General features: G+C 44.8%; 1 protein-coding gene and 1 pseudogene across 1 annotated transcript; both read left to right on the forward strand.

The window, feature by feature from the left end:
• Positions 1-6,557: 6,557 nt before the first annotated feature.
• LOC135511354 (protoheme IX farnesyltransferase, mitochondrial-like) lies at positions 6,558-92,842 on the forward strand (annotated as a pseudogene).
• Positions 92,843-96,795: 3,953 nt separating this feature from the next.
• Positions 96,796-149,226, forward strand: LOC135511920 (heparan sulfate glucosamine 3-O-sulfotransferase 3B1-like). Its single transcript, XM_064933440.1, has 2 exons — positions 96,796-97,688; positions 144,730-149,226. The coding sequence occupies exons 1-2, from the start codon at positions 97,102-97,104 to the stop codon at positions 145,346-145,348; spliced, it is 1,206 nt and encodes a 401-aa protein (XP_064789512.1). The 5' UTR covers positions 96,796-97,101; the 3' UTR covers positions 145,349-149,226.
• Positions 149,227-288,358: the final 139,132 nt, after the last annotated feature.

The raw sequence follows: 288,358 nt of genomic DNA on the forward strand, positions 1-288,358 counted from the left end.
AACCTGGAGGGCGATAAATGATAAGAATGTTAAGCTTGAAAGGGCTGGTAACTGTGACAGCATGGAATTCAAAGGAGGCGATAGATAGATGGGTAAGGGGAGAGAGAGAGAATGACCACTTGGGAGAGATGAGGATCCCGGTGCCACCACCCCGCTGACCAGAAGCTCTCGGGGTGTGCGAGAACACGTGGGCGGACGAAGAGAGAGCAGTAGGAGTAGCAGTGTTATCTGTGGTGATCCATGTTTCCGTCAGTGCCAGGAAGTCGAGGGACTGGAGGGAGGCATAGGCTGAGATGAACTCTGCCTTGTTGGCCGCAGATCGGCAGTTCCAGAGGCTACCGGAGACCAGGAACTCCACGTGGGTCGTGCGCGCTGGGACCACCAGATTAGGGTGGCCGCGGCCACGCGGTGTGGAGCGTTTGTATGGTCTGTGCAGAGAGGAGAGAACAGGGATAGATAGACACATAGTTAACAGGGTACAGAAGAGGCTACGCTAATGCAAAGGAGATTGGAATGACAAGTGGACTACACGTCTCGAATGTTCAGAAAGTTAAGCTTACGTAGCAAGAATCTTATTGACTAAAATGATTGAAATGAAACAGTACTGCTGGAGTAGGCTAGCTGGTAGTGGCTGCGATGTTGACACTACACTAATCAAGTCGTTCCGTCGAGTGTAATAGTTTCTACAGTGCTGCTATTCGGGGCTAGCTGGCTAGCTAGCAAGGTTGATTGCGTTCCGTTACTTTAAAAGAACGACAATAGCTGGCTGGCTAACCTAGAAAATCGCTCTAGGCTACACAATTGTCTTAGATACAAAGACGGCTATGTAGCTAGCTAGCTACGATCAAACAAAACAAACCGTTGTACTGTAATAGTTACTACAGTGCTGCTATTCGGGGGCTAGCTGGCTAGCTACGTTAGAAGAACGACAATAGCTGGCCAGCTAACCTAGAAAATCGCTCTAGGCTACACAATTGTCTTAGATACAAAGACGGCTATGTAGCTAGCTAGCTACGATCAAACAAAACAAACCGTTGTACTGTAATAGTTACTACAGTGCTGCTAATCGGGGGCTAGCTGGCTAGCTACGTTAGAAGAACGACAATAGCTGGCCAGCTAACCTAGAAAATCGCTCTAGACTACACAATTGTCTTAGATACAAAGACGGCTATGTAGCTGGCTAGCTACGATCAAACAAATCAAACCGTTGTACTGTAATGAAGTGAAATGAAAATGTGATACTACCTGTGGAACGACGCGGAATGTTGACCGGGTAGTTGGAGTTCAATTCGTGTGGATAATTGATCAAGAATTAATAGAAGTAATCAGAGGTTCTCCAGTAAACAATAGAGGATTACTGTTTTTCATTTTAAATAGGTTTTCCAAATGTGCTTAGGCCTATTGTTTTTGTTTTCCCAACACATAACTATCTCAGTGTTCCCATTTGTTGCCACAAGGTGAGTGGGTAAACATTTCTTTCTCAACACTCTCTGAGAGCTGTAGTGTTCCAGTCTTGTTTACCTCAAAGACGCCAACCTGGCAAATCCACGTCGCAATGAAAATATGTTCTGCTTGGACCAGAGGAATTGTCCCCTTTCACTGACATAGCCTACAACTGAACATTCCCTCAGCAACCTGTTAAACACTGACCACTCCAAAATGTCTGAGTCACAATACACACTATAACCCTCAATGGGCTCCTCTTGTTCCTCAAAGAGGATGTTTACAGTCCTGTCAAGATGCTAAAGTGGCAAGATAAAAGAGCTGCACATTGAGACCACCATCGGGTGAGGATTACATCATTGTCTAGGCCTTTTGAGAGGCACCTTGTGTTGAGCAGACCTTTCCAAATCAGCCCATTGTTCTTGGGCCTTGTGGGTCATGCATTTCATCCAAGTGACCATCTGTTCCTTAGGTCCTGGACCTGCCTCGCTGTCGACCCAATGACTTGGAGAGGTGGGGAGAAGGAGTGGAGAGGAGACCCTCACATCATGGAGAGGAGGAGGAGGAGACCCCACGTCATGGAGAGGAGGAGAGGTGGTTGAGACACCACATCATGGAGAGGAGGAGGAGGAGACCCCACATCATGGAGAGGTGGAGGAGGAGACCCCAGATCATGGAGGGGAGGAGGACAGGAGACCCCACGTCATGGAGAGGAGGAGGACAGGAGACCCCACATCATGGAGAGGAGGACAGGAGACCCCACATCATGGAGAGGAGGAGGACAGGAGACCCCACATCATGGAGAGGAGGAGGACAGGAGACCCCACATCATGGAGAGGAGGAGGACAGGAGACCCCACATCATGGAGAGGAGGACAGGAGACCCCACATCATGGAGAGGAGGACAGGAGACCCCACATCATGGAGAGGAGGAGGACAGGAGACCCCACGTCATGGAGAGGAGGAGGACAGGAGACCCCACATCATGGAGAGGAGGAGGACAGGAGACCCCACATCATGGAGAGGAGGAGGACAGGAGACCCCACGTCATGGAGAGGAGGAGGACAGGAGACCCCACATCATGGAGAGGAGGACAGGAGACCCCACATCATGGAGAGGAGGAGGACAGGAGACCCCACATCATGGAGAGGAGGAGGACAGGAGACCCCACATCATGGAGAGGAGGAGGACAGGAGACCCCACATCATGGAGAGGAGGAGGACAGGAGACCCCACATCATGGAGAGGAGGAGGGGTGGTTGAGACACCACATCATGGAGAATAGGAGGAGGAAAGGAGGAGACCCCAGATGATGGAGAGGAGGAGGAAGAGACGAGAACCAACATCATGAAGAGGAGGAGAGGAGACCCCACATCATGGAGAGGAGGAGGAGGAGACCCCACATCATGGAGAGGAGGAGAGGTGGTTGAGACACCACATCATGGAGAATAGGAGGAGGAAAGGAGGAGACCCCAGATGATGGAGAGGAGGAGGAAGAGACGAGAACCCACATCATGAAGAGGAGGAGAGGAGACCCCACATCATGGAGAGGAGGAAGAGGAGGAGGAGAGGAGACCCCACATCACGGAGAGGAGGAGAGGTGGTTGAGACACCACATCATGGAGAATAGGAGGAGGAAAGGAGGAGACCCCAGATGATGGAGAGGAGGAGGAAGAGACGAGAACCTACATCATGAAGAGGAAGAGAGGAGACCCCACATCACGGAGAGTAGGAAGAGGAGGAGGAGAGGAGACCCCAGATGATGGAGAGGAGGAATAGGAGGAGGAAAGGAGGAGACCCCAGATGATGGAGAGGAGGAGGAAGAGACGAGAACCCACATCATGAAGAGGAGGAGAGGAGACCCCACATCATGGAGAGGAGGAGGAGGAGACCCCACATCATGGAGAGGAGGAGACCCCACGTCAAGGAAAGGAGGAGACCCCACATCATGGAGAGAAGGAGGAGGAGACCCCACATCATGGAGAGGAGGAGGAGACCCCACATCATGGAGAGGAGGAGGCGACCCCACATAATGGAGAGGAAGAGAGGAGACACCACATCATGGAGAGGAGGAGGAGACCCCACATAATGGAGAGTAGGAGGAGGAGGAGACCCCACATCATGGAGAGGAGGAGGAGACCCCACATCATGGAGAGGAGGAGGAGACCCCACATCACGGAGAGGAGGAGGAGGAGACCCCACATCACGGAGAGGAGGAGGAGGAGACCCCACATCACGGAAAGCAGGAGAAAGAGACCCCACATCACAGAGAGGTGGAGGAGAGGAGACCCCACATCACGGGAGAGGAGGAGGAGGAGGAGGAGGAGGAGGAGGAGGAGGAGGAGGAGGAGGAGACGAGACCCCACATCATGGAGAGTCGGAAGAGGAGACCCCACATCATGGATAGGAGGATGAGGAGACCCCACATCATTGAGAGGAGGAGAAGGAGCGGGCGGCAGGGTAGCCTAGTGGTTAGAGTGTTGGACTAGTAATCGAAAGGTTGCATGTTCAAATCCCCAAGCTTACAAGGTACAAATCAGTCGTTCTGCCCCTGAACAGGCAGTTAACCCACTGTTCCTAGGCCGTCATTGAAAATAAGAATTTGTTCTTAACTGACTTGCCTAGTAAAAAAAGGAGACCCCACATAATGGGGAGGAGGAGGTGAAGACCCCACGTCATGGAGAGAAGGAGGAGACCCCACATCATGGAGAGGAGGAGGAGGAGACCCCACATCATGGAAAGGAGGAGGAGGAGACCCCAGATCATGGAGAGGTAAAGGAAGAGATGTGACCCCACATCATGGAGAGGAGGAGGAGGAGACCCCACATCATGGATAGGAGGAGGAGGAGTCCCCACATATTGAAGAGGAGGAGGAGACCCCACATCATGGAGAGGAGGAGGAGACCCCACATCATGGAGAGGAGGAGGAGACGCCACATATTGGAGAGGAGGAGGAGACCCCACATATTGAAGAGGAGGAGGAGACCCCACATATTGAAGAGGAGGAGGAGACCCCACATCATGGATAGGAGGAGGAGGAGACCCCACATATTGGAGAGGAGAAGGAGACCCCACATATTGGAGAGGAGGAGGAGACCCCACATCATGGAGAGGAGGAGGAGTCCCCACATATTGAAGAGGAGGAGGAGACCCGACATCATGGAGAGGAGGAGGAGTCCCCACATATTGAAGAGGAGGAGGAGACCCCACATCATGGATAGGAGGAGGAGGAGACCCCACATATTGGAGAGGAGAAGGAGACCCCACATATTGGAGAGGAGGAGGAGACCCCACATATTGGAGAGGAGCAGGAGACCCCACATATTGGAGAGGAGGAGGAGACCCCACATATTGGAGAGGAGCAGGAGACCCCACATATTGGAGAGGAGGAGGAGACCCCACATATTGGAGAGGAGCAGGAGACCCCACATCAAGCAGTGGATCTCTTGTATGAATTTCATTGACAGGAGGTTGGTAGCACCTTCATTGGGGAGGACGGGCTCATTGTGATGTCTGGAGCGGATGAAGTGGAATGTTACCAAACCTATGGTTTCCATGTATTTGATGCCATTCTATTTACTCCGTTCCTGACATTATTGTTAACTGTCCTCCCCTCTGCAGCCTCCACTGGTTTCATTGAGCACAAAAGGCACTGTGCTGTGATCTAATCAGATATGGGTATCCCATCCCATTCCAGCCATCCCATTTCCTTGATTCATCTCATTCATTACAGCTTCCTGCAGGGGACTGATGGCAATAATACACAGAAGGATTACAATTCCAAATGGCACCCTATTCCCTGGGCCATCTACGGGCTCTGGTCAAATGTAGTGCACTACATTGAGAATAGTGTGCCATTTGGGCCACAGGCCAGGCCATCCCAGAGCCAGCTCCACAGAACCTTTATTACAGGACAACGATTATGTGCTGCCCTCTGACCCGTTCAAACTCTTTTGTTTGAGTGTGGATATGTGTGATAAAATGTTTTATCACCTTGTTTTAAACCACTCCCTTGTTTCATTTTACCTCTGTAATGATGTAATAAAGTTGTGGAGAGTCAAATCTATTCCGCTGAAGTTTTAACCTTATCTTTATGCTGTGTGTGTGTGTGTGTGTGTGTGTGTGTGTGTGTGTGTGTGTGTGTGTGTGTGTGTGTGTGTGTGTGTGTGTGTGTGTGTGTGTGTGTGTGTGTGTGTGTGTGTTGAGCTGGAACCTTACCTCTGGCCCTGGAGTTTCAGTGGAGCAGTCCCCGCCCCTATTTCCAGTGCAGTTGAGATGAGTGACATACAGCCCCAGTATAACATTATAGGGCCACTCCCTAACATTTTGTGCAAATGTTGCAAACTAGACTTGTTCATCATGCTGATATGTTCATCATGCTGACCCAATTGTCTGTGCTACAGTTGAAGTTGGACGTTTACATACACCTTAGCCAAATACATTTATACTCAGTTTTTCACAATTCCTGACATTTAATCCTAGCAAAAATTCCCTGTCTTAGGTCAGTTAGGATCGCCACTTTATTTTAATCATATGAATTGTCAGAATAATAGTAGAGAGAATGATTTATTTCAGCTTTTACATCTTTCAAAACATTCCCAGTGGGTCAGAAGTTTACATACACTCAATTAGTATTTGGTAGCATTGCTTTTAACTTGTTTAACTTGGGTCAAACATTTGGGGTAGTCTTCCACAAGTTTCCCACAATACATTGGGTGAATTTTGACCTATTCCTCCTGACAGAGCTGATGTCATTCTGCAAATCCAATAACAACTAACCACAAGCTGTTTTAATTATAACAACAAATTAACTGAATTAATTCATTTTCAATCAAAATGATTATATAAATGACATATTCAAACAGCTAGTGGTCAAACATTCCTAAACAATAGAGTAGACGTGTGGGTGTTTGTTCATTTGTTTTGCAAAAATAGGCCTTGAGGCCTTGTATATTCTTTTATTTTAATAAAGAAAATTCAGTTAAGAATTACGTCTCTGCCTTTTTAATTTGTTTACAGAAAAACATGAAATCGAGTTATACATATTGTGAATCGTCCAAACCTCTGAAAAGAAATGGAGATATTACTTGTAGACCATATTGCCCAGGCCTACTTCATGGCGTCACTTGTTCACCGCGACCGACAATCAGTTGGCCCACCAATTCTTCTTTACCACGACATCACTGACTACCGGTATGCCTATTTGATGTTCATGGTAAGACACATTGTAGCCTCGTCTGGTAAGTTGACTGGGTGAACATCATGTTTTTCACGGGACAGTTTCTGCCCCATTAAATGTGTCTTGACTTTTCAGGATACAAACATGGTCAATTTGTCATCAAGACACATCAATTAATGAAGGACTAATCAATGCCAATCACTGAATGCATGAATGAACCTTTTTGTGTTTTGTAAAAGAGATGTCTATTTCCGTTCATCAGAGTGTATATGCATTGCACTGTTTGGATTATTTTTTAATGGACGGTCATGCACATACATTTTGAAGTGATTTGTTTGACAATCAGATGAAAGCATCATGACTGGTTGTGTTCTTGCCACTATAAAAGGTAATTCACCTTTAAACTCTGGCCCATAACATTTTCCATGCAGTGCAATCACCCCCCTCCCCACCCCACCCACATTGTAATTCACATTCTGTCCATCCTATATCAACGATGTTTGGACAGGACAATGAGACTGTCATCAAGACATAGCCCACCCCTAACATTAACATACACAGGATTAGCTATTTATAATTGCAGCCTGAGTCATGGGCAGTCACTTCTTATTGATAAAAAAAACAACGAGCAAGATATTACATTTTAGCGTCTCAGTTGCATGAATGGAAATAGACTTCTACATGTACACTCGGATGAATGGAAATAGACATCTGTTTACAAAACACAAAAAGGTGTACGTTCAGTTCCAACATATGATGTTCACTGCCTGTATGTTCAAAGGAGGAATATCTGCCATAATGTGCCAATGACAGACCGCCTTCATCTTCACTCACTATCTGCCCTCTCCCTCTGCAGTATGTGATGAGGAGTAACAATGTCTTCTCTCAGAGAGCTGAACCTAAGCAGACAGCCATCTTGACCGTCCTGGAGGACCATCGTGGTGGTGTGGACAGACAGATCCAGCAGGTCCCAACCATTGACCATATGCCTGTGGTCACCGTTGTCACACCACCTCCGCAACAGCCAGAGAGCGCAACCACAAATGTGACCAAAACACCTGTCTCAAGTCCTGTCTCGACTGTGGCAGCACAGGAGATACTTGCTCTGTTGAAACCAACATCCAGCCAGGCTGTGTCACCACCACGGTCTTCCAGCACAGCAGAGTCTGGGACTGAGATGTTAGAGGTGCCCCATCTGTGGGTGGAGTCTGATGAAGCCAGGGAGGCTAGACAGGCAGTGGACGGTGCTGAAGGTGGACATGGCTGAACTTCCAGTCAAAATCAAACTCACAGGTATGACATTGACCAGGAACATGTATCAGTGTTTCTTAATGTTTGTGCATATCCTTGATAAAAAAATATTTGGCCGAGGGCATTGCTTCGCCTTTCACAAAGATGGGAACTTTTACCACAGAGAGAAAAATGAGCCAGATGTTTTACTAGATCTATAATGTCAATCATCTGCTTGGCGTTCCCATTCTCTACCAAATATGGTGATGCGAGGAAGCCCAGTGGCCGGCAGTGGGAGAAGATGGAGCCAGATGGATTTTGGCCGACATTCTGGAAATTTTCACATCGATTAAACGTTTATTGCAATACAGTTTCCTGTTCCTGAAACTAAAATCTAGTTCATATCTAACAGAGTAGAAAAAGTTCTAAAGACTTTATCCTCTCCCCCTTTTTAATTTTTTTGCCAAAGTTTCAAAAAGTTATGTTTAGGAGTCCAAGGGCGAATTTTGTTATTTCAAACGTCCACTCCAGAGTAGGTGTTCCCTTATGGAAATATGCAAATATATTCTAGAAAGCACCAATAGGATCTCGCAAGCTCGTGCTTGGTTCTGCCCCCCTCCTTGCTTGTTCTGCCCACTATGACTCATTTGCTCCCATTGGAAACGACAGGCAGTGGTCTATCTTGGGTTAGTTATAAAAATCTTTGCTTATAGCGTTTGCATGTACTGCTCTGCCAGTAATTGCCCAAATCTGTGGGCCTATAATTGGTATGGAAACTATGGTGGGGAATGAAGTATGAAGCATGTTGCTTGTGTGTCGGTATGATATTAATGTTGTTGTTTCAGGGTTAGTACTGTGGACAACAGCAGCTGGTTTTGCCATGGCTCCAGTACGCTTTGACCCGGCCACCTTCTTCCTGGCATCCACTGGGACAGGGCTCGCCTTCTGCATCGCCAATTCCATCAACCAGGTCAGTTACTTCAAAATCAAGTAGAATTGTATTTGTCATATGCTCCGAATACAATGGGTGAAATGCTTGCTTATGAGCCCTTCCCAACAATGCAGAGTAGTAACACAAGGAAATAAATAAAATACACAAGATTGGAGCTATATACAGGGATTTCCAGTACTAGATCAATGTGGAGCTATATACAGGGAGAACCAGTACAAGATCAATGTGGAGCTATATACAGAGAGTAACAGTACCAGATCAATGTGGAGCTATATACAGGGAGTACCAGATCAATGTGGAGCTATATACAGGGAGTACCAGATCAATGTTGAGCTATATACAGGGAGTACCAGTACCATATCAATGTGGAGCTATATACAGGGTTTCTAGTACTAGATCGACGTGGAGCTATATACAGGAAGTACCAGTACTAGATCAATGTGGAACTATATACAGGGAATAACAGTACAAGATCGATGTGGAGCTATATACAGGGAGTACCAGATCAATGTGGAGCTATATACAGGGAGTACCAGATCAATGTTGAGCTATATACAGGGAGTACCAGTACCATATCAATGTGGAGCTATATACAGGGTTTCTAGTACTAGATCGACGTGGAGCTATATACAGGAAGTACCAGTACTAGATCAATGTGAAACTATATACAGGGAATAACAGTACAAGATCATTGTGGAGCTATATACAGGAAGTACCAGTACTAGATCAATTGATCAATTGAGGTAATACATGTAGGTAGATATGTACATGTAGACAGATAATAATAAGGTATTTGAGGTAGATATGTACATGAAGGCAGGGTAATGTGACTTGGCATCAGGATAGATAATGAGGTAGATATATACATGAAGGCAGGGTAAAGTGACTAGGCATAAGGATAGATAATAATGAGGTAGATTTGTACATGAAGGCAGGGTAAAGTGACTCGGCATAAGGATAGATTATAATTAGGTATTTGAGGTAGATATGTACATGAAGGCAGGGTAAAGTGACTAGGCATCAGGATAGATAATAATAAGGTATTTGAGGTAGATATGTACATGAAGGCAGGGTAAAGTGACTAGGCATCAGGATAGATAATAATTAGGTATTTGAGGTAGATATGTATTGAAGGCATGGTAAAGTGACTAGGCATAAGGATAGATAATAATGAGATAGATATGTACATGAAGGCAGGGTTAAGTGACTTGGCATAAGGATAGATAATAATGAGGTAGATATGTACATGAAGGCAGGGTAAAGTGACTAGGCGTCAGGAAAGATAATAATAATGTATTTGAGGTTGATATGTACATGAAGGCAGGGTAAAGTGACTAGGCATCAGGATAGATAATAATAATAATAATAAGGTATTTGCGGTAGATATGTACATGAAGGCAGGGTAAAGTGACTTGGCATCAGGATAGATAATAATAAGGTATTTGAGGTAGATATGTACATGAAGGCAGGGTAAAGTGACTAGGCATCAGGATAGATAATAATAAGGTATTTGAGGTAGATATGTACATGAAGGCAGGGTAAAGTGACTAGGCATCGGGATAGATAATAATAAGGTATTTGAGGTAGATATGTACATGAAGGCAGGGTAAAGTGACTTGGCATCAGGATAGATGATAATGAGGTAGATATGTACTTGAAGGCATGGTAAAGTGACTAGGCATAAGGATAGATAATAATGAGGTAGATATGTACTTGAAGGCAGGGTAAAGTTACTTTATTTGTGTGTGTGTGTGTGGGTGTGTGTGCGTGCGTGCGTGGAGTCAGTACAAATAGTCCGTAACCATTTCATTAACTATTTATCAGTCTTATGGCTTAGGTTTTGAAGCTGTCTCAGAGCCTGTTGGTCCGAGAGCTGACACTCCTGTACTGTTTGCTGAACAGAATCGGTAGTGAACCTTCTATGGGTTGGGTCACAGCTTTGTGTATGTGTGTGTGTGAGTGTCCAAATTGTGGTGCAGAATTGCTGTGTTTAGCCTGCCTGGACTCTCTTGATTTGGGGTCAGATATTGTCTTTGTATTGCAGTGAGATATGACCTCGATAAACGACTGATGAAAAGCCCAATTAGGTAAAGGCCTGCTGTGTTATTAATGCATGTATTATTGAGAATGTTTTCCCCCTCCATGATGACCATTGGTTTACATGGCAAACAAAACCCACATCTTTGGGTTCTGTCACCCTATGGGTGGGTAATGGCTCAGAAAAACATAATTTAACATCTTCCCCTGCTCTAGTAACCGGTCTACTGGTCTCTTTGTTATTTCTCTTAAGTTGTTTCTCTGAAAGATGGATTAGGCCTCATTTCAACGGCTGGCAGGATTACAATTGGGTTCTGCAACGCATAATGGGTTTTCATTGCACTTTACACAAACACGAACTCACTGGCTGAAAGACACAAGTACACACACACATATACACACACACAAGTACACACAGTGCTGTCCCTCACCGCACTTGTTGTTGTTCTAGAAAACATTTCAGGAGCCAATGATGGCCCTTTGGACTATAGTCTCATTGCTCTCTCGCTGCGTATCACATTAACAGGGACTCACACTCTAATACTGTTATTATTTGCCTGCTGAAAGCTTTTTGATAATGAAAGATAAAGAAAAGACTGCTGCGCTGGACACTTAAACGGTCTGGAATAATCAGGCTGCGCTAGACACTTAAACGGTCTGGAATAATCAGGCTGCGCTGGACACTTAAACGGTCTGGAATAATCAGGCTGCGCTAGACACTTAAACGGTCTGGAATAATCAGGCTGCGCTGGACACTTAAACGGTCTGGAATAATCATATGCGCTGGACACTTAAACGGTCTGGAATAATCAGGCTGCGCTGGACACTTAAACGGTCTGGAATAATCAGGCTGCGCTGGACACTTAAACGGTCTGGAATAATCAGGCTGCGCTAGACACTTAAACGGTCTGGAATAATCAGGCTGCGCTGGACACTTAAACGGTCTGGAATAATCAGGCTGCGCTGGACACTTAAACGGTCTGGAATAATCAGGCTGCGCTGGACACTTAAACGGTCTGGAATAATCAGGCTGCGCTGGACACTTAAACGGTCTGGAATAATCAGGCGGCGCTGGACACTTAAACGGTCTGGAATAATCAGGCTGCGCTGGACACTTAAACGGTCTGGAATAATCAGGCTGCGCTGGACACTTAAACGGTCTGGAATAATCAGGCTGCGCTGGACACTTAAACGGTCTGGAATAATCAGGCTGCGCTGGACACTTAAACGGTCTGGAATAATCAGGCTGCGCTGGACACTTAAACAGTCTGGAATAATCAGGCTGCACTGGACACTTAAACGGTCTGGAATAATCAGGCTGCGCTGGACACTTAAACGGTCTGGAATAATCAGGCTGCGCTGGACACTTAAACGGTCTGGAATAATCAGGCTGCGCTGGACACTTAAACGGTCTGGAATAATCAGGCTGCGCTGGACACTTAAACGGTCTGGAATAATCAGGCTGCGCTGGACACTTAAACGGTCTGGAATAATCAGGCTGCGCTGGACACTTAAACGGTCTGGAATAATCAGGCTGCGCTGGACACTTAAACGGTCTGGAATAATCAGGCTGCGCTGGACACTTAAACGGTCTGGAATAATCAGGCTGCGCTGGACACTTAAACGGTCTGGAATAATCAGGCTGCGCTGGACACTTAAACGGTCTGGAATAATCAGGCTGCGCTGGACACTTAAACGGTCTGGAATAATCAGGCTGAGCTGGACACTTAAACGGTCTGGAATAATCAGGCTGCGCTGGGTTGCTGAGTGTTGACGCTATGTGCTGGAATGCGCTCCGTGACTTAAGAATATTAGTTGAATGGGCAACCTCTCCCTGAGCCCTGGGTTGATCCCCATTTAGCTGCGGTCCTCAGCCTGTAATTTGGCCAAGGCCCTGATTACACTGCAGGTTCCCTGTGCTAGGGGCCAGACAGCAAGGCCGCGTTTACTAGTCACCAAACAAACACACTATGAACTGAACCTACGATTTGTACCAGCACTCCAAAGCTCTTGGACCTTTCTGTGCAGGCATGTAGTATTGTTTTCTCTAGCGTAGTGTGTCATGGTCAGGGTTACGTCTGTGGATATGAATGTGCAGTGGGAGTATGAATAGCATCAATCCATCAAACGTAAATGCATAGACGGAAAAAACTTAGTTGTCCCGTCAAGGACTTCTTGGAACTATGCTCTGCCTGCCTTCCCTCTTCCATGTAGCCTACCTCTTTACCTGTCTCCCTTACACTACAGCAGGTGTGTAAATGTCCTCCAAGTATGACAACTATGACTCCTCTAAAGGCAGGTTGGCAGTCTCCAGGGCCCCAGCTGCAGGGCTCCAGCCCTCAGAAGTTCAAAGTGTTGAGAGATGGGAGAGGCGGAAGCTACAGTTGCTACACTGACTGGGTGTTCATGCCCATTTCTGTTTCTGTGGGCCCACCTTCAATTCAGCCCCTGTCAATATGTATTTTCTCTATAGAAATGGCTCGGGGCCCACACTGCCGATTTTGCAGGTTTTCCGACTTACACAGCATGTAGAGGTCTGTAATTTTTATCATAGGTACACTTCAACTGTGAGAGACGGAATATAAAACAAAAATCCAGCAAATCACATTGTATGATTTTAAAGTAATTCATTTGCATTTTATTGCATGACATAAGTATTTGATAACCTACCAACCAGTAGGAATTCTGGCTCTCACAGACCTGTTAGTGTATCTTTAAGAAACCTCCCTGTTCTCCACTCATTACCTGTATTAACTGCACCTGTTTGAACTCGTTACCTGTATAAAAGACACCTGTCCACACACTCAATCAAACAGACTCCAACCTCTCCACAATGACCAAGACCAGAGAGCTGTGTAAGGACATCAGGGATAAAATTGTAGACCTGCACAAGGCTGGGATGGGCCACAGGACAATAGGCAAGCAGCTTGGTGAGAAGGCAACAACTGTTGGCGCAATTATTAGAAAATGGAAGAAGTTCGAGATGATGATCAATCACCCTCGGTCTGGGGCTCCATGCAAGATCTCACCTTGTGGGGTATCATTGATCATGAGGAAGGTGAGAGATCAGCCCAGAACTACACGGCAGGACCTGGTCAATGACCCGAAGAGAGCTGGGACCACAGTCTCAAAGGTAACCATTAGTAACACACTACGCCGTCATGGATTAAAATCCTGGAGCGCACGCAAAGTCCCCCTGCTCAAGCCAGCGCATGTCCAGGCCCGTCTGAAGTTTTCCAATGACCATCTGGATGATCCAGAGGAGGAATGGGAGAAGGTCATGTGGTCTGATGAGACAAAAATAGAGCTTTTTGGTCTAAACTCCACTCGCCGTGTTTGGAGGAAGAAGAAGGATGAGTACAACCACAAGAACACAATCCCAACCGTGAAGCATGGGGGTGGAAACATCATTCTTTGGGGATGCTTTTCTGCAAAGGGGACAGAATGACTGCACCGTATTGAGGGGAGGATGGATGCGGCCATGTATCGAGAGATCTTGGCCAACAACCTCCTTCCCTCAGTAAGAGCATTGAAGATGGGTCGTGGCTGGGTCTTTCAGCATGAAAACGACACAAAACACACAGCCAGGGCAACTAAAGAGTGGTTCCGTAAGAAGCATCTCAAGGTCCTGGAGTGGCCTAGCCAGTCTCCAGACCTGAACCCAATAGAAAATCTTTGGAGGGAGCTGAAAGTCCGTATTGCCCAGCAACAGCCCCGAAACCTGGAGAATCTGGAGAAGGTCTGCATGGAGGAGTGGGCCAAAATCCCTGCTGCACTGTGTGCAAACCTGGTCAAGAACTACAGGAAATGTATGATCTCTGTAATTACAAACAAAGGTTTCTGTACCAAATACTAAGTTATGCTTTTCTGATGTATCAAATACTTATGTCATGCAATAAAATGCAAATTAATTACTTAAAAATCATACAATGTGATTTTCTTGAATTTTGTTTCAGATTCCGTCTCTCACAGTTGAAGTGTAACTATGAGAAACATTACAGACCTCTACATGCTTTGTAAGTAGGAAACCCTGCAAAATCGTCAGTGTATCAAAACATGTTCTCCCCACTGTATCTGTCATTTACTAGGTCACTCTCCTTTCATCATCTCCCTGTACAGCAGTCACCTGCCCGGCCTAGTCACAACAGAAGCCTGGGGCTAGGGAGCCTTGCAGTCAGGCTATGTGTAGGTTGGAGGTGGGGGTTTGGGGCTGTAGTTTGGGAGGCTTTGGGAGCGGGTTGGCCACTGTTCTGAAGTGGCTGTGTGGAACATGTAGACTACCCTCAACCGGACGTGAGGGGTACTAGACTGGTGAGTTAGTGTTACCCTCAACCGGACATGAGGGGTACTAGACTGGTGAGTTAGTGTTACCCTCAACCGGACATGAGGGGTACTAGACTGGTGAGGTAGTGTTACCCTCAACCGGACATGAGGGGTACTAGACTGGTGAGTTAGTGTTACCCTCAACCGGACATGAGGGGTACTAGACTGGTGAGGTAGTGTTACCCTCAACTTGACATGAGGGGTACTAGACTGGTGAGGTAGTGTTACCCTCAACCGGACATGAGGGGTACTAGACTGGTGAGGTAGTGTTACAGTAGGGAAGAACAAATGGGCACCCTGCAGATTTGTTTCGTTTGATGTGCCTCTGCTTTGATGTCCTAATGGGCCAGCCGGACCAGTGCCTTGTGGGTGGGTGGTTGCGTGCACTTGGCCAACTGAAACCCATTTATTCATGCTGGCAAAGAGACACACACAGGAAGAAAATTGTGGAGATAAAAATGCCACTGAATCTGAGGTGATATTGGATCACTGTAAATGGTCTTTGAAAGTGAGAAGGGTTTACCAACAAAAGGACTTATTCAAGGTAGAAAGGAGTTGAAGCGCTCCACAAAAAATCAGAGATGTATTTATTTTAGCTCACTAATCCCCTGTACAGGATGCAAACAGGTGACGTTTCAACATCAAGCTGACGTCTTCCTCAGAGATCTTCGAAAGTAAATACAGATATCTTGTTGTACTCTGCAAACCTCAAAATGTTGTTTTCCTCCCTTTTAATATGGATGGCCTTGTTTTCCTCAGACCTTACGTAAGCAGAGCCTGAGTCTCCACACCGTTCTGTCTGGAATCTGAGAGCATTACATCTTAAGGCCAGGGCTTCTCTTTCTTGTGGCCAGCAGCAGCTTTACACCACACAAGGCTATCTGCCCCCATGTCCCTTCTCTTTTTCAATGGTCCTCTGTGGTTAAGAAGCCCTGTGGTTTCATCCTAAGTTTAATTGGCAAGTTTGGAGGAATTGGATAAACATTGAGTACGGTTACATGCCCACAATAATGTGATTGTTGTGCATAATCAGATTAATATAATAGTTATATTAAAACGTTTTCATGCTTTGCAAAATTAATGATTTCCCTAATAATCATGTTTACATGGACACATCAGAAATCAGGCTACCTGATGGCACTCTGATAAATGCAGAAAATCTCAAACCAAACTAAACGTTCTACCATGTTATTTTTGGGAAGCATATTTGATTCTGAGTTCTGACATATAGAGTTTGTATGTGAAAACTACTCCTAAGACATGCATACATTCAGATGTTCTGAACTCACTTGAGGGAGGCTCGCTCGGACGATTTTAAGATAATCAGTTTAATATTGAATTATTAGTGTTCATGTAAACATACTGTTTAATGGGAAGAGAGCCACCTAGTTCAAGGAGCCCATTCCATCTAGTGGGCTTCCCAAATGGTGTCCTATTCCCTGCATAGTGCTTTTGACCAGATTTAAAGTGTACACTGTATAGGTTATAGCATGGCATTTGGGATGTAGTCCTAACCTATAATAGTAGTATGCCTACTAGGGCTGGAAATTTCCAGGGACCCCACCATACCATATTATCACTATACTTAGGTGCCAATATGATATGTATTGCGATTCAATGGGGATTTTATTTAGATTCGATGTTCCATACATATGGGAAAATGGCGCCGGAGGAGATGGCGGCCGTTTTACGGTCTCCTAACCAATTGTGCTATTATGTGTTTTTATCCGCGATATTTGTATCTTATTTTGTACATAATGTTTCTGCAACCGTATCTTATGGCAGAAAAGAGCTTCTGGATATCAGGACAGTGATCACTCACCTCAGACTAGACAAAGAGCTTCTGGATATCAGGACAGTGATCACTCACCTCAGACTAGACAAAGAGCTTCTGGATATCAGGACAGCGATCACTCACCTCAGATTAGACAAAGAGCTTCTGGATATCAGGACAGCGATCACTCACCTCAGACTAGACAAAGAGCTTCTGGATATCAGGACAGCGATCACTCACCTCGGATTAGACAAAGAGCTTCTGGATATCAGGACAGCGATCACTCACCTCAGACTAGACAAAGAGCTTCTGGATATCAGGACAGCGATCACTCACCTCAGATTAGACAAAGAGCTTCTGGATATCAGGACAGCGATCACTCACCTCAGACTAGACAAAGAGCTTCTGGATATCAGGACAGCGATCACTCACCTCAGACTAGACAAAGAGCTTCTGGATATCAGGACAGCGATCACTCACCTCAGACTAGACAAAGAGCTTCTGGATATCAGGACAGCGATCACTCACCTCAGACTAGACAAAGAGCTTCTGGATATCAGGACAGCGATCACTCACCTCAGACTAGACAAAGAGCTTCTGGATATCAGGACAGCGATCACTCACCTCAGATTAGACAAAGAGCTTCTGGATATCAGGACAGTGATCACTCACCTCAGACTAGACAAAGAGCTTCTGGATATCAGGACAGCGATCACTCACCTCAGACTAGACAAAGAGCTTCTGGATATCAGGACAGTGATCACTCACCTCAGACTAGACAAAGAGCTTCTGGATATCAGGACAGTGATCACTCACCTCAGACTAGACAAAGAGCTTCTGGAAATCAGGACAGTGATCACTCACCTCAGACTAGACAAAGAGCTTCTGGATATCAGGACAGCGATCGCTCACCTCAGACTAGACAAAGAGCTTCTGGATATCAGGACAGCGATCACTCACCTCGGACTAGACAAAGAGCTTCTGGATATCAGGACAGCGATCACTCACCTCGGACTAGACAAAGAGCTTCTGGATATCAGGACAGCGATCACTCACCTCGGACTAGACAAAGAGCTTCTGGATATCAGGACAGCGATCACTCACCTCGGACTAGACAAAGAGCTTCTGGATATCAGGACAGCGATCACTCACCTCAGACTAGACAAAGAGCTTCTGGATATCAGGACAGCGATCACTCACCTCAGACTAGACAAAGAGCTTCTGGATATCAGGACAGCGATCACTCACCTCGGATTAGACATGGATATTCAGCTAGCGGGATACACGCTGCACACCGGCAGGATGGAACAGCACACTCCGGCAAGACCGGGGGGGGGGGGGTCAGGTGGTCTGTGCATATTTGTAAATATCAGCTGGTGCACGAAATCTAAGGAAGTCTCTAGATTTTGCTCGCCTGAAGTAAAGTATATTATGATAAATTGCAGGCCACACTACTTGCCTAGAGAGTTCTCAGCTATACTTTCGTGGCTGTTTATTTACCACCACAGACAGATGCCGGCAGTAAGACCGCACTCAGCCTGTTGTATAAGGAAATAAGCAAACAGGTAACCACTCACCCAGAGTTATCCCATTATCCCAGAGACCCTAGACCCACTCCAATTTGCATACCGCCCAAACAGATCCACAGATGATGCAATCTCTATTGCACTCCACACTGCCCTTTCCCACCTGAACAAAAGGAACACCTATGTGAGAATGCTAGTCATTGACTACAGCTCAGCGTTCAACACCATAGTATCCTCAAAGCTCATCACGAAGCTAAGGATCCTGGGACTAAACACCTCCCTCTGCAACTGGATCCTGGACTTCCTGACGGGCCGCCCCCAGGTGGTGAGGGTAGGTAGCACACATCTGCCACACTGATCCTCAACACTGGAGCTCCCCAGGGTTGCGTGCTCAGTCCCCTCCTGTACTCCCTGTTCACCCACGACTGCATGAACAGGCACATCTCCAACACCATCATTAAGTTTGCTGATGACACAACAGTGGTAGGCCTGATCACCGACAACGACGAGACAGCCTATAGGTAGGAGGTCAGAGACCTGGCCGGGTGGTGCCATAAAAATAACCTTTCCCTCAACGTAACCAAGACTAAGGAGATGAGTGTGGACTACAGGAAAAGGAGCACCGAGCATGTCAACCATTCTCATCGACAGGGCTGTAGTGGAGCAGGTTGAGAGTTGAGAGCTTCAAATTCCTTGGTGTCCACATCAACAACAAACTAGAATGGTCCAAACACACCAAGACACAGTCATGAAGAGGGCACAACAAAGCATATTCCCCCTCAGGAAACTAAAATGATTTGGCATGGGTCCTGAGATCCTCAAAAGGTTCTACAGCTGCAACATCGAGAGCAGACTGACCGGTTGCATCACTGCCTGGTACGGCAATTGCTCAGCCTCTGACCGCAAGACACTTCAGAGGGTCGTGCGTATGGCCCAGTACATCACTGGGGCAAAGCTGCCTGCCATCAAGGACCTCTACACCAGGCGGCATCAGAGGAAGGCCCTGAAAATTGTCAAAGACCCCAACCACCCCAGTCATAGACTGTTCCCTCTACTACCGCATGGCAAGTGATACCGGGGCGCCAAGTCTAGGACAAAACGACTTCTCAACAGTTTTTACCACCAAGCCATAAGACTCTTGAACAGGTAACCAAATGGTTACCCGAACTAATGGCATTGTGTGCCCCCCCCAACCGCTGCTGCTACTCTCTGTTTATCGTATATGCATAGTCCCTTTAACTATTCATTCATGTACATACTACCTCAATTAGCCCGACCAAACAGTGCTCCCGCACATTGGCTAACTGGGCTATCTGCATTGTGTCCCACCACCCGCCAACCCCTCTTTTTACGCTACTGCTACTCTCTGTTCATCATATTTGCATAGTCACTTTAACCATATCTACATGTACATACTACCTCAATAAGCCTGACTAACCAGTGCCTGTATGTAGCCTTGCTCCTCTTATTTTCAAATGTCGTTTTACTGTTGTTTTATTTCTTAAGAAAAAAATTATTATTTTCAAGGAACTGTGTGTTAACTGCCTATTCAGGGGCAGAACGACAGATTTGTACCTTGTCAGCTCAGGGATTTTGAACTTGCAACCGTCCGGTTACTAGTCCAATGCTCTAACAACTGGGCTACCCTGCCGCTCCATATAATTGTATGTGTGGGGTACAGAGATGAGGTAGTCATTCAAAATGTATATTAAACACTATTATTGCACAAAGTTTGAGTAGATTCAATTTATTGTGACTTGTTAAGACATTTTTACTCCTGAACTTATTTAGGCTTGCCATAACAAAGGGGTTGAATACTTATTGACTCAAGACATTTTAGCTTTTAATTTTTAATTACTTTGTAAAAAAATTCCTAAAAACAGAATTCCACTTTGAAATTATGGGGTATTGTGTGAAGGCCAGTAACACAATCGCAATTAAATCCGATTTAAATTCAAGCTATAACAAAAACATTTTCAAAAATTCAAGGGGTGTGAATACTTTCTAAAGGCACTGTAAATTAGTCTTCATGCTCATTGCACATTTATAAAACCCAGACTAAAAAACTAGCTTAACAGTCTGTGGCTAAAACACTGCTAGCAGTACATGGTACCACAATTCTGCGCGCAACAGAAACTGAATATTCATTTTCCACAATCATGGTCATTGATACTTCCATTTTAGTAGGATCTGTCAGTTCAAATATATATTTTATTTTACGTAAAAATTGTATTGTTAGAAGGGGAATCGACTGATTCTGTGAGACCAAAATAAATTTGCAAATAGCGAGTTGAAACTGCTTGTTGTCAGAGAGGAAGAAGTGATCTTAGGTTTTTGTTGATGTGAGTGGCAGGGGCTTGGTGTTTGTGTGCGAGTGGGAAGGTGCACACAGCACAGAAGGAGATGGACCAAAAACACAAAAGCTCTTCAAAAAACACTATATTCTTGAGATACCGTCATTTGGAACATTGCGCTAAAACATAAATTCAAATGAATTAGATGTGCACAGACCCCTATGGACCCTGGTGAAAAGTAGTGCACTAAATAAGGACCAGGATGCCATTTGGGCTAGACTGCACTTTTCCTCCTGGTTTCACAGTGGAGATCAGCCAGGTGCTTTTTGTTTAGCTGAGGACCTCCGGTTACAGCAGGGGTCTTTAGGACCTTCAGTCCTAGTTACCCAATTAGGTTTAATTAGAGCTGGAGAGTGAGGAGTCAGTAATGGGGGGGGGGGCTTCGGATGGCTGGAACACCGGGAAGTTCTTCCCTGCTGTGACCCCAAGGGGCTTGGGAGGTTTGGAAGGCCAGACCACTGTCAGACCTCCAGGCTCCAACAGCTAGGGCTCTGTCTCCAGACCCTTTACAGAGCTGTTAAACCATCCGGCAGGCTGGAAGAGACACAGGCCACTCTGAGCGAAAACCACCACCTCAGCGGAGGCCATAGCTTCACATCATTACCACAGACCACACCCACCAGGTGATGTACTGCAGAGCACTACCACCCTGTCTGTCAAATCATCCGGTGTGGTAGTCCGAAGGTTTGTGAACTATGTTCAATTGTGTCCACAAGGAAAGAATACAAACATACAAACGTGGAATCCAAATAGGGTTTAGCAAAGCTAGTGTTCCAAATGCCAAGCTGAGCTGTTCCAGCAAAAAAAAAAACAGCAAAACGCTACCATCCTTTTATCTGGCTCACAAACACGACAATATCAAATCAAATGGTGATGGTATATCTTCAGTGCAGTGAGAAAGTCCACACAGTGCAATGCCATTGTTACAGGACTCCAGGTACTTACTGTACACCTCTGCATAAGTTTCCATAAATGAGGTTATGTTTAAGAAAAGAAACCACAACATTTGTGTCTGTGTGCTTGCCTTCAGGCACTTCCCCAATGAGAGGAGCTGCAGCACTACTACTGAAGGTCTAGGTTTCCTCACAAATGACACCCAATTCAATAAAAATGGACCAAATGTGATCAGGGCCCATAGTGCTATGGTCAAAAGTAGTGCACTATATAGGGAATAGGGTGCTATTCGGGATGCACATTCCAGAGTCACTCAGACATTCTTCTCCCCAAAGACATTTTCTTGTCTCTCTTTCCTGAAGGTAACCTTACCACAGTTGTCTGGTGTGGTCACACACTCACTCAGTTGCACACCAGCGACCTTTCAGCCTTCAGGGCCAAAAACGTTAAAAGATAAAGGGCGGTGGGGAAATTGTATCTACCTATTTCCCTTGCTTTGTTTTGGTTGTCATTCTCTTCATTCTCTCTTCTCTTGTTTCATTGGTCAAATCAAGAAGAAAAAAAGTAGTTTGTGCTTTGATCAAGCAAAAGCACGGTACCGACAATGTGGCTGTCCTTTTAAAGACGGCCCAACCAAAGTACTGACAATATGGCTCTCCTGTTAAAGATGGACAAACCACAGTACTAACAATGTGGCTCTCCTTTTAAAGATGGACAAACCACAGTACTAACAATATGGCTCTCATTTTAAAGATGGACAAACCACAGTACTAACAATGTGGCTCTCCTTTTAAAGATGGACAAACCACAGTACTAACAATGTGGCTCTCCTTTTAAAGATGGCCCAACCACAGTACTAACAATGTGGCTCTCCTTTTAAAGATGGCCCAACCACAGTACTAACAATATGGCTCTCATTTTAAAGATGGACAAACCACAGTACTAACAATGTGGCTCTCCTTTTAAAGATGGACAAACCACAGTACTAACAATGTGGCTCTCCTTTTAAAGATGGCCCAACCACAGTACTAACAATATGGCTCTCATTTTAAAGATGGACAAACCACAGTACTAACAATGTGGCTCTCCTTTTAAAGATGGACAAACCACAGTACTAACAATGTGGCTCTCCTTTTAAAGATGGACAAACCACAGTACTAACAATATGGCTCTCATTTTAAAGATGGACAAACCACAGTACTAACAATGTGGCTCGCCTTTTAAAGATGGCCCAACCACAGTACTAACAATATGGCTCTCATTTTAAAGATGGACAAACCACAGTACTAACAATGTGGCTCACCTTTTAAAGATGACCCAACCACAGTACTAACAATATGGCTCTCATTTTAAAGATGGACAAACCACAGTACTAACAATGTGGCTCACCTTTTAAAGATGGCCCAACCACAGTACTAACAATATGGCTCTCATTTTAAAGATGGACAAACCACAGTACTAACAATGTGGCTCTCCTTTTAAAGGTGGACAAACCACAGTACTAACAATGTGGCTCTCCTTTTAAAGATGGCCCAACCACAGTACTAACAATATGGCTCTCCTTCTAAAGATGGACAAGCCACAGTACTAACAATGTGGCTCTCCTTTTAAAGATGGACAAACCACAGTACTAACAATGTGGCTCTCCTTTTAAAGATGGCCCAACCACAGTACTAACAATATGGCTCTCATTTTAAAGATGGACAAACCACAGTACTAACAATGTGGCTCTCCTTTTAAAGATGGACAAACCACAGTACTAACAATGTGGCTCTCCTTTTAAAGATGGCACAACCACAGTACTAACAATATGGCTCTCATTTTAAAGATGGACAAACCACAGTACTAACAATGTGGCTCTCCTTTTAAAGATGGCCCAACCACAGTACTAACAATATGGCTCTCATTTTAAAGATGGACAAACCACAGTACTAACAATGTGGCTCTCCTTTTAAAGATGGACAAACCACAGTACTAACAATGTGGCTCTCCTTTTAAAGATGGACAAACCACAGTACTAACAATGTGGCTCTCATTTTAAAGATGGACAAACCACAGTACTAACAATGTGGCTCTCCTTTTAAAGATGGCCCAACCACAGTACTAACAATATGGCTCTCATTTTAAAGATGGACAAACCACAGTACTAACAATGTGGCTCACCTTTTAAAGATGGCCCAACCACAGTACTAACAATTTGGCTCTCATTTTAAAGATGGACAAACCACAGTACTAACAATGTGGCTCACCTTTTAAAGATGGCCCAACCACAGTACTAACAATATGGCTCTCATTTTAAAGATGGAAAACCACAGTACTGACAATGTGGCTCTACTTTTAAAGATGGCCCAACCATAGTACTGACAATGTGGCTCTACTTTTAAAGATGGCCCAAGCACAGTACTGACAATGTGGCTCTCCTTTTAAAGATGGCCCAAGCACCCCATCTCCTTTTAAAGATGGTGTATGCACAGTACTGACAATGTGGCTCTACTTTTAAAGATGGCCCAAGCACAGTACTGACAATGTGGCTCTCCTTTTAAAGATGGCCCAAGCACCCCATCTCCTTTTAAAGATGGTGTATGCACAGTACTGACAATGTGGCTCTACTTTTAAAGATGGCCCAACCACAGTACTGACAATGTGGCTCTACTTTTAAAGATGGCCCAACCACAGTACTGACAATGTGGCTCTCCTTTTAAAGATGACCCAACCACAGTACTAACAATATGGCTCTCATTTTAAAGATGGACAAACCACAGTACTGACAATGTGGCTCTACTTTTAAAGATGGCCCAACCATAGTACTGACAATGTGGCTCTACTTTTAAAGATGGCCCAAGCACAGTACTGACAATGTGGCTCTCCTTTTAAAGATGGCCCAAGCACCCCATCTCCTTCTAAAGATGGTGTATGCACAGTACTGACAATGTGGCTCTACTTTTAAAGATGGCCCAAGCACAGTACTGACAATGTGGCTCTCCTTTTAAAGATGGCCCAAGCACCCCATCTCCTTTTAAAGATGGTGTATGCACAGTACTGACAATGTGGCTCTACTTTTAAAGATGGCCCAACCACAGTACTGACAATGTGGCTCTACTTTTAAAGATGGCCCAACCACAGTACTGACAATGTGGCTCTCCTTTTAAAGATGGCCCAACCACAGTACTGACAATGTGGCTCTACTTTTAAAGATGGCCCAACCACAGTACTGACAATGTGGCTCTACTTTTAAAGATGGCCCAACCACAGTACTGACAATGTGGCTCTACTTTTAAAGATGGCCCAACCACAGTACTGACAATGTGGCTCTCCTTTTAAAGATGGCCCAACCACAGTACTGACTATGTGGCTCTACTTTTAAAGACGGCCCAACCACAGTACTGACAATGTGGCTCTACTTTTAAAGATGGCCCAAGCACAGTACTGACAATGTGGCTCTCCTTTTAAAGATGGCCCAAGCACCCCATCTCCTTTTAAAGATGGTGTATGCACAGTACTGACAATGTGGCTCTACTTTTAAAGATGGCCCAAGCACAGTACTGACAATGTGGCTCTCCTTTTAAAGATGGCCCAAGCACCCCATCTCCTTTTAAAGATGGTGTATGCACAGTACTGACAATGTTGCACTACTTTTAAAAATGGCCCATGCACAGTACTGACGATGTGGCTCTCCTTTTAAAGATGGCCCAAGCACCCCATCTCCTTTTCAAGATGGTGTATGCACAGTACTGACAATGTGGCTCTCCTTTTAAAGATGGCCCAACCACAGTACTGACAATGTGGCTCTACTTTTAAAGATGGCCCAACCACAGTACTGACAATGTGGCTCTACTTTTAAAGATGGCCCAACCACAGTACTGACAATGTGGCTCTACTTTTAAAGATGGCCCAACCACAGTACTGATAATGTGGCTCTACTTTTAAAGATGGCCCAACCACAGTACTGACAATGTGGCTCTCCTTTTAATGATGGCCCAACCACAGTACTGACAATGTGGCTCTACTTTTAAAGACGGCCCAACCACAGTACTGACAATGTGGCTCTACTTTTAAAGATGGCCCAAGCACAGTACTGACAATGTGGCTCTCCTTTTAAAGATGGCCCAAGCACCCCATCTCCTTTTAAAGATGGTGTATGCACAGTACTGACAATGTGGCTCTACTTTTAAAGATGGCCCAAGCACAGTACTGACAATGTGCCTCTCCTTTTAAAGATGGCCCAACCACAGTACTGACAATGTGGCTCTACTTTTAAAGACGGCCCAACCACAGTACTGACAATGTGGCTCTACTTTTAAAGATGGCCCAAGCACCCCATCTCCTTTTAAAGATGGCGTATGCACTGTACTGACAATGTGGCTCTCCTTTTAAAGATGGCCCAAGCACCCAATCTCCTTTTAAAGATGGCGTTTATGCACTGTACTGACAATGTGGCTCTCCTTTTAAAGATGGCCCAAGCACCCAATCTCCTTTTAAAGATGGCGTATGCACTGTACTGACAATGTGGCTCTCCTTTTAAAGATGGCCCAACACAGTACTGACAATGTGGCTCTACTTTTAAAGATGGCCCAAGCACAGTACTGACAATGTGGCTCTCCTTTTAAAGATGGCCCAAGCACCCCATCTCCTTTTAAAGATGGTGTATGCACAGTACTGACAATGTGGCTCTACTTTTAAAGATGGCCCAAGCACAGTACTGACAATGTGCCTCTCCTTTTAAAGATGGCCCAACCACAGTACTGACAATGTGGCTCTACTTTTAAAGACGGCCCAACCACAGTACTGACAATGTGGCTCTACTTTTAAAGATGGCCCAAGCACCCCATCTCCTTTTAAAGATGGCGTATGCACTGTACTGACAATGTGGCTCTCCTTTTAAAGATGGCCCAAGCACCCAATCTCCTTTTAAAGATGGCGTTTATGCACTGTACTGACAATGTGGCTCTCCTTTTAAAGATGGCCCAAGCACCCAATCTCCTTTTAAAGATGGCATATGCACTGTACTGACAATGTGGCTCTCCTTTTAAAGATGGCCCAACACAGTACTGACAATGTGGCTCTACTTTTAAAGATGGCCCAACCACAGTACTGACAATGTGGCTCTCCTTTTAAAGATGGCCCAACCACAGTACTGACAATGCGGCTCTACTTTTAAAGACGGCCCAACCACAGTACTGACAATGTGGCTCTACTTTTAAAGATGGCCCAAGCACAGTACTGACAATGTGGCTCTCCTTTTAAAGATGGCCCAAGCACCCCATCTCCTTTTAAAGATGGTGTATGCACAGTACTGACAATGTGGCTCTACTTTTAAAGATGGCCCAAGCACAGTACTGACAATGTGGCTCTCCTTTTAAAGATGGCCCAAGCACCCCATCTCCTTTAAAAGATGGTGTATGCACTGTACTGACAATGTGGCTCTACTTTTAAAGATGGCCCAACCACAGTACTGACAATGTGGCTCTACTTTTAATGATGGCCCAACCACAGTACTGACAATGTGGCTCTACTTTTAAAGATGGCCCAACCACAGTACTGACAACGTGGCTCTACGTTTAATGATGGCCCAACCACAGTACTGACAATGTGGGTCTACTTTTAAAGATGGCCCAACCGCAGTACTGACAATGTGGCTCTACTTTTAAAGATGGCCCAACCACAGTACTGACAATGTGGCTCTACTTTTAATTATGGCCCAACCACAGTACTGACAATGTGGCTCTACTTTTTATGATGGCCCAACCACAGTACTGACAATGTGGCTCTACTTTTAAAGACGGCCCAACCACAGTACTGACAATGTGGCTCTACTTTTAATGATGGCCCAACCACAGTACTGACAACGTGGCTCTACTTTTAAAGATGGCCCAACCACAGTACTGACAATGTGGCTCTACTTTTAATGATGGCCCAACCACAGTACTGACAATGTGGCTCTACTTTTAAAGATGAAACAAAAGGACAAAATTGGCACCAGATCTAAAGTTGTCATTTCTTTTCTGTCCTTCCACTCCTCCCTCTCATGTTTGGGGGTTATGAACACCAAAAGGACAACCAAAGTGAAAAGATCAACTACGCCCAGGTGAGGGTTTGCCTCTTTTGCAAGACAATCACCTGACAGATGATATGTGATCTTCCGCTGTGTCAAGCCGACACAGCGGAAGATCACATAGTTGCCAGAGAGGCGAAGTGTGTGTTTGTGTATGGCAATGCACCACAGTGTTATTATGTGTCACAAGACAATCCCATGGGCCTTTGTGTAATTACACAAAAACAAGTTGTATTCTTGTACAAACAAAGCAAAAACAACTACTTTAAGAGTCACATATATATGTACAGTCTTTATATAGACACAAGGAAGCAACTGCCAAATAGTAATTAATTAACTGGCTTTGTTATGTCTAAATATTGTGTTACCCTATTAATTAGGGAAGCATAAATACTTTAAAAGCTCTGGGCTGATGGGAGAAAATAATTTCATGAAAGTATCACTGGCCAGCCGAAGTTTCATTGAGTAAGCCTTAGTGATGGGGGAGAAATATATTTGTTTGTGATCGTTTGCTGTACCTGCAGAAAAATGCCAGTATTTTTCCTTCATTGCTTGTTATCCATCTGTTTTGACCATTATCCATCTTGTTATCTATCTGCCCATTTGTTTTCAGCACCTTTATTTACATGACTGATCAAAACTCGTTTTCTGATGACTCTCACGTCTCTCTGCAGCAGCCATATGGTGAGCAATATCAAATCAAAGTGTATTTGTCACGTGCGCTGAATACAACAGGTTACAGTGAAATGCTTACAGTGAAATGCTTACTAACCAATAGTGCAGAGAAAAAAAAGTGTGTGTGTGTGTGTAGGTAAGTTAACTGACTTGCCTAGTTAAATAAAGGTAAAATAAATCAAATCTGTAAGGTCCCTCCATCGAACAGTAAATTTCAAACACAGATTCAATCTCAAAGACCAGGGAGGTTTTTCAATGCTTCGCAAAGAAGAGCAACCATTGGTAGATGGGTAAAAATAAAAAGGCAGACATTGAATATCCCTTTGAACAGGATGATGTTATTAATTACACTTTGGGTGGCGTATCAATACACACAGTCACTACAAAGATACAGGCATCCTTCCTAACTCAGTTGCAGGAGAGGAAGAAAATCACTCAGCAATTTCAGTTCGATTTGAATGGCTGTGATAGGAGAAAACCTGGACGTTGTAGTTACTCCACAATACTAACCTAATTGACAGAGTGAAAGGGAAGCATGTCTAGAATAAAAATATTCCAAAACATGCATCCAGTTTGCAACAAGGCACTAAAGTAATACTGCAATAAATGTGGCAAAGAAATTAACATTTTTGTCCTGTATGCAGAGTGTTAAGTTTGGGGCAAATCCAATACAACACATTACTGAGTACCACTCTCCATATTTTCAAACATAGTGGTGGCTGCATCATGGTATGGGTATGCTTGTAATCGTAAAGGACAGGGGAGTTTTTCAGGATAAAAAAATTTACGGAATGGATCTAAACACAGGCAAAATCCTAGAGGAAAACCTGGTTCAGTCTTCTTACCACCAGACACTAGAAGAGGAATTTACCTTTCAACAGGACAATTACCTAAAACACAAGACCAAATTTACACTGGAGTTGCTTACCAATAAGACAGTGAATGTTCCTGAGTGGTAGAGTTAAAGTTTTGACTTAAATCTACTTGAAAGTCTATGGCAAGACCTGAAATGTTTGTCTAGCAATGATTAACAACCAATTTGACAGAGCTCGAATAATTTTGAAAATAATAATGGGCAAATGTTGCACTATCCAGGTGTTGCACTATCCAAGCTCTTAGAGACTTACCCAGAAAGAATCACAGCTGTAATCATTGCCAAAAGTGCTTTTACAAAGTTATCTCGGGGTGTGAATACGTAAGTGAATGAGATATTTCTGTATTTCATTTTCAATACATTTAATAACATCTCTAAAAACTTTTTTTTGACATTGTCATTATGGCGAGGTGTGTGTGGATGGGTGAGAAAAAAAACATATATTTATTCTTGTAACGATCTTCTTCATTCTGAGGAGGAGTATGAAAGGTTGGACCAAAACGCAGCATGGTAGGTGTCCATTTTAATGAAATTTAACTGAAAACTGAATACAAAATAACCAAAGTGACACAATGAAAATTGGAACAGTTTTGTATGGTGAAACACAGACACAGAAAACAACTACCCACAAACCATAGTGAGAAAACAGGCTGCCTAAGTATCTCTTACTAGGCTCCTTCTGCAACTCTGGCTTGTGTAAATCTTACTTGGCTCCTACTGTAACTCTGGATTGTGTAAATCTTAGTTGGCTCCTACTGTAACTATGGCTTGTGTAAATCTTACTTGGCTCCTACTGTAACTCTGGCTTGTGTAAATCTTACTTGTCTCCTACTGTAACTCTGGCTCGTGTAAATCTTACTTGGCTCCTACTGTAACTCTGGCTTGTGTAAATCTTACTTGGCTCCTACTGTAACTCTGGCTTGTGTAAATCTTACTGGGCTCCTACTGTAACTCTGGTTTCTGTAACCCTGGCTTGTGTAAATCTTACTGGGCTCCTACTGTAACTCTGGCTTCTGTAACTCCTCTTACTTGGCTCCTACTGTAACTCTGGCTTGTGTAAATCTCACTTGGCTCCTACTGTAACTCTGGCTTGTGTAAATCTTACTTGGCTCCTACTGTAACTCTGGCTTGTGTAAATCTTACTGGGCTCCTACTGTAACTCTGGTTTCTGTAACCCTGGCTTGTGTAAATCTTACTTGGCTCCTACTGTAACACTGGCTTCTGTAACTCTGGCGTTTGTAAATCTTACTTGGCTCCTACTGTAACTCTGGCTTGTGTAAATCTTACTTGGCTCCTACTGTAACACTGGCATGTGTAAATCTTACTTGGCTCCTACTGTAACTCCTCTTACTTGGCTCCTACTGTAACTCTGGCTTGTGTATCTCTTGCTGGGCTCTTACAGTCACTCTGGATTCTGTATCTCTTACTGTACTCCTACCGTAACTCTGGCTTCTGTAACTCCTCTTATTGGGCTCCTACAGTAGCTCTGGCTTGTGTAACTCTTACTGGGCTCCTATAGTAACTCTGGCTTCTGTAACTCTTACTGGGCTCCTACTGTAACTCTGGCTTCTGTAACTCCTCTTACTTGGCTCCTACTGTAACTCTGGCTTCTGTAACTCCTTTTACTTGGCTCCTAAAGTAACTCTGGCTTGTGTAACTCTTACTGGGCTCCTACTGTCTCTGTCCTCCTCTCTTCTCCAGACCATTTCCGGAGACCTTCTCCCTTACCTCACCTCGCTCATCAACTCATCCCTGACCGCTGGCTACGTCCCTTCCGTCTTCAAGAGAGCGAGAGTTGCACCCCTTCTGAAAAAACCTACACTCGATCCCTCCGATGTCAACAACTACAGACCAGTATCCCTTCTTTCTTTTCTCTCCAAAACTCTTGAACGGGCCCTCCTTGGCCAGCTCTCCCACTATCTCTCTCAGAATTACCTTCTTGATCCAAATCAGTCAGGTTTCAAGACTAGTCATTCAACTGAGACTGCTCTTCTCTGTATCACGGAGGCGCTCCGCACTGCTAAAGCTAACTCTCTCTCCTCTGCTCTCATCCTTCTAGACCTATCGGCTGCCTTCGATACTGTGAACCATCAGATCCTCCTCTCCACCCTCTCCGAGTTGGGCATCTCCGGCGCGGCCCACGCTTGGATTGCGTCCTACCTGACAGGTCGCTCCTACCAGGTGGCGTGGCGAGAATTTGTCTCCTCGCCACGCGCTCTCATCACTTGTGTCCCCCAGGGCTATGTTCTAGGCCCTCTCCTATTCTCGCTATACACCAAGTCACTTGGCTCTGTCATAACCTCACATGGTCTCTCCTATCATTGCTATGCAGACGACACACAATTAATCTTCTCCTTTCCCCCTTCTGATGACCAGGTGGTGAATCGCATCTCTGCATGTCTGGCAGACATATCAGTGTGGATGACGGATCACCACCTCAAGCTGAACCTCGGCAAGACGGAGCTGCTCTTCCTCCCGGGGAAGGACTGCCCGTTCCATGATCTCGCCATCACGGTTGACAACTCCATTGTGTCCTCCTCCCAGAGCGCTAAGAACCTTGGCGTGATCCTGGACAACACCCTGTCGTTCTCAACTAACATCAAGGCGGTGGCCCGTTCCTGTAGGTTCATGCTCTACAACATCCGCAGACTACGACCCTGCCTCACACAGGAAGAGGCGCAGGTCCTAATCCAAGCACTTGTCATCTCCCGTCTGGATTACTGCAACTCGCTGTTGGCTGGGCTCCCTGCCTGTGCCATTAAACCCCTACAACTCATCCAGAACGCCGCAGCCCGTCTGGTGTTCAACCTTCCCAAGTTCTCTCACGTCACCCTGCTCCTCCGCTCTCTCCACTGGCTTCCAGTTGAAGCTCGCATCCGCTACAAGACCATGGTGCTTGCCTACGGAGCTGTGAGGGGAACGGCACCGCAGTAACTCCAGGCTCTGATCAGGCCCTACACCCAAACAAGTGCACTGCGTTCATCCACCTCTGGCCTGCTCTACCTACCACTGAGGAAGTACAGTTCCCGCTCAGCCCAGTCAAAACTGTTCGCTGCTCTGGCCCCCCAATGGTGGAACAAACTCCCTCACGACGCCAGGACAGCGGAGTCAATCACCACCTTCCGGAGACACCTGAAACCCCACCTCTTTAAGGAATACCTAGGATAGGATAAAGTAATCCTTCTCACCCCCCCTTAAATGATTTAGATGCACTATTGTAAAGTGGCTGTTCCACTGGATGTCATAAGGTGAATTCACCAATTTGTAAGTCGCTCTGGATAAGAGCGTCTGCCAAATGACTTAAATGTAAATGTAAATGTACTGTAACTCTGGCTTCTGTAACTCCTTTTACTTGGCTCCTACAGTAGCTCTGGCTTGTGTAACTCTTACTGGGCTCCTACTGTAACTCTGGCTTCTGTAACTCATCTTACTTGGCTCCTACTGTAACTCTGGCTTCTGTAACTCCTTTTACTTGGCTCCTACAGTAACTCTGGCTTGTGTAACTCTTACTGGGCTCCTACTGTAACTCTGGCTTCTGTAACTCATTTTACTTGGCTCCTACAGTAGCTCTGGCTTGTGTAACTCTTTCTGGGCTCCAACAGTAACTCTGGCTTGTGTAACTCCTCTTACTGGGCTCCAACAGTAACTCTGGCTTGTGTAACTCTTACTGGGCTCCAACAGTAACTCTGGCTTGTGTAACTCCTCTTTCTGGGCTCCTACTGTAACTCTGGCTTGTGTAACTCTTACTGGGCTCCAACAGTAACTATGGCTTGTGTAACTCTTACTGGGCTCCAACAGTAACTCTGGCTTGTGTAACTCTTTCTGGGCTCCAACAGTAACTCTGGCTTGTGTAACTCTTACTGGGCTCCTACAGTAACTCTGGCTTGTGTAACTCTTACTGGGCTCCAACAGTAACTCTGGCTTGTGTAACTCTTACTGGGCTCCTATAGTAACTCTGGCTTGTGTAACTCTTACTGGGCTCCAACAGTAACTCTGGCTTGTGTAACTCTTACTGGGCTCCAACAGTAACTCTGGCTTGTGTAACTCTTTCTGGGCTCTAACAGTAACTCTGGCTTGTGTAACTCTTACTGGGCTCCAACAGTAACTCTGGCTTGTGTAACTCTTACTGGGCTCCAACAGTAACTCTGGCTTGTGTAACTCTTTCTGGGCTCCAACAGTAACTCTGGCTTCTGTAACTCTTACTGGGCTCCTACAGTAACTCTGGCTTGTGTAACTCTTTCTGGGCTCCAACAGTAACTCTGGCTTGTGTAACTCTTACTGGGCTCCTACTGTAACTCTGGCTTGTGTAACTCTTTCTGGGCTCCTACTGTAACTCTGGCTTCTGTAACTCTTTCTGGGCTCCTACTGTAACTCTGGCTTGTGTAACTCTTTCTGGGCTCCTACTGTAACTCTGGCTTCTGTAACTCTTTCTGGGCTCCTACTGTAACTCTGGCTTGTGTAACTCTTTCTGGGCTCCTACTGTAGCTCTGGCTTGTGTAACTCTTTCTGGGCTCCTATAGTAACTAGGGCTTGTGTAACTCTTTCTGGGCTCCTACCGTAACTCTGGCTTCTGTAACTCTTTCTGGGCTCCAACAGTAACTCTGGCTTGTGTAACTCTTACTGGGCTCCTACAGTAACTCTGGCTTGTGTAACTCTTTCTGGGCTCCTACTTTAACTCTGGCTTGTGTAACTCTTACTGGGCTCCAATAGTAACTCTGGCTTGTGTAACTCTTTCTGGGCTCCTACTGTAACTCTGGCTTGTGTAACTCTTACTGGGCTCCAACAGTAACTCTGGCTTGTGTAACTCTTTCTGGGCTCCTACTGTAACTCTGGCTTTTGTAACTCTTACTGGGCTCCAACAGTAACTCTGGCTTGTGTAACTCTTTCTGGGCTCCAACAGTAACTCTGGCTTCTGTAACTCTTACTGGGCTCCTACAGTAACTCTGGCTTGTGTAACTCTTGCTGGGCTCTTACCGTAACTCTGGCTTCTGTAACTCTTCTTACTGGGCTCCTACAGTAACTCTGGCTTGTGTAACTCTTACTGGGCTCCTATACTAACTCTGGCTTGTGTAACTCTTACTGGGCTCCAACAGTAACTCTGGCTTGTGTAACTCTTACTGGGCTCCTATAGTAACTCTGGCTTCTGTAACTCTTACTGGGCTCCTACTGTAACTCTGGCTTCTGTAACTCCTCTTACTTGGCTCCTACTGTAACTCTGGCTTCTGTAACTCCTTTTACTTGGTTCCTACTGTAACTCTGGCTTCTGTAACTTACTGGGCTCCTACAGTAGCTCTGGCTTGTGTAACTCTTACTGGGCTCCAACAGTAACTCTGGCTTGTGTAACTCTTACTGGGCTCCTACTGTAACTCTGGCTTGTGTAACTCTTTCTGGGCTCCTACTGTAACTCTGGCTTGTGTAACTCTTACTGGGCTCCAACAGTAACCCTGGCTTGTGTAACTCTTACTGGGCTCCAACAGTAACTCTGGCTTGTGTAACTCTTACTGGGCTCCAACAGTAACTCTGGCTTGTGTAACTCTTACTGGGCTCCAACAGTAACTCTGGCTTGTGTAACTCTTACTGGGCTCCAACAGTAACTCTGGCTTGTGTAACTCTTACTGGGCTCCTACAGTAACTCTGGCTTGCGTAACTCTTACTGGGCTCCTACAGTAACTCTGGCTTGTGTAACTCTTACTGGGCTCCTACTGTAACTCTGGCTTCTGTAACTTCCTGGGCTCCTATAGTAGCTCTGGCTTGTGTAACTCTTAATGGGATCCTACTGTAACTCTGGCTTCTGTAAATCCTCTTACTTGGCTCCTACTGTAACTCTGGCTTCTGTAACTCCTTTTACTTGGCTCCTACTGTAACTCTGGCTTCTGTAACTTACTGGGCTCCTACAGTAGCTCTGCCTTGTGTAACTCTTACTGGGCTCCAACAGTAACTCTGGCTTGTGTAACTCTTACTGGGCCCCTTCAGTAACTCTGGCTTGTGTAACTCTTACTGGGCTCCTACAGTAACTCTGGCTTGTGTAACTCTTACTGGGCTCCTACAGTAACTCTGGCTTGTGTAACTCTTACTGGGCTCCAACAGTAACTCTGGTTTGTGTAACTCTTACTGGGCTCCTACTGTAACTCTGGCTTCTGTAACTTACTGGGCTCCTACAGTAGCTCTGGCTTGTGTAACTCTTACTGGGCTCCTACAGTAGCTCTGGCTTGTGTAACTCTTACTGGGCTCCAACAGTAGCTCTGGCTTGTGTAACTCTTACTGGGCTCCAACAGTAACTCTGGCTTCTGTAACTCTTACTGGGCTCCTTCTGTAACTCTGGCTTGTGTATCTCTTACTGTACTCCTATAGTAATGCTGCATTCTGTAACTCCTCTTATTGGGCTCCTACATTAACTCTGGCTTCTGTAACTAATCTTACTGGGCTCCTACAATATCTCTGGCTTCTGTATCTCTTACTGGGCTCCATCAGTAACTCTGGCTTCTATTTCTCTAACTGGGCTGCCGCCAGCTCTTTGTGGGCTCCTACCAGCTTAAGGATCATGGCTGAACATCTGAAGTTTTCTGAAGCACACTGATTATTCTACTTTCAGCAGTTTGCTGCCTTTTGCGGGGGTGCTATCCACTTTGTAGTTAGCAGGTAAAGTACTGAGACAGTAGTGTCCGAGTGTAACATTGTTCATAAGCCCGTTTGTTATTAGTAGAAGCACAGTGGTGACTGTTTCTCAATCAGTGTCTTCAAACTACTGATTCCAGTACAAGCACAATGCACATTTCCATTGAACCCCCCTTGGGGCACCCCACCTCTAATTTGAGTCTAGGTTTTAAGAGTATATAAAGAGTTATACTGATGCCAATGCTGTCTAAATGAAAGCCATATCAAATCACACTTTCTGGTAATTTGCTGTAACTGCAAAACATCAACATAAATCATTATGGGTGAAGAAAGTGTGATCATAATGTTTAGTCCTGTAGTTGTACCGTTCTCCAAAGAAGAGCATTTTTGAAAATATCCCTCTGTGTTTTTTTGTTTGTTTTCTGAGCCTGCTGAATATTCCCCTCAATTTAACTGGGATGATCATGTGTTTTATTTGGTCTGACATGGGTGTCCTAATCATGCTATTAAGACTACGGTGTAATAATGAAGCACGCTTGCATTTTTAATGGGGTATATTGCCTCAATGTCACTTATCCATATTCTAGAACCGCATTTTTCTGAATATCATGATGGTTCTAGAACACATGTGGTTCTGATTAATGATCTGATTGGTTATTAGACTTCAGCGAGTCGTTTACCTCTTGGGTTTCCAATGGGGAAAGGCACCCTCCACTGTCTGTGTGTCCAGAGGTGACCCCCGCCCCCCTGAGGATTCATAGGGATCATCTTCAGAGGTATGGCGTGTGAGAAAGATCCACATAAAGTACTAGAAATTGACTCCTGACATTTAATAATTGCTTTTCGTGTAGGCTTTGTATTGACACAGCAGGCTAGGTAAGATCAGGGTATCGGAGGTCATTTTGACACAGTTTGTGTTGACTGTAGTCAGATACCTTGTTGTCATATTTTCAAATGGACAATGACAACAAGCATACTTCCAAAGTTGTGGCAAAATGGCTTAAGGACAACAAAGTCAAGGTATTGGATTGGCCATCACAAAGCCCTGACCTTAATCCCATAGAAAATTAGTGGGCAGAACTGAAAAAGCGTGTGCAACCAAGGAGGCCTGCAAACCTGACTCAGTTACACCAGCTCTGTCAGGAGGAATTGGCCAAAATTCACCCAACTTATTGTGGGAAGCTAGTGGGAGGCTACCTGAAACGTTTGACCTAAGATATACAATTTAAAGACAATGCTACCCAATACTAATTGAATGTATGTCAACTTCTGACTCACTGGGAATGTGATGAAAATAATAATTCTTATTCTTAAAATGAAGTGGTGATCCTAACTGACCTTTTTATTTGTATTTATTTATTTCACCTTTATTTAACCAGGTAGGCTAGTTGAGAACAAGTTCTCATTTACAACTGCGACCTGGCCAAGATAAAGCATAGCAGTGTGAACAGACAACAACACAGAGTTACACATAGAATAAACAAATCATACAGTCAATAATACAGTAGAACAAAAGAAAACAAAAAGTCTATATACAGTGAGTGCAAATGAGGTAAGTTCAGGAAATACATAGGCCATGGTGGCGAAGTAATTACAATATAGCAATTAAACACTGGAATGGTAGATCGGCAGAAGATCAATGTGCAGGTAGAGATACTGGGGTGCAAAGGAGCAAAATAAATAAATACCAGTATGGGGATGAGGTAGGTAGATAGATGGGCTGTTTACAGATAGGCTAGTACAGGTGCAGTGATCTGTAAACTGCTCTGACAGCTGGTGCTTAAAGCTAGTGAGGGAGATGTGAGTCTTCAGCTTCAGAGATTTTTGCAATTCGTTCCAGTCATGGGCAGCAGAGAACTGGAAGGAAAGACGACCAAAGGAGGAATTGACTTTGGGGATGACCAGTGAGATATACCTGCTGGAGCACGTGCTACGAGAGGGTGCTGCTATGGTGACCAGTGAGCTGAAATAAGGCGGGGCTTTACCTAGCAGAGATTTGTAGATAACCTGTAGCCAGTGGGTTTGGCGATGAGTATGAAGCGAGGGCCAACCAACGAGAACATACAGGTCGCAATGGTGCAATGGTGGGCAGTGTATGGGGCTTTGGTGTCAAAACGGATGGCACTGTGATATACTGCATCCAGTTTGTTGAGTAGAGTCTTGGAGGCTATTTTATAGATGACATCACCGAAGTCGAGGATCGGTAGGATGGTCAGTTTTACGAGGGTATGTTTGGCAGCATGAGTGAATGATGCTTTGTTGCGATATAGGAGGCTGATTCTAGACTTAGTTTTGGATTGGAGATGTTTAATGTGAGTCTGGAAGGAGAGTTTACAGTCTAACCAGACACCCAGGTATTTGTAGTTGTCCACGTATTCTAAGTCAGAGCCGTCCAGAGTATTGAAAAGCATGCATTTAGTTTTACTTTACTTTTACGGTTGGAGGCCACGGAAGGAGAGTTGTATGACATGGAAGCTCGTCTGGAGGTTAGAAAACACAGTGTCCAAGGAGGGGCCAGAAGTATACAGAATGGTGTCGTCTGCGTAGAGGTGGATCAGAGAATCACCAGCAGCAAGAGCAACATCATTGATGTATACAGAAAAGAGAGTCTGCCCGAGAATTGAACCCTGTGGCACACCCATAGAGACTGTCAGAGGTCCAGACAACAGGCCCTCCGATTTGACACACTGAACTCTATCAGAGAAGTAGTTGGTAAACCAGGCGAGGCAATCATTTGAGAAACCAAGGCTGTCGAGTCTGCCAATAAGAATGATGTGATTGACAGAGTCGAAAGCCTTGGCCAGGTCGATGAACACGGCTGCAGAGTAATGTCTCTTATCGATGGCAGTTATTATGTCGTTTATAATCTTGAGCGTGGCTGAGGTGCACCCATGACCAGCTCTGAAACCAGATTGCATAGTGGAGGAGGTATGGTGGGATTCGAAATGGTCAGTGACCTGTTTGTTACCCTGTCTAGGTCACACGTTCCGCTAGGGGAACCCCCCCGAACATTCCGCTGAAAAGGCAGCGCGGGATATTCAAAACTCTTTTTAGAAATATTTAACTTTCACACATTAAGAAGTCCAATACAGCAAATTAAAGATAAACATCTTGCTAATCTACCCATCGTTTCCAATTTTTAAAATGTATTACAGCGAAAACACAACATATATTTACATTAGATCACCACCAAATCCAAAAAAACACAGCCATTTTTCCCAGCCAAAGATAGTCACAAAAGCAGAAAGAGATTAAATTAACCACTAACCTTTGATAATCTTCAACAGATGACTCTCATAGGACATCATGTTACACAATACATTTATGTTTTGTTCAATAATGTGCATATTTATATCCACAAATCTCGGTTTACATTGGTGCCAAGTCATATAACAGAAATACTCATCATAAACTTTGATGAAAGATACATGTTTTACAAATGATTAAAGATACACTTGTTCTTAATGCAACCGCTGTTGGAGCCCGGAAAAAGCATACCATGAAATTATCTGAGACGGCACTCAGAGGTACACAATATTCTCCGCCATGTTGGAGTCAACAGAAATTTGAAATTACATCATAAATACCTTTGATGATCTTTCATCTGAATGCAGTGCCAGGAATCTTAGTTCTGCAATAAATCATTGTTTTGTTCGATAATGTCCATTACTAGTGTCTAATTAGCTACTTTTGCTAGCACCTGACCAGGAACTGGCATTCTGCCAGACCACTGACTCAAATGGCTGCCATCCGGTCCCACGTCACACAAGAGGCTTCATTCCACGTTCTACTGACTGTTGTCATCTCGTGGAAGTGCAAACAGATCCGTACCTTACTGGGATGTGAATAGGCAATGAGTTGAAAATCAACCAGCCCCAGAATTTCCACTTCCTGTTTGGAAGTTTGCCTGCCATATGAGTTCTGTTATACTCAAAGACATAATTCAAACAGTTTTAGAAACTTCGGGGTGTTTTCTATCCAATAGTAATAATAACATGCATATATTAGCATCTGGGACAGAGTAGGAGGCAGTTCACTATGGGCACGCAATTCATCCAAAGTGAAAATGCTGCCCCCTCTCCCTAAAATGTTAACTTGGCTTTCGAAGACATTAGAAAGACAGGGTAGTATAGATATAGGTCTGTAGCAGTTTGGGTCTAAAGTGTCACCCCCTTTGAAGACGGGGATGACCGCGGCAGCCTTCCAAGCTTTGGGAATCTCAGACGATACGAAAGAGAGGTTGAACAGGCTAGTAATAGGGGTTGTAACAATTTCGGCAGATCCTTTTAGAAAGAGAGGGTCCAGATTGTCTAGCCCGGCTGATTTGTAGGGGTCCAGATTTTGCAGCTCTTTCAGAACATCAGCTATCTGGATTTTGGGTAAAGGAGAAATGGTGGGGCCTTTGGCGGGTTGCTGTGGAGGGTGCCGGTCAGTTGACCGGGGTAGGGGTAGCCATGTGGAAAGCATGAACAGCCGTAGAGAAATGCTTATTGAAATTCTCAATTATAGTGGGTTTAAATCAAATCAAATTTTATTTGTCACATACACATGGTTAGCAGTTGTTAATGCGAGATGATTGTGCTTCTAGTTCCGACAATGCAGTAATAACCAACAAGTAATCTAACTAACAAATCCAAAAAGAATTTCTTATACACAGTGTAAGGGGATAAAGAATATGTACATAAAGATATATGAATGAGTGATGGTACAGAGCAGCATAGGCAAGATTCAGTAGATGGTATCGAGTACAGTATATACATATGAGATGAGTATGTAAACAAAGTGGCATAGTTAAAGTGGCTAGTGATACATGTATGACATAAGGATGCAGTAGATGATATAGAGTACAGTATATACGTATACATATGAGATTAATAATGTAGGGTATGTAAACATTATATTAGGTAGCATTGTTTAAAGTGGCTAGTGATATATTTTACATCATTTCCCATCAATTCCCATTATTAAAGTGGCTGGAGTTGAGTCAGTGTGTTAGCAGCAGCCACTCAATGTTAGTGGTTGCTGTTTAACAGTCTGATGGCGTTGAGATAGAAGCTGTTTTTCAGTCTCTCGGTCCCAGCTTTGATGCACCTGTACTGACCTCGCCTTCTGGATGATAGCTGGGTGAACAGGCAGTTGCTCGGGTGGGTGTTGTCCTTGATGATCTTTATGGCCTTCCTGTAACATCGGGTGGTGTAGGTGTCCTGGAGGGCAGGTAGTTTGCCCCCGGTGATGCGTTGTGCAGACCTCACTACCCTCTGGAGAGCCTTACGGTTGTGGGCGGAGCAATTGTCGTACCAGGCGGTGATACAGCCCGCCAGGATGCTCTCGATTGTGCATCTGTAGAAGTTTGTGTGTGCTTTTGGTGACAAGCCGAATTTCTTCAGCCTCCTGAGGTTGAAGCGGCGCTGCTGCGCCTTCTTCACGATGCTGTCTGTGTGAGTGGACCAATTCAGTTTGTCTGTGATGTGTATGCCGAGGAACTTAAAACTTACTACCCTCTCCACTACCGTTCCATCGATGTGGATAGGGGGGTGTTCCCTCTGCTGTTTCATGAAGTCCACAATCATCTCCTTAGTTTTGTTGACGTTGAGTGTGAGGTTATTTTCCTGACACCACACTCCGAGGGCCCTCACCTCCTCCCTGTAGGCCGTCTCGTCATTGTTGGTAATCAAGCCTACCACTGTTGTGTCGTCCGCAAACTTGATGATTGAGTTGGAGGCGTGCGTGGCCGCGTAGTCGTGGGTGAACAGGGAGTACAGAAGAGGGCTCAGAATGCACCCTTGTGAGGCCCCAGTGTTGAGGATCAGCGGGGTGGAGATGTTGTTGCCTACCCTCACCACCTGGGGGCGGCCCGTCAGGAAGTCCAGTACCCAGTTGCACAGGGCGGGGTCGAGACCCAGGGTCTCGAGCTTGATGACGAGCTTGGAGGGTACTATGGTGTTAAATGCCGAGCTGTAGTCGATGAACAGCATTCTCACATAGGTATTCCTCTTGTCCAGATGGGTTAGGGCAGTGTGCAGTGTGGTTGAGATTGCATCGTCTGTGGACCTATTTGGGCGGTAAGCAAATTGGAGTGGGTCTAGGGTGTCAGGTAGGGTGGAGGTGATATGGTCCTTGACTCGTCTCTCAAAGCACTTCATGATGACGGAAGTGAGTGCTACGGGGCGGTAGTCGTTTAGCTCAGTTACCTTAGCTTTCTTGGGAACAGGAACAATGGTGGCCCTCTTGAAGCATGTGGGAACAGCAGACTGGTATAGGGATTGATTGAATATGTCCGTAAACACACAGTGGTGACAGTGTTTCCTAGCCTCAGAGCAGTGGGCAGCTGGGAGGAGGTGCTCTTATTCTCCATGGACTTTATAATGTCCCAAAACTTTTTTGAGTTAGTACTACAGAATGCAAATTTCTGTTTGAAAAAACTTGCCTTCGCTTTTCTAACTGCCTGTGTATATTTGTTCCTAACTTCCCTGAAAAGTTTCATATCATGGGGGCTATTCGATGCTAATGCAGAACGCCACAGGATGTTTTTGTGCTGGTCAAGGGCAGACAGGTCTGGAGTGAACTAAGGACTATATCTATATCTAGTCATGGATTGGTAACAACATTTAGTACACATGTTGCAATCACTGGTAAGACTCAACATATGCAAGAACATTCATATCGACCTCACGGTGGCGCTATAATGTGCACATGTATATGTCTCGATCTGTTTGACTCGAGTGGTGAAATTTGGCTCACATGTTTAGGAATGTGAGTCGAGCTGACCAATGCGATTTATGACACCACTGTCATCAATTTTGACAAAACTTGGGTGATGCGTCTTGCCTTAGAGATCCGGTATTTACAAGATTACACTGATTGGCCAAAAGGTGGTGCTGGGTCATTTGTGAGGGACGACCTGTTTACTGTTGCCTTGTTCTAATATGTACTCGCACAGTTCCTTGCCTGGCTTTTAAGAAGTATAGGCTGGCACCTGACAGTGTATGTCTCAAAAAAGCAGTCTATTGCAGGACCACCCATGATTCTTTTGACTAATGATGGTTTTCTGCTAAAAACAGGAAATCATAGTCTAAAACACTACCTTGATACCATAATCCATAATATGCTGTGCGTCTGACATTTTGAAGACATTTGATGTTGTTCTACGCAATGCAGACCATAGAAGATATAGGTTTAGTGTCACACAAAATTGCTCCCCTCTCCTTTCCTTTCTAAACAAATGTCCCCTTCACAACCTCTTGCATACATGTGCGAGTACATGTGAGATGTGACTACATTTTATCATTGATCTGTTCAGTTGTCTTGTTGTCTGATCCCACCTGCACTCCTTTCCCAGTCAACTGGCTCTCACCTGGCCTACCTGCCAGTCCAGGTTGAGGCGAAGTGGGGCTGGGCAGTGTGGAGGGGAGAAGGGCCCCTGTCTTTCTCGCTGGCCCTGGTGGGGTCGGGTGGGCTGAGCAGTGTGGAGGGCAGAGGTCGCCCTGTCTGTCTCTGTGCTCTAGGTAGACTACAGGTGGTCTGGAGGAATGGAGGAATCCACTGTTTTGTCTGCATCTGTGTGGCGCTTCGGCAAACTGTCAGACCCTGTCATGCTCTAGTTCCTGATTACTGTCCACATGAGAGGTAGAAGTCACTCTTCAATCAATCTACACTTTACAGCTCACCCAAACTCAGGCATACAACTTCTGAAGTACCACTTTGTTTTTGGCTTACATCATCTTTCCACCTTCTAACAGTGTGAAATGACGTTAGTTCTCCATGCACTGATGCTTAATAACCGTTTTCCTGATTCTCCATAGCTCACCTGCTAGCTCACCTGTGCTTAGAATTCTCCCTGTCTCTGTCAACCAAGACCAAAACAAACCTGAAAGCCTTTGGAGAGTGGCAGGCAGCACCAGTACTTAAGTGTTGCTTTGTCTGAAGGAGATATTGTCATTATGTGTGTAGTTTTTTCAATAGTGTTACTAAACCAATAGCTAAACACAGTAAGTTGGTGTCATCACTAAACTAACAGCTAAACACACTGAGTTGGTGTCATCACTAAACTAACAGCTAAACACAGTGAGTTGGGGTCATCACTAAACCAATAGCTAAACACAGTGAGTTGGGGGTCATCACTAAACTAACAGCTAAACACAGTGAGTTGGTGTCATCACTAAACTAACAGCTAAACACAGTGAGTTGGGGTCATCACTAAACTAACAGCTAAGCACAGTAAGTTGGGGTCATCACTAAACTAACAGCTAAACACTGAGTTGGTGTCATCACTAATCTAATAGCTAAACACAGTGAGTTGATGTCATCACTAAACTAATGAAACGGGGCCTGGTCCAGTAGTTATCTAATGAAACGGGGCCTGGTCCAGTAGTTATCTAATATAACGGGGCCTGGTTCAGAAGTTATCTAATGTAACGGGGCCTGGTCCAGAAGTTATCTAATGTAACGGGGCCTGGTCCAGTAGTTATCTAATGTAACGGGGCCTGGTCCAGTAGTTATCTAATGTAACGGGGCCTGGTCCAGAAGATATCTAATGTAACAGGGCCTGGTCCAGAAGTTATCTAATGTAACGGGGTCTGGTCCAGTAGTTATCTAATGTAACGGGGCCTGGTCCAGTAGTTATCTAATGTAACGGGGCCGGGTCCAGAAGTTATCTAATGTAACGGGGCCTGGTCCAGTAGTTATCTAATGTAACGGGGCCTGGTCCAGAAGTTATCTAATGTAACGAGGCCTGGTCCAGAAGTTATCTAATGTAACGGGGCCTGGTCCAGTAGTTATCTAATGTAACGGGGCCTGGTCCAGAAGTTATCTAATGTAACGGTGCCTGGTCCAGAAGTTATCTAATGTAACGGGGCCTGGTCCAGTTGTTATCTAATGTAACGGGGCCTGGTCCAGAAGTTATCTAATGTAACGGGGCCTGGTCCAGTAGTTGTCTAATGTAACGTGGCCTGGTCCAGTAGTTATCTAATGTAACGGGGCCTGGTCCAGTAGTTATCTAATGTAATGAGGCCTGGTCCAGAAGTTATCTAATGTAACGGGGCCTGGTCCAGAAGTTATCTAATGTAACGGGGCCTGGTCCAGTTGTTATCTAATGTAACGGGGCCTGGTCCAGTAGTTGTCTATTGTAACGGGGCCTGGTCCAGAAGTTATCTAATGTAACGGGGCCTGGTCCAGTAGTAGTCTAATGTAACGTGGACTGGTCCAGTAGTTATCTAATGTAACGGGGCCTGGTCCAGTACTTATCTAATGTAACGGGGCCTGGTCCAGTAGTTGTCTAATGTAACGGGGCCTGGTCCAGTAGTTATCTAATGTAACGGGGCCTGGTCCAGTAGTTATCTAATATAACAGGGCCTGGTCCAGTAGTTATCTAATGTAACGGGGCCTGATCCAGAAGTTATCTAATGTAACGGGGTCTGGTCCAGTAGTTATCTAATGTAACGGGGCCTGGTCCAGTAGTTATCTAATGTAACGGGGCCGGGTCCAGAAGTTATCTAATGTAACGGGGCCTGGCCCAGTAGTTATCTAATGTAACGGGGCCTGGTCCAGAAGTTATCTAATGTAACGAGGCCTGGTCCAGAAGTTATCTAATGTAACGGGGCCTGGTCCAGTAGTTATCTAATGTAACGGGGCCTGGTCCAGAAGTTATCTAATGTAACGGTGCCTGGTCCAGAAGTTATCTAATGTAACGGGGCCTGGTCCAGTTGTTATCTAATGTAACGGGGCCTGGTCCAGTAGTTATCTAATGTAACGGGGCCTGGTCCAGAAGTTATCTAATGTAACGGGGCCTGGTCCAGTAGTTGTCTAATGTAACGTGGCCTGGTCCAGTAGTTATCTAATGTAACGGGCCTGGTCCAGTAGTTATCTAATGTAACGAGGCCTGGTCCAGAAGTTATCTAATGTAACGGGGCCTGGTTCAGTAGTTATCTAATGTAACGGGGCCTGGTCCAGAAGTTATCTAATGTAACGGGGCCTGGTCCAGTTGTTATCTAATGTAACGGGGCCTGGTCCAGTAGTTGTCTATTGTAACGGGGCCTGGTCCAGAAGTTATCTAATGTAACGGGGCCTGGTCCAGTAGTAGTCTAATGTAACGTGGACTGGTCCAGTAGTTATCTAATGTAACGGGGCCTGGTCCAGTAGTTATCTAATGTAATGGGGCCTGGTCCAGTAGTTGTCTAATGTAACGGGGCCTGGTCCAGTAGTTATCTAATGTAACGGGGCCTGGTCCAGTAGTTATCTAATATAACAGGGCCTGGTCCAGTAGTTATCTAATGAAACGGGGCCTGATCCAGAAGTTATCTAATGTAACGGGGCCTGGTCCAGTAGTTATCTAAAGTAACGGGGCCTGATCCAGAAGTTATCTAATGTAACGGGGCCTGGTCCAGTAGTTATCTAATGTAACGGGGCCTGGTCCAGTAGTTATCTAATGTAACGGGGCCTGATCCAGAAGTTATCTAATGTAACGGGGCCTGGTCCAGTAGTTATCTAATGTAACGGGGCCTGGTCCAGTTGTTATCTAATGTAACGGGGCCTGGTCCAGTAGTTATCTAATGTAACGGGGCCTGGTCCAGAAGTTATCTAATGTAACGGGGCCTGGTCCAGTAGTTGTCTAATGTAACGTGGCCTGGTCCAGTAGTTATCTAATGTAACGGGGCCTGGTCCAGTAGTTATCTAATGTAACGAGGCCTGGTCCAGAAGTTTTCTAATGTAACGGGTTCTGGTTCAGTAGTTATCTAATGTAACGGGGCCTGGTCCAGAAGTTATCTAATGTAACGGGGCCTGGTCCAGTTGTTATCTAATGTAACGGGGCCTGGTCCAGAAGTTATCTAATGTAACGGGGCCTGGTTCAGTAGTTATCTAATGTAACGGGGCCTGGTCCAGAAGTTATCTAATGTAACGGGGCCTGGTCCAGTTGTTATCTAATGTAACGGGGCCTGGTCCAGTAGTTGTCTATTGTAACGGGGCCTGGTCCAGAAGTTATCTAATGTAACGGGGCCTGGTCCAGTAGTAGTCTAATGTAACGTGGACTGGTCCAGTAGTTATCTAATGTAACGGGGCCTGGTCCAGTAGTTATCTAATGTAATGGGGCCTGGTCCAGTAGTTGTCTAATGTAACGGGGCCTGGTCCAGTAGTTATCTAATGTAACGGGGCCTGGTCCAGTAGTTATCTAATATAACAGGGCCTGGTCCAGTAGTTATCTAATGAAACGGGGCCTGATCCAGAAGTTATCTAATGTAACGGGGCCTGGTCCAGTAGTTATCTAAAGTAACGGGGCCTGATCCAGAAGTTATCTAATGTAACGGGGCCTGGTCCAGTAGTTATCTAATGTAACGGGGCCTGGTCCAGTAGTTATCTAATGTAACGGGGCCTGATCCAGAAGTTATCTAATGTAACGGGGCCTGGTCCAGTAGTTATCTAATGTAACGGGGCCTGGTCCAGTTGTTATCTAATGTAACGGGGCCTGGTCCAGTAGTTATCTAATGTAACGGGGCCTGGTCCAGAAGTTATCTAATGTAACGGGGCCTGGTCCAGTAGTTGTCTAATGTAACGTGGCCTGGTCCAGTAGTTATCTAATGTAACGGGGCCTGGTCCAGTAGTTATCTAATGTAACGAGGCCTGGTCCAGAAGTTTTCTAATGTAACAGGTTCTGGTTCAGTAGTTATCTAATGTAACGGGGCCTGGTCCAGAAGTTATCTAATGTAACGGGGCCTGGTCCAGTTGTTATCTAATGTAACGGGGCCTGGTCCAGAAGTTATCTAATGTAACGGGGCCTGGTTCAGTAGTTATCTAATGTAACGGGGCCTGGTCCAGAAGTTATCTAATGTAACGGGGCCTGGTCCAGTTGTTATCTAATGTAACGGGGCCTGGTCCAGTAGTTGTCTATTGTAACGGGGCCTGGTCCAGAAGTTATCTAATGTAACGGGGCCTGGTCCAGTAGTTATCTAATGTAACGAGGCCTGGTCCAGAAGTTATCTAATGTAACGGGGCCTGGTCCAGTAGTAGTCTAATGTAACGTGGACTGGTCCAGTAGTTATCTAATGTAACGGGGCCTGGTCCAGTAGTTATCTAATGTAATGGGGCCTGGTCCAGTAGTTGTCTAATGTAACGGGGCCTGGTCCAGTAGTTATCTAATGTAACGGGGCCTGGTCCAGTAGTTATCTAATATAACAGGGCCTGGTCCAGTAGTTATCTAATGAAACGGGGCCTGATCCAGAAGTTATCTAATGTAACGGGGCCTGGTCCAGTAGTTATCTAAAGTAACGGGGCCTGATCCAGAAGTTATCTAATGTAACGGGGCCTGGTCCAGTAGTTATCTAATGTAACGGGGCCTGGTCCAGTAGTTATCTAATGTAACGGGGCCTGATCCAGAAGTTATCTAATGTAACGGGGCCTGGTCCAGTAGTTATCTAATGTAACGGGGCCTGGGCCAGTTGTTATCTAATGTAACGGGGCCTGGTCCAGTAGTTATCTAATGTAACGGGGCCTGGTCCAGAAGTTATCTAATGTAACGGGGCCTGGTCCAGTAGTTGTCTAATGTAACGTGGCCTGGTCCAGTAGTTATCTAATGTAACGGGGCCTGGTCCAGTAGTTATCTAATGTAACGAGGCCTGGTCCAGAAGTTTTCTAATGTAACGGGTTCTGGTTCAGTAGTTATCTAATGTAACGGGGCCTGGTCCAGAAGTTATCTAATGTAACGGGGCCTGGTCCAGTTGTTATCTAATGTAACGGGGCCTGGTCCAGAAGTTATCTAATGTAACGGGGCCTGGTTCAGTAGTTATCTAATGTAACGGGGCCTGGTCCAGAAGTTATCTAATGTAACGGGGCCTGGTCCAGTTGTTATCTAATGTAACGGGGCCTGGTCCAGTAGTTGTCTATTGTAACGGGGCCTGGTCCAGAAGTTATCTAATGTAACGGGGCCTGGTCCAGTAGTAGTCTAATGTAACGTGGACTGGTCCAGTAGTTATCTAATGTAACGGGGCCTGGTCCAGTAGTTATCTAATGTAACGGGGCCTGGTCCAGTAGTTGTCTAATGTAACGGGGCCTGGTCCAGTAGTTATCTAATGTAACGGGGCCTGGTCCAGTAGTTATCTAATATAACAGGGCCTGGTCCAGTAGTTATCTAATGTAACGGGGCCTGATCCAGAAGTTATCTAATGTAACGGGGCCTGGTCCAGTAGTTATCTAAAGTAACGGGGCCTGATCCAGAAGTTATCTAATGTAACGGGGCCTGGTCCAGTAGTTATCTAATGTAACAGGGCCTGGTCCAGTAGTTATCTAATGTAACGGGGCCTGATCCAGAAGTTATCTAATGTAACGGGGCCTGGTCCAGTAGTTATCTAATGTAACGGGGCCTGGTCCAGTTGTTATCTAATGTAACGGGGCCTGGTCCAGTAGTTATCTAATGTAACGGGGCCTGGTCCAGAAGTTATCTAATGTAACGGGGCCTGATCCAGTAGTTGTCTAATGTAACGTGGCCTGGTCCAGTAGTTATCTAATGTAACGGGGCCTGGTCCAGTAGTTATCTAATGTAACGAGGCCTGGTCCAGAAGTTATCTAATGTAACGGGTTCTGGTTCAGTAGTTATCTAATGTAACGGGGCCTGGTCCAGAAGTTATCTAATGTAACGGGGCCTGGTCCAGTTGTTATCTAATGTAACGGGGCCTGGTCCAGTAGTTGTCTATTGTAACGGGGCCTGGTCCAGAAGTTATCTAATGTAACGGGGCCTGGTCCAGTAGTTGTCTAATGTAACGTGGCCTGGTCCAGTAGTTATCTAATGTAACGGGGCCTGGTCCAGTAGTTATCTAATGTAACGGGGCCTGGTCCAGTAGTTGTCTAATGTAATGGGGCCTGGTCCAGTAGTTATCTAATGTAACGGGGCCTGGTCCAGTAGTTATCTAATATAACAGGGCCTGGTCCAGTAGTTATCTAATGTAACGGGGCCTGATCCAGAAGTTATCTAATGTAACGGGGCCTGGTCCAGTAGTTATCTAAAGTAACGGGGCCTGGTCCAGTAGTTATCTAATGAAACGGGGCCTGGTCCAGTAGTTATCTACCGGAAAAAGCCTCACAACCGGTAAAATGGCGGACGGAAGACAGGGTGGTGCGGCAGGTGCACCACCCTGTCTTCTAACTCATGCAAAGAGTTAAAGCGCAATTATGTGTTTTATCTCCAGTACTCTGCCATGATTGTCAGTTATGTAGCTGCTCTACTGATAATCTCAGTGTGTCCTTGCTGGGATGACACAATCAGTCTACTACCGGAGAATATCAACACCAAACACATTGGTTCACCGTTCCACGGGAGCGGACAGTACACAGCATACCATAATGTTCTGAATAATGGCCAAGTCTACCTCGCTCCTTATTCTACTGAACCGCTTAGGCTTAACAAACACAAGTCCAACATTTATCGGAAACTGTTAAACTGCCTGTTCACTACCCTCCTGCTCTCCGGGGATGTACAACTCAATCCTGGGCCCAATATCACCGAGCCAGTGATACGCACCGGAGTGGAGAGCGGTGGATGGCCTCGTCCACAGGTCGTCGCGGCTGTGGAGGTGGGTGAGTGCTATGGTCCTATGGTTTCTCTCGACTCACCCGACTCCAGGATAGATTTTGACTCTTCAAACATACCAGAGTCGCTATATGCGATCCCTGACTCTGCTTCTGGTACGCAAGCTATTTTAATTAGTTCCCCGCATCCAGTGCAGGCCGGAGGGATTGTTAATTGCGCTACCGAACTACCCCTAATCAAAATGAAACAAAACAAGTGTTGTAGGAAAACCCTCAAACGGATCACTAATACCTTTGACCTTACACAGCTAGTTAAAGGGCCAACCAGGGTGACTTGTTGCTCCAAAACACAGATTGATTTGGTGTTCAGTAATAAACCAGAGAGAGTGACTAAATCTTTCAATATGGTTACTGGGCTGTCTGATCATAATCTGACACTTATAGCCAGAAAGCTGTCTAAGAGCAGGTTTAACCTCTCTACTGTTAGAAAGCCGGATCAACTCAGAATACCTAATAGTGAATTAAACTATTTTGAAAAAGCAATTAAGGGAATAAACTGGAATGATCTCTTGTCCTATACAGACGTGGAAGCTGATAGTCAGGTTTTTCTATCCACAATCCAGACTACAATAAATGGCTTCCTAAAGAAAATCCAATCCAAACCTGGCCAAAAGAGCACTCTTCCTTGGCTAAATGGAGAAATCTGGAAATTGATGAAAGAACGAGATTATGCTCTAAAAATAGCCCTAAAATCTAAATTAGAGAATGACAGACGTAGGTGTACCATGTTGAGAAATAAGGTGATGAAAGAAATCAGACAGGCCAAGGCAAACTTTTTTGTTAACATAATTGGTGAAGCAAAGGGAAATTCTAAATTGATATGGGAGAATCTAAAAAAGTTAACAGGGAAAGACCATAGTAACACTGCAAAAAGACTAGAAATCATGGTGAATAACAATCTAACACAGGATGCAGTCGAAATAGCAATAGCCTTCAATTCCTACTTTATTGACTCTGTCAGGGCACTGACACAGAACCCCTCCACCGGTTTCTTGGGCTCAGTGCTAGTCAATGACACTCAACCTGTCTTCATCATAAGGGAGGTTTCTGAGTCAAAGGTGAACAAGGTGATTAGCTCACTAAAGAACTCTAAAGCCAAAGATGTGTTTGGGATGGACTCTACCTTTCTTAAAAACTACAAAGAGTCACTCATTGGCCCTATTACTAAGGTCACCAACACATCTATTGGTCTCGGTATGTTTCCAAGGGTATGGAAGTCGGTCATAATAATGGCCATCTTTAATCAGGCGACCCTGCTGACGTGAGTAACTACAGGCCCATTAGTATACTACCTGTGGTGTCAAAGGTTGTTGAAAAGTGTGTAGCAGAACAACTGATTGCCCACCTCAACAACAGCCCCTTCACATTACACTCCACGCAGTTTGGCTTCAGAGCGAAACACTCCACAGAAACGGAAAACTGCTTTCTTCTGGAAAATTTGAAGTCCAAGATGGACAAAGGGGGTGCTGTTGGGGCTGTGTTTCTGGACCTAAGGAAGGCTTTTGAAACTGTTAACTTCTTGGAACTCCCCATCCCAGATCCGGGTTTGTGACTAAAGCCTCAGGCTCATTAGCATAACGCAACGTTAACGATTTCTGAAAATCGCAAATAAAATGAAAATAATGCATCTGCTCTCAAGCTTAGCCTTTTCTTAACAACACTGCCATCTCAGATTTTCAAAATATGCTTTTGAACCATAGAAATTGACTAATTTGTGTAAGAGTATGCAAAGCTAGCATAGCATTTTGAGTAGCATTTAGCACGCAACATTTTCACAAAAACCAGATAACCAAATAAATAAAATCATTTACCTTTGAAGAGCTTCTGATCAATGAGGAGACTCTCAGTTACATACCAAATGCGCAGTTTTTCCTGAAAGCGTCTGTGTGTAGGAGAAATCGTTCCGTTTTCTACATTGCGTCTGGCTACCGAAACGAACCAAAAATTCAGTCACCTACAACGTAAAACTTTTTCCGGATTAACTACATAATATCGACCGAAACATGGCAAACGTTGTTTGGAATCAATCCTCAAGGTGTTTTTTCACATATCTCTTCATTGATATGCAGTTCGTGGAAGCTTGCTTTCCTCTCTGTATCCCATGGAAAAATACTGGCAGGTGACTTTTGCGCACCAATTTCGGCGCAGGACACCGGGCGGACACCTGGTAAATGTGGTCTCTTATGGTCAATCTTCCAATGATCTGCCTACAAATACGTCACAATGCTGCAGACACCTTGGGGAAACGACAGAAAGGGCAGGCTCATTCCTCTCGCATTCACAGCCATATAAGGAGACAATGGAAAACAGAGCCTCAAAAATCCTGTTCATTTCGTGGATGCCATCTCATCTTGGTTTTGCCTGAAGCTCACGTTCTAGGGCACGCACAGAAAATATCTCGGTAGTTCTGGACACGTCAGAGTGTTTTCTTTCGAATGCTATCAATTATATGCATAGTCGAGCATCTTTTTGTGACAAAATATCTTGTTTAAAACGGGAACGTTTTTCATCCAAAAATTAAATAGCGCCCCCAGAGCATCAACAGGTTAACCATGAGATTCTCATCACAAAATTGTCAAAGTTCAACTTTTCCCCTGATGCCTTGAGATGGATGAAATCATACCTTGAAGGCAGAACTCAGTGTGTCAGAGTGAGCAATGAGCTGTCACCCTATCGTAGCTATGATGTGGGCGTGCCCCAAGGGTCAATACTGGGGCCCCTCCTGTTCAGCCTGTACATTAATGATCTGCCTTCTGTCTGTACTGGGTCTGAAGTTCAAATGTATGCAGATGATACAGTGATATATGTGCATGCAAAGAGCAAACAACAAGCTGCACAAGAACTCACTACTGTAATGGTCCAGGTTACAAAGTGGCTCAGTGACTCATGTTTGCATCTCAATGTGAAAAAAACTGTTTGCATGTTCTTCACAAAGAGGGCAACAGATGCTACTGAGCCAGATGTCTATGTGTCAGGGGAGAAGCTCCAGGTGGTATCCGATTTTAAGTACCTTGGCATCATACTTGATTCCAACCTCTCTTTTAAAAAGCATGTGAAAAAGGTAATTCAAACAACTAAATTCAACCTAGCTAATTTCCGATTTATACGAAATTGTTTGACTACAGAGGTAGCAAAACTGTACTTCAACTCTATGATACTCCCCCACTTAACATGCTGCTTGACTAGTTGGGCCCAAGCTTGCTGTACAACATTAAAACCTATTCAGTCTGTCTACAAACAGGCTCTCAAAGTGCTTGATAGGAAGCCCAATACCCATCATCATTGTCACATCCTTAGAAAGCATGAGCTCTTGAGTTGGGAAAATCTTGTGCAATACACTGACGCATGTCTTGTATTCAAGATCCTTAATGGCCTGGCTCCCCCTCCACTCAATATTTTTGTTAAACAGAAAACCCAGACATATGGCAGCAGATCCACAAGGTCTGCCATGAGAGGTGACTGTATAGTTCCCCTAAGGAAAAGCACCTTTAGTAAATCTGCATTCTCTGTGAGAGCTTCCCATGTCTGGAATACACTGCCATCAGACACACAAAACTGCACCACATATCACAGTTTCACAAAATGCTTGAAGACATGGCTAAAGGTCAATCAGATTTGTGAACATGGTCCCTAGCTGTGTGTTGCCGCTTTCCATGTTGTCTGTTGTCTGTAGCTTGTGAGCTGTGGAAACACTTTGTTGCTTTTATGAATTTTGTCTTGCTGCTTTTTGCTCTATGTTGCTCTGTCTGTATGCTACGTCTTGCTTGTCCTATGTTGCTATGTCTTACTTGTTCTATGTTGCTATTGTCTATATTGTAATTGTTTTTAATAACCTGCCCAGGGACTGCGGTTGAAAATTAGCCGGCTGGCTAAAACCGGCACTTTTACTGAAACGTTGATTAATGTGCACTGTCCCTGTAAAAAATATATATATATATATATATAAAAAATAAAAATAAAAAATAAAATAAACTAATGAAACGGGGCCTGGTCCAGTAGTTCTCTAATGTAACTGGGCCTGGTCCAGTAGTTATCTAATATAACGGGGCCTGGTCCAGTAGCTCAATACAGACACGGCTATGATCATGCCATCTCAATACAGACACGGCTATGATCATGCCATCTCAATACAGACACGGCTAGGATCATGCCATCTCAATACAGACACGGCTATGATCATGCCATTTCAATACAGACACTATTATGATCATGCCATCTCAATACAGACACGGCTATGATCATGCCATTTCAATACAGACACTATTATCATCATGCCATCTCAATACAGACACGGCTATGATCATGCCATCTCAATACAGACACAGCTATGGTCATGCCATCTCAATACAGACACGGCTAGGATCATGCCATCTCAATACAGACACGGCTATGATCATGCCATCTCAATACAGACACTGTTGTGATCATGCCATTTCAATACAGACACTGTTATGATCATGCCATCTCAATACAGACATGGCTATAATCATGCCATCTCAATACAGACACTGTTATGATCATGCCATTTCAATACAGACACTGTTATGATCATGCCATTTCAATACAGACACTGTTATGATCATGCCATTTCAATACAGACACTGTTATGATCATGCCATTTCAATACAGACACTGTTATGATCATGCCATCTCAATACAGACACAGCTACGATCATGCCATCTCAATACAGACACGGCTATGATCATGCCATCTTAATACAGACACAGCTATGATCATGCCATCTCAATACAGACACAGCTATGATCATGCCATCTCAATACAGACACAGCTATGATCATGCCATCTCAATACAGACACAGCTATGATCATGCCACAAAGAAATACAACCACTCCTACGACACACACACTCCACCAACCCACTTAGCTAGAGATGAATGGTTCTATATCCCGTCGTTCAGGTAGGGCACAGCTTTTCTGCCCATTCATTTCCTACCCTCATAGTGGTACTTCAGAGGAGATGTGACTGGGATAGGGGTTGTATTATTCCCTCCTAGTAGGTGTGTGTCAGAGATGGAGATATGCTGTGTGTAATGGAGAGGATTGGACTAGAATCTGCCTTTGTTTCTCCTATCCAAATCCTTGGGATTAGCTGTTTCCACTTTGTCTGTCTGTCTTCTAAAGTGTCTCTGTCGTTTCTGTGGCTGTTTGATGTATAGAGACCTTTTATCTGATAGGCTACTTCCTCTTCTTTTAAGTGCTTCCTGACTGATAGAGGCTAGGTATTGGAGGAGCAGCTCCAGTTTATGTAGCTAACACTATCCGCAGTACATTATAGCTGTAAAATCACGTGTTAGCAAGCCTGTTTTCAGCCATGTAGAAGTGTCCCAATCCTGAGGTCACGGACCCTGGCTCCATTCCTCTGTGTTTCCTCTGACTGCTCTCTCTCAGCTCAGTCACTGTCCACACTCAACCCTCCCAGACAACAGACACACACACAGTGAGTCTACTCAACCCTCCCAGAGAGACAGACACACACACAGTGAGTCTACTCAACCCTCCGAGAGAGACAGACACACACACAGTGAGTATTCTCAACCCTCCGAGAGAGACAGACACACACACAGTGAGTCTTCTCAACCCTCCGAGAGAGACAGACACACACACAGTGAGTCTTCTCAACCCTCCGAGAGAGACAGACACACACACAGTTTGTCTACTCAACCCTCCCAGGGTAACACACACACACACACACACACACACACACACACACACACACACACACACACACACACACACACACACACACACACACACACACACACACACACACACACACACACACACACACACACACAGTTTGTCTACTCAACCCTCCCAGAGTAACACACACACACACACACACAGTGAGCCTACTCAAGCCTACCAGACGACAGACACAAGCAACGTGTTGTTCAGGAACTACGTTGTGGATTTAAAGTGACAGACAGTTGACAACTCATTCTCATGATGCATCATAGGAGGTAACTGGCTGAGATGAGAGGGAGAGAGCCTAGGTCTCTGTGGCTCTGCTCATAGAGTGGGCATGGACAGGCTATGACAGGAATTCTCCATTCAGTTTGCCTATTCATTGAGGGACTGTGAATAGTGTTGTACAGTAATTATCCTCACTAGTTTACCCACTCAGTTCAAACTCAGTTTCCTCTGAAGTTTTACCAGTTAATATGCTGCCACCCCCATTGCCTGCAAGGGACGGCAGGTTAGAGTGTTGTACTAGTAACCGGAAGGTTGCAAGATCGAATCCGCCGAGCTGACAAGGTGTAAATCTGTTGTTCTGCCCCTGAACAAAGCAGTTAACCCAGTGTTCCTAGGCCGTCATTGAAAATGTGAATTTGTTCTTAACTGACTTGCCTAGTTAAATAAAATAAAAAAGTAACCTTTAAAACCTGTTATGGCTAGGCACACCTCAACAACATCTGGTGAAATTGCAGAGCGCCAAATTCAAACTACAGAATTTTAAATATTTAACATTCATGAAAATATATTTGTAATACATCCAAATAAAGCTTAACTTCTTGTTAATCCACTGTGTCAGATTTCAAAAAAGGCTTTACTGCGAAAGCACACCATGTGATTATCTGAGGACAGCGCCCCGCATACAAATGCATGAAAATCATTTTTCAACCAGGCAGTTGCGACATGAAAGTCAGAAATAACGATATAATAAATGCCTAACCTTTTAAGATCTTCTTCTGTTGGCACTCCAAAAGGTCCCAGTAACATCACAAATGGTCCTTTTGTTTGATAATGTCCTTCTTTATATAAAAAAAAACTTAGTTTAGCTGGCACGCTTCAGTCAATAATCCACCGGTTTCCCTCAAAATGAATCCCAAATGTTACTAATAAACTTTTCCAAACAAGTCTAACAACATTTATAATCAAACCTTAGGTACCCTAATATGTAAATAAATGATACAATTTAAGACGAAGAATCATTATTGTCTTTACCGGAGATTAACAAAAAGAACACGCTCTCGTCCATGCGCATGGAAACACTACAGCCAAAATGGAAGCCACTCATAAAAACTACAACTTCTACCTCATTTTTCCAAAAAACAGCCTGAAACTCTTTCTAAAGACTGTTGACATCTAGTGGAAGCCCTAGAAACTGCAATTTGGGAGGATTGCGCCTTTTAATAAAAGAGACAGCCATTGAAAACAGTGGGTGGCTGAAATAGTTTTTTTGGGGTGATGGTTTTTCCTCGAGGGTTCGCCTGCCATTATTTGAACAGTTTTAGAACTTTAGAGTGTTTTCTATCCAAATCTTCCAATTATATGCATATCCTAGCTTCTGGGCCTGAGTAACAGGCAGTTTACATTTCCTGTCAATCAAATGCATGTTGAACTAATAAGGGTTAGTGGGGGGCATCCGATCAATGCAGTCTTTTAACCCCCTTATATAGAGTGTGGGGGAAACCACACTTACATCCTGGTTCATAATTGAAGATTATCAAGATGTTGCTTCTATTCAACTCTCCAGCCTCCATGTGATGGTTGAAGGGATCTCTCCTTCCCACTCCCTCCCTGTGTAACATATTCAGAGACAGCGCTGATTTTAACCATGTGCTCTCTGGCAGTCTGGCTCCATGCTTTGCTAAACTACTCTGCTATAGTGGAGGATTTGGCTGTGTAGTGTGTTGAGGAGGAGATATGTAATACTAGAGTCTCAAATGACAACCTAGTCCATAGTGCTCTGCTCAAAAGTAGTGCACTGCATAGGGAATAGGGTACCATTTGGGACAAAGCCTAGGATGGTTAAGAATTGAATTGCATGTGTCCTTTTCATTGATATAGTTCATGCTGTCAAACTGGACTGCTGCTCAGTAGAGCAGACCATTTGACATTGCATTCATACTAACATGCATAGCGTATGTCTCTCGTCTGAGATGTTTGCAGTGGTTGTGTTAACTTGAGCGTGCCTTGTGTATTCCAACGGCTGACCTGTTTCATCTGTCTTACTCTGTCTAGTGTACAGAACATGGAGGGAGGGAGGTAGAGAGAGAGAGAGAGAGAAGAAAAGCAGCCCTGTTTGAGGAATGCAGGAGCGTTTGTTTGGGTGTCATTGTGTGAGTGGCAGGGCTGTCTGGCTGTGTATATTTCTAAGGTCTTCGAAAGTCAACAAACAGATTACCTACCATTTCGAATCCCACCGCACCTTGTCCGCTATGCAATCTGGTTTCAGAGCTGGTCATGGGTGCACCTCAGCCACGCTGAAGGTCCTAAACGATATCTTAACCGCCATCGATAAGAAACAATACTGTGCAGCCGTATACATTGACCTGGCCAAGGCTTTCTACTCTGTTAATCACCACATCCTCATCGGCAGACTCGACAGCCTTGGTTTCTCAAATGATTGCCTCGCCTGGTTCACCAACTACTTCTCTGATGGAGTTCAGTGTGTCAAATTGTAGGTCCTGTTGTCTGGGCCTCTGACAGTCTATATGGGGGTGCCACAGGGTTCAATTCTTCGCTCTTCTCTGTATACATCAATGATGTCGCTCTTGCTGCTGGTGAGTCTCTGATCCACCTCTATGCAGACGACACCATTCTGTATACTTCTGGCCCTTTGGACACTGTGTTAACAAACCTCCAGACGAGCTTCAATGCCATACAACTCTCCTTCCGTGGCCTCCAACTGCTCTTAAATACAAGTAAAACCAAATGCATGCTCTTCAACCGATCGCTGCCTGCACCTGCCCGCCCAGCATCACTACTCTGGACGGTTCTGACTTAGAATACGGGGACAACTACAAATACCTGGGTGTCTGGTTAGACTATAAACTCTCCTTCCAGACTCACATCAAACATCTCCAATCCAAAGTTAAATCTAGAATTGACTTCCTATATTGCAACAAAGCATCCTTCACTCATGCTGCCAAACATACCCTCGTAAAACTGACCATCCTACCTATCCTCGACTTCGGCGATGTCATTTACAAAATAGCCTCCAATACCCTACTCAATAAATTGGATGCAGTCTATCACAGTACAATCCGTTTTGTCACCAAAGCCCCAAAAACTACCCACCATTGCGACCTGTATGCTCTCGTTGGCTGGCCCTCACTTCCTACTCGTCGCCAAACCCACTGGTTCCAGGTCATCTACAAGACACTGCTAGGTAAAGTCCCCCCTTATCTCAGCTCGCTGGTCACCATAGCAGCACCCACCTGTAGCACACGCTCCAGCAGGTATCTCTCTCAGGTCACCCCCAAAACCAATTCTTCCCCTGGCCGCCTCTCCTTCCAGTTCTCTGCTGTCAATGACTGGAACTAACTACAAAAATCTCTGAAACTGTAAACATGTATCCCCATCACTAGCTTAGAGCACCAGCTGTCAGAGCAGCTCACAGATTACTGCACCTGTACATAGCCCATCTATAGTTTAGCCCAAACAACTCCCTCTTCCCCTACTGTATTTATTTATTTTGCTCCTTTGCACCCCATTATTTTTATTTCTACTTTGCACATTCTTCCACTGCAAATCTACCATTCCAGTGTTTTACTTGCTATATTATATTTACTTCGCCACCATGGCCTTTTTTGCCTTTACCTCCCTTATTTCACCTCGTTTGCTCACATCATATATAGACTTGTTTTTCTACTGTATTATTGACTGTATGTTTGTTTTACTCCATGTGTAACTCTGTGTTGTTCTTTGTGTCGAACTACTTTGCTTCATCATTGTAAATCAGAACTTCTTCTCAACTAGCCTACCTGGTTAAAATAAAGGTGAAATTTAGAGAATCATAAGCAATGAACAGGTTTTTCTGTGTGACCTGTAGTGTGTGTGCCTATGTGTTTTCGTATAAGACTGTCGACTAGGCATTTCTATCGTAGATGATGGATCACTCAAATGAACTAAATAGCCAAATATGTCTGTAAGCCTGTCAGTTGGACATTTTCACCAGCCCTCCCACCACAAACTCACAAACATGCCCTGATGGGGACTATGAAGAAATGTATATTTGGTTTGTTTTACACATTGTCTTATTGAATTTGTATCAATTTGTCATTTTCAATAGCCCTGTATCCTACAGAAACAGGGTCTTTTTCCAAAGTCTGATGTCTAAAACCTTAAATGGACAGGCAGTTGTCTAGTCTGTCTAACCAAAATATGAGTATTCCAACTTGAGTGTTTCCATCATGTTAGTGAATTAGAGAGCACTGTTATTTCTCTCTGTGAATATTCTTCTCTGAGAGTTCCACCATTTAAGTGGATTAAAGAGCACTGTTATTTCTCTCTGTGAATGTTCTTCTCTGAGAGTTATGAAGTTCTATCAGTGTGATTTGAGCAGCTTGATGAATGACCCTGTCCAGATGAATGAGTGGATATACTGTAACTGTGGGTCGCTGGTGCCCACAGCTTCAACACAAGCCTGCCAGAGGTGCTGATGGGGCCACGTGATGTTTAGAGAGATCAGACCAGGGAAGCCCTCCTTCAGATGTTTGACGATTTGAGTTGGGAGAAAACCATAGAGGAGCTCCCCACCTCCCTAGACCTCAAGAGCTCACCATCTGGGTTGTATTCATTAGGGCAAAACATTTTAGAATAGAAAACACAGCACAGTATTCAGACTGAACCCTTCCAAGGAACCCATTTACTGTGCCACACAGCTGGAGGAGAGCCTTTACTGTTCCACACAGCTAGAGGAGAGCCTTTACTGTTCCACACAGCTGGAGGAGAGTATTTACTGTTCCACATAGCTGGAGGAGAGCCTTTACTGTTCCACACAGCTGGAGGAGAGCCTTTACTGTTCCACACAGCTGGAGGAGAGCCTTTACTGTTCCACACAGCTGGAGGAGAGCCTTTACTGTTCCACACAGCTGGAGGAGAGCCTTTACTGTTCCACACAGCTGGAGGAGAGCCTTTACTGTTCCACACAGCTGGAGGAGAGCCTTTACTGTTCCACACAGCTGGAGGAGAGCCTTTACTGTTCCACACAGCTGGAGGAGAGCCTTTATTGTTCCACACAGCTGGAGGAGAGCCTTTATTGTTCCACACAGCTGGAGGAGAGCCTTTATTGTTCCACACAGCTGGAGGAGAGACTTTATTGTTCCACACAGCTGGAGGAGATATATGGAATCTGAACCCTCTCGTTCTCTCCCCCTATACACAGTCATGCACATACCTGGTCTCCAACTAAACTGTTGAGAGAGATACTGTTACAAGCTTGTGAAACACATGTCATCTCACTCACACACCCTCAGTTATTGTCAAGTGATTGTAATATTTCCCTTCAAACATGTAAAGTGTTTGGAACATTGGAACATGTGGGTGTGTGAAAACACACGCTCTAAGGCTGGTTGTAAAGAACAGTCCCTTTTTGAGAGTTAATGATTAGCAGGAGCCTCAGTGGAATGCTCTTGTTAGTAAGAGTGTGTGTTAACTTATCAGTCTGAGACAGATATAGATATGGCCAGCCAACAAGTGCTCCAGAGAAAGGAATTGGTCCTATTAGCAGAATTGATGTGTTTACAGTGGAGTGAAAATGTCAGGCCTATCACCTAACTAATCCAGTTCTACGCTGTTGTTTACTTTGCCAGGGTGTTAGGCTGCAGTGAGTCTGATTGTGAGGGAACTAGGAAGACATTCAATGTGCGGAAATTGTACCAACTTAGTCCCTACTAGGAGAATTAGGGCACTAGCCAAGATGGAAGATTTAAAATACAACAAAGTTTGAAATTGGAACTCATTTTGTGATAATGGATTTACTTTCAGACCCATTGTCTCTGATGCCAACCGCGGTCACAACCAGGCATAAACTGTCTCCCAAATGACACCCTATTCCCTATTAGCCTTGGTCTAAAGTAGTGCACTAAATAGCACACATGGCCTGCAAGCAGCTCTGTTGATCATTTCGTGGTGGGATGCACATTGGGAAGTTTGCTTCCAGATGACTAGAAATATGCAGTAAGGTCAAAACAGGAAGTATGTCTACCTGCTGCGTGAGATAATAGAAACCTGACCTGGAACAGAATACCACCCTCTGGGTTTTCTAGAGCCATAGCTAACGTAATCACCATCTCATCATCCCCACTGCTATCTACACACAAACACGTTAGACACGGCGCACACACACTCACTCTGACACACACACACAAACACACATTGTAAACTGAAACCAGAGCCCTCCCTCTCAGTAGGAGGCGCTATAGCCAGGCCGTGGTGCTGCCGTAAAATATGAGCGTAGTGATGCGATATGACATCTTGTGGGATTCATAATGAACTGCGGCTCCATCACCTCTACACGGGACATTCTACTCCCCCTCCTTGGAGATGCTTGTCTCCAACCGCCTCCAACGCCCAACCAGAATAGACAACACTCATCCATCATGAGACACTGGTGAGGGAGTCAAGGGCTTAGGAAATGTTCTTCATGGTTTCTTAACAACCGGAGCGTCAGCCGCAAAACCATCTGTGATCTGACTGGATCGGTGGCGCTGGACGAAAAACATCAGTATGCTAGAAAAAAATAGATTTGGAATTTTAGTAGGAATGTGGACACAGTTGTCCTGACCCTCCTTTTCCATATTTATTTATTTATTTATTATTATAAAAATGTTTTTAACCTTTATTTAACTAGGCAAGTAAGTTAAAAACAAATTCTTATTTACAATGACGGCCTACCCCGGCCAAACCGGACGACGCTGGGCCACTTGTGCGCCGCCCTATGGGACTCTCAATCATGGCCAGTTGTGATACAGCCTGGAGTCAAACCAGGGTCTGTAGTAATGCCTCTTTCACTGAGATGAGTGCCTTAAACCGTTGCGCCACTCGGGAGCCCCTCCTTGTACTGCTTCTCTTCCACCTTCTCGTCTTCCTCATCCTCCTCAACTTACTCTATCTGGCTAAGAAGGCATGCCCCTGCCTAATGCTCTGCATTTAGCATAGTCCTAGCGTTCCCAGTGTGCATCCGAAATGGTACCCTATTTCCTATATAGTAAAATACTTTTGGGTGAAAATAGTGCACTACATAGGGAATAGGGTGCCTTTGAGATGCACCCCAGATCCCCTTCCTACAACCTGAGAGAGTTACTGTTGCCAGTCTAGGCTGTAGGGGTAATGCTGGGTAATGTTGCTCCACACTGCAGTAATTGGTTGATTTAACATGAGGCCAGTTTAGCACTTCACTGTCCCACACTCAGCCCATTAATCAAGACAAGGCTGTGCCAATTCACTGCCAACACAGACTGTTACACTACGGTGAGAGGAGAAGGAGAGGGAGGGAGAGGAGAGCGAGGCTATACCAGTAAAGAGAGAGAGAGACTTGGAGAGCGAGGCTATATGCCCGGAGATAGGGAGGGAGGAACAGAGGAATGTATAGCTTAGCCCTGCAAGCACAGCCAACAGGAGAGATGATGTAATGATGTAGTCTTAGTCCGCTGTGTAGCCTAGCAACCCCCAATTCAGACTTCAATTGTACAGCTAGGCTACACCTCCATGGTTGAGGGATTTAGTAGGCAGAGAGGAGAGGTGTAACCCTTACCAGCTCCATATGTCTGGAGTAAGTCAGCCAACGGTCTGTTTCTGCATAGACTATGTCATGCAAATGGTGCCATGAGGACCTCTGATATAGAGTTCACAGCTGGGTTCGAGTGAGTGAGTGAGTGTGAGGGAGAGAGGGGGGGAGTGAAAGGGAGGGAGGGAGTGTCAGAGAGAAAAAGGGAGTGAGGGAGTGTGAGTGAGTGAGAGATGGAGGGAGTGAGTGAGGGAGTGTGAGTGTGAGAGAGATGGAGGGAGTGAGCGAGAGAGAGAGAGAGATCTGAACTCCTGTTGTTAATGTCCCCTATCACCTCCACACACATGGACCAGAGTGTAAGACTGTGAGTGAGTTGGGTTTTTTCTCTGTGTACTTAGATCACACACACATTTAGATCAAACTCTGGTGATCCCAGTCATTTCATTATGTCTCTGGATCAGAGGGCTATAGAACCAATCGCAACTCAGGAACATCTGCCAGCCGTCCACAACACAGCATTCCAACCAGACACAGCTGTCTGTCTGCCGTTTTATCTCTCACAACCGACGGCCACAACTAAGGTTGTGAAATAAATATTGTGCTTTGCACAGCCCCCTCTCTGTATATCTGTCTCTCTGTCTTGCTCCTTTTCACTCCATTTCTGTTTCTCCTCTCCTACATGCAAGACAGTCCTATTGTTAACCACCTGTTAATTGTTCACAGTTTAATAAGCGCTCTGAAAGGCTAATCTGGTTCTGGTGAGAAGCCACAGCATTGTTCACATAGTTCCAAGACATAGTTCCAAGACATAGTTCCAAGACATAGCTCCAAGACATAGCTCCAAGACATAGTTCCAAGACATAGCTCCAAGACATAGTTCCAAGACATAGCTCCAAGACATAGCTCCAAGACATAGCTCCAAGACATAGTTCCAAGACATAGTTCCAAGACATAGCTCCAAGACATAGTTCCAAGACATAGTTCCAAGACATAGCTCCAAGACATAGTTCCAAGACATAGCTCCAAGACAAAAGCATATGGACACCACTTCAAATTAGTGGATTTGGCTATTTCAGCCACACTCTTTGCTGACAATTTGTCTGTAGTGCGGAGCAAGAATCCCAAAGGCTGGAGCATCAGCCTTCTGACCAGCTCCAGTTTTTCTCCAGTAGCGCTCACTTCATGAGCTCAGGGCCTGACCGGCCCTGCATGCATCTGTTGTCTACTTGTGTGCTGCTATAGACCCTTGCTTTAGCTACTGTCATGGAGTTCGCTAAATATTTTCGTAAAGAAACGGATAAAACACACAGGTGCTAAATCAAGTTTACTTACAAAGATGAGGACCAAGAGCAAGAGAGGGAGTGTGGTGATGTAGTGTCCACAACTAAAGAATAATTGTGGAATCTGAAAAGACACGTATCCCGAAAGCATGATGGTGTAACCACTATGTATACATGCTAAAAGAAAGGAACGAGGTGGATAGTTAATGAAGTGTGACATTGTAGCAACGTATTTCTAAACAAAAATCTGATCTCTTATTTAATTCTAAGTAAGTCACAGCCTATATGCTCAATTTATAGACTATAGTGATTTAATTCAATAAAATGTTGGTTAACTGATGAGCGCTTTATGTCCTCACCAGCCTGTTGTGTCACACTCGCAAATGCCTCACGATGTACATTTTTTCTTAGTAGGCTATAGCCTTGAAATAATTTAAATAATATAGCCTAAATAATGAATTACCATTCCTTCTTATGTTCCCTGTCTGCTTCCTGACCTATTTGGAGTGTTTATATGCTGTTTAATACAACATGTAGCCTGTTTGAAATTATGAGTGCTTCTTACATTAACCTTTTCATGTTTATTAAAAAACTTTTCATTCAAATCATATGGTTTGGTTTCACTGCTTAAAAACCAAATGGTAGGTCCAGGTTGTCACAAAAACAGATGTTTGTTAAATTGTGATTTTAATGAATGGAGCAAATTTGGAGTGGCAGTTTTTTAACCTGTGAGCGTGGATTGTTTTTTAGCTTGCGGTTGGAGGCCCCAGAGCGGTGAGCAAGCACCTCTCAACAGCTAAAATCTGCTCATATACTCTGGTGGAGAGCGCTTAGGTGGTGTGTAAAGAAGACTGGCGTATACGAGAAGCTAGAAACCACCCCATGAATGTTTGGAGTTGAAACAGTCTCACATCTCATTTAGCTGCAGTGTACAGTACAAACAGGTGACTGGAACAATCAGTGTACAGTACAGTAGGTCAAATCAAATATTATTTGTCACATGCTCCGAATACAACAGGTGTAGACGTTGCCGTGAAATGCTTACTTGCAAATCAAAAAGTAACACAAAAAGTAACACAAGAAAATGACATAATAACGAGGCTTTATACAGGCGGTACCTGTACAGAGTCAATGTACGGGGTTACAGGTGTACAGTACAAACAGGTAACGGGTCCAACAAGTGATGATTCTGTAGAGTTTACTGTGTAGACACGGTGCACCTGGGTTTCCCTCAATAACCAGACAAAAAGAGTGATAGAAAGAAAGGAGGAGAGGGAGAGGAGGAGATGGCTAGAGATGTTAGGTCAGCTGGCGCTGCCGTGGGGTTGATACTGTACAGCTGTTCCATGCCCTGACCTCTGTCACTTTCCTGTTGTTGTTTGTGGGGTCTGGCTGGCTGTGTCTGTTGTGGGTAGGTTGGTAGGGCAACCCCTCTCCCCGTGGGAGTAAGAGGTGCCCAATGGGGCTGGCCTCAGACACTGGTATGTGGTTACTGTTATAACACATGCACACACACTGTAGCACTGTGGTTATGATTGACGCCTGAAGGAAGCAGCTGCTTTGGCCTGTGTGTATGTGTCTGTCTGTCTGTCTGTCTGTCGGTGTGTGTGTGTGTGTGTGTGTGTGTGTGTGTGTGTGTGTGTGTGTGTGTGTGTGTGTGTGTGTGTGTGTGTGTGTGTGTGTGTGTGTGTGTGTGTGTGTGTGTGTGTGTGTGTGTGTGTGTGTGTGTGTGTGTGTGTGTGTGTTGCTCGGCTGTGTTGTAATTGACTGAATGGATAGAGCTGGGCCCACACAGCTTTAATTCACAAACACAGCTTCTCACTCGCTGTCCTTGAGGTGTGTGTGTTGGACTGATTGCTACGTCATCTACATGTGTTCTCTCAGTGACATGGGTGCTCTATCCTGCTTTTTACTAAGTCATTATGTACTCTGGTCAAGTGGCATCAACCAGACTCACAGACTAAGACACAATAGCACTGCAGTTCACCTCCAGTCTCTGTGTTCTAATCGCCTGACATAAAAGTTCTAGAAGACCCACAGTTTTCCATCACTATAAATCACAATGTGATAGAAAGCACACAGATTTTCCTCTAAGTTGACCGCAGGAAGTGGAAATGTCACACACACACACACACACACACAGGTGGATAGTTGTCTTTACAGTGGTGGTGGAGTGTGTTTAATCAAAAGCAGCACAACCCCTCCACAGCTTCCAGCTCCTTTCTGGCTGGACAGCCTTTCGGTTGTACACCATCAATCTAACTGGCTGGGAGAGGATGGCTGGGAGCTCAGTCTTCTCTCTGTGCAACCTCAGAGGATCTGAGTACTACAGTCCTGGACATAGCTTTAGCTGTGAGCCTCTTTATGACTGGTTCCCAAATAGCACCCTGTTCCATTTCCAGTGCAACACTTTTGACACAAACCCTCTGGACCTGGTCAAAAGTAATGCACTATAAAGGGAATAGGGATCCGTCTGGAACAGAGTCTCTATTTCCTATACAGAACACTTCATTAATAGACTGTTTGACATTCCACTGTTCAAAATGATATCAGATTGACATGTATGCCCTCGTGATGTGATTGGTTGTGGACTGAGCGTCTCCCAGGAACAGGAAGTTATTAAGTTGTCAGGTGGTTGTGTTATTGTGCCAATCAGATTTAAACAGCTTTAAACAGTTTCGAACTGCTCTGACCCTTTTCATCTGCACGTACACAAATGCAAGCAAGCAAGCACACATGCACACACACAGTGGAATGGCATAATTGCTTAAAGCCAAGGACCAATGGTTGTAACATGGGACTGTGTGGTTGAAGGGAAGTAATGGGCTGAGAGGAGAGGGCTGGTAGTGCTGTGATCCAGATGAAAGGCTGACAGGAGGAGAATAGAAGGGGACACACTGTGATGGGGACACACTGTGATGGGGACACACGGCGGACACAGTGGGCTCACTGAGTAACTAGAGTATGACATTCATATCAATCCAGGCATCCATAGAGGACAAGCACATAGCCAAACCAGCCAGTGTGTCAGTGTCCGTACAGCGTTTTCAGCTAAACTCCTCCCCACACACGCCTTAAAGGGAGAGAAAATCCCAGAGAAGTCCATTTATGTGACGGTCCGATAGGTGGGAGTCAGTTTTCATGTACAGGTCAGAATCATGGTGTTATTGGAAACTGAAACAATTGTTCTGTTTTTATGTGACCAGTGACTGGTCCTGCATGTGATAACTTGGTCTGCCTGAGGGCCAGTTCTGCTCTGACCCACTCCAGCTGGTGTCACGATCGTCGTATGAAGCGGACCAAAATGCAGCGTGGTATGTGTTCATGATGATTTTTTAAATAAAAGAAAGCACTGAACACTGAATACAATCTATACAAAACAACAAACAAAATAACGACCGTGACGCTATAATGAGAACTGTGCTGACACAAGCAACTAACATAGACAATCATCCACAAACAAACAGTGAAATCCAGGCTACCTAACTATGATTCTCAATCAGAGACAACTAATGACACCTGCCTCTGATTGAGAACCACCCACCATATCGCCCAGCCCTAATTTGAACCCAGGTCTGCAGCACAGTCAGGCCAGGCCCAGTACAGTGCTGTACGGACTACAGCTGTAGCATGGTGGGAAAGACGGAAGACTGACTCTACATGGAACACATGAAGCTATGGAGCTCAGCTTATCCCTCCACTAACTATATCACTGTGGGTGGCTTGTGGGTTTGTGTTACACACTCTGCTGCCAGAAGCCACTAAAACAAAATGAAAGACATCAATTATCAACCCAAACTTCTGGATGCAGTCTAGACCTGACTAGTAGAGTACCCACCTGTTTGTACAGTATTACCTGTTGGTTGTCAATCAATGTTGTATTCATCCCATCACTAGTGTGTGAATATAGTGAACAATTCACTGTGTCCCAAATGCCACAATATTGCCTATAGTGGCTAGTGAACTACTTTGACCAGGGCCCTATTAGGTGAATCCTGAAGGTCGTTATGCAGCCGCTCATCTAATTAGCCTATCCAAGGAGGTTTTTGTTCCCTGAACACTGTGCAGGCAGGCCAAGCAGACAGACTCCTTTGTCACAGTTAATGCAAAGACATTTCCCCCCTGCTGTGCCACTAAAGTGGTATGACCCAACTCCCAGAGGCCTCTAGCAAAATATAAATGCACTCTATGTGAAACCTATTACCGACCACAGGGGTGTTTTTAAATATGGAGACTTTCCGATGTCAAACAGCCAGTAATTTAAGGATGGAGGAGAGAAGTGTATTATCTGTTTATTTTATTCTATCCATATTTCAAAAGTAATGGATCTTGATATTCTCTGGTCGTCTGGACTTTGGTCCGTGTACTCTGTTTTACTCATTAGGGTGCTGGCTCATAAACACACACATGCACGCACGCACGCACACACACACACACACACACACACACACACACACACACACACACACACACACACACACACACACACACACACACACACACACACACACACACACACACACACACACACACACACACACACACACAGAGAGATTAGCCAGTTCCTGCATTTAAGTACCCCCATGTGTTTGTGTGTTAGTCACACATCGCTGATCTCTTGGGGTCACTTTGAAGCAGACTCCCCCAGAGTAGATCAGAAAACTGAAAAATAAGTAGTTTTCCCACATAATTGTACCCCTATGTACACCAGATCCCTTCAAATCCCTCGTCACGCCCCCCACCACCTCTGTCCCTGCTCTGTGAGGTAAAGGGACACTGTTCTGTCCAACCTCTGTCCCTGCTCTGTGATGTAAAGGGACTATGTTCTGTCCCTGCTCTGTGATGTAAAGGGACTATTTTATGTCCCTGCTCTGTGATGTAAAGGGACTATGTTCTGTCCCTGCTCTGTGATGTAAAGGGACTATGTCCCTGCTCTGTGATGTAAAGGGACTATGTTCTGTCCCTGCTCTGTGATGTAAAGGGACTATGTTATGTCCCTGCTCTGTGATGTAAAGGGACTATGTTATGTCCCTGCTCTGTGATGTAAAGGGACTATGTGATGTCCCTGCTCTGTGATGTAAAGGGACTATGTTATGTCCCTCCCCTGTGATGTAAAGGGACTATGTTCTGTCCCTCCTCTGCCCCTGCTCTGTGATGTAAAGGCACTATGTTATGTCCCTGCTCTGTGAGGTAAAGGGATTATGTTCTGTCCCTGCCCTGTGATGTAAAAGGACTATGTTCTGTCCCTCCTCTGTGATGTAAAGGGACTATGTTCTGTCCCTCCCCTGTGATGTAAAGGGACTATGTTCTGTCCCTGCTCTGTGATGTAAAGGGACTATGTTATGTCCCTGCTCTGTGATGAAAAGGGACTATGTTCTGTCCATGCTCTGTGATGTAAAGGGACTATGTCCTGTCCCTGCTCTGTGATGTAAAGGGACTCTTTTCTGTCCCTGCTCTGTGATGTAAAGGGACTATGTTATGTCCCTGCTCTGTGATGTAAAGGGACTCTCTTCTGCTCAGAGATTTCCCATGAGCTGTTCCCACTTTCCTTCACTACCGATGTCTAAATATTTTTTGGTGTATGTTCACTATCATTTAGTTGTGTTGTTATTTTTTATTCTCCCATAGAAGATGATAATGGTTAAGACACCCACTATGCCAGAGCGATGGTGTTATTTAGGAAAGTGCCACTGATCTGGAGTCTGTGTTTGCGTGACTCATTCATTAACCCATAATTTCCTCTCCACAGTACTTTGAGGTGCCCTTTGACTCCAACATGAACCTCACAAAGAACCAGCCCCTGGTCAGAGGACAGATAAGGTACACTAAAAATTATACTTCCTTTTAGGTGCATCCCTAATGACAACCTATTCCCTATATAGTTCAGAGTCTTATGGGCCCTGGTCTAAAGGTACTGCACTATATAGGGAATAGCGTGCTATTTGTGACAGCCTGTCTTTGTCTCTCTACATCTGTTTTGCATAAAATATATTCAGCATTTATTTAACCAGGATAAAATAATTTTACTTTAATCCTCTTTTGAGTGAGAACTGGATACCATCACCAAATATGCTGCCACTGCCCTTATCATCTCCATATTGGTATCTGATATATCTAGAGCAGTGTGTTTCCAGTGGGGAAACTGGATCACTGTAATAGCAGCTCTGTGTAATTGTGTGTCTCATATGATAACATGGGGAGGCAGGGAGCGCCGTGGGGAGGCAGGGAGCGCCGTGGGGAGGCAGGGAGCGCCGTGGGGAGGCCGGGAGCGCCGTGGGGAGGCAGGGAGCGGCGTGGGGAGGCAGGGAGCGGCGTGGGGAGGCAGGGAGCGCCGTGGGGAGGCAGGGAGCGGCGTGGGGAGCCAGGGAGCGGCGTGGGGAGGTAGGGAGCGCCGTGGGGAGGCAGGGAGCGCCGTGGGGAGCCAGGGAGCGGCGTGGGGAGGCAGGGAGCGCCGTGGGGAGGCAGGGAGCGCCGTGGGGAGGCAGGGAGCGCCGTGGGGAGGCAGGGAGCGGCGTGGGGGGGCAAGGAGCGCCGTGGGGAGGCAGGGAGCGGCGTGGGGAGGCAGGGAGCGCCGTGGTGAGGCAGGGAGCGCCGTGAGGGGGCAAGGAGCACCGTGGTGAGACAGGGAGCGCCGTGGGGAGGCAGGGAGCGCCGTGGGGAGGCAGGGAACGGCGTGGGGAGGCAGGGAGCGCCGTGGTGAGGCAGGGAGCGCCGTGGGGAGGCAGGGAGCGGCGTGGGGAGGCAGGGAGCGGCGTGGGGAGGCATGGAGCGGCGTGGGGAGTCATGGAGCAGCGTGGGGGGGCAAGGAGCGCCGTGGGGAGGCAGGGAGCGGCGTGGGGAGGCAGGGAGCGGCATGGGGAGGCAGGGAGCGGCGTGGGGAGGCAGGGAGCGCCGTGGTGAGGCAGGGAGCGCCGTGAGGGGGGCAAGGAGCACCGTGGTGAGACAGGGAGCGCCGTGGGGAGGCAGGGAGCGCCGTGGGGAGGCAGGGAGCGGCGTGGGGAGGCAGGGAGCGCCGTGGTGAGGCAGGGAGCGCCGTGGGGAGGCAGGGAGCGGCGTGGGGAGGCAGGGAGCGGCGTGGGGAGGCAAGGAGCGGCGTGGTGAGGCAGGGAGCACCGTGTGGAGGCAGGGAGCGGCGTGGGGAGGCAGGGAGCGGCGTGGGGGGGCAAGGAGCACCGTGGGGAGGCAGGAAGCGGCATGGGGAGGCAGGGAGCGCCGTGGTGAGGCAGGGAGAGCCGTGGTGAGGCAGGGAGCACCTTGGGGAGGCAGGGAGCGGCGTGGGGAGGCATGGAGCGGCGTGGGGAGGCATGGAGCAGCGTGGGGGGGCAAGGAGCGCCGTGGGGAGGCAGGGAGCGGCGTGGGGAGGCAGGGAGCGCCGTGGTGAGGCAGGGAGCGCAGTGGTGAGGCAGGGAGCGCCGTGGTGAGGCAGGGAGCGCCGTGGGGAGGCAGGGAGCGGCATGGGGAGGCAGGGAGCGCCGTGGTGAGGCAGGGAGAGCCGTGGTGAGGCAGGGAGCACCTTGGGGAGGCAGGGAGCGGCGTGGGGAGGCATGGAGCGGCGTGGGGGGGCAAGGAGCGCCGTGGGGAGGCAGGGAGCGGCGTGGGGAGGCAGGGAGCGCCGTGGTGAGGCAGGGAGCGCAGTGGTGAGGCAGGGAGCGCCGTGGTGAGGCAGGGAGCGCCGTGGGGAGGCAGGGAGCGGCATGGGGGGGCAAGTAGCGGCGTGGGGAGGCAGGGAGCGGCGTGGGGGGGCAAGGAGCGGCGTGGGGAGGCAGGGAGCGGCGTGGGGAGGCAGGGAGCGCCGTGGGGGGGCAAGGAGCACCGTGGTGAGGCAGGGAGCGCCGTGGGGAGGCAGGGAGCGCCGTGGGGATGCAGGGAGCGGCGTGGGGAGGCAGGGAGCGCCGTGGTGAGGAAGGGAGCGCCGTGGGGAGGCAGGGAGCGCCGTGGTGAGGCAGGGAGCGCCGTGGTGAGGCAGGGAGCACCGTGGTGAGGCAGGGATCATCGTGGTGAGGCAGGGAGCGCCGTGGGGAGGCAGGGCGCAGGGAGCGCCGTGGTGAGGCAGGAAGCGCCATGGTGAGGCAGTGAGCGCCGTGGGGAGGCAGGGAGCGCCGTGGTGAGGCAGGGAGCGCCGTGGGGAGGCAGGGAGCGCCGTGGGGAGGCCGGGAGCGCCGTTGGGAGGCAGGGAGCACCGTGGGGAGGCAGGGAGCGCCGTGGGGAGGCAGGGAGCGCCGTGGGGAGGCAGGGAGCACCGTGGGGAGGCAGGGAGCGCCGTGGGGAGGCAGGGAGCACCGTGGGGAGGCAGGGAGCACCGTGGGGAGGCAGGGAGCGCCGTGGGTACACCTTCAATGAAACATTAGTGCTGCTGTGCATGCAAAGCACAGCATCACACACACACACTTCAAACAAGGAGGTGACTGAAAGTGTTGTTATTTGATACAAGAAATCACTTTACAAAATACAATTCATTATTATTCCCATACCATTATTGCAGAGAATCAGACAAATTATTCTACCCCCTACCTATTGGCTACTTCGCTTATTCACGTCTGTCTCAAAATGCAACACTGTCCATTTCAGGCAAAAAAAGAACACTTTACCTGACTCTCTTTTCAAAGATGTGTTAAACACAGTCCAGTTCAAAGAAATTGGTACAGATGGCAATGGTCTATTTGCATATATGCCTACTGCAGCTCTGATTGGTTATGGAGCACCTGAGTCATGAGCGTCACTGCAATTGAAGCTTACTTCGATGCGTTCTGCCTACAACAAAATCTGTTGCATAGTTTTTGTTTTGGTATGTTGCATTGAAAATAGGGCTGTGTGGTGACCGTATTATCGTCACGAAGGCACAAGTGATAATTTATTCATAGTGCTGATGGTCATTAGTATCCGACCAAACTTGCTAACTGTCTGGTACTCAGCACCCTATTGTCCCTCAAATCACTCTGACATCAACACAAATGTATTTGAAAATCTAATCAAACACTTCATGAGAGCCCATGAGCTCATGTTGTGCCACATTTCTATAGGTAATGCAATTGTGTGAGAAAACAGAGTGATGGCCTCTTAAAAAGAGGATGATTCCATCAGCTTTCTATAGGCTAGACCGACTATATTTATTTCTCAACTTTTCTAATATTAACAATATTGCTTCTCTTTACAACAGGAGAATAGCATCCTCCATTCGCTACTGAAGTCCGGAGATGACATGTCTTTTTCCCTTGCCCTTGTTTTGAGACAGGTGCATGATAATGGTCCATTCTAAATCAAAACAATTTTCATAGTTTTGATGTCTTCACTATCATTCTACAATGTAGAAAATTACAAAAATAAAGAAAAACCCTTGAATGAGAAGATGTGTCCAAACTTTTGACTGCTACTGTATAGAACAGTCTGATGGGTGACAGTATTAGTCTATCACTTGTGAATGACATATTATCACTTGTGAATTTTTTTTATTTTTTATTTCACCTTTATTTAACCAGGTAGGCAAGTTGAGAACAAGTTCTCATTTACAATTGCGACCTGGCCAGGATAAAGCAAAGCAGTTCGACACATACAACGACACAGAGTTACACATGGAGTAAAACAAACATACAGTCAATAATACAGTATAAACAAGTCTATATACAATGTGAGCAAATGAGGTGAGATAAGGGAGGTAAAGGCAAAAAAAGGCCATGGTGGCAAAGTAAATAGAATATAGCAAGCAAAACACTGGAATGGTAGTTTTGCAATGGAAGAATGTGCAAACTAGAAATAAAAATTATGGGGTGCAAAGGAGCAAAATAAATTAATTAATTAAATATGGTAGGGAAAGAGGTAGTTGTTTGGGCTAAAATATAGGTGGGCTATGTACAGGTGCAGTAATCTGTGAGCTGCTCTGACAGTTGGTGCTTAAAGCTAGTGAGGGAGATAAGTGTTTCCAGTTTCAGAGATTTTTGTAGTTCGTTCCAGTCATTGGCAGCAGAGAACTGGAAGGAGAGGCGGCCAAAGAAAGAATTGGTTTTGGAGGTGACTAGAGAGATATACCTGCTGGAGCGTGTGCTACAGGTGGGAGATGCTATGGTGACCAGCGAGCTGAGATAAGGGGGGACTTTATCTAGCAGGGCCTTGTAGATGACATGGAAACAATGGGTTTAGCGTCGAGTATGATGCGAGGGCCAGCCAACGAGAGCGTACAGGTCGCAATGATGGGTAGTATATGAGGCTTTGGTGACAAAACGGATTGCACTGTGATAGACTGCATCCAATTTGTTGAGTAGGGTATTGGAGGCTATTTTGAAAATGACATCGCCAAAGTCGAGGATTGGTAGGATGGTCAGTTTTACAAGGGTATGTTTGGCAGCATGAGTAAAGGCTGCTTTGTGGCGAAATAGGAAGCCAATTCTAGATTTAACTTTGGATTGGAGATGTTTGTTATGGGTCTGGAAGGAGAGTTTACAGTCTAACCAGACACCTAAGTATTTGTAGTTGTCCACGTATTCTAAGTCAGAGCCGTCCAGAGTAGTGATGTTGGACAGGCGGGCAGGTGCGGGTAGCGATCGGTTGAAGAGCATGCATTTAATTTTACTTGTATTTAAGAGCAATTGGAGGCCACGGAAGGAGAGTTGTATGGCATTGAAGCTTGCCTGGAGGGTTGTTAACACAGTGTCCAAAGAAGGGCCAGAAGTATACAGAATGGTGTCGTCTGCGTAGAGGTGGATCAGAGACTCACCAGCAGCAAGAGCGACCTCATTGATGTATACAGAGAAGAGAGTCGGTCCAAGAATTGAACCCTGTGGCACCCCCATAGTGACTGCCAGAGGTCCGGACAGCAGACCCTTTGATTTGACACACTGAACTCTATCAGAGAAGTAGTTGGTGAACCAGGCGAGGCAATCATTTGAGAAACCAAGGCTGTCGAGTCTGCCGATGAGGATGTGATGATTGACAGATTCGAAAGCCTTGGTCAGATCAATGAACACGGCTGCACAGTAATGTTTCTTAACGATGGCGGTTAAGATATCGTTTAGGACCTTGAGCGTGGCTGAGGTGCACCCATGACCAGCTCTGAAACCAGATTGCATAGCAGAGAAGGTATGGTGAGATTCGAAATGGTCGGTGATCTGTTTGTTGACTTGGCTTTCGATGACCTTAGAAAGGCATGGTAGGATAGATATAGGTCTGTAGCAGTTTGGGTCAAGAGTGTCCCCCCCTTTGAAGAGGGGGATGACCGCAGCTGCTTTCCAATCTTTGGGAATCTCAGACGACACGAAAGAGAGGTTGAACAGGCTAGTAATAGGGGTGGCAACAATTTCGGCAGATAATTTTAGAAAGAAAGGGTCCAGATTGTCTAGCCCGGCTGATTTGTAGGGGTCCAGATTTTGCAGCTCTTTCAGAACATCAGCTGAACGGATTTGGGAGAAGGAGAAATGGGAAAGGTTTGGGGCGAGTTGCTGTGGGGGTTGCAGTGCTGTTGATCGGGGTAGGAGTAGCCAGGTGGAAAGCATGGCCAGCCGTAGAAAAATGCTTATTGAAATTCTCAATTATGGTGGATTTATCAGTGGTGACAGTGTTTCCTATCTTCAGTGCAGTGGGCAGCTGGGAGGAGGTGTTCTTATTCTCCATGGGCTTTACAGTGTCCCAGAACTTTTTTGAGTTAGTGTTGCAGGAAGCAAATTTCTGCTTGAAAAAGCTAGCCTTGGCTTTTCTAACTGCCTGTGTATAATGGTTTCTAGCTTCCCTGAACAGCTGCATATCACAGGGGCTGTTCGATGCTAATGCAGAATGCCATAGGATGTTTTTGTGTTGGTTAAGGGCAGTCAGGTCTGGGGAGAACCAAGGGCTATATCTGTTCCTGGTTCTAAATTTCTTGAATGGGGCATGTTTATTTAAGATGGTTAGGAAGGCATTTTAAAAGAATGTCCAGGCATCCTCTACTGACGGGATGAGATCAATATCCTTCCAGGATACCCTGGCCAGGTTGATTAGAAAGGCCTGCTCGCTGAAGTGTTTCAGGGAGCGTTTTACAGTGATGAGTGGAGGTCGTTTGACCGCTGACCCATTACGGATGCAGGCAATGAGGCAGTGATCGCTGAGATCTTGGTTGAAGACAGCAGAGGTGTATTTAGAGGGCAAGTTGGTTAGGATGATATCTATGAGGGTGCCCGTGTTTAAGGCTTTGGGGAGGTACCTGGTAGGTTCATTGATAATTTGTGTGAGATTGAGGGCATCAAGTTTAGATTGTAGGGTGGCTGGGGTGTTAAGCATGTTCCAGTTTAGGCCGCCTAGCAGCACGAGCTCTGAAGATAGATGGGGGGCAATCAGTTCACATATGGTGTCCAGAGCACAGCTGGGGGCAGAGGGTGGTCTATAGCAGGCGGCAACGGTGAGAGACTTGTTTTTAGAGAGGTGGATTTTTAAAAGTAGAAGTTCAAATTGTTTGGGTACAGACCTGGATAGTAGGACAGAACTCTGCAGGCTATCTTTGCAGTAGATTGCAACACCGCCCCCTTTGGCAGTTCTATCTTGTCTGAAAATGTTGTAGTTTGGAATTAAAATTTCAGAATTTTTGGTAGTCTTCCTAAGCCAGGATTCAGACACAGCTAGAACATCCGGGTTGGCAGAGTGTGCTAAAGCAGCGAATAGAACAAACTTAGGAGGCTTCTAATGTTAACATGCATGAAACCAAGGCTATTACGGTTACAGAAGTTGTCAAAAGAGAGCGCCTGGGGAATAGGAGTGGAGCTAGGCACTGTAGGGCCTGGATTCACCTCTACATCACCAGAGGAACAGAGGAGGAGAAGAATAAGGGTGCGGCTAAAAGCAATAAGAATTGGTCGTCTAGAACGCCTGGAACAGAGAGTAAAAGGAGGTTTCTTGGGGCGATAAAATAGCATCAAGGTATAATGTACAGACAAATGTATGGTAGGATGTGAATACAGTGGAGGTAAACCTAGGTATTGAGTGATGAAGAGAGAGATAGTGTCTCTAGAAACATCATTGAAACCAGAAGATGTCATCGCATGTGTGGGTGGTGGAACTAATAGGTTGGATAAGGTATAGTGAGCAGGACTAGAGGCTCTACAGTGAAATAAGCCAATAAACACTGACCAGAACAGCAATGGACTAGGCATATTGACATTAAGGAGAGGCATGCTTAGTCGAGTGATCAAAAGGGTCCGGTGAGTGGAGAGGTTGGTTGGGGGTCACGGCGATTTAGACAGCTAGCCAGGCCATCGGTAGCAAGCTAGCATAGGATGGACGTCTGTTATTAGCCACCTCTTGCGTTCCGTCAGTAGATTAGTGGGGTTCCATGTGGTAGAGGGGATTAATCCAAATCACACAACAACAACAAAAATAAAAACAATAGATATAGTTAGATGCCCAAGAAGAAAAAATAATAATAATAAAAAATAAATAAATAAATTGTCCGATTGTCTATTCAGATTGCAGCCGATAAGACAACTAACGGTTAGCAGGCCCCAGATGGGCGTTCAGGTAAGGTCGCGACGGAGGAGCCAGCCGGATAACTCCTTCGGGTAGATAACGTCGGCAGTCCAGTTGTGAAGGCCCGGTGGGGCTCCGCGTAGGCAGTAAAACGGGTCCGGATAGGTGACTGCAGCCCAGGAGTGATTGATGGAACTCTTCAGCTGGCTAGCTCCGAAATAATTGATGTTTGCTCCGGAATCGACGAAAGCCGAAAGTCACACGGATAGCAGCTAGCTAGCTGTGAGATTCAGGTATGAATGTCCAGAGTTAGCGGTAGAAATCCAAGGACATGGAGAGAAAAATTGGTCCGGTATGTTCCGTTCTGAGCCGCGCTGTGCCGTACAAAACTGGCGATAGATTTTCAAGCTAAAGGATAGCTGATGACCACAACCGTGGTTAGCTGAATACTAACGATTTGCCAGTAAAGAAGCTAACTTGCTTCTGACCTAGCTTCTGATTAGCTTCTGGATTAGCTTCTGGCTAGCTCCTGGCTAGCTCCTGGCTAGCTTCTGGCTAGTTTCTGGCTAACTTCTTGGAGTTTCTGGCTAGCTTCTTGGAGGATTACAGATTTGAGGTAAATAATAAATATAATAAATAATAATAAATAATAAAATAAATAAATAATTTTTTATAAATATAAATTGGTGAGGCAGGTTTGCAGGAGAGTGTTTTGAAGATGAGTTTATGGAAAATTTTAAAAAAATGTATGAAAAAAGTTGTAAATATATATATATATATATACGGGACACGACAAGACGAGGACAAAAGACGTCTGAACTGCTATGCCATCTTGGATAAGAATGATGACCAGTTTAAGGCAAGAATCAGTGCATGGCTTTTTTAAATCATAGTCCCACACCTCATATAGCCTATTCCATATGTCTACACGTTTTGTAAAGGTTTGTATCACAACAAAAGTGGCCGAATAACTTATGAAATATAGCACGCTTTACAACAGGTGTAGACCCTAACAAGGACACACCGTACGCAGTGTGTGTTTCAAGTTTGGGGAAGATCATTTTCACTTAAAAAAATGCACAATTATAATAAAAGCATTACTTGCATGATCGCATTTGTGGTCACTTTTGATAATGGAGTTTTCCGCTAATGGATCATACACACTTATAGCCTATTGTTGTGTGCGCATTGCTGCGCTTATAATGTGAAGAAATAGAAAGCAAAACGTTCTGATCTGTTGCGTCAGCCTCATTGCGTAAAACAGTTTTTTTATGCTAGTTGTTGTGTTCATTTGGGATCTATTGCATCCCACAACTGTCCCAGACTATGTTTGAATACTTTTTTTCTCACACAGAATAGAAGAGGTCCACTTTTGTACTATGGGTGATAGTAGAGTGACACCGCCTAGTGCTTTTGCTGTTCGTTAGGCCTACAAATCTTGTTGGATGACGAAAAGTAAATATGGACAGTTCATCCAAAATCTTCTACACTCAGCAAAAAAGGAAACGTCCTCTCACTGTCAACTGTGTTTATTTAACATGTGTAAATATTTGTATGAACATAACAAGATTCAACAACTGAGACATAAACAGAACAAGTTCCACAGACATGTGACTAACAGAAATTGAATAATGTGACCCTGAACAAAGGGGGGGTCAAAATCAAAAGTCACAGTCAGTATCTGGTGTGGCCAGCAGCTGCATTAAGTACTGTAGTGCATCTCCTCCTCGTGGACTGCACCAGATTTGCCTGTTCTTGCTGTGAGATGTTACTGCACTCTTCCACCAAGGCACCTACAAGTTCCCGGCCATTTCTGGGGGGAATGGTCCTAGCCCTCACCCTCTGATCCAACAGGTCCCAGACATGCTCAATGGGATTGAGATCCGGGCTCTTCGCTGGCCATGGCAGAACACTGACATTCCTGTCTTGCAGGAAATCACACTCAGAACGAGCAATATGGCTGGTGGCATTGTCATGTTGAAGGGTCATGTCAGGATGATCCTGTATGAAGCCACATGAAGGAGGAGTATGTCTTCCCTGGGACGCACAGTGCTGAGATTGCCTGCAATGACAACAAGCTCAGTCCGATGACGCTGTGACACACCGCCCCAGACCATGACAGATCCTCCACCTCCAAATCAATAGTACTCCAGAGTACAGGCCTCTGTGTAGCACTCATTCCTTCCACGATAAACGCAAATCTGACCATCACCCCTGGTGAGACAAAACTGTGACTCGTCAGTGAAGAGCACTTTTTGCCAGTCCTGTCTTGTCCAGCGATGGTGGGTTTGTGCCCAAAGGCGACATTGTTGCCGGTGCTGTCTGGTGAGGACCTACCTTGCAACAGGCCTACAAACCCTCAGTCCAGCCTTTCTCAGCCTATTGTGGACAGTCTGAGCACTGATGGAGGTATTGTGCGTACTTGGTGTAACTCGGGCAGTTGTTGTTGCCATGCTGTACCTGTCAAACAGGTGTGATGTTCGGATGTACCGATCTGTGCAGGTGTTGTTACACGGGTTCTGCCACTGCGAGGATGATCAGCTGCCCGTCATGTCTCCCTGTAGCGCTCTCTTAGGCATATCACAATACGGACATTGCAATTTAATGCCCTGGCCACAACTGCAGTCCTCATGCCTCCTTGCAGCATGCCAAGGCACGTTCACGCAGATGAGCAGGGACCCTGGGCATCTTTCTTTTGGTGTTTTTCTGAGTCAGTAGAAAGACCTCTTTAGTGTCCTAAGTTTTCATAACTGTGACCTTAATTGCCTACCATCTGTAAGCTGTCAGTGTCTTAACGACTGTTCCACAAGTGCATGTACATGAATTGTTTATGGTTCATTGAATAAGTATGGGAAACAGTGTTTAAACCCTTTATGATGAAGATCTGTGAAGTTATTTGGATTTTTGTGAATTATCTTTGAAAGACAGTGTCCTGAAAAAGGAACATTTCTTTTTCTGCTGCATTTTGATGCACCTCCGAATTGGATAGAAACGTGTGCAGTCGTGTCCCCGATGTGACCTCTCTGGGATATGTGAGACGCTAGCGCCAGTGAAATTGCAGGGCGCCAAATTCAATCAACAGAAATCTCATAATTAAAATTCCTCAAACATACAAGCATAATACACCATTTTAAAGATAAACTTCTTGTTAATCCAGCCACAGTGTCTGATTTCAAAAATGCTTTATGGAAAAAGCACACCTTGCGATTATGTTAGGTCAGCGCCTAGTCACAGAAAACCATACAGCCATTTTCCAAAGAAGGAGAGGTGCCACAAAAGACAGAAACAGTGTTAAAATTCATCATTAACTTTTGATGATCTTCCCTGGATGGCACTCCCAGGACTCCATGTTAGACAATAAATGTGTGTTTTGTTCGATAAAGTTCACCTTTATGTCCTAAAACCTCATTTGAAACTTGTGTGTTATGTTCAGAAATGCATTGTCTCAAACAAACATCCGGTGAAAGTGCAGAGCCACGTCAAATTACAGAAATACTCATCATAAACATTGATCTAAGATACAAGTGTCCTTCATACGATTATAGGTAAACTTCTCCTTAATGCAACCGCTGTGTCAGATTTCAAAAAAACTTTACGGTAAAAGCACACCATGCAATTATGTTAGGTCAGAGCCTAGCCACAGAAAAATATACAGCCAATTTTTCAACCAAGCAGAGGTGTCACAAAACTCAGAAATAGCATTGTAAATATCCACTTACCTTTGATGACCTTCATCGGAATGCACTCCGAGGAATCCCAGTTCCACAATAAAGGTTTGTTCCATTACAGTTTGTAGAAACTTGTCAAACGATGTATATAATCAATCTTTAGGATGTTTTTATCATACATCTTCAATAATTTTCCAAATTGGACAATACCTTAGTGTTTAGAAATGAAAGGGAATGCAGCTCTGACTTAGCTCATGGCATTCTGCCAGACACCTGGTTCAAACAGCTCTTATTTGCTCCCCTTCATAGTGGAAGCCTGGAACAAGGTTCTAAAGACTGTTGACATCTAGTGGAAGCCTTAGGAAGTGCAATCTGACCACATTTACACTGTATATTGGATAGGCAAAGACTTGAAAACCTACAAACCTCAGATTTCCCACTTCCTGGTTGGATTTTTTCTCAGGTTTTTACTCTGGGCCTGAGTAGCGGGCAGTTTACTCCAGGCACCTTATTCATTCAAGCTACTCAATATTGCCCCCAGTCCCAAATAAGTTAATCTTCACTTGTAGCCTGTTAGAAAGACCTGATCACGTGATGGAGAGCTGTGTGAGTGAGAGGTGCTTTGGAGCAAGCAGCACTCAGGGAGAAGGGCCGCAAAAGGCATGGATTTTTTTAGGTTGCATTATGACGACACAAAGGGGATGCTGCTTGGAAACTCGAGGCATTATTAAGTGCTTCTCAAATTGTGAATGATAGACTGACATTTTTGTACAGCCTGTGCAAAAAACACAAAGCAGAGCTCATGCCTTTCAAGCTACTTTTTTCAAATCATCATTAGTCTCACAATATATAAGAGCCTTACAATATATTTAAAAAAATTAAACATATAGCTCAAAGTTTGTAGAACAACAAGTTACATTATTAACTCTAAATTAAGCATATAGGAGTACTTATTTAATGGTTAACTGCTCAACATGGAATAGCCGCATGTGCGCACTCCCTCAAATCGTTTGAAGAAAATATCATTTATATTTTTTCTGCTATGTTCAAATGTATTCTTCATACCACAAAATTCTAAGCAAATCTAGTCTGCTAAACGAACTAGTGTAATTTTCACGTTCTGACCTTAGTTCCTTTGTTTTGTCGTTGCTTTAGTGTGGTCAGGGAGTGAGTTTGGGTGCGCAGTCTATGATTGTTTTTCTAGGTTGGTCTTTAAGTTTGGCCTGGTTGGTTCTCAATCAGAGGCAGGTGTCGTTAGTTGTCTCTGATTGAGAATCAAACTTAGGTAGCCGTTTTCCACCTGTGTTACGTGGGTGTTTGTTTTCTGTTTTCTGTTGTGTGTCTGCACCAGCCAGAACTGTTTCCGGTCGTTTCTCTTTGTTATTTGGTTATTTCCGTGTTCATTTATTAAATATGGACACATACCACACTGCACCTTGGTCCTCACCTTCTTCCACCGATGACGACCGTTACAGAATAACCCACCACCAAATGACCAAGCAGTGTGGTAACGGGGAGCAGCAGCGATCTCAGGACTCCTGGACATGGGAGTATATCCTGGGTCATGGCAAAGGACCCTGGGCACAGGCTGGGGAATATCGCCGCCCCAAGGCAGAGCTGGAGGAAGCGAAAGCTGCGAGGCGGCGGTATGAGCAGGCAGCACGGCAGCGCGGCTGTATGCCCGAGAGGCAGCCCCAAACATTTTTGGGGGGTGGCACACGGGGAGTGTGGCTAAGTCAGGTAGGAGACCTGAGCCAACTCCCCGTGCTTACCATAGAGAGAGAGGGTCCAGGCAGGCACCGTGTTATGCCGTGATGCGCACGGTGTCCCCGGTGAGCGTGCATAGCCCGGTTCGGTACATTGCAACGCCTCATATCGGCCGGACTACAATGGGCATCGAGCCAGGTGCCATCAAGCCGGCTCAGCGCATCTGGTCTTCAGTGCGTCTCCTCGGGTGTCCCCGGTTCGCCAGCATAGCCCAGTGCGGGCTATTCCACCTCGCCACACTGACCTGGCTACAGCCAGGTAGGGTTGGGCAGGCTCGGTGCTTGAGAGCTCCAGTGCGTCTTCATGGTCCGGTCTATCTGGTGCCACCTCCACACACTAGCCCTCCGGTGGGAGCCCCCCGCACCAGGCTGTCTCCCCGTCTCCTTCCTACAGGTGCTCCCGCCTGTCCAGTGCTGCCAGAGTCTTCTTCCTGCCCAGCACTGTCAGAGTCTCCCGTCTGTCCTGAGCTGCCAGAGTCTCCCGTCTGTCCTGAGCTGCCAGAGTCTCCCGTCTGTCCTGAGCTGCAAGAGTCGCCCGTCTGTCCTGAGCTGCCAGACTCTCGTCTGTCCTAAGCTGCCAGAATCTCCCGTCTATCCTGAGCTGCCAGAGTCTCCTGTCTGTCCTGAGCTGCCAGAGCCGCCCGCTAGTCAGGAGCTGCCAGAGCCGCCGCCAGTCAGGAGTTGCCAGAGCGCCGGTCAGTCAGGAGCTGCCAGAACCGCCAGTCAGCCAGGAGCTGCCAGGGCTGTCAGTCAGCCAGGAGCTGCCAGAGCCGTCAGTCAGCCAGGAGCTGCCAGAGCCGTCAGTCAGCCAGGAGCTGCCAGAGCCGTCAGTCAGCCAGGAGCTGCCAGAGCCTTCATTCAGACAGGAGCTGCCAGATCCGTCAGTCAGCCAGGAGCTGCCAGAGCCGTCAGTCAGCCAGGAGCTGCCAGAGCTGTCAGTCAGCCAGGAGCTGCCAGATCCGTCAGTCAGCCAGGAGCTGCCAGAGCCGTCAGTCAGCCAGGAGCTGCCAGAGCCATCAGTCAGACAGGATCTGCCAGATCCGTCAGTCAACCAGGAGCTGCCAGAGCCATCAGTCAGCCAGGAGCTGCCAGAATCACCCTTCACACCGGTGCTGATGGAGTCTCCCGTCCCTCCGGTGCTGCCGTAATCTCCCGTCTGTCTGGTGCTGCCGGAATCTACCGTCTGTCCGGTGCTGCTGGAATATCCCGTCCGTCCGGTGCTGCCGGAATCTCCAGTCCATTCAGGACCCGTGGCTTGGGTTTCCAGTCCGAGGTAGGCGGCAAGGGGCGCCGTGTTAAAGAGGCCATGGAGGCGGGTAGAGAGTCGGAGAAGGACTATGGTGGAGTGGGGTTCACGTCCCACACCAGAGCCGCCACCGCGGACAGACACCCACCCAGGAGTCCGCACCTTTGGGGGGGGCTGTCACGTTCTGACCTTGGTTCCTTTGTTTTGTCTTTGTTTTAGTATGGTCAGGGTGTGAGTTGGGGTGGGCAGTCTATGTTTGTTTTTCTAGGTTGGTTTTTGAGTTTGGCTTGGTATGGTTCTCAATCAGAGGCAGGTGTCGTTACTTGTCTCTGATTGAGAATCAAACTTAGGTAGCCTTTTTCCACCTGTGTTTCGTGAGTGTTTGTTTTCTGTTTTCTGTTGTGTGTCTGCACCAGCCAGAACTGTTTTTGGTCGTTTCTCTTTGTTATTTGGTTATTTCCATGTTCATTTAATAAAAATGGACACATACCACACTGCACCTTGGTCCTCACCTTCTTCCACCGACAACGACCGTTACAGTAGTCCACAGCCATACGGCATAGCCAGATCAGGACCTAACATAAGGTTAACTCAGTGTGCTCTTCTGTTCTTTTCCTCATATCATGTTCCTTTAGGCCTTTCTAAAATAAATAATGGTTGTATTGTGAAGGTATAGGCTATATTAGATGGATGTACTTGACTTTTTAAATGTAGACGTTCCATGGGTGAGACCGACAGTTATTTGCTTCACAATCATTTTGTGACCGCGACAGCCCTAATTGAAAGTGGCTAATATTGCGTGTCAACATTGATAGTGTTAACAGAGAAAACTGCAGAACAGTGGTCACCAACCTTTTCTGGATAATTTTGAATCAAAATGCAAGCCGAGAACTACCAATCAGATATGTTTGTACATGACTTAAAAAACGTAAGCTTATGCAACATTAACCAATTAAAAACTGTACTGTAGCAATGAGGTTTGTGCAGTAAGCTATAGGCCCAATACTTTACCACCCCATATAATGCTTGAATTGCCCTGCCGATGTTCAGGCATTTAAAAATATATATATATTTCAACATTTGGGATAGGCAATACTGTATGATCACACCGGTAATAGATACCGTTGTATTACTTGAGAAGAATAGCTGAGTGACCATACATTTAAATAATTTGCTTTTTATTTGTATTTTACTGGGCTGATGGTGCCTGCATATGATGGTCAGTCACTGTGAAGCGAGAGAGCAGCAGACTTGAGGGTCCACCTCTCAACATCCCTCCGCTCTCCCTTTCCTCCACAGTCTTCCAGCTTCCAGTCGCAACACTTTATTTCTGCCTCATGCACAAATTCATGTTGTTACTCCTATGACCAGAGAAAAATAAATATTTCTTGATATTAATAACAAAGCAAGCCTATAGATACACTTTCCTACTCATTCATTACTGCTGCACTGCTTGTTGTAGCGCTGAGTGGTAATAGGAAGAATGTGCATTTTATGGCTTTTTAAATGTGTTAAGTAAGAACTTAACATGAACTAAAAAAAGCATCTCTTTGCTGTATTTGTTGAGTCTCTCTCGTCATGGTTTTAAAAGTTTTGAAATCTCACAGTATCAACTTTGCAGTTGCTTTCTTTTATGCCTGCTACATTACTGTGGACACGGTCATCTGAGCCATCCGATTGGCCAGTGGTAGGCCTATAGTGCACTTAATTTGCTTTCTGGGTGTGCCGGGAAGGCAGAGTTTGTGCCTTCTGACACATGAAATGGTTAAAAATGGCAACAGTTCTCCTACCTAGCGCGCAGGGCAGCTGAATTGGGTGGCTCTACCGCTAACAGCCCATAAAAAATAAAAAAAAAAATAGGAACACAACGATTGTTTTTTTACAGAAAATGTTTGACAGTCGACCAGTTGGTGACCACTGCTTTAGAAAGTTGAGTGAAGTTCAATGTCATGCTTCTCTCCATGGACTGATATTTCTGTGTGGCAGTCCCAGGGAGCATTGGCCAGAAGACATGCAAATTGCTGCCTTGCTCAATGGCACATTGACAGATTTTTCACCTCGTCGGCTCAGGGATTCAAACCAGCAACCTTTTGGTTACTGGCCAAACACTCTTAACCGCTAGGCCACCTAGAAGCTAGAAGCCTAATTATTGTACTGGTTCTGAAGCATGGTAGCCTACATGAACACAGAGCACAGGTGTAATGAGGTCTGTGTGTAGCTTGTGTAGAGGAGTAAATGGAATTTACTCAAAAATAGACAAATACAATACAATAAAGCGAGCCCACATAACGGACTGTATTACATATAAACAATTACTCACAAACAAACATGGGTCAATTTGCAGTCTTCAAATTCTTAGTAATTGTGTTCTGGCCTCCTGACTACCCGCTCAATAATAAATTGTCCCCTGGCTGAATCTAGTTGATGATCCCTGGACTAGGGGAACTCCAGGGTAAATGAGAAGACTCCGACCATAACAACTGTGTTGAACCCTGACCTGGCCCTATCTCGTCATGTCCACAGTGGAATCCGCATGGGACATGTTGTTTAAAGGACACTCCTCTTGTTGATTTGGTGAATCAGGATGTAGACTGTTCTCCAAACACAGCTTGGCTGTGTCTGTACCTCCTGTTGTTGACGTGACTGAGTAATGTGTGTGACACACACGTAACCTGTGGACCAGCTGGATAGCTACAACTGGGTCCCAAATGGCACCCCATTTCCTACATAGGGAATATGACCATTGCCTAAGTAGTGCACTATATAGGGAATAAGGTGCCATTTGTGGCCTAGACAACCGTTACAGTCGCTGTCAAACAAGCCCTCAGCATCTCACATTCTCCTTCTCCACCCGCTCTCTCTCTCTCCATCCGCTCTCTCTCCATCCACTCTCTCTCTCTCTCTCTCCATCCGCTCTCTCTCTCTCTCTCTCCCCCCCCATCCGCTCTCTCTCCATGAGGCTCCCTGGACCCAGCTCAAGCTTAGCTCCGATGATAAAATATGCTCAATGAAGAAAAGTTTGTTTTTTTTTGTCTTATATAACCAAGCGTACTGGTGGATATCTTTGATAAACTTTCTGGACATCTTGTCAGAGCTCTCCTCTCCCTCTAATCTTTCAATTAAATTGAGTCATTCTCTATTGTGGTGTGATGCTGTAGCATGTGGTGGTTCTGGAACATAACCAATTCAGAGAGAAACGGCGGCGGGGGCCCTTTTCATTGATCTAATGGGAAAAGCCTGGATGCCTGACACTAACCACCCCTCATCACTCTGAGACACGCCTTCAACCTATGTTCCTGTATAAATCTTCATCGTCTCTTCATTCTCTCACTCTAGCTTGAATAACTTAGAACTTGGTGAAGACCATTTATCCCCCGGTTGTGGAGAGTAAGTTCCCTCTGATAGCCAGCCAGCTTCAGATTCAGTGCCTTAGTGTTTCGTGCTGACCGACCTGGCTGACCGCGTTATGACTGGGACAGTGTCAAACTGTAAACAATGAGGGCCCCCCGAGTGGCGCAGCAGTCTAAGGCTTCACTACTGAGTCTTCACTACAGATCTGGGTTCAATACCAGGCTGTGTTGCAGCCGACTGGGCAGACACATGAGGCGGTGCACAATTGTCCAGGTTAAGAGAGGGTTTGGCCGGCCAGGATGTCCTTGTCTCATTGAGCTCTAGCGACTCCTTTTGGAGGGCCGGACGCCTGCACGCAGACATGGTCGGCAGGTGTCAGCAGGTGTTTCCTCCGAAACATTGGTGCGGCTGTCTTCCGGGTTAACCTAGCTGTGTGTCAAGAAGAAGTGCTGCTTGGCAGGGTGGTGTTTCAGAGGACGCATGGGCCAAAGACCAGCTATGGTGTGTTAGGAAGTTGATATGCCCATATTAGGATATCGACCTTCGCCTCTCCCGAGTCCGTACAGGAGTTGACTGTAACTACCAATTGGATTCCACGAAATTGGGGAGATAAAGGGGTAAAAAGTACAAAATAAATCAACTGTAAACAAAAGCCAGATAACCCCCCTCAGTGACACATTCCGTACTTCGACCCACACAGAGATAACCCAAACCCAACCTACACACACACACCACACACCACCATCATGGCCATAAAAAACAGAAATAACACCACTAATCACATTAATACACTATCTTATGAACTCGACAGAAAATAAAAGCCCAGTTTTCTCTACTGAAGGCCTGCTGCGTTTGGTCAAGATTTTAATCTCCAAACCTCCCCTCCTCTAATTTACAAAGTATTTACTTGTCAATTTGAACCAGTCTCTAGCTAGCTGCTTTCAATAAAAGCCAGAAAGAGAAGGAGGAAGTCTTCATCTGGTTAAAAGCCGGGGTCTCTGTGGTTGAGAGCTGAGGAGGGTTTGATCTCTGGACGTGTGTAATGCCACACACTTTGTCTTGCAGGGCCACTTTTATCCCTGACAAACGCTGATCACATGAGCTCTCCTCTAATCCCCTGTATTCAGACTATGCGCCGTTCCGCCGCAAACTGTCTGAGTGTGTGGTCCGGCTCTGTGGCCCGGCCCTGTAGCCCGGCCCTGTGGCCCGGCCCTGTGGCCCGGCCCTGTGGCCCGGCCCTGTGGCCCGGCTTTGTGGCGTTCCCTGTGTGTGTGTGTGTGTCTTTGCATGTGGGGCTATTATCATCTTATCCTATAATCTCCACATGTCTGCTTATCTCAATCAGACCATGAAGGCTGCATTGTAGATCTGTGATGGGGATTGAGCAATTGTTCTATTCCCTTTTTTCAGTCTGTCTTTCAGCCAGGTGTTCAGTATTCTCTTCATCTTTAAGCTAGGTGTTCAGTATTCGCTCTGTCTTTAAGCCCGGTGTTCAGTATTCGCTCTGTCGTTAAGCCCGGTGTTCGGTATTCGCTCTGTCTTTAAGCCCGGTGTTCGGTATTCGCTCTGTCTTTAAGCCCGGTGTTCAGTATTCGCTCTGTCGTTAAGCCCGGTGTTCGGTATTCGCTCTGTCTTTAAGCCCGGTGTTTGGTATTCGCTCTGTCTTTAAGCCCGGTGTTCGGTATTCGCTCTGTCTTTAAGCCCGGTGTTCAGTATTCGCTCTGTCGTTAAGCCCGGTGTTTAGCATTCTTTCTGTCGTTAAGCCCGGTGTTCAGCATTCTCTCTGTTGTTAAGCCCGGTGTTTAGCATTCTCTCTGTCGTTAAGCCCGGTGTTCAGTGTTGCTTTTGCTTGCTGAATTTGTTAAGATTGTGTCTTTCTCTTCCTCCCTCCCTCCCGCTCCCCCTTCCTCTTTCTGTACTTTCCTGACTTTGTCCTTCCTTCTCCCTCTATCCTTTCTCTCTCTCTCTCTCCCTTAGTCCTCTCTCTCTCTCCCTCAGTCCTCTCTCTCTCTCCCTCAGTCCTCTCACTCTCTCCCTCAGTCCTCTCGCTCTCTCCCTCAGTCCTCTCCATGCGGTGGGCTTTACCTTAGCCTGTGGGGTCCCTGGTATCATCGTGTTGACCCTGGCTGTGAACCCTCTAACGGGGCCCTTGGGGGCCCTCAACATCTTCCTCTACACCTGCTGTTACACCCCCCTGAAGAGGCTCAGCATCACCAACACCTGGGTGGGAGCCGTGGTGGGGGCCATTCCCCCTGTCATGAACTGGACGGCCGCTACGGGGGCTCTGGACACACACAATGTGCACACACACACACACACACAGTACTGATACCTCATCTTATGTTTCACGATGAAGCTGTGGGTTTATGACAAGCTGTTCAAACTGAATATGTTGGTAAATGGGGGATTGAGGAGAGAAAAGAAGGATACACCCACACTTGTTGATCCAACTTTGGGCCAAAGAGCTGCTATGGTGTGTTAGAAAGTTAATATCTGTGTACTACATCCTACTGTTAAACATGTTAAACTCTGGTTCAAATCTGACTCTTCCCGAGCGACTCAGACGTGGATTACTGTTTTCCAAACTAGATATCCAGCTACTGGGAAAGATGGTGTTTTTCGCCACCTTAAACAACATTTTTTATTGTATTTTATGTAACCTTTATTTAACTAAGCAAGTCAGTTCAGAACAAATTCTTATTGGCAATGACGGCCTACCAAAAGTCCAGTCTTTGTCCTTGTATTTGAAAAAAAAGCTATTTTTTTCCATTAAAATAATATCAAATTTATCAGAAATACAGTGTAGGCATTGTTAATGTTGTAAATGACTATTGTAGCTGGAAACGGCTGATTTTTAATGGAATATCTACATAGGCGTACAGAGGCCCATTATCAGAAACCATCACTCCTGTGTTCCAATGGCACGTTGTGTTAGCTAATCCAAGTTTATGATTTTAAAAGGTTAATTGATCATTAGAAAACACTTATTATGTTAAGACAGCTGAAAATGGCCAGAAACAAAGATCTTTCTTCTGAAACTCATCAGTCTATCCTTGTTCTCAGAAATGAAGACTATTCCATACAAGAAATTGCAAAGAAACTGAAGATCTCGTACAACGCTGTGTGCTACTCCCTTCACAGAACAGCGCAAACTGGCGCTAACCAGAATAGAAAGCGGAGTGGGAGGCCCCGGTGCACAACTGAGCAGGAGGACAAGTACATTAGAGTGTCTAGTTTGAGAAACATTCCTCAACTGGCAGCTACATTTAATAGTACCTGCAAAACACCAGTCTCAATGTCAACAGTGAAGAGGCGACTCTGGGATGCTGGCCTTCTAGCACATTCGGATGGTCGAATGGTAAAGAACATCTCGCCGCTCGAGAGCACCCTTACCTGCCGATCTATAAATTATGTCTCCGTAATCTAGCATGGGTAGGATGGTCATCTGAATCAGGGTTAGTTTGGCAGCTGGGGTGAAAGAGCAGCGATTATGAAATGGGGAAACCAAGTCTAGATTTAACTTTAGCCTGCAGCTTTGATATGTGCTGAGAGAAGGACAGTGTATCGTTGAGATGATAACCTCAAGCTCTAAACCCTCAGAGGAAGTAATCACACCTGTAGGGAGAGGGGCAATTTTCTTACCAAACCACATGACCTTTGTTTTGGAGGTGTTCTGAACATGTATTCATTATCTTTAACTGGTTTAGTGTTTGTAGTTTGCACATTTCAGTAGTGATTAACATGCATAAATAGTGTTAAATCTCTGATTGATTTAGCGTTTGGTATATTTGGCATTTTTATACATATTCTGTATTTCCACTGAAGAAGCAATAATTAATCAACACTACAGTAAATACATGGACACTACCTGTTATAAAATGGAAATTCCTCTCCGTAAATGAATGTTGAGAAATGCTCAGTCTGAGGCCATTAGGCTATGGGTTTCACAGCCCTGTAATAATTAACAATATTGAGTTAGAATGTGTGTTTTTAAAAAATATATATATATAAATAAATGTGGGACACAAAAAAGGCAGTGTAGAACACCAATGCATTGCTCTAATAACTAAAATTTTGTTCTGGAAGTTTGCCCCCCAATCTCCCCTCCCGTCCCCCCTACAGTCCCTGGTTTGAATCCAGGCTGTATCACATCTGGCCGTGATTGGGAGTCCCATAGGGTGACATACAATTGGTCCAGCGTCCTCTGGGTTTGGCCGCGGTAGACCGTCATTGTAAATAAGAAGTTGTTCTTAACTGACTTGCCTAGTTAAAGGTTAAATACACAAATAAAAATAAACATTTTGGGGGTATTTAACACAAAATGTCACACAGAAATGCACAAAATCTGCTGAAATATTTGTTGTACATATTTGCACGAATTGAGTGAGATTGTGTTGCCATAGGCTACCATTAACAGAAGATTTTCTCAGTGCACAAAACATTAGGAACACCTGCTCTTTCAATGACAGGCTGACCAGGGGAATCCAGGTGAATGCTATTATCCCTTATTGATGCCAATTGTTAAATCCACTTCAAATAGTGTAGATGAAGGGGAGGAGATACGTTAAAGAAAGAGTTATAATCTTTCAGACAATTGTGACATGGATTGTGTGTGTGGCATTGAGGGTGAATGTGCAAGACAAAATACTGAAGTGCCTTTGAACAGGGTATGGTAGTAGGTGCCAGGTACACCGGTTTGTGTGTCAAGAACTGTATCAAGAATGGTCCACCAACCAAAGGACATCCAGCCAATTTGACACAACTGTGGGAAATATTGAAGCCAGCATGGGTCTGCATCCCCGTGGAACGCTTTCGACACCTTGTAGAGTGCATGCCCCAACTACTTGAGGCTGTCCTGAAGGTGTGCTTAATGTTTTGTACACTCGATATGTATCCCGACTCCCGAACGAGCCCGAGTCCCGAAGGAGGACTGAGTTGATTATTGACGGTAACATCTGGCCGAGTCTCCCCGCGCGGCCTTATTGTGCCTGGCCAGTCATGTAAAGAAGCCTACTCTTGGAGTCGTGGATTTACCTCCGATCGGTAATGTAGCATACTTTAAAAGTAAATGTGTGGCCTTTTAACAGATCGTGGCCATTTACTTGATCATGTACGAAATGTATTTAGAACTTGTGAGATATTCAAGCTCAGATACAAAAACACTAAGTAGTGCAAATATGTCAGTGACTCATAAGGATTTGAATTGTATCCCGAACTGTCTTTTTATGGTGGCCTGTAAATTATATAACATTATTAACATTACTGATATCTTTGAAATGTGAAGTGTCTTTGTTAAATGTTCAGGCTCAAGTAGACTAATCTTTTTTGGCCGTCGTTGTTTTATCATCTGGTTTATCAGTTATTCATTTTAATAATAATAGGTCAAATAACTCCTACGATAACAGTATATTTTTCCAGTCACATCGGTGCTCGGACCCCTAATTCATGTGAAGTTATTTTAAACAATGTTAGGGTTTTCATTGAGTTACGTCAGCCGTGCAAAGTTGTGTTAAACAATTGCTGTAATTTAGGCCTGCTAAGATCTTGTTGATGTTTTGTCCTTTTTGATGGTTTGAAAATATTGTTCACGACGATCATGCTAAAATATAATCGTTTTTTTGACCTCGGAAAATGGGTTTAGTTTTCATGTAACATGCATCAGTTTGTAGGCTGTTGGGCAGGGGCTGGCAGAGGTCTGTAGGCTACTAGGCTACAGCAGTTGCCTTGACAATTTACGAAAAAATACTTGGTTTATTTACCTAACGTTTGTCTAATTTATTTAAGAAGAACATGTTCACCAGTTCATGAGGTAGCCTTATGAGTTCATATGCAGTAAGAAATAATAAACAAAAGTGTACCTTTATGAATGAGCATTCATATGTTGCTCCAAAAACGTAAAACATGTTTAATCCACATTATAACATTCATATCCATGTGAGAGTGAAAACGTTCTCAACAGGTATGCAAATGCGTTTATTTAATCATGAATAAGCCACCTTATCAGAGCAAGCAAAAAGTTTGGAGGCTTGTTGGTAAACTGGATCGAAAGTTCCAGCACACACAGCTTTCATTTAAAGTCGACATGTCTCTGAGTATTTACATTGAATTTAGGCCAACATGGGGTATTTGCCGTTGGCATAAAAAAAAGTAGTTTAACATTAACAAATAACAAACGGATTGGGCAAAGTCCTCAACGAATGAAGAAAATGTTTTTCTTACAACACTAACATAACTCAAAATGAATTACTGTGTCGTTTTCGATCATAATAATAACATAATAAATCATTTTATTAAATCTTGTCATTGTTGTCATGCAACTGCTGATAATGAATGTCTTGTTATCAACAATAAAGGTATGAACCATTGTTATTAATATTTATTTAATGGCTACTTTTGTTCAGTGTAAAAAATAAATACTAATAATCAAATGGCTCAGGCTCCTTACTCTCCTTTGATAACCACCGCTACTTTCTGCATCTACAATTATTTGCAAGCACAATAATCGAACTGTTTTTCTCCTTGAAAATATGGAAGGAAATATTTAACGTATAATGCAGCATATTTAATTTATATACAGCCTATATACTGTGCTTCGCACAATCGATAGCCTATATGTTTGGCAAAACAGAAGATCTGTGCCAGCAACAATTACATCAGTTGATATTGAGTTTGAGAAGACAAGATGGGTCATCGTTATGCATAATAAATCATGTATTACCGTAGGCCTGTAGGATATATGACACAGACCAGGGCAGACTACCCTATCCAATACAATGTGTTCATATACACATTAAATAGTGCACAAAGATTTAAAAAAAGGGAATAGCACAGCTGGTGGACTTCACAGCTGCCTCGGTAAAAATAATTTGAACTCTTTAGAATTTCTTTAGTGATTAGAATCCATAATGTCTCTTCGTCCAATAAGAGCATTTATAAACCGGATGGTTCGAGACCTGAATGTTGATTGTCTGACAGCCGTGGTATACAGACATTATAAACTGGGTGATTCGAGCCGTGAATGCTGATTTGGCTGAAAGCCATGGTATATCAGACCACATACCGCAGGTATGACAAAACATTTACTTGTACAGTTCTAATGACGTTGGTAACCCGTTTATAATAGCAGTAAGGCACTTCAGGGGGTTGTGGTATAGGGTTAAGGGCTGTATCCAGGCGCTCTGCGTTGTCGTGGTTAAGAACAGTCCTTAGCCTTGATATATTGGTCATATATCATACCCCCTCGGGCCTTATTGCTTAAATATGTCATGGCATTGTTGAATACTTGTTTCATTATTTCCCTTTACAAACTGGGTGGTTCCAGCTCTGAATACTGATTGTGTGACTGACAGCCGTGGTATATCAGACCGTATACCAGGGGTATGACAAAACACTTATTTGGTAAACAGTTTATAATAGCAATATGGCACCTCGGGGGTTTGTGATATTTGGCCAATATACCAGCCTTTTGCCGTGGTATATTGGCCCTATACCACATCCCCTCGGGCCTAATTGATTAAATAAGGCACATTATATTTGCATAGTATAATTGAATGGATATAGTTATTTTTTGAATGTTTTGTTTGAGCTGCTTTTGAAAGCAAAAGTCGAATTGAAAACATTATTGGCATAGTTGATTTTGATGTTCATAATAGCAAGCTGGGACTGATGGTTTGGTTACCACGGCAACTACTGTAGATATCTAGTAAACTTGCCAGCTACTTCAGTTAATGTTGAACACATTTCTACCGGAAAATTAACTAATTTCTATCAGCAAATGTATTAAATTATAGCCCTGGTATAAAAGGGATGATCAACTCGGGGCTCCATGCGTTCTCTGGAAAATAATGCAACTCCTTGGAAGGTCAGTTCCACGTCGTTCATTGTTTTCCATAGAACGCTCGTTGGCTATCCTTAATGATCTCAACCAGGATCCCACGCGAGCGCCCTCCCACAATCTCCTGTGATAGGTCCGTTTAGCTAGCTAATTAACTTGCCTGCGTCAATTGGCCATGGTGATTGTCAATCAGAAGTACCCCTACGCCCCCTCGCGCTGTAAATGTCTTGTCCTCGGAAGAAGCCCTGAAACTAACAGTTTGAAGAAAGGTTTGGCGACGGTGGTGCTTGTGGAGAGAGACGACTGGGGCTTGGAGTAGCACCACTGAAGTGCACCAGTCGTTCCTTTCAATTTCCGAATTATTTCCCGTGGCTCTGGTGAATAACAATTATAGCATGCAATGACTTTGCACTCGTGGATACATCATCCGCTTTAGATTATTTGCTTGGTTTATTATTTTTTCGTTTTAGGTGAATGGCGAGGATACTTGAGGTACAATCGAGAGTGAGTGGTTTTGACAATATGTGTTGCTGCAATATGGTATGCAACCTAAAGGCTTATGGAATATAGCCAGATTTCTCACAATCTGTATGCGTTCTCATTCAGCCCGGTTAAAAATAAATTATTTCTGCTCGGCATCATGTTTTTACTCTGGGTATATATGCTCTACTCCTGCGTGGGCTACTGCGCCCCCATGCCAAGTTTGGTCGTGGACAATAACCGGGGAAAGGAGACTGGGACGGGGTCCGTGGTCGGTATAAGGACCGAGAATAACGCCAGAGCGGACCTCATGTCCAGACTACTCCCTATCCCACCCTGGGTGGATATAGAATCCGATTACGACGAACCATCCGTCCGGACCTCCTCCAGAGACCAGCTCAATAAAGAGATAGACGCGTACAGAGGAGTTGAGGACTGGGGTGAGATGAGGGGTGCGGGGCAGAGAGCTCCTGAACCCGGTGCGATGTCAAGTTTCTCCAACGACTTGGGGAGCAAGAAACTGCCGCAGGCGATCATCATCGGGGTGAAGAAAGGAGGGACGCGCGCGCTGCTCGAGTTCCTCCGCGTGCATCCAGACATCAGAGCTGTGGGAGCCGAGCCGCACTTCTTCGACCGCAACTACGAGAACGGACTGGAGTGGTACAGGTAAATGCATCAACATTGTGTGCTCTCACGTTCGATGTGCATTACAGATAGGCTATCAGACGTACATCAATGATTTTTATAGATCAACCAGCGCTATACAAGAAACCAGTTATTAGAGCTCAACTTCCAATAGTTGTCCATAGCAGCCTATTGCTTTTCGTTTCGTTGCCTATATCTGCCTATATCTTCCACACACAAAAAAACATATTGGATTGCAAACTGTGCAAACTTGCAAATATCGACTTAGAATGGTACAGTTAACAAAGTATTTAAATCACAGGAACAGTTTGATTATCCTATTTATTACAAAGTTATGATCATTATATAATTAAACAGTGCATGTAAAGGATTCGATAGCATAATTCAGGCGAATTGTGTCTGTGCCTTTTTTACAATACAATTTGTATTAATAATGTATCAAATAGAACTAAATATGTCCCAAAAATCAATTTAGTTAGTTCCATAATGCATACTAATAGGTTTTGATCATATCTTTATCTATATTTGCCACATAAATGTATTCTAAATAACTGTTTAGGGATAATGTCAGTGACCATATTTGGGCCGATAGAATATCTTTATAAGATACAGTTATTTACTATTATTTCAATCGATGTTTTGTTCTGTATATTTGTTAGTAGGGTGCTTTTCCAAAATCCAATCAGTCTTGGCATCAACGTGGACATATGATAATCCAGTATTCAAACCTGAGTGAAACTGTAGGGTAATTGAATAGCATTAGTGAGAACAAATTCATATTTTTGTGTTAATCTTTCACCATGTTCCGGGAGTAGGCTAGACTATGCCTGAATAATGAATCAATACACGGTCACATAGGCTAATCTATGGGCTGTGCGGTTTCCACGTTGTGCAGTGGTCTCTATTGGACACAGTGCAACATTGCAAGTTAACGGGTTACTTTTCAGCGCTGTTGAGGTGAGTTTAACCTTTGAATATAAATAAGTAATTGGAATGAATACAAGCTAGTTATGCATGCGTTTCTTATACTATAACGCTGAAAAGGTTAGGCAATGTGCAAGTTGTGGTCTGATGTGGAAATGTAATGAATTCAAGATCGAGAAAGTGTAGGCCTAATGTATTTGAAGTAAGATGTGCTTGATTACTTAATTATTAATTACATTTTTTTTATATTTACACATTTCAATGTAAATAAATACGCAATGTCGGGCTATACTTATTATTTTAGTTAGTCTTATGCGAGTTTGAAGAAATTATGTTAATCTTAAATAAATTCTAAACTAAGCAGGGTTGCCCTACCTCTCTCCTTCAATAGAAATACATAATACATGCACTCGGATGGAACAGTAATTACTCTACAACACAATAGCACTGAGCTTCTCTGAGAACATCAATCAAACAAAAATGATTCAAACGTGTTTTCAGGTGGTAGCTATACCTTGACACCAGCCATTTACATTTAACAGACAATGAGTGGCAGGAGGCCTAATATACTTAGCTAAGTAGGCTACTGTAGTAGAAAGAATAAAACATTTATGCCAGAATTACTTCAATAATTAATTAATACAAAATCCCACCAACAGAGCACTATTCCTTGATCAATATTTGGAAATACATGACCCACCATGTCCCTCCCTCTCCTATATTCTTCATGCATAATTAAACATTATAAACAACGTGCAGAGCAAGTGTGACTAATAACAGAAATATTGAGGACTCTATCTCGCGTTGCATTCTCTTGACTCGACCTGTAAAAGAACGAGGGCCTACTCAATTGATGGCGCTTGGCTTAGTAATATAATTTAGACGTGTTTTTAAATAGGCCACTATAGTCAACGACGACTCGGCAATTGCAACTCATATCCAATATGAGTGGAACATTATGTAGCCTAATCATCTTACCTAATTAAATTAGTCAAAGCAACACTTTAAAAGAATGAAGTCCGTGGATGAAATGTGTGAAGTTTTATTTAAGTGAAACGTAGCCGAAAGAAACTTGAAGGTATTTGCAGCAAAATCCGAGAGCATAGTGGATGGTTTCCTTCTCGCCTTAACCCCTGGGACATTGTTTTAGCTCAGGGAGAGTTTCTTCCTCTCTTTCCCTGGACGCGGAGCAGAACTAATAGCTTATCTGACAAGTTGATAAAAACACTTCTGGATTGCATGCTCTTCTGAATAACCGGATTTGGTGCAGTATGGTGTGAAGAGTCGGGCTGTTAAATATGCGAGGTGGTTGAGGGCCCCAACTAAAGTAAGGCAATGAAATGAAAGAAAAAGCGGCATGAGAAATCTGGGTATTTAGAGGAGGTGACGGGCTATATGGATTTGATTTAAAATAAAAACACTTTCTGCCGCCCAATTATTCAGGGAGGGATCCAACTTGAGCTTTTGAATTTGCATTGATAGACATAGCTTACAAGTAGGCTTTATTAAACTGTGCACACTTTGGCTGAAATACGTTATCCAAATGGTGATAGTTATATCATTTTATTTACATTGTCCATTAACCCGATCTCCTCGTCATAAATGCATCATTTTAGAAAGAACATCCACGGATAATAGGGAACATTGAACAGTTTGTGATAACGGTAATGTGGACCATGGCTACGTTGGATTCTTTTGGGTCGGTGTTGCGGGTTTGTTCGTAAATTCAATCTAGAGTGCCAGAGTGCGCGCAGACTGCGCTCTGAGTGTTCAGAAATTCAGAGCGTTGGCGACTGTAACTGTGCTGCTGGCAACAATTTAATGACGCTTTTTTTGCCGACGTTTACTGGTCATATTCAACGGGTGTTGAGCGTTCGTAAATTCATCAGTTATTCTGGTCTCGGAACACTCATACGAGAGTGCTCTGAAGTCAGGGTAGATAGCCAGAGGGAATTTACCAACGCGCCCTAAATTAGATGGGCAATGTCATAAACCCTCAAAGTTCCAGAATGGAATGAAATTGGCATTCCATTTCTCCCTGACATTGGTCAGGAAGAAATCAAAACCAATTTAATTGGAATGAATGGCAGTAGAGACATAATGCAGATTTTTCTTAAGCAGGAAAATAAAAGAAAGGCATGGCATATATTAGAAATTGTATAATATAATTATTGTCAATGTAAAATATTGTCACAAAGTTATAAATACAGTTTATTCAGGTTTTATACACATTTTCTGTATAAATAGCCACTAAAATATATGTAAACTGACCATAAATGCCTCAGATTTTATTTTCTTGGAAAGTGTGAGTGCTTTTATGATACAGCATCAGTAGTTGTTGCATTTACAACTTGTCTCAGTCCTAATATCATCAACTGTTTTCAGCCAGTGTACGGCTGTGGATTGACTGCATTGTTTGAGTGGAATGTTGGCATATTGGCATTTCATTTGAACAATTAATGGAAAAATTCCTCTAAAACTGGCTGGCTAGCTAGCTAACAAACACACAGTGCAGATCAATTCTACAAGATCTTATCACAGGACTGGCAAACCATGATTGACCAATTCCCTGACCAAAATGGCTGACATTTATCCCATCATAAGAAGGTTCATGGCCATTCTAATATTCTAATTCTATGGTTGTAACCCTCTCTCTTGCAACCCTGTTTACAGAGAAAATATGATGTTGGCTGGGAACCAACAGATAAAATAAACACAAATGCATCTACGTTTTATCTGGGCTCCTGGCTGTGTTTTATCTGGGCTCCTGGCTGTGGTTTGGCTGGGCTCCTGGCTGTGTTTTATCTGGGCTCCTGGCTGTGTTTTATCAGGGTTCCTGGCTGTGGTTTGGCTGGGCTCCTGGATGTGGTTTGGCTGGGCTCCTGGCTGTGTTTTATCTGGTCTCCTGGCTGTGGTTTGGCTGGGCTCCTGGCTGTGGTTTAGCTGGGCTCCTGGATGTGGTTTGGCTGGGCTTCTGGCTGTGTTTTATCTGGGCTCCTGGCTGTGGTTTAGCTGGGCTCCTGGATGTGGTTTGGCTGGGCTTCTGGCTGTGTTTTATCTGGGCTCCTGGCTGTGGTTTGGCTGGGCTCCTGGATGTGGTTTGGCTGGGCTTCTGGCTGTGTTTTATCTGGGCTCCTGGCTGTGGTTTGGCTGGGCTCGTGGATGTGGTTTGGCTGGGCTTCTGGCTGTGTTTTATCTGGGCTCCTGGCTATGGTTTGGCTGGGCTCCTGGATGTGGTTTGGCTGGGCTCCTGGCTGTGGTTTGGCTGGGCTCCTGGATGTGGTTTGGCTGGGCTCCTGGATGTGGTTTGGCTGGGCTCCTGGCTGTGGTTTTGCTGGGCTCCTGGATGTGGTTAATCTGGGCTCCTGGCTGTGGTTTGGCTGAGCTCCTGGATGTGGTTTGGCTGGGCTCCTGGATGTGGTTTGGCTGGGCTCCTGGATGTGGTTTGGCTGGGCTCCTGGATGTGGTTTATCTGGGCTCCTGGCTATGGTTTGGCTGGGCTCCTGGATTTGGTTTATCTGGGCTCCTGGCTGTGTTTTATCAGGGCTCCTGGCTGTGGTTTGGCTGGGCTCTTGGATGTGGTTTCGCTGGGCTTCTGACTGTGTTTTATCCGGTGCTCCTGGCTGTGGTTTGGCTGGGCTCCTAGATGTGGTTTGGCTGGGCTTCTGGCTGTGTTTTGGCTGGGCTCCTGGCTGTGGTTTGGCTGGGCTCCTGGATGTGGTTTGACTGGGCTTCTGGCTGTGTTTTGGCTGGGCTCCTGGCTGTGGTTTGGCTGGGCTCCTGGCTGTGGTTTGGCTGGGCTCCTCGCTGTGGTTTGGCTGGGCTCCTGGATGTGGTTTGGCTGGGCTCCTGGATGTGGTTTGGCTGGGCTCCTGGATGTGGTTTATCTGGGCTCCTGGCTATGGTTTGGCTGGGCTCCTGGATTTGGTTTATCTGGGCTCCTGGCTGTGTTTTATCAGGGCTCCTGGCTGTGGTTTGGCTGGGCTCTTGGATGTGGTTTCGCTGGGCTTCTGACTGTGTTTTATCCGGTGCTCCTGGCTGTGGTTTGGCTGGGCTCCTAGATGTGGTTTGGCTGGGCTTCTGGCTGTGTTTTGGCTGGGCTCCTGGCTGTGGTTTGGCTGGGCTCCTGGATGTGGTTTGACTGGGCTTCTGGCTGTGTTTTGGCTGGGCTCCTGGCTGTGGTTTGGCTGGGCTCCTGGCTGTGGTTTGGCTGGGCTCCTCGCTGTGGTTTGGCTGGGCTCCTGGATGTGGTTTGGCTGGGCTCCTGGATGTGGTTTGGCTGGGCTCCTGGCTGTGGTTTGGCTGGGCTCCTGGATGTGGTTTGGCTGGGCTCCTGGCTGTGGTTTGGCTGGGCCCCTGGCTGTGGTTTGGCTTGGCTCCTGGATGTGGTTTGGCTGGGCTCCTGGCTGTGGTTTGGCTGGGCTCCTGGATGTGGTTTATCTGGTCCCATAAACCCCTATCTGTTTCTATCTCCTTAGGCTTATAATTTGATGGGACAATGGTAATAACATTGGAACACAGTTAGATCTGTGGTCAAATTGCTGTTTAGTACATACACACACTTGTTCAGCTAACCTTGTGGGGACACACAATTCAGTCCCATTCAAAATCCTATTTTCCCTTACCTCTAACCCGAACCTATACTCTTACCCTAACCTTAACCCAAAACCTAACCTTAACCCTAAACCTAACCCTAGCTCTTAACCCTAAAACTAACCCTAACCTGTACTCTTACCCTAAATCAAGCCCTAGCTCTTAACCCTAAAACTAACCCGAACCCGTACACTTACCCTAAACCTAGCCCTAGCTCTTAACCCTAAAACTAACCCTAACCCGTACTCTTACCCTAAACTTAGCCCTAGCTCCTGACCCTTAACATAATTCTACCCCCCCCAAAAAAGTCTAACCTTAACCCCCCCCCCTGTTGGTCAAATTTTTGTTAGTTTACTATTCTTGTGGAGGCTTCTGATCCCCACAAGAATAGTTAAACACACACACACACACACACACACACACACACACACACACACACACACACACACACACACACACACACACACACACACACACACACACACACACACACACAACACACAACACACAATACACACACGGATCAGCTGACTGAAAAGTTCAACTGGGTTTTTCGATCTAACCCAGTTTGTCAGAAAGCGTCTCATGTTTTTAGTATGCTGTAGTGACTCCTCTCATGCAATCACAGATGTCTATATCTGGGCACCAGTTTCTTTTTTTCTTCAAGGAGAAGATCAACGAAAGGGATGTATGGGTAATTTATAAAGGGTTGTGTAATGCCATGATGTTCATTTGCCTTACACTGTTCTTCTCTGGCTAGTTTGCACCATCTTTGTCTCTGTGAGCCCATGGACATCTACATTTAATCTTGGAATTCCTCCAACTAGAGAGAGAGATTTTCTCAGTCTTATACTTTTTGGAACACAACATGGATCACTCTTGTGTTCTACCCATAGAGATCCTATTCAATTAGTATTCGAATTCTATGGTTCTACCTCCTGGAACTGAACCTGAATGTAGATTTATTAGTTCTAGAGGTACTGTTAGGTCCATTCAGTTGGACTGTTTTCATTAGCTGCTCATAATTCCTTCTTCACACTTTTCACTCTCTATTTCCTACCATTTTACTGTTTCTTCTGGCATGTCAAAGTTTTCGTTTCCTCATCCAAATGACATGTAGATTTTATCTACAACTTAGTCTACATTTGTCAAGTTGATTATTACAGTTTGGTGGTATATGGTGCTTCTCTTTCTGTGCTCCCATTCCATAGAGGTGTATTGATCATGAAGGGGCTTTGATTTATAATGGCTGGTTCTGTGGTTTGCTAACGTGTCGTGGGCTTTCATCTTAGCTGCCTGTCAGCTCTCTGTAGTGCTGCACTGAACCCTTTCACGGCTCCTCCCAACAAGTGTTTTTATGGTTTAACAAGTACTTCTGAACACTTATATCCACAAGGCTCCTTCTAACTTTCAAGCTCTAGATATGGAATCTGTCACTATTGTGTGAATAACTGAGGAAAGATCAATCAGTACTTCTGCATAATTTCCCCAGCCTTTGCCTATAAGAAAGAGAATAGCTGACCTTAGTCTGAACAAAAGTTTATATTGAGTTTCTGGCAAACTTTTTTGTCTTGAAAATAAAGTGGATTCTTCCCTTGATTTGGAGCTCTTGGGGAATTTGCAACTTTCCTTTGTTGACCATTACTCTCTGTGGTTAATGAGTGTACTTATGATACTTGTGAACTGTCATGTTGATTATTATACATTAGTGAATGACGGCTGTTTGAACCTCTCTGCAACCTGTATACTCAGAACAATGACACCACCATGGAGAGCTGAGGTGGTGTGAACATCTATATAATGGCCCTGCATTACAAAATGGCCCTTAGTTCACCATTATATGTAAAAAATAATAATAATAATAATAATTTAACCAGGTAGGCTTGTTGAGAACAAGTTCTCATTTGCAACTGTGACCTGGCCAAGATAAAGCAAAGCAGTGCGACCAAAACAACAACACAGAGTTACACATAAACAAACATACAGTCAATAACACAATAGAAAAATCTTTGTACAGTGTGTGCAAATGTAGAAGAGTAGGGAGGTAAAGGCAATAAATAGACCATGGAGGGGAATTACAATTTAGCATTAACACTGGACTGATAGATGTGCAGATGATATGATGTACAAGTAGACATACTGGGGTGCAAAAGAGCAAGAGGATAAAAAACAATATGGGGATGAGGTAGTTGGGTGGGCTATTTACAGATTGGCTGTGTGCAGGTACAGTGATCGGTAAGCTGCTCTGACAGCTGATGCTTAAAGTTAGAGATGGAGACATAAGAATCCAGCTTCAGTGATTTTTGCAATTCGTTCCAGTCAATGGCAGCAGAGAACTGGAAGCCAAAGGAAGTGTTGGCTTTGGGGATGACGAGTGAAATATACCTGCTGGAGCGTGTGCTACGGATGGGTGCTGCTTTGGTGACCAGTGAGCTGAGATAAGGCGGGGCTTTACCTAGCATAGATTTATAGATGACCTGGAGCCAGTGGGTTTGGCAATGAATATAAAGTGAGGGCCAGCCAATGAGAGCATACAGGTCGCAGTGGTGGGTAGTATATGGGGCTTTGATGACAAAACAGATGGCTCTGTGATAGACTACATCCAGTTTGCTGAGTAGAGTGTTGGAGGCTATTTTGTAAATGACAATGCCGAAGTCAAGGATCGGTAGGATAGTCAGTTTTACGAGGGCATGTTTGGCAGCATGAGTGAAGGAGGCTTTGTTGCGAAGTAGGAAGCCGATTCTTGATTTAGTTTTGGATTGGAGATGCTTAATGTGAATCTGGAAGGAGAGTTTACAGTCGAACCAGACACCTAGGTATTTGTAGTTGTCCACATATTCTAAGTCAGAACCGTCCAGAGTAGTGATGCTTGTCGGGCGGGAGGATGCAGGCAGCAATCGGTTGAAGAGCATGCACTAAGTTTTACGTGTTGTAGTAATGACATTCCCATATAGAGAGTACAATCCATTCATGTGATGTACTAAATTAATATACATAACTCAGAAATAACTCATAATTGATAATTGAAACGTGAATGGACTTTCTCAACAATACCAAGTTAATCTGGCTGCTGTTTTGTTTGCAGTGGTTGATCAAGGTTATGCTTCAGTCTTCTGTTGAAGGACTAGTTGGACTTAAATGTCGCCATCCCTGAGCGCGGTGTCTTTTTGGGCCTTTGAACCATGTTTCCCTCCACCCCGTGATAAAGAACCAAAGAAGTAAACACTTAATGGCAGCTAGCTTTGGTTATCTAGTGTCATGATGTTGCCCTCTTTGAGTACAGTGAGCACCATCCCCCGCTCTCTGCTTCTACAACCAGACTGCTGTGGTCAGAGGTCGTACATTCCTGAGAAGACCTCATGGACATACAGTTATAGAGAGTAGTTTTTCATGGAGATAAAGGAAATCCTTCCACCTCACAGATCTTGAGGTATGAACAAATTTTATGTTCCAGAGAAAGTGTAAAAGATCTGTGAAGAATCCAGCTACGAACTGGTGCGTTTGGCACAACTTGGGAAGCTCAAGAGAGACGGTGTGGCCACATTACCATAACACTGTTTATATAATAGCCTCAGATATGAGGTTTACATCGAATTGTTGTATAAGATGAATGAGTGACTATGATACTGTTTGTATAATTGTGTAATATGATTTTGGACTGTTGAATGAAGAAAAATACAATTTCCTTTTGATTTGAACTAAATCAGAGGACCACCCCTGAGCCCAGTGAGGATCAGACATCCTGGACCGGCCCTGAGCCCAGTGAGGGTCAGACATCCTGGGACAGCCCTTTTCTGCCCAGTGAGGGTCAGACATCCTGGACCGGCCCTGAGCCCAGTGAGGGTCAGACATCCTGGGACAGCCCTTTTCTGCCATTCTGAATAAAACCCAACTTTGAGAAATTATCAGCAGACCATGTTTCTCTCAGTCACGGGAATACAAAGGTTGTAGACCATTGCTGAATCTTTTAACCATACCACATGGTTAAACTCTTAGACTATCGATACCGACAGAATAAGAACAAGTCTTTGATATTGACTACTAGTCTGCAGCTAGGAATTCAGTATCATTGAACGCGAAGAACGACAACTGCCGAAACATCCATTCTATAACGAATGTCACTTTGAACTATCCCCTCTAACCAAGATAGAGAGAGAGAGGGGGAGAGACGGACAATTCTACAAAAGAAAGACTTTTCACCTGCGATCAAGACGACACACTGAGCATAAATATATATATATATATTGATTGCAATTGTTCTCGAATGAGTGAGCGTTCATGTCTAAAGGATTAACATTTTAATTGTTATAATTAACTCTGTAGTGACTTCTTGGTAAAACCCCCACTCCCCTTTTGTCAAACAAGCCGCCATGCCGGGTCAGCCCACTAGGGCACATTCTATAATTTCATGTAACCTTATTTACTGTTTGTTTATGCATTTCTGTGAATTACTTAGTTAGCAATAAATCAATTATTTAAGACAATATGTATGGATGACTCATAGTGAAGACTGGGTTCGTGCAGATAACCAACAATTTATGACGTTTGGAATGAGACTAACGTGAGGTAAAATAAATGAATCATTAATCAGAAGACTATTGATCAGATATGAAAATATCTGAAAGGTTATATTGGGAAATTATAACTTTGTAATCTGAATACTTTCCTTGGTGCCCCAACTTCCTAGTTAATTACAGTTACATGATTATTCAGTTTAATCGAGTAACTAATTACAGAGAATCTTTGATAAAACGAAGTCTTCAGTTTAATGATAGTAAAGACACGACACTAGTTAAGGCCTGCTTAGAAACTTCACCACAACAAAGGGACAAGTGGAGCATTGTTCAAAAGGGGGCTTCATAGTGGAAAAATCATGTTACGCTATCAAACTGGAGATGGTTGCGGAAGTCGGTGAGTTGATAGTTATCTATGGGCCAGCCTGTCCTGCCCCTTGCTTCCAGAGACCAGACAGGGGCTCATGTCTGTGTCAAGGACAGTTCTGGTTGGATGTCTCTTCTTTATCTCTTCACCACAGGAGCACTCCTGTTTAAATGGAGGTGGCCCAACACACACTGTCTTCTCCACTGACCTCTCCCTACTCTCTCTGGCAGGCAGAATGGCAGAAACACTTCTCCCTACTCTCTCTGGCAGGCAGAATGGCAGAAACACTTCTCCCTACTCTCTCTGGCAGGCAGAATGGCAGAAACACTTCTCCCTACTCTCTCTGGCAGGCAGAATGGCAGAAACACTTCTCCCTACTCTCTCTGGCAGGCAGAATGGCAGAAAGACTTCTCCCTACTCTCTCTGGCAGGCAGAATGGCAGAAAGACTTCTCCCTACTCTCTCTGGCAGGCAGAATGGCAGAAACACTTCTCCCTACTCTCTCTGGCAGGCAGAATGGCAGAAAGACCTCTTCCGTTTTCTCTCTGGCAGGCAGAATGGCAGATAGACCTCTCCCTCATCACTGGCAGGCAGAATGGCAGGTAGACCTCTCCTTCATCACTGGCAGGCAGAATGGCAGATAGACCTCTCCCTCATCACTGGCAGGCAGAATGGCAGATAGACCTCTCCCTCATCACTGGCAGGCAGAATGGCAGATAGACCTCTCCCTCATCACTGGCAGGCAGAATGGCAGATAGACCTCTCCCTCATCACTGGCAGGCAGAATGGCAGATAGACCTCTTCCTCTTCACTGGCAGGCAGAATGGCAGAAAGACGTCTCCCTCCTCACTGGCAGGCAGAATGAAGAAAGACCTCTCCCTTTTCTCTCTGGCAGGCAGAATGGCAGAAACACTTCTCCCTACTCTCTCTGGCAGGCAGAATGACAGAAAGACCTCTTCCGTTTTCTCTCTGGCAGGCAGAATGGCAGATAGACCTCTCCCTCATCACTGGCAGGCAGAATGGCAGATAGACCTCTCCTTCATCACTGGCAGGCAGAATGGCAGATAGACCTCTCCCTCATCACTGGCAGGCAGAATGTCAGATAGACCTCTCCCTCATCACTGGCAGGCAGAATGGCAGATAGACCTCTTCCTCTTCACTGGCAGGCAGAATGGCAGAAAGACGTCTCCCTCCTCACTGGCAGGCAGAATGAAGAAAGACCTCTTCCTTTTCTCTCTGGCAGGCAGAATGGCAGGAATACCTCTCCGTTTTCTCTCTGGCAGCCAGAATGGCAGAAAGGCCTCACCCTTTTCTCTCTGGCAGGCAGAATGGCATCACCCTTTTCTCTCTGGCAGGCAGAATGGCAGAAAGACCTCTCCCTTTTCTCTCTGGTAGGCAGAATGGCAGAAAGACCTCTCCCTTTTCTCTCTGGCAGGCAGAATGGCAGAAAGACCTCTCCCTTTTCTCTCTGGCAGGCAGAATGGCAGAAAGACCTCTCCCTTTTCTCTCTGGCAGGCAGAATGGCAGAAAGGCATCACCCTCTTCTCTCTGGCAGGCAGAATTTTTTTTAACCTTTATTTAACCAGGCAAGTCAGTTAAGAACAAATTCTTATTTTCAATAACTGCCTGTTCAGGGGCAGAACGACAGATTTGTACCTTGTCAGCTCGGGGGTTTGAACTCGCAACCTTCCAGTTAATAGTCCAACGCTCTAACCACTAGGCTACCCTGCCGCCCCAATGGCAGAAAGGCCACCTGGTTTTTATGCCATGCTGGCAAAGTTTAAACTAATTTGATCAAACATGAAAGTCTGGAAGGAATGTTGTCCAAAAAAATAGAAACTACCTCAAATGGAGAATGATGGAGTCAGTCAACCAGTTTTTAAGTCTTCTCCTGTGACGAGGAAACGCTTTGAGACGCAGCTGTGAAACACTATAATTTTCTTCTCCAGTCAAAAGAATGGTCAACACACACACACAGACAGACACCAAACACACACAGATGACACAAAGCCTTGTCCCTGGGTCCTTAGAGAGTAGTGCGTATTGATTAGTCTGGCTTGATTGTAGGTGAAGCGTGTAGAAGGGTTAGATGGGTTAAGGGCCTTTGACTGGAAGCCAGTATGGCTGCTGCTGACTGACAGGCTCTATGTGCTTGACCATCTGCAGAGCAGGAAAATGCTGCTGAACCCTACAGGGCTGCTGGACCCTACAGGGCTGCTGGACCCTACAAGGCTGCTGAACCCTACAGGGCTGCTGGACCCTACAGGGCTGCTGGACCCTACAGGGCTGCTGGACCCTACAGGGCTTCTGGACCCTATAGGGCTGCTGGACCCTACAGGGCTGCTGAACCCTACAGGGCTGCTGAACCCGACAGGGCTGCTGGACCCTACAGGGCTGCTGAACCCTACAGGGCTTCTGGACCCTATAGGGCTGCTGGACCCTACAGGGCTGCTGAACCCTACAGGGCTGCTGGACCCGACAGGGCTGCTGGACCCTACAGGGCTGCTGAACCCTACAGGGCTGCTGGACCCTACCGGTCCCATTGGGTATTCCAAATCTTTTCACTCCCTCAGTCCACACTGGGAAATAGGGTTAGTTACGTTATTTACAGACTTACCTGCTGAGTATCCGCTATCAACAAAGGAAAACATGATTTGTTATGTCGACACACAAACTAACCTGCTGAATTATGGAACCTGACTTTCCATCTGTGAGACAGAAAATGTATTCACTGTAAGGGATTTGTCTGATGAGGTAGCTGAAATATTCTGTGAAACTGCACACTGAAAGAGGCTGCTATTACGTTGTAGTTATATGAGAGGAATGTTGACTCTGCGACGGTCTAATACTTTGCGCTCTGATGGCTTCCTGTATCCTACATCCTGGCCTTCCCTCCCTCCACAGCTCCCCTCCTCAGGGGCCAACATGGCCGACCAGCCAACCGTACCGCTGACAGCAGGTTGACATCCCCTCCTCAAAGAGCGAGAGCCGCAAACATAAAAACAAGTAGCTCGAAACCATTCCTCAGTGTTGGGTAAACTTCCTCAGTGGTCCCAAATGAGAGCGGATTATTTTCTTTGTGGTCAGGCTTCAACCCTCAACCCTAACTGCCCCCCCCACCCCATTCTCCCCTCCACCCCAAAATAACCCATCCTCTCTTTTCAGAATCTCCTTTCTCCATTCTCCAGCTGTGCACTCCGTCTATTGGCAAAAAAGAATAGTGTCACATGTTGTGCTCTGTGCGCCCAATCCTGGGCGGGTCTCCCTGCAGGCCTCAATGACCCAGAGAGCCCTTTGGTCAGCACAGAAGGGGAGAAGAGGCTCCCGCTGCCTAAGCCGGTATGGCCCTTCTGAATGGAGGCTAGAATAGGGGTGGAGGAGGGGCCTGGATGCTGGAGAAAGGCAGCTTTGAGCTTGCATCCCCAAATTACCACCAGCTAATTGTGAAAGGGGTGACCTGGGGAGAGGGGAGTGGCAGCTAGCTAGTGCAGCACTGCGGTGGCCTGGTGGCCCATATGAGAGCCTATTGAGGACTGACCACAACATTGGGAAGAAGATGGCCACCACAGGCAGGAACCTCCTACTGGAACTATGGATAAAGGACACTGAGCCGGACAGGAACTCAGTGTCGCATGCACACACTCAAACACACACACAGTAAATGACTTTTTAAAAACTCTGACTATTGCTTGCGCTCATTCATTCACTCTGGATGAGGAGAGCAGACACTTGTTGGTCTGTCTGTTTCTTGAGAAATCATTTATGTATCCCCCCGGGACTGTGGTCAAAGCTCGATGACGGAGGCAAGGATGAAGAATAAATCATCGAAAAAGAAGAAGATAAGCTATGGTCTTCTAAGGTAGTGATGCTCTTCCCCTCTCTCTCTCTCCTTGAACAGACCCTCCCTCTGTGGCGTTGGTGAATTGGGCAGTATTTAACGAGGTGATTATTTGGATGTGGGAACACATGTCAGAGCAATATCAGACCTCCCTCCTGAGTTAATGGTCATTCATTGCTGCTAAATAAACACTGTTTGGCACGTTAAAAAGAGCCCAGGGGCTTGGATTTGGAGAGAAAAACACATAAGCTTTCCTATATGCTTTGTTATTCATTAGCCTCTTTCTTACACAGCTTTCCTTCCAACACCATGGTCAGTCAGTGTTCTGTTGGCTTTGCTCCCCCAGATATTAAGAGACGAGAATGGTAGGTGAGAAAGGGGTGGGAGTGGAGGAGGAGGAGAAGGAGATGACAGTAAACCTGTAAACCTCGACTTGTCCCAGGTATTAAGTCCCAGAGGTAACCATTAGGGTGTGGTTAAGTATTGGCAGGGAATGAGGATAGGGTAGGGGCTGGGGCTGAGAGAGGGAAAGTGAGAGTTAGGTTGCAGGGACTAGGATGTGTTCTATTTACCCTCGGCCATAAAAGAGCACACCTCATTAGGAGCTCTGAGTGATTTCTCTCTCTCAATTCATTTCAAGGAGCTTTAATGGTGTGGGAAACATATATATATATATAGCCAAAGCAAGTGAAATAGATAATAAACAAAAGTGAAATAAACAATAAAAAATTACCAGTAAACACTACACTCACAAAAATGGCAAAAATATTAGAGACATTTCACATGTCATTATGTCTATATGCAGTGTTGTAATTATGTGCAAATATTTAAAGTACAAAAGGGAAAATGAATAAACATAAATATAGGTTTTTATTTACAATGTTGTTTGTTCTTCACTGGTTTCCCTTTTCCTGTGGCAACAGGTCACACATCTTGCTGCTGTGATAGCACACTGTTGAATTTCACCCAATCGATATGGGAGTTTATCAAAATAATATTTGTTTTCAAATTCTTTGTGGGTCTGTGTAATCTGAGGGAAATATGTGTCTCTAACACTGTCAAATATTTGGCAGGAGGTTAGGATGTGCAGCTTAGTTTCCACATTTTACGGCGGCCTTTCTCAATAACAAGGCTATGCTCACTGAGTCTGTACATAGTAAAGGCTTTCCTTAAGTTTGGGTCAGTCACAGTGGTCAGATATTCTGCCACTGGGTACTCTCTGTTTAGGGCCAAAGAGCATTCTAGTTTGCTGTTTTTTTCTAAATTCCAAGGCAACCCAGCCAATCAAACCTAGGGGCCAAACTCCCATTGTTTATCAAATCAAATCAAATCAAATTTTATTTGTCACATACACATGGTTAGCAGATGTTGATGCGAGTGTAGCGAAATGCTTGTGCTTCTAGTTCAATGCAGTAATAACCAACAAGTAATCTAACTAACAATTCCTAATCTACTGTCTTATACACAGTGTAAGGGGATAAAGAATATGTACATAAGGATATATGAATGAGTGATGGTACAGAGCAGCATAGGCAAGATACAGTAGATGGTATCGAGTACAGTATATACATATGAGATGAGTATGTAAACAAAGCGGCGTAGTTAAAGTGGCTAGTGATACATGTATTACATAAGGATGCAGTCGATGATATAGAGTACAGTATATACGTATGCATATGAGATGAATAATGTAGGGTAAGTAATATTATATAAGGTAGCATTGTTTAAAGTGGCTAGTGATATATTTACATCATTTCCCATCAATTCCCATTATTAAAGTGGCTGGAGTTGAGTCAGTGTCAGTGTGTTGGCAGCAGCCACTCAATGTTAGTGGTGGCTGTTTAACATTCTGATGGCCTTGAGATAGAAGCTGTTTTTCAGTCTCTCGGTCCCAGCTTTGATGCACCTGTACTGACCTCGCCTTCTGGATGATAGCGGGGTGAACAGGCATTGGCTCGGGTGGTTGATGTCCTTGATGATCTTTATGGCCTTCCTGTAACATTGGGTGGTGTAGGTGTCCTGGAGGGCAGGTAGTTTGCCCCCGGTGATGCGTTGTGCAGACCTCACTACCCTCTGGAGAGCCTTATGGTTGACGGCGGAGCAGTTGCCGTACCAGGCGGTGATACAGCCCGCCAGGATGCTCTCGATTATGCATCTGTAGAAGTTTGTGAGTGCTTTTGGTGACAAGCCAAATTTCTTCAGCCTCCTGAGGTTGAAGAGGCGCTGCTGCGCCTTCTTCACGATGCTGTCTGTGTGAGTGGACCAATTCAGTTTGTCTGTGATGTGTATGCCGAGGAACTTAAAACTTGCTACTCTCTCCACTAATGTTCCATCGATGTGGATAGGGGGGTGTTCCCTCTGCTGTTTCCTGAAGTCCACAATCATCTCCTTAGTTTTGTTGACGTTGAGCGTGAGGTTATTTTCCTGACACCACACTCCGAGGGCCCTCACCTCCTCCCTGTAGGCCGTCTCGTCGTTGTTGGTAATCAAGCCTACCACTGTTGTGTCGTCCGCAAACTTGATGATTGAGTTGGAGGCGTGCGTGGCCACGCAGTCGTGGGTGAACAGGGAGTACAGGAGAGGGCTCAGAACGCACCCTTGTGGGGCCCCAGTGTTGAGGATCAGCGGGGAGGAGATGTTGTTACCTACCCTCACCACCTTGGGGCGGCCCGTCAGGAAGTCCAGTACCCAACTGCACAGGGCGGGGTCGAGACCCAGGGTCTCGAGCTTGATGACGAGCTTGGAGGGTACTATGGTGTTGAATGCCGAGCTGTAGTCGATGAACAGCATTCTCACATAGGTATTCCTCTTGTCCAGATGGGTTAGTGCAGTGTGCAGTGTGGTTGAGATTGCATCGTCTGTGGACCTATTTGGGCGGTAAGCAAATTGGAGTGGGTCTAGGGTGTCAGGTAGGGTGGAGGTGATATGGTCCTTGACTAGTCTCTCAAAGCACTTCATGATGACGGAAGTGAGTGCTACGGGGCGGTAGTCGTTTAGCTCAGTTACCTTAGCTTTCTTGGGAACAGGAACAATGGTGGCCCTCTTGAAGCATGTGGGAAGAGCAGACTGGTATAGGGATTGAATGAATATGTCCGTAAACACACCAGCCAGCTGGTCTGCGCATGCTCTGAGGGCGCGGCTGGGGATGCCGTCTGGGCCTGCAGCCTTGCGAGGGTTAACACGTTTAAATGTTTTACTCACCTCGGCTGCAGTGAAGGAGAGACCGCATGTTTCCGTTGCAGGCCGTGTCAGTGGCACTGTATTGTCCTCAAAGCGGGCAAAAAAGTTATTTAGTCTGCCTGGGAGCAAGACATCCTGGTCCGTGACTGGGCTGGATTTCTTCCTGTAGTCCGTGATTGACTGTAGACCCTGCCACATGCCTCTTGTGTCTGAGCCGTTGAATTGAGATTCTACTTTGTCTCTGTACTGACGCTTAGCTTGTTTGATAGCCTTACGGAGGGAATAGCTGCACTGTTTGTATTCAGTCATGTTACGAGACACCTTGCCCTGATTGAAAGCAGTGGTTCGCGCTTTCAGTTTCACGCGAATGCTGCCATCAATCCACGGTTTCTGGTTAGGGAATGTTTTAATTGCTGCTATGGGAACGACATCTTCAACGCACGTTCTAATGAACTCGCACACCGAATCAGCGTATTCGTCAATGTTGTTGTCTGACGCAATACGAAACATGTCCCAGTCCACGTTATGGAAGCAGTCTTGGAGTGTGGAGTCAGCTTGGTCGGACCAGCGTTAGACAGACCTCAGCGTGGGAGCTTCTTTTTTAAAGTTTTTGTCTGTAGGCAGGTATCAGCAAAATGGAGTCATGGTCAGCTTTTCCGAAAGGGGGGCGGGGCAGGGCCTTATATGCGTCGCGGAAGTTAGAGTAACAGTGATCCAAGGTTTTTCCACCCCTGGTTGCGCAATCGATATGCTGATAAAATTTAGGGAGTCTTGTTCTCAGATTAGCCTTGTTAAAATCCCCAGCAACAATGAATGCAGCCTCCGGATAAATGGTTTCCAGTTTGCAAAGAGTTAAATAAAGTTCGTTCAGAGCCATCGATGTGTCTGCTTGGGGGGGGATATATACGGCTGTGATTATAATCGAAGAGAATTCTCTTGGTAGATAATGCGGTCTACATTTGATTGTGAGGAATTCTAAATCAGGCGAACAGAAGGATTTGAGATCCTGTATGTTTCTTTCATCGCTCCATGCCTCGTTAGCCATAAGGCATACACCCCCACCCCTCTTCTTACCAGAAAGTTGTTTGTTTCTGTCGGCGCGATGCGTGGAGAAACCCGTTGGCTGCACCGCGTCTCTCCAGTGAGCCATGTTTCCGTGAAGCACAGAACGTTACAGTCTCCGATGTCCCTTTGGAATGCTACCCTTGCTCGGATTTCATCAACCTTGTTGTCAAGAGACTGGACATTGGCAAGAAGAATGCTAGGAAGTGGGGCACGATGTGCCCGTCTCCATAGTCTGACCAAAAGACCGCCTCGTTTCCCTCTTTTTCTGAGTCGTTTTTTTGGGTCGCTGCATGCGATCCATTCCGTTGTCCTGTTTGTAAGGCAGAACACAGGATCCGCGTCGCGAAAAACATATTCTTGGTCGTACTGATGGTGAGTTGACGCTGATCTTATATACAGTAGTTCTTCTCGACTGTATGTAATGAAACCTAAGATGACCTGGGGTACTAATGTAAGAAATAACACGTAAAAAAAACAAAAAACTGCATAGTTTCCTAGGAACGCGAAGCGAGGCGGCCATCTCTGTCTCTCTCTCTCTCTCTCTCTCTCTCTCTCTCTCTCTCTCTGTCTCTCTCTCTCTTCCACTCTCTCTATTGGTTCTATATTCTGCTTTGCTTTATTTCCTGATGAAAGCACTGGGTGGAGTTGGCATTCTTTCTTTCCCTGCACAGTTCTAAAGCTACACTATAGCACTGGGTGACGTTAGCATTATTCTCCTGCACAGTTGTAAAGCTACACTATAGCACTGGGTGACGTTAGCATTATTCCCCTGCACAGTTGTAAAGCTACGCTATAGCACTGGGTGACGTTAGCATTATTCCCCTGCACAGTTGTAAAGCTACGCTATAGCACTGGGTGACATTAGCATTATTCCCCTGCACAGTTGTAAAGCTACGCTATAGCACTGGGTGACGTTAGCATTATTCCCCTGCACAGTTGTAAAGCTACTCTATAGCACTGGGTGACGTTAGCATTATTCCCCTGCACAGTTGTAAAGCTACGCTATAGCACTGGGTGACGTTAGCATTATTCCCCTGCACAGTTGTAAAGCTACACTATAGCACTGGGTGACGTTAGCATTATTCCACTGCACAGTTGTAAAGCTACGCTATAGCACTGGGTGACGTTAGCATTATTCCCCTGCACAGTTGTAAAGCTACGCTATAGCACTGGGTGATGTTAGCATTATTCCCCTGCACAGTTGTAAAGCTACGCTATAGCACTGGGTGACGTTAGCATTATTCCCCTGCACAGTTGTAAAGCTACGCTATAGCACTGGGTGACGTTAGCATTATTCCCCTGCACAGTTGTAAAGCTACGCTATAGCACTGGGTGACGTTAGCATTATTCCCCTGCACAGTTGTAAAGCTACGCTATAGCACTGGGTGACGTTAGCATTATTCCCCTGCACAGTTGTAAAGCTACGCTATAGCACTGGGTGACGTTAGCATTATTCCCCTGCACAGTTGTAAAGCTACGCTATAGCACTGGGTGACGTTAGCATTATTCCACTGCACAGTTGTAAAGCTACACTATAGCACTGCGTGACGTTAGCATTATTCCAATGCACAGTTGTAAAGCTACGCTATAGCAGTTTTCTAAACTGAACATAAACATAAAAAGTTCGTAGAAATTGTTTTAACTTGGACCATATTGAAAACCGATTCTGTTGAAAAATGTTTCTTAAATGGAAACAAACGGAATGACACAGGGATAAACATACCTGAATTTGTCCTGTAGAAACTCACATTTGCAACTGTTGGATTAATGATTACCCGCTTGATCAGCTAGATGCAGACAAGATTGTGAAAAGTGTTATTGGAAATTCTCTCAACCTGTACACCTACGTTGTACATTTTCATTCATAGGCTAGGTTGTAGCACCCTCCCGATGGGTACAGGGTAGACTAAACCAATAGATGTTACATTGAGCTGGGTGAACGGAATATGAATGACAGTCATCCAACATGCTGTAATAGAAATAAGGCCATGCCCATCTTAAACAGCACCGACCGCCACTGGTGTGTACGTGTCGAGGAAATGTCTGTGCTCGGAGTAGATTTACTTGTTGGCATGGCTCACTATTGCAGTATCAGGTATACCTTATTTTGTATCACATGTCAATCAAAGTGATGTGGTGAACGTTGTCTTACCCAAGGAACCAATGGGATCTCCATCTTTCTGAAAGAAATTGTGAAATAGAAGGAACCTTTTAGCATAGCTAGGCCTCATTCCTCCTGCTTCAGTAGAAAACCACTTCTGTAAATGGCAACAGCTCAAGGTAGAGACTCGGGCTGCATCCCAAATGGTACCCTATTCTCTAGTACCTATGGGTCCTGGTCAAAAACAGTGAGCTACATGAAAGGAGGAAGTGAAGGGGGCACATTATATCCCCACCCCTCCACTCTCCTACTCCTCCACCACCGTTCTCCCTCACCCCTCCACTCTCCTGCTCCTCCACCACCGTTCTCCCTCACCCCTCCACTCTCCTACTCCTCCACCACCGTTCTCCCTCACCCCTCCACTCTCCTACTCCTCCAACACCGTTCTCCCTCACCCCTCCACTCTCCTACTCCTCCACCACCGTTCTCCCTCACCCCTCCACTCTCCTACTCCTCCACCACCGTTCTCCCTCACCCCTCCACTCTCCTACTCCTCCACCACCGTTCTCCCTCACCCCTCCACTCTCCTACTCCTCCACCACCGTTCTCCCTCACCCCTCCACTCTCCTACTCCTCCACCACCGTTCTCCCTCACCCCTCCACTCTCCTACTCCTCCACCACTGTTCTCCCTCACCCCTCCACTCTCCTACTCCTCCACCACCGTTCTCCCTCACCCCCTCCACTCTCCTACTCCTCCACCACCGTTCTCCCTCACCCCTCCACTCTCCTACTCCTCCACCACCGTTCTCCCTCACCCCTCCACTCTCCTACTCCTCCACCACCGTTCTCCCTCACCCCCTCCACTCTCCTACTCCTCCACCACTGTTCTCCCTCACCCCTCCACTCTCCTACTCCTCCACCACCGTTCTCCCTCACCCCTCCACTCTCCTACTCCTCCACCACCGTTCTCCCTCACCCCCTACTCCCCCACCAATGTGCTCCCCCACCACATACTCCCCCACCACCGTTCTCCCTCACCCCCTACTCCCCCACCAATGTTCTCCCCCACCCCCTACTCCCCCACCAATGTTCTCCCCCACCTCCTACTCCTCCACCACTGTTCTCCCTCACCCCCTACTCCCCCACCAATGTTCTCCCCCACCCCCTACTCCCCCACCACTGTTCTCCCTCACCCCCTACTCCTCCACCACTGTTCTCCCTCACCCCCTACTCCTCCACCACTGTTCTCCCTCACCCCCTACTCCTCCACCACTGTTCTCCCTCACCCCCTACTCCCCCACCCCCTACTCCCCCACCCCCTACTCCCCCACCACCGTTTTCCCTCACCCCCTACTCCTCCACCAATGTTCTCCCCCACCCCCTACTCCCCCACCACTGTTCTCCCTCACCCCCTACTCCTCCACCACTGTTCTCCCTCACCCCCTACTCCTCCACCACTGTTCTCCCTCACCCCCTACTCCTCCACCACTGTTCTCCCTCACCCCCTACTCCCCCACCCCCTACTCCCCCACCACCGTTTTCCCTCACCCCCTACTCCCCCACCAATGTTCTCCCCCACCCCCTACTCCCCCACCACTGTTCTCCCTCACCCCCTACTCCTCCACCACTGTTCTCCCTCACCCCCTACTCCTCCACCACTGTTCTCCCTCACCCCCTACTCCTCCACCACTGTTCTCCCTCACCCCCTACTCCCCCACCCCCTACTCCCCCACCCCCTACTCCCCCACCACCGTTTTCCCTCACCCCCTACTCCCCCACCAATGTTCTCCCCCACCCCCTACTCCCCCACCACTGTTCTCCCTCACCCCCTACTCCTCCACCACTGTTCTCCCTCACCCCCTACTCCTCCACCACTGTTCTCCCTCACCCCCTACTCCTCCACCACTGTTTTCCCTCACCCCCTACTCCCCCACCAATGTTCTCCCCCACCCCCTACTCCCCCACCACTGTTCTCCCTCACCCCCTACTCCTCCACCACTGTTCTCCCTCACCCCCTACTCCTCCACCACTGTTCTCCCTCACCCCCTACCCCCCACCAATGTTCTCCCTCACCCCCTACTCCTCCACCATCGTTCTCCCTCACCCCCTACTCCCCCACCAATGTTCTCCCTCACCCCCTACTCCCCCACCAATGTTCTCCCCACCTCCTACTCCCCCACCACCATTCTCCCTCACCCCCTACTCCCCCACCAATGTTCTCCCCCACCCCCTACTCCTCCACCACCATTCTCCCTCACCCCCTACCCCCACCAATGTTCTCCCCCACCCCCTACACCCCCACCACTGTTCTCCCTCACCCCCTACTCCTCCACCACTGTTCTCCCTCACCCCTACTCCTCCACCACTGTTCTCCCTCACCCCCTACTCCTCCACCACTGTTCTCCCTCACCCCCTACTCCCCCACCATCGTTCTCCCCCACCCCCTACTCCTCCACCACCACCCCCTACTCCACCACCATTCTCCCCCACCCCCCTACTCCCCCACCAACGTTCTCCCCCACCCCCCTACTCCCCCACCAACGTTCTCCCCCCACCCCCTACTCTTCCACCCCCTCTACTCCCCCACCAACGTTCCCCCTACTCCTCCACCACCCCCCTACTCCACCACCATTCTCCCCCACCCCCCTACTCCTCCACCACCATTCTCCCCCCAAACGTTCTCCTCCACCACCATCCCCCCTACTCCACCACCATTCTCCCCCACCCCCCTACTCCCCCACCAACGTTCTCCCCCACCCCCCTACTCCTCCACCCCCCTACTCCCCCACCAACGTTCCCCCCACTACTCCTCCACCACCACCCCCCTACTCCACCACCATTCTCCCCCAACCCCCTACTCCTCCACCATCATTCTCTCCACCCCCCTGCTCCCCCACCCCCCTACTCCTCCACCACCATTCTCCCCCCAACGTTCTCCTCCACCACCATCCCCCCTACTCCACCACCATTCTCCCCCACCCCCCTACTCCCCCACCAACGTTCTCCCCCACCCCCTACTCCTCCACCACCACCCCCCTACTCCACCACCATTCTCCCCCACCCCCCTACTCCTCCACCACCACCCCCTACTCCCCCACCAACGTTCTCCCCACCCCCCTACTCCTCCACCACCACCACCCCCCTACTCCACCACCATTCTCCCCCACCCCTACTTCTCCACCACCATTCTCCCCCACCCCCTACTCCCCCACCAACGTTCTCCCACCCCTACTCCTCCACCACCCCCCTACTCCCCCACCAACATTCTCCCCCACCCCCCTACTCCTCCACCACCATTCACCCTGCCTCTCCTTACCACAGTCCTTTTATTACCACTCAGTGATGTCACTCACCCTGCCTCTCCTTACCACAGTCCTTTTATTAACACTCAGTGATGTCACTCAGCCTGCCTCTCCTTACCACAGTCCTTTTATTAACACTCAGTGATGTCACTCACCCTGCCTCTCCTTACCACAGTCCTTTTATTAACACTCAGTGATGTCATTCACCCTGCCTCTCCTTACCACAGTCCTTTTATTAACACTCAGTGATGTCACTCACCCTGCCTCTCCTTACCACAGTCCTTTTATTAACACTCAGTGATGTCACTCACCCTGCCTCTCCTTACCACAGTCCTTTTATTAACACTCAGTGATGTCACTCACCCTGCCTCTCCTTACCACAGTCCTTTTATTAACACTCAGTGATGTCATTCACCCTGCCTCTCCTTACCACAGTCCTTTTATTAACACTCAGTGATGTCACTCACCCTGCCTCTCCTTACCACAGTCCTTTTATTACCACTCAGTGATGTCACTCACCCTGCCTCTCCTTACCACAGTCCTTTTATTAACACTCAGTGATGTCACTCACCCTGCCTCTCCTTACCACAGTCCTTTTATTAACACTCAGTGATGTCACTCACCCTGCCTCTCCTTACCACAGTCCTTTTATTAACACTCAGTGATGTCACTCACCCTGCCTCTCCTTACCACAGTCCTTTTATTAACACTCAGTGATGTCACTCACCCTGCCTCTCCTTACCACAGTCCTTTTATTACCACTCAGTGATGTCACTCACCCTGCCTCTCCTTACCACAGTCCTTTTATTAACACCCTGCATGGCCACATGCCTGTAAGAATTTTTTTAAACCTGGACCATATTCCCTCTCTGTGTGTTCAGTAGGACTGTTTGAAGTTAGTATGCAGGTTGTTCCTGTAAGAGAGAGCAGAGTTGAGTGGAGCTTTGCTGTATTTTTGGACAAATCCCGGAACAATGATGATTTACCTATGCACCTTTACCTCTGCAAACCTTCACCAAATAAAATAAATACACAAATTAGATGCAGAAGAGGTATTCAACCAGGGGTCCGCGAAAAATGAAATAATGATATATAAACTACCGGTCAAAAGTTTTAGAACACCTACTCATTCAAGGATTTGTCTTTATTTTGTACAATTTTATACATTATAGAATAATAGTGAAAACATCAAAACTATGAAATAACACATATGGAATCATGTAGTAACCAAAAAAGTGTTAACCTGTTGAAACTCTGGGGGCGCTATATCATTTTTGGATAAAAAGACGTGCCCGTTTTAAGCGAAATATTTTGTCACAAAAAGATGCTCGACTATGCATATAATTGGTAGCTTTGGAAAGAAAACACTCTGACGTTTCCAGAACTGCAAAGATATTTTCTGTGCGTGCCCTAGAACGTGAGCTACAGGCAAAACCAAGATGAAACGGCATCCAGGAAATGAGCAGGATTTTTGAGGCTCAGTTTTCCATTGTCTCCTTATATGGCTGTGAATGCGAGAGGAGTGAGTCAGCCCTTTCTGTCGTTTCCCCAAGGTGTCTGCAGCATTGTGACGTATTTGTAGGCATATCATTGGAAGATTGACCATAAGAGACCACATTTACCAGGTGTCCGCCCGGTGTCCTGCGCCGAAATTGGTGCGCAAAAGTCAGCTGCAAGTATTTTTCCACAGAATTCAGAGAAGAATGCAGGCTTCCACGAACGATATATCAATGAAGAGATATGTGAAAAAACACCTTGAGGATTGATTCCAAACAACGTTTGCCATGTTTCGGTCGATATTATGGAGTTAATTCTGAAAAAGTTTGACGTTGTAGGTGACTGAATTTTCGGTTCGTTTCGGTAGCCAAATGTGATGTACAAAACAGAGCGATTTCTCCTACACAAAGACGCTTTCAGGAAAAACTGCACATTTGGTATGTAACTGAGAGTCTCCTCATTGAAAACATCCGAAGCTCTTCAAAGGTAAATGATTTTATTTATTTGGTTATCTGGTTTTTGTGAAAATGTTGCGTGCTAAATGCTACTCAAAATGCTAAGCTAGCTTAGTATACTCTTACACAAATTAGTGAATTGCTATGGTTCAAAAGCATATTTTGAAAATCTGAGATGACAGTGTTGTTAAGAAAAGGCTAAGCTTGAGAGTAGCGCATTATTTTCATTTTATTTGCGATTTTCAGAAATCGTTAACGTTACATTATGCTAATGAGCTTCAGGCTATAACTGTATACAGGTTTTTTTCATAGCCAAACGTGAACAAAACGGAGCGATTTGTCCTACACAAATAATATTTATTTGAAAAACTGCACATTTGCTATGTAACTGAGAGTCTCCTCATTGAAAACATCCGAAGCTCTTCAAAGGTAAATGATTTTATTTATTTGGTTATCTGGTTTTTGTGAAAATGTTGCGTGCTAAATGCTACTCAAAATGCTAAGCTAGCTTAGCATACTCTTACACAAATTAGTGAATTGCTATGGTTCAAAAGCATATTTTGAAAATCTGAGATGACAGTGTTGTTAAGAAAAGGCTAAGCTTGAGAGTAGGCGCATTATTTTCAATTTATTTGCGATTTTCAGAAATCGTTAACGTTGCGTTATGCTAATGAGCCTGAGGCTTTAGTCACGATCCCGGATCCGGGATGGGGAGTTTCAAGAAGTTAAACAAATCAAAATACATTTTATTTTTGAGATTATTCAAATAGTCCCCCTTTGCCTTGATGACAGCTATGCACACTCTTGGCATTCTCTCAACCAGCTTCATCTGGAATGCTTTTCCAACAATATTGAACAAGTTCCTACATATGCTGAGCACTTGTTGACTGCTTTTCTTTCACGCTGTGTTCCGACTCATCCCAAACCATCTCAATTTGGTTGAGGTCGGGGGATTGTGGAGGCTAGGTCATCTGATGCAGCACTCCATGACTCTCATTCTTGGTAAAATAGCCCTTACACAGGCTGGAGGTGTATTGGGTAATTGTCCTATTGAAAAAAATTATAGCCCCACTAAGCCCAAACCAGATGGATTGGCATAACGCTGCAGAATGCTGTGGTAGCCATGCTGGTTAACCTGTAGTGATGCCCAGCCCGTGAACGGGACCGTTATCATCATCTGACACTAATTAGCATAACACAACAGACATAAATATTCCTAGAAAGTATTCCTATTCATGAAAATCACAAGTGAAATATATTGGAAGACAGCTTAGACTTTTGTTAAACACCCTGTCATCTCAAATTTTTCAAAATATGCTTTACAGCCAACGCTAAACAAGCATTTGTGTAAGTTTATCATAGCCTAGCATAGCATTATGCCTTGCTAGCAGCAGGCAAACTTGTCTCGGAAATCAGAAAAGCAATCAAATTATTTTTGATTTGATGAACTTCAGATGTTTTCACTCACGAGACTCCCAGGTAGACAGCCAATGTTCATTTTTTTGCAAAATATTATTTTTGTAGGCGAAATAGCTTGGCTGAGAAATCGCCCGGAAATTGCAGTCACCACAACGCTGAAAAATATTCCAAATTAGCTCGATAATATCGACAGAAACATGGCAAACATTGTTTAGAATCCATCGTCAAGGTGTTTTTCTAATATCTATTCGATAATATATCAGTCGGGACAATTCGTTTTTCACTCTGACCGATTGGAGTAATGGCTACCTCTGTATTTTACGCGAGAATCTCTCTCGGAGCCACCATGTGACCACATACGCAATGTGGCTGCCTACGGCTATTCTTCACCAGAAATGCGTAAAACTATGTCACAATGCTGTAGACACCTTGGGAAATATGTAGAAAGTGTAAGCTCGTTGATGGTACATTCACAGCTGAATAGGGAGTCATTGGAATGCAGCGCTTTCAAAATATGGGCACTTCCGGATTGGATTTTTCTCAGGCTTTCACATGCAACATCAGTTCTGTTATACTCACAGACAATATCTTTACAGTTTTGGAAATGTTCAAGTGTTTTCTATCCAAAGCTGTCAATTATATGCATAATCTAGTATCTTTTCCTTACAAAATATCCCATTTAAAATGGGAACGTTTTTTTTCTTCAAAAAATTAAAATACTGCCCCCTAACACCAAGAGGTTAAGTGTGCCTTGAATTCTAAATAAATCACAGACAGTGTCACTGGCAAAGCACCATAACACTATAACACCTCATCCTCCATGCTTTTCGATGGGAAATGCACCTGCAGAGATCATTCTTTCACCCACATCGCGTCTCACAAAGACACAGCGGATGGAACCAAACATTGACAATTTAGACTCCAGACCAAAAGACAATTTTCCACAAGTCTAATGTCCATCCCTCATATTTATTGGCCGAAGCAAGTCTCTTCTTATTATTGGTGTCCTTTGGTACTGGTTTCTTTGCAGCAATTCGACCATGACCATGATTCACACAGTCTCCTCTGAACAGTTGATGTTGAGATGTATTCTCTTACTTGAACCCTGTGAAGCATTTATTTGGGCTGCAATTTCTGAAGCTGGTAACTCTAATGAACTTATCCTCTGCAGCAGAGGTAACTCTGGGTCTTTCTTTCCTCTGGCGGTCCTCATGAGAGACAGTTTCATCATAGTGCTTGATGTTTTTTGCGACTGCACTTGAAGAAACTAAAAAAGTTCTTGAAATGTTCTGTATTGACTGACCTTCATGTCTTAAAGTAATGATGGACTGTCGTTTCCCTTTGCTTATTTGAGCTTTTCTTGCATAATATGAACTTGGTATTTTATCAAATAGGGCTATCGTCTGTACACCCCCCCCCACACACACACACACACCTTGTCACAACACAATGCATTAAGAAAAAAAGAAATTCCACAAATTAACTATTAACAAGGCACACCTGTTCATTGAAATGCATTCCAGGTTCTTCCTCATGAAGCTGGTTGAGATAATTCCAAGAGTGTGTGCAAAGCTCTCATCAAGGCAGAGGGTGGCTATTTGAATAATCTCAAATTTAAAATATATTTGATCTGTTTAACACCTTTTGGCTACTACATGATTCCATGTGTGTTATTTCATAGTTTTGATGTCTGTCTTCACTATTAGTCCACAATGTAGAAAATAGTAAAAATAAAGAAAAACTCTTGAATGAGTAGGTGTTCTAAAACTTTTGACTGGCAGTGTACACTAAACAAAAATATAAACACAACATGTAAAGTGTTGGTCCCATGTTTCATGAGCTGAAATAAGATGCCAGAAATTTTCCATACACACACAAACCTTATTTTTCTTTTACATCCACTTTAGTGAGCATTTCTCCTTTGCCAAGATAATTTTACATTTAATTAAGTTAGCAGACACTTATCCAGAGCGACTGACTTGTCCCCCATGGGAATTGAACCCACACCTGACAGGTGTGGCATATCAAGAAGTTGATTAAACAGGTGCACCTTGTGCTAGGGACAATAAAAGGCCACTCTAAAATAATCAGGTTTTGGTCACACAACACAATGCCATAGATGTCTCAAATTTGAGGGAGTGTGCAATTGGCATGCTGCCTGTAAGAATGTCCACCAGAGCTGTTGCCAGATAATTTAATATGAATTTCTCTCCCATAAGCCGCCTCCAGCGTTTTTGGCAGTACATCCAACCAGCTTCACAAGCGCAGACCACATGTAACCATGGCAGCCCAGGACCTCCACATCCGGCTTTGTCACCTGCAGGATTGTCTGAGACCAGCCACCCAGACAGCTGATGAATGTGAGGTGTAATTCTGTCTGTAATAAAGCACATTTTGGGGCAAATACGAATTGTTATTGGCTGGTCTCTGGCTCCCCAGTGTGTGGGACTTTTCCTTTTTTGCTAATGTCCTTGGGTTGCCGGTTTGCCTGCGAGGGGGTCACTGGGCAAGGAAAGGTTGAAGACCCCTGAGACACAGGACTGGACTAACTTTGGCAGGAACAGTTTGAGTTTCCTAAATACTTGTGAGAAAAAAGTAAACTATCATATAGTGAGACAACAGAATATGATTATCCTGTGGAACTGAGCACAGAAAAGCACAGCAAGACGTACGTGAGGTAAAAATACAGTGAAGAATTACTGTATAACAGTTGAAAAGTCTTGTGAAAACAAACTCTAAAGTGTTCTGGCCAAGGCTCACATATTTTGTTGGCAGGACCCATTTCTCAAATGTCTTTTTCAAATCTCAGATTTTTTTTGGTCTTTCTGGCATGGAGTGTTAGCGGATCATGTTTCGCTGCGAACCATGAGGCCCTCGCTAGAGACAGCGGAGGGCGAAAAGAAAACATTTTTCATGGTGCTGTCGATGGTTATCCGACATACAAATGAAATAATGAAACCCTGAAATCTCGCTCCATCTTGGACATCAACGCTGGCCGATAACTGGAACTAGCAGCAGTTGGTTAACAACGTGTGCCCCGACCAGCTCACTATACTTAACTGCAATTTATCTTGTCTTCGGGATGCACTGAGATATCATAGCAGACATTATCTAGGCTATCATCCAAGACCGAGCTTTAGAACTGCCTGAGGATCCAAGAGTACAACAACACTGCTGTCATTATTCCCCTCACAAATGAACAGTTTAATTGGCACTTGTGTTACTATTGCCACACAACACTAATTATATGTTAACCAGAGGAATTTTTACACCATTAACCCACACCACAGCTGTACTGTCTGGGAGTAATGGAGGAGAGACATGTCATGGTGAACACACACACACACGCACACGCACATGCACACACGCACGCACACACACACACATTTTGTAATGAAAAAAGTGTTAAATATATCAAAATATATTTTATACTTGAGATTCTTCAAATAGCCACCCTTTGCTTGATGACAGCTTTGCACACTTGTGGCATTCTCTCAACCAGCTTCACACTGTCTTGAAGGTTTTCCCACATATGCTGAGCACTTGTTGGCTGCTTTTCCTTCACCTGCGGTCCAACTCATCCCAAACCATCTTAATTTGGGGTCGGGTGATTGTGGAATCCAGGTCATCTGATGCAGCACTCCATCACTCTCATTCTTGTTAAAATAGCCCTTACACAGCCTGGAGGTGTGTTGGGTCATTGTCTTGTTGAAAAACAAATGTTAGTCCAACTAAGCCCAAAACAGATGGGATGGCGTATCGTTGCAGAATGCTGTGGTAGCCATGCTGGTTAAGTGTGCCTTGAAATCTAAATAAATCACACACAGTGTCACCAGTAAAGCACCCCCACACCATCACACCTCCTCCTCCATGCTTTACGGTGAAAAATAAACAAGCAGGGATTATCCGTTCACCCACACCGCGTCTCACAAAGACATGGCGGTTGGAACAAAAATATCTCAAATTTGGACTCCAGACCAAAGGACAAATTTCCACAAGTCTTGGCCCAAGCAAGTCTCTTCTTATTATTGATGTCCTTTAGTGGTGGTTTTCTTGCAGAAATTCAACCATGAAGGCCTGATTCACACGGTCTCCTCAGAGCAGTTGATGTTGAGATGTATCTGTTACTTGAAACTCTGTGAAGCATTTATTTTGGCTGCAATTTCTGAGACTGGTAACTCTAATGAACTTGTTCTCTGCAGCAGAGGTAACTCTGCATCTTCCATTCCTTTGGTGGACCTCATGGGAACCAGTTTAATTATAGCGCTTAATGGTTTTTGGAACTGAACTTTCAAAATGATTGAAATTGTCCACATTGACTGACATTCATTAATTAAGGCTAGGCGGGCCGCTAGCGGGACATCTTCCCGTGAAACAGGAGGGCCTGCATTTCAAATAAATAATGATACAAATAATGGATATTAAACAAGTGTCTAATATTGGTTAAAAGCTCAAATTGTTGTTAATCTAACTGCGCTGTCCGATTTACAGTAGGCTTTACAATGAAAGCATGCCGCGAGATTGTTTGAGGACGGCGCCCCACATCAACATATTTTCCCACCGCCACAGGTCTCATAAATTCACAAATAGCGATCAAGTATTCACTTACTTTTTGAAAATCTTCCTCTGATTTGTCATCTAAACGGTCCCAGCTTTAACATGTAGTGTGGTTTTGTTAGATAAAATCCTTCTTTATATGCCAAAAAGTCTGGTTAGTTGGCACCATCGATTTGAGTAACACACTCGTTCAACATGCCAAGATAGGAATCAGAAAATGTACCCCTAAATATGTTTCTATGTAATCCTCAGATACCCTAAAATGTAATTAAACTATAATATTTAATATGGAAAGAAGTATGTTCAATAGGAAAGCGATATTAGCAGGTGCGCGCACATATACGAATTTCCAAGTCTGTAAGTAATGATGGACAGTTGTTTCTCTTTGCTTATTTGAGCTGTTCTTGCCATAACATGGACTTTGTATTTTACCAAATAGGTCTGTATTCTGTATACCACCCCTATCTTCTGACAAGACAAACGCATTAAGAAGGAAAGAAATTCCACAAAATAACTTTTTAAGATTGCACACCTGTTAATTTAAATGCATTCCAGGTGACTACCTCATGAAGCTGGTTGAGAGAATGCCAAGAGTGTGCAAAGCCGTCATCAAGGCAACGGGTGGCTATTTGTATAATCTCAAATATAAAATATATCTTGATTTGTTTAACACTTTTCTGATTACTACAGGATTCCATATGCGTTATTTCATAGTTTTGATGTGTTCACTATTATTCTACAATGTAAAAATATAGAAAGAGAGCCAGGGTTGTATCCAGACCAGAGAGCCAGTGCTGTTTCCAGACCAGAGAGCCAGGGTTGTTTCCAGACCAGAGAGCCAGTGTTGTTTCCAGACCAGAGAGCCAGGGCTGTGTCTAGACCAGAGAGCGAGTGCTGTTTCCAGACCAGAGAGCCAGGAGTGTGTCTAGACCAGAGAGCCAGGAGTGTGTCTAGACCAGAAAGCCAGGGCTGTGTCTAGACCAGAGAGCCAGTGCTGTTTCCAGACCAGAGAGCCAGTGCTGTTTCCAGACCAGAGAGCCAGGGCTGTGTCTAGACCAGAGAGCCAGTGCTGTTTCCAGACCAGAGAGCGAGTGCTGTTTCCAGACCAGAGAGCCAGGGCTGTGTCTAGACCAGAGAGCCAGTGCTGTTTCCAGACCAGAGAGCCAGTGCTGTTTCCAGACCAGAGAGCCAGTGCTGTTTCCAGACCAGAGAGCCAGGGCTGTGTCTAGACCAGAGAGCGAGTGCTGTTTCCAGACCAGAGAGCCAGGAGTGTGTCTAGACCAGAGAGCCAGGAGTGTGTCTAGACCAGAAAGCCAGGGCTGTGTCTAGACCAGAGAGCCAGTGCTGTTTCCAGACCAGAGAGCCAGTGCTGTTTCCAGACCAGAGAGCCAGGGCTGTGTCTAGACCAGAGAGCCAGTGCTGTTTCCAGACCAGAGAGCGAGTGCTGTTTCCAGACCAGAGAGCCAGGGCTGTGTCTAGACCAGAGAGCCAGTGCTGTTTCCAGACCAGAGAGCCAGTGCTGTTTCCAGACCAGAGAGCCAGGGCTGTTTCCAGAATAGACTTCCACACTCCCCTACTTCCACACTCCCATACTCCCACACTCCCCTACTCCCACACTCCCCTACTCCCACACTCCCCTACTCCCACACTTCCCTACTCCACCTCTCCCCTACTCCACCAGTCTCTTATTCTCCCACTCCCCTACTCCACCACTCCCCTAATTCCACACTCCCCTACTCCCCCAAACTCCCCCACCACCCTATTCCCCCACCACTCCCCCACCACTCCCCTACTCCACCACTCCCCCACCACCCTATTCCCCCACCACTCCCCCACCACCCCTACTCCACCACTTCCCAATTCCCTAATCCTGTTCTCCCCCACAACTCCCCTACTTCCACACTCCCCTACTTCCACACTCCCCTACTCCACCACTCCCCTACTCCTTTTCTCCCCATCTCCTACTCCTCCACTCCCATACTCCCACACCACCCTATTCCCCCACTCCCCTAATCCCCCACCATCCTATTCCCCCACCACCCTATTCCTCCATTGCTCCCCTACTCCGCCTCTCCCCTACTTCACCACTCCCCCACTCCCCTACTCCCCCACCACCCTATTCCCCTACTCCCCTAATCCCCCACCATTCCCCTACTCCCCCATTCCCCCACTCGCCCACCGCGCTACTCCCCTACCCCTATTGCTCTACTCCCCATTCCCCTGCTTCTCCACCTGATGTTCCCCCACTCCCCTACTCACCCACCACACTACACCCCCATCACCCACCGATTTCCCACACTCCCACACCTTGCTACTCCCCCACCTCCCTACTCCCCCACCATCCTCACTGTTTTATTTATACCACATGGAGAGCTGCCTCTCCTTACCACAGTCCTTTTATTAACACTCAGTGATGTCACTCACCCTGCCTCTCCTTACCACAGTCCTTTTATTAACACTCAGTGATGTCACTCACCCTGCCTCTCCTTACCACAGTCCTTTTATTAACACTCAGTGATGTCACTCACCCTGCCTCTCCTTACCACAGTCCTTTTATTAACACTCAGTGATGTCACTCAGCCTGCCTCTCCTTACCACAGTCCGTTTATTAACACTCAGTGATGTCACTCACCCTGCCTCTCCTTACCACAGTCCTTTTATTAACACTCAGTGATGTCTTTCACCCTGCCTCTCCTTAACACAGTCCTTTTATTAACACTCAGTGATGTCACTCACCCTGCCTCTCCTTAACACAGTCCTTTTATTAACACTCAGTGATGTCACTCACCCTGCCTCTCCTTACCACAGTCCTTTTATTAACACTCAGTGATGTCACTCACCCTGCCTCTCCTTACCACAGTCCTTTTATTAACACTCAGTGATGTCACTCACCCTGCCTCTCCTTAACACAGTCCTTTTATTAACACTCAGTGATGTCACTCACCCTGCCTCTCCTTACCACAGTCCTTTTATTAACACTCAGTGATGTCACTCACCCTGCATGGCCTCAGGCCTGTAACTCCTTCAGATTAGAACAATGCCACTTTCTTACTGTTATTTATTCCTTGGTGCTGATTAGCAAAAAATATACCCGGAACAGACCGTGTAGCAAATGGTGAGTTATTGAATTGAGTGATTTGTGTGTGTCATGCTGTGGGGATGGTAACCCACCACAAAGGAACCACTGTGGTTGTGAGAAAGGCTTCTGGAGCACTCTATTCTCAGTTAAGTGTTTTCATGGAAAAACAGAGAATATTGTGATGTGAATCCATTCCAAATAGCACCATATTCCTTATAAAGTGCACTACTTTTAACCAGGGCCCATAGGGCTCTAGTCCAAAGTAGTGTGCTATATAAGGAATAGTGTACCATTTGTAGTGCATGCAAGTATATAAAGCTGGTGGGTACAGTAATACAGTGTTGGTGTGTCTTTTTGTCTCTGCCTGAGATACAATCCCTCACTCTGCATGTGTTGGTTACTTTCTCTCAATTTACTCTCTTCTCTGTCTGGTCCATAGCCTGAACTAAAACCAGATAGACATTAAGAGTAAACATGCTTAGATAAGAATGCCCTTTGTTGGCATATTTCTCCCTGTGATTTCAGTGATGTATGGGGCTGTTTAAGTTCATTGTTTGTTAACGTTGGAGCCGAAGGTCAATTCTTTCCTACCATGTTCTGAGAGTCTGACTCCTTGTATGCGGTAGAGGTTTGAAAGAGGCTGGGCTCTACCAGCCAGCCAGCCAGCCAGGTCAGTGTGTCAGTGTATCTGTGAGGCTACGCCTGTTTACATTATTCATCTCTCCTCTTCAGTAGACGGCTCAGACAGCCTCTTCCAGCGGCTTGTGTCTGTATGTGGTGTGATTGTTTGTGTCGTCTGTATGTGGTGTGATTGTTTGTGTCGTCGTATGTGGTGTGATTGTTTGTGTCGTCTGTATGTGGTGTGATTGTTTGTGTCGTCTGTATGTGGTGTGATTGTTTGTGTCGTCTGTATGTGGTGTGATTGTTTGTGTCGTCTGTATGTGGTGTGATTGTTTGTGTTGTCTGTATGTGGTGTGATTGTTTGTGTTGTCTGTATGTGGTGTGATTGTTTGTGTCATCTGTATGTGGTGTGATTGTTTGTGTCGTCTGTATGTGGTGTGATTGTTTTTGTCGTCTGTATGTGGTGTGATTGTTTGTGTCGTCTGTATGTGGTGTGATTGTTTGTGTCGTCTGTATGTGGTGTGATTGTTTGTGTCGTCTGTATGTGGTGTGATTGTTTGTGTTGTCTGTATGTGGTGTGATTGTTTGTGTCTTCTGTATGTGGTGTGATTGTTTGTGTCGTCTGTATGTGGTGTGATTGTTTGTGTCGTCTGTATGTGGTGTGATTGTTTGTGTCGTCTGTATGTGGTGTGATTGTTTGTGTCGTCTGTATGTGGTGTGATTGTTTGTGTCGTCTGTATGTGGTGTGATTGTTTGTGTCGTCTGTATGTGGTGTGATTGTTTGTGTCGTCTGTATGTGGTGTGATTGTTTGTGTCGTCTGTATGTGGTGTGATTGTTTGTGTCTTCTGTATGTGGTGTGATTGTTTGTGTCGTCGTATGTGGTGTGATTGTTTGTGTCGTCTGTATGTGGTGTGATTGTTTGTGTCGTCTGTATGTGGTGTGATTGTTTGTGTCGTCTGTATGTGGTGTGATTGTTTTTGTCGTCTGTATGTGGTGTGATTGTTTGTGTCGTCTGTATGTGGTGTGATTGTTTGTGTTGTCTGTATGTGGTGTGATTGTTTGTGTCTTCTGTATGTGGTGTTATTGTTTGTGTCGTCTGTATGTGGTGTGATTGTTTGTGTCGTCTGTATGTGGTGTGATTGTTTTTGTCGTCTGTATGTGGTGTGATTGTTTGTGTCGTCTGTATGTGGTGTGATTGTTTGTGTCGTCTGTATGTGGTGTGATTGTTTGTGTCGTCTGTATGTGGTGTGATTGTTTTTGTCGTCTGTATGTGGTGTGATTGTTTGTGTCGTCTGTATGTGGTGTGATTGTTTGTGTCGTCTGTATGTGGTGTGATTGTTTTTGTCGTCTGTATGTGGTGTGATTGTTTGTGTCGTCTGTATGTGGTGTGATTGTTTGTGTCGTCTGTATGTGGTGTGATTGTTTGTGTCGTCTGTATGTGGTGTGATTGTTTGTGTCGTCTGTATGTGGTGTGATTGTTTTTGTCGTCTGTATGTGGTGTGATTGTTTGTGTCGTCTGTATGTGGTGTGATTGTTTGTGCCTGTTCCACCATCCAACCCGACATCTTACAGGGATCCAGTGACACCATGTATTCAGCGAGGTCTATTAATGTGGAGCTCCAGGCCTGGATGGAAAGCATCCTGACAGTCTGAAGAGGGGTTCCTTCTCAAGGCTTAATGGTGCTTTAGTATCAAATAGGGTTCATCACACAGTCAGCCAGTCAGCCAGGCAGTCAATCAGCCAGGCAGTCAACCAGCCAGCCAGTCAGGCAGCCAGCCAGTCATTTACTCACTAACAAAGAGACTACACACACAATCAAGAGAACGCACAGACGTAAGTGTGAACACAGGCAATCCATGCATGCAATCTCCTGCCCCTTAGTTTAAGATGAGATCCCTGGATCTCTTCAAACTGGAAATGATGCCAGGAAACACTAAATGGCCATGTACAGGAACCTAACATCCTCTCCTCTTATCTCCTCTTTGCTCCTCTACTATTATCTCCTCCCCTCCCCTCCTCTCCTGTCCTTTTATCTTCTTACCTTTCTTTTCCTCCTCTCCTCTCGTCTCGTCTCGTCTCGTCTTCTGTCTTCTCATACAGGAACCTACCATCCTCTCCACTCTCCTCTCCTCTCCTCTCCTCTCCTCTCCTCTCCTCTCCTCTCCTCTCCTCTCCTCTCCTCTCCTCTCCTCTCCTCTCCTCTCCTCTCCTCTCCTCTCCTCTCCTCTCTTCTCTTCTCTTCTCTTCTCCTCTCCTCTCCTCTCCTCTCCTCTCCTCTCCACTTAGCTACTCCCCTCCTCTCCTCTCCACTTAGCTACTCCCCTCCTCTCCTCTCCTCTTATCTCCTTCTCTCCTCTCCTGTCCTCTTATATCCTCTCCTCTTATCTCCTCCTCTCCTGTCCTCTCCTTACCTCTTATCTCCTCTTATTATTTTGAATTTATAGCCGCAACCTTGCTCTGCGTTTAAATATAATGTCAGACTCCAGGTTCATCGGGGTATATTTCAAAACATCTGGCTTCTGTCTGTGTCTCAACACTGCTTTGAAAATATGTATGCAGTGATCCAGGATAGTTGAGCTTGCCTGCCTGTCTGCTCAGTCAGTGGCATCCACTGTATGTGTGTGTTACATCAACTCTTTCTACTAATTTCAATCCCATTTCACAGGCAGACAAGCTGGGCCATTACAAACAGACTGTACTACCTTTCCTTCAGCACCCTATAGAGGCCTCAAGCTGTTGAATTTGTTCAAATTAGTTCTTACAAAAAGACGGTCAAATATAATGTACTTTCCTTTGTTGAATGGACCCTTCATCATCCATGCCGTGATAGATTGTGCTTAGGAAAACAGCTAACTTCAATATGTCCTCACAGTCGAACAATGCAGAAGGGTTCTTCTAAATTCAGAACAGAGAGAGGCACCAATAGAATACTTAATAGACTACTTTGAGCCCACACTTATTTGTCAGCGTTTGTCGAGAACAGGGGTAAAATAGTTATAATTCACAACATTCTCCAAACTTTGTGCCCAGTCAAGGAACAAGTGGGGCTGAAGATGCCTATCTTATACTGCAAAAGAAAGACTAGTCTTTGTATTTTACCAGACAATATATCTACATCTCTCTTCTCGTGTTCATCTGAGAGAGCGAGAGAGAGAGAGAGAATAGAAAAATAATAGCACAATTTGATTGGTAAAATATGTCATACTAAAGCATGGATAGATGTTAGTTGTTTAGTGTAAAGACATTTCTCCCATGTGAGACAGAGCAGAGAGAGACAGTGGAATCTTCCTAGAGCTCATGGAACCTAGGGGGCAGCCAAGTGTTCCAGGGGGAACCTCTAGGCACACGTTCCACTCCAGAGCTCTCCAAAAGCTCCTCTCACTCAAAGCTGAGAGTGATCTAGAAGTGCTTCCACTCAGTCCTCAATAGGAACCCAGCCCCCTCCACCCTCCAACCCCACCCCCGCCCCCATGGCCTGGCCACTGCCCTGTTCACCCCGCCGCCAAAGGACAATGCCCTCGTTTCGAAAGGAAAGCAGGGAAAAAGAGGGGCTCGTTGTCACACAATTGCCGGTTTGATGACAGAACTACCTCATAAATCAAATTGAGCATAATAGGCATTGTTCCCCGCAAGAGCTACTCTTCCCACTGAACTGATATCCCTCCTCCTCTTCTCTTCTATTCTACTCCCTCCCTTTCTGCTTCTTTGCTACTCTTCTCAGAGTTGAGTGGGTCAAGTCAGAGGGGGATGTTTTTATTGAGGGGCCTTCTCTTCTTGTGGTGGATTTGTCAGGTATTGTCTTCCTACTCTCTCTGTCCAACTCTACCCTCCTTTTACCTTCTCCATCCATCCAGCCATCTCAACCTCCAACAATTGATTCACAAGCGATTCCCTAGATCAGCATAATCTATCAGCATGCACATTCTACCTCAATCTGCCTTCCCATTCTACCTCTCCCTATCTCTCCCTATCCTCCCTATCCATTCCTATCCCTCCCATATTCCTCCTATACCCCTCCCTATCATTCACTATCCCTTCATATCCCACCCTATCTCTTCATATCAAATCATATCAAATCAAATCTAATTGTATTAGTCATATGTGCCGAAAACAACAGGTGTAGTCCTTACAGTGAAATGCTTACTTACAAGCCCTTAACCAACAATGCAGTTTAAACAAATACAGACAAGAATAAGAGATAAAAGTAAGAAGTAATTTAAGAGCAGTAGGAAAACAACAATAGCGAGACTATTGACTATTTACTATTGTTTTGGCACTCCGGTACCGCTTGCAGTGCGTTAGCAGAGATAACCATCTATGACTAGGGTGGCTGGAGTCTTTGACAATTTTTAGGGCCATCATCTTACACTGCCTGGTATAGAGGTCCTGGATGGCAGAAAGCTTGGCACAATGACGTACTGGACAGTTCGCACTACCCTCTGTAGTTCCTTGTGGTCGGAGGCCGAGAAGGTGCCATACCATGCAGTGATGCAACCAATCAGGAGGCTCTTGATGGAGCAGCTGTAGAACCTTTTGAGGATCTGAGGACCCATGCAAAATCTTTTCAGTATCCTGAGAGGGAATAGGTTTTGTCGTGCAATTTTCATGACTGTCTTGGTGTGCTTGGACCATGTTAGTTTGTTGGTGATGTGGACACCAAGGAACTTGAAGCTCTCAACCTGCTTAACTGCAGCCCCGTCGATGAGAATGGGGGCGTGCTCGGTTATTTTTTTCTTGTAGTCCACAATCTTCTCCTTTGTCTTGGTCACGTTGAGGGAGAGGTTGTTATCCTGGCACCACATGGTCAGGTCTCTGTCCTCCTCCCTATAGGCTGTCTCGTCGTTGTCGGTGATCAGGCCTACCACTGTTTTTTAATCTGAAAATTTAAATAGATGCTGTTGGAGTTGTGCCTGGCCGTGCAGTCATGAGTGAACAGGGAGTACAGGAGGGGACTGAGCAAGCACCCCCGAGCGGCCCCTGTGTTGAGCATCAGCGTGGCGCATGTGTTGTTGCCTACCCTTACCACCTTGGGGCAGCCCGTCAGGAAGTCCAGGATCCAGTTGCAGAGGGAGGTGTTTAGTCTCAGGGTCCTTAGCTTATTGATGAGCTTTGAGTGCATTGGTGTTTATGGTGTTGAACGCTGAGCTGTAAGTCAATATGAATAACATTCTCACGTAGTGTTCCTTTTGTCCAGGTGAGAAAGGGCAGTGTGGAGTGAAATAGAGATTGTATCATCTCTGGATCTGTTGGTGCAGTATGCAAATTGGAGTGGGTCTAGGGTTTCTTGGATAATGGTGTTGATGTGAGCCATGACCAGCCTTTCAAAGCACTTCATGGCTTCAGACGTGAGTGCTACGGGTTGGTAGTCATTTAGGCAGGTTACCTTAGTGTTCTTGGGCACAGGCACTATGGTGGTCTTCTGAAAACATGTTGGTATTACAGACTCGGACAGGGAGAGATTGAAAATGTCAGTGAAAACACTCGCCAGTTGGTCAGCGCATGGTTGCAGTACACGTCCTGGTAATCCGTCTGGCCCTGCGGCCTTATGAATGTTGACCTGTTTAAAGGTCTTACTCACATCGGCTGCGGAGAGCGTGATCACACAGTCTTCCGGAACAGCTGGTGCTCTCATGCATGTGTCAGTGTTGTTTACCTCGAAGCAAGCATAGATGTAGTTTCGCTCATCTGCTAGGCTCATTTCACTGCGCAGCTCTCGGCTGTGCTTCCCTTTTGTAGTCTGTAATGGTTTGCAAGCCCTGCCACATCCGATGAGCATCAGAGCCTGTGTTGTACAATTCCATCTTAGTCCTGTGTTAACGCTTTGCCTGTTTCATGGTTTGTCAGAGGGCATAGCGGGATTTCTAATAAGCTTCTGGGTTAGAGTCCCCTCCTTGAAAGCCACAGCTCTAGCCTTTAACTCAGTGCTGATGCTGCCTGTAACCCATGGCTTCTGGTTGCGGTATGTACGTACGGTCACTGTGGAGACGACGTCATCGATGCACTTATTGATGAAGCCAATGACTGAAGTGGTGTACTCCTCAATGCCATCAGAGGATTGCTGTAACATATTCCAGTCTGTGCTAGCAAAACAGTCCTGTAGCTTAGCAACTTTTTCTATTGATCTAGTCACTGGTGCTTCCTGATTTAATTTTTGCTTGTAAGCAGGAATCAGGAGAATCCCTCCCTATCCTTCTCATGTCCCTCCCATATCCCTTCCTATCCCATCCTATCCTTCCCTATCTCTTCCTTATCCCTCCCTATCCCTATCTATCTCTTCCTATCCCTTCATATCGCCAGGCCCCATTTTCATGAGAATGAGAGCTGTTGTTCTGAGTTGTTTTGGTTCTCGGCACTTCATGCATCATGTTAGCACTACATAATACAAAAAGGTTGCCGGCTGTATCACCATAATTTCTACAGAGAATTAGTGACTAATGCTTTGTATTTGAAGGCTGACTTTGGTTTATATTCCTTGAAGACATTCTAGAAGGCTGTATAAACACTTTAAGTGGGATCAACGCTCTTGAAGAAACAGTGGAATGGAGTGTGTGTGCGTGCGTGCGCGTGTGCGTATGTGTAAGTGCTCACCTGTGTGTTTGTATATATATAATCAGTCAAGCCTTTACTTCTGTCTTCTCTATCTATTAATGATTCTGCTTACTAAAGGGAGATCTGTCATGCTCTTGCAGAGAGAGATTCAGTGCATCCCTATTTCTTTTGATTTCAATAGGCAGTTAATGAGCTTTTGGAAGGAGCCTTGGTTCTCTTCCCTCTTCTCTCTTCTCTTCTGATATGTCAATCAATCTCATATGATTAAGCAATAAGGCCAAAGGGGGTGTGGTACATGGCCAATATACCATGGCTAAGAGCTGTTCTTAAGCACTATGAAATGCAGAGTGCCTGAATACATCCCTTAGCCGTGGTATATTGGCAATATACCACAAACCCCTGAGGTGCCTTACTGCTATTATAAACTGGTTACCAATGTAATTAGAGCAGTAAAAATAAATGTTTTGTCATACCCATGGTATATGGTCTGATATAACACGGCTGTCAGCCAATCAGCATTCAAGGCTCGAACCACCCAGCTTATATTCAGAATTACATCAATGGCTGGCTCTTAAAATACTCTGTTGAAACTACTACACATCTGCCTAGTTACCTCACACCTCCCTGGGCTTTGTCTCTTTTATTTCATCACCCCCCCCCTCTCTAACGCCCCCTCTCTCAATTCAATGTCAATTCAAGGGCTATATTGGCATGGGAAACATATGTTAACATTGCCAAAGCAAGTGAAGTAGATAATAAATAAAAGTGAAATAAACAATCAAATGAACAGTAAACATTACACTCACAGAAGTTCCAAAAGAGTAAAGACATTGCAAATTTCACATGTTGAAGTACAAAATTTAAAATAAATAAACATAAATATTTACAATACTTTTTGTTATTCACTGGTTGCCCTTGTCTTGTGGCAACAGGTCACACATCTTGCTGCTGTGATGGCACGCTGTGGTAGTTCACCCAATAGATATGGGAGTTTATCAAAATTGGATTTGTTTTCAAATTCTATGTGGGTCTGTGTAATCTGAGGGAAATATGTGTCTTTAATATGGTCATACATTTGGCAGGAGGTCTCTCTTTTGCTCTCTCTCCAACACCCCCCTCTCTCTCCTCTGTCACCTGCACTGTCTTTCTCAGAAAGGGAATTTCCACTACACACCATGTCTAGTAGTTCATTGAAGGGACCAGCCAGTAGTTCATGTCCATGAGGTGCAGTAGTTTTAGCCATGAGGTGCAGTAGTTTTAGCAATGGGCTGCAGTAGTTTTAGCCAGAAGTACATGTCTATGAATTAGCCATGAGGTGCAGTAGTCTTAGCCAGTGGTACATGTACATGAATTAGCCATGAGGTACAGTAGTTTTAGCAATGAGAAACTGGAGTAGCAGCACGGCCAGGTGGGCTGGGGACAGCAAGGAGTCATCAGGCCAGGTAGTCCTGTGGCATGGACCTAGGGCTCAGGTCCTCCGAGAGAGAGGAAGAAAGAAAGAAATAGGGAGAGAATACACAACCTGGCAAGTATATGAATATGTTTTAAAATTATACATCTGATTATTTCACATGGACTGAATGTGGGAAACTAAAAAGGCTAGCTAGCTTTCTATGTTTTTAGCCAGGCTAGCAAGGCTGCCAGCTAGCTACTTCTAGCAAGGAAAAGCAACTCTTCCTTGATTTCGCCAAATGAATAGACATTACAAGAAAACGTTACCCCCTTGTGAATGGGAGTGGGACTGGTGGGGATATCATGTTAACAAAAGTGTCCAATGCTCCAAAAATCCTGCTCCACACACAAACACACATGTAGATCAACTGAGTGAAGCACCCCTCAACAACATTCCGCTGAAAATGCGGCGTGCAAAATTAAAAAATATTTTTTTTAAATATGTAACTTTCACACATTAACAAGTCCAATACAGCAAATGAAAGATAAACATCTTGTTAATCTACCCATCGTGTCCGATTTAAAAAAATGCTTTATATCGAAAGCACAACATATGATTATTTTAGGTCATAGCCAAGTCGAAAAAACACAGCCATTTTCCAGCCAAAGATAGGAGTCACAAAAAGCAGAAATATAGATAAAATGAATCACTAACCTTTGATGATCTTCATCCGATGACACTCAGGACATCATGTTACACAATACATGTATGTTTTGTTTGATAATGTGCATATTTATATCCCAAAATCTCAGTTTACATTGGCGCCTTACGTGCAGTAATGTTTTGATTCCAAAACATCCGGTGATTTTGCAGAAATACTCATAATAAACATTGATAAAAGATACAAGCGTTATTCACAGAATTAAAGATATACTTCTCCTTAACCTTTTTGGGATAGGGGGCAGCATTTTCACTTTTGGATGAATAGCGTGCCCAGAGTGAACTGCCTCCTACCATGACCCAGATGCTCATATATGCATATTATTATTAGTATTGGATAGAAAACACCCTGACGTTTCTAAAACTGTTTGAATGATGTCTGTGAGTATAAAAGAACTCCTATGGCAGGCATGAGAAAAATCCAACCAGGAAGTGGGACATCTGAGGTCTGTAGCTTTTCAAAGCTTGCCCTACCGAATACACATTGAGATATGGATAAAGTTGCACTTCCTACGGCTTCCACTAGATGTCAACCGTCTTTAGAAACTTGAATGACGATTCTACTATAAAGGAGAGGCTCATGAGACCTCTTTGAGTCAGTGGTCTGGCAGATTGCCTTGGTCTCATGACGTGCACTCCCGACAGAGTTAGCTCTCGTTCCAGTGCTTTTCCGAAGACAAAGGAATTCTTCGGTTGGAACATTATGGATGTTTTATGTTAAAAACATCATAAAGATAGATTCCATATATTGTTTGACATGTTTATAAAGGACTGTAACAGAACTTTTCGAGTTTTTGTCTGGATGAAGTGCCTGTGCCTCATGAAGATGGATTACTGGGCTGAACACGCTAACAACAAGTGGCTATTTGGACATAAATGATGGAAATTTATGGAACAAATCAGTCATTTATTGTCGAACTGGGATTCCTGGGAGTGCCTTCTGATGAAGATCATCAAAGGTAAGTGAATATTTATGGTGTTGTTTCTAACTTTGTTGACTTCAAAATGGCGGATATTCCTCTGGCTGTTTTGGGTTCTGAGCTCCGTTCTCAGATTATGCTTTTTCCGTAAAGTTTTTTGAAATCTGACACAGCGATTGCAATCAATAAGAGTGAAAAAATAAAAAATACAAATAAATACTCAGCGACAATAGGCTAACAGGAACCCTTATCTCTGTGAGTGTATGCCCCCTACAGCCTGCCTGCATGGGTTATATGAATTCAATTTGAAGGGCTCCAATGGCATGGGAAACGTGTTTACATTGCCAATGCAAATGAAAAAGACAAAAACAAAACAATGACAAAAACCAACAACAACCAGACATGAACAGTAAATAGGGGGGAATAAATAAACAGGTAATTCTGGGTTGTATTTCCATTGGTGTTTCTTCTTGTAGCACTGCACACTGCTGCACTTGATCGAGGTTCAAACAAGATAATATCATGCTTCTAGTGTGCATTTATACATATGTGTTCTGCAGGGTTGTATCAAAGCTGTGTGTCCTGCAGGGTTGTATCAAGGCTGTATGTCCTGCAGGGTTGTATCAAGGCTGTGTGTCCTGCAGGGTTGTATCAAAGCTGTGTGTCCTGCAGGGTTGTATCAAGGCTGTGTGTCCTGCAGGGTTGTATCAAGGCTGTGTGTCCTGCAGGGTTGTATCAAGGCTGTGTGTCCTGCAGGGTTGTATCAAGGCTGTGTGTCCTGCAGGGTTGTATAAAGGCTGTGTGTCCTGCAGGGTTGTATCAAGGCTGTGTGTGTGTGTGTGTGTGTGTGTGTGTGTGTGTGTGTGTGTGTGTGTGTGTGTGTGTGTGTGTGTGTGTGTGTGTGTGTGTGTGTGTGTGTGTGTGTGTGTGTGTGTGTGTGTGTGTGTGTGTGTGTGTTAATGAGCATGTATAAGCATAAGTACTAGTTCCTGTAATCTCATGTTCTCCGGCAGGTCCACCTCACCTCCAGCTAGCGGTATCAGAAACACATGTGATCACGTGTAGAAATCAGAGAAATACAGGGTTTTCTGCCAGAGGCTCCAGGGGTTCTCCACCAGTGATGGAAATGGGATCCGTGTCCCGGTGTCCATCAAAGCCCTTCTTATTGCGTCACCATAATCCACTCACTATGATTGGCTACCATTTCTGAAACATGAAAGCGTAGTGGAGAGCACATTCACTTTTCATTCAAAATGTGTTGTTCATATAGGTTTTACTTTATAGATTTTACATGTCTGTCTCACTCCCCCTATCACAGCCACCCTGGCTGGCCCGGGCCCTGTTAGAAACATTGGCTGGTCTGAAACAAGTAAAATCTCCTTTCAGACAGCTCCAGGGCTTGTTGTTGAAGCAGCACTCCACCATGGGCATGCCATAGAGGGCTCTAGCTGAGTCAGTGAAAGGAAGATTAAGCTTTGCTGCCTAAGTGGTTAATGGTTTGAAGAGGCAGTGTGGATTGAGACTTAGCCCAGCCTGAGACTGGGCACTTCTCTGTTTGCTATTGCCCAGGTAAGAAGTGACCTTCTCTGACTGACTGGCTCATTGATTTTAGAACGCTGCTCTCCATCTGGTTGATGACTATATGCAATATTATCCTCTCTCTCTCTCTCTCTCTCTGTCTGTGTGTGTGTGGTTGCTTTAAAATGTAATATTTCATAGTTGTAATAGTCACAAGTCATAGGGGCGGCAGGGTAGCCTAGTGGTTAGAGTGTTGGGCTAGTACTCGGAAGGTTGCAAATTCAAATCCCCGAGCTGACAAGGTACAAATCTGTCATTCTGCCCCTGAACAGGCAGTTAACCCACTGTTCCTAGGCTGTCATTGAAAATAGGAATTTGTTCTTAACTGACTTGCCTAGTTAAATAATTTAAAAATATTTTCTTTTAACCCTCTCCTCCTTCTCCTCAGGGAGCTGATGCCCAAGACCCTGGAGGGCCAGATCACCATGGAGAAGACCCCCAGCTACTTTGTGACCAGAGAAGCCCCTGCCCGGATCTCCGCCATGTCCCGGGACACCAAGCTGATCGTGGTGGTGAGGGACCCCATCACCAGGGCCATCTCTGACTACACACAGACGCTGTCCAAGAACCCAGACATTCCCACCTTCGAGAGCCTGACCTTCAAAAACAGGACTACGGGGCTCATCGACACGTCCTGGAGCGCCATCCAGATTGGCATCTATGCCAAGCACCTGGACAACTGGCTACAGTACTTCCCCATGGGCCAGATTCTGTTCGTGAGCGGGGAACGTCTGATCAGCGACCCAGCCGGAGAGCTGGGCAGGGTGCAGGACTTCCTGGGACTCAAGAGGATCATCACAGACAAACACTTCTACTTCAACCAGACCAAGGGCTTCCCCTGCCTCAAGAAGGCTGAGGGCAGCAGCAAGCCCCACTGCTTGGGCAAAACCAAAGGGCGGACCCACCCCAACATCCACCCAGAGGTGGTGCAGAGGCTACGGGACTTCTACAGGCCTTTCAACATGAAGTTCTACCAGATGACAGGACTTAACTTTGGTTGGGATTGATGGATGTGAATTTGGGAGAACACATTGTTTATTTTATTTTCTGTAATTCAGCTCACGAACAGAATCTGTGTGTGTGTGTGTAAGATGTACAGAAATCTATTTTATAATAATTTATTTTTTATTTCTAAGCAATTAATTCACTAAGCTGCCTAACCATATATGTACATGCATAATATCTGGCCCACACTTTGTTTTATATTTTTTACATTCCACCCTTAATGTTTTTTTTCTTTACTCTTCACTTAATGGTCCCTCATTTCAACTCAGTAGAGTTAAAATGGTCCCTAATGTCAACAGTATAGTTTAAGTAAGAATAGAGGGATATTGATTAAGGCCCCGTTTTATGGGTATAGAGTGTTGACAGAACAGTAATACATACTCCATTCATGTGCATTAGATTTAAACATTCATTTTCAATAGCCATCATCAAACCCTTCCTCAATAGCCATCATCAGACCCATCCTCAATAGCCTTCCTCAATAGCCATCATCAAACCCTTCCTCAATAGCCTTCCTCAATAGCCATCATCAAACCTTTCCTCAATAGCCATCATCCAACCCATCCTCAATAGCCTTCCTCAATAGCCATCATCAGACCCATCCTCAATAGCCTTCCTCAATAGCCATCATCAGACCCATCCTCAATAGCCTTCCTCAATAGCCATCATCAGACCCATCCTCAATAGCCTTCCTCAATAGCCACCATCAGACCCATCCTCAATAGCCATCATCAAACCCTTCCTCAATAGCCATCATCAGACCCATCCTCAATAGCCTTCCTCAATAGCCATCATCAGACCCATCCTCAATAGCCTTCCTCAATAGCCATCATCAGACCCATCCTCAATAGCCATCATCAAACCCATCCTCAATAGCCATCATCAGACCCATCCTCAATAGCCTTCCTCAATAGCTATCATCAGACCCTTCCTCAATAGCCATCATCAGACCCATCCTCAATAGCCATCATCAAACCCTTCCTCAATAGCCATCATCAGACCCATCCTCAATAGCCTTCCCCAATAGCCATCATCAGACCCAACCTCAATAGCCATCATCAAACCCTTCCTCAATAGCCATCATCAGACCCATCCTCAATAGCCTTCCTCAATAGCCATCATCAGACCCATCCTCAATAGCCTTCCTCAATAGCCATCATCAGACCCGTCCTCAATAGCCATCATCAAACCCTTCCTCAATAGCCATCATCAAACCTGTCCTCAACAGCCATCATCAGACTCTTCCTCAATAGCCATCATCAGACCCTTCCTCAATAGTCATCATCAGACCCATCCTCAATAGCCTTCCTCAATAGCCATCATCAAACCCTTCCTCAACAGCCATCATCAAACCTGTCCTCAAAAGCCATCATCAGACTATTCCTCAATAGCCATCATCAGACTCTTCCTCAATGGCCATCATCAGACCCTTCCTCAATAGCCATCATCAGACCCTTCTTCAATAGCCATCATCAAACCCATCTTCAATGGCCATCATCAGACCCTTCCTCAATAGCCATCATCAAACCCATCCTCAATAGCCATCATCAAACCCTTCCTCAATAGCCATCATCAAACCTGTCCTCAACAGCCATCATCAGACTCTTCCTCAATTGCCATCATCAGACCCTTCCTCAATAGTCATCATCAGACCCATCCTCAATAGCCTTCCTCAATAGCCATCATCAAACACCTTCCTCAATAGCCATCATCAGACCCTTCCTCAATAGTCATCATCAAACCCTTCCTCAATAGTCATCATCAAACCCTTCCTCAATAGCCATCATCAGACCCGTCCTCAATAGCCATCATCCGACCCTCACCCCCACATTACTCCTATCGGTTTCTGTTCCATCCATTCAAACACTGTGTTTCATTGTAATTAGGTCCTATCAGTTATTACCGGTTACCCCCATCCACAACCCATTATCCTACCGTCCCATTGGCCTAACCAGCTGATCTCCTGCCTTGTCATTGGCCTAACCAGCTGATCTCCTGCCCTGCCATTGGCCCAACCAGCTAATATCATGTCCCTTTCACTTAATAACAGGTGGATCAATAGGCCTAACTGCTGCTCATTGTGTCAGCCATGCTTAATGCGTGGCCTTCCTCTTCTAGTGCTCCTATAGCCTGTTCTAATGAATGGCCCATCCACCACAGGTCTAAATCCTATTTCTGACTGCATCACATTGATATGGCTCCATGTTGACATGATGCTAATGGAATAACTTTACTGAGGCCCATTGATTCAGGTCTCCTCTCCACTATACTCTTGCTCCCATTACAAGACACTGTTGGCTCAGAGCCAGGGTTCAAAGGTCATACACAATCAAATTTGCTGTGAGGGACATTCGATTTGTTGAATAGATTGAGAGGGGAGGACACACTGGATCAGGGGAGTACTGTAGTATAGTCCTTGAATGCATCCCATATGGCACACTACCCTATATAGTGCACTACTTTAGACCAGAGCCTTGTGAACCCTGGTCAAAAGTAGTGAAATATAAAGGGAATAGGGTGGCATTTGGGAAACCCATTGTCTTCATGGTGCAGTGAGAATGCTTGGCATGAGTTGAGATAGGATGTCTGATACAGATGATATGAAAACATTCTTCATATGAGAAACAGTCTAGTTATGCTGGCCCAGACTCTCACAGGTAGGGGCTACTTCAAAGCCATCCTATCCTCTATGGATTGTAAAACTGCTGAATATGCACCCTATTCCCTACAGTGTACTACTTGTGACCAGGGTCCATAGTGAATAGGAGACCATTTGGGTTGTAAGCCTAAAACGGCTGAGTGTGGAGGGACCCAGAGTGAATATGCACATCCTTTCCCCTACATACTACACATTAAATTCCCTCCAATCAAATGCAAAGTTGAAAGTGTCTGTCACTGACTATTGGCAATTTAAAAGTATATAAAAAAAAGAAGTGACAGCATGGTACTTTTTTCACGTTTTAAGAAAATGTTGCGCCTCTAAACTACCCAGTCTAATTCAAATACCCAACCTCCATCTCATTTCAACAGTGTGGAACCATTTATGAAGGTAGATTAAAAAAAAATCTCAAACCAGTGGATGGTATTAGTGGAGATGAGGGGTTGTCCCAGCATTTTACTGGTCCCTTATTCACATAGTGGCTTTTACCACCAAGGAATTTACACCTGTTTTCAATGATCATGCCTGTATGGACAACGCCTCAACCTCCCCTTCTCTCCTTATAGTGCAATGTTGGTGGAAAACATTTAAAATGGCCTTTGTATAGAGCAGGAAATTCTGAATCTGAGTAATGTCAATCTTTCTCCCTGTAACGGTTGGAGTAAAGGAGACTGGGGCAGTTGCCCTCTGTTACATTTACAGTCCCACTAATGCATTGGAATTATGGTGTTATTCATGTTACTAAGAGAGCAGTTGTGCATCCTAAATGGCACTCTATTCCTTATTTAGTGCACTACTTTTGACCAAGGCCTACAGGGCTCTGTTCAAAAGTAGTGTACTTTATAGGAAATAGGATCGGTCCGAAAGGAAACGCTATCTGAAAAGCTTGCACTCATGGTCACGATCCACGCTGCTGTATCCGTTCTGGTTGAGTTTTATTCAACCCTTTTAGAGATCTACAAAATATAATGCTACTAGGGTTGTTAGTCTTTCCCACCCCGTCTGCGTATAATGTGGTTCATATTTAGAGGTTTAGCAGATTCGGTATGTTTAAAAATGAAAAGGAACATGGACATCAAGTATTTTGTGGTATCTTGTACGTCAAAGGAATTTTACACGGTGAAAGAGCAAAATGGAAGAAATGTTTTTAAATAATGAAATGCTGAACATTCAAACTATTTCTTTGTATGAAGAAATAAAGTATATATATTTTACCAAAAATGTGTCGAACTTTATAAGATCATCTTTTGAATGTAAATATGAAAAGAATATGAAATTGTCAATGTCAGAATATGAAATGTAGAATATGGAATCTTTGCACATCAAAAGAACATAAGGTACCCTATAAGGTCTGCCGTTCCCTCCACATGACATGCACAAAGTGCAAGTTTAGCTGTCTAGCAATTCCAATAAGTCAGCTAGTAAATCGCTGTTTACACATTTAGTTACTCTCAGACAGTAAATAGTTGTTCCTAGTGCACTCAGACAGTAAATAGTTGTTCCTAGTGCACTCAGACAGGAAATAGTTGTTCCTAGTGCACTCAGACAGTAAATAGTTGTTCCGAGAGCACTCAGACAGTAAATAGTTGTTCCTACTGCACTCAGACAGTAAATAGTTGTTCATAGTGGACTCAGACTGTAAATAGTTGTTCCTAGTGCACTCAGACAGTAAATAGTTGTTCCTAGTGCACCCAGACAGTAAATACTTGTTCCTAGTGCACTCAGACAGTAAATAGTGGTTCCTAGTGCACTCAGACAGAAAATAGTTGTTCCTAGCGCACTCAGACAGTAAATAGTTGTTCCTAGCGCACTCAGACAGTAAATAGTGGTTCCTAGTGCACTCAGACAGTAAATAGTTGTTCCTAGCGCACTCAGACAGTAAATAGTGGTTCCTCGTGCACTCAGACAGTAAATAGTTTTTCCGAGTGCACTCAAACAGTAAATAGTTGTTCCTAGTGCACTCAGACAGTAAATAGTTGTTCCTAGTGCACTCAGACAGTAAATAGTTTTTCAGAGTGCACTCAGACAGTAAATAGTTGTTCCTAGTGCACTCAGACAGTAAATAGTTGTTCCTAGTGCACTCAGACAGTAAATAGTTGTTCCTAGTGCACTCAGAACGTTAATCAAATCAAAATCCAATCAAATCAAAATTGTATTTGTCACCTACACATGGTTAGCAGATGTTAATGCAAGTGTAGCGAAATGCTTGTTCTTCTAGTTCTGGAAATGCAGTAATATCCAATGAGTAATCTAAGCTAACGATTTCACAACAATTACCTTATACACACAAGTGTAAAGGAATGAATATGTACGTAACAAAAATATAGGAATGAGTGATGGTATAGAACGGCATAGGCAAGATGCAGTGGATGGTATAGAGTACAGTATATACATATGAGATGAGTAATGTAGGGTATGTAAACATAATATAAATTGGCATTGTTTAAAGTGGCTAGTGATACATTACATCAAGATGGCAAGATGCAGTAGATGCTATAGAGTACAGTATATACATATGAGATGAGTAATGTAGGGTATGAAAACATTATATGAAGTGGCATTGTTTAAAGTGGCTAGTGATATATTACATCAAGATGGCAAGATGCAGTAGATGGTATAGAGTACAGTATATACATATGAGATGAGTAATGTAGGGTATGTCAACATTATATGAAGTGGCATTGTTTAAAGTGGCTAGTGATATATTACATCAAGATGGCAAGATGCAGTAGATGGTATAGAGTACAGTATATACATCTGAGATGAGTAGCGTAGGGTATGAAAACATTATATGAAGTGGCATTGTTTAAAGTGGCTAGTGATACATTTATTACATACATTTTCCAGTGGCTGGAGTTTAGTCAGTATGTTGGCAGCAGCCACTCAATGTTAGTGATGGCTGTTTAACAGTCTGATTGTCTTGAGATAGAAGCTGTTTTTCAGTCTCTCGGTCCTTGCATTGATGCACCTGTACTGACCTCGCCTTCTGGATGATAGCGGGGTGAACAGGCAGTGGCTCGGGTGGTTGTTGTCATTGATGATCTTTTTGGCTTTCCTGTGACACCGGGTGGTGTAGGTGTCCTGGAGGGCAGGTAGTTTGCCCCCGGTGATGCGTTGTGTAGACCTCACTACCCCCTGGAGAGCTTTACGGTTATGGGCGGAGCAGTTGCCGTACTAGGCGGTGATACAGCCCGACAGGATGCTCCTGATTGTGCATCTGTAAAAGTTTATGAGTGTTTTTGGTGACAAGCTGAATTTCTTCAGCCTCCTGAGATTGAAGAGGAGCTTCTGCGCCTTCTTCACCACGCTGTCTGTGTGGTTGGACCATTTCAGTTTGTCTGTGATGTGCACTCCAAGGAACTTAAAACTTTCTACCCTCTCCACTACTGTCCCGTCAATGTGGATAGGGGTGCTCCCTCTGCTGTTTCCTGAAGTCCACGATCATCTCCTTTGTTTTGTTGACGTTGAGTGTGAGGTTGTTTTCCTGACACCACACTCCGAGGGCCCTCAACTCCTCCCTGTAGACCCTCTTGTCGTTGTTGGTAATCAAGCCTAGCACTGCACTTGTTCTTTGTGCACACAGACAGTAAATATTTGTTCTTTGTGCACACAGACAGTAAATAGTTGTTCCTAGTGCACACAGACAGTAAATAGTTGTTCTTAGTCCACACAGACAGTACATACTTGTTCTTATTGCACTAAGACTGTAAATAGTTCTTCATAGTGCACTCAGACAGTAAATAGTTGTTCCTAGTGCACTCAGACAGTAAATTAGTTGTTACTAGCGCACTCAGACAGTACATAGTGGTTCCTAGTGCACTAAGACAGTAAATAGTTGTTCCTAATGCAATCAGACAGTAAATAGTTGTTCCTAGTGCACTCAGACAGTAAATAGTTGTTCCGAGTGCACTCAGACAGTAAATAGTTGTTCTTAGTGCACTCAGACAGTAAATAGTTGTTCCCAATGCACTCAGACAGTAAATAGTTGTTCCTAGTGCACTCAGACAGTAAATAGTTGTTCCTAGTGCACTCAGACAGTAAATAGTTGTTCCTAGTGCACTCAGACAGTAAATAGTTGTTCCTAGTGCACTCAGACAGTAAATAGTTGTTCCTGGTACAATGTGTCACCCACCATGTTTGGGAGGTGCAGACTGAGGCCATGTTGTGTCATCCACCATGTTTGGGAGGTGCAGACTGAGGCCATGTTGTGTCATCCACCATGTTTGGGAGGTGCAGACTGAGGCCATGTTGTGTCATCCACCATGTTTGGGAGGTGCAGACTGAGGCCATGTTGTGTCATCCACCATGTTTGGGAGGTGCAGACTGAGGCCATGTTGTGTCATCCACCATGTTTGGGAGGTGCAGACTGAGGCCATGTTGTGTCATCCACCATGTTTGGGAGGTGCAGACTGAGGCCATGTTGTGTCATCCACCATGTTTGGGAGGTGCAGACTGAGGCCATGTTGTGTCATCCACAATGTTTGGGAGGTGCAGACTGAGGCCATGTTGTGTCATCCACCATGTTTGCGAGGCGTGTGCGCATGCATGCATGTTTGGGGTGTGCACATTTGTGTCTGTGTGTTTTTTTCTGTGTGTGGTAGTGGAACTACGGGCTTTTGTGGTTGTGGGGTGACCCAGAGCAGCGTGGGAGGTTTGGGCTTAGTGTAGGTTTGATGCCCCCCTCGCACATACCCTGGTACCCTCTGTTGAAAGAAATACATCGTTTCCTAGTACCTAGTGTGTGCTAATAAGATGGACCTCTGGCTGTTTATTTTTGGGGCTGTTTACTTATGGGGCTGTTTTCGTGTGTGTGTGTGTGTGTGTGTGTGCGTGCACGTGTGCGTGTGTGTGTGTGTGTGTGTGCGTGTGCGTGTGTGTGTGTGTGTGTGTGTGTGCCAGAGAGAGAGAGAGAGAGAGAGAGAGAGAGAGAATGAAACACCTCCATGTCTCAACAGGGCCCCATTCACCATGTCAGAGGTGCCGTGTTTACCTCGCAGTGTTCTGACGGGATGCTGACATGCTGGAAACCAGGGGCGTTCTATACGCTCCGTAACAAACATGACAAATAGCATGCAGTAGTACTGTACACACGACATACACACTTCTTTTTGTTTCATAGTATAGTTTCTTTTTTATTTGATTTAGTTTAGTCCCCTGATTTCTCAATTTTTAGTATGTTTGCCAATCGGTTGTGCTGCCAGACTTATTTGCCATACCTTTTGCCTCAGCCCATACCATTTTTCAATTCCTCATCAATCTAATGGGATTCAACACTTTTTACAGCCATTTTCTTAATGAGTGCATGCTTTTGGGTAACTGCAAAAAGCAATTTCATAAATGTGTCAAGTGCAGCGTTTGGTTTCCCCTCATTACACACCACAGACCAGCAAATATTATTTACATAATAATCACTACAAACGTATTGTTTGACCTCTTCTAAACTATAGGCCCAGCCTTTGGAACTTTGGTTTTCCTAGATATGGCTACTATATTGTGATCACTACATTCAATGGATTTGGATACTGCTTTAAAGCACATTTCTACAGCATTAGTAAAGTTGTGATTAATGCATGTTGATGATTTCTTTCCTGTGCTGTTTGTAACTACCCTGGTAGGTTGACTGATAACCTGAAACAGGTTGTAGGACCTAGTTACAGTTTGAAGCTTTCTCTTCAGTGTGAAGGTTGATGAAAACAATTCAATATTTCAGTCATCCAGAAAATAAGCCTCTCTGTTGATATCACATACAATATCAAGCATTTCACACATGTTATCCAGATACTGACTGTTAGCACTTGGTGGTCTATAGCAGCTTCCCACAAGAATGGGCTTTAGGTGAGGCAGATGAACCTGTAGCCATATTACTTCAACAATATTTAACATGAGATCTTCTCTAAGCATTACAGGAATGCAGTTCTGAACATAAACAGCAACACCGCCCCCATTGGCAGTTCTGTATTTTCTGTGGATGTTATAAGTGGTGGCTGGAGTGGAGCCGATATGGCTTTGTCTGTCTGTTGGCATGCACCCAGTTTCCTCCAACTGAATCACAGACCCCTGTCTTATTAAACGATTGGTTACTAACCTGATAAACGTGTTGCTCACAGGTGACAGAAAGACAGACAGAGAGAGGAAGAATATGGGACAGGCACTGGGCCTTGGAAATGGGTTTGGGCGCATCCAACATGGCACCTTGTTCCTTATATTCCCTATAGAGTCCCTTTACAGAGTCACATGTGGACTCTGGACAAATTAGTGGACTATATAAGGAATATGGTGCAATTTCAGAGTTGGCCGGGGACTGTCAGATGTCATCAGAGTACGTTGCCGGGTCATCATCGTCATCATAGAGGAAACAGTTTGACTGGTCTAATCAATGTTGGAGCCGGAGCAGAGGAAAGGCAGGGCGGCTGATGGCTACGGTGGGTTAGGCTGATAGGCTGCTGCTGTTGGGAGGTTTGGAGGTTTAGATCATGAGAGCCCAGCTAGACACTTGTCAGCCGTATAGACACACAAGGCCAAACCCCCATCCTCTCTCCCTCTCTTTCTTTGCTGTCTTCTTTGCCCTTTTTTCTCATTCCCCTCTCAATCGCCCTCCTCCCCTTTCCCAATCTCCTCAATCCCTCCCTCCCTGTCCCTGTCCCCCTCCCTCAATCCCCCTCCCCTTCCTTGTCTCTAGAGCGGGTTGCTATATGAGGTGTGTTTGATCTTATTAACTTCAAGCTGCAAAGCAATTGCACAATATCCAAACAGTCTTGTCACAATGGTTGGAACACAGCCATGGGGCTGCAGGGGGGGCATCAATAATTTAGGCCACTGGCCCCGCTATCCTTTTAAAACCCAACATGGAGCCACTATCCATACGAATGGCTGTAAGGAGGATGGATTGCCTCCCTCACAAGCAAGGCAAGCCCACCTCAACTGTCATGGTCATTGGATTGAATGGACCAAGGCGCAACGTACTTAGAGTTCCACATGTTTAATAAATATGCAACTCACCAAAAACAATATAGAAGAAAACAAAAAGTGACATTCTGGGCTGCTCACAGGCAGCTGCACAAAAACAAGATCCCACACAAAACAGGTGGACAAAGGCTGCCTAAATATGATCCCCAATCAGAGACAACGATAGACAGCTGCCTCTGATTGGGAACCATACCAGGCCAAAATAGAAATGCAAAAACTAGAGTCCCAACCCTAGTCACACCCTGACCTAACCAAAATAGAGAATACAAAGGATCTCTAAGTTCAGGGCGTGACAGTACCCCCCTCCAAAGGTGTGGACTCTAGCCTCGGGTGCGGCGTCGGTTTGGGACGTAGTCCCCGCTCTGCTCGCGGATCCCTCCACTTCCATGGAACCTGAGCGTGGATCGTCGCAGCAGGCTCTGGACCGTGGATTGTCGCCGGAGGAACCGGACTGTGGATCATCGCCGGAGGAACCGGACTGTGGATCGTCGCGGGAGGAACTGGACTGTGGATCATCTTCCGGGTACTCCGGACCGTCGATAGTCGCCGGTGGCTCCGTAATGGGAACCCTCGCTGGAGGCTCCAGACTGGGAACCCTCACAGGAAGCTCTGGACTGGGAACCGTCGCTGGAGGCTCCGGATTCCCTGCCGTCACTAGAGGCTCCGGACTGCCGACTGACGCTGGAGGCTCCGGACTGCCGACTGATGCTGGAGGCTCCGGACTGCAGAACATCGCTGAAGCTCTTATTTGGAAGAGAAACTCAAAGAACAAAAACAAATAAAGCGAAAAAATGAAACATGAAGCTCAAAGTAGTGCTCGCAGGCAACTATACCTAGACAAGTTCCCACAAAGCACAATGGGGAAAATGGCTGCCTAAATATGATCCCCAATCAGAGACAACGATAAACAGCTGCATCTGATTGGGAACCATACCAGGTCAATATAGATATATATATTCATTTACATTTACATTTACATTTAAGTCATTTAGCAGACGCTCTTATCCAGAGCGATTCACCTAGATAACCCACCCTTAGTCACACGCCGACCTAACCAAGAGAACAAAAAGCTCTCTATGTTCAGGGTGTGACATCAACTGCTTGCTTGGAGGTATTTCTGCCTCCTTTGGTAAACAAAGCAGGGCTTGGGGGTGTCTACCATTAAACCTGGGATTTTCAATTGTAGCATTTCCATGTCAATTGATGGAGAGTGAAGGAGAGAGAACAACAGTAATAGTGGGGCTGTGAAGGAGTGAAGAGAGAGACAGGGTGAGTCAAATCCAATGAGACACATTTGTTATGTTCAGCCTCTTCTTGGAAGAACTAGCTTCTTGCTCTCTAGGAGCAAACAGGCTAAACGATACCTGCTCTCTGCTAATCCTCACAGCAGCCAAGCAGCCATCCATACAGACAGTGGCCTCCCCATTCACTAAAAGCCCCTTTAAATTTGGAGGCCTTTCTACCCATCTACTCCTCTATCCTTCCAGTGAACATTTCTGTCTGACAGATGTCAAACATGCTGAGACTGTCTGGTCCACAGCTGTCAGAGAAACAGGTCAGCTAATAGGAGGAGAGAAAGTCTATCTTATCATTTCATCAGCTCAGGAGGAGATTCGCTGGCCCACCTGAGGGGGAGGGGTAATACTACACCAGGTAGTTTACACAAGGTAATGACTGATTAAGCCATGCGGGGTTAAGGGGCATTACGAGTGACACCGTATCCAGTTTGGCATCTACAAGATCATTCAATTATACTTTGCCTCCACTGGCCTCACCTCAGCTCATGCCTGGTCTTATCCCTCTTTTCGTTATTCTCTTTCCCCCCCTCTCCCTCCATTACCCCCACCCCCACCATCTCTCCCTTCCTAACATTTTATAAAAGTACAATTATTTTTACCAGGTAAGTTGACTAAGAACACATTCTTACAGAAACGACCTGGGGAATAGTTACAGGGGAGAGGAAGGGGATGAATGAACCAACGGGAAACTGGGATGATTAACATCTTTGGGACTGGGGGGCAGTATTGAGTAGCTTGGATAAAAAGGTGCCCAGAGTAAACTGCTGCTACTCAGGCCCAAGAGTTAGAATATGCATATAATTTAGTACATTTGGATAGAAAACACTCTGAAGATTCTAAAACTGTTTGAATAATGTCTGTGAGTATAACATAACTCATATGGCAGGCAAAAACCTGAGAAAAAATCCAACCAGGAAGTGGGAAATCTGAGGTTTGTAGTTTTTCAAATCATTGCCTATCCAATATACAGTGTCTATGGGGTCATTTTGCACTTCCTAAGGCTTCCACTAGATGCCAACATTCTTTAGAACCTTGTTTCAGGCTTCCACTGTGAAGGAGGAGAGAAAAAGAGCTGTTTCAACCAGAGGTCTGGCAGAGTGCCATGAGCTGATCACGCACACCTCAGTTAGAGTTAGCTGAGTTCCTTTGCATTTCAAAAGACAAAGGAATTATGATAAAAACATCCTAAAGATTGATTCTATACATCATTTGACATGTTTCTACGAACTGTAGTAGAACCTTTTGACATTTCGTCTGAACAAGTGATCGCGCATTATGCATTTGGATTACTGGGCTAAACGCGTGAACACAAAGGAGGTATTTGGACATAAATCATGGACTATATCGAACAAAACAAACATTTATTGTGGAAGTGGGATTCCTGGGAGTGCATTCCGATCAAGATCATCAAAGGTAAGTGAATATTTATAACGCTATTTCTGACTTTTCTGACACCTCTCCTTCTTTCGAAAATGGCTGTATGGTTTTCTGTGACTAGGTTCTGACCTAACATATGCTTTCGCTGTAAAGCTTATTTAAATTCAGAAACTGTGGATGGATTTACAAGACGTTTATCTTTAAAATGGTGTAAAATACTTGTATGTTTGAGGAATTTTAATTATGTGATTTCTGTTGTTTTGAATTTGGCGCCATGCGATTTCACTGGCTGTTGGCGAGGTGGGACGCTACCGTCCCACATATCCCAGAGAAGTTAGGTGGCCTTGATGGTATGAAGGCCAGATTGTGAATTTAGCCATGACACCGGGGTCAACAACCCTACTCTTACGATAATTGCCCTGGGATCCTTTAGTGACCACAGAGAGTCACTATGTCAAAAGTCACAATGTATAAAGAAAAACTACGTGGACATATAGCCTAAGTAAGTGTTTTAGTAAGGAGGAGCCCTGTGGCCCAGGTGTTGGGTCTGGTAAGTGTTTTAGTAAGGAGGATCCCTGTGGCCCAGGTGTTGGGTCTGGAAAGTGTTTTAGTAAGGAGGATCCCTGTGGCCCATGTGTTGGGTCTGGTAAGTGTTGTTGTATTGGGGATCCCTGTGGCCCAGGTGTTGGGTCTGGAAAGTGTTGTTGTATTGGGGATTCCTGTGGCCCAGGTGTTCGGCCTGGTAAGTGTTGTTGTATTGAGGATCCCTGTGGCCCAGGTGTTGCCGCTGGTTGAGTGACATGCCAGACCTATTACAGGATGCTGTTTGTCTGTTGGTCATTCGGACAGGTGTACTGTAAGGTGTAGTGTACTATACTGTTATTGTACCCGCAGGGGGTGACACTGAAAGGATGTTTTTAGCTGTTACACTCAGACCTAGGATGTGGCAAGACCCTTCTTGCAGCTGCCTTTCACATGGTGGCGAAGTGACGCCGTCCCATCAGCCTTTAGAGAGGGACGTTAGAGGAAATATCAATATAGGTTGGTGACAGGCGGCCAGAACAAAGAGAAGGCTTTAGGAGAAAAAGGGTTTGAAGAACAGAGAGGTGAATTTGGGCACTTACAGTACCAAGACAGGATGTTGATACACCTGCCAGTCCAGTGTTACCAGAATGACTGTTAATTTCCACATGTGTCTGTGTTAGTGTCTGTTTGTGTGTATTTAGGATTACTATATTATATGCTTGCACACATTGTGTGAGCACGTGTGCGTATAAGTAAATGTGTACTGCATGTGTGTGTCTATATAACACTGCTCCTCCAGTGAATAGTGTATGCCTCTGTGGTGATGGTGGGTTGAATGCTGTATGTCTCTGTGGTGATGGCTAAATAGATGAAGGAACATGGTACCAGGACCTGTATAATGTAGCTCCTCAAGGTTTGGAACATCACAGGTTACTGATAGAGGACAGAACAAGGTTTGGAACATCACAGGTTACTGATAGAGGACAGAACAAGGTTTAGAGACATCACAGGTTACTGATAGAGGACAGAACAAGGTTTAGAGACATCACAGGTTACTGATAGAGGACAGAACAAGGTTTAGAGACATCACAGGTTACTGATAGAGGACAGAACAAGGTTTAGAGACATCACAGGTTACTGATAGAAGACAGAACAAGGTTTAGAGACATCACAGGTTACTGATAGAGGACAGAACAAGGTTTAGAGACATCACAGGTTACTGATAGAGGACAGAACAAGGTTTAGAGACATCACAGGTTGCTGATAGAGGACAGAACAAGGTTTAGAGACATCACAGGTTGCTGATAGAGGACAGAACAAGGTTTAGAGACATCACAGGTTACTGATACAGGACAGAACAAGGTTTAGAGACATCACAGGTTACTGATAGAAGACAGAACAAACCCAGACAATAAACATGTAGAGGACACTAGACAGCAGATTAACAATAGGAGTCAGTGAGCCTGTGGTGTGTGTTTGTGTTTTATAAAGGAGTGTAGAGTGTAGACAAGCTTGTGTGTGTTGTGATTACTGCAGGAGCCCCTGCAGAGACACTTAAGTCTGGTCAGAGACACGCTGACTGACGTCCATTAATAATGTAGAATGCATAGGGATAAAGCCACACACACACACACACACACACACACACACACACACACACACACACACACACACACACACACACACACACACACACACACACACACACACACACACACACACACACACACACACACACACACACACACACACACACACACACCAGGGATGGACATTCTACTGTTTTCCACTGTTAGAAGCCTCATTCTCCACAGATGGATGGGTGGCTTCAATCTCTAATCTGATGAGAAACCGTCCCGGACAATCGTTTACTGTAGCCTAGTCTAGTATAAGAGCGAGTAACATCTAATCTAATGTGTGATTATTAGCATTAGACCACTGCATGAGTCTGGATGTGTGTGTGACGGAGACACAGAGGGTATCTAGCCTAATAGTAAAACACAGTTGGCCTCTGCCGCCCATGAGGTCTGTGTGCTCTCCATCTTTGTGTCTGACGTGAGTAAGACATTCAGGTGTGTTAACTCTTACAAGGCTGCCGGCACAGATGGCAACTTCAGAGCAGGTGCAGACCAGTTGGACAGGGAGGTGAGAGCCAACCTACAAATGGTGCCCGGGAAAATAACCTCAATATCAACAAAACTAAGGAGCTGATCGTGGACTACAGGAGACAGCAGAGAGAACACACCAAGGTTATTATAGTTTGGTGATTTTTTATTAGCTGTTATATACATTTTTCTATTTGATTCACTGTTTTTTTTTTATTTAGTTTCAGTTTGATAAAACCATTTCTATTTTGTTTGTATATAGTGTCAGTTTCAGTGTTACTGTTAGGGACAGAAAGTAGTCTATGCCTGGGAGGCTAGGAGACATTTATATGTTGTAGGCCTAAAGACTTTTGAGATGTCACTTCATCCAACTGGGGGGGCACTAATTAAAAAACAAATATATATATATTTCACCTTTATTTAACCAGGTAGGCTAGTTGAGAACAAGTTCTCATTTGCAACTGCGACCTGGCCAAGATAAAGAAAAGCAGTTCGACACATACAACAACACAGAGTTACACATGGAATAAACAAACATACAATCAATAATACAGTAGAAACATCTATATACAGCATGTGCAAATGAGGTAGGATAAGAGAGGTAAGGCAATGAATAGGCCATGGTGGCAAAGTAATTACAATATAGCAATTAAACACTGGAATGGTAGGGTGTGCAGAAGATAATGTGCAAGTTGAGATACTGGGGTGCAAAGGAGCAAGATAAATAAATACATAAATACAGTATGGGGATGAGGTATATTGGATGGGCTATTTACAGATGAGCTGTGTACAGGTGCAGTGATCTGTGAGCTGCTCTGGCAGCTGGTGGTTAATGCTAGTAAGGGTATGGTCATAGGTTTGGTATGATTCAAATTATAAACCAATCATAGGCCACTTTCCAGAGCTTAGACGTTGCTGACAACTGACAGATCTTACAATGCCTGGATAGGTATTAGCTAACCAAGCTCTGATGAAGGCCGTTAGGCCGATACGTAAAGCTTAATAAAGAGCAGTCATACTAGCAAGAGCAGTGTGCAGGTTTCTTCTTTCTTTCTCATCTTACTCTACTGTTAACGTGCACCTGCAACAAAGATAGCTCAGATGTGCTAGTGCCTTTTGACTTAAGTATCAGCTAACCACATCATATGTTATATCAATCTGTCAGCCGATGACACAGTCAAGGACGTGGCGCTCAACCATTAGTTAATGCATGCAACAACTGAGCAGGGGAATGCAATGTCTGCTTATTGCCCCTTCCCGCGGAGGGGGTGCCTCAGAGGGAAACATCTCACAGGCAAACAGCAAAAAATAGTTGGGGTGTGATAAAATAATGTATATGTTTAAAGATAATGATTAAATCATTCCACTTTGAAACCATACATTTGCATGAAATTTATTAGAATCATAAAACTATAATCTGATGATGTGTGTAGTTTTAGTCAGAATTAGAACAAGGAACTTTGTTCCTTTTTAGTATGTAAGCAGGGTGCAAGTGTGAAACAAATGATACGAGGAGCTATCAACAGACAAGCTGGACTACTGTGTTCCTTACAGGACATTCTGTCTCCACCCGTGGAGGGGAGAAACTGTTGGGCTTGCAGAAAATTATGAAACATATTGCAGATTAACTTCTTGCGTCGAGCAATCCCGGAGCCGGGATTCTATTTATAGCCTCAAGCTCATTAGCATAACGCAACGTTAACTATTCATGAAAATCGCAAATGAAATGAAATAAATATATTTGCTCTCAAGCTTAGACTTTTGCTAACAACACTGTCATCTCAGATTTTCAAAATATGCTTTTCAACCATAGCTAAACAAGCATTTGTGTAAGAGTGTTGATAGCTAGTATAGCTATAAGCCTAGAATTCAGCCAGCAACATTTTCACAAAAACAAGAAAATCATTCAAATAAAATCATTTACCTTTGAAGAACTTCAGATGTTTTCAATGAGGAGACTCTCAGTTAGATAGCAAATGTTCAGTTTTTCCCCAAAATATTATTTGTGTAGGACAAATCGCTCCGTTTTGTTCAACATGTTTGGCTAAGAAAAAAATCTGAAAATGCAGTTTCTATAACGCCAAACCTTTTTCCAAATTAACTCCATAATATCGACAGAAACATGGCAAACGTTTTTTAGAATCAATCCTCAAGGTGTTTTTCACATATCTATTCGATGATAAATCATTCGTGGCAGTTGGGTTTCTCCTCAGAAACAAAAGGAAAAATACTGCAGCTGGAGATTACGCAATAATTGCGACGGAGGACACCAAGCGACCACCTGGTAGATGTAGTGTCTTATGGTCAATCTTCCAATGATATGCCTACAAATACGTCACAATGCTGCAGACATCTTGGGGAAACGACAGAAAGTCTAAGCTCTAAGTCTAAGCTCATTCGTCACAGCCATATAAGGAGTCATTGGAACACAGCGCTTTCAAAATCTGGGGCACTTCCTGTTTGAAATTTCATCTTGGTTTCGCCTGTAGCATCAGTTCTGTGGCACTCACAGACAATATATTTGCAGTTTTGGAAACGTCAGAGTGTTTTCTTTCCAAAGCTGTCAATTATATGCATAGTCGAGCATCTTTTCGTGACAAAATATCGCGCTTAAAATGGGAACGTTTTTTATCCAATAATGAAATACCGCCCCCAGAGTTCCAAGAGGATTTTAATGACAATGGGCAAGACAAAATATTTTAGTGCCTTTGAAAGGGGAATGGTAGTAGGTTTCAGGCGCACCAATCTGCGTGAAGGACTGCAACACTGCTGGGGTTTCCATGCTCAACAGTTTCCTGTGTGTATCAAGAATTGTCCACCACCCCAAAGGACATCCAGCCAACTTGAAACAACTGTGGTAAGCATCTAATTTGAATCATTTTTAGACTTAGTTTCAAGGCAGCAAAACATGACAAAAAGTTTGTGTGTATACTCTTTCCATAGGCATAGAGTCATTGATAACTGGTCACTTTAATAATGTTGCCATCTTGTTTATTGTTTTGAAATCATTTCTGTAGCTAGGAACAGATAAGATTAGAATTCCTTCAACATGATTCTGTTGACATTTTATTTTATCTCTGAAATTGCTCATCCTGTATGACCACTGCTGTACATACCGTATTCTGGACATAGCTCATCCTATATAACCACTGTTCTACATACTATATTCTGGACATAGCTCATCCTATATAATCACTGCTGTACATACTGTATTCTGGACATAGATCATCCTATATAACCACTGCTCTACATACTGTATTCTGGACATAGCTCATTCTATATATCCACTGCTCTACATACTGTATTCTGGACATAGCTCATCCTATATAACCACTGCTGTACAAATTGTATTCTGGACATAGCTCATCCTATATAACCACTGCTGTACATACAGTATTCTGGACATAGCTCATCCTATATAACCACTGCTCTACATACTGTATTCTGGACATAGCACATCCTATATAACCACTGCTCTAAATACTGTATTCCTGGACATAGCTCATCCTATATAACCACTGCTGTACATACCGTATTCTGGACATAGCTCATCCTATATAACCACTGCTGTACATACTGTATTCTGGACATAGCTCATCCTATATAACCACTGCTCTAAATACTGTATTCTGGACATAGCTCATCCTATATAACCTCTGCTCTACATACTGTATTCTGGACATAGCTCATTCTATATAACCACTGCTCTACATACTGTATTCTGGACATAGCTCATCCTATATAACCACTGCTCTACATACTGTATTCTGGACATAGCTCATCCTGTATAACCACTGCTGTACAAACTGTATTCTGGCATAGCTCATCCTATATAACCACTGCTGTACATATTGTATTCTGGACATAGCTCATCCTATATAACCACTGTTCTACATACCATATTCTGGACATAGCTCATCCTATATAACTACATCGATTTTCTTACTTATATATTGTCCACACTGTCTATACACACCACATATTTACATCCCTGACTCTGATATTGCTCGTTTTGATATTTCTTAATGTCTTGTTTCTTCTTGTTTTGGGGAGAATATGTGAGTATTAGTATTGTGAGCTAGAAACAAAAGTATTTCGCTGTACCTGCTTTAACTTATTATGGCTGCAGGGGCAGTATTGAGTAGCTTGGATGATAGGTCCTCAGAGGTTCACAGGGTAAACGGCCTGCTCCTCAGTATCTGTTGTTATTATATGCATATCATTAGTAGTATTGGATAGAAAACACTCTGAAGTTTCTTAAAGGGTTTGAATGATGTCTGTGAGTATAACAGAACTCATATGGCAGGCAAAAACCTGAGGAGAAATCCAAACAGGAAGTGAGAAATCTGAGGTTTGTAGATATTCAACCCAGACCCTATTGAATTCACAGTGGGATATGGATGTAGTTGCAATTCCTAGGGCTTCCACTAGATGTCAACCGTCTTTAGAAACTTGAATGAGGTTTCTACTGTGTTGTGGGCCTGAATAAGAGATGAATGAGTCAGGTTACTGGCAGAGAGCCATTTCCTGGTCATGCGCATTCCACATGATATCGACCTGCATTCCATTGCTTCTATAGACACAAAGGAATTCTCCGGTTGGAACTTATTGAAGTTTAATGACAAAAACATCCTGAAAATTGACTCTATACTTAGTTTGAAATGTTTCTTCGACCTGTAATATTATTATTATTTTTTTAATTTTACTAGGCAAGTCAGTTAAGAACAAATTCTTATTTTCAATGACGGTCTAGGAACAGTGGGTTACCTGCCTGTTCAGGGTGCAGAACGACAGATTTGTACCTTATCAGCTGGGGGATTCGAACTTACAACCTTTTGGTTACTAGTCCAAAGCTCTAACCACTAGGCTACCCTGCTGCCCTGATATAACTTTTTGACGTTTTTGTCTGAAGTTATGCGGGACCTGCATGAGCGTTTGGATATGTGTTCCTAACGCGCTAACAAAAGTAGCTACTTGGACATAAATAATGGACATTATTGAACAAATCAAGCATTTATTGTGGAACTAGGATTCCTGGGAGTGCATTATGATGAAGATCATCAAAAGTAAGGGAATATTTATCATGTGATTTCTGGTTTCTGTTGACTCCAACATGGCGGAACGTTTTATTTATTTTCCGTCTTAGATTATTGCATGGGTTGCTTTTTCCGTAAAGTTTTTTTGAAATCTGACACAGCGGTTGCATTTTAAGGAGAGGTATATCTATAACTCCATGTGTATAACTTGTATTATCATCTACATATATGATGAGTATTTCTGTTGAATCGATGTGGCTATGCTAAATCACTGGATGTTTTTGGAACTAGTGAACGAAACGCGCCAATGTAAACTCAGATTTTTTCGTATAAATATGAACTTTATCAAACAAAACATACATGTATTGTGTAACATGAAGTCCTATGAGTGTCATCTAGTGAAGATCATCAAAGGTTAGTGATTAATTTAATCTCTATTTGTGCTTTTTGTGACTCCTCTCTTTGGCTGGAAAAATGGCTGAGTTTCTCTTTAGCTTGGTGGTGACCTAACATAATCATTTGTGGTGCTGTCCCTGTAAAGCCTATTTGAAATCGGACACTGTGGTGGGATTAACAACAAGATTACCTGTAAAACGATATAAGATACATGTATGTTTGAGGAATTTTAATTATGAGATTTCTGTTGTTTTGAATTTGGCGCCCTGCACTTTCACTGGCTTTTGTCATATCATCCCGTTAACGGGATTGCAAGCCCTAAGACATCTGCCAATCTGTGTATGCGACAAATAAACTTTGATTTGATTTTAAAACATTCATTTACAGATGAGGCAATATCTTATGCTTAGTCAAAGTGGGGCCAGACCAGCTGTTATTAAGGGTATGTGTGTGAGAGACAGTCAGATGCAAAAACCTTCTCTCTCCCTCTATTTCTACCTCATCAGTTCATTTCAGCTTCATGTAATGGTTGTTATTCTGTCCCAAGGCATTAGAGTTTCACCAGATGTGGAAGAAGATAGAAGTCAGGTTCCCCAAGTCTCTGGGAGTGTTAACGTCCTAACTCCTGTCTCAATTCATTTATCTTCATAACGTTAGCTCTCCACTCCTTTCGTTTGTGCGTGTGTGTGTACGTATGTGTTTTCACATTTTGGATTATTCTCCCAAAATCATATACAGTATTTATCATAAACACCATTGAGTCCCCAGGGGAAATAGACCATCCTTGCTTTCATGTTTGGGTAATGTCAGAGTGAGGGGAACTTAAAAAAACCCACCTCAATTTCTCTCTTCTTCTGCAGACCTCCAAACTGAGTAGTGAACATCCACTTTCCTCTCTTCAATCTGGAAATCATCCCCCTGCGTCCCCACTTCCTCCGGCCCGTCCAGGACCCACTGAGTCCAACCTACCCTGATGAGAGGCATGCCTTCCTTTGCCCCATCAGCTTGGGTTCAGCTTGGGTCTGGGTCTGTTTGAGGTGGTTTAGTGGTGGAACCTTCTCAGCTGTACCACCCCCAGCCCTGACATGGACATCAGGTCCATTATGGGGTTTTCTCTGAGACAGGGTGAAGATGGATTTAGCTCATTTTTTCATTTTTTTAATGACGACTATATCAATTGTCTGCATCAGTGCAGTGTTTGAACAGTTCAATGTCACTAACAGTTACAAGGTCAGTGCATTCGTGCAGTACATTTATTCATAGCCTTTCTCCAGGCCTGAGGGTGGCTGGCTGTCCCCAGTAATAAGCTGCTGACGTCTATCTAGCATAGACTGCCCATCGAGACTCATCTCCCACAAATAGGGGGCAGAGACCCCGTGTGTGTGTGTGTGTGTGTGTGTGTGTGTGTGTGTGTGTGTGTGTGTGTGTGTGTGTGTGTGTGTGTGTGTGTGTGTGTGTGTGTGTGTGTGTGTGTGAGGTGTGGGACACACATGCAAACGATGTAGGCACGCCATTAACACACAGTAATCAAGGGAGTGAAATCAACACTTTAGCTCAAGTCATTGAGCAGCTTTCCTATTCCTAGTCCAACCTGTCTCAAGTCATTCCTAGTCCTACCTGTCTCAAGTCATTCCTAGTCCTACCTGTCTCAAGTCATTCCTAGTCCTACCTGTCTCAAGTCATTCCTAGTCCAACCTGTCTCAAGTCATTCCTAGTCCTACCTGTCTCAAGTCATTCCTAGTCCTACCTGTCTCAAGTCATTCCTAGTCCTACCTGTCTCAAGTCATTCCTAGTCCTACCTGTCTCAAGTCATTCCTAGTCCTACCTGTCTCAAGTCATTCCTAGTCCTACCTGTCTCAAGTCATTCCTAGTCCTACCTGTCTCAAGTCATTCCTAGTCCTACCTGTCTCATATCATTCCTAGTCCTACCTGTCTCAAGTCATTCCTAGTCCTACCTGTCTCAAGTCATTCCTAGTCCTACCTGTCTCAAGTCATTCCTAGTCCTACACACTCTCAAGTCATTCCTAGTCCTACCTGTCTCAAGTCATTCCTAGTCCAACCTGTCTCAAGTCATTCCTAGTCCTACCCGTCTCAAGTCATTCCTAGTCCTACCTGTCTCAAGTCATTCCTAGTCCTACCTGTCTCAAGTCATTACTAGTCCTACCTGTCTCAAGTCATTCCTAGTCCTACCCGTCTCAAGTCATTCCTAGTCCTACCTGTCTCAAGTCATTCCTAGTCCTACCCGTCTCAAGTCATTCCTAGTCCTACCTGTCTCAAGTCATTCCTAGTCCTACCTGTCTCAAGTCATTCCTAGTCCTACCTGTCTCAAGTCATTCCTAGTCCTACCTGTCTCAAGTCATTCCTAGTCCTACCTGTCTCAAGTCATTCCTAGTCCTACCTGTCTCAAGTCATTCCTAGTCCAACCTGTCTCAAGTCATTCCTAGTCCTACCCGTCTCAAGTCCCCTAGGCAGGGGAGGACAGGAGTTGAGGACTCCACGTAGTGCTGGAGAGAATCAGTGAGAGAGAAAACAACATAGGAAAGTTGTAAGAGAGGGAGAGAGGGAAGCAGGGAGGCAGGGAGCAAATGAGAGAAAAACAGATAGAAATGTTTAACATGTAGAAAGAAATGAAAAGAGGAAGTAACCTTAAAAAGCCTTTCACTCTGAGTCTCCCATCCATCCAGTAGTAGAGGTACTGTTCTACTTCCTGTGGTTGAGGCAGTCTTCATGTTACATTTACATTTAAGTCATTTAGCAGACGCTCTTATCCAGAGCGACTTACAAATTGGTGAATTCACCTTCTGACATCCAGTGGAACAGCCACTTTACAATAGTGCATCTAAATCATTTAAGGGGGGGTGAGAAGGATTACTTATCCTATCCTAGGTATACCTTGAAGAGGTGGGGTTTCAGGTGTCTCCGGAAGGTGGTGATTGACTCCGCTGTCCTGGCGTCGTGAGGGAGTTTGTTCCACCATTGGGGGCCAGAGCAGCGAACAGTTTTGACTGGGCTGAGCGGGAACTGTACTTCCTCAGTGGTAGGGAGGCGAGCAGGCCAGAGGTGGATGAACGCAGTGCCCTTGTTTGGGTGTAGGGCCTGATCAGAGCCTGGAGGTACTGCGGTGCCGTTCCCCTCACAGCTCCATAGGCAAGCACCATGGTCTTGTAGCGGATGCGAGCTTCAACTGGAAGCCATTGGAGAGAGCGGAGGAGCGGGGTGACGTGAGAGAACTTGGGAAGGTTGAACACCAGACGGGCTGCGGCGTTCTGGATGAGTTGTAGGGGTTTAATGGCACAGGCAGGGAGCCCAGCCAACAGCGAGTTGCAGTAATCCAGACGGGAGATGACAAGTGCCTGGATTAGGACCTGCGCCGCTTCCTGTGTGAGGCAGGGTCGTACTCTGCGGATGTTGTAGAGCATGAACCTACAGGAACGGGCCACCGCCATGATGTTGGTTGAGAACGACAGGGTGTTGTCCAGGATCACGCCAAGGTTCTTAGCGCTCTGGGGGGAGGAGGACACAATGGAGTTGTCAACCGTGATGGCGAGATCATGGAACGGGCAGTCCTTCCCCGGGAGGAAGAGCAGCTCCGTCTTGCCGAGGTTCAGCTTGAGGTGGTGATCCGTCATCCACACTGATATGTCTGCCAGACATGCAGAGATGCGATTCGCCACCTGGTCATCAGAAGGGGGAAAGGAGAAGATTAATTGTGTGTCGTCTGCATAGCAATGATAGGAGAGACCATGTGAGGTTATGACAGAGCCAAGTGACTTGGTGTATAGCGAGAATAGGAGAGGGCCTAGAACAGAGCCCTGGGGGACACCAGTGGTGAGAGCGCGTGGCGAGGAGACAGATTCTCGCCACGCCACCTGGTAGGAGCGACCTGTCAGGTAGGACGCAATCCAAGCGTGGGCCGCATCGGAGATGCCCAACTCGGAGAGGGTGGAGAGGAGGATCTGATGGTTCACAGTATCGAAGGCAGCCGATAGGTCTAGAAGGATGAGAGCAGAGGAGAGTGAGTTAGCTTTAGCAGTGCGGAGCGCCTCCGTGATACAGAGAAGAGCAGTCTCAGTTGAATGACTAGTCTTGAAACCTGACTGATTAGGATCAAGAAGGTCATTCTGAGAGAGATAGCGGGAGAGCTGGCCAAGGACGGCACGTTCAAGAGTTTTGGAGAGAAAAGAAAGAAGGGATACTGGTCTGTAGTTGTTGACATCGGAGGGATCGAGTGTAGGTTTTTTCAGAAGGGGTGCAACTCTCGCTCTCTTGAAGACGGAAGGGACGTAGCCAGTGGTCAGGGATGAGTTGATGAGCGAGGTGAGGTAAGGGAGAAGGTCTCCGGAAATGGTCTGGAGAAGAGAGGAGGGGATAGGGTCAAGCGGGCAGGTTGTTGGGCGGCCGGCCGTCACAAGAAGCGAGATTTCATCTGGAGAGAGAGGGGAGAAAGAGGTCAGAGCACAGGGTAGGGCAGTGTGAGCAGAACCAGCGGTGTCGTTTGACTTAGCAAACGAGGATCGGATGTCGTCGACCTTCTTTTCAAAATGGTTGACGAAGTCATCTGCAGAGAGGGAGGAGGGGGGAGGGGGGAGGAGGATTCAGGAGGGAGGAGAAGGTGGCAAAGAGCTTCCTAGGGTTAGAGGCAGATGCTTGGAATTTAGAGTGGTAGAAAGTGGCTTTAGCAGCAGAGACAGAGGAGGAAAATGTAGAGAGGAGGGAGTGAAAGGATGCCAGGTCCGCAGGGAGGCGAGTTTTCCTCCATTTCCGCTCGGCTGCCCGGAGCTCTGTTCTGTGAGCTCGCAATGAGTCGTCGAGCCACGGAGCGGGAGGGAGGACCGAGCCGGCCTGGAGGATAGGGGACATAGAGAGTCAAAGGATGCAGAAAGGGAAGAGAGGAGGGTTGAGGAGGCAGAATCAGGAGATAGGTTGGAGAAGGTATGAGCAGAGGGAAGAGATGATAGGATGGAAGAGGAGAGAGTAGCGGGGAGAGAGAGCGAAGGTTGGGACGGCGCGATACCATCCGAGTAGGGGCAGTGTGGGAAGTGTTGGATGAGAGCGAGAGGGAAAAGGATACAAGGTAGTGGTCGGAGACTTGGAGGGGAGTTGCAATGAGGTTAGTGGAAGAACATCATCTAGTAAAGATGAGGTCGAGCGTATTGCCTGCCTTGTGAGTAGGGGGGGAAGGTGAGAGGGTGAGGTCAAAAGAGGAGAGGAGTGGAAAGAAGGAGGCAGAGAGGAATGAGTCAAAGGTAGACGTGGGGAGGTTAAAGTCGCCCAGGACTGTGAGAGGTGAGCCGTCCTCAGGAAAGGAGCTTATCAAGGCATCAAGCTCATTGATGAACTCTCCGAGGGAACCTGGAGGGCGATAAATGATAAGGATGTTAAGCTTGAAAGGGCTGGTAACTGTGACAGCATGGAATTCAAAGGAGGCGATAGACAGATGGGTAAGGGGAGAAAGAGAGAATGACCACTTGGGAGAGATGAGGATCCCGGTGCCACCACCCCGCTGACCAGAAGCTCTCGGGGTGTGCGAGAACACGTGGGCGGACGAAGAGAGGGCAGTAGGAGTAGCAGTGTTATCTGTGGTGATCCATGTTTCCGTCAGTGCCAAGAAGTCGAGGGACTGGAGGGAGGCATAGGCTGAGATGAACTCTGCCTTGTTGGCCGCTGATCGGCAGTTCCAGAGGCTACCGGAGGCCTGGAACTCCACGTGGGTCGTGCGCGCTGGGACCACCAGATTAGGGTGGCCGCGGCCACGTGGTGTGGATCGTTTGTATGGTCTGTGCAAAGAGGAGAGAACAGGGATAGATAGACACATAGTTGACAGGCTACAGAAGAGGCTACGCTAATGCAAAGGAGATTGGAATGACAAGTGGACTACACGTCTCTAGTGTTCAGAAAGTTAAGCTTACGTAGCAAGAATCTTATTGACTAAAATGATTGAAATGATACAGTACTGCTCCCTGGTGAAGCACACTAGAACGGGGGAGGAGGAGCAGGAGGAGGAGGAAGAGGCGGAGGAGGAGGAGAGGGATTAGGTGGAGGAGGAAGAGTAGGATGATGATTAGGTGGATGAGGAAGAGGAGGAGCAAGTGGAGGAATAAAGGAAGTTAATAATTGGTGGGTTGCTTTTCTAAACAGCCTATCTCTGCCTCCCGTCCTTCCTGTCTCCCTCCCTGCCTGTATCCTCCCTGCCTGCCTCCCTTGTTTCTTTATACTAGTGGAGTTCCACAGAGACATGACCCTGACAGCCAATTAAAGGACCTTTCTGTCCTTGATAAAGGAGGTTAATAGCTCTATAGTGGCTGCCACTTAACGCTCGATAAATGTACATCAATGAGCGATAAAGGTTGATCGAATACCCCTACCCTCTGCCCCGCTTCTTTCTCACCAAGCCAAAGGAAATGAACAGATACGGAGGCCAGGGCCTTGCTCTTTCCACACTTGAAAAGTTCAGTGAGTTTTTAAAGATTGTTTTCACTGAAATATGAAGAAAAAAACGCTGCAGAAGATTACCGGCACTGTCCTAAAACGTACTGAGGGCAAAGTCATAACCTCGGTCTTCCTCCATACAAATACAAGTGTACGGCATGAAGTGTTTTTGCCTCCTCCAAGAAAAAAGGGGATTTCTCTCTCTCATCCTGTCTCACTCACCCCCCCTCCCAACAGGCCATGATTATTTTCATGTTTTCCATGATGACTTTCTTCTCTGTTCTCTGGTTCTGGCCTTGGGCAAGGCAGTTGCCTGTGTGGTATAGTCTCCAGCAGAATGTGGGGCAGTTAGTTCCCGCTTCATGTTGCTACATTCTAATAGCGTAATCATCAAATGAGCAAAGACCAAATCAAAGCGGATTGAGTATGTCAGAAGGATTCTGTGTGAATGAATAGGACATGTTGTACCATAAGACTGAAGTGCATAATCAGACTTCACAATGAAACCAGGATTGTTATTTTGGCTCACTAATATCAAGTGGTGACAGTGTAGTCCAGGGCCCCGACCGACATGTCTCACCTTAGTAAAAACCTTAGCACGGAGCCAGCGAGACAGACAGTCATCTCCTTGACACGTGTGGCCCCCAGGATTTCAAGGAGGAGAGAGGACAAAACAGATCTAGGGTGAAATTCCTTGTTAGTAAGTGTGAACAACAGCTGATGTGTGTTCAACAGTTCTCCCCCACCACCCTTCCTCGCTCACTTCCTTCCTCCCTCCCTCTCTCCCTCTCTCCCTCCTGGCTACTGTATCTGAAGACATGTCCACCTGGCCAGGGAGATCACAGTCTAGAGATGGCACAGTAAACACTCCCATCAGCCCAGAGGGCAGTGATAAACTGTGTGTGTGTGTGTGTCTCTGTGTCTGTGTGTGTGTGTGTCTCTGTGTGTGTGTGTGTGTGTGTGTGTGTGTGTGTGTGTGTGTGTGTGTGTGTGTGTGTGTGTGTGTGTGTGTGTGTGTGTGTGTGTGTGTGTGTGTGTGTGTGTGTGTGTGTGTGTGTGTGTGTGTGTGTGTGTGTGTGTGTGAAGGAATGGGTCTAGCAGAGTCCTGACTAAAGGTGTTTAGACAGAGAAAGGTAGGCAGAAAGATAGAAAGACAGTGAAGATGAGAGAGCAGGACTGTACATTTAGTGATAAAAGTTTCATGACTCTAAATCTAGACAGACTTAGTGTCAGTCAGGATTACTGCTGTAGCCTAGACATACATTAATAATAGAATAGATAGAGAGAGATCCCCGAACACTGTGGAACCAGAACATGAGAGGAGATTTCAGAGAGAAGAAAAGGAGGGTGCATCCCAAATGGCAACCTATTAGTCTCTATATAGTGCATTTCTCTCTGGTCTAAAGTAGTGCACTATATACAATGATATTAATAATAAGGAATAGTGTACCATTTGGGATGCATCCCAAGAGAAGCTTAGGGTAAATAAATAAACAGATAGACTGTGAAAAGTGTTGCATAAAACACCATGGCTGCTGCCGCTCAAACCTGGATAAAACACCAAGGCTGCTGCCGCTCAAACCTGGATAAAAGACCAAGGCTGCTGCTGCTCACACCTGGATAAAACATCAATGCTGCTGCTGCTCACACCTGGATAAAACATCAAGGCTGCTGCCGCTCACACCTGGATAAAACATCAAGGATGCTGCCGCTCAAACCTGGATAAAACTCCAAGGCTGCTGCCGCTCAAACCTGGATAAAACATCAAGGCTGCTGCCGCTCAAACCTGGATAAAACATCAAGGCTGCTGCCGCTCAAACCTGGATAAAACACCAAGGCTGCTGCCGCTCAAACCTGGATAAAACATCAAGGCTGCTGCTGCTCACACCTGGATAAAACACCAAGGCTGCTGCCGCTCAAACCTGGATAAAACACCAAGGCTGCTGCTGCTCACACCTGGATAAAACATCAAGGATGCTGCCGCTCAAACCTGGATAAAACACCAAGGCTGCTGCCGCTCAAACCTGGATAAAACACCAAGGCTGCTGCCGCTCAAACCTGGATAAAACACCAAGGCTGCTGCTGCTCACACCTGGATAAAACATCAATGCTGCTGCTGCTCACACCTGGATAAAACATCAAGGCTGCTGCCGCTCACACCTGGATAAAACATCAAGGATGCTGCCGCTCAAACCTGGATAAAACACCAAGGCTGCTGCCGCTCAAACCTGGATAAAACACCAATGCTGCTGCTGCTCACACCTGGATAAAACATCAATGCTGCTGCTGCTCACACCTGGATAAAACATCAAGGCTGCTGCCGCTCACACCTGGATAAAACATCAAGGATGCTGCCGCTCAAACCTGGATAAAACACCAAGGCTGCTGCCGCTCAAACCTGGATAAAACATCAAGGCTGCTGCCGCTCAAACCTGGATAAAACATCAAGGCTGCTGCCGCTCAAACCTGGATAAAACACCAAGGCTGCTGCCGCTCAAACCTGGATAAAACATCAAGGCTGCTGCTGCTCACACCTGGATAAAACACCAAGGCTGCTGCCACTCAAACCTGGATAAAACATCAAGGATGCTGCTTCTCAAACCTGGATAAAACACCAAGGCTGCTGCCGCTCAAACCTGGATAAAACACCAAGGCTGCTGCTGCTCACACCTGGATAAAACATCAAGGCTGCTGCCGCTCAAACCTGGACAAAACACCAAGGCTGCTGCCGCTCAAACCTGGATAAAACATCAAGGCTGCTGCTGCTCACACCTGGATAAAACACCAAGGCTGCTGCCGCTCAAACCTGGATAAAACATCAAGGATGCTGCCGCTCAAACCTGGATAAAACACCAAGGCTGCTGCCGCTCAAACCTGGATAAAACACCAAGGCTGCTGCTGCTCACACCTGGATAAACCATCAAGGATGCTGCCGCTCAAACCTGGATAAAACACCAAGGCTGCTGCCGCTCAAACCTGGATAAAACACCAAGGCTGCTGCCGCTCAAACCTGGATAAAACACCAAGGCTGCTGCTGCTCACACCTGGATAAAACATCAAGGCTGCTGCTGCTCACACCTGGATAAAACACCAAGGCTGCTGCTGCTCACACCTGGATAAAACATCAATGCTGCTGCTGCTCACACCTGGATAAAACACCAAGGCTGCTGCTGCTCACACCTGGATAAAACACCAAGGCTGCTGCTGCTCACACCTGGATAAAACATCAATGCTGCTGCTGCTCACACCTGGATAAAACATCAATGCTGCTGCTGCTCACACCTGGATAAAACATCAATGCTGCTGCTGCTCACACCTGGATAAAACACCAAGGCTGCTGCTGCTCACACCTGGATAAAACATCAATGCTGCTGCTGCTCACACCTGGATAAAACATCAATGCTGCTTCTGCTCACACCTGGATAAAACATCAAGGCTGCTGCTGCTCACACCTGGATAAAACACCAAGGCTGCTGCTGCTCACACCTGGATAAAACACCAAGGCTGCTGCTGCTCACACCTGGATAAAACATCAAGGCTGCTGCTACTCACACCTGGATAAAACACCAAGGCTGCTGCTCACACCTGGATAAAACACCAAGGCTGCTGCCGCTCACACCTGGATAAAACACCAAGGCTGCTGCTCACACCTGGATAAAACATCAAGGCTGCTGCCGCTCAAACCTGGATAAAACACCAAGGCTGCTGCCGCTCAAACCTGGATAAAACACCAAGGCTGCTGCTGCTCACACCTGGATAAAACATCAAGGCTGCTGCTGCTCACACCTGGATAAAACACCAAGGCTGCTGCCGTTCAAACCTGGATAAAACACCAAGGCTGCTGCTGCTCACACCTGGATAAAACATCAAGGCTGCTGCTGCTCACACCTGGATAAAACACCAAGGCTGCGGCTGCTCACACCTGAGTGACAGAAGTCGTATTGTAAGGGAAGCCAAGGGTGAGAGATGTAGCGTCGTAGTATCAACGTCTGTGTGTTGTGTTAGTGTCTCAGACTGGGAGGAGAGAGATGTGTCTCTGTGTGTTGTGTTAGTGTCTCAGACTGGGAGGAGAGAGACGTGTCTCTGTGTGTTGTGTTAGTGTCTCAGACTGGGGGGAGAGAGACGTGTCTCTGTGTGTTGTGTTAATGTCTCAGACTGGGAGGAGAGAGATGTGTCTCTGTGTGTTGTGTTGGTGTCTCAGACTGGGAGGAGAGAGACGTGTCTCTGTGTGTTGTGTTGGTGTCTCAGACTGGGAGGAGAGAGACGTGTCTCTGTGTGTTGTGTTAGTGTCTCAGACTGGGGGGAGAGAGACGTGTCTCTGTGTGTTGTGTTGGTGTCTCAGACTGGGAGGAGAGAGACGTGTCTCTGTGGAAACCTGGCTAATCTTTTCTTCCTTTCCCATGCATGTGGATCCATGTGGACGGAGCAAGGAGGAAGGGAATGTTCTCTGGAGTGGCAGGGGAATGTAGAGGTAGGGAAGAATGCCTTTGAAAGAGACAAGGGTTGGAAAAGAGTAGAGCAGACTACGCTTGAGCTGAATTTACTGCTAGCAGATTAATTACTCACCAACAACAGCTGCAAATTCCAATAAAACGACATCACGTTTTGAAGTCCACTTTCCTTGCTTTGTCTAACAGCACTATCATGAATCTCGCAAGTACATTTTGTGGGTCAGAGTGCAGTATTCATTTAGTTTCATAGAAGAAACGTTTGTTAGCACGTTTCTCACACTGGCTTTAGTCACGGAGGGAGCAGGCCTGCCCCGGCAAGTTCAGAGGGGTTGCCCAGAAACACCTGCCTCTGAGGGAGTCAACATCTGCATAGATGTGCGAATCTGTTCTGACCGAACATCTAGCGCAACAGCTAAAATGGCTTTTGGTAAAAATATGATTTCTCTAATATGGAAAACTAACAAAATAACTACATTATGGTATTATCTAATCATAAATATTTACATATAATACAAATGTTGGTGCATTTGAAGAAAAATGTGTACTGACTCACCCTTTTATCGGGGCGGCAGGGAAGCCTAGTGGTTAGAGCGTTGGACTAGTAATCGAAAGGTTGCAAGTTCGAATCCCCGAGCTAACAAGGTACAAATCTGTCGTTCTGCCCCTGAACAGGCAGTTAACCCACTGTTCCTAGGCCGTCACTGAAAATAAGAATTTGTTCTTAAATGACTTGCCTAGTAAAATACATTTGTTTGTACTTTAAATACTTACAGTACTTTCTTCCAATGAGGGCCTAATAACTGAGTATCACTCTCAAACACAACATTGACATGCACTCATATGTGACTGTATCACTGCCATATGATCATTAGAAAGCATCTCACACTGGGCTCTGCTCCACAGCACTGGTGTGTGTGCCACCTTAAGTGCTTACATTTTCCCCATTCTCTCTTATCCAGAGTGACATACAGTAGTGAGCTCATACATTTGTAATACTGGTCCACCGTGGAAATCGAACACACAACCCTGGCATTGCAACTGTCATGCTCTACCAACTGAGCCACACAGTTCTCACACACCAGTGCTCTCACTTCTCTTTTTCTCCCTCCTATTCCTCCTCTCTCCTCCTTCCTCCCTCCTCTTTCTCTCTCCTCCCTCTTCCTCCCACTTCCTTCTCTCTCTGCTCCCTCCTCTCTCTCCTCCCTCCTCTCTCTCCCATCTCCCTCCTCTCTCTCCCATCTCCCTCCTCTCTCTCCTCTCTCTCCACTCCTCTTTTTGTTGATCCAGGAAGCCTAATTTCAGTGCAAATGAGATTGGTTCTTCGGGGTCCTTTGTTTTTCCTCAGCAAAAGATGTTGACAAGGCCATGGGGCAAACTCCCTGGTGACACCTCAGCAGAGGTCAGCCGGTGCTCATGTAATGTGTTTTTTGCTGTGTTGGAGTTTTGTGTGTGTGTGTGTGTGTGTGTGTGTGTGTGTGTGTGTGTGTGTGTGTGTGTGTGTGTGTGTGTGTGTGTGTGTGTGGGGAGGGGGGTCTGTGTGTGAGTGGGTGTTTAATGCTGCAGCAACAGGTGTAGACCTTAGGGTGAAAGGCTTACTTACAAGTCCTTAACTCTAATATTTCTTAACTGCATTTTTGGTTAAGAAAATATTTACAAAAAAAAGTTAAAGATAAAAGAGCAACAATAAAAGAACAATAACGAGACTATATACAGGGGGTACCGGTCCCAAGTCAATGTGAGGGGTACAGGAATGTGCGGGAAACATTACATGGATTATAATTAATTAATATTTTAGGGGGAAAGAATTATGTCAGGGAAAATCAAGTCTGACAATTCAAAGTGGAAATTATCTACTTAAACCTCAAATTCACCAGTTTTACATTTCCTGATCAAATGAATATTCAACATCTTTATAATGAACATTTGAAGTCGGAAGTTTACATGCACCTTAGCCAACTACATTTAAACTCAGTTTTTCACAATCCCTGACATTTAATCCTAGTAAAAATTCCCTGTCTTAGGTCAGTTAGGATAACCACATTATTTTTAGAATATGACATTTCAGAATAATAGTATAGAGAATGATTTATTTCAGCTTTTGTTTCTTTCGTCACATTCCCAAATGGTCAGAAGTTTACATACTCTCAATTAGTATTTGGTAGCATTACCTTCAAATTGTTTTACTTGGGTCAAACATTTTGGGTAACTTATCACAAGCTTCCCACAATAAGTTGGGTGAATTTTCGCCCATTCCTCCTGACAGAGCTGGTGTAACTGAGTCAGGTTTGTAGGCCTCCTTGCTCGCACACGCTTTTTCAGTTCTGCCCACTAATTTTCTATATGATTGAGGTCAGGGCTTTGTGAAGACCACTCCATACCTTGATTTTGTTGTCCTAAAGCCGTTTTGCCACAACTGTAGAAGTATGCTTAGTGTCATTGTCCATTTGTAAGACCCATTTGCGACCAATCTTTAACTTCCTGACTGATGTCTTGAGATGTTGCTTCTATATGTAACATAATTTTCCCACCTCGTAATGCCATCTATTTTGTGAAGTGCACCAGTCCCTCCTGCAGCAAAGTACCCCCACAACATGATGCTGCCACCCCATTGCTTCAAAGTTGGGATGGTGTTCTTCGGCTTGCAAGCTCCCCCCTGTTTCCTCCAAACATAATGATGGTAATTATGGGCAAACAGTTCTATTTTTGTTTCATCAGACCAGAGAACATTTCTTCAAAAAGTACGATCCCCATGTGAAGTTGCAAACCGTAATCTGGCTTTTTTTATGGTGGTTTTGGAGCAGTGGCATCTTCCTTGCTGAGCGGCCTTTCAGGTTATGTCGAGGATTCGTTTCACTGTGGATATAGATACTCTTGTACCTGTTTCCTCCAGCATCTTCACAAGGTCCTTTGCTATTGTTCTGGAGTTGATTTTCACTTTTCACACCAAAGTATGTTCATCTCGAGTAGACAGAATGCGTCTTCTTCCTGAGCAGTATGACGGCTGCGTGGTCCCATGGTGTTTATACTTGCGTACTATTGTTTGTACAGATGAAAGTGGTACCTTCAGGTGTTTGGAATTTATTCCCAAGGATGAACTAGACCTGTGGAGGTCTACAATGGTTTTTCTGATGTCTTGGCTGATTTATTTTGATTTTCCCCATGATGTCAAGCAAAGAGGTACTGAATTTGAAGGTAGGTCTTGAAATACATCCACAGGTATACCTCCAGTTGACTCAAATGATGTTAATTAGCAAAAAAGCTTCAGAAGCTTCTAAAGCCATGATATAGTCTTATGGAATTTTCCAAGCTGTTTAAATGCAGTCAACTTAGTGTATGTTAACTTCTGACACAATGGAATTATGATACAGTGAATTATAAGTGAAATAATCTGTCTGTAAACAAAAATGACTTGTGTCATGCACGAAATAGATGTCCTAACCGACTTGCCAAAACTATAGTTTGTTCACAAGAAATGCGTAGAGTGGTTGAAAATGAGTTTTAATGACTCCAACCTAAGTGTATGTAAACTTCCGACTGTATACATGTATTGTTGATCCATACATCTGAAAAATATATACCTGTATTGTTGATGCATACCTCTGTATAATCTATTTATGTATTGTTGATGCAAACCTCTATATAATTGTCACGTTCTGACCATCGTTCTTGTGTGTTTTCCTTGTTTTAGTGTTGGTCAGGACGTGAGCTGGGTGGGCATTCTATATTGTGTGTCTGGTTTGTCTATTTCTATGTTTGGCCTAATATGGTTCTCAATCAGAGGCAGGTGTTAGTCATTGTCTCTGATTGGGAACCATATTTAGGTAGCCTGTTTTGTGTTGGGTTTTGTGGGTGGTTGTCTCCTGTGTCAGTGTTTGTACCACACGGGACTGTTTCGGGTTTTCATGTTTCTTGTTTTGTAGTCTATTTCATGTATAGTTTCGTTATAAAAAAAAACATGAATTATAACTACGCTGAGTCTTGGTCCGATCCCTGCTACACCTCTTCTTCAGAGGAAGAGGAAGAGGAGAACCGTAACAATAATCTAGACATGTATTGTTGATGCATACCTATATATATAATCTATACATGTATTGTTGATCCATACCTCTGTATAGTCTACACATATATTGTTTATACATGCATCTGTATAATCTATGCATGTATTTTTGATGCATACATCTGTATAATGTATACATGTATTGTTGATGCATACGTCTGCATAATGTATACATGTATTGTTTATGCATACACCTGTATAATGTATACATGTATTGTTTATGCATACATATGTATAATGTATACATGTATTGTTTATGCATACATTGTCACGAATATTACAGAAGGTGACTCCCCTTCTTGTTCGGGTGGCGCTCGGCGGTCGTCGTCGCCGGTCTACTAGCTATCACCGATCCGTTGTTCTGTGTTCCTTTGGTTTTGTCTGATTGGTATCACCTGTTTCTTGTTTGGTTGTTAGGGTAGGGTTATATATAGTTTGTCAGCCCGCTTCTGTTTAGTGCGGGCTTGTTCGTCTGTTCTATGTTTGAGTGTATTTTGTTTTTTATTTTGGGTTTCGCGCTGTCCGTTTATATTTCTGATCATTTGTTTTCCTACTTTTGTTCATGTTATTTTTCCGGGACATTAAAGTGTGTTTTTTCCCACATCTTTTGCTCTCTGCGCCTGACTCCACACCTCCTCACTCATTTGCAGTAACAGAAGCCCGCACCACGATATGGAGTCAGCAGGAGCAGCGACCACTCCTCTTCCCACTATGGAGGAGCGAGTCCTTCATCACACGTCCATCCTCCATCGCCTAGGATCAGCGATGGATCAAATGATGGAGAGGATGGATCGTTGGGAGAGGAATGGTCTCCCTACTACCCCACCGACCCTCCCACCAGCAACTCTACCACCTCCCCCATCTGGATCCGGTTCCAGCGCTCTGCGCATTACGCCTCCGAGGGAGTACGATGGAGCAGCGACGGGGTGCCAGGGATTCCTGCTTCAACTAGACCTCTACCTGGCCACCGTTCGGCCGGCTCCCTCGGACGAGGAGAGAGTGTGGGTCCTCATCACATGCCTTACGGGTAGAGCCCTGGAGTGGGCTAATGCGGTCTGGAACGGGCCCGACTCAGCGAAGGACAATTACCCGGAGTTCACCCGCCGTTTCAGGGCCGTGTTCGATCACCCTCCAGAAGGTCGAGCGGCGGGTGAGAGATTGTTCCATCTCAGACAGGGGACGAGGAGCGTGCAGGATTTCGCGCTGGAGTTCCGGACCTTGTTCTCTGGAGCAGGGTGGAACGACAGGGCCCTGATAGACCATTACAGATGTAGCCTGAGAGAGGACGTCCGCAGGGAGCTGGCCTGTCGGGACACTACACTTAGCCTGGATGGACTGATAGACCTGTCGATCCGGTTGGACCATCTGCTAGCTGCTCGCGGACGTTCTGAAAGGCTCCTGTCAGTTCTACCTCCTGACCCTCCTGCTCCTATCCCGATGGAGCTTGGAGGGACCGCGTCTAGGGAGATCAGTTGTGGCTGGAGAGTGCACACGTCTGGTCGGTGCTGGAGGAATTCATCTGGGAATCGAGAAGGCAGGCAGAACACTCCTCGGTCACCCCAGGTGAGTAAGCACCACACTCTCCCAGAGTTTCCTGTTGGTCACATGTTCTTATTAATTTGTTTCCTTAATTATTCTCCTTCTCTCTAGCATAAGGCACTGGTAGATTCAGGCGCAGCTGGAAACTTTATAGATCGCGGACTCGCTCAGAGGTTGAGGATTCCGTTAGTAAAAGTAGACCCCCCTTTTCCCGTGCACACTTTAGATAGTCGACCATTAGGGTCAGGGCTGGTGAGGAAAGCCACAATTTCGTTGGAGATGATTACGCAGGGAATCACAAGGAGCGAATTAGTTTGTTCCTTATCGATTCACCTGCGTTTCCAGTGGTGCTGGGGATTCCCTGGCTAGCTATTCATAATCCTACGATTTCGTGGAAACAGGGAACTCTCCAGGGGTGGTCTGATGAGTGTTCAGGCAGGTGTGTAGGGGTTTCCATCGGTGCAACAACGGTGGAGAGTCCAGACCAGGTTTCCACCGTGCGCATTCCAGCTGAGTATGACGATTTGGCTATCGTTTTCAGTAAAAAGAAGGGGACCCAATTACCACCCCATAGGTAGGGGGATTGCGTGATAAACCTCCAAGGTAACGCTGCACTCCCCAGGAGTCATGTGTATCCTTTGTCTCAGGAGGAGATGGTGGCTATGGAAACTTATATCACCGAGGCTCTGGAACAGGGGTACATTAGGCCCTCCATGTCACCTGTCTCTTCGAGTTTCTTTTTTGTGAAGAAAAAAGATGGTGGTTTGCGTCCGTGTATTGATTATAGAGGTCTAAATTCCATCACGGTGGGTTTTAGTTACCCACTACCTCTCATTGCTACGGCAGTGGAATCATTTCACGGAGCGCAGTTCTTCACTAAACTGGATCTCAGGAGTGCTTATAGTCTGGTGCGTATTCGGGATGGAGATGAGTGGAAAACTGCATTTAGCACTACTTCTGGCCATTATGAGTACCTCGTCATGCCATACAGTTTAAAGAATGCTCCAGCTCTATTTCAATCCTTTGTGGATGAGATTCTCAGAGACCTGCACGGACAGGGTGTAGTGGTGTATATTGACGATATTTTGATCTACTCCGCTACACGCACTGCACATGTATCTCTGGTGAGCAAGGTTCTTAGACGACTGCTGGAGCATGACCTGTATGTGAAGGCGGAGAAATGTGAGTTCTCCAAACGATCAGTTTCCTTCCTGGGTTATCGCATTTCCAGCTCTGGGTTGGTAATGGAGGGTGACCGCGTAAAGGCTGTGCGTAATTGGCCGACTCCGACCACGGTAAAGGAGGTGCAGCGGTTCTTGGAGTTTGCCAATTACTACCGGAGGTTTATCCGGTGTTTTGGTCAGGTAGCTGCCCCTATTACCTCACTGATGAAGGGGGGACCGGTGCGTTTACAGTGGTCAGCAGAGGCGGACGGAGCTTTTCATAAGTTGAAGGCGATGTTAACTGAGGCGCCGGTGTTGGCGTATCCGGAACCTTCTTTGGCGTTTATAGTAGAGGTGGACACATCCGAGGCTGGGGTTGGAGCAGTGCTCTCACAGCGTTCGGGTGCGCCACCGAAGCTCCGCCCCTGTGCCTTTTTTTCGAAGAAATTCAGGCCAGCGGAGCGGAATTATGATGTGGGGGATAGGGAGTTGTTGGCTATGGTTAAGGCCCTGAAGGTGTGGAGACACTGGCTTGAGGAGGCTATGCACCCTTTCCTTATCTGGACTGACCACCGTAACCTGGAGTATATCCGATCAGCTAGGAGACTGAATCCTCGTCAGGCAAGGTGGGCCATGTTTTTCACCAGATTTCGTTTCACTATCTCGTATAGACCAGGTTCCCTCACCACTAAGGCCGACACGCTGTCAAGACTCTATGACACTGAGGACAGGTCCATCGATCCTACTCCCATCATTCCGGCAGCTAAGCTGGTGGCACCAGTAGTATGGGATGTGGACGCGGACATCGAGCGGGCGCTAAGGGAGGAACCTGCGCCTACACAGTGTCCGGAGGGTCGTAGGTACGTGCCGCTGGCTGTTCGTGATCAATTGATTTGATGGGCTCATTGTCAACCCTCGTCGGGTCACCCAGGTATTTTTAGGACAGTGAGAGGTCTTCAGAGGAAGTACTGGTGGCCCACTTTGAGGAGGGATGTGCGATTCTATGTCTCCTCCTGTTCGGTGTGCGCCCAGAGTATGGCTCCTAGACACCTGCCACGAGGTAAATTACAAACTCTTCCCGTTCCACAACGGCCGTGGACCCATCTATCGGTGGATTTTCTTACTGACCTTCCCCCCTCTCAGGGTAACACAACGATCCTGGTCGTTGTGGATCGGTTCTCTAAGTCCTGCCGTCTTATCCCATTGCCCGGTCTCCCTACGGCCCTACAGACTGCGGAAGCTCTTTTCACCCATGTCTTCCGGCACTACGGGGTGCCCGAGGATATAGTTTCTGATCGGGGCCCCCAGTTTATCTCCCGTGTTTGGAGGGCATTAATGGAACGTCTGGGGGTCTCGGTCAGCCTGACCTCAGGGTATCACCCGGAGAGTAATGGGCAGGTGGAGAGAGTGAACCAGGAGGTGGGTAGGTTTCTGCGGTCGTATTGCCAGGACCGGCCAGGGGAGTGGGCGAGATATATTCCCTGGGGCAAAAAAGTATTTAGTCAGCCACCACTTGTGCAAGTTCTCCCACTTAAAAAGATGAGAGAGGTCTGTAATTTTCATCATAGGTACACTTCAACTATGACAAAATTAGGAAAAAATATCCAGAAAATCATATTGTAGGATTTTTAATGAGAGAAAAAGAGAGGTGGTGTATGTTTCATGTGATTGTGGTAACATACAGAAACTCAAGTCATTTTGTTCGCCTGACCAAGAATCAATTGGCTTGTTCAAATGCTGACCGCACTACCTACTGAGAGAATTATCTTCGGTTATCATCACAGCTGTGTATATTCCCCCTCAAGCCGATACCACTATGGCTCTCCAGGAACTCCACTGAACTTTGTGCTAACTGGAAACCGTACAGTGGGACAAAAAGTATTTAGTCAGCCACCAATTGTGCAAGTTCTCCCATTCTGCATGGAGGAATGGGCCAAAATACCAGCAACAGTGTGTAAAAACCTTGTGAAGACCTCTGTCATTGCCATTAAAGGGTATATAACAAAGTATTGAGATAAACTTTTTTATTGACCAAATACTTATTTTCCACCATAATTTGCAAATAAATTCATTAAAAATCCTACCATGTGATTTCCTGGATTTTGTTTCTCATTTTGTCTGTCATAGTTGAAGTGTACCTATGATGAAAATTACAGACCTCTCTCATCTTTTTAAGTGGGAGAACTTGCACAATTGGTGGCTGACTAAATACTTTTTTTGCCCCACTGTATACATGTATTGTTGTTGCATTCATCCTCCAAATTTAACCAATAAAACAATGTGTATGTACTTTGTCCTCATGTTATTCCTCACAAGGTCTCTTACTGCATTTGTTTACTGATCAATACTCCTAGCCTTGTCTCCTGCTGTTCAACTGGTGCAGGCTTGGTGTGTGTATGTGTGTGTGTGTGTTTCCGTATGTCTGAACGTGCCATCTGGCATGTGTGTGTCTGTGTGTGCATCGGCACTGATTTCATCCCTGTGCTCTTCAACAGACACAGATCCAATCAATGACCTGTGGGACAGGGGGCTTCTCTCTCATCTCTATCCAACTCCTGCCCCTCTGCCCCTAGCAGTCCTCTCCGAGCGCCCACAGATCCTCAAAAGCTTGGAAGACAAATGTCTAATCAATATACCATTTCATTTGCATATTAAAAAAGCCAAGAAGAAAGCCAAGAAATCTGTCCCCTCTGCCTGGGAGAACAGTCCTACTTGTTTGGGCTTCTGAAATAGAAGACTCTAATTCAGGATTTTCAATACTGCAAAGTGCAATGTGGGATATTCTTACATCTCCATCCTTAATAAAGTTCACTGACTGTATAAGGGAGGAGAGGGAAGTGGAGAACAGTCTGTGTCAGATGAGGAGTGGCTCAGGGATATGAGTCTACATTGGGAAGTGGAGAACAGTTTGTGTCAGATGAGGTGTGGCTCAGGGGTATGAGTCTACACTGGGAAGTGGAGAACAGTCTGTGTCAGATGAGGAGTGGCTCAGGGGTATGAGTCTACACTGGGAAGTGGAGAACAGTATGTGTCAGATGAGGAGTGGCTCAGGGATATGAGTCTACACTGGGAAGTGGAGAACAGTATGTGTCAGATGAGGAGTGGCTCAGGGATATGAGTCTACACTGGGAAGTGGAGAACAGTATGTGTCAGATGAGGAGTGGCTCAGGGATATGAGTCTACACTGGGAAGTGGAGAACAGTCTGTGTCAGATGAGGAGTGGCTCAGGGATATGAGTCTACACTGGGAAGTGGAGAACAGTCTGTGTCAGATGAGGAGTGGCTCAGGGATATGAGTCTACACTGGGAAGTGGAGAACAGTCTGTGTCAGATGAGGTGTGGCTCAGGGGTATGAGTCTACACTGGGAAGTGGAGAACAGTTTGTGTCAGATGAGGAGTGGCTCAGGGATATGAGTCTACACTGGGAAGTGGAGAACAGTTTGTGTCAGATGAGGAGTGGCTCAGGGGTATGAGTCTACACTGGGAAGTGGAGAACAGTTTGTGTCAGATGAGGAGTGGCTCAGGGGTATGAGTCTACACTGGGAAGTGGAGAACAGTCTGTGTCAGATGAGGTGTGGCTCAGGGGTATGAGTCTACACTGGGAAGTGGAGAACAGTTTGTGTCAGATGAGGAGTGGCTCAGGGATATGAGTCTACACTGGGAAGTGGAGAACAGTTTGTGTCAGATGAGGTGTGGCTCAGGGATATGAGTCTTCACTGGGAACATGGTGAGAAGAGAGAAGAGGAAAGGAAGAGAACAGGAGTAAAGCTCAAGGTGAATGCTAGCCATGTGCAGGGTAAACACACCACACTGTTGCTGTGTGGGTGAAGTTCAGTGAGTGTGGGACCATAGGGCCTATCTCAATAAATCACCACTACCATCCCCCTGACCTGAGTACAGCCTGGGTATCAATACCCTGCTGCTGACCACAGCTGAGAACAGGCCTGGGAATCAATACCTTGCTACTGACCACAGCTGAGGACAGCCCTGCGTATCAATACCCTGCTACTGACCACAGCTGAGGACAGCCCTGCATATCAATACCCTGCTGCTGACCACAGCTGAGAACAGGCCTGGGAATCAATACCCTGCTGCTGACCACAGCTGAGGACAGGCCTGGTTATCAATACCTTGCTACTAACCACAGCTGAGGACAGGCCTGGGTGTCAATACCCTGCTGCTGACCACAGCTGAGAACAGGCCTGGGTGTCAATACCCTGCTGCTGACCACAGCTGAGAACATGCCTGGGTGTCAATCCCTTGCTGCTGACCACAGCTGAGGACAGGCCTGCCTATCAATACCCTGCTGCTGACCACAGCTGAGTACAGGCCTGGGAATCAATACCCTTCTGCTAACCACAGCTGAGGACAGGCCTGCCTATCAATACCCTGCTGCTGACCACAGCTGAGAACAGGCCTGGGTGTCAATACCCTGCTGCTGACCACAGCTGAGAACATGCCTGGGTGTCAATCCCTTGCTGCTGACCACAGCTGAGGACAGGCCTGCCTATCAATACCCTGCTGCTGACCACAGCTGAGTACAGGCCTGGGAATCAATACCCTTCTGCTAACCACAGCTGAGGACAGGCCTGCCTATCAATACCCTGCTGCTGACCACAGCTGAGAACAGGCCTGGGTGTCAATACCCTGCTGCTGACCACAGCTGAGAACATGCCTGGGTGTCAATACACTGCTGCTGACCACAGCTGAGAACAGGCCTGGGTATCAATACCCTGCTGCTGACCACAGCTGAGAACAGGCCTGGGTATCAATACCTTGCTGCTGACCACAGCTGAGGACAGGCCTGTGTATCAATACCTTGCTGCTGACCACAGCTGAGAACAGGCCTGGGTATCAATACCCTGCTGCTAACCACAGCTGAGGACAGGCCTGTGTATCAATACCTTGCTGCTGACCACAGCTGAGAACAGGCCTGGGTATCAATACCCTGCTGCTAACCACAGCTGAGAACAGGCCTGGGTATCAATACCCTGCTGCTGACCACAGCTGAGAACAGGCCTGGGTATCAATACCCTGCTGCTAACCACAGATCTCAGAAAAAAAGAAGGAAATTGAACCTCAATCTCAAGGAACATTCACATGCCACTGGACTTGGATGAATCTCTTTATGACTAGATGGATTCTTGTATCTGTGAAATATACACTGAGTCTACCAAACTTTAGGAACACCTTCCTTGTATTGATTTGCGTCCCCTCTGTTGCCCTCAGAATAGCCTGAATTTGTTTGGGCATGGACTCTACAAGGTGTCAAAAGCATTCCACAGTAATGCTGGACCATGTTGACTCCAATACTTCCCACAGTTGTGTCAAGTTGGCTGGGTGTCCATTGTGTGGTGGACCATTCTTGATACACACAGGAAACTGTTGAGAATGAAAAACCCAGCAGCGTTGCAGTTCTTGATTTACTCAAACCGGTGTGCCTGGCACCTACTACCATACCCCGTTCACAGGCACTTAAATAGTTTGCCTTGCCCATTCACCCTCTGAATGGCACACATACACAATCCATGTCTTAATTGTCTCAAGGCTGAAAAATCCTTCTTTAACCGGTTTCCTCCCCTTCATATACACTGATTAAATGGATTTAACAAGTGACATCAATAAGGTCATTAGCTTTCACCTGGATTAATCTGGTCAGTCTATGTCATGGTGTTCATTATTCTTGGTACACTCAGTGTATATGGTGTTGGCATCATCATCAGGTGTTCATATTGTTTTGTGCAGTCAGTGTATCTAAGGGTGGTATCATCAGTGATATTATTTGATTTGAAGATAGAATCAAGTCAAATAAAAGTATATCAGTCCATCATTAATGTGATGTTATCATCTCATTTGGTATTCTGTATTCTATGCTGGGATGTGTGGTCTGTGGTCCAGTCCCTAGGAGAGCAGGGCGTGAGGCCTTGCAGGAGACTTTTCCAATAGAAGGTCAAAAGTGAGCACATAGCCCCACGCTCCCTATGCCACCAGGGTAATCTGTCATGTCAGACTCTGATCCTTCCTGATCCCTGATGGGTATGGACGCCGCCGCCGGTGAATCACCATCAACCTTAGAACAACAGGCAAGCAATATGTCAGTATAGCCCCCACTCCTCTACTTCACACTCCTCAACAAAGCAATATGTCAGTACAGCCCCCACTCCTCTACTTCCCACTCCTCAAAAAAGCAATATGTCAGTATAGCACCCACCCACTCCTCTACTTCCCACTCCTCAACAAAGCAATATGTCAGTATAGCCCCCACTCCTCTACTTCCCACTCCTCAAAAAAGCAATATGGCAGTATAGCACCCACCCACTCCTCTACTTCCCACTCCTCAACAAAGCAATATGTCAGTATAGCACCCACCCACTCCTCTACTTCACACTCCTCAAAAAAGCAATATGTCAGTATAGCCCCCACTCCTCTACTTCCCACTCCTCAACAAAGCAATATGTCAGTATAGCACCCACCAACTCCTCTACTTCACACTCCTCAAAAAAGCAATATGTCAGTATAGCCCCCACTCCTATACTTCCCACTCCTCAACAAGGCAATATGTTGGTACAGCCCCCACTCCTCTACTTCCCACTCCTCAACAAGGCAATATGTTGGTACAGCCCCCACTCCTATACTTCCCACTCCTCAACAACGCAATATGTCAGTATAGCCCCCACTCCTCTACTTCCCACTCCTCAACAAAGCAATATGTCAGTATAGCCCCCACTCCTATACTTCCCACTCATCAACAAAGCAATATGTTGGTACAGCCCCCACTCCTCTACTTCCCACTCCTCAACAAAGCAATATGTCAGTATAGCCCCCACTCCTATACTTCCCACTCCTCAACAAAGCAATATGTCAGTATAGCCCCCAATCCTCTACTTCCCACTCCTCAACAAAGCAATATGTCAGTATAGCCCCCATTCCTATACTTCCCACTCCTCAACAAAGCAATATGTCAGTATAGCCCCCACTCCTCTACTTCCCACTCCCCATCAAAGCAATATGTCAGTATAGCCCCCACTCCTCTACTTCCCACTCCTCATCAAAGCAATATGTCAGTATAGCACCCACTCCTCTACTTCCCACTCCTCAACAAAGCAATATGTCAGTATAGCCCCCACTCCTATACTTCCCACTCCTCAACAAAGCAATATGTCAGTATAGCCCCCACTCCTCTACTTCCCACTCCTCAACAAAGCAATATGTCGGTACAGCCCCCACTCCTCTACTTCCCACTCCTCAACAAAGCAATATGTCAGTACAGGCCCCACTCCTCTACTTCCCACTCCTCAACAAAGCAATATGTCAGTACAGCCCCCACTCCTCTACTTCCCACTCCTCAACAAAGCAATATGTCAGTATAGCCCCACTACTCAACAAAGCAATATGTCAGTATAGCCCCACTCCTCAACAAAGCAATATGTCAGTACAGCCCCCACTCCTATACTTCCCACTCCTCAACAAATCAATATGTCGGTATAACCCCCACTCCTCTACTTCCCACTTCTCAACAAAGTAATATGTCATTACAGCCCCCACTCCTCTACTTCCCACTCCTCAACAAAGCAATATGTCAGTATAGCCCCCACTCCTATACTTCCCACTCCTCAACAAAGCAATATGTTGGTACAGCCCCACTCCTCTACTTCCCACTCCTCATCAAAGCAATATGTCAGTACAGCCCCCACTCCTTAACAATATGAAGACTTGTAGAGGTAGAGCCTCCTCTAATTCCTTAACCCAACTAAGCCTTCAGAAATATTCACACCTTTTGACTTTTTCCACATTTTTGTCTTGTTTCAGCCTGAATTAACAATTTTTAAATTACTGGCCGACACATAATGTCAAAGTGGATATATGTTTTGAGAAATATTTACAAATTCATAAATACATGAAAATGAAAAGCTGAAATGTATTCAGTACTCAACCTCTAAATAAGTCCAGGAATAACAATGTGCTTTACAAATCATATAGTAAGTTGCATGGACTCACTCTGTGACGAATAATAGTGTTTTTACATGAATTTTGAATGACTAGCTCATCTCGGTTTCATCTCTGCTTTAACCACTAGGGTACCTGCCTCTCTGAAAATTATCTGTAAGGTCCCTCAGTCGAGCAGTGAAATTCAAACACAGATTCAACCGCAAAGACCAGGGAGGTTTTCCAATACCTCACGAAGTAGAGCACCGATTGGTAGATGTGTTAACATTTTTAAAGCAAATGCTGAATATCCCTTTGAGCATGGCAAAGTTATTAAGCTTGGATGATGTATCAATACACCCAGTTACTACAAAGATACAGGCATCCTTCCTAACTCAGTTGCCGGAGAGGAAGGAAATCGCTCAGGGATTTCACCATGGTGACTTTAAAATAGTTACAGAGTTTAATGGCTGTGATAGGAGAAAACAATACTAACATAAATGACAGAGAGAAAAAAAGGACTATTCCAAATCATGCATCCTGTTTGTAACAAGGTGTCACGCCCTGGTCGAAATATATTCATTTATTCGGTCAGGCCAGGGTGTGACATGGGTTATTGTGGTGTGTTTTCGTCTTGGGGTTGTGTGGGATGTCTAGCGTTAGTCTATGGCTGCCTGAGGCGGTTCTCAATCAGAGTCAGGTGATTATTGTTGTCTCTGATTGGGAACCATATTTAGGCAGCCATATTCTTTGTGTGTTTCGTGGGTGATTGTCCTTAGTGTCCTTGTTCCTGTCTCTGTGTTAGTTTACACAAGTATAGGCTGTTTCGGTTTTTGTTACGTTCTTTGTTTTGTAGTATTTGTATTGATTCGTGTTTACGTTTGTTCATAAAATATGGATGGCAATCTACACGCTGCATTTTGGTCCGACTCTCCTTCACCGCATGAAGACCGTTGCACAAGGCACTAAAGTAATACTGTAAAACAATTTGGCAAAGTAAATCACTTTTTGTACTGAATACAAAGTGTTATGTTTGGGCCAAATCCAATACAACACATTACTGAGTACCATATTTTCAAGTATAGTGGTGACTGCATCATGCAATGGATATTGTTGTAATCATCAAGGAAAGGGGAGTTTTTCAGGATAAACAAATGTATGGAATGGAGCTAAGCACAGGCAAAATCTTGTGCTGGTGCGTTCCAGCAGCCATTGGGAGAGGAATTCATCTTTCAGCAAGACAATAACCTAAAACACAAGGTCAAATCTATACTGTAGACAGTTTGACTGAAATCTACTTGAAAATCTATGGCAAGAACCGAAAATGGTTGTCGAGCAATGATTAATAACAAATTTGCCAGACCTTGAATAATTTTGAAAAAGATAATGGCCAAATATTGCTGTGGAAAGATCTTAGAGACTTAGCCGGAAAGACTCACAGCTGCAATCTCTGCCAAAGTTTCTTTTACAAATGTTGGAATAAGTGTGAATATGTATATAAATGATAGATTTCAGTATTTCATTTTCAAACACATAAGAAAAAAAGATGTAATAAATGTTGCATTCAGACTGTAACAAAACAAAACTTGCAGTAAAGGGGTATGACTACTTTCTGGAGGCATTGTTCACACAATATACACACTCAGTTGCACACACGACATTGACATGTCAACACAAAACCCACACACATTCATGACATAAACATGCACACATGTATACCATCACAACACAAACACACACACACACACACACACACACACACACACACACACACACACACACACACGTACACACATACACACATTCATAAACCAAACTGATAATCCCTGTATATAGCTCCACATTGATCTGGATCTGGTACATCCTGTATATAGCTCCACACTGATCTGGTACAGGAACTCAATGTATATATCTCCACAATGATCTAGTACTGGTTCTCCCTGTATATAGCTCAACATTGAGCTATATGTTGTGTTTCAGCCTGAATTAAAAATGTATTAAATCACTGGCCAACACATAATGTCAAAGTGGATATAAGTTTTGAGAAGATTCATAATTGAATGAAAAGCTGAAATGTCTTCAGTACTCATTAATACAGGTAACGAGTGGAGGACAGAGGAGCCTCTTAAAGAGAAGTTACAGGTCTGTGAGAGCCAGAAATCTTGCTTGTTTTTAGATGACCAAATACTTATTTTCCACCGTAATTTGCAAATAAATTCATAAAAAATCCTACAATGTGATTTTCTAGATTTTTTTTTCATTTTGTCTGTCATAGTTGAAGTGTACCTATGATAAAAATTACAGGCCTCTCTCATCTTTTTCAATGGGAGAACTTGCACAATTGGTGGCTGACTAAATTACTTTTTTTGCCCCACTGTAGCTCTTCATTGATCTGATACTGGAACTCCCTTTATATAGCTCCATATGAATCTGGATCTGGAATTCTCTGTGTATATCTCCACTATGATCTGATACTGGTACTCCCTGTGTAAAGCTCCACATTGATCTGGTACTGGTACTTTCGGTATATAGCTCCACATTGATCTGGTACTGGTACTCACTGTATATACTGTAGCTACACATTAATGGATTTAACAAGTGACATTAACAAAGTCATTAGCTTTCACCTGGATTCATCTGGTCAGTCTATGTCAGGGTGTTCATAATTCTTTGAATTTTTACCACACCAATCTTAGTTAAATATTTATTTACTAAAAAGCTAAAATGATGATAAAAGATACACATAGACAAAACACATTATCGGCTATTGATTAGAACTTAGTATAACGGGCCAACACACTATGGCGCGTGTTACCCACAATGGGGATTTCAATGACGTGCTACTCCAGCGCACCTCTCTGAGAGTCCTCCCGATGTCAGTGTCCTTTTTAGCTTAGGAGTCTGTTCCCTCACCCTTTGCTCTGGAAGAGGTCTTCTGAGGACAGACAGCTCTGTAGCTCAGAGCTCACAGCATAGGTATGAAACCCTTTAGTTACCATGATTCAATGGGAGATGGAGGCTAGGTGGTTCTACTTGAATTCAACCACTTAAACACAGCTACTCATCCGTAGCTTGGGTAGAAAAGGATTTCTTTGTCCTCAAACTTGCGTTCTGCGTTCTGGGTACTCCCTGTATATACAGTGGGGAGAACAAGTATTTGATACAATGCCGATTTTGCAGCTTTTCCTACTTACAAAGCATGTAGAGGTCTATCATTTTTATTATAGGTACACTTCAACTGTGAGAGACGGAACATAAAACGAAAATCACATTGTATGATTTTCACGTAATTCATTTGCATTTTATTGTATGACATAAGTATTTGATACATCAGAAAAGCAGAACTTAATATTTGGTACAGAAACCTTTGTTTGCAATTACAGAGATCATACGTTTCCTGTAGTTCTTGACCAGGTTTGTACACACTGCAGCAGTGATTTTGGCCCACTCCTCCATACATACCTTCTCCCGGTCCTTCAGGTTTCGGGGCTGTTGATGGGCAGTACGGACTTTCAGCTCCCTCCAAATATTTTCTATTGGGTTCAGGTCTGGAGACTGGCTAGGCCACTCCAGGACCTTGAGATGCTTCTTACGGAGCCACTTCTTATTTGCACTGGCTGTGTGTTTCGGGTCGTTGTCATGCTGGAAGACCCAGCCACGACCCATCTTCAATGCTCTTACTGAGGGAAGGAGGATGTTGGCCAAGATCTCGAGATACATGGCCCCATCCATCCTCCCCTCAATACGGTGCAGTTGTCCTGTCCCCTTTGCAGAAAAGCATCCCCAAAAAATGGAGTTTCCACCTCCATGCTTCACGGTTGGGATGGTGTTCTTGGGGTTGTACTCATCCTTCTTCTTCCTCCAATCATGGCGAGTAGAGTTTAGACCAAGAAGCTCTATTTTTGTCTCATCAGACCACATGACCTTCTCCCATTCCTCCTCTGGATCATCCAGATGGTCATTGGCAAACTTCAGACGGGCCTGGACATGCGCTGGCTTGAGCAGGGGGACCTTGCCTGCGCTGCAGGATTTTAATCAATGACGACGAAGTGTGTTACTAATGGTTTTCTTTGAGACTGTGGTCCCAGCTCTCTTCAGGTCATTGACCAGGTCCTGCCATGTAGTTCCGGGCTGATCCCTCACCTTCCTCATGATCATTGATGCCCCACGAGGTGAGATCTTGCAAGGAGCCCCAGACCGAGGGTGATTGACCATCATCTTGAACTTCTTCCATTTTCTAATAATGGCGCTAACAGTTGTTGCCTTCTCACCAAGCTGCTTGCCTATTGTCCTGTAGCCCATCCCAGCCTTGTGCAGGTCTACAATTGTATCCCTGATGTTCTTACACAGCTCTCTGGTCTTGGCCATTGTGGAGAGGTTGGAGTCTGTTTGATTGAGTGTGTGGACAGGCGTCTTTTACACAGGTAACGAGTTCAAACAGGTGCAGTTAATACAGGTAATGAGTGGAGAACAGGGAGGCTTCTTAAAGATAAACTAACAGGTCTGTGAGAGCCAGAATTCTTACTGGTATGTAGGTGATCAAATACTTATGTCATGCAATAAAATGCAAAATAATTACTTAAAAACTATACAATGGTATTTTCTGGATTTTTGTTTTAGATTCCGTCTCTCACAGTTGAAGTGTACCTATGATAAAAATGACAGACCGCTACATGCTTCGTAAGTAGGAAAACCTGCATAATCGGCAGTATGTCAAATAATTGTTCCCCCCACTGTAGATCCACATTGATCTGGAACTGGTATTCTCTGTATAGGGCTAAACATTGATATGGTACTGGTACTAACTGTATATAGCTCACATTGGTCTACAGTAAATCTGTCACTCCCTGTATAATTATTTCACATTGTTCTGGTACTGCTACTCCCTTAATGTAGCTCCACATAGATCTGGTTCTGATTATCCCTGTATATAGCTTCACATTCATCTGGTACTGGTACTCCCTGTATTACATTTAACATTTACATTTAAGTCATTTGGCAGACGCTCTTATCCAGAGCGACTTACAAATTGGTGAATTCACCTTATGACATCCAGTGGAACAGCCACTTTACAATAGTGCATCTAAATCATTTAAGGGGGGGGGTGAGAAGGATATATAGCTCCACAGTGATCTTGTACTGGTACTTCCTGTATATAGCTTCACATAGATCTGGTTCTGATTATCCCTGTACATAGCTATACACTGATCTGGTACTGGTCCTCCCTGTATATAGCTCCACATTGATCTGGTACTTGAACTCCATGTATATAGCTCCACATTAATTTCATACTGGTACTCTCTGTTTATAGCTCCACATTGATCTGGTACTGGTACTCCCTGTATGTAGTTCCCAATTGATCTGGTACTGGTACTCTCTGTATATAGCTCCACATTGATCTGGTACTGGTACTCCCTGTATATAGCTCCACATTAATCTGGAACTGGTGCTCCCTGTATATTGCTCCAAATTGATCTGGTACTGGTATTCCCTTTAAATAGCTTCACATTGATCTGGTTCTGGTATTCTATGTACATAGCTCCACATTGATCTAGTACTGGTACTCCCTGTATAAAACTCCACATTGATCTGGTACTGGCAGTCCTTTATTTAGCTCCACGTTGATCTGATACTGGTTCTCCCTGTGTATAGCTCTACGTTGATCTGATACTGGTTATCCCTGTGTACAGCTCCACATTGATCTGATACTGGCAGTCCTTTATTTAGCTCTACGTTGATCTGATACTGGTTCTCCCTGTGTATAGCTCTAAGTTGATCTGATACTGGTTATCCCTGTGTACAGCTCCACATTGATCTGATACTGGCAGTCCTTTATTTAGCTCCACGTTGATCTGATACTGGTACTCCCTGTGTATAGCTCTACGTTGATCTGATACTGGTTCTCACTGTGTACAGCTCCACATTGATCTGATACTGGCAGTCCTTTATTTAGCTCCACGTTGATCTGATACTGGTTCTCCATGTGTATAGCTCCACGTTGATCTGATACTGGCAGTCCTTTATTTAGCTCCAGTTTGATCTGATACTGGCAGTCCTTTATTTAGCTCTACGTTGATCTGATATTGGTTCTCCCTCTATATAGATCCACGTTGATCTGATACTGGTTCTCCATGTGTATAGCTCTACGTTGATCTGATACTGGCAGTCCTTTATTTAGCTCCACGTTGATCTGATACTGGTACTCCATGTGTATAGCTCTATGTTGATCTGATACTGGCAGTCCTTTATTTAGCTCCACGTTGATCTGATACTGGTTCTCCCTGTGTATAGCTCTACGTTGATCTGATACTGGCAGTCCTTTATTTAGCTCCACATTGATCTGATACTGGTTCTCCCTGTGTATAGCTCCACGTTGATCTGATACTGGTTCTCCCTGTATATAGTTCCACGTTGATCTGATACTGGCAGTCCTTTATTTAGCTCCACGTTGATCTGATACTGGTACTCCATGTGTATAGCTCTATGTTGATCTGATACTGGCAGTCCTTTATTTAGCTCCACGTTGATCTGATACTGGTTCTCCCTGTGTATAGCTCCACATTGATCTGATACTGGTTCTCCCTGTATATAGTTCCACGTTGATCTGATACTGGTTCTCCCTCTATATAGCTCCACATTGATCTGATACTGGTTCTCCCTGTGTATAGCTCCACGTTGATCTGATACTGGTTCTCCCTGTGTACAGCTCCACGTTGATCTGATACTGGTACTCCATGTGTATAGCTCCACGTTGATCTGATACTGGTTCTCCCTGTGTATAGCTCCACGTTGATCTGATACTGGTACTCCATGTGTATAGCTCCACGTTGATCTGATACTGGTTCTCCCTGTGTATAGCTCCACGTTGATCTGATACTGGTTCTCCCTGTGTACAGCTCCACGTTGATCTGATACTGGTACTCCATGTGTATAGCTCCACGTTGATCTGATACTGGTTCTCCCTGTGTATAGCTCCACGTTGATCTGATACTGGTTCTCCCTGTGTATAGCTCCACGTTGATCTGATACTGGCAGTCCTTTATTTAGCTCCACATAGATCTGATACTGGTTCTCCCTGTGTATAGCTCCACGTTGATCTGATACTGGCAGTCCTTTATTTAGCTCCACGTTGATCTGATACTGGTACTCCATGTGTATAGCTCTATGTCGATCTGATACTGGCAGTCCTTTATTTAGCTCCACGTTGATCTGATACTGGTTCTCCCTGTGTATAGCTCTACGTTGATCTGATACTGGCAGTCCTTTATTTAGCTCCACATTGATCTGATACTGGTTCTCCCTGTGTATATCTCCACGTTGATCTGATACTGGTTCTCCCTCTATATAGTTCCACGTTGATCTGATACTGGCAGTCCTTTATTTAGCTCCACGTTGATCTGATACTGGTTCTCCATGTGTATAGCTCCACGTTGATCTGATACTGGCAGTCCTTTATTTAGCTCCAGTTTGATCTGATACTGGCAGTCCTTTATTTAGCTCTACGTTGATCTGATATTGGTTCTCCCTCTATATAGATCCACGTTGATCTGATACTGGTTCTCCATGTGCATAGCTCTACGTTGATCTGATACTGGCAGTCCTTTATTTAGCTCCACGTTGATCTGATACTGGTACTCCATGTGTATAGCTCTATGTTGATCTGATACTGGCAGTCCTTTATTTAGCTCCACGTTGATCTGATACTGGTTCTCCCTGTGTATAGCTCTACGTTGATCTGATACTGGCAGTCCTTTATTTAGCTCCACGTTGATCTGATACTGGTACTCCATGTGTATAGCTCTATGTTGATCTGATACTGGCAGTCCTTTATTTAGCTCCACGTTGATCTGATACTGGTTCTCCCTGTGTACAGCTCCACGTTGATCTGATACTGGTTCTCCCTGTGTATAGCTCCACATTGATCTGATACTGGTTCTCCCTGTATATAGTTCCACGTTGATCTGATACTGGTTCTCCCTCTATATAGCTCCACATTGATCTGATACTGGTTCTCCCTGTGTATAGCTCCACGTTGATCTGATACTGGTTCTCCCTGTGTACAGCTCCACGTTGATCTGATACTGGTACTCCATGTGTATAGCTCCACGTTGATCTGATACTGGTTCTCCCTGTGTATAGCTCCACGTTGATCTGATACTGGTACTCCATGTGTATAGCTCCACGTTGATCTGATACTGGTTCTCCCTGTGTATAGCTCCACGTTGATCTGATACTGGTTCTCCCTGTGTACAGCTCCACGTTGATCTGATACTGGTACTCCATGTGTATAGCTCCACGTTGATCTGATACTGGTTCTCCCTGTGTATAGCTCCACGTTGATCTGATACTGGTTCTCCCTGTGTATAGCTCCACGTTGATCTGATACTGGCAGTCCTTTATTTAGCTCCACATTGATCTGATACTGGTTCTCCCTGTGTATAGCTCCACGTTGATCTGATACTGGCAGTCCTTTATTTAGCTCCACGTTGATCTGATACTGGTACTCCATGTGTATAGCTCTATGTCGATCTGATACTGGCAGTCCTTTATTTAGCTCCACGTTGATCTGATACTGGTTCTCCCTGTGTATAGCTCTACGTTGATCTGATACTGGCAGTCCTTTATTTAGCTCCACATTGATCTGATACTGGTTCTCCCTGTGTATAGCTCCACGTTGATCTGATACTGGTTCTCCCTCTATATAGTTCCACGTTGATCTGATACTGGCAGTCCTTTATTTAGCTCCACATTGATCTGATACTGGTTCTCCCTGTGTACAGCTCCACGTTGATCTGATACTGGTTCTCCCTGTGTATAGCTCCACGTTGATCTGATACTGGCAGTCCTTTATTTAGCTCCACATTGATCTGATACTGGTTCTCCCTCTATATAGTTCCACGTTGATCTGATACTGGCAGTCCTTTATTTAGCTCCACGTTGATCTGATACTGGTTCTCCCTCTATATAGTTCCACGTTGATCTGATACTGGCAGTCCTTTATTTAGCTCCACGTTGATCTGATACTGGTACTCCATGTGTATAGCTCTATGTTGATCTGATACTGGCAGTCCTTTATTTAGCTCCACGTTGATCTGATACTGGTTCTCCCTGTGTACAGCTCCACGTTGATCTGATACTGGTTCTCCCTGTGTATAGCTCCACATTGATCTGATACTGGTTCTCCCTGTGTATAGCTCCACATTGATCTGATACTGGTTCTCCCTGTATATAGTTCCACGTTGATCTGATACTGGTTCTCCCTCTATATAGCTCCACATTGATCTGATACTGGTTCTCCCTGTGTATAGCTCCACGTTGATCTGATACTGGTTCTCCCTGTGTACAGCTCCACGTTGATCTGATACTGGTACTCCATGTGTATAGCTCCACGTTGATCTGATACTGGTTCTCCCTGTGTATAGCTCCACGTTGATCTGATACTGGCAGTCCTTTATTTAGCTCCACATTGATCTGATACTGGTTCTCCATGTGTATAGCTCTACGTTGATCTGAAACTAGCAGTCCTTTATTTAGCTCCACATTGATCTGATACTGGTTCTCCATGTGTATAGCTCTACGTTGATCTGATTCTGGCAGTCCTTTATTTAGCTCCAGTTTGATCTGATACTGGCAGTCCTTTATTTAGCTCCACATTGATCTGATACTGGTTCTCCCTGTGTATAGCTCCACGTTGATCTGATACTGGTTCTCCCTGTGTATAGCTCTACGTTGATCTGATTCTGGCAGTCCTTTATTTAGCTCCAGTTTGATCTGATACTGGCAGTCCTTTATTTAGCTCCACATTGATCTGATACTGGTTCTCCCTGTGTACAGCTCCACATTGATCTGATACTGGTTCTCAATGTGTATAGCTCCACGTTGATCTGATACTGGCAGTCCTTTATTTAGCTCCACATTGATCTGATACTGGTACTCCCTGTATATAGCTCTACGTTGATCTGATACTGGTTCTCCCTGTGTATAGCTCTACGTTGATCTGATACTGGCAGTCCTTTATTTAGCTCCACATTGATCTGATACTGGTTCTCCCTGTGTATAGCTCTACGTTGATCTGATACTGGTTCTCCCTGTGTATAGCTCTACGTTGATCTGATACTGGTTCTCCCTGTGTATAGCTCCACGTTGATCTGATACTGATACTCCATGTGTATAGCTCTACGTTGATCTGATACTGGTTCTCCCTGTGTATAGCTCTACTTTGATCTGATACTGGTTCTCCCTGTGTACAGCTCCACGTTGATCTGATACTGGTTCTCCCTGTGTATAGCTCCACATTGATCTGATACTGGTTCTCCCTCTATATAGTTCCACGTTGATCTGATACTGGTTCTCCCTCTATATAGTTCCACATTGATCTGATACTGGTTCTCCCTGTGTATAGCTCCACATTGATCTGATACTGGTTCTCCCTCTATATAGTTCCACATTGATCTGATACTGGTTCTCCCTCTATATAGTTCCACATTGATCTGATACTGTTTCTCCCTGTGTATAGCTCCACATTGATCTGATACTGGTTCTCCCTGTGTATAGCTCCACATTGATCTGATACTGGTTCTCCCTCTATATAGTTCCACATTGATCTGATACTGGTTCTCCCTCTATATAGTTCCACATTGATCTGATACTGGTTCGCCCTGTGTATAGCTCCACATTGATCTGATACTGGTTCTCCCTCTATATAGTTCCACATTGATCTGATACTGGTTCTCCCTCTATATAGTTCCACGTTGATCTGATACTGGTTCTCCCTCTATATAGTTCCACGTTGATCTGATACTGGTTCTCCCTCTATATAGTTCCACATTGATCTGATACTGGTTCTCCCTGTGTATAGCTCTACGTTGATCTGATACTGGTTCTCCATGTGTATAGCTCTACGTTGATCTGATACTGGTTCTCCCTGTGTATAGCTCTACGTTGATCTGATACTGGTACTCCATGTGTATAGCTCTACGTTGATCTGATACTGGCAGTCCTTTATTTAGCTCCACATTGATCTGATACTGGTTCTCCCTGTGTATAGCTCTACGTTGATCTGATACTGGCAGTCCTTTATTTAGCTCCACATTGATCTGATACTGGTTCTCCCTGTGTATAGCTCTACATTGATCTGATACTGGCAGTCCTTTATTTAGCTCCACATTGATCTGATACTGGTTCTCCCTGTGTATAGCTCTACGTTGATCTGATACTGGTTCTCCATGTGTATAGCTCTACGTTGATCTGATACTGGTTCTCCCTGTGTATAGCTCTACGTTGATCTGATACTGGTTCTCCCTGTGTATAGCTCCACGTTGATCTGATACTGGTTCTCTAAGTGTATAGCTCCACGTTGATCTGATACTGGTACTCCATGTGTATAGCTCTACGTTGATCTGATACTGGCAGTCCTTTATTTAGCTCCACATTGATCTGATACTGGTTCTCCCTGTGTATAGCTCTACGTTGATCTGATACTGGCAGTCCTTTATTTAGCTCCACATTGATCTGATACTGGTTCTCCCTGTGTATAGCTCTACGTTGATCTGATACTGGCAGTCCTATATTTAGCTCCACATTGATCTGATACTGGTTCTCCCTGTGTATAGCTCTACGTTGATCTGATACTGGTTCTTCCTGTGTATAGCTCTACGTTGATCTGATACTGGTACTCCATGTGTATAGCTCCACGTTGATCTGATACTGGTACTCCATGTGTATAGCTCCACGTTGATCTGATACTGGTTCTCCCTGTGTATAGCTCTACGTTGATCTGATACTGGTTCTTCCTGTGTATAGCTCTACGTTGATCTGATACTGGTACTCCATGTGTATAGCTCCACGTTGATCTGATACTGGTTCTTCCTGTGTATAGCTCTACGTTGATCTGATACTGGTACTCCATGTGTATAGCTCCACGTTGATCTGATACTGGTACTCCATGTGTATAGCTCTACGTTGATCTGATACTGGTTCTCCCTGTGTATAGCTCCACGTTGATCTGATACTGGTACTCCATGTGTATAGCTCTACGTTGATCTGATACTGGCAGTCCTTTATTTAGCTCCACATTGATCTGATACTGGTTCTCCCTGTGTATAGCTCTACGTTGATCTGATACTGGCAGTCCTTTATTTAGCTCCACATTGATCTGATACTGGTTCTCCCTGTGTATAGCTCTACGTTGATCTGATACTGGCAGTCCTTTATTTAGCTTAACATTGATCTGATACTGGTTCTCCCTGTGTATAGCTCTACGTTGATCTGATACTGGTTCTCCCTGTGTATAGCTCCACGTTGATCTGATACTGGTACTCCATGTGTATAGCTCTACGTTGATCTGATACTGGTTCTCTCTGTGTATAGCTCCACGTTGATCTGATACTGGTTCTCCCTGTGTATAGCTCCACGTTGATCTGATACTGGTACTCCATGTGTATAGCTCTACGTTGATCTGATACTGGCAGTCCTTTATTTAGCTCCACATTGATCTGATACTGGTTCTCCCTGTGTATAGCTCTACGTTGATCTGATACTGGCAGTCCTTTATTTAGCTCCACATTGATCTGATACTGGTTCTCCCTGTGTATAGCTCTACGTTGATCTGATACTGGCAGTCCTTTATTTAGCTCCACATTGATCTGATACTGGTTCTCCCTGTGTATAGCTCTACGTTGATCTGATACTGGCAGTCCTTTATTTAGCTCCACATTGATCTGATACTGGTTCTCCCTGTGTATAGCTCTACGTTGATCTGATACTGGCAGTCCTTTATTTAGCTCCACATTGATCTGATACTGGTTCTCCCTGTGTATAGCTCCACGTTGATCTGATAGTGGTTCTCCCTCTATATAGATCCACGTTGATCTGATACTGGTTCTCCCTGTGTATAGCTCTACGTTGATCTGATACTGGTTCTCCATGTGTATAGCTCTATGTTGATCTGATACTGGCAGTCCTTTATTTAGCTCCACGTTGATCTGATACTGCTTCTCCCTGTGTATAGCTCCATGTTGATCTGATACTGTCAGTCCTTGTATTTAGCTCCTCATTGATCTGATACTGGTACTCCCTGTATACAGCTCCACATTGATCTTGTACTGGTACTTCCGTTATATAGCTCCACATTGATCTGGTACTGGTATACCCTGTACATAGCTAAACATTGATCTGATACTGGTACGTCCTGTATATTAGTCCACATTGACCTAATACTTGTACTCCCTGTACATAGCTTCATTCTTGTTTATTTTATTTAATTCATTGTATTACTGCTCTGCTTTGTTGGGAATGGCTCGTAAGCAAGCATTTCACAGTTAAGTCTAGAGTAGTTCTTTCAAACCTTGTGACAAATACAATTTGATTACATAAATGGCTTTTAAAATTCAATACTGGTGCACAATTTCTACAAAAAGATTAAAGGGACGCAAAATGCATTAATAATATCATGTTAAGGCTCGGGACAATACTGCCCCCTTGGATGAATTGCGTGCCCATAGTAAACTGAAAAAGAATCTCAATTCAATTTAAAGGGCTCTATTGGCATGGGAAACATATGTTTACATTGCCGAAGCAAGTGAAAGAAACAATAAACAAAAGTTAAATCAACAATAAACAAAAGTGAGCAGAAACGAAAAACAGTTAAAATCTCTCTTCTCCTAGCCCTCTCATCTCCCTCTCTCCTGCTCTCTCTATCTGCCTGCCAACTCCACGTCGCCCAGATGGCAGATGCAGGAAGAGGTGCTATAATTCCTTAAACACACTGTGAGCAGCCTTTAATGACTTGGGGAATAGAGGTATACAGGGAAATGTGATGACAGTTCTCTGCAGGACAGACCACATAGGATAGGAGGAGAGGAGAGAAGGGGAGAGATGAGAGGAAAGGAGAGAGGGGAGGAGAGGATGGAAGAGGAGAGGAGAGAAGGGGAGAGAGGGGAGGAGAGGATGGAAGAGGAGAGGAGAGAAGGGGAGAGATGAGAGGAAAGGAGAGAGGGGAGGAGAGGATGGAAGAGGAGAGGAGAGAAGAGAAGGGGAGAGATGAGAGGAAAGGAGAGAGGGGAGGAGAGGATGGAAGAGGAGAGGAGAGGAGAGATGAGAGGAAAGGAGAGGGGGGAGGAGAGGATGGAAGAGGAGAGGAGAGAAGGGGAGAGATGAGAGGAAAGGAGAGAGGGGAGGAGAGGATGGAAGAGGAGAGGAGAGAAGGGGAGAGAGGGGAGGAGAGGATGGAAGAGGAGAGGAGAGAGGGGGAGAGATGAGAGGAAAGGAGAGATGGAAGAGGAGAGGATGGAAGAGGAGAGGAGAGAAGGGGAGAGATGAGAGGAAAGGAGAGAGGGGAGGAGAGGATGGAAGAGGAGAGGAGAGAAGGGGAGAGAGGGGAGGAGAGGATGTAAGAGGAGAGGAGAGGATGGAAGAGGAGAGAAGAGGAGAGATGAGGGGAGGAGAGGATGGAAGAGGAGAGGAGAGAAGAGGAGAGATGAGATGAGAGGAAAGGAGAGAGGGAAGGAGAGGATGGAAGAGGAGAGGAGAGAAGGGGAGAGATGAGAGGAAAGGAGAGAGGGGAGGAGAGGATGGAAGAGGAGAGGAGAGAAGGGGAGAGAGGGGAGGAGAGGATGTAAGAGGAGAGGAGAGGATGGAAGAGGAGAGGAGATAAGGGGAGAGATGAGAGGAAAGGAGAGAGGGGAGGAGAGGATGGAAGAGGAGAGGAGAGAAGGGGAGAGATGAGAGGAAAGGAGAGAGGGGAGGAGAGGATGGAAGAGGAGAGGAGAGAAGGGGAGAGAGGGTAGGAGAGGATGGAAGAGGAAAGGAGAGAAGGGGAGAGAGGGGAGGAGAGGAGAGGAGAGAAGAGGAGAGGAGAGAAGGCGAGAGAGAGGATGGAAGAGGAGAGGAGAGAAGGGGAGGAGCTAAAAGCAAAGCTGTTTAACCAAAATCCCCAAAACAAAAACATTTCCCTCAAAAAAAGGTAACGTGTTTATAATACTTTTAGGTCACTACTTTACTATGTTTATAAACTGGATTCTTCTGAGATCATTACCTGCTCTTGGAACCATCATCAATCCATTCCACTGTAAGGTTCTGGTAGAGCTGGGTTGGAACCATCATCTATCCATTCCACTGTAAGGTTCTGGTAGAGCTGGGTAGGAACCATCATCAATCTATTCCACTGTAAGGTTCTGGTAGAGCTGGGTTGGAACCATCATCAATCCATTCCACTGTAAGGCTCTGGTAGAGCTAGGTGTGGGAGGAGCCTGGTCTGAAAGGGGGATGTCATCATCAGGTGACTAATTCAGGACTAATTGCAGCAGCTTCTCCACCAAGCCACTGCAGGCCAGGGGTCACGTCAGCATCTATCATGGAGGGTGGGTCATACAAAGCCTGGGCCTCTCCTGGGCCTCTCTAGAGACCCTCACAATGGGGCCACAATGGCCCCTGGTCAGCCTAAACTGGTCTTCACTGAGCTGTTGGTTGGTTTGTCTGTGTCTGAGTGAGTCAGAGCTAGGTTTCGGGTGGGGGCGGGGGGTTCATCACCTCCCATCCCGAATGGAAGTGGTCAGTAGTAGGGACCTGTGGGAACAGATTGGGTACTTTGAGAAATATAATTATTTATTCTGAACTCGTAATGACTTATTTTGGCACAGTGGATAATAAAGTCAGGTTGGCAAATTCTTATTTACAATGATGGCCTTCCAAAAGGCAAAAGTCCTCCTGCGGGGATGGGGGAGGGGTTAATAAATAAAACAATAACTAAATAAAATATAGAACAAAACACACATCACGACGAGAGAGACAACATAACACTACCTAAAGAGAGACCTAAGAGAACAGCATAGCATGGCAGAAACACATGACAGCTCAGCCTGTTTGTAACACAACATGGCAGCAGCACAACATGGTAGCAGCACAAAACATGGTACAAACGTTATTGGGCACAGACAACAGCATAAAGGACAAGAGACAACAATACATTATGCAAAGCAGCAAAAACTGTCAGTAAGAGTGTCCATGATTGAGTCTTTGAATGAAGAGATTGAGATAAAACTGTCCAGTTTGAGAGTTTGTTGCAGCTCGTTCCAGTCGCTAGCTGCAGCGATCTGAAAAGAGGAGTGACCCAGGGATGTGTGTGCTTTGGGGATCTTCAACAGAATGTGACTGGCAGAACGGGTGTTGTATGTGGAGGAGGAGGGCACTAAATGCGCCCGACATTATATTTTCCCTAGTCAGAACATTCTAGTTGTAGTGAAGTGGGAGCAATGCTTTTTGATGACATTATGAATGAATCAAACAGGCCTGGCCCCGTGTCGGGCTGCCGCACACACTGACAGAACCAGCATGGACACAACATAACACACAGCATAAAATAATGCACTGTTTACACAACTTCTGGTAGCCACACCACTATCACACAATCACCAGAAGCAACAAAAACAGTTCCACATCAAAGGTGACAGGCACATGCTGCTGAAAGGACAGTGACCGTAATACCTGTGCACTCTATGGCGCTGAAGGACAGACAATTTTGGTCAAACACATAGACAGGGGACAGCAGTCACACACAGCATCAAATAACGTTAAAGAATAAGCAGCCCATTCACTCTAGTATGCCCCAAGGAATCAGAACAATACAAAAGCACAACCATTTGATGTCCAAAATGAAATGAACAAAACAGCTATTACTTGCCATTGCAAATATATTTTATCATGTTCATCATACTAACAGGTGATCTAAAGTTTAAATGCAATAATGTTTCACAGTCATTATTTTTTAAGAGATAGCTAACAGCAAGCAAGCAGCAACAAAGCCACTCACCAAACTATAATTTGTAAACAAAGTTTGAAAGTAAATCTTGAAAATGGTGACGCTAACAAATTAGCAACAACATCCACCTTGAAGATGATAACAGCTCCTGCAGCCACCATCACCATTGACATACTACTGCTACACAAGCCAGCTAACATTGTCACTGTAGCATCATCTAAAATAAGGAGGCACGACAGATGAGGTTCTAGCTTCAGCATGTTTACTAGCCTAGTCTGCTCATGTCATACATACAGTTGAAGTCGGAAGTTTGCATAAACCTTAGCCAAATACATTTAAACTCAGTTTTTCACAATTCCTGACATTTATTCCCAGTAAAAATTCCCCGTCTTAGGTCAGTTAGGATCACCAATTTATTTAAGAATGTGAAATGTCAGAATAATAGTAGAGAGAATGGTTCATTTCAGCTTTTATTTATTTCATCACATTCCCAGTGGGTCAGAAGTTTACATACTATACCGCCCTAACCTTAGAGAGCCTTTTTAATGCCTCTTTTTCATTTGGTCAGGGTGTGATTTGGGTGGGCATTCTATGTCCTTTATTTCTATGATTTGTGTTTCTATGAGTTGGCCGGGTATGGTTCTCAATCAGGGACAGCTGTCTATCGTTGTCTCTGATTGGGTATCATACGAGGTAGCCCTTATTCCCACCTTTCAGTGTGTGTAGTTATCTTTGTTAGTGGCACTTAGCCCTGTAAGCTTCACGGTTGATTTTCGTTTCTTGTTTTGTTGGCGACATTTTAAATAAAAGGAGAAATGTAAAGCTCACCACGCTGCTCTTTTGGTCCTTTGCTATGACAAATACACTCAATTAGTATTTGGTAGCATTGCCTTTAAATTGATGAACTTGGGTCAAATGTTTCAGGTAGCCTTCCACAAGCTTCCAACAATAAGTTGGGTGAATTTTGGCCCATTCCTCCTGACAGAGCTGGTGTAACTGAGTTAAATTTGTAGGTCTCCTTGCTTGCACACGCTTTTTCAGTTCTGCCCACACATTTTCTATGGGATTGAGGTCAGGGCTAGCTAACATTACGAGCGTTAGCGTGAGAAAACTACTGCTTTTGACATTGATTATTTTCTCTTGTGCTTCTTATTCAAGGCTTTATGGCAGGCTACAACCTATTAGTGTATTGCCTGCCACCTACTCAATTGGCTGTTTATCAGCCTACTATTTTCTATTGTGAATTCATTACTTCTTGCACTCTCAGTAGTGACGTGTCTAGGCCTAGACACGCGCGCTGAAAATTGAGGTATTTTGAACCAAATGGAGGTATTTTGGATATAAAAATAATCTTTATGGAACAAAAGGAACATTTATTTTGTAACTGGGTTTCTCGTGAGTGCAAACATCCGAAGATCATCAAAGGAAAGCAATTCATTTTATTGCCTTTCTTACTTTTGTGACCAATCTACTTGGCTGCTAGCTGTTTGTAATGTTTTGTCTGCTGAGAGAGCTGTCCTTATATAAACGCTTGGTATGCTTTCGTCTAAAAGCTTTTTTGAAATCTGACACGCCAGGTGGATTAACAACAATCTAAGCTGTGTTTTGCTATATTGCACTTGTGATTTCATGAAAATTAAATATTTTTAGTAATTTAATCTGAATTTGGCGCTCTGCAATTCAGCGGATGTTGACGAAAATGATCCCGGCTTACGGGAATGGTGCATCAAGGAGTGAACCCTATCTGATCCTACTCCAGGCCAACGACCTGAGAAGACGAGACACTACCACTCAACACACCCCTTAACTCTTCTGAGGTCAACTATCTTACACACAAGTGCTTCTCTGCAGCTGCCACCACAGCATCCATTTTCTGAGATGTACGTTCCATTTCTTCGGTACAGTTGATCACCATTGCTATGAACGTTAAGAAGCCAACCTTACTGATGTCCTCTCAGGATCCCTCAACCTTGAATCATCCTCCTCTACTTTCTGCACTGCCTCAGCACATGAAACCTTCTGCACTATTCTGACTCTAGCCACCTCAACATGCCTCTCTCATACCGGACACTTCCGATCCCCAGCCACATGTGCACACCTACAGTTGACACACAACTTTATCCACTGAAACTACACAATCCTCTATCCCATTCCCTCCTGCACACTTCCCACACCTTGGAATCTCCCTCCTACACACACACTGCTGCAACATGACCATAAACGTTGCAGCTGAAACAGCGCAGTGGATTCGCCACAAACGCTCTAACAGGATAAGTGATATATCCTAACATGACCATGTCAGGTAAAGACTCAAAACTCAAAAGGACTGACAGTGACTCCTCTGTTTCACCACGCTCACCACCGGATCTGTGTTGCGTCAAACGGCGCGTGTCACAAACACCAGGAATCTTCAACTTGCTCCACCTCCACACTTAATTAACGCTACCCCAGAAATCACTCCATTCAATGGTGGATGCCCTGTTCCTAAGAGCAAAGCAAGAAACAGATATGGTCTCAAGTTGTTTCACATGGAGCGCCTGCTCCCTCTGATCTGAAAAAAATTCAAAAACAAATATCCCAAGTCCACTTCGGGTTACCTTCACTGACTCAACAGAACCCACCATCGTTTCAACACAATCTGAAACCACCTATGGATCAGCCAAAACGCCTGGTTCCACCCTTCTAAAAAATCTCACTCCCACTGGACCAAGCAAATCTTTATTATAACCATGTCCATCAATGCTTGCAAGTTCAAATCCACGATCTGACAAGGTTCAAAACTGTCACTTCAAAATTCTGCTCTAACATATTTGAACGGCAGAGGCCCTCTGTCCAGCTTATGAAGGCCTAGCCAATGTCTGCCTGAGCTAGCAACATTTTCATACCCAGAGACAACCCAACAAAATCCTGATTGGACAATTTGTTCTATTCTCTTTCCAACACAAATTGAAGAGAATAAAATCATGAATTGATTGCAATTGAATTGATTATTGTAAAGATGAAATAGAAAATGAAACAACATTTTATACAAAATGTATATACATTTAATAAATCCAAAGGCATTGACGGTTCCCCACTGGTCCCCACTAAAAAATACATTTGTCCGTGAAACATTTAATTGAAACAGTGCAGAATTCCATTCAAACTCATGGGGGTGGCTTCAAAGCCTTTCAATGACCAAAACATAGTTTCAGCAGTCCAGGGATTATATACATCATTGTTAAGAACAATTTGCATCTTTCTTTTGTATTGGTTAAAAACGTCAACTAGCAGAATGCCTTGTAACAGGAAGTGAGAACAGGAAATGTGAAGATCTGAATGAATCCAACACCTTTCCTTTATTGTTTTGCCTAAATTGGAACAAATGAAATGTGAACAATTTAATTAATTAAAGGAGCCTTTAATCTCATAAACGAAGTTCATCTCGTACATCTAGAATACGAAGTTGATTCAGGTGAGTTCAAAAACCTCCTACACACTGTACGTCACTCATAAATACCGTACAGTCAATTGGCCCATTTTTCTCTGCTGCATTTAACATGTATGCATTTCAGACTAAACACAGATGTGGCAGGCCTATTAAGCATACCCTTCCACATATGGAGATGGGGTGCGCTGCTAGTTGACAATTTTTCCTGAAACAGGCTCAAAACCCAAAGATGCAGCGATCAATCAATCAAGAACAATTTGTTGGAAAATGTTATAGTTAGGAATGGAAATTTCAGGGGTTTTGGTGGCCTTCCTAAGCCAGGATTCAGACACGACTAGGACATCCCAGGTTGGCAGAGTGTGCGAAAGCAGTGAATAAAACAAACTTAGGGAGGAGGCTGCTAAGGTTTTTACAGTTACAGAAGTCAAAAAATGAGAGCTCCTGGGGAATATAAGTGGAGGTAGGCACTGCAGGGCCTGGATTAACTACATATCCAGAGGAACAGAGGAGGAGTAGGATAAGGGTACAGCTAAAGGCTATAAGAACTGGTTGTCTAGTGCGTTTGGAACAGAGAGTTAAAGGAGGTTTCTGGGTGCGGAAGAATAGATTCAAGGCATAGTGTCCAGACAAACGTATGGTAGGATGTGAATACAGTGGAGGTAACCCTAGGCATTGAGTGAGGATGAGAGAGGTATTGTCTCTAGAAACATCATTTAAACCAATTGAGGTCACCGCATGTGTGGGAGGTGAAACAACAGGGTGAGCTAAGGCATGTTGAGCAGGGCTGGAGCTCTACAGTGAAATAAGACAGTAATCACTAACCAAAACATCAATGGACAAGGCATGTTGACATTAGTGAGAGGCATGCGTAGCCGAGTGATCATGGGGTCTTGTGAGTAGCGGGCTGGAGACATGGTGATTCAGACAGCTAGTGGGCCGGGGCTAGCAGAAGGGCCTTAGGGGGACGTCGCGACGGAAGAGTCAGTTGTAGCCCCCTCGGGCGATTCCGCCGGCAGACCAGTCGTGATGGATCGGCATGGCTCCGTGTAGTGAAATGTTGTTATGTTTCTGTTGGAACATAACGGCTAGCTGGCTATACGCATTAAAGCAGTGGTTTTCAATGTTGGGGTCGAATTAAAGATATTTATAAAAAATAAGCAATTAGGGGGTAACAAAAAAACATTTGTTATTGTATGGGACAATATACAAAGGTTTTGAGAAAATAATCTGAAAAGTTAAATCTAATCGGTTTCTTTTCATTTTTTAAGTGATTAAAATGCATTGAATTTTAGATTTTTGTTGATGTCAAAATCTAATTTGACCAATTTGCTTGGTCATTGGCCTCTAAAGTGATAACTGAGGATAATTGGAATAGGAGGTCAGGAAGGAATTAGCTTGGTTCCTCACTTTCTCACATAGTACACAATGATTCAGCCGTTTCTAATGTGGGAGAGTGTCTGTAAAAGCGAGGGGCATAGTTCTCTGTAACATTGAGTGTTGAGTAGGAGTCTACAGCAGTAGCGATGCTTGGGAAAAATCACTGGGGATGCCAAGCCAGGGAAAAAACAAACGTATTACAACCTATGTGTTATGATAATTGCGTTGTTTGCTCTATAACCTGTTAGTTAAATATGGACTGTGATATATAGACCTGAGGCCAAGACAATAAGAAAACACAGTGGCAGAATAAATTCAACCACACCTTTTGTTTCATCACAAAACCCGGAGAGAGACCTTTTGCCAAGCAAGTTAATGTTTCAGAAATTTTCAGAGTACTAAACTATTAATTAATTAATTAATTTGCCGCAAGTTGCAATGAAAACAGGCGCTGCCTCCAGTATTCCAGCACCATTTCAAGTTTCAACATCATCTAATCACTTATGCTTAGTCTAATACAGTGACAATTAAAAGACTATTTAGTCCAATCAACCTAAGCAAAATATAATGAGGCTGTCCATGGTACTGCTTTCTCTGTGTGTGTCAAAACTCCCGCCAAAGTCGGCTCCTCTCCTTGTTCGGGTGGCGTTCAGCCGTCGACATCACCGGTCTTCTAGCCATCACCGGTCTTCTATCCATCACCGCTCCACTTGTCATTGTTCCATTTATTTTGTCTTGTTTCCCCGCACACCTGGTTTACATTCCCTAATCACACTACATATATTTTCCCTCTGTTTCCCTCATGTCTTTGTGGGGAATTGTTTTGTTACATGTTTCTTGTTACGTGCCAGGCTGGTTTTTCCCCGGGTTCTGTGTTGAACCCGAGTGTGTTTATTGTTTATCTTATGCATTATTGTGACTCTTGTCGAGCTTTGCATTTTTGGAGGTTTTTGACGCAGTTGCGTCTGTCTGTTACTTCTGCCAATTAAAGTGTGCGCCTGATCACAACTCTCCGCTCTCCTGTACAAACGAACAAACATGTTGACTCACCTCACTTGTAAAGAAACATTAATGCCATCCTCTTTCATGTTGCCTAAATGGTCTATGACTCTGACATACAGTACACACTTAGTTTTTGTTGTCCTAGGCTACCTGGCTAAAATGCTCGCTCGCTAGCCTTACTTCCTTTCATGGTCAATAATGCACCAGGCCAGCTGGTTAACATTAGCCTTCTACATCTAGCTACCTGTTGAAATTCCATCCTCTCAGACCAGGGGCACAGTGTATACATTAATGATTGGATCAGAATCATGTTATAATATTTGGCCAGTACGGAGAATTAGGTTAAAACCATCATTCCAAATCCCTATCGCCGTCCATGGCTAATTGAGTAATTGCTAGCTAGCTTGCCACCGGAGGATAACAACACAAAGATGAAACAATAAAAAAAAATTCTGACAGATACATCTGAATTCTGGTGATGTGATTGATGTGAAGCCGAATCCAAACTGGCATCACTTGACACTTCTTGTTGTTGTGCCAGGACCATTCACAACTGAGCTCACTCAGTTTAGCTCAATGCTAATTGGCTATTTTTTTCTTAAAGGAGGTAAATATTCACTGGCTTCCCTTGCATTTAATGCTATTGGCAGCAACAATGGCTTAATCAGAGAGAGAGAGAGAGAGAGAGAGAGAGAGTCTTTCGGTGGTCTCTCTGTTACCATGGTTTCCAGCAATGTTTGATTCTGTTCATGTAAAACATGCTGCTCAGACTGAGCTGCTCAGGGTCTTCTCCAGATAAGAGGGACTTCATATATGGTCAATAATTATCCTGATTAATGTGCAGTTTAACTAGTTTCCTTAAATGGGTCTCTACTTCCTATTAGTTAAAGTCTTATTATGCCTACCTTATTTAATGCAGACCACACAGATTTCCTCAAAGTGTCTTACACGCTTATCAACTTGTGCTCAAATGAACATTGGAATATTTTATCAATGATACTAAAATAAGCCTTAACTGTTGCATTGTGCTAAGTCAGCTGTCTTATCAAAGAGGAAACATATCTATACATGCTTACACACACAAACACACATTTTCATGCAGAATGGAACAGAGTGGTATAAATCAGAGTAGGTGTCTGCTACACTGACCATGTCCATGTAATTTAAGAGACAGGCAGACAGAGAGGCAGGTAGACAGAGAGACAGACAGAGCAAAATACAGGTTAACAGACAGAGAAACAGACGGAGAAACAGACGGAGAAACAGAGGGAGAAACAGAGGGAGAAACAGAGGGAGAAACCGACGGAAAAACAGAGAGAGAAACAGACGGAGAAACAGATGGCAAAACAGAGAAAAAGAAACAGACGGAGAAACAGACGGAGAGACAGACGGAGAGACAGACGGAGAGACAGACGGAGAAACAGACGGAGAAACAGACGGAGAAACCGGCAGGAAAACAGAGAGAGAAACAGACGGAGAAACAGACAGAGAAACAGACGGAGAAACAGATGGCGAAACAGAGAAAAAGAAACAGACGGAGAAACAGACGGAGAAACAGACGGAGAAACAGAGGGAGAAACAGAGGGAGAAACAGACGGAGAAACAGACGGAGAAACCGGCAGAAAAACAGAGAGAGAAACAGACAGAGAAACCGGCAGAAAAACAGAGAGAGAAACAGACGGAGAAACAGACAGAGAAACAGACGGAGAAACAGACGGAGAAACAGATAGCGAAACAGAGAAAAAGAAACAGACGGAGAAACAGACGGAGAAACAGACGGAGAAACAGATGGCGAAACAGAGAAAAAGAAACAGACGGAGAAACAGACGGAGAAACCGACGGAGAAACAGACGGAGAAACCGGCAGAAAAACAGAGAGAGAAACAGACGGAGAAACAGACGGAGAAACAGACGGAGAAACAGAGAGAGAAACAGATGGAGAAACAGACGGAGAAACCGACGTAGAAACCGATGGAAAAACAGACGGAGAATCCGGCAGAAAAACAGACGGAGAAACAGACTGAGAAACAGACGGAGAAACAGAGGGAGAAACAGACGGAGAAACAGATGGAGAAACAGACAGAGAAACAGAGAGAGAAACAGATGGAGAAACAGACGGAGAAACAGACGGAGAAACCGGCAGAAAAACAGAGAAAGAAACAGACGGAGAAACAGATGGAGAAACAGACGGAGAAACCGGCAAAAGAACAGAGAGAGAAACAGACGGAGAAACAGACGGAGAAACAGACGGAGAAACAGACGGAGAAACAGACGGAGAAACAGACGGAGAAACAGACGGAGAAAGACAGGTTAACAGACAGGTTGACATAGAAAAAACAAAGAAAGACAGGTTGACAGAGAAACATACAGAGAAACACAGGTTGACAGAGAGGTTGACAGGTTAACAGACAGAGAAACAGACATGGTGACAACTTCAAGAGGTTAATAAAGCATTTCACATTCTCCACTGGCTGAAATTAAGTATCTCATTGAAATACTACACCTATCCTGTGTCCTCAGATTAATGCAGATGAAGGGTGTTAGATATGCATAGTTATTTTTTTCTGTATTTATTAATTACAAATCTGCCTTTTCTGAAATCATGTTTCTAGTCTATTGCATAGTTACAATGTTTAATCATTGATGTCACAGGAGCAGGGGTGGTAAACACTGATGAAGTGTATAATTGTATTACATACAGTATATGCAGACACAGCATCATTCAAAGAATGGAGTTTGATACACCTGATATTGGATATTACTGAAAAATAATGTCTCACAGAGATTCATACCTTAACCACACCTTTATTTGCCAAAGAAGAGTACAGTGAATATACTCAAATTACAGGCTACAATGTGGGGATCTCATGCATGGTAATAACTACAGTACATGTATATAGGACTTTCATCCTTGGCAGAATAAAGTTATTATATATTCTACTCTATCCATAGGCTTCAATAATGCCATTCAGACTTGAAGTTGATACACCAACTGTGATAGCTGAGGTATATAAATTGGTATGAATATTAGTTTAGAAACTAATGTTTTAGGGTCCATACATAGATCGGCTCATACTGTATCTAGCTACACATCCATAGGCATACAGTTATTTAAGAGTTTTTTAATATTTTATCTATTTCGTATCGTCTGAGATTCCCAAAGATTGGAAAGCTGCCGCGGTCATCCCCCTCTTCAAAGTGGGCGACACTCTAGACCCAAACTGCCACAGACCTATATATCCTACCCTGTCTCTCTAAGGTCTTCGAAAGCCAAGTTAACAAACAGATTACCATCCATTTCGAATCCCACCATACCTTCTCCGCTATGCAATCTGGTTTCAGAGCTGGTCATGGGTGCACCTCAGCCACGGTCAAGGTCCTAAACGACATCATAACCACCATCGATAAGAGACATTACTGTGCAGCCGTATTCATCGCCCTGGCCAAGGCTTTCGACTCTGTCAGTCACCACATTCTTATTGGCAGACTCGACAGCCTTGGTTTCTCAAATGATTGCCTCGCCTGGTTTACCAACTACTTCTCTGATAGAGTTCAGTGTGTCAAATCGGAGGGCCTGTTGTCCGTACCTCTGGCTGTCTCTATGGGGGTGCCACAGTGTTCGATCCTCGGGCCGACTCTCTTCTCTGTATACATCAATGATGTTGCTCTTGCTGCTAGTAATTCTCTGGTACACCTCTATGTAGATGACACCATTCTGTATACTTCTGGCACCTCTTTGGATGCTGTGTTAACTAACCTCCAGACGAGCTTCAATGCCATTACAACTCTCCTTCCGTGGCTGCTCTTAAACGCAGGGAAAACTAAATGCATGCTATTCAACCGATCACTGCTCGCCTGTCCAGCATCACTACTCTGGACGGCTCTGACTTAGAATACGTGGACAACTACAAACACTTAGGTGTCTGGTTAGACTGTAAACTCTCCTTCCAGACTCACATTAAGCATCTCCAATCCAAAATCTAGAATTGGCTTCCTATATCGCAACAAAGCATCCTTCACTCATGTTGTAAAACTGACCATCCTACCGTTCCTCGACTTCGGTGATGTCATCTATAAAATAGCCTCCAAAACTCAACTCAACAAACTGGATGCAGTCTATCACAGTGCCATCCGTTTTGTCACCAAAGCCACATACACTACCCACCATTGCAACCTGGACGCTCTCGTTGGTTGGCCCTCGCTTCATATGCGTCGCCAAACCCACTGGCTACAGGTTATCTTCAAGTCTGTGCTAGGTAAAGCCCCGCCTTATCTCAGCTCACTGGTCATCATAGCAGCACTCACTTGTAGCACACGCTCCAGCAGGTATATCTCACTGGTCACCATAGCAGCACTCACTCGTAGCACACGCTCCAGCAGGTATATCTCACTGGTCACCATAGCAGCACTCACTCGTAGCACGCGCTTCAGCAGGTATATCTCACTGGTCACCATAGCAGCACTCACTTGTAGCACACGCTCCAGCAGGTATATCTCACTGGTCACCATAGCAGCACTCACTCGTAGCACGCGCTTCAGCAGGTATATCTCACTGGTCACCATAGCAGCACTCACTCGTAGCACGCGCTTCAGCAGGTATATCTCACTGGTCACCCCCAAAGCCAATTCCTCCTTTGGTTGTCTTTCCTTCCAGTTCTCTGCTGCCAATGACTGGAACGAACTGCAAAAATCTCTGAAGCTGGAGACTCATATCTCCCTCACAAGCTTTAAGCACCTGTGAGCTGTCAAAGCAGCTCACAGAACACTGCACCTGTACACAGCCCATCTAACTACCTACCTCATCCCCATACTGTCAGGATTTGGCCAGGGTTGTTCCGGGTTTTTGTCAGTAGATGTCCCCATTGTGCTTTTTGTCCCTGTGTTTTTCCCTTGATCCCCATTATTGTTTGCACCTGTGTCTCGTTTCCCCTGATTGTATTTAAACCCTTTGTTTCCCTCAGTTCTGTGCTCTGTGTTTGTATGTTAGCACCCTGCCCTAGTGTTCTGTGTGCTCTTGTCGATTCCGGGTGAAGTTCTTGTGGTATTCTGTTTTTTTGTTTTTGTTTATTTTTTGGTGAGTTTCTTTTGAGGTCTTTTGTGTTTTTCCTACCACCTTTTGGATTTGCCATTTTTTTGTATTTTAGGATTTTTTCTTTATTAAATACACCATCTTAAGTACTGCTGTGTCTGCCTCATCTTCTGGGTTCTGCTGACTATTCGTGGCTCAGTTGGTTAAGTGACTGTTTCTCACTCCGGAGACCCAGGTTCGAAACCGGGTCCTGACAGAAACACAGAGCCAAAAATGAACCCAGAGGCAGCCAGTTCCCAGGACCTTTTTGCCACGCTGTCCCACCACCAGGAGACTGTCCAACGCCACGAAGCCGCCCTGGTTCAGCAAGAGGCCTTAATGGCTAGACATTCTCATCTTCTGTCGGAGATGCTGACTTCCATAAAGCAGATATCTGATCGACTTACCCCGGCAACGGTTCCCGTCCCAGTACCTCAGGTTCACGTACCCATGGCAGTTAACCCCCTGGCTGAACCTCGTCTTCCACCTCCCCAACGGTTCTCAGGTGATCCAAGTGCTTGTAAAGGCTTTCTCACTCAATGTTCTCTCTCCTTTGAGCTGCAACCTTCGTCGTTTCCCACCGACCGGTCTAAGATCGCATATATCATTACCCTGCTGTCGGAAAAAGCCCTGGCCTGGGCTACTGCTGTGTGGGATGCCCATAGTTCCTGCTGTGCCAGCTACTCTGCCTTTGCTGAGGAATTCAAACGAGTGTTTCAAGGCCCAAGCAGTGGTTCTGACTCAGCCAAACAGCTCCTGACTCTCCATCAAGGTTGGCGCAGCGTGACGGACTATGCCATCCAGTTCCGCACGGTGGCAGCAGCGAGTGGCTGGAACAACGAGGCGCTCACGGTGTGCTTTCTGAAAGGCCTTTCCGACACTATCCAAGATGAACTGGCCACTCGGGAACCACCGGACAATCTCGAGTCCCTGATCAAGTTGGCCTCACGCATTGACCAGCGTCTGAGAGAGAGAGAACTCAACCGTAGACCTCTAGCCCCTATCAGTCCCAGCTCCGAGTCCCCACCTTTATCATCGCTGGCTCCACCGGAACCCAGGCAGATTGGACGCATCTCCCAGGCTGAGAGAGACCGCCGGATGAGGGAGCGACGCTGTCTATATTGCGGCAAACCGGGCCATTTCCGTTCCACGTGTCCCGGGCTCCAGGGAAACGCTCTGTCCCGTACAGACCGGGGGAACTGTAACGGGAAACATAACCTCCTCCCATCCGTCCAACTCCCGTCTGCTCATTCCAGTCACCCTCTCCTGGGACAACCACAAGCTTCACCTTCAAGCCTTGGTAGACTCTGGAGCCGCAGGTAACTTCATGGATGGTGTCTGGGCGAAGGAGAATGGCGTTCCCTCTGAACCTCTAAGTGACCCCATGAGGGTTACTACATTGGATGGAAGCCCTTTGGGATCTGGACTTGTCACTCATGTCACTACCTCCTTGAGACTTTCAGTTTCACAACACCAGGAATTGATGAACTTTCATTTGATCTCCTGTTCCGAGTTCCCTCTCGTCCTTGGATACCCCTGGCTTCACAGCCATAACCCTCACATCGACTGGTCTGTGGGCACTATCAAGCAGTGGGGTCCTACGTGCCAAGCTACTTGTATTTTCCAGAATTCCCCGAGTTCTACTCCCGAGTCTTTAGAATCCATCGACCTGACCCGAGTTCCCGAGTGTTACCATGACCTCAAACTGGTGTTTAGCAAACAGAGGGCCACCATGCTACCACCCCATAGATCTTACGATTGCCCCATCGACCTGTTTCCGGGCACTTGCCCCCCCAGGGGTCGGATCTTTTCCCTATCTCCACCCGAACGAGCTGCTATGGATACCTACATCAAGGACTCTCTGGAAGCAGGCCTCATGCGTCCATCAACCTCCCGGCGGGAGCAGGGTTTTTCTTTGTGGCCAAGAAAGATGGTGGATTACGTCCTTGCATCGACTACCGGGGACTCAATGACATAACCGTCCGTAACCGTTACCCGCTACCCCTTATGGCCACAGCCTTCGAGCTGCTCCAGGAAGCAGTTGTTTTCACTAAGCTTGACCTGCGGAACGCATACCATCTTGTGCGGATCAGACCTGGTGACGAGTGGAAGACCGCTTTCAACACGCCTACTGGTCACTATGAATACTTGGTGATGCCCTTCGGCCTGACCAACGCCCCAGCGGTGTTCCAAGCGCTCATAAACGATGTGCTTAGGGATATGCTTAACATATTTGTGTTCGTTTACTTGGATGACATCCTCATCTTTTCGAGCTCCCTTCAAGAACACACTAAGCATGTCAGACAAGTACTCAAACGCCTCCTGGACAGCCATCTGTACGTTAAGCCGGAAAAATGTGAATTCCATTCATCCCGAGTACAATTCCTGGGATTTGTAGTGGAACCCGGTCGAGTCCAAATGGACCCTAGGAAGGTAGGGGCGGTAGCGGATTGGCCCACCCCCAAATCCGTTAAGGATGTTCAGCGTTTCCTGGGCTTCACAAACTTTTACCGCAAGTTCATCAAGAACTTCAGTTTGGTGGCAGCTCCTCTCTCAGCTTTAACCAAAGGTGGCAATGCAAGGTTTGTGTGGGGAAGAGAAGCTGAGACGGCCTTCCAAGGACTCAAGCAGCGCGTCCTCTCTGCTCCCATCCTGATACTACCGACTACAGATGAACCATTTGTGGTGGAGGTAGACGCATCTGAGGTTGGTGTTGGAGCTGTCCTGTCTCAGAGGGGTGAAGACAAGAAGCTTCATCCGTGCGCTTTCTTCTCACACCGGCTTACCCCGACTGAGAGGAACTACGATGTGGGGGATCGTGAACTCCTAGCGGTTAAGATGGCATTGAAGGAATGGAGACACTGGCTCGAGGGGGCTTCTCACCCGTTTCAAGTGCTTACGGACCACAAAAATCTGGAGTATATCCAGCAGGCGAAGCGATTGAACTCTAGACAAGCTAGATGGTCTCTTTTCTTCAATCGATTCCAGTTTATCCTCACCTATCGGCCCGGGTCGAAGAATCTCAAACCGGATGCCCTGTCCCGAGTCTACGCTCCTGCCATTCGAGATGACACGGACATGCCTGTCCTTCCTGCTGCTAAGATTGTGGCTCCGATCTCGTGGCAAGTTGAGGATACTGTGAGACGTGCTCAAGCTAGCGAACCGGACCCTAAAGGAGGCCCTGCCAATCGGTTGTTCGTCCCCAAGGCAGTGAGGACTCAGGTCCTTCTGTGGGGGCACTCCTCTCGCCTCACCTGTCATCCGGGCGTAGGTCGCACCTTGGAGTTCATCCAGCGTAAGTTCTGGTGGCCTACCATAAGAGAAGACGTTGCCACTTTCGTCAATGCCTGCCCCGTGTGCTGCCAGGGCAAATCTTCTCACCTCCGCCCTCAAGGACTCCTTCACCCTTTACCTGTTCCCCACAGACCCTGGTCCCATATCTCATTGGACTTTATTACTGGACTTCCTCCATCCCATGGCAATACTACTATCCTAGTCATAATCGACAGGTTTTCAAAGGCGGCCAGGTTCGTCCCTCTGACTAAGTTACCTTCTGCCAAGGAAACGGCTGAGTTGGTAATTAATCATGTGTTCCGAGTCTTCGGCATTCCTCAAGATGTGGTTTCTGACAGAGGTCCCCAGTTCGCCTCAAGGTTTTGGAAGGCCTTCTGCCAACTCATGGGGGCTTCTGCCAGTCTATCTTCAGGGTACCATCCGGAGTCCAACGGCCAAACAGAGAGGATGAATCAAGAGCTGGAAACCACCCTCCGATGTATGACTCGTGACAACCCGTCCACATGGTCATCCTTTATTGTTTGGGCCGAATACGCGCACAACACCTTGCGCTCCTCCTCCACTGGTATGTCCCCGCACGAGTGTCAGTTTGGCTATGCTCCTCCATTGTTCCCGGACCAGGAGGCAGAAGTCAGAGTGCCTTCAGCCTTGAGGTTCGCAGACGCTGTCGGCTTATGTGGAGGAAGACCCGTCTTAATCTGATGCGTTCCTCACAGAGGTATCAACAACAAGCCAACAGACGTCGCCGTCCCGGGCCTACCCTGCGCCCCGGCCAGAGAGTCTGGCTTTCCACAAGAGACTTACCTCTACGGGTGGAGTCTCGCAAGCTGTCCCAAAAATACATCGGTCCCTTCAAGGTTGCCAGGAGAGTTAACCCAGTTTCTTATCGCCTACACTTACCCAGATCCCTTAAGATTAATCCCACATTTCACGTGTCATTGTTAAAACCTGTTGTTTTTTCTCCCCTTGTCCCGGCAGACAGACCTCCCCCTCCGCCTCGTGTCATTGGAGGCCAGCCGGCTTATACCGTCCACCGGATACTGGATTCCCGCCGGGTGCAGCGGTCCTGGCAGTATCTGGTGGACTGGGAAGGCTACGGTCCTGAGGAGCGCTCCTGGGTTCCTGCCAAAGACATCCTGGACCCTGACCTCATTCGTCAGTTCAGGGTCCTCCACCCTGAGAGAGCTGGTAGGAACGTCAGGAGCCGTTCCTAGGGGGGATTCTGTCAGGATTTGGCCAGGGTTGTTCCGGGTTTTTGTCAGTAGATGTCCCCATTGTGCTTTTTGTCCCTGTGTTTTTCCCTTGATCCCCATTATTGTTTGCACCTGTGTCTCGTTTCCCCTGATTGTATTTAAACCCTTTGTTTCCCTCAGTTCTGTGCTCTGTGTTTGTATGTTAGCACCCTGCCCTAGTGTTCTGTGTGCTCTTGTCGATTCCGGGTGAAGTTCTTGTGGTATTCTGTTTTTTTGTTTTTGTTTATTTTTTGGTGAGTTTCTTTTGAGGTCTTTTGTGTTTTTCCTACCACCTTTTGGATTTGCCATTTTTTTGTATTTTAGGATTTTTTCTTTATTAAATACACCATCTTAAGTACTGCTGTGTCTGCCTCATCTTCTGGGTTCTGCTGCCTATTCGTGGCTCAGTTGGTTAAGTGACTGTTTCTCACTCCGGAGACCCAGGTTCGAAACCGGGTCCTGACACATACTGTATTTATTTATCTTGCTCCTTTGGACCCCAGTATCTCTACTTGCACATTCATCTTCTGCACATCTACCATTCCATTGTTTAATTGCTAGATTGTAATTACCTCACCACCATGGCCTATTTATTGCCTTAACTCCCTTATCTTACCTCATTTGCACTCACTGTCACTGTGTATTCCATGTGTAACTCTGTGTTGTTGTATGTGTCGAATTGCTATGCTTTATCTTGGCCAGGCTGCAGTTGCAAATAAGAACTTGGTCTCAACTAGCCTACCTGGTTAAATAAAGTTGAAATAAAAAAACATTTAAAAAAAAATCAGATAAACAAACAGAATCACACATGAACTATTAAAATAGTATTTTTCAATTCACTTAAACTCTTATTATGCAAATGAAATTTGTTTATAATTTTAGACAACATTTGTTTAATGCCACTCGCCACTTAATGCCACTTAGTGTCAGGATGGTGGAGTTGTGCTCATTTTACCATGAACCCTGCCTATCATATGCGAGCCTAGCAGACTCAGCATGTGTTTAATGTCACTGGGCCAGTTACTCCTCTCACAGCCTGTGCATCGCTCTGCCTGCCAGGATGTAGCTCCTCCAGGTGTGGGTCTGCGGTGGGGGTGAGGGGATGTTAGGTCTCATCTGGGCGGGTCTGAAGCTGGGCTGGGGTGAACTGGCGTGCTCTGTCTGTGGTGGGCGTTGAGGTTGGTGGTGATGTAGCCGTGGCTGGGGGGTCTAGGGTGGTCGTTCGCCATGTTGTCTCTTTCTCTCTCTCTCTCTTGTCTCTTCTGTCTCTCTGCCTTCTCTCTCCCCTCTCTTTCTCTCCTCTCTCTCTCTCTCTTCTGTCTCTCTGCCTTCTTTCTCCCCTCGCTCTCTCTCTCTCTCTCTCTCGTTCGGCTTCCCACGGATTCTGTTACAGAGGCATACAGTGAATGTGGGAGAGGGTGGGTTATGAACAAACACTTCGGAACATCCTACTGTAGCCGGGGGTAACAGGTGGGGTGGGACCTGTCAATCACTGTGTATCGGTCCTGGAATGTGGGGATCCCCAGACTTCCTCCTGGGTGGGCGTGGTTGGGAGGGGAAGGAATGGGTGGCTCATGGAAAGACTACATTCTAAAGGGTTCTACTACACACCTGGCAGGAATGGAATGACATTATCGTACATACATCCAGATAGCTAGATTGTGATCCTGTATGACTCAGTTGGAAAAGCATGGTGTTTGCAAAGCCAGGATTGTGGGTTTGAGTCCTGAGGCCTCCCATAAGTAACTGGATGCACACATAACTGCATATCGCTTTTATAGCTAAATGCTATGTATTATATTATGGCCAGCAGCACAATCAGTCTCTTGTACCTGGTCAGGTCTTGGTGCAGTGTCTGCTGTGGCTGTAGAGCCTACTGGTGAGAGGTAGGCTCTGCCACATATGTTGCATCTGAAGGACAATTGATTCATCACATGGATTATAAAGCACTCATTTAACTATTGCCATCAATATAGATTTTTCCCATGTTGTTGTAAGGATCGATACTGGAGACGAGAAGCAGGTATAGTGAGTGAACATTTAATAAACAATGGCCATGAAACAGAACAGGAACAGCGTCTGGACAGGGGAAAATAACATCAATGCTGACACAGGGAACAAACTGAGAAGTAGACAAATATAAAGGGGGTAATCAACAAAGTAATGGAGTCCAGGTGAGTCCAATATTGCGCAGCTGCGCGTAATGATGGTGACAGGTGTTCTTAACGAAGGGCAGCCTGGAACCCTTGAGCTCCAAAAAGGAAGAGCAGGAGCAGGCGTGACAATACCCCCTCCCCCTAGGGGCGCCATCCGGCGTTCCACCTGGGCGAGCCTGGCGGCCGGCTGCGACATGGGCGATGGAAATTCCCACCTTTCATGGGAGACTAAATGGGACAATAAGTGAATGGGAAATCAGTATTGTGTACCTTTTATTTTTACCCTCCAATTGACATGCTTATTCATTTTCCTAAAGTTGCCAACTTGGCTTAACTTTTTGAAAGTCATCAGAGTGAATAAATAATGCAATGATAATATTTTTAATTTCATAGCAATAAATTACATTTCCTCATAGTGACCATTTAGTATTTAAAATGTTCTCATCACTTAGTGTAGCCTACTACAGTCATAGCTACATTACTTAGATCCACTATAGGCCTGACATCCTTAGTGATTTAATTTGAGTGGTTTATAACATTTAAACATGCTTTGTCTTATGCATCTGAGCATTTATGATCTAGTTTAAGAGCTGATCAATGGATTTATGAAGCAATGTAATGACCTGGTTTAAGAGCTGATCAATGAAGCAATGTATTCTGGAGACATAAAGCTGCAAGAAACAGAGCTGGAAGGAGTAGGGGCCATCCCGCAGAGCTGGAAGGAGTAGGGACCATCCTACAGAGTTGGAAGGAGTACGGGCCATCCCAAAGAGCTGAAAAGAGTAGGGATCATCCTACAGAGCTGGAAGGAGTAGGGGCCATCCCACAGAACTGGAAGGAGTAGGGGCCATCCCACAGAGCTGGAAGGAGTAGGGCCATCCCACAGAGCTGGAAGGAGTAGGGGCCATCCCACAGAGCTGGAAGGAGTAGGGGCCATCCCACAGAGCTGGAAGGAGTAGGGGCCATCCCACAGAGCTGGAAGGAGTAGGGGCCATCCTACCGAACTGGAAGGAGTAGGGGCCATCCCACAGAGCTGGAAGGAGTAGGGGCCATCCCAAACAGCTGAAAAGAGTAGGGACCATCCTACAGAACTGGAAGGAATAGTGCCATCCTGCCAAGCACACATTTCCTGGACACCCAAGTCCACTCTGTCTCAGTCTGTGCATCGGACACGCACACGCTCACTCCTTAAATGTTATGGGATGTCTTCTTGGATATCCCAAACATATCTGATGAACTGTTGACCAGGGTCCTTAGGGTGCCATTTGGGAACACCCATAGTGTTTTGCAGGGTGGATAGCAGGCCCTGGGCCCTGGTCCCTCTCACTGGGACTGCTGCAGGGTTATCCATCAAGCCTGTTAGGGCTCGACTTACCACAGACACATCTGCAGAAAATACACCCTGAAATTGTGTGGCTCCTGCCTTACCACCTGGGCCATCTACCCCACTCCCAACCCCTCACAGCGCTGCGTTGTCCCTCAGTGGCGCTGCCATCCCCATCTGCCCCCTACCAACCCCTCGCAGCGCTGGGATACCCCTCTCTCGCCCCCCTCATCTGCCCCCCTCCTAACCCCCCGCAGCGCTGGGATGCCACTCTCTCGCCCCCCTCATCGGCCTCCCTCAGCCCACAGACTGCCAGCTTCATTGGTGTTAGCCCAGCACACTCCTTCTCCTCTTCTTCCTCCCCTTGGTTATTATTTTTCCATATTGAAAAGACAAAACACAAACTTGTACTACTTTTACTCTTCCAAGTTACCATGCTCTTCAGATGTAGCACCAAGCTCCCATGCTCTTCAGATGTAGCAACAAGCTCTCATGCTCTTCAGATGTAGCACCAAGCTACCATGCTCTTCCGATGTAGCACCAAGCTGCCATGCTCTTCAGGTGTAGCACCAAGCTACCATGCACTTCAGATGTAGCACCAAGCTACCATGCTCTTTAGATGAAGTGACAAGCTATCATGCTTTTCAGATGTAGCACCAAGCTACCATGCTCTTCAGATGTAGCACCAAGCTACCATGCTCTTTAGATGTAGTACCAAGCTACCATGCTCTATAGATGTAGCACCAAGCTACCATGCTCTTTAGATGTAGCACCAAGCTACCATGCTCTTTAGATGTAGCACCAAGCTACCATGCTCTTCAGATGTAGCACCAAGCTACCATGCTTTTCAGATGTAGCACCAAGCTACCATGCTTTTCAGATGTAGCACCAAGCTACCATGCTCTTCAGATGTAGCACCAAGCTACCATGCTCTTCAGATGTAGCACCAAGCTACCATGCTCTTCAGATGTAGCACCAAGCTACCATGCTTTTCAGATGTAGCACCAAGCTACCATGCTCTTCAGATGTAGCACCAAGCTACCATGCTCTTTAGATGAAGCACAAAGCTGCATTTTGCCTGATTTCCGAATTCAGTGCTGAACGAGAAGCTGTCATCCACTCCTCCGCCCAAATTTATTGTTTCGAATTAGATACTGGACTTTTGAATGGAGTCCCATCTGGTGTTTTAGGTAAAGCATTATAGTTTCAGAACCAGACCAGTATGGTACAGAGCCTAGCTGCACTCATTCACCCCATATGCTGTTTGGTTGTGTCTGAGTGTGAAAAAGTGTGTCAATGCTGGCTGAAACCAGTATAATGTTCTGTATAGTGTGAATATCCTCCTTCAGACTTTGTGGTTCTGTCTTCGACCTTCTTCCTTGTCCTAAACAACATAACTGTGGTGATAGGGGGGGCATTGCATTGACACTTTTTCTAAAACATAAGCAAACTAAAACGGTAATGGGGAAATAGTTTATTTTTAACCTTTTCACTTTGTTTGACTACATTCATCTTTTGGTGTTCTTCCTTGGTACTCCAAATTAACCCTCAAAATGACCAGTGGTCAATTCTCTCCAAACCAAACTACTAAAGCACCATGGAGTGGTATCTGGAGGTGATCTGTGCTATGGCACCGATACAGAACCTATACCATAGAAATAGAATAACTGACAGTCCACCCATTACCTACCCATTGACTTGAATGGGGATACCCATTCTATTATTTATATTTATATGTCCACATTCCACACAGGGAAACATTCAACATATAATAGAGTGGCCATAACTGAATAATAATCTTAGGTAATGAATTGAACACATTTGGTGTGAGACACTGCCTCCTCCCGAAAGAGATCCATTTTGGGATACTGAGAAGAGAGAAGACCATGCCAAACAACTCCCCCAACCATTAACAAAAATAAACAAATGTCAGCCATTTTACTGCCTTTACTGCCTCTGAGGAGAAGAGAGAGAGCAAAAAGGGATCGACCGAAAGATAGAGGGAGTGAGTTTGGGAAATTAAACCCCCTCTTTATGTCAAGTCAGACGGAACATTCTTGCCATTTCACACCGCCTATATTTCTCGAGTGGCTGAAGAAAGGTAATCTAGTTTTGCTGCAGGGCACTGCACTGACTGACTGACTGGGAAGTCAAGCCAGACTCGATGCTAGAACAGCACATCCTGAACCTATTCAGCGCTCAAATTCCCCTCGTGCTCCAATTTGAAATGTATGAGAATACTTGCCCTTAACAGTTAACAGGGCTAGGCATTTTCATTATTTCTTTCTTAAATAGTCTGTGTTTGAGCTGGAATAGGAGAATCCTCCTGGGTTGTCCGCCCCCCCCTGTCCCCCCCTCAGGTGTCTTCTCGTTGGGGGGGCTTGGCCTCCCTAGTTCCCCTGGCCACGGCCCTCTTTGGCTCTCTCCTATGTAGAGATGTTTGTGGTTTGGTAACTGGATCGGCCCGGTCCGTCCTAACCAAACACTGGGGTAAATCTAATCCAAACTCAATGTCTGGATAGATAGAAGTCTAATACTCATTTCCTCTGTGCATTGTTTGATATTTTTTCTAAGCGGCTTCAAGTGTTGTCGTGATGTTTTATGATTTATAGCAGATAACATGTCACGTCTGCAAGTCGGCTAATTCGCTAATCTTACAATTCCAAGGAACCACAGTGTTCTTTATCCCTCAAGACATAAGAGTGCAAGAAAAAAGAGAAACCTTAAAACTGATTATACCCTTGAGCACATTGTTTTATTAAAATGCAAGACAAGTAGAAAATTACTCACGGTATTAAGCCTAGAGATATATTTGGGTGAAGTAGAATAAAAAAATAAGATTTGGGCCTCCCGAATGGTTTAAGGCACTGCATCCGAGTGCTAGAGGCATCACAATTGGACCAACATCGTCCTTGTTAGGGGAGGGTTTGGCCGGCCGCGATTTCCTTGTCCCATCGCGCTCTATTGTCCCATCGCGCTCTAGCAACTCCTTGTGGTGGTCTGGGCGCCTGCAAGCTGATTTCGTTTACTAGCTGGAAGGTGTTTCCTTTGACGCATTGGTGCGGCTGGCTTTCGGGTTAAGCGAGCAGTGTGTCAAGAAGCAGTGCGGCTTGGCAGGGTCATGTTTCAGAGGGCGCATGGCAAGTAACAAGACTGTTACTACATTACATTACATTTACATTTAAGTCATTTAGCAGACGCTCTTATCCAGAGCGACTTACAAATTGGTGAATTCACCTTCTGACATCCAGTGGAACAGCCACTTTACAATAGTGCATCTAAGTCATTAAGGGGGGGGGGTGAGAAGGATTACTTATCCTATCCTAGGTATTCCTTGAAGAGGTGGGGTTTCAGGTGTCTCCGGAAGGTGGTGATTGACTCCGCTGTCCTGGCGTCGTGAGGGAGTTTGTTCCACCATTGGGGGGCCAGAGCAGCGAACAGTTTTGACTGGGCTGAGCGGGAACTGTACTTCCTCAATGGTAGGGAGGCGAGCAGGCCAGAGGAGGATGAACGCAGTGCCCTTGCTTGGGTGTAGGGCCTGATCAGAGCCTGGAGGTACTGCGGTGCCGTTCCCCTCACAGCTCCGTAGGCAAGCACCATGGTCTTGTAGCAGCGGATGCGAGCTTCAACTGGAAGCCAGTGGAGAGAGCGGAGGAGCGGGGTGACGTGAGAGAACTTGGGAAGGTTGAACACCAGACGGGCTGCGGCGTTCTGGATGAGTTGTAGGGGTTTAATGGCACAGGCAGGGAGCCCAGCCAACAGCGAGTTGCAGTAATCCAGACGGGAGATGACAAGTGCCTGGATTAGGACCTGCGCCGCTTCCTGGGTGAGGCAGGGTCGTACTCTGCGGATGTTGTAGAGCATGAACCTACAGGAACGGGCCACCGCCATGATGTTGGTTGAGAACGACAGGGTGTTGTCCAGGATCACGCCAAGGTTCTTAGCGCTCTGGGAGGAGGACACAATGGAGTTGTCAACCGTGATGGCGAGATCATGGAACGGGCAGTCCTTCCCCGGGAGGAAGAGCAGCTCCGTCTTGCCGAGGTTCAGCTTGAGGTGGTGATCCGTCATCCACACTGATATGTCTGCCAGACATGCAGAGATGCGATTCGCCACCTGGTCATCAGAAGGGGGAAAGGAGAAGATTAATTGTGTGTCGTCTGCATAGCAATGATAGGAGAGACCATGTGAGGTTATGACAGAGCCAAGTGACTTGGTGTATAGCGAGAATAGGAGAGGGCCTAGAACAGAGCCCTGGGGGACACCAGTGGTGAGAGCGCGTGGCGAGGAGACAGATTCTCGCCACGCCACCTGGTAGGAGCGACCTGTCAGGTAGGACGCAATCCAAGCGTGGGCCGCGCCGGAGATGCCCAACTCGGAGAGGGTGGAGAGGAGGATCTGATGGTTCACAGTATCGAAGGCAGCCGATAGGTCTAGAAGGATGAGAGCAGAGGAGAGAGAGTTAGCTTTAGCAGTGCGGAGCGCCTCCGTGATGCAGAGAAGAGCAGTCTCAGTTGAATGACTAGTCTTGAAACCTGACTGATTTGGATCAAGAAGGTCATTCTGAGAGAGATAGAGGGAGAGCTGGCCAAGGACGGCACGTTCAAGAGTTTTGGAGAGAAAAGAAAGAAGGGATACTGGTCTGTAGTTGTTGACATCGGAGGGATCGAGTGTAGGTTTCTTCAGAAGGGGTGCAACTCTCGCTCTCTTGAAGACGGAAGGGACGTAGCCAGCGGTCAGGGATGAGTTGATGAGCGAGGTGAGGTAAGGGAGAAGGTCCCCGGAAATGGTCTGGAGGAGAGAGGAGGGGATAGGGTCGAGCGGGCAGGTTGTTGGGCGGCCGGCCGTCACAAGAAGCGAGATTTCATCTGGAGAGAGAGGGGAGAGAGAGGTCAGAGCACAGGGTAGGGCAGTGTGAGCAGAACCAGCGGTGTCGTTTGACTTAGCAAACGAGGATCGGATGTCGTCGACCTGCTTTTCAAAATGGTTGACGAAGTCATCTGCAGAGAGGGAGGAGGGGGGGAGGGGGAGGAGGATTCAGAAGGGAGGAGAAGGTGGCAAAGAGCTTCCTAGGGTTAGAGGCAGATGCTTGGAATTTAGAGTGGTAGAAAGTGGCTTTAGCAGCAGAGACAGAGGAGGAAAATGTAGAGAGGAGGGAGTGAAAGGATGCCAGGTCCGCAGGGAGGCGGGTTTTCCTCCATTTCCGCTCGGCTGCCCGGAGCTCTGTTCTGTGAGCTCGCAATGAGTCATCGAGCCACGGAGCGGGAGGGGAGGACCGAGCCGGCCTGGAGGATAGGGGACATAGAGAGTCAAAGGATGCAGAAAGGGAAGAGAGGAGGGTTGAGGAGGCAGAGTCAGGAGAAAGGTTGGAGAAGGTATGAGCAGAGGGAAGAGATGAAAGGATGGAAGAGGAAAGAGTAGCGGGGGAGAGAGAGCGAAGGTTGGGACGGCGCGATACCATCCGAGTAGGGGCAGTGTGGGAAGTGTTGGATGAGAGCGAGAGGGAAAAGGATACAAGGTAGTGGTCGGAGACTTGGAGGGGAGTTGCAGTGAGGTTAGTGGAAGAACAGCATCTAGTAAAGATGAGGTCGAGCGTATTGCCTGCCTTGTGAGTAGGGGGGGAAGGTGAGAGGGTGAGGTCAAAAGAGGAGAGGAGTGGAAAGAAGGAGGCAGAGAGGAATGAGTCAAAGGTAGACGTGGGGAGGTTAAAGTCGCCCAGGACTGTGAGAGGTGAGCCGTCCTCAGGAAAGGAGCTTATCAAGGCATCAAGCTCATTGATGAACTCTCCGAGGGAACCTGGAGGGCGATAAATGTTAAGAATGTTAAGCTTGACAGGGCTGGTAACTGTGACAGCATGGAATTCAAAGGAGGCGATAGATAGATGGGTAAGGGGAGAGAGAGAGAATGACCACTTGGGAGAGATGAGGATCCCGGTGCCACCACCCCGCTGACCAGAAGCTCTCGGGGTGTGCGAGAACACGTGGGTGGACGAAGAGAGAGCAGTAGGAGTAGCAGTGTTATCTGTGGTGATCCATGTTTCCGTCAGTGCCAGGAAGTCGAGGGACTGGAGGGAGGCATAGGCTGAGATGAACTCTGCCTTGTTGGCCGCAGATCGGCAGTTCCAGAGGCTACCGGAGACCAGGAACTCCACGTGGGTCGTGCGCGCTGGGACCACCAGATTAGGGTGGCCGCGGCCACGCGGTGTGGAGCGTTTGTATGGTCTGTGCAGAGAGGAGAGAACAGGGATAGATAGACACATAGTTAACAGGGTACAGAAGAGGCTACGCTAATGCAAAGGAGATTGGAATGACAAGTGGACTACACGTCTCGAATGTTCAGAAAGTTAAGCTTACGTAGCAAGAATCTTATTGACTAAAATGATTGAAATGAAACAGTACTGCTGGAGTAGGCTAGCTGGTAGTGGCTGCGATGTTGACACTACACTAATCAAGTCGTTCCGTCGAGTGTAATAGTTTCTACAGTGCTGCTATTCGGGGGCTAGCTGGCTAGCTAGCAAGGTTGGATATCATGAAAAAAGGGTCAAAATGAAATGTAAATAAAAAACAGATCTGTTTTTGAGGAGAAACTAACACGTGATATGGTCTTCATCCCAAATGGCAACCTTTTCCCTATGTAGTGTACTAGTTTAGTACAGAACCCTATCGGCCCTGATCAAAAGTAATGCACTATATACAGTGAGGGAAAAAAGTACTTGATCGCCTGCTGATTTTGCACGTTTGCCCACTGACAAAGAAATGATCAGTCTATAATTTTAATGGTAGGTTTATTTGAACAGTGAGAGACAGAATAACATCAAAAATATCCATAAAAAGTAATGTCAAAAATGTTATAAATTGATTTGCATTTTAATCAGGGAAATACGTATTTGACCCTTCTGCAAAACATGACTTAGTAATTGGTGGCAAAACCCTTGTTGGCAATCACAGAGGTCAGACGTTTCTTGTAGATGGCCACACATCTCAGGAGGGACTTTGTCCCACTCCTCTTTGCAGATCTTTCCCAAGTCATTAAGGTTTCGAGTCTGACGTTTGGCAACTCGAACCTTCAACACCCTCCACAGATTTTCTATGGGATAAAGGTCTGGAGACTGGCTAGGCCACTCCAGGACATTAATGTGCTTCTTGAGCCATTCCTTGGTTGCCTTGGCTGTGTGTTTTGGGTCATTGTCATGCTGAAATACCCATCCGCGACCCATTTTCAATTCCCTGGCTGAGGGCGATTAATTGCACCAACTGTTGTCACCTTCTCACCAAGCTGCTGAGCGATGGTCTTGTAGCCCATTCCAGCCTTGTGTATGTCTACAATCTTGTCCCTGTTATCCTTGGAGAGCTCTTTGGTCTTGGCCATGGTGGAGAGTTTGGAATCTGATTGATTGCATCTGTGGACAGGTGTCTTTTATACAGGTAACACGCTGAGATTCAGAGCACTCCCTTTAAGAGTGTGCTCCTAATCTCAGCTCGTTACCCGTATAAAAGACACCTGGGAGCCAGACATTTTTTTGATTGTGAGGGGATCAGATACTTATTTCCCTCATTAAAATTCAAATCAATTTATAACATTTTTGACATACGTTTTTCTTGCTGTTGTTATTCTATCACTCACTGTTCAAATAAACCTACCATTAAAATTATAGACTGATCATTTATTTGTCAGTGGGCAAACGTACAATATCAGCAGGGGATCAAATACTTTTTTCCCTCACTGTAAAGAATAGGGTGCCATTTGGGATGCAGTCATGGTATGGAGCTTTTTATTTGTCACATACACATGGTTAGCAGATATTAATGCGAGTGTAGCGAAAATCTTGGGCTTCTAGTTCCGACAATGCAGCAATAACCAACGAGTAATCTAACCTAACAATTCCACAACTACTACCTTATACACACAAGTGTAAAGGGATAAAGAACATGTTCATAAAGATATATGAGTGAGTGATGGTACAGAACGGCATAGGCAAGATGCAGTAGATGCTATAGAGTACAGTATATACATAAGCGATGAGTAATGTAGGGTATATAAACATAAAGTGGCTTTGTTTAAAGTGGCTAGTGATACATGTATTACATGAAGATGCCAAGATGCAGTAGATGATATAGAGAACAGATATACATATGAGATGAGTAATGTAGGGAATGTAAACATTATATTAAGTGGCATAGTTTAAAGTGGCTAGTGATAAATTTTTTACATCAATTTCCATTATTAAAGTGGCTGGAGTTGAGTCAGTATGTTGGCAGCCACTCAAAGTTAGTGGTGGCTGTTTAACAGTCTGATGGCCTTGAGATAGAAGCTGTTTTTAAGTCTCTCGGTCCCAGCTTTGATGCACCTGTACTGACCTCGCCTTCTGGATGATAGCGGGGTGAACAGGCAGTGGCTCGAGTGGTTGTTGTCCTTGATGATCTTTATGGCCTTCCTGTGACATCGGGTGGTGTAGGTGTCCTGGAGGGCAGGTATTTTGCCCCCGGTGATGCATTGTGCAGACCTCACTACCCTCTGGAGAGCCTTACGTTTGCGGGAGGAGAAGTTGCTGTACAGGCAGTGATACAGCCCGACAGGATGCTCTCGATTGTGCATCTGTAGGAGTTTGTGAGTGCTTTTGGTGAAAAGACACATTTCTTCAGCCTCCTGAGGTTGAAGAGGCGCTGCTGCGCAATGCTGTCTGTGTGGGTGGACCAATTCAGTTTGCCCGTGATGTGTACGCCGAAGTGTTGTCCGCCAACTTGATGATTGAGTTGGAGGCGTGCGTGGCCACACAGTCGTGGGTGAACAGGGAGTCAAGGAGAGGGCTCAGAACGCACCCTTGTGGGGCCCCAGTGTTGAGGATCAGCGGGGTGGAGATGTTGTTACCTACCCTCACCACCTGGGGTGGCCCGTCAGGAAGTCGTTTAGCTCAGTTACCTTAGCTTTCCTGGGAACAGGAACAATGGTGGCCCTCTTGAAGCATGTGGGAACAGCAGACTGGGATAAGGATTGATTGAATATGTCCATAAACACTGAAGTAACTTCAGTCCACTTGTTGCCGGGATCCCTGTGCCTCTCAATAAAACTGTCGGAGGGGCCTCTCTCCACCTCCTCTCTCTCACCACCTCCTCTCTCTCCACCTCCTCTCTCTCCACCTCCTCTCTCTCTACTTCCTCTCTCTCACCACCTCCTCTCTCTCACCACCTCCTCTCTCTAAACCTCCTTTATCCACCTACTCTCTCTACCTCTCTTTCTCTCCACCTCCTCTCTTTCTACATAGTACCTTTTTCCACCTCTCTCTCTTTCTATCCATCTCCTCTCTGCCTCTATCTCCTCCCTCCACCTCCTCTGTGAGTCACAGCACCTCCTCAGTTACTGTGTATAAATATTCAGGCCGGTGCAGGGAAAGCTATAGAAGCATACTAACTCATGTGGACCACAAACAATCACCTCCAGGCAGGTGTTTGTCCCCCTGTATGCTAAGAGTGTCAGCCTTTCTGGCATTAAGGTTGCCACAGACTAGTTAATGTTGCTGGGCCTGGAAAAGATTGATTTCCCCCTCCAGGAATGAGAAGCTGTCTTCATTAAATTATGGGGATTCTAGTGGGGGGATATAGGTAGCACACTGGGAGACATTTTTCTCTGTTAATTAAGATCATTTCCTTTTGAATTTCTAGCCAAATGTAAAATGTTCCTGTTTTGATAAATGTAATAGTGAGCTAGGTCTGCTCTATACCAAATAAGCATACCCCCTGAGCATAGTCTCTGTTTCACATCTGGTAATTTTGTGGATGGGACTGCCAGCATTTTGTAACCTAGAGGGCAACCAATGGTGTCGTACAGGATCCTGCTCTTTAGGCCAAGGACTGATGACCTCAGGCCTTGGATATTCCAGGATGAGATAGAGAAGGCTTTGTGTTCCATAAAATGTCCAAGGTTGTTCGTTGTGTGGTTTGGTCTCTCTCTCTCCATCTATCTCTCACCATCTCGGTCTCCCCATCTCCCTCTCTCTGCTCCTCTCTCCCTTTACCTGTCTCTCTCCCTCTCCCCCCTCTATCTCTTTCTCTCCATCTATCTCTTTCCCCCAATCGCTCTCTCCATCTCTCTTACTCTCACTCTCCATCTCTATTTCTCTCCTTCTCTCCCCATGTATCTCTCCATCTGTCTCCCCATCTCTCTCTTTCTCTCTCTCGCCCCATCTATCATTCTCTCTCTCCCTCTTCTGATGGTACTGTTATTGCAGTTCTTCTGATTAAAGGTAGATTTTGTGCAGTTCTTCTGATATGAAGGAAGATTTAGTGCAGTTCTGATTAAAGGTAGATTTAGAGTTGTTCTTCTGATTAAAGGTAGATTTAGAGTTGTTCTTCTGATTAAAGGTAGATTTAGAGCAGTTCTTCTGATTAAAGGTAGATTTAGAGCAGTTCTTCTGATTAAAGGTAGATTTAGAGTTGTTCTTCTGATTAAAGGTAGATTTAGAGCAGTTCTTCTGATTAAAGGTAGATTTAGAGTTGTTCTTCTGATTAAAGGTAGATTTAGAGTTGTTCTTCTGATTAAAGGTAGATTTAGAGTTGTTCTTCTGATTAAAGGTAGATTTAGAGTTGTTCTTCTGATTAAAGGTAGATTTAGAGCAGTTCTTCTGATTAAAGGTAGATTTAGAGCAGTTCTTCTGATTAAAGGTAGATTTAGAGCAGTTCTTCTGATTAAAGGTAGATTTAGAGTTGTTCTTCTGATTAAAGGTAGATTTAGAGTTGTTCTTCTGATTAAAGGTAGATTTAGAGTTGTTCTTCTGATTAAAGGTAGATTTAGAGTTGTTCTTCTGATTAAAGGTAGATTTAGAGCAGTTCTTCTGATTAAAGGTAGATTTAGAGCAGTTCTTCTGATTAAAGGTAGATTTAGAGTTGTTCTTCTGATTAAAGGTAGATTTAGAGTTGTTCTTCTGATTAAAGGTAGATTTAGAGTTGTTCTTCTGATTAAAGGTAGATTTAGAGTTGTTCTTCTGATTAAAGGTAGATTTAGTGCAGTTATTTGTAATCAAATTAAAGAGTAAGAAAAGAACAAAGGCTCACAGAATCCAAAAATGTATCCTATTACTTATAGTGCACTTATTTTGATCAGGGCTCATAGATATCTCGTCAAAAGTATTGCACTCTATATGCAATAGGGTGCCGTTTCCCATCACTACAATGCAGGAGGTCTTGTGGTCATATTGATATAGGTTAGCTGACTGAAATAGCTCATTCTGCAGAAGGTCCTGTTATCCTTGAGAGGTGCAGAGTCTTGTACAAAAGCTGAAGAACATATGCACATCCAGGTACTTTCCACAGGTGCTGGAGTTGTAGGCAAACAGAAGGACATTTCAACATATGATTAACATTGGTGGACATGTGGGTAATCAGGCCCCTGATCCTAAATCTTTGTGGAGTGCGGGGTGGAGGGGGGGTTGGGGGGGTTTAAATGACTTGCATTGGTACGTAAATCTTTGTCCTGTGCGGGGTGGAGGGGGGTTGGGGGGTTTAAATGACTTGCATTGGTACGTAAATCTTTGTCCTGTGCGGGGTGGAGGGGGTTTAAATGACTTGCATTGGTACGTAAATCTTTGTCCTGTGCGGGGTGGAGGGGGTTGGGGGGTTTAAATGACTTGCATTGGTACGTAAATCTTTGTCCTGTGCGGGGTGGAGGGGGGTTGGGGGGGTTTAAATGACTTGCATTGGCACGTAAATCTTTGTCCTGTGCGTGGTGGAGGGGGGTTGGGGGTTCAAATGACTTGCATTGGTACGTAAAGCTTTGTCCTGTGCGGGGTGGAGTGGGGGTTGGGGGGTTTAAATGACTTGCATTGGTACGTAAAGCTTTGTCCTGTGCGGGGTGGAGGGGGGTTGGGGGGTTTAAATGACTTGCATTGGTACGTAAATCTTTGTCCTGTGCGGGGTGGAGGGGGGTTGGGGGGTTTAAATGACTTGCATTGGTACGTAAATCTTTGTCCTGTGCGGGGTGGAGGGGGGTTGGGGGTTCAAATGACTTGCATTGGTACGTAAAGCTTTGTCCTGTGCGGGGTGGAGGGGGGTTGGGGGGTTAAATGACTTGCATTGGTACGTAAAGCTTTGTCCTGTGCGGGATGGAGGGGGGTTGGGGGGTTTAAATGACTTGCATTGGTACGTAAATCTTTGTCCTGTGCGGGGTGGAGGGGGGTTGGGGGGTTAAATGACTTGCATTGGTACGTAAAAGCTTTGTCCTGGGCGGGGTGGAGGGGGGTTGGGGGGTTTAAATGACTTGCATTGGTGCGTAAAGCTTTGTCCTGTGCGGGGTGGAGGGGGGTTGGGGGGTTTAAATGACTTGCATTGGTACGTAAATCTTTGTCCTGTGCGGGGTGGAGGGGGGTTGGGGGGTTTAAATGACTTGCATTGGTACGTAAATCTTTGTCCTGTGCGGGGTGGAGTGGGGGTTGGGGGGGTTCAAATGACTTGCATTGGTACGTAAAGCTTTGTTCTGTGCGGGGTGGAGGGGGGGTTGGGGGGGTTTAAATGACTTGCATTGGTACGTAAATCTTTGTCCTGTGCGGGGTGGAGGGGGGGTTGGGGGGGTTCAAATGACTTGCATTGGTACGTAAAGCTTTGTCCTGTGCGGGGTGGAGGGGGGGTTGGGGAGTTTAAATTACTTGCATTGGTACGTAAAGCTTTGTACTGTGCGGGGTGGAGGGGGGGTTGGGGAGTTTAAATTACTTGCATTGGTACGTAAAGCTTTGTCCTGTGCGGGGGGGGGGGGGGGGTTTAAATGACTTGCATTGGTACGTAAAGCTGCATTGAGCACATTGGCCACATTTGTAATTACGCTCCGGCCGAACCTTGTCCAAAAAAAGTTTCCCTTTTCTCTGGTGGCTAATCCGATTTAATCACAGTATCTCTCACATTTGGGGTTATTTTAAAAAGCATACTTGGGGGATATATAAAAATGGGTTTCAATTGTGTGTCAGTATCACAAATTTACTAATGCTTCCTTTTTTTTGATAATGACCTTCAATGCTTTCCCCAATGGTATGTATTGGGTGAAGCATGATGGACAAGTGTTTTGCTTTTTGAAACACTTTTAGGTTGAAGGCTTTCCACCATTGTGTGAGGTCTGTGGACAATCTCTAATAAGAAGCATCAGAGCTGCATATTCTTCTGATACGACGGAATTTACTTATAGGGAGACTTTTAATAAGTGGAAGTGGATGAAAGCTGTCAACTCTAAGGAGGGTATTCCTGTCCGTAGGTTTCATATAGAGATCTATAGAGAGGGAGGTTTGTCCTTAATTACCTTCACATCAAGAAAACGGAAATGTGTGATAGGTCATAGTTAATGGTAAAGTGAAGGTGTTCATTCAAAGCATGGAATTCCAAAAGGTCGTCCTGGATCCCTGTATAGATCATGAAAATGTCATCCAAATATCTCTGAATTATGAGAATACTGGAGAGAAAAGGGTTAAGGTCTGGATTCAGCACCGCCTGTTTTTCAAACATTCCTAGATGTAGGTTAGCATAATTAGGAGCCATAGTGTTCCCCATTGGAGGAAGAAGCCTCCTGAAGAGAAAATAGTTGGAGGTTAGCAGCAGTTCAGCCAAGTCCACAATACAATTGGTGCTGAGAAGAGCATTAGGGGGATGTTCATTGAAGTAGAAGTTAACGGCCTCTAGGCCGCCCTGATGGGGGATGTTAGTATATAGACGGGTAACATCAAAAGTACACAGAATAGCCTTTCCAGATATACAGTCGTGGCCAAAAGTTTTGAGAATGACACAAATATAAATTTTCACAGTCGCTACCTCAGTTTGTATGATGGCAATTTGCTTAAACTCCAGAATGTTATGAATAGTGATCAGATGAATTGCAATTAATTGCAAAGTCCCGCTTTGCCATGCAAATGAACTGAATCGCCCCAAAAATATTTTCACTGCATTTCAGCCCTGCCACAAAAGGACCAGCTGACGTCATGTCAGTGATTCTCTCGTTAACACGGACTTGAGTGTTGACAAGTACAAGGCTGGAGATCAATCTGTCATGCTGATTGAGTTAGAATAACAGACTGGAAGCTTCAAAAGGAGGGTGGTGCTTGGAATCATTGTTTTTCCTCTGTCAATCATGGTTACCTGCAAGGAAACACGTGCCGTCAGCATTGCTTTTTACAAAAGGGCTTCACAGGCAAGGATATTGCTGCCAGTAAGATTGCACCTAAGTCAACCATTTATCGGATCATCAAGAACTTCAAGGAGAGGTTCAATTGTTGTGAAGAAGGCTTCAGGGTGCCCAAGAAAGTCCAGCAAGCACCAGGACCGTCTCCTAAAGTTGATTCAGCTGAGGGATTGGGGCACCACCAGTACAGAGCTTGCTCAGGAATGGCAGCAGGCAGGTGTGAGTGCATTTACATGCACAGTGAGGTGAAGACTTTTGGAAGATGGCCTGGGGTTAAGAAGGGCAGCAAACAAGCCACTTCTCTCCAGGAAAAACATCAGGGACAGACTGTGATTCTGCAAAGGGTACAGGGATTGGACTACTGAGGACTGGGGTAAAGTCATAGTCTCTGATGAATCCTCTTTCCAATTTTTTGGGGCATCTGGAAAAAAGCTTGTCCAGAGAAGACAAGGTGAGCGCTACCATCAGTCCTGTGTCATGCCAACAGTAAAGCATCCTGAGACTATTCATGTGTGGGGTTGCTTCTCGGCCAAAGGAGTGGGCTCACTCACAATTTTGCCTAAGAACACAGCCACGAATAAAGAATAGTACCAACACATCCTCCGAGAGCAACTTCTCCCAACCATCCAGGAACAGGTTGGTGACGAACAATGCCTTTTCCACCATGATGAAGAACCTTGCCATAAGGCAAAAGTGATAACTAAGTGGCTCGGGGAACAAAACATCGATATTTTGGATCCATGGCCTGGAAAATCCCCAGACCTTAATCCCATTGAGAACTTGTGGTCAATCCTCAAGAGACAGGTGGACAAACAAAAACCCACAAATTCAGACAAACTCCAAGCATTGATTATGCAAGAATGGGCTGCCATCAGTCAGGATGTGGCCCATAAGTTAATTGACAGCATGCCAGGGCAGATTTCAGAGGTCTTGAAAAAGAAGGGTCAACAATTCAAATATTGACTCTTTGCATCAACTTCATGTAATTGTCGATAAAAGCCTTTGACACTTATGAAATGCTTGTAATTATACTTCAGTATTCCATAGTAACATCTGACAAAAATATTTAAGGACACTGAAGCAGCTAACTTTATGGAAATTAATATTTGTGTCATTCTCAAAACTTTTGGCCACCACTGTATGGTTGTATAAAATCAATAGTGTCACCAGTATAGGTGGGGAGGGAGATTGCCCAGGGTTTCACAAAATGGTCTACAAAGATAGAGATATTCTCTGTCAGAGATCCATTACTACTCATAATGGGCCTGCCTGATACAGGTGCTGTTATTCTCTTGTGAATTTTGGGTAGAGCATATATGAATGGTGTGATTCGGCAGTCAACTTCCATAAACTCATATTCTCTCTTTGTAAATTCCCCCTCATTCAAAACGGTTGACAATCTATCATGGATCAGAGGCTTGAATTGATTAGCAGGGTCTTTTGGGATTATTTTGTAAAATTCACTGTTGTCTCAGAATTTCCTTTTTTTAGTCTGTTGCTTTTAGTATCACTATTGCACCTCCTTTGTCAGCAGGTTTTATAATGATACTGGAGTCATGTTTCCATTCCATAAGAGATGCTTTCTCTGTTTTGGACATATTGTGGAATAACTATTATTTTTTTCTTAGCCAGGAGATTATGTACATCTTTCTCAACAAGGTGGAAATATGTTTCAAGAAAGGGATTTATTTTGGGTGGTAAAAATGTGCTTTCGCCCTTAAAATATGTATTTTCCCTTGTCATGTCCTCAGGGCGAGGTTTTGGTTCATTGGCATTCAGGTTATCAATGGGAAAAATATTAGCACTGTTTTCTGTCTGGTTACTAATATTGTTCAATAGATTAATATTGGCAGGTGCATAGGGAGGTCCAGAGTCTTAGCATGTCTTCAGAAACATTACAATGATGCTCTCACATAGAGCTCGAGTCCATCAGGTTTCCTATCGGTCATGCTGACCTTGGCTGGGTAAAGTGAAGAGGGGGGGAACTGAGAGAAGAGGGGAGCTGGCAAGGGGCCTACATGCCCCATGGGGAGGACCACCTGGCTGGCCTTGACTTGGGCCACACTGCTGGGAGGAAGGGAATGCAGATAAGCATGGAGTGGCAGTGGAAGAGGCAGTCTCGGTCTTTCCCACAGCCCCAGAGGGAAATGGAGGTAGGGGCCAGGCAGGCAGGAGGCATGCAGGCCGGAGGCACCGAGGGCTGGGGTGTTTTCAGGGAGATAAGGGACACAGGAAACACTGGCTCCTGGTCCCAGGAGAACAGGAAGGAGAAACGTCATTGGTTGTTATACAATGGGCACAGAGAAGGACAGAGTGAGTTTCTTTCACCAGCTGAGAGAGTGGCAAAGCTGGGTCAAACAAAGATGAATATTTGGTACACTGTTAGAGAGATGGTGTTCATTTCTCGAGAGCAGTTTATGACCGTTAGAGTAGAGACCTTATGAATACATCTAGATTATGTCTGATTCCAGAATGACACCAAATTCCCTATATGTCTGGTCAAAAGTAGTGCACTTAAAAGTGAACAGGGCATTGTTGAGATCAGTACAACAATCCAGAAGGTATGGATTTCCTTCATGTACTGTCTCTTTCCTTGGATGTAATGTTCTGTAAATAGAGCTGCGTCTGGATGTGGGCCCAGGGCCAGTGTATTGGTCCATGCTACATACCCATACACCCTTACATATGTTTAGCTCTGATAAATCATCATATTAGTAGCTGTCACAGGGTTAACATCACTTTGAGAAAGCGTTCCTCCCCTCCCTGGAACAAGATGTAGACACTCCTTGAGAGGGAGAGGAAGGGAAGGGGAGGGCGAGGAGAGGAGAGGAGGAGGGGGAAGGGGAGGGAGGGTGGAAGGAGATGTGGGAGGGAGGAGATGTGGGAGGGAGGAGAGGGGGAAGGAGGAGAGGGAGGGGGCTAGGGAGTGGGGATGGAGGTTGGGAGGGAGAAGAGGGGGGAGGGGAGGGGGGCGGGAGGAGAGAGGAAGGAGAGGTGGGAGGAAGGAGAGATAAAGAGCAGCTGTAGTGTACCTCTACAGATGTAGAATCTTAATTTTTAGCCAGTTTGCTACAGCAGGAAAATAACAGGACACGTGAATAATTAACTTCACCAGGGTGGGGGGCAGCATTCGGAATTTGGGATGAAAAGCGTGCCCAAATTAAACTGCCTGCTACTCAGTCTGCCTGCTACTGAGTAGATTTGGATAGAAAACACTCTAAAGTTTCCAAAACGGTTACAATAATGTCTGTGAGTATAACACAACTGATATGGCAGGCGAAAACCCGAGGAAAATCCAACCAGGAAGTATTTTTTTTTAAAGACTGTTTTTCCATTGAAAGCCTATCCACCATACAAAGACTTAGGACCCAGTTCATGATCTCTATGGCTTCTTCAACATGTGACCAGTCTTTAGGCATTGTTTCAGGCTTTTACTCTGAATAATTAGGGAGATACACCATTTTAAATTAGAGGACAGTGGACATTTCCAGACATGAACCAAGCACGTGATCTGGAGCGCGTATTTCTTGTTTACCTTTTCCATTGACAAATCTTTTGTTCGGTTGATTGATTATTTATGACAAAAACTTTTAAACATTTTAAACATCGTTTGACATGTTTCTACTATATTTTCTGGTACTTTTTAAAAACTTTTCGCCTTGGTTTTGAGAGCGCACATTGTGCCTTTGGATTTCTGAACATAACGCACCAACAAAACTGAGGTATTTGGACATAAAGATGAACTTTATCGAACAAAACAAAGATTTGTTGACTAACATGAAGACCTGGGAGTGCCACCAGATGAAGATCATCAAAGGTAATTGATTCATTTGAATGCTATTTCTGACTTTTGTGACACTCTCCTTGATTGGAAAATGGCTGTATGTGTTTCTGTGTCTCGTCGCTGACCTAACATAATTGCAAAGTGTGCTTTCGCCGTAAAGCCTTTTCGAAATCTGACACAGCGGTTGCATTAAGGAGAAGTTCATCTGTATTCGTATGTTTAACACTTGTATCTTTTATCAATGTTTATGATGAGTTTTTCTGTTATTTGACGTGGCTCTCTGCACTTTCACCGGATGTTTTTTTGAGATGCATTTCTGAACATAACACACAAATTTCAAATGAGGTTTTTGGACATAAAGATTAACTTTATCAAACAAAACACACATTTATTGTGTAACATGAAGTCCTGTGATTGCCATCTGATGAAGACCATCAAATGTTAGTGATTCAGTTAATTGATATTTCTGACTTTGTTGAGCCCTCTCCATGGCTGGAAATGGCTGTATGGTTTTCTGTGACTAGATGCTGACCTAACATAATGGTTTGGTGTGCTTTCGCCGTAAAGCCTATTTGAAATCGGACATGGTGGCTGGATATACAACAACTTTATCTTTAAAATGGTGTAAAATACTTGTATGTTTGAGGAATTTTAATTATGGGATTTCAGTTGTTTTGAATTTGACGCGCTGCAATTTCACTGGCTGTTGTCGAGGTGTGACGCTAGTGTCCCACTTGTACCAGACAGGTTAATAATAATAATAATCACTTGAATGATTATTATCTGGAAGACTGTTCTAACCCTGTTGCAAAGTGGGAGTAGTGATTTCCACAGCTCTGTCTTACACGGAACACAAACCGGCAGCACGCATGCGCCATCGTGCGCTATCATGCATACATCTATTTTGTCCCCCTATACCAAACGCGATCAAGACACGCAGGTTAAAATATCAAAACAAACTCTGGACCAATGAAATTAATTTGGGGAGAGGTCGAAAAGATGCATGAAAACATGTATGGCAATTTAGCTAGTTAGCTTGCACTTTCTAGCTAATTTGTCCTATTTAGCTAACTTGCTGTTGCTAGCTAATTTGTCCTGGGATATAAACATTGAGTTGTTATTTTACCTGAAATGCACAAGGTCTTCTAATCGGACAATTAATCCACATAAAACGGCCAACTGAATAATTTCTCGTCATCTCTCCTCCTTCCAGGCTTTTTCATCTTTGAACTTATATGCTGATCGGCATCTACACTTTTGACATGACAACCGGCAAAACATTTTGTCTTTCAATCACCCACGTTGGTTTAACCAATGAGGAGATGGCACGTGGGCACATGCTTCTATAAACCAATGAGGAGATGGGAGGCAGGACTTTCAGCGCGATTTACATCAGAAATAGGAATGAATTCTATTTTAGCCCTTGTCATCGCAGACGCTCATTGGCGCGCGTAAGCAGTGTGGGTGCAATAATTGAAGAACATGGATTTCTACATTTATTTTGCAATGCTGGTGCACGCAACGTGTCCGGTCTGGTCAGCATGTTAGGCATAAAGTTTTCCAATGTTCCCACCCGCTCCCTCTGGTTCTTTCCTAGTGATAGTCCTCCTGCACTCAACCTCCTCTCAGATGTAAATCCTTTCATTATGTTTTGTTGTTAGTCATTTCCAGTGGTCAAGTCACATTATCAGTCTCTGTTCCCCAATTCTAAAGCACTTAGATCTAACTCACCTCATAACCCACCTCCCACTCTTCCCAAAATCCAGCCTTTCTTCCCACATCTGAAAATGTGTCATTTATTTAAAAATGTCAGTTCCAGAGGCTGCTTCTGAAGCCCTGTAGTGTTTTTAGTTCCCTGGTGTCTCTAACCCACCTCCACATCCTAAACCGAACTGCCCCTTGCAAAGTTTACCGTCAGGGGGATGGAAGCTAGGCAGGGTATAAACATTTTTAGAATGTTGTGTATCTCTCTCTCTCTCTCTCTCTCTCGCTCTCTCTCTCTCTTGCTCTCTCTCGCTCTCTCTCTGTCTCTTGCTCTCTCTCTCTCTCTCTCTCGCTCTCTCTCTCTCTTGCTCTCTCTCTTGCTCTCTCTCTTGCTCTCTCTCTCTCTCTCTCTCTCTTGCTCTCTTGCTCTCTCTCTTGCTCTCTCACCTATTTACACATTCCACATTGTGTAACTTAGCCCTCAGTGACATTTATCATAGCATCACACCTGTTGTTAATTTAGGACTCTTAATGCTAAGAGATGAGGGCTCTTGTGAAAGTTTTTTAAATGTATTATTCAGAACAGTCCTTATATATTTAAGGACAGCTACATTTAAAATATATCAACTAATACTGCAGGAACAGGGCAATCTGACCAGGAACAATTATTGGCCTTTTCAGGTTTTCAGAAGCTACTCTTCCTGGGCTCCACGCAAAACATGAAACATTACATAATACAGAACGTTAATAAGAACAGCTCAAAACAAAACTACATACATTTGAAATATGAATATTGAATTACAAAACGTCCTGTAGTGAAAAAACACTGAAGACATAGAGACCAATACTATAGGCCTACATTCAGGCACCTATTAATGTCATGCTCATATAAATAGTGCACCTTCAGAAAGTTGCCAAGTTGCAGCCGTTTCTCTCTCAGGCTGATAGAGACACTTATCCATCCTTTTATTAAAATAAGGCTTGACTACTGTAATCCTCTCCTGTCTAGTCTACATGAGAAAGCCATTGGTCAGCTGCTAGAAATACAGAAAGCTTTACCATGGGTACTGACCAAGACCAGATGGAGAGCACACATTACACTGGTTTTGAGGTCTCTGCACTGGCTGCCTGTGAGTTTAGAATATTAGAATAAGATTATTCTATTGTTTTTTTTAATCAATCCACGATTGTTCACCTCAATACATGTCAGACATGCTTTTAAGTTATGTACCCAGTAGGTCCCTCAGGTCCTCAGGCACTGGACTTTTAACTATCCCAAAGCCTAGGACCAAGAAGCATGCAGCTCATTATAAAGACATTAACATCGAGACAGATGACCTGGTGCTGGTTACCAGGGAGACATATGACATGTTGCTGGTTACCATGGTGAGAGAGATTACCTTTTTAGAGCAGCTCATAGTCAAGACATTTCTAACATATTATCAGTAATTGAATAGCAGATGAAACACATTACATTTACATTTACATTTAAGTCATTTAGCAGACGCTCTTATCCAGAGCGACTTACAAATTGGTGAATTCACCTTCTGGCATCCAGTGGAACAGCCACTTTACAATAGTGCATCTAAATCATTAAGGGGGGGGGGGTGAGTGAGAAGGATTACTTATCCTATCCTAGGTATTCCTTGAAGAGGTGGGGTTTCAGGTGTCTCCGGAAGGTGGTGATTGACTCCGCTGTCCTGGCGTCGTGAGGGAGTTTGTTCCACCATTGGGGGGCCAGAGCAGCGAACAGTTTTGACTGGGCTGAGCGGGAACTGTACTTCCTCAGTGGTAGGGAGGCGAGCAGGCCAAACACATCATAGTACTTAAAGACCTCTCCCTTCTACCAGAGAGATGCAGCTAATGGTGCCTTTAGAAAGCAGTCACACCCCTTTACTGTTTCTACATTTTGTTCTGTTACAGCCTGAATTTAACCTTTATTAACTTCAGATGTTGTGTCACTGATCTACACACAATATCCCATAATGTCAACATGGAATTGTGACATTTTTTACACAAAAAAAACTGAAAAGCTGAAATGTCTTGAGACAATAATAATTCAACCCCTTTGTTATGGCTAGCCTAACTAAGCCCAGGAGTTAAACTCTTAATAAGTCACATAAGTTGCATGGACTCACTCGGTGTGCAATAATAGTGTTGAACATGATTTCTGAATGACTACCTCATCTCTGTACCCCACACATACAATTATCTGTAAGCGTCCCTCAATCGGGCAGTACATTTCAAACACAGATTCAACCACGAAGACCAGGGAGGTTTCCCAATGCTTAGCAAGGAAGAGCACCTGTTGGTAGATGGGTAAAAAAAAGCTGAAATTGAATATCCCTTTGAGCATGGTGAAGTTGTTATTGTTGTTTCATAATTATTATTTTTTTACCCTCTTTTTCTCCCCAATTTGTCATATAACTGAGTATCACTCTTCATACTTGCAAGCATGGTGGTGGCTGTATCATGTTATGGGTATGCTTGTCATCGGCAAGGACTAGGGAGTGTGTTAGAATAAAAATAAACGGAATAGAGCTAAGCACAGGCAAAGTCCTAGAGGAAAACCTGGTTCAGTCTGCTTTCCAACAGACACTGGGTGACAAATCCACAGCAAGGCAATACCTTGAAATGCAAGGCCAAATATACACTGGAGTTACTTACCAAGATGACATTGAATGTTCCTGAGTGGCCTTTTTACTGTTTTGACTTAAATTGTCTTGAGAATCTATGGCAAGATTTGAAAATGGCTGTCTAGCAATGATCAACAACCAACTTGACAGAGTTTGAATACTTTAAAAAAATTATGGGCAAATATTGCACAATCCAGGTATGCAAAGCTATTAGAGACTTACCCAGAAAGACTCACAGCTGTAATCACTGCCAAAGGTGATTCTAACATGGGGGTTGAGTACTTATCTAATCAAAATATATGAGTGTTTTATTTTCCATTAATAGAAAAAATATATATAATAATTCTTCCACTTTGACGTTAAGGAGTATTTTGTGTAGATCAAAAAATGACAATTAAATCCATTTGAATCCCACTTTGTAACAACAACATGTGGAAGAAGTCAAGAGGTGTGAATACTTTCTGAAAGCACCGTACATCAGTTAACATGGGCTATATTTACACGTTATTTAGGTCAGATAGGGGAGGGGCGTTGTGCCGTTAGGTGTTGTTTTATTTGTTTTTGAAAGCTACGTTTGCGGTTTGCTTGTGTAATTTGAGATGGAAATGTAGTTCCAAGTAATTATGGCTCATTCAATACTGTGCATTGCATCCCCCCACTGCCTTGTCTGTGAAGACTTCATATTACTTCATACAGAAGAGATGGAGACACATGGCATATCAGAGCTGCATCACAGTGTGAAACTTTAAAACCAGACCTCTTTGTCTAATCTCTACATCACTTTCGAAGTAATATCCTCTCCACCGTCCTACTCCTCCAGTGAAATCTCGCTCTTCCTGCCGGGGTATCTATAAATCTACCTCTTGTTTGGGTTTGGAGCTGCCTTAGTAAGAGGAGCCTCACTCCCTTTTGAGTTATTAATCACATTATGAGAGACACAGAAGGAGAGGGAGATATACAGAGGGAGGGGGAGAAGGGAGAGAGAAAGGGGGTGACAGAGAAAGGGGGCGACTTCTACTTTTACTCTGCGGAACAGAAGCTTCAGCCAATCAATTCTCATTTTACATTTTGAAATATAATTTTCAGCCCTTTTCTTCTATTTTTTCTCTGTGAAATAGAAGCAGATCCGGCAGCAGGATAAAGTGACTAAGGGGGCAGTTGAAATCAGTGAGAGGGCACAATTCTGGGGGATTCTTGCATTGGAATTATATTGAATTCTGCTTATATCATGCTACACCACAATAATCATAAAGTTCAAATGCAGAGACTCCAAGACGTTTGATTGAGAGCTTTTGAAGTGACAGGTTGACACGACATCTCTGCTGCGCTGTATTAGCACAATGGACATCACCCTACACTCTAAAGCAAGGACATTTTGGTTATGAATATAGGCTACAAGATAGCTAGGCTGTTTATAATAGTTGAATATGTGAATGCAGCCTTACACACAGATGTCTTTCCAAAAATAATGCAAGATAAATGCTAAAACTAGTAGCCTAGTTATTCATGCCTGCAAACAAAAACACTGAATAGCAGCTTGGCTTAGAATACAGACAACACTAGGAATGCAAACAAAATATTGCAAACAGAACAAAACAGCTGTACCAAGCAGGCGTAGTGAAAAAAATATCAATATCAAGGCATTACACCATCTATTTTTAGGCTAGTTACATTTAACAGTCTACAAACGCAATAAACAAAAGGCGAATGGAGATCCAGATAAACAAAACGTAACCTACAGACTCTACAGTGAGATGCAGCCTACAGACTCTACAGTGAGATGCAGCCTACAGCCTCTACAGTGAGATGCAGCCTACAGCCTCTACAGTGAGATGCAGCCTACAGCCTCTACAGTGAGATGCAGCCTGAAGCCTCTACAGTGAGATGCAGCCTGAAGCCTCTACAGTGAGATGCAGCCTATAGCCTCTACAGTGAGATGCAGCCTATAGCCTCTACAGTGAGATGCAGCCTATAGCCTCTACAGTGAGATGCAGCCTACAGCCTCTACAGTGAGGTGCAGCCTACAGCCTCTACAGTGAGATGCAGCCTACAGCTTCTACAGTGAGATGCAGCCTGAGGCCTCTACAGTGAGATGCAGCCTGAAGCCTCTACAGTGAGATGCAGCCTATAGCCTCTACAGTGAGATGCAGCCTATAGCCTCTACAGTGAGATGCAGCCTATAGCCTCTACAGTGAGATGCAGCCTATAGCCTCTACAGTGAGATGCAGCCTATAGCCTCTACAGTGAGATGCAGCCTACAGCCTCTACAGTGAGATGCAGCCTACAGCCTCTACAGTGAGATGCAGCATACAGCCTCTACAGTGAGATGCAGCCTGAGGCCTCTACAGTGAGATGCAGCCTACAGCCTACTAATGTGCGATGCAGTCCACAGCCTACTACAGTGAGCTGCAGCCTACAGCCTACTACAGTGTGATGCAGTCTATAGCCTACTACAGTGAGATGCAGCCTACAGCCTCTACAGTGAGATGCAGCCTACAGCCTCTACAGTGAGATGCAGCATACAGCCTCTACAGTGAGATGCAGCCTACTACAGTGAGATGCAGCCTACAGCCTACTAATGTGCGATACAGTCCACAGCCTACTACAGTGAGCTGCAGCCTACAGCCTACTACAGTGTGATGCAGTCTATAGCCTACTACAGTGAGATGCAGCCATGCACAGCTGTCTTGCCAAATAAATAGGCCAATAGGCCCGCTTCAAACATGGAAAACCATGCCGTTCATGAGTTCAACAGCACTTTGTGATATGGCACAATGCACTTAAAACCTCTTAGAGATCGGGCTACTTTTTTCAACATTCTGTTAAAAATCGCGCAACATTTCAACATCCTGCTACTCATGCCAGGAATATAGTATATACATATGATTAGTATGTGTGCATAGAAAACACTCTGACGTTTCTAGAACTGTTTCAATGGTGTCTGTGACTATAACAGAACGAGTTCCGTGGTCAAAATCGCCAGAAAACCTGGTCACTAAATCGACAGAGAAAAAATCAATCCTCCAGTCTCTGTATTGTCTATTGGGAGGAATAATAATTAAGGATGGGATTACAGTTCCTACAGCTTCCACACGATGTCGCCAGTGTTGTGATTTCGATTCAACTAAATCGTTGGTCATCTGAGTAATAGCCACATCCGGTTGTCAAGTCCACAGCTGTAAACAATGGAACCGGAAAAGTTGACTACGTTTCCCAAACTACTGCCTATTGAATACAGATCGCTCCGTGATCAATTTGATCGTTTATTAACGTTTAGTAATACCTAAAGTTGGATTACAGAAGTAGTTTGAAGTGTTTTGTCAAAGTTTATAGGCAACTTTTTTAATTTTAAAAAATAACGTCACATTTAAAAAATGTGTTTTTACTGGATCTGACGGACTTCATAAATGGACATTTTGGGTACACAAGGACCGATTTAATCGAAAAAAAGACCCAATTGTGATGTTTATGGGACATATAGGAGTGCCAACAAAGAATCTCGTCAAAGGTAATGAATGTTTTATATTTTATTTCTGCGTTTTGTGTAGCGCCGGCTACGCTAATTCCTTTGTTTACGTCCCCTTCTGGTATTTCGGCGTGTTGCCTGCTATCAGATAATAGCTTCTCATGCTTTCGCCGAAAAGCATTTTACAAATCTGAGTCGTTGGCTAGATTCACAACGAGTGTAGCTTGAATTGACTACCCTGCATGTGAATTTTAATGAACGTTTGAGTTTTAACGAGTGCTATTAGCATTTGGCGTAGTGCATTTGCATTTATTGTTGGCAGGGGGTGCGGTTGCGTCCCGGGTGGGCCAGACAGGTTAAGTGAATCAAATTTGACCCATATAATCAATTAACCAATGCCAGCCCACCATAAACACGTTTCCAATATGTACAGTTCCATTTACAACCACGAAAACCAATAGGCTATCAAGAAAAACAGAATAGAATGGATTGATTTCTACGATGAAACATACTGTCAGGACTGTTTTGCTATCACAGACTGGAACATGTTCCAGGATTCTTCCGATTGAATTGAGGAGTACACCACATAAGTCACTGGCTTTATCAATAAGTGCATCGAGGACTTTCGTACCCCACAGTGACTGTACATACACACCTCAACCAGAAGCCATTGATTACAGTCAACTTTCGCACTGAGCTAAAGGGCAGAGCTGCCGCTTTCAAGGTGCGGGACTCTAACCCGGAAGCCTATAAGAAATCCTGCTATGCCCTCCGACGAACCATCTGTCTGCTGTTTTGTTCTGTTTGCAAAGCGACAATACAGGGCTAAGACTGAATCGTACTACAACGGCTCCGACGCTCGTCTTATGTGGCAGGGCTTGCAAACTATTACAGGCTACAAAGGCTACAGCCGCGAGCTGCACAGTGACACGAGACTACCAGACGAGCTAAATCACTTCTATGCTCGCTTTAAGGCAAGTAACACTGAGGCATGCATGAGAGCATCAGCTGTTCCGGATGACAGTGTGATCCCGCTCTCCGTAGCCAACGTGAGTAAGACCTTTAAACAGGTCAACAATCACAAGGCCACGGGGCCAGATGGATTACCAGGACGAGTGCTCCGCGAATGTGCTGACCAACTGGCAGGTGGCTTCACTGACCTTTTCAACATGTCCCTGACTGAGTCTGCAATACCAACATGTTTTAAGCAGACCACCATAGTCCCTGTATCCAAGAATACTAAGGCAACCTGCCTAAATGACTACAGACTTGTAGCACTCACGTCCGTAGCCATGAAGTGCTTTGAAAGTCTGGTAATGACTCACATCAACACCATTATCCCAGAAACCTTAGAACAACTCCAACTTGCATACCGCCCAAACATATCCACAGATGACGCAATCTCTATTGCACTCCACAATGCCCTTTCCCACCTGGACAAAAGGAACACCTACGTGAGAATGCTAGTCATTGACTACAGCTCAACGTTCAACACCATAGTACCTTCAAAGCTCATCACTATACCCTATTACAGGGGCTGAGTCACTGGCTTGCTGGGGCTCTCTCATGCCGTCCCTGGAGGGGGTGCGTCACCTGAGTGGGTTGATTCACTGATGTGGTCATCCTGTCTGGGTTGGCGCCCCCCCCCCCCTTGGGTTGTGCCGTGGCGGAGATCTTTGCGGGCTATACTCAGCTTTGTCTCAGGATGGTAAGTTGGTGGTTGAAGATATCCCTCCAGTGGTGTGGGGGCTGTGCTTTGGCAAAGTGGGTGGGGTTATATCCTTCCTGTTTGGCCCTGTCCGGGGGTGTCCTCGGGTGGGGCCACAGTGTCTCCTGACCCCTCCTGTCTCAGCCTCCAGTATTTATGCTGCAGTAGTTTATGTGTCGGGGGCTGGGGTCAGTTTGTTATATCTGGAGTACTTCTCCTGTCCAATTCGGTGTCCTGTGTGAATCTAAGTGTGCGTTCTCTAATTCTCTCCTTCTCTCTCTCGGAGGACCTGAGCCCTAGGACCATGCCCCAGGACTACCTGACATGATGACTCCTTGCTGTCCCCAGTCCACCTGGCCGTGCTGCTGCTCCAGTTTCAACTGACCTGAGCCCTAGGACCATGCCCCAGGACTACTTGACATGATGACTCCTTGCTGTCCCCAGTCCACCTGGCCGTGCTGCTGCTCCAGTTTCAACTGTTCTGCCTTATTATTATTCGACCATGCTGGTCATTTATGAACATTTGAACATCTTGGCCATGTTCTGTTATAATCTCTACCCGGCACAGCCAGAAGAGGACTGGCCACCCCACATAGCCTGGTTCCTCTCTAGGTTTCTTCCTAGGTTTTGGCTTTTCTAGGGAGTTTTTCCTAGCCACCGTGCTTCTACACCTGCATTGCTTGCTGTTTGGGGTTTTAGGCTGGGTTTCTGTACAGCACTTTGAGATATCAGCTGATGTACGAAGGGCTATATAAATAAATTTGATTTGATTTGATTTTGACTATGCTAAGGATCCTGGGACTAAACACCTCTCTCTGCAACTGGATTCTGGACTTCCTGACGTACCTCCCCCAGGTGGTGAGGGTAGGTAGCAACACATCTGCCATGCTGATCCTCAACACTGGATCCCCTCGTGGGTGCGTGCTTAGTCCCTCCTGCATTCCCTGTCCACCCATGTCTGTGTGGCCAGCCACGACTCCAACACCATCTTAAAGTTTGCAGACGACAGAACAGTGGTAGGCCTGATGACCGACAACGACGAAACACCTTTTAGGGAGAGACCTGGCCGGGTGGGGCCAGAATAACAACCTATCCCACAATGTACCCAAGACTAAGGAGATGATTGTGGACTACAGGAAAAGGAGACCGCACCAATACAGGGCTGGAGTGGAGCAGTTTGAGAGCTTCAAGTTCCTTGGTGTCCACATCACCAACAAACTAGAATGGTTCAAACACACCAAGACAGTCATGAAGAGGGCACAACAGAGCGTATTCCCCCTCAGGAAACTAAAAATATTTGGCATGGGTCCTCAGATCGTCAAAAGGTTCTACAGCTGCAACATCGAGATCATCACTGACTGGTATGGCAACTGCTCGGCCTCCAACTGCAAGGCACTACAGAGAGTAGTGCGTATGGCCCAGTACATCACTGGGGCTAAGCTGCCTGCCATCCAGGACCTCTACACCAGCCGGTGTCAGAGGAAGGCCCTAAAAATGGTTAAAGACCCCTCTGCTACCACATGGCAAGCGGTACTGGAGTGCCAAGTCTAGGACCAAAAGGCTTCTCAACAGCTTTTACCCCCAAGCCATATGACTCCTGAACTTGCAATAAAATGGCTGCCCGGACTATTTGCATTGTGTGTCCCAAGCCCTCTTTTATGCTGCTGCTCTCTGTTTACCATATACTGTATGCATAGTCACTTTAACCATACCTACATGTACGTACTACCTCAATAGCCCGACTAACTGGTGCCTGTATATAGCCTTGCTACTGCTATAGCATCACTACTGTATATAGCCTCGCTACTGTTATTTTTCACTGTCTTACTACTGTTGTTTATTATTCTTTACTTATCAATTGTTCACCAAATTAGTGCCTGTCAGTAAGCATTTCACTGTACACCTGTTGCATTCTGCGTATGTGACAAACTTTTGGTTTGATTTGTCACGTATACTCCATCTGCGGCCTCTGTCATCAGGCTGCTGATTATCCCGCACACCTGTCATCATCGTCAAGCGTACCAGCACCTCGCAACACTTACCTGGACGTACCAGCACCTCCTTGATTATCTTGCCTATATCTGTCACTCCCCAAGTTCAAAGGTGGAGGTGGCTGTGGAGTCATTATCTTGGCAGCACATGAAGAAGGGGAGGGGGGGTGTAGGCTCTGCAGGTGGAGCTAGCTTGAGATTGGCAGCATCATTGCTGCTGGGCGATCTCGGTAGTTTGATGCTGCTGCTCATTGCTCTCCTTCTCCGTTTTTTGGGTACTTTGGGGAAGCCAATTTCTGATCTCCATCGTGGCAGATTAACTGGTTTCAGCTAGCTAAATTGGCTAAGGCTAATAACACTAACACTTTTTACAGCTAGCTAAGAAGCTAACTAAACTCTGTGCTGGTGGGGTGTGAGGCAGAGTTGAGTGGCGGAGCTTCAACGGAAAAAACTTGACCCCTTCCCTATAAATCAAAATAAACATTACAGGCGGAGGCTTATCACATTATTCACTTAGCCTACTCAGTGAATAACGTTATTCACTTCTGCTTTTTATGGAAACCAGAAGAAGTCATAACCACCCCAGTGGCTTTCCATAGCCTCCCTATGCACACCGCGGTAAGCTTTGACACTGTTCAGCAGAGATAAAGATTTTGCGCCAACCTGGCACTTTTTTTGTGCAATTGGGACATAAAACTTGTGAAGCCAGGCCCAAATGGAAGCTTCAGCCCACACCTTCTCCTTTCACTCTTTGAAATATGAAGAGCCTCAGCAGGTTCTTTATGGCCAGAGAATGGACATTTGGATATCGTTACCTACTTTTCTCTGTTACGTTATATAAGTAGTAGATTATAGCAGATAAAGACATGGATTGGATATCACCCTTCTTGTTCAGAGACCCTCCTCACTCTCATCTGTCTTTTAGAGAAACTGAACAGCTACTTTCTTTTTCTCTGTCTGGCTTTGTCATCAGACAAACACTATGAAAGCCTGATTGTAACAAAAGTATGTGGTCAAGTGTGTGCGTGTCTGTGCTTGCGTGTGTTCGTGTGAGTGCAGGAAGATGATGGATGCAGTGACATAATGTTGAACAGATGAGCAGACACTGTCTGGGGTTGTTAGTATGCACTCTTCCACCACCACAAACCCCCCAAACTGTCCATCTCAAATCACTTCCCCCTCTTCACTGCACATTCTTACCATACCAGACATCAGCATATCATAGACTACAGAGCCCTCTGCCAATGTACCAATGGTCCATCAGGGAGTATCCAAACTGAGCCAGCATTACATAATGTATTAACATATTCAGATTACTGGGGCTCAATGCATTCCATGAGCCAAGTGAAACACCATAGGATCGCCATCCCCCATAGGCAACACAACACTCAAGTGTTTTTGCACAGCATCATATTGGAACGGGTTCAGTGATAGTTCTTGGGAAATGCTTGGGGTCTGTTTATACCATACAGTGTCTGTATCATACACTGTGTCTGTGTGTGTACCATAGAGTGTTTGTTCTGTCTGAAACACTGGAGGTTAAGGTGTGGGTTTCATCTGGTCCCTGAGATCATCAGGCTCCTCTTCAGTGGCCTTTGGGGGATAGAGGACATTATGGTTCACAGGCAACACATCAGTAGCCCTCACCCTTTAACACCCATCACATTATATCTCAGGGTACATGAGTCTGGCAGTTTAGAATAGAGCTACAGTATGTATATTAGATCAATCACACACAGAGAGCCTACTGAATTCACATCCATAACGTTAATTTACACCCAAACTTTAAGACACACACAAACACACACACGCACGCATGCACGCACACACACACACACAACCTTCAAAAGGAAAAGGATCAAATGTCATAATAGTGATGGATTGTGAGTCAACTCCAATACTCGTAGTTCACCACTGATGATTCACAGATTCCCTCCCCAACATCTTCATGTCTTCCTGGGGCTTCAACAGATAGAAAGCTCTCTTTTGGCTGTGGCAAGTATTCTCATAACTCATACATCTTAGACTGAAGCCGAACCCTTGTTGAACCCCTCATTTGTAGAGTGCAGTGCCGGTTTGGTCATACTTAACTTTTACCTTCTCTCTCTTTCCATTGTACTTAGAGAGTGTTTCTATGGTGTAGCCTTGATGGGATGCATGTGGGTGAAATTCACATATGTGACCATACACCTTGAATTGGTCTTAACATTTTGAACAGAAATACAATGTTTCATTGGATCAGTCTAAATCTTTGCACACAGACTGCTGCCATCTAGTGGACAAAAATCAAAATTGCTCCTGGGCTGGAAAAATACATTATGGCCTTTCTCTTGCGTTGCAAAGATGATGGTACAAAAAAATACAAAAAAAACCCTCATGTTTTTCTTTGTATTATCTTTTAGCAGATCTAAAGTGTTATATTCTCATATATTCAGTTCACATTTCCACAAACTTCAAAGTGTTTCCTTTAAAATGGTATCAAAAATATGCATGTTCTTGATTCAGATGCAATGGTTGCCCTTAGTTTGAAGATGTTAATAACCCTAACTATATCATTACCCTAACTCTATCATTAACACAACTATATCATTACCCTAACTCTATCTTTAACTCTAACTCTACCATTACCCCTAACTCTTATTTTTACCCTAACCCTAACTCTATCTTTACCCTAAATCTATCGCTACTCCTAACTCTATATTTACCCTAACTATATCATTAACCTTAACTCTATCTTTACCCTAACTCTATAATTAATCTTAACTCTATCATTAACCTTTACTCGATATTTACCCTAACACTAACTCTACCATTACCCTAACTCTACCATTACCGTAACTCTACCATTACCATAACTCTATCATTACCCTAACTCTGTCTTTACCCTAACTCTATCTTTACCCTAACTCTATCTATATCCTAACTCTAACTCTATCATTACCCTAACTCAATCATTACCCCTACCTCTATTTTTACCCTAACTCTATCTTTACCCTAACTCTGTATTTACCCTATCTCTATCATCAACCTTTACTCGATATTTACCCTAACACTAACTCTACCATTACCCTAACTCTACCATTACCGTAACTCTACCATTACCATAACTCTATCATTACCCTAACTCTGTCTTTACCCTAACTCTATCTTTACCCTAACTCTATCTATATCCTAACTCTAACTCTATCATTACCCTAACTCAATCATTACCCCTACCTCTATTTTTACCCTAACTCTATCTTTACCCTAACTCTGTCTTTACCCTATCTCTATCATCAACCTTTACTCGATATTTACCCTAACACTAACTCTACCATTACCCTAACTCTACCATTACCGTAACTCTACCATTACCATAACTCTATCATTACCCTAACTCTGTCTTTACCCTAACTCTATCTTTACCCTAACTCTATCTATATCCTAACTCTAACTCTATCATTACCCTAACTCAATCATTACCCCTACCTCTATTTTTACCCTAACTCTATCTTTACCCTAACTCTGTCTTTACCCTATCTCTATCATCAACCTTAACTCCATCTTTACCATAACTCTATCTTTACCCTAACCCTAACTCTGTCATTAACCCTAACTCTACCAAAACCGTAACTCTACCATTACCCTAACTCTATCTTTACCCTAACTCTATCTATATCCTAACTCTAACTCTATCATTACCCTAACTCAATCATTACCCCTACCTCTATTTTTACCCTAACTCTATCTTTACCCTAACTCTGTCTTTACCCTATCTCTATCATCAACCTTAACTCCATCTTTACCTTAACTCTATATTTACCCTAACCCTAACTCTATCATTACCCAAACTCAGTCATTACCCCTAACTCTATCTTTACCCTAACTCTATCTTTACCCTAACTCTGTCTTTACCCTAACTCTGTCTTTACCCTATCCCTAACTCTACCTTTACCGTAACTCTACCATTACCGTAACTCTCTTTACCCTAACTCTATCTTTACCCTAACTCTATCATTACCCTAACTCTATCTTTACCCTATCCCTAACTCTACCATTACCGTAACTCTACCATTACCGTAACTCTATCTTTACCCTAACTCTGTCTTTACCCTAACTCTATCATTAACCCTAACTCCATCATCAACTTTAACTCCATCTTTACCTTAACTCTATCTTTAACCTGACCCTAACTATGTCATTAACCCTAACTCTATCATTACCCTAGCTCTATCATTAACATTAACCCTAACTCTGTCATCAATCCTAACTCTAGCATTACCCCAACTCTATCATTAAAACCTCTTGAGGATATGGAGACGCTAGCATCTCAACTGGCCAATTGCCTGGGGAAATGCAGAGCGCCAGATTCAAATAAAATTCTATAAAATACAAACTCATTAAATCACACATGTAAGATACTCAATTAAAGCTACACTCGTTGTGAATGCAGCCAACATGTCAGATTTAAAAAATGCTTTTCGGTGAAAGCATAAGAAGCTATTATCTGATAGCCTGCACCATCTGAACCAGTAGTAAACAAAAGAGCTAGCGTAGCAGGCGCTACACAAAACGCTAAAATAAAATATAAAACATGCATTACCTTTGACGAGCTTCTTTTGTTGGCACTTCAATATGTCCCATAAACATCACAATTGGTCCTTTTTTTTCTCTATTAATTCCGTCCATGTATACCCAAAATGTCCATTTATAAAGCATGTTTGATCCGGAAAAAACAGCTTGCCAAAACACAACGTCACTACAAAACATTTCAAAAGTTGCCTATAAACTTTGCCAAAATATTTCAAACTATTTTTGTAATAGAACTTCAGGTATTTTTAAACGTTAATAATCGATCAAATTGTAAACGGGGCAATCTGTATTCAATACAGCAAGTAAACAAACCATGCACCCTTTTTCGTCTTGAGCAACTCTCAATAGTGTAACGTTGTTCCAGGATGTGCTTCTTCTTCGTTGCACAAATGATTAACTTCAACCAAATTCCAAAGACTGTTGACATCCAGTGTAAGTCGTAGGAACTGTAAAATGGTCACTATGAAATATCCCTTGGCAAAGAAATCTGAGGGAACAGTCAGAGGCAAGAAATAAAAAAAAATCTGAACAGTTAGTCCTCGGGGTTTTGCCTGCTACATAAGTTCTGTTATAGCCACAGACATGATTGAAACATTTTTAGAAAGGTGTTTTCTATCCACACCTACGAATCATATGCATATCATATATTCCTGGCATGAGTAGCAGGAAGTTGAAATTGGGCACGCTATTTATCCAAAAGTGAAAATGCTGCCGCCTATCCCAAAGAGGTTTGGTTTCTAGGGCAGGCGTTCCGCTCCACAACATTCCTCTGAAAAGGCAGTTTTTTAGAAATATGTAACTTTTGCACATTAACAAGTCCAGTACAGCAAATGAAATATACACATCTTGTTAATCTACCCATCGTGTCCAATTTCAAAATGCTTTACAGCGAAAGCACAACATATGATTATGTTAGGTCATAGCCAAGTCCAAAAAAACATTTTTTCCAGCCAAAGAGAGGAGTCACAAAAATCAGAAATATAGATAAAATTAATCACTAATCTTTGATGATCGTCATCAGATGACACTCATAGGACATCATTTTACACAATACAAGTATGTTTTGTTGGATAATGTGCATATTTATATCCAAAAAATCTCAGTTGACATTGGCGCCTTAGGTGCAGTAATGTTTTGATTCCAAAACATCCAGGGATTTTTTGCGAAATACTCATAATAAAAATTGATAAAAGATGCAAGTGTTACTCACAGAATTATAGATAGACATATCCTCCATGCAACCGCTGTGTCAGATGTCAAAAAAACTTTAAAGAAATAGCATAATCTGATAACGGCGCTCAGAACCCAAAACAGCCAGAGGAATATCCGCCATTTTGGAATCAACAGAAGTTAGAAGCAACACCATAAATATTCACTTACCTTTGATGATCTTCATCAGAAGGCACTCCCAGTAATACCAGTTTGTCAACAAATGACTGATTTGTTCCATAAAGTTCCGTAAAGTCCATCATGTATGTCCACATAGCCACTTGTTGTTAGCGTGTTCAGCCCAGTAATCGATCTTCATGAGGCGCGAGCATTTCTTCCAGACAAAACTCAAAAAGTTCCATTACAGGTCGTAGAAAAAAGCCAAACAATGTATGAAATCACATTTTTTTTTACATAAAACATCACTAATGTTCCAACCGGAGAATTCCTTTGTCTTCAGAAATGCACTGAAATGAGTGGTAAGTCCGTCGGGTGCGCGAGTCATGAGACCAAGGCACTCTGCCAGACCACTGGCTCAAAGAGCTCTTATGAGCCCTGCCTTTATAGTAGAATCCTCAAACCAGTTTCTAAAGACGGTTGACATCTAGTGGAAGCCATAGGAAGTACAACTTTATCCATATCTCAATGTGCATTCGGTAGGCCAAGCTTTGAAAAACTACAATGTCCCACTTCCTGGTTGGATTTTATTCAGGTTTTCGCCTGCCATATGCGTTCTGTTATACTCCCAGACATCATTCAAACAGTTTTAGAAACTTCAGAGTGTTTCAGAGTGCTTCAGAGTGAACAAATTGCAAAATTGCAAATTGTGAACAAATTGCAGAAGTCGCTAAAACTGGAGACATTTCCCTCACTAACTTTAAACATCAGCTATCTGAGCAGCCAACCAATCGCTGCAGCTGTACATAGTCCATCTGTAAATAGCCCACCTAATCTACCTACCTCATCCCATATTGTTTTTATTTACTTGGCTCCTCTTTTGCACACCAGTATCACTACTTACACCCCATCATCTGCTCATCATCATCTGCTCATCTATCACTCCAGTGTTTTTCTGCTAAATTGTAATTACTTTGCTACTATGGCCTATTTATTGCCTTACCACCTCATGCCATTTGCACACAAAGTATATAGACTTTATTTTTGTCTATTGTGTTATTGACTGTGCACTTGTTTATTCCATGTGTAACGCTGTGTTGGTGTTTCTTGGCAAGGTAGCAGTTGTAAATGAGAATTTGTTCTCAACTAGCTTACCAGGTCAATACCTCTATGGGACAGGCGGGAGGGATGGTTGCGTCCCATTTGGCCAATAGCCAGGGGAAATGTAGAATGCCAAATTCAAATAAAATACTATAAAAATCAGGCTTTCCTCTTGGAACTCTAGGGGCAGTATTTCCTTTTTGGATAAAAAGACGTGCCCGTTTTAAGCGCAATATTTTGTCACAAAAAGATGCTCGACTATGCATATAATTGATAGCTCTGGAAAGAAAATACTCTGACGTTTCCAGAACTACAAAGATATTGTCTGTGAGTGCCCCAGAACAGGAGCTACAGGCAAAATCAAGATGAAACTGCAACCAGGAAATGAGCAGGATTTTTGAGGCTCTGTTTTTCATTGTCTCCTTATATGGCTGTGAATGCGACAGGAATGAGCCTGCCCTATCTATCGTTTCCCCAAGGTGTCTGCAGCATTGTGACGTATTTGTAGGCATATCATTGGAAGATTGACCATAAGAGACTACATTTGCCAGGTTTCCGCCCGGTGTCCTCCGTCGAAATTGGTACGTCATTTTCAGCTGCTGGTATTTTCCCATGGGATTCTGAGACGAAAGCAGGCTTCCACGAACGGCATATCAATGAAGAGATATGTGAAAAACACCTTGAGGATTGATTCTAAACAACGTTTGCCATGTTTCGGTCGATATTATGGAGTTAATTTGGAAAAAGTTTGACGTTTTGGTGACTGAATTTTCGGTTCGTTTCGGTAGCCAAATGTGATGTACAAAACGGAGCGATTTCTCCTACACAAAGATTCTTTCAGGAAAAACTGAACATTTGCTATGAAACTGAGAGTCTCCTCATTGAAAACATCCGAAGTTCTTCAAAAGTAAATTATTTTATTTATTTGGTTTTCTGGTTTTTGTGAAAATGCGTGCTAAATGATACGCTAAATGTTACGCTAGCTATCAATACTCTTACACAAATGCTTGATTTGCTATGGTTCAAAAGCATATTTTGAAAATCTGAGATGACAGTGTTGCTAAGAAAAGGCTAAGCTTGAGAGCAGGCATATTTATTTCATTTCATTTGCGATTTTCAGAAATCGTTAACATTGCGTTATGGTAATGAGCCTGAGACTGTATTCACGATCCCGGATCCAGGATGGGTGATATCAAGAGGTTTTAAATCCCACATGTAAGACACCAAATTAAAGCTACACTCATTGTGAATCCAGCCAACATGTCATATTTCAAAAAGGCTTTTCGGCTAAAGCATAAGATGCATAAGAGAGAGAGAAAGCATATTTCAACCCTGCAGGCGCTACACAAAACGCAGAAATAAAATATAAATATTGCCTTACCTTTTGTCAAGCTTCTTCTGTTGGCACTCCAATATGTCCCATAAACATCACAAATGGTCCTTTTGTTCGATTAATTCTGTCAATATATATTCCATTTATTTGGCGCATTTGATCCAGAAAAACACCGTATCCAACTTGCTCAACGTGATTACAAAATATCTCAAACGTTACCTGTAAACTTTGCCAAAACATTTCAAACTACTTTTGTAATACACTTAAGGTATTTTTAAACGTTTATAACCGATCAAATTGAAGACGGGACTTTCTGTGTTCAATATAGGAAGACAACAAAATAACGCTACCTTTCTAGTCTTGCGCAACTATCAAACAGTACACATGACGTGACACTTATTCAAGTTGGCCGTACTTCTTCATTACACAAAGGAATAAACTCAAACAATTTCTAAAATCTGGTGACATCGACTGGAAGCGGTAGGAACTGTAAACAAGTCCCTTAGAAATCTAGTTTCCCAATGAAACCTCATTGAATAGACAGTGACCTAAAATATAAAAATCTGAATGGTTTGTCCTCGGGGTATTGACTGATACACAAGTTCTGTTATACTCACAAACATCATTCAAACGGTTTTAGAAAATATAGTGTTTTCTATCCAAATCTACTCATCATATGCATATCTTATATTGCGGGGATGAGTAGCAGGAAGTTGAAATTGTGCATGCTATTTATCCAAAAGTGAAAATGCTGCCCCCTATCCCGAAGAAGTTACATTTTTCACCCTGACCCTATCTTTAACATAACTCTATCATTAACCCTAAATCCATCATTACACTAACTATATCATTAACCCTAACTCCATCATTACCCTAACTCTATCTTTACCATAACTCTATCATGACCCTTACTCTATCATTACCCTAACTCTATCATTAACCCTAACCCCATCTTTACCCTAACTCTATCATTACCCTAACTCTATCATTACCCTAACTCTATCATTAACCCTAACTCCATCATTACCCTAACTCTATCTTTACCCTAACTCTATCATTACCCTTACTCTATCATTAACCCTAACTCTATCATTAACCCTAACTCTATCATTAACCCTAACTCTAGCTTTACCCTAACTCTATCATTACCCTAACTTTATCTTTACCCTAACTCTATCATTAACCCTAACTCCATCATTACCCTAACTCTATCTTTACCCTAACTCTATCATTACCCTAAGTCTATCTTCACCCTAACCCTAACTCTATCATTACCCTAAGTCTATCTTTACCCTAACCCTAACGCTATCATTACCCTAACTCTATCATTAACCCTAACTCCATCATTACCCTAACTCTATCTTTACCCTAACTCTATCATTACCCTTACTCTATCATTACCCTAACTCTATCATTAACCCTAACTCCATCATTACCCTAACTCTATCTTTACCCTAACTCTATCATTACCCTAACTCTATCATTAACCCTAACTCTATCATTAACCCTAACTCTATCATTACCCTAACCCCATCATTACCCTAACTCAATCTTTACCCTAACTCTATCATTAACACGAACCCTAACTCTATCATTACCCTAAGTCTATCTTCACCCTAACCCTAACTCTATCATTACCCTAAGTCTATCTTTACCCTAACCCTAACGCTATCATTACCCTAACTCTATCATTAACCCTAACTCTATCATTAACCCTAACTCCATCATTACCCTAACTCTATCTTTACCCTAACCCCATCATTACCCTAACTCAATCTTTACCCTAACTCTATCATTAACACGAACCCTAACTCTATCATTACCCTAAGTCTATCTTCACCCTAACCCTAACTCTATCATTACCCTAAGTCTATCTTTACCCTAACCCTAACGCTATCATTACCCTAAGTCTATCTTTACCCTAACCCTAACTCTATCATTACCCTAAGTCTATCTTCACCCTAACCCTAATGCTATCATTACCCTAAGTATATCTTCACCCTAACCCTAACTCTATCATTACCCTAACTCTATCATTACCCTAAGTCTATCATTACCCTAACTCTATCATTAACCCTAACTCTATCATTAACCCTAACTCTATCATTAACCCTAACTCCATCATTACCCTAACTCTATCTTTACCCTAACCCCATCATTACCCTAACTCAATCTTTACCCTAACTCTATCATTAACACGAACCCTAACTCTATCATTACCCTAAGTCTATCTTCACCCTAACCCTAACTCTATCATTACCCTAAGTCTATCTTCACCCTAACCCTAACTCTATCATTACCCTAAGTCTATCTTCACCCTAACCCTAACTCTATCATTACCCTAAGTCTATCTTCACCCTAACCCTAACTCTATCATTACCCTAAGTCTATCTTCACCCTAACCCTAACTCTATCATTACCCTAACTCTATCATTACCCTAAGTCTATCATTACCCTAACTCTATCATTAACCCTAACTCTATCATTAACCCTAACTCTATCATTAACCCTAACTCTATCATTACCCTAACCCCATCATTACCCTAACTCAATCTTTACCCTAACTCTATCATTAACACGAACCCTAACTCTATCATTACCCTAAGTCTATCTTCACCCTAACCCTAACTCTATCATTACCCTAACTCTATCATTACCCTAAGTCTATCTTTACCCTAACCCTAACGCTATCATTACCCTAAGTCTATCTTTACACTAACCCTAACTCTATCATTACCCTAAGTCTATCTTCACCCTAACCCTAATGCTATCATTACCCTAAGTATATCTTCACCCTAACCCTAACTCTATCATTACCCTAACTCTATCATTACCCTAAGTCTATCTTCACCCTAACCCTAATGCTATCATTACCCTAAGTATATCTTCACCCTAACCCTAACTCTATCATTACCCTAACTCTATCATTACCCTAAGTCTATCTTTACCCTAGTTCTATCTTTACCCTAACTCTATCATTACCCTAAGTCTATCTTCACCCTAACCCTAATGCTATCATTACCCTAAGTCTATCTTTACCCTAACCCTAACTCTATCATTACCCTAAGTCTATCTTCACCCTAACCCTAACTCTATCATTACCCTAAGTCTATCTTCACCCTAACCCTAACTCTATCATTACCCTAAGTCTATCTTCACCCTAACCCTAACTCTATCATTACCCTAATTCTATCATTACCCTAAGTCTATCTTTACCCTAACCCTAACGCTATCATTACCCTAAGTCTATCTTTACCCTAACCCTAACTCTATCATTACCCTAAGTCTATCTTCACCCTAACCCTAATGCTATCATTACCTAAGTATATCTTCACCCTAACCCTAACTCTATCATTACCCTAACTCTATCATTACCCTAAGTCTATCTTCACCCTAACCCTAATGCTATCATTACCCTAAGTCTATCTTTACCCTAGTTCTATCTTTACCCTAACTCTATCATTACCCTAAGTCTATCTTCACCCTAACCCTAATGCTATCATTACCCTAAGTCTATCTTTACCCTAACCCTAACTCTATCATTACCCTAAGTCTATCTTCACCCTAACCCTAACTCTATCATTACCCTAAGTCTATCTTCACCCTAACCCTAACTCTATCATTACCCTAAGTCTATCTTCACCCTAACCCTAATGCTATCATTACCCTAAGTCTATCTTCACCCTAACCCTAACTCTATCATTACCCTAAGTCTATCTTCACCCTAACCCTAATGCTATCATTACCCTAAGTCTATCTTCACCCTAACCCTAACTCTATCATTACCCTAAGTCTATCTTCACCCTAACCCTAATGCTATCATTACCCTAAGTCTATCTTCACCCTAACCCTAACTATCATTACCCTAATCTATCTTCACCCTAACCCTAATGTCTATCTTCACCCTAACCCTAACTCTATCATTACCCTAAGTCTATCTTCACCCTAACCCTAACTCTATCATTACCCTAAGTCTATCTTCACCCTAACCCTAATCTATCATTACCCTAAGTCTATCTTCACCCTAACCCTAATCTATCATTACCCTAAGTCTATCTTCACCCTAACCCTAACCCTAACTCTATCATTACCCTAAGTCTATCTTCACCCTAACCCTAACTATCATTACCCTAAGTCTATCTTTACCCTAACCCTAACTCTATCATTACCCTAAGTCTATCTTCCTAACCCTAATGCTATCATTACCCTAAGTATATCTTCACCCTAACCCTAACTCTATCATTACCCTAACTCTATCATTACCCTAAGTCTATCTTCACCCTAACCCTAATGCTATCATTACCCTAAGTCTATCTTTACCCTAGTTCTATCTTTACCCTAACTCTATCATTACCCTAAGTCTATCTTTACCCTAACCCTAACTCTATCATTACCCTAAGTCTATCTTCACCCTAACCCTAACTCTATCATTACCCTAAGTCTATCTTCACCCTAACCCTAACTCTATCATTACCCTAAGTCTATCTTCACCCTAACCCTAATGCTATCATTACCCTAAGTCTATCTTCACCCTAACCCTAACTCTATCATTACCCTAAGTCTATCTTCACCCTAACCCTAACTCTATCATTACCCTAAGTCTATCTTCACCCTAACCCTAACTCTATCATTACCCTAATTCTATCATTACCCTAAGTCTATCTTTACCCTAACCCTAACGCTATCATTACCCTAAGTCTATCTTTACCCTAACCCTAACTCTATCATTACCCTAAGTCTATCTTCACCCTAACCCTAATGCTATCATTACCCTAAGTATATCTTCACCCTAACCCTAACTCTATCATTACCCTAACTCTATCATTACCCTAAGTCTATCTTCACCCTAACCCTAATGCTATCATTACCCTAAGTCTATCTTTACCCTAGTTCTATCTTTACCCTAACTCTATCATTACCCTAAGTCTATCTTCACCCTAACCCTAATGCTATCATTACCCTAAGTCTATCTTTACCTAACCCTAACTCTATCATTACCCTAAGTCTATCTTCACCCTAACCCTAACTCTATCATTACCCTAAGTCTATCTTCACCCTAACCCTAACTCTATCATTACCCTAAGTCTATCTTCACCCTAACCCTAATGCTATCATTACCCTAAGTCTATCTTCACCTAACCCTAACTCTATCATTACCCTAAGTCTATCTTCACCCTAACCCTAATGCTATCATTACCCTAAGTCTATCTTCACCTAACCCTAACTCTATCATTACCCTAAGTCTATCTTCACCCTAACCCTAATGCTATCATTACCCTAAGTCTATCTTCACCCTAACCCTAACTCTATCATTACCCTAAGTCTATCTTCACCCTAACCCTAATGCTATCATTACCCTAAGTCTATCTTCACCCTAACCCTAACTCTATCATTACCCTAAGTCTATCTTCACCCTAACCCTAACTCTATCATTACCCTAAGTCTATCTTCACCCTAACCCTAATGCTATCATTACCCTAAGTCTATCTTCACCCTAACCATAACTCTATCATTACCCTAACTCTATCATTACCCTAAGTCTATCTTCACCCTAACCCTAATGCTATCATTACCCTAAGTCTATCTTTACCCTAACCCTAACTCTATCATTACCCTAAGTCTATCTTCACCCTAACCCTAATGCTATCATTACCCTAAGTCTATCTTTACCCTAGTTCTATCTTTACCCTAACTCTATCATTACCCTAAGTCTATCTTTACCCTAACCCTAACTCTATCATTACCCTAAGTCTATCTTCACCCTAACCCTAACTCTATCATTACCCTAAGTCTATCTTCACCCTAACCCTAACTCTATCATTACCCTAAGTCTATCTTCACCCTAACCCTAATGCTATCATTACCCTAAGTCTATCTTCACCCTAACCCTAACTCTATCATTACCCTAACTCTATCATTACCCTAAGTCTATCTTCACCCTAACCCTAATGCTATCATTACCCTAAGTATATCTTCACCCTAACCCTAACTCTATCATTACCCTAACTCTATCATTACCCTAAGTCTATCTTCACCCTAACCCTAATGCTATCATTACCCTAAGTCTATCTTTACCCTAGTTCTATCTTTACCCTAACTCTATCATTACCCTAAGTCTATCTTTACCCTAACCCTAACTCTATCATTACCCTAAGTCTATCTTCACCCTAACCCTAACTCTATCATTACCCTAAGTCTATCTTCACCCTAACCCTAACTCTATCATTACCCTAAGTCTATCTTCACCCTAACCCTAATGCTATCATTACCCTAAGTCTATCTTCACCCTAACCCTAACTCTATCATTACCCTAAGTCTATCTTCACCCTAACCCTAATGCTATCATTACCCTAAGTCTATCTTCACCCTAACCCTAACTCTATCATTACCCTAAGTCTATCTTCACCCTAACCCTAATGCTATCATTACCCTAAGTCTATCTTCACCCTAACCCTAACTCTATCATTACCCTAAGTCTATCTTCACCCTAACCCTAATGCTATCATTACCCTAAGTCTATCTTCACCCTAACCCTAACTCTATCATTACCCTAAGTCTATCTTCACCCTAACCCTAACTCTATCATTACCCTAAGTCTATCTTCACCCTAACCCTAATGCTATCATTACCCTAAGTCTATCTTCACCCTAACCCTAACTCTATCATTACCCTAACTCTATCATTACCCTAAGTCTATCTTCACCCTAACCCTAATGCTATCATTACCCTAAGTCTATCTTTACCCTAACCCTAACTCTATCATTACCCTAAGTCTATCTTCACCCTAACCCTAACTCTATCATTACCCTAAGTCTATCTTCACCCTAACCCTAACTCTATCATTACCCTAAGTCTATCTTTACCCTAACCCTAACGCTATCATTACCCTAACTCTATCATTAACCCTAACTCCATCATTACCCTAACTCTATCATTACCCTAACTCTATCATTAACCCTAACTCTATCATTAACCCTAACTCTATCATTAACCCTAACTCTATCATTACCCTAACCCAATCATTACCCTAACTCAATCTTTACCCTAACTCTATCATTAACACGAACCCTAACTCTATCATTACCCTAAGTCTATCTTTACCCTAACCCTAACTCTATCATTACCCTAAGTCTATCTTCACCCTAACCCTAACTCTATCATTACCCTAAGTCTATCTTCACCCTAACCCTAACTCTATCATTACCCTAAGTCTATCTTCACCCTAACCCTAACTCTATCATTACCCTAATTCTATCATTACCCTAAGTCTATCTTTACCCTAACCCTAACGCTATCATTACCCTAAGTCTATCTTTACCCTAACCCTAACTCTATCATTACCCTAAGTCTATCTTCACCCTAACCCTAATGCTATCATTACCCTAAGTATATCTTCACCCTAACCCTAACTCTATCATTACCCTAACTCTATCATTACCCTAAGTCTATCTTCACCCTAACCCTAATGCTATCATTACCCTAAGTCTATCTTTACCCTAGTTCTATCTTTACCCTAACTATATCATTACCCTAAGTCTATCTTCACCCTAACCCTAATGCTATCATTACCCTAAGTCTATCTTTACCCTAACCCTAACTCTATCATTACCCTAAGTCTATCTTCACCCTAACCCTAACTCTATCATTACCCTAAGTCTATCTTCACCCTAACCCTAACTCTATCATTACCCTAAGTCTATCTTCGCCCTAACCCTAATGCTATCATTACCCTAAGTCTATCTTCACCCTAACCCTAACTCTATCATTACCCTAAGTCTATCTTCACCCTAACCCTAATGCTATCATTACCCTAAGTCTATCTTCACCCTAACCCTAACTCTATCATTACCCTAAGTCTATCTTCACCCTAACCCTAATGCTATCATTACCCTAAGTCTATCTTCACCCTAACCCTAACTCTATCATTACCCTAAGTCTATCTTCACCCTAACCCTAATGCTATCATTACCCTAAGTCTATCTTCACCCTAACCCTAACGCTATCATTACCCTAAGTCTATCTTCACCCTAACCCTAACTCTATCATTACCCTAAGTCTATCTTCACCCTAACCCTAACTCTATCATTACCCTAACTCTATCATTACCCTAAGTCTATCTTCACCCTAACCCTAACTCTATCATTACCCTAAGTCTATCTTCACCCTAACCCTAATGCTATCATTACCCTAAGTCTATCTTCACCCTAACCCTAACTCTATCATTACCCTAACTCTATCATTACCCTAAGTCTATCTTCACCCTAACCCTAATGCTATCATTACCCTAAGTCTATCTTTACCCTAGTTCTATCTTTACCCTAAGTCTATCTTCACCCTAACCCTAATGCTATCATTACCCTAAGTCTATCTTCACCCTAACCCTAACTCTATCATTACCCTAAGTTTATATTTACCCTAACCCTAACTCTATCATTACCCTAAGTTTATATTTACCCTAACCCTAACTCTATCATTACCCTAAGTTTATATTTACCCTAACCCTAACTCTATCATTACCCTAAGTCTATCTTTACCCTAGTTCTATCTTTACCCTAAGTCTATCTTTACCCTAACCCTAAATATATATTTACCCTAAATCTATATTTACCCTAACCCTAACTCTATCTTTACCCTAACCCTAAATCTATATTTACCCTAACCCTAACCCTAACTCTAGATTTAACCTGATCCTAACTCTAGCTTTACCCTGACCTTAACTCTAGCTTTACCCTAACCTTAACTCTAGCTTTACCCTAACTCTAGCTTTACCCTAACCTTAACTCTAGCTTTACCCTAACTCTAGCTTTACCCTAACCTTAACTCTAGCTTTACCCTAACTCTAGCTTTACCCTAAACTTAACTCTAGCTTTACCCTAACTCTAGCTTTACCCTAACCCTAACTCTAGCTTTACCCTAACTCTAGCTTTACCCTAACCTTAACTCTAGCTTTACCCTAACTCTAGCTTTACCCTAACCTTAACTCTAGCTTTACCCTAACTCTAGCTTTACCCTAACCTTAACTCTAGCTTTACCCTAACTCTAGCTTTACCCTAACCTTAACTCTAGCTTTACCCTAACTCTAGCTTTACCTAACCTTAACTCTAGCTTTACCCTAACTCTAGCTTTACCCTAACCTTAACTCTAGCTTTACCCTAACTCTAGCTTTACCCTAACCTTAACTCTAGCTTTACCCTAACCTTAACTCTAGCTTTACCCTATCTCTAGCTTTACCCTAACCTTAACTCTAGCTTTACCCTAACTCTAGCTTTACCCTAACCTTAACTCTAGCTTTACCCTAACTCTAGCTTTACCCTAACCTTAACTCTAGCTTTACCCTAACTCTATCTTTACCCTAACCTTAACTCTAGCTTTACCCTAACCTTAACTCTAGCTTTACCCTAACTCTAGCTTTACCCTAACTTTAACTCTAGCTTTACCCTAACTCTAGCTTTACCCTAACCTTAATTCTAGCTTTACCTTAACTCTAGCTTTACCCTAACTCTAGCTTTACCCTAACTCTAGCTTTACCCTAACTCTAGCTTTACCCTAACTCTAGCTTTACCCTAACCTTAACTCTAGCTTTACCCTAACTCTAGCTTTACCCTAACTCTAGCTTTACCCTAACTCTAGCTTTACCCTAACTCTATCTTTACCCTAACTCTATCTTTACCCTAACTCTAGCTTTACCCTAACTCTAGCTTTACCCTAACTCTAGCTTTACCCTAACTCTGCTTTACCCTAACCTTAACTCTAGCTTTACCCTAACTCTAGCTTTACCCTGACCCCAACCTGAGGTCATCCGTTTGGCCACTATATTGGAGACATTATCACACTTCTCTTCATTAGTAATTTTGAACTGATTTATTCACCGTTCCATTGGTTGGAGATATTCTATAAACACGAGCATGCCACATATGGGAACAAGGTACAGGGTTGAGTGGGGTCAGATTAGGTGACAGGAGACAGAGGGCTGAAAGGTGAGGTATGCACTACGGGAGTCTTAACAGGTTCTCAAAGAACATTTTATTCTAGAATCTACACCATGATAAATATGTTATTTCTCCATTCTGATGGAATAAATGTAGTGTTTAAAATGGAACAATGTAGTATTCTTTTCAACTCTGGCTTCCATTTTAACATTCCTTTTGAAAAGCTTCTGCAATTTATTTCCTCTTCAGCTTTTAATGGTTGGAGAACATTAAGGATGGTTATGGTTTCTCTGGTGAATTCTTGATGTGGAATGTGAACTCCTTTTTCTTCCTCTGGCCCACATGTATGGCCTCGCTTTCAAGAGAGAACGGATCGGTCGTAGTCGTGAGTTTCATGTGTGTTTTCATTTTCAAGAGGCTTAACAGAAATATTTTCCATACAAACACAAATGGGGGTTATCTACTGTATGTGTGTGTATCCTTATGTTAATGTGTGTTTGAATGATTTTATATCTCCACGGTGACTGTGTGTCATCGTGTATGAGAGTGTGTATGGGTCCTGTTTTGTGTGTTGTCATGGAGCCCAAGTCGGAGTGAAAAATGATGGTGTGGATAAATGAGGTGAGAGACATTAAGGTCTTGAGACTGGGTTTCCTCTGGATTGATGTCGTGTGATACGTTCTGTCTAACTGACTATGAAGTTCTCTGGCCCTCTTCCCTGGCCCACTCTCATCTCGCTAAAGCTCCTGACTTAGAGAGCTTGGAGTTGTTCCTCGCAGTCAGTCCCAAATGGATGGGACACTGCAGTAACGTCTGCTTCCAAATCACACCCTCAAACACGTAGATCCCCTGAACGCAGCTCACTTTCCGTCCCACTTTCCAGCTCACACTTTCAAACAACGAGATCCCCTGAACAAAGCTCACTCTCCAGATCCCAATTACCTGAATTCTAATCACCTGTTCACACACCTGTATGTCATGATCACACCCCATCGCTGTGAGGTATTGTTTGTTTTGTGACACGTCTTTCAGAGCTCTGTTTTTTTCCCATGATTTACTCCTTCCGTGTATGATAGTTTTTGCCTGCCTCACTAACGACGCCTTTTGCCTATTCCCTGCCTCAGATTTCCTGTAATCTACCTATTGCCTGATCTCCCAGACTACGTTTACTAGCCTTTTCTCTGCTTGTACTGTTGCCCCTTTGGACACCCTGTGTATGACCTTCTGCCGGCCCCTGGACCCAGCTACCTGCCTCCTCCTGTGTATGAACTTCTGCCGGCCCCTGGACCCAGCTACATGCCTCCTCCTGTGGTCCTTTGCAATAGCTGTGCCCTGCCCTTGAAACTAGCTCTCTGTCTCTTCTTGTGTTTATTAGAACTACATGCTCGCAGGCATGCATGCACACACACACACACACACACACACACACACACACACACACACACACACACACACACGCACGCACACACACACACACACTTCTTCCTGTAAAATGATGATGGAAATGCTTTTGCCTGGAGGACAAATGGCCCAATTGACTCCAGCTGGATAGCCTTCAGTGTCTGTATATTGGCATTGAGATCAGACGTACTGTAGGGGAGAGTGTAGTAAGTTGCAGTGGTGTAAAGTACTTAAGAAAAAATACTTTTAAGTACTACTTAAGTAGTTTTTGGGGGTATCTGTACTTTACTTTACTATTTATATGTTTGACAACTTTCATTTTTACTTTACTACATTCCTAAAGAGAATAACGTACTTTTTATTCCACACATTTCCCTGGCAACCAATGTACTGGTCGTCCCCTGCCTCTGATCTGGCGGACTCACTAAACACACATGCTTCATTTGTAAAATATGTCTGAGCATTGGATTGTGCCCCTGGCTGTATGTAAATGATGTCTGAGCATTGGCGTGTGCTCCTGGCTGTATGTAAATTATGTCTGAGTGTTGGAGTGTGTCCCTGTCTATCTGTAAATTAGGTCTGAGTGTTGGATTGTACCCTTGGCTAAAAAACAAGAAAATGGTGCTTGTTACGTTCGTGGATGAATTAGACCAAGGTGCAGCGTGGTAGGCGAACATCTTACTTTATTTAAAATGAACACCGAAAAACAACAAAATACAAAATGAACGTAAAGTTCTGCAGGCTACACAGCACCTATACAAAATCAAGATCCCACAATCTAAGATGGGAAAAAGGGCTGCCTAAGTATGATCCCCAATCTGAGACAAGGATAAACAGCTGCCTCTGATTGGGAACCATACTAGGCCAACAAAGCAATCGAAACATAGATTTGCCCACCCAAGTCACACCCTGACCTAACCAAATAGAGAATTAACAAGGCTCTCTAAGGTCAATGCTTGATAGTGCCGTCTGGTTTACTTCATGTAAGGTATTGGAAATGATCCATACTTTTACTTTTAATACTTAGGTATATTTTAGCAATGAAATGTACTTTTCATACTTAAGTATATTTAAACAAAATACTTGTATACTTTTACTCAAGTAGTATTTGACTGGGTGACTTTCACTTTTATTTGAGTGATTTTCTATTAAGGTATCTTTACTTTTACTCAAGTATGACGATTGAGTACTTTTTCCACCACTGGTAAGATGAGCCAAAGGGGTAAGTTGAGCATCCCTTGTCTCAAGGAAACCATACACAAAATGTAACATGTGACCAAATATTTAGGAAGAGGTCATCATTTCATGGAGTCTGTGAAGAAAGAAACCACATGGAAAACATGATACAAAAGTGAGGTCCATAAAACTGATTTTCATCGAGCCAAATTAATATATTGTGTTAGAGGTTTCATGACGCTCGTATCTTAACCAAAGTTGATCATTTTAGGATTGTTTCTATACATCAGTTGGGGTCTCTATAAGCTTCAATTTGAGGTCTTAACCTAGCATTAACCCCTAAACCTACCCCTAACTCTAACCATAACCCTATTTCTAAGCCTAAACCTAACCCCTAAGCCTAAAATAGGCTTTTTACAAGTGAGGACCGGAAAAATATCAACACTCTGAATATTAAGTTAAGTTAAGTTAATTTTATTTTTACAGGGACAGTGCACATTAACCAACGTTTCAGTAAAAGTGTCGGTTTTAGCCAGCCGGCTAATTTTCAACCGCAGTCCCTGGGCAGGTTATTAAAAACAATTACAATATAGACAATAGCAACATAGAACAAGCAAGACATAGCAACATAGGACAAGCAAGACGTAGCATACAGACAGAGCAACATAGAGCAAAAAGCAGCAAGACAAAATTCATAAAAGCAACAAAGTGTTTCCACACCTCACAAGCTACAGACAACAGACAACATGGAAAGCGGCAACACACAGCTAGGGACCATGTTCACAAATCTGATTGACCTTTAGCCATGTCTTCAAGCATTTTGTGAAAGTGTGATATGTGGTGCAGTTATGTGTGTCTGATGGCAGTGTATTCCAGACATGGGAAGCTCTCACAGAGAATGCAGATTTACTAAAGGTGCTTTTCCTTAGGGGAACTATACAGTCACCTCTCATGGCAGACCTTGTGGATCTGCTGCCATATGTCTGGGTTTTCTGTTTAACAAAAATATTGAGTGGAGGGGGAGCCAGGCCATTAAGGATCTTGAATACAAGACATGCGTCGGTGTATTGCACAAGATTTTCCCAACTCAAGAGCTCATGCTTTCTAAGGATGTTGACAATGATGATGGCTATTGGGCTTCCTATCAAGCACTTTGAGAGCCTGTTTGTAGACAGACTGAATAGGTTTTAATGTTGTACAGCAAGCTTGGGCCCAACTAGTCAAGCAGTATGTTAAGTGGGGGAGTATCATAGAGTTGAAGTACAGTTTTGCTACCTCTGTAGTCAAACAATTTAGTATAAATCAGAAATTAGCTAGGTTGAATTTAGTTATTTGAATTACCTTTTCACATGCTTTTTAAAAGAGAGGTTGGAATCAAGTATGATGCCAAGGTACTTAAAATCGGATACCACCTGGAGCTTTTCCCCTGACACATAGACATCTGGCTCAGTAGCATCTGTTGCCCTCTTTGTGAAGAACATGCAAACAGTTTTTTTCACATTGAGATGCAAACACGAGTCACTGAGCCACTTTGTAACCTGGACCATTACAGTAGTGAGTTCTTGTGCAGCTTGTTGTTTGCTCTTTGCATGCACATATATCACTGTATCATCTGCATACATTTGAACTTCAGACCCAGTACAGACAGAAGGCAGATCATTAATGTACAGGCTGAACAGGAGGGGCCCCAGTATTGACCCTTGGGGCACGCCCACATCATAGCTACGATAGGGCGACAGCTCATTGCTCACGCTGACACACTATTAGTTGGTTTACTATTCCTGTGAAGACTACTGGTACTCACAAGTATAGTAAAACATGTAGACACACACATGACTGTTTACCAGAGCTACTGCATTTAACTCTTATCAGTACAGAAAATAAGGTGGGGGTCGTAGATCCTGTCTGCTCTGAACATCCAACCATCGTATCTGTTCTAACAGGTCTGGCTTTCATTTGGAAATTCCAACACATTTCAAACTCTGTGCCCAAATATGAAAGCAGACCGCTCAAATAGACATCATCATCAGTTGAAGGAACATGGGCTGCTTCCTTAATGGCACCCTATTCACCATATAGTGTACTCTTTTTGACTAGGGTCCATTAAGAAATATGGTGCCCTTTTGGATGCATGCAGGGAAAACAGAGATGTGATCTATTTTTCCTGGCAGAAGTGAGATTGCGTGGCTCTACAGTTTATTTAATGCTAATCTTAATTTACAAAAGCATAATAGCTTCTGAAAGCTTCAACATCTCGATATATACACAAATAAATGGAAAGAGACATCATTGTAATACGACAGGAGTCTGTACAGTGATTCCACCTATGATCCAGACACCCATGCAGTCATGCTGTTCAACTTCAAATAACACATTATTCAATATAAAAATGTCAATTAAACTTGTATGCTCCAATGACAGCTTGAGCCACAAATCATTAGCTCCATTGTTAATTCTTTCTGGCCCACTTTTCAAAAGACTCCAGTACAGTAGAAGAGAGTTGGTTAAGTTGAGACATTTTTTACATACAGCATCACTCCATCAAGTATTATTTTAAATAAAGATATTTACAGTATATTTCAGGATGTTGTGCATCCCTGGAAATATTCTGAATGAATGTAAACACCGCAGTTTTTAAACATAGCTTGTCTAAAAAAAGTGGTCTCTTGACACAAATCAAATCAAATCAAATTTTTATTTGTCACATACACATGGTTAGCAGATGTTAATGCGAGTGTAGCGAAATGCTTGTGCTTCCATTTCCGACAATGCAGTAATAACCAACAAGTAATCTAACTAACAATTCCAAAACTAATATCTTATACACAGTGTAAGGGGATAAAGAATATATACATAAAGATATGAATGAGTGATGGTGCTGAGCAGCATAGGCAAGATACAGTAGATGGTATCGAGTACAGTATATACATATGAGATGAGTATGTAAACAAAGTGGCATAGTTAAAGTGGCTAGTGATACATGTATTACATAAGGATGCAGTAGATGATAGAGTACAGTATATACGTATACATATGAGATGAATAATGTAGGGTATGTAAACATTATATTAGGTAGCATTGTTTAAAGTGGCTAGTGATATATTTTACATCCTTTCCCATCAATTCCCATTATTGAAGTGGCTGGAGTTGAGTCAGTGTGTTGGCAGCAGCCACTCAATGTTAGTGGTTGCTGTTTAACAGTCTGATGGCCTTGAGATAGAAGCTGTTTTTCAGTCTCTCGGTCCAAGCTTTGATGCACCTGTACTGACCTCACCTTCTGGATGATATCGGGGTGAACAGGCAGTGGCTCGGGTGGGTGTTGTCCTTGATGATCTTTATTGTCTTCCTGTAACATCGGGTGGTGTAGGTGTCCTAGAGGGCAGGTAGTTTGCCCCCGGTGATACGTTGTGCAGACCTCACTACCCTCTGGAGAGCCTTACGGTTGTGGGCGGAGCAGTTGCCGTACCAGGCGGTGATACAGCCTGCCAGGATGCTCTCGATTGTGCATCTATAGAAGTTTGTGAGTGTTTTTGGTGACAAGCTGAATTTCTTCAGCCTCCTGAGGTTGAAGAGGCGCTGCTGCGCCTTCTTCACGATGCTGTCTGTGTGAGTGGACCAATATAGTTTGTCTGTGATGTGTATGCCAAGGAACTTAAAACTTACTACCCTCTCCACTACTGTTCCATCGATGTGGATAAGGGGGTGTTCCCTCTGCTGTTTCCTGAAGTCCACAATCATCTCCTTAGTTTTGTTGACGTTGAGTGTGAGGTTTTTGTCCTGACACCACACTCCGAAGGCCCTCACCTCCTCCCTGTAGGCTGTCTTGTCGTTGCTGGTAATCAAGCCTACCACTGTTGTGTCGTCCGCAAACTTGATGTTTGAGTTGGAGGCGTGCGTTGCCGCGCAGTCGTGGGTGAACAGGGAGTACAGGAGAGGGCTCAGAACGCACCCTTGTGGGGTCGCAGTGTTGAGGATCAGCGGGGTGGAGATGTTGTTGACTACCCTCACCACCTGGGGGCGGCCCGTCAGGAAGTCCAGTACCCAGTTGCACACGGCGGGGTCGAGACCCAGGGTATCGAGCTTGATGACAATCTTGGAGGGTACTATGGTGTTAAATGCCGAGCTGTAGTCGATGAACAGCATTCTCACATAGGTATTCCTCTTGTCCAGATGGGTTAGGGCAGTGTGCAGTGTGGTTGAGATTGCGTCGTCTGTGGACCTATTTGGGCGGTAAGCAAATTGGAGTGGGTCTAAGGTGTCAGGTAGGGTGGAGGTGATATGGTCCTTGACTAGTCTCTCAAAGCACTTCATGATGACGGAAGTCATCATGATGACGGAAGTGAGTCGTTTAGCTCAGTTACCTTAGCTTTCTTGGGAATAGGAACAATGGTGGCCCTCTTGAAGCATGTGGGAACAGCAGACTGGTATAGGGATTGATTGAATATGTCCGTAAACACACCAGCCAGCTGGTCTGCGCATGCTCTGAGGGCGCGGCTGGGGATGCCGTCTGGCCCTGCAGCCTTGCGAGGGTTAACACGTTTAAATGTTTTACTCACCTCGCCTGCAGTGAAGGAGAGACCGCATGTTTCCGTTGCAGGCTGAGCTGGATTTCATCTTGTAGTCCGTGATTGACTGTAGACCCTGCCACATACCTCTTGTGTCTGAGCCGTTGAATTGAGATTCTACTTTGTCTCTATACTGACGCTTAGCTTGTTTGATAGCCTTACGGAGGGAATAGCTCCACTGTTTGTATTCGGTCATGTTACCAGTCACCTTGCTCTGATTAAAAGCAGTGGTTCGCGCTTTCAGTTTCACGCGAATACTGCCATCAATCCACGGTTTCTGGTTAGGGAATGTTTTAATCGTTGCTATGGGAACGACATCTTCAACGCACGTTCTAATGAACTCGCACACCGAATCAGCGTATTCGTCAATGTTGTTGCATGACGCAATACGAAACATGTCCCAGTCCACGTGATGGAAACATTCTTGGAGTGTGGAATCAGCTTGGTCGGACCAGCGTTGGACAGACCTCAGCGTGGGATCTTCTTGTTTTAGTTTCTGTCTGTAGGCAGGGATCAGCAAAATGGAGTCGTGGTCAGCATTTCCGAAAGGGGGGCGGGGCAGGGCCTTATATGCGTCGCGGAAGTTAGAATAACAGTGATCCAAGGTTTTGCCAGCCCTGGTGACACAATCGATATGCTGATACATTTTAGGGAGTCTTGTTTTCAGATTAGCCTTGTTAAAATCCCCAGCAACAATGAATGCAGCCTCAGGATGTATGGATTCCAGTTTGCAAAGAGTCAAATAAAGTTTGTTCAGAGCCATCGATGTGTCTGCTTGGGGGGGAATATATACGGCTCTGATTATAATCGAGGAGAATTCTCTTGGTAGATAATGCGGTCTACATTTGATTGTGAGGATTTCTCAATCAGGTGAACAGAAGGATTTGAGTTCCTGTATGTTTCTGTGATCACACCACGTCTCGTTAGCCATAAGGCATACACCCACACCACTCTTCTTACCAGAAAGGTGTTTGTTTCTGTCCGCGCGATGTGTGGAGAAACCCGCTGGCTGCACCGCATCCGAGAGCGTCTCTCCAGTGAGCCATGTTTCCATGAAGCAAAGAACGTTACAGTCTCTGATATCCCTCTGGAATGCTACCCTTGCTCGGATTTCATCAACCTTGTTGTCAAGAGACTGGACATTGGCGAGAAGAATGCTAGGAAGTGGGGCACGATGTGCCCGTCTCCGTAGTCTGACCAGAAGACCGCCTCGTTTCCCTCTTTTACGAAGTCGTTTTTTTGGGTCGCCGGCTGGGATCCATTCCGTTGTCCTGGTTGAAAGGCAGAACACAGGATCCGCTTCGCGAAAGTCATATTCTTGGTCGTACTGATGGTGAGTTGACGCTGATCTTATATTCAGTAGTTCTTCTCGACTGTATGCAATGAAACCTAAGATGACCTGGGGTACTAATGTAAGAAATAACACGTAAAAAAAACCAAAAAACTGCATAGTTTCCTAGGAACGCGAAGCGAGGCGGCCATCTCTGTCGGCGCCGGAAGTTTCAGTCCTTGGGTATGAGGTAAGTTGAGCCACGGAACAGCGTTTGTTAAGCCACCTACACATTTCAGTAATTATTTTTATTTTTTTCATTTTTATTTAACCAGGTAGGCTAGTTGAGAACAAGTTCTCATTTGCAACTGCGACCTGGCCAAGATAAAGCATAGCAGTGTGACACAACACAGAGTTACACATGGAGTAAACAATAAACAATAAACAAGTCAATAACATGGTAAAAAAAGAAAAATAATCTATATACATTGTGTGCAAAAGGCATGAGGAGGTAGACAATAAATAGGCCATAGGAGTGAATAATTACATTTTAGCAGATTAACACTGGAGGGATACATTATTAGATGAACATGTGTAGGTAGAGATACTGGTGTGCAAAAGAGCAGAAAAGTAAATAAAATAAAAACAGTATGGGGATGAGGTAGGTAAATTGGGTGGGCTATCTATGTACAGCTGCAACGATCGGTTAGCTACTCAGATAGCGGATGTTTAAAGTGTTTAAAGTTGTTGAGGGAGATAAAAGTCTCTAACTGCAGAGATTTTTGCAATTCGTTCCAGTTGCAGGCAGCAGAGAACTGGAAGGAAAGGTGGCCAAATGAGGTTTTGGCTTTAGGGATGATCAGTGAGATACACCTGCTGGAGCGCGTGCTACGGGCGGGTGTTGCCATCGTGACCAGTGAACTGAGATAGGCGGAGCTTTGCATAGCATAGACTTGTAGATGACCTGGAGCAAGTGGGTCTGGCGGAGAACTTGTAGCGAGGGCCAGCCGACTAGAGCATACAGGTCGCAGTGGTGGGTGGTATAAGGCGCTTTAGTAACAAAACGGATGGCACTGTGGTAAACTGCATCCAGTTTGCTGAGTAGAGTATTGGAAGGTATTTTGTAGATGACATCGCCGAAGTCGAGGATCGGTAGGATAGTCAGTTTTACTAGGGTAAGTTTTGCGGCGTGAGTGAAGGAGGCTTTGTTGCGAAATAGAAAGCCGACTCTAGATTTTATTTTGGATTGGAGATGTTTGATATGAGTCTGGAAGGAGAGTTTGCTGTCTAGCCAGACACCTAGGTAATTATAGATGTCCACATATTCTAGGTTGGAACCATCCAGGATGGTGATGCTAGTCGGGCGTGCGGGTCCAGGCAGCAAACGGTTGAAAAGCATGCATTTGGTTTTACTAGCGTTTAAGAGCGGTTGGAGGCCACGGAAGGAGTGTTGTATGGCATTGAAGCTCGTTTGGAGGTTAGATAGCACAGTGTCCAAGGAAGGGCCAGAAGTATACAGAATGGTGTTGTCTGCGTAGAGGTGGATCAGGGAATCGCCCGCAGCAAGAGCAACATCATTGATATATACAGAGAGAAGAGTCGGCCCGAGAATTGAACCCTGTGGTACCCCCATAGAGTCTGCCAGAGGACCAGACAACATGCCCTCCGATTTGACACACTGAACTCTGTCTGCAAAGTAGTTGGTGAACCAGGCAAGGCAGTCATTAGAAAAACCAAGACTACTGAGTCTGCCGATAAGAATATGGTGATTGACAGAGTCGAAAGCCTTGGCCAGGTCAATGAAGATGGCTGTACAGTACTGTCTTTTATCGATAGCGGTTATGATATCGTTTTCTACCTTGAGCGTGGCTGAGGTGCACCTGTGACCGACTCGGAAACCGGTTATGATATTGTTTAGTACCTTGAGCGTGGCTGACGTGCACCCCTGACCGGCTCGGAAACTGGATTGCACAGCGGAGAAGGTACGGTGGGATTCGAGATGGTCAGTGATCTGTTTGTTGACTTGGCTTTCGAAGACCTTAGATAGGCAGGGCAGGATGGATATAGGTCTGCAACAGTTTGGGTCCAGGGTGTCTCCCACTTTCAAGAGGGGGATGACCGCAACAGCTTTCCAATCCTTGTGGATCTCAGATGATACGAAGGAGAGGTTGAACAGGCTGGTAATAGGAGTTGCAACAATGGCGGCAGACAGTTTCAGAAATAGAGGGTCCAGATTGTCAAGCCCAGCTGATTTGTATAGGTCCAGGTTTTGCAACTCTTTCAGAACATCTGCTATCTGGATTTGGGTAAAGGAGAAGCTGGGGAGGCGTGGGCGATTAGCTGCGGGTGGGGCGGAGCTGTTGGCCGAGGTTGGAATAGCCAGGAGGAAGGCATGGCCAGCCGTTGAGAAATGCTTGTTGAAGTTTTCGATTATCACGGATTTATCGGTGGTGACCGTGTTACCTAGCATCAGTGCTGTGGGCAGCTGGGAGGAGGTGCTCTTGTTCTCCATGGACTTTACAGTGTCCCGGAACGTTTTGGAGTTAAAGCTACATGATGCACATTTCTGCTTGAAAAAGCTGTCCTTTGCTTTCCTGACTGACTGCGTGTATTGGTTCCTGACTTCTCTGAACAGTTGCATATCGCTGGGACTATTCGATGCTATTGCAGTCCGCCACAGGATGTTTTTGTGCTGGTCGAGGGCAGTCAGGTCTGGAGTGAACCAAGGGCTATATCTCTTCTTAGTTCTGATTTTTTTGAATGGAGCATGCTTGTCTAAGATGTTGAGGAAGTTACTTTTTTAAAGAATGACCAGGCATCCTCAACTGACGGGATGAGGTCAGTATCCTACCAGGATACCCGGGCCAGGTCGATCGCAGAAGTGATTTAGGGAGCGTTTGACAGTGATGAGGGGTGGTCGTTTGACCGCGGACCCGTAGCGGATACAGGCAATGAGGCAGTGATCGCTGAGGTCCTGATTGAAGACAGCAGAGGTGTATTTGGAGGGCAAGTTGGTCAGGATAATGTCAATTAGGGTGCCCATGTTTACGGATTTAGGGTTGTACCTGGTGGGTTCCTTGATCATTTGTGTGAGATTGAGGGCATCTAGCTTAGATTATAGAACTGCCGGGGTGTTAAGCATATCCCAGTTTAGGTCACCTATGATAACAAACTCTGAAGCTAGATGGGGGCAATCAATTCACAGATGGTGTCAAGGGCACAGCTGGGAGCTGAGGGGGGTCGGTAGCAGGCGACAACAGTGAGAGACTTATTTCTGGAGAGATTAATTTTTAAAATGAGAAGTTCGAACTGTTTGGGCATAGCCCTGGAAAGTATGACAGAACTTTGCAGGCTATCTCTGTATTAGATTACAACTTCTCCCCCTTTTGTAGTTCTATCTTGACGGAAAGTGTTATACTTGGGTATGGAAATCTCCGAATTTTTGGTGGCCTTCCTAAGCCAGGATTCAGACACGGCAAGGACATCAGGGTTGGCTGAGTAGGTGCTAAAGCATTGAGTAAAACACATTTAGGGAGGAGGCTTCTGATGTTGACATGCATGAAACCAAGGCTTTTTCCATCACAGAAGTCAACAAATGAGGGTGCCTGGGGACATGCAGGGCCTGGGTTGACCTCCACATCACCCGAGGATTAGAGGAGGAGTAGGATGAGGGTGCGGCTAAAGGCTAACAAAATTGGTCGCCTAGACTGTTGGGGACAAGGAATGAAAGGAGCAGATTTATGGACGTGGTAGAATATATTCAGGGCATAATGTGCAGACAGGGGTATGGTGGGGTGCGGGTACAGCGGAGGTAAGCCCAGGCACTGGGTGATGACAAGAGAGGTTGTGTCTCTGGACATGCTGGTTATCATGGGTGAGGTCACCACATGTGTGGGAGGTGGGACAAAGGAGGTATTAGAGGTGTGAGGAGTGGAACCAGGGGCTCCATTGTAAGAGAGACATACAGCAAGGCATAACGTAATCACAGGTCTTGATTGGGAGAGCTTGCTAAAACAACAGGTGAGACAACAACAGCAAGTCAGCTAACACAACAACAGTAGGTAAAATGGTGATGACTAGGCAGAGAGGGTCGGATTAACTACACACAGAGTCTGAGTTTGCGGCTGGGGCCGACAGATAAAACATAAATAAACAGAATGGAGTACCGTGATAAATGAACAGTCCAGCAGGCATCAGCTATGTAGCCAAGTGATCATAGTGTCCAGAGGGCAGCAGTAGATGGAACAGGGAAGCCGCCACTACGCTAGCACGCGGGCGACAAGGCGTTTAAAGTTAGTAGCCTAGGGGTGGTATGGGGGGGGGGGTCTGCTCAGATGGAGGCCGGTTGAAGGCACAGCGGATGGCGTATTAGTCGGCAGACCAGTCGTGGTGGTGCGGCGGGGGGCCAAACCAGATGGCGAAAGAGGTATTGTAGAATTTAGTTTGCTAGCACGGAGATTAGTGTGCTAGCAGGTCAGATGTGCCTGGCTCACGGCTAACTGGTGCTAGCTTCGTGGCAATGGCGTTAGCCAAGGTCCAGAGTTTACCTCAAGGATCCGGGGGAGTATTGGGCTCTAGCCGTGTATGAGTGTGGTTCGGGTGAACAGCTGAGTAGTCCGGGAGGTGGGCCTCAGGGATAGCTTTGGTACTGGGTGCAAGCTAGCTGTGAAGATCAGAGGTAGTGGTCCAGGGATTACGGCAGGAATCCGGCGTTGTTGTGGAGAGACAGTTCGATACTGGTAGACTGGCGAGTGTTATCCAGGCTAAAAACAGCGCTGGCTGTGCAGAAGGTATTAATTAAATATTATCAATACTTTTATATTTCCCAAACACAATTCAACACAATCACTTTTTTTGTGTATTTTATCATGTAAAGCATATTTTAAGGTTAGGGTTAGGGTTATGTTAAGGTGTAGGTGTGGGTGGTTTAGGTTTATGTTTAGGTTTAGGATTAGGCTTAGGTTTAAGGTAAAGGTTAGATTTAAATTTAAGGTTACCGATCAGGGAAAATAGGATTTTGAATGGGAATCGATTGATCTTTCCCACAATTACAGTAAGGCATGTGTATGTGTGTTTGTGTGTGTGTGCACATGCAAATGCACGTGTTTGAGTACTCGTGTTTTCTGTGCATGTTTGTGTGAGTGCGTGCATGGGTGTATGTGCAGAGTGTGCGTGCAGAGTGTACGAGCAGAGTGTGCGTGCAAAGTGATGCAGAGTGTCCATGCAGAGTGTGTGTGCAGTGTGTAGAGTTTGAGTGCAGACTGGTTGAGGGTGCGTGCAAATTGGTGCAGTGTGTGCATACAGACTGGTGTGCATGCAGAGTGGTGCCGAGTGTGCG

This window comes from Oncorhynchus masou, chromosome 24, assembly GCF_036934945.1.
Source record: "Oncorhynchus masou masou isolate Uvic2021 chromosome 24, UVic_Omas_1.1, whole genome shotgun sequence".
NCBI lineage: Eukaryota > Metazoa > Chordata > Actinopteri > Salmoniformes > Salmonidae > Oncorhynchus > Oncorhynchus masou.

What these genes read in the sequence shown, in the direction of transcription:
- LOC135511920 (XM_064933440.1), top strand. Translation starts at nt 97,102, where the DNA reads ATGGAATATAGCCAGATTTCTCACAATCTGTATGCGTTCTCATTCAGC. An exon ending in AACGGACTGGAGTGGTACAG is followed by an intron (nt 97,689 to 144,729) that starts GTAAATGCATCA and finishes CCTTCTCCTCAG; the next exon opens with GGAGCTGATGCCCAAGACCC.